The 202,998-nt window shown below is 32.4% G+C and overlaps 13 protein-coding genes, 3 long non-coding RNA genes and 1 pseudogene across 35 annotated transcripts; 6 read left to right on the top strand and 11 right to left on the bottom strand.

Moving 5' to 3' along the window:
* Positions 1-4,272: 4,272 nt before the first annotated feature.
* Positions 4,273-7,282, bottom strand: Bx42 (Puff-specific protein Bx42). Its single transcript, XM_083102974.1, has 8 exons — positions 7,125-7,282; positions 6,758-6,911; positions 6,422-6,589; positions 6,023-6,330; positions 5,732-5,867; positions 5,355-5,613; positions 4,874-5,255; positions 4,273-4,690 (listed from the first exon to the last, which is right to left on the bottom strand). Exons 1-8 carry the CDS (start codon positions 7,136-7,138, stop codon positions 4,489-4,491), a joined length of 1,623 nt encoding a protein of 540 aa, XP_082959100.1. The 5' UTR covers positions 7,139-7,282; the 3' UTR covers positions 4,273-4,488.
* Positions 7,283-7,531: 249 nt separating this feature from the next.
* Positions 7,532-9,808, top strand: LOC145973511 (spermatogenesis-defective protein 39 homolog). The gene is made up of 9 exons (XM_083102975.1): positions 7,532-7,730; positions 7,789-7,945; positions 8,033-8,214; positions 8,329-8,465; positions 8,535-8,562; positions 8,634-8,778; positions 8,859-9,103; positions 9,181-9,357; positions 9,445-9,808. The coding sequence occupies exons 1-9, from the start codon at positions 7,656-7,658 to the stop codon at positions 9,568-9,570; spliced, it is 1,272 nt and encodes a 423-aa protein (XP_082959101.1). The 5' UTR covers positions 7,532-7,655; the 3' UTR covers positions 9,571-9,808.
* Positions 9,809-10,736: 928 nt separating this feature from the next.
* Eb1 (microtubule-associated protein RP/EB family member 1) lies at positions 10,737-18,534 on the top strand. 7 transcript variants are annotated; one of them, XM_083101860.1, is made up of 8 exons: positions 10,992-11,150; positions 11,719-12,004; positions 13,639-13,876; positions 14,369-14,416; positions 15,193-15,287; positions 15,416-15,574; positions 16,026-16,119; positions 16,822-18,534. In XM_083101860.1, exons 2-7 carry the CDS (start codon positions 11,738-11,740, stop codon positions 16,071-16,073), a joined length of 855 nt encoding a protein of 284 aa, XP_082957986.1. In that variant the 5' UTR covers positions 10,992-11,150; positions 11,719-11,737; the 3' UTR covers positions 16,074-16,119; positions 16,822-18,534. The 7 variants fall into 7 exon arrangements, with proteins under 7 accessions (XP_082957982.1, XP_082957986.1, XP_082957981.1 ...); XM_083101856.1 differs by lacking the exons at positions 10,992-11,150; positions 16,026-16,119 and adding an exon at positions 10,737-10,964; XM_083101855.1 differs by lacking the exon at positions 16,026-16,119.
* A 771-nt stretch (positions 18,535-19,305) lies between these two features.
* LOC145973318 (uncharacterized) lies at positions 19,306-27,100 on the top strand. 3 transcript variants are annotated; one of them, XR_014439403.1, is made up of 11 exons: positions 19,306-19,529; positions 22,009-22,068; positions 22,151-22,328; positions 22,388-22,542; positions 22,736-22,810; positions 22,932-23,084; positions 23,421-23,597; positions 23,963-24,187; positions 24,770-24,932; positions 26,768-26,847; positions 26,956-27,100. XR_014439403.1 is itself a non-coding variant. In XM_083102594.1 (10 exons), the coding sequence occupies exons 2-10, from the start codon at positions 22,036-22,038 to the stop codon at positions 27,072-27,074; spliced, it is 1,278 nt and encodes a 425-aa protein (XP_082958720.1). In that variant the 5' UTR covers positions 19,307-19,529; positions 22,009-22,035; the 3' UTR covers positions 27,075-27,100. The 3 variants fall into 3 exon arrangements, 2 of the variants coding, with proteins under 2 accessions (XP_082958720.1, XP_082958721.1); XM_083102594.1 differs by lacking the exon at positions 26,768-26,847 and having other exon boundaries at positions 19,307-19,529; XM_083102595.1 differs by lacking the exons at positions 22,932-23,084; positions 26,768-26,847 and having other exon boundaries at positions 19,307-19,529.
* Positions 27,101-29,056: 1,956 nt separating this feature from the next.
* Positions 29,057-50,281, top strand: LOC145973321 (uncharacterized). Of its 2 annotated transcripts, none has more exons than XM_083102600.1 (4): positions 29,057-31,614; positions 44,433-44,539; positions 44,902-45,105; positions 47,190-50,281. In XM_083102600.1, the coding sequence occupies exons 1-4, from the start codon at positions 31,532-31,534 to the stop codon at positions 47,693-47,695; spliced, it is 900 nt and encodes a 299-aa protein (XP_082958726.1). In that variant the 5' UTR covers positions 29,057-31,531; the 3' UTR covers positions 47,696-50,281. The 2 variants fall into 2 exon arrangements, with proteins under 2 accessions (XP_082958726.1, XP_082958725.1); XM_083102599.1 differs by lacking the exon at positions 29,057-31,614 and adding an exon at positions 41,223-42,294.
* LOC145973323 (uncharacterized) lies at positions 43,188-90,791 on the bottom strand. Of its 2 annotated transcripts, none has more exons than XR_014439407.1 (3): positions 90,064-90,791; positions 43,648-43,824; positions 43,188-43,451 (listed from the first exon to the last, which is right to left on the bottom strand). It is a non-coding gene; the product is annotated as an uncharacterized LOC145973323 (long non-coding RNA). The 2 variants fall into 2 exon arrangements; XR_014439408.1 differs by lacking the exon at positions 90,064-90,791 and adding an exon at positions 45,564-45,684.
* On the top strand, positions 69,466-71,280 carry LOC145973453 (uncharacterized). Its single transcript, XR_014439478.1, has 3 exons — positions 69,466-69,623; positions 70,561-70,641; positions 70,760-71,280. It is a non-coding gene; the product is annotated as an uncharacterized LOC145973453 (long non-coding RNA).
* Mf (myofilin) lies at positions 73,661-96,210 on the top strand. Of its 4 annotated transcripts, none has more exons than XR_014439406.1 (8): positions 73,661-73,819; positions 81,272-81,408; positions 81,840-81,996; positions 82,509-82,597; positions 89,682-89,825; positions 91,795-92,049; positions 94,372-94,486; positions 95,949-96,210. XR_014439406.1 is itself a non-coding variant. In XM_083102601.1 (8 exons), exons 2-7 carry the CDS (start codon positions 81,309-81,311, stop codon positions 93,888-93,890), a joined length of 828 nt encoding a protein of 275 aa, XP_082958727.1. In that variant the 5' UTR covers positions 73,661-73,819; positions 81,272-81,308; the 3' UTR covers positions 93,891-93,899; positions 95,949-96,210. The 4 variants fall into 4 exon arrangements, 3 of the variants coding, with proteins under 3 accessions (XP_082958727.1, XP_082958729.1, XP_082958728.1); XM_083102601.1 differs by lacking the exon at positions 94,372-94,486 and adding an exon at positions 93,808-93,899; XM_083102602.1 differs by lacking the exons at positions 73,661-73,819; positions 94,372-94,486 and adding exons at positions 73,883-74,177; positions 93,808-93,899.
* A 440-nt stretch (positions 96,211-96,650) lies between these two features.
* LOC145973319 (serine/threonine-protein phosphatase PP1-beta catalytic subunit) lies at positions 96,651-106,360 on the bottom strand. 3 transcript variants are annotated; one of them, XR_014439404.1, is made up of 7 exons: positions 106,161-106,360; positions 105,213-105,284; positions 100,259-100,746; positions 100,044-100,142; positions 99,721-99,960; positions 99,458-99,629; positions 96,651-99,021 (listed from the first exon to the last, which is right to left on the bottom strand). XR_014439404.1 is itself a non-coding variant. In XM_083102596.1 (6 exons), exons 1-6 carry the CDS (start codon positions 106,210-106,212, stop codon positions 99,522-99,524), a joined length of 1,059 nt encoding a protein of 352 aa, XP_082958722.1. In that variant the 5' UTR covers positions 106,213-106,360; the 3' UTR covers positions 96,651-99,521. The 3 variants fall into 3 exon arrangements, 2 of the variants coding, with proteins under 2 accessions (XP_082958722.1, XP_082958723.1); XM_083102596.1 differs by having other exon boundaries at positions 96,651-99,629; XM_083102597.1 differs by lacking the exon at positions 105,213-105,284 and having other exon boundaries at positions 96,651-99,629; positions 106,161-106,359.
* A 1,227-nt stretch (positions 106,361-107,587) lies between these two features.
* Mrg15 (mortality factor 4-like) lies at positions 107,588-110,354 on the bottom strand. Its single transcript, XM_083102598.1, has 6 exons — positions 109,746-110,354; positions 109,456-109,573; positions 109,016-109,324; positions 108,727-108,939; positions 108,461-108,630; positions 107,588-108,381 (listed from the first exon to the last, which is right to left on the bottom strand). The coding sequence occupies exons 1-6, from the start codon at positions 109,771-109,773 to the stop codon at positions 108,209-108,211; spliced, it is 1,011 nt and encodes a 336-aa protein (XP_082958724.1). The 5' UTR covers positions 109,774-110,354; the 3' UTR covers positions 107,588-108,208.
* Positions 110,355-129,379: 19,025 nt separating this feature from the next.
* LOC145972928 (uncharacterized) lies at positions 129,380-130,289 on the bottom strand. The gene is made up of 3 exons (XR_014439318.1): positions 130,162-130,289; positions 129,757-129,828; positions 129,380-129,470 (listed from the first exon to the last, which is right to left on the bottom strand). It is a non-coding gene; the product is annotated as an uncharacterized LOC145972928 (long non-coding RNA).
* A 5,247-nt stretch (positions 130,290-135,536) lies between these two features.
* Positions 135,537-139,414, bottom strand: LOC145972890 (uncharacterized). Its single transcript, XM_083101922.1, is given in 8 exon segments — positions 135,537-135,698; positions 136,260-136,489; positions 136,679-136,903; positions 137,026-137,203; positions 137,714-138,189; positions 138,425-138,632; positions 139,038-139,157; positions 139,330-139,414. Coding segments are annotated over 8 exon segments (1,614 nt in total). The 5' UTR covers positions 139,345-139,414.
* A 3,183-nt stretch (positions 139,415-142,597) lies between these two features.
* LOC145973182 (uncharacterized) lies at positions 142,598-147,336 on the bottom strand (annotated as a pseudogene). Its single transcript, XR_014439384.1, has 8 exons — positions 147,316-147,336; positions 146,646-146,752; positions 145,506-145,722; positions 144,795-145,270; positions 143,957-144,162; positions 143,562-143,772; positions 143,140-143,369; positions 142,598-142,774 (listed from the first exon to the last, which is right to left on the bottom strand). The product of XR_014439384.1 is annotated as an uncharacterized LOC145973182 (transcript).
* Positions 147,337-149,593: 2,257 nt separating this feature from the next.
* Positions 149,594-150,261, bottom strand: LOC145972940 (uncharacterized). Its single transcript, XM_083101989.1, has 2 exons — positions 150,173-150,261; positions 149,594-149,755 (listed from the first exon to the last, which is right to left on the bottom strand). Exons 1-2 carry the CDS (start codon positions 150,221-150,223, stop codon positions 149,594-149,596), a joined length of 213 nt encoding a protein of 70 aa, XP_082958115.1. The 5' UTR covers positions 150,224-150,261.
* A 700-nt stretch (positions 150,262-150,961) lies between these two features.
* LOC145973183 (uncharacterized) lies at positions 150,962-151,957 on the bottom strand. The gene is made up of 3 exons (XM_083102420.1): positions 151,942-151,957; positions 151,484-151,714; positions 150,962-151,116 (listed from the first exon to the last, which is right to left on the bottom strand). Exons 1-3 carry the CDS (start codon positions 151,955-151,957, stop codon positions 150,962-150,964), a joined length of 402 nt encoding a protein of 133 aa, XP_082958546.1.
* A 21,003-nt stretch (positions 151,958-172,960) lies between these two features.
* Positions 172,961-174,843, bottom strand: LOC145972668 (uncharacterized). The gene has a single exon (XM_083101443.1). It carries the CDS (start codon positions 174,841-174,843, stop codon positions 174,289-174,291), a length of 555 nt encoding a protein of 184 aa, XP_082957569.1. The 3' UTR covers positions 172,961-174,288.
* LOC145972667 (TWiK family of potassium channels protein 18) lies at positions 174,840-199,764 on the bottom strand. Of its 4 annotated transcripts, none has more exons than XM_083101442.1 (6): positions 198,993-199,764; positions 178,871-179,307; positions 177,318-177,669; positions 176,783-177,177; positions 175,453-175,824; positions 174,840-175,019 (listed from the first exon to the last, which is right to left on the bottom strand). In XM_083101442.1, the coding sequence occupies exons 2-6, from the start codon at positions 179,129-179,131 to the stop codon at positions 174,840-174,842; spliced, it is 1,560 nt and encodes a 519-aa protein (XP_082957568.1). In that variant the 5' UTR covers positions 179,132-179,307; positions 198,993-199,764. The 4 variants fall into 4 exon arrangements, with proteins under 4 accessions (XP_082957568.1, XP_082957567.1, XP_082957565.1 ...); XM_083101441.1 differs by having other exon boundaries at positions 174,840-175,022; positions 198,993-199,763; XM_083101439.1 differs by having other exon boundaries at positions 174,884-175,022; positions 175,377-175,824; positions 198,993-199,763.
* Positions 199,765-202,998: the final 3,234 nt, after the last annotated feature.

The following is a 202,998-nucleotide window of genomic DNA, read 5'->3' on the forward strand; positions in this document are numbered from 1 at the left end:
CGGTAATTGGGTCGCGTCAAGTGCGAGTGGCGGCGAAAATCCCCTTTATCCGTCCTGAAAAATAGATGTCCCGCATCATTTTTTTTCGACAACGATCTCGGTCACCGACGATCCGTTCGACTGTCGTAACGCGCGGTTTTAATCCATGAAAACGAATAAACGACGGTCGCAAATATATAATTAGGAACATCCTCGACACGTTAAACTTAGAAACAATTCTAGATTAACCGGTTGGTATCTTAGTGTTTTACAAATTGGAATAGATATTAATCTTTATTTTATACACACAAAAGAGAGTGGAGGTCGTAAAACATGGACGCTTAAAAGTAAATTCGCTTAATATTCATGAAAGAGTAAGCTATTCTTATTAATATAAGGAGAATTTTAACTAAGGAAAATTTTAATTAAGAAAGAATTGAATGCATTTGTCGAGAAAATTTTTACATTTTGATTATATTTTTTATTGAAAATGTAACTCTTGAAATGAGATGAAAGTACCATGACTCGAATCAAGTTATCTAAACGCAAGTTTTGCAAATCTTTCTTTTACAGACATGAAAATTGGCACACAATTTTTGTAGAAATATTTTTCAATTCTTCGCAATATCGCACTTAATTTCGTTTATTTTACACACATTGATGTAATAAAAATGTAAAATAGCTTTTGTTTTAAAATCCCAATCTTTCCGCAAAATTGTCAAATTACAAAAGAATCAAGATCTTTCGCGTATATCGAGTTGTTCCTAAATTATTTTACCATCGTTCGCGTGCTTTCGAGAAGTGCATGAGAAAAATATATAAATGCGTATACAAATATTTGCAATATGAGAAAAATTTTTTAATGTGTAGTGCATTGAATGGCACTCTAGAGGATTCTTCAGACTACTTTCATTTGCATTTACGTAACGCAAAATAGGTCATGCGTGTTAGGATTAAAGCTCCGTTACTCAGTTTAATGTACGCGCTCTCGAATTGTATGTACTCGGAAAATTTTGAGTTGGCTTAATACCTTCGTGTATATCATGATGTACATTAGTCCGCGGAACATGAGCAACAATACATGAATGTGTATAAAATTTGCTCGGTAGTCATACTTGGATGCTATGGGACCGCAGAAAATTCAGCAGGTATCATTTGCCTCTCGAGAGCAAGCCGGAAATCGAACACGTTGAAGAATTTTTCGCGTCGCAAATTTTGCGCGAAATACAATCGCACGCTGTTCCGTATTTCACGATTCGCTAAGCCGATTTGCAATTTCCTGATTCTCGAAAGCTTTCTTCAGCTTATGTATGCATATGTGTACGGATTAAGCTACTTCTGTTGTGCGTAGATTACAATGCGCAGAGTAATTTAATCTGTGCGCGAAATGCCAGGTTTTTGTCGAGCACAAGCTCGTTTCACGTAGACGAGAGCAAAACTTGCCTATCTTTTTCCCCTCATGGATATTAAATAATGAAATCAGAAGGGTGAAGTATTTGAAGATAAAACTTATACAGACACTTTTTGGGGCGTGATACGGGGTTTTTCCACCGCCGGGTATATACACAAAATGATAGCTGTCGGAAACGCTAAAAATACCTGCAGGTTTACGCCATCGCGCCGGAAACTCATCGTTTTTTTTTTTATTTGTATTCAAGATCCGTCTTCGGCATGTTGGAATTTACCATAAAACTTCTGCAAAAGGAAAATAAACAAAAATAAATATAATATTCCGATTTTTTTCTTGTATAAAACATAATGTACAGTTTATACGCACAATAATTGCGATTAAAAAATTATTATTTTATTATTCATTAAAAATCGTTACTCATATTTTATATTTTACGCAAAAATAAAACATTTTTATAATTATCATACACACACACATACACATTATGTCTTTCCAAATATATAGCGATATAGAAAAGATATATATTATTGAAATCAATACCATTTCTAACTTTTTACTAAAAATCTAAAATGACAATTTATATTTATAAAATTTTACTAGATATTATTTCTTATAGATTTAATAGATCCTATTAAAGTTTTTATTTCACTATTTTTCTATTTGTTTAGTAAATTGAACTTTTTAATATTGAAATCTGACAAAATTATCTTTACTGACATATTTACTTGTAAGATATAAAAATATAATAAAATTAAGAAAGATAAGAACATTTAGAAACAGATTTAGAAATATATAAACATGTAAATAATCAAATTAGATATTCTTTTAATTTGAAAACTCCATTGTTTAGATTATATAATTTGCTAAAAATAATCACGAGGAAAAAACTTTTGAAAATTCTTAATAAAAAATATACTTAGCCAAATCTCTAATTATTAAAATATACTTAGTACACATACAGTATAATTACAGCCTTTTACGAATAATGTAATGAATATTTAATGAATAAATTAACAATACTAATAATAAGCGAACCAAGTTTCTATCTTTGGTAAAGCATAGCACTTAAGCTAAGAAATATGGATATATATATTGATTTAAAAAATGTATGTCAGTCTTAAAGTCTTCTTTTAATAATACTTAATTCAATATTTAATAGTTAATAAAAAGAAATGAAATAAACTAAATTTCGATTTCCATAAAAGTGTATCCTTTTGTCTTTTTGATCTGCTTTATTGAGCCGATTTGACGCCGACGATGCAGTAGAAAAAACTGATATGGGTCAGCCGCGTATCTCTCTTCAGCCTGACATGTCCATCTCTGATCAAACTGCGTTTCAAAGTGCCAGCACTTGAATGGTACAGTTAACAGCTCGAAACACCGTGCTTGTGCTACCGATTAGCGGTCGACCAAATCGGCGAACATCCAACAACTTCTGATCGACATTCCAAGATTGATGCCAATCTGTTTCTCGCTTTTATAGCCAAATGGCGAATTTTTGTAAAAAAGACTGTTCTCTGTTTTCACGATCAAAGGAAAAATATTAATTGATAATTAATGTGGAATGATATACCTTTGTTGTTATTACAGGAATATTTTATTAACACGATGACGTATATAACGTATAAAAACCGTGGCAATATAGCAATATTTCATTGTTTCGCATTTACTGTTCTATCAGGAATATCGGCAAAAATACAGAGACGATCTGAAAAAATTAAAATAAATAAATTAGCGTTTATATTTTTGTTTTTATATTTGTACAGCAACAATCACTTTTTGACATAATTAATTAATTAATTAATTAATACATATATTCTTAAATACTTTCTTAATTCGAAACAATTATAGATAAAAAATGCGATTTTTTAATAGTATAAGGATATTCTTTTGCCTGTTTTTTTTATTTATATGTATACTTTCGATTGTCTTTCATTTAATTTCGAAAGTGTGATAATTCGTGTCTACGTGAATAATCAATTTTGGTATAGCAGTTTGTATCGAGAATTTATCAGCTGTTCATTAATTGCTTGCTTATAAAATTGTTACAGAAGAATTTTGTATGATACAATGAATGAATTTATTAAAGTATACTTAGAAATCAGATTTGTATAATCTACAAGAGTTAAATGTTAAGTTTCAAAAAGAAGAAAAAGACATTAAAAAGATTCACTTTCGATAACAATTAATGATCAAAGTAAATTCTCCTATGTTCTATGTATTTAGTGATATTTATTATGCGAAATTTTTCCAAAAAATTAATATTATAATACAGCGAAAATAATTATTATTGATTAAGAAACGGACGTATTATATGCTACTTATTTCCGCAATGAAAGTAAAAATAAAAATGAAGAAAGTAATAAAACTCTTCATAAAACAGGCTGTAACATTCCTTGCGCAGCTCTGCTTTAAGTTCGTTCAGGCTTGCTTATTAAAATACCAAACATGTCTGCTTTTCTTTGAAGCAAATAACAAAAATAGAACGAATTAATAGAAGTTCAAATTCTCATATATACAACTATATTATCACATCACTCATAAAAATTTTACTTTATTACAAAGTAGTAGTATTGTATATAACAGCATTTATTTGTAATAGATATTCAGAAAAAGATATTTAGTAAATGTTTGAAATTTGATTTGCGCGCACGTTTTATAAAATATCTTTTTTACAAATTTGTAAGAATCTAAAATAATCTATGTCAAAGACACATTCAAAGATTCATATTTTTAATCAATATTGCTATTGTTTTCGCTTATAATACATATTTCAGAATAAAATTTTATTGCTACAATAATTGAAACAATCATATATAATTTTAAAAGTTCTATTATCACTTAATCGAATAAAAGAATATCGGCATTCCATTGTCACTAAATCAAATAAAATATTTTTTATTATTACAATGTTATTTATACACAACATTATTTATAATATTACAATATTATTACAATACTATTACATTATACTATTTTTTATTATTATCAAACATATCTTTTATTCCATTATAAAGTAGTAAAATCCGAAACAAAATTTCGGAATTTATCATTTCCATAGAATAAATAATATTCACTGGATGAATAAACAAATTGTTTTAATGCTTCCTTCGTTTATCACGATCGTCTTTACGTTGTTCGCGTTCATCTTTGCGTTTTGTTGTTGTTGAGCTGGCGCGCTTAGCCTGTTTCAAAAATTGATCCAAACCGAAAGGATCTTCTTCCTCCTTCTCAAATTGTACTGGTCCTGATCGCGTGGCCGATCTATCGGTTCCACTGAATTCTTTATCGGGAACGAATCTAAAATGAGAAATAAATTTGATAATTTTACATTTACAAATATATCAAAAAAATATACACACACATACATATATATATTACATATAAATATATAATTTATTGTCAAGTGAAATATAAAGTTTTTAGTTGCATAAACACTAGTATACTTGATATAAACATAAAAATATAAATATAAACTCTGACCTGTTCGTCTTAATCAATTTTTCTAGTTCGTCCCCATAAGTGTCTTTATCGATATTCTTGTTAGGACGATAAATATGAGAAGCAATTGAATTGCCATCTTTCCATGGTTTATCATACACATTATACTCGTCCTCGTGGCCATAACCACTATCTAATCCCTTACTGCTATTGAAGAGACGTTGATCGAATTGTGCTTCTCCCGTATTCGGAATGCTCTTTGCGGGCAAACCGAGCGCAATCTGTTCGCTAATATCGCGCTCGCGTTCACGTTGTAAACGAGAGCGTTTGTCGGGGGCGGCACGAGCTAAATTTCGTTCACGAGCGCGATTCTTGTGACGTTCCTGTCTGAGTTGGTCCCTTTCGCGTGATTCTTCAGCTTTATCTAAAAGTGTGTCAATACCCGTTATCTAAATTTTTATCGCAATCTCACAATAGATTTGCAGAATTTTCTTTATTTTTACACGATATCAGATGGCAATACCTAATGTCGCGCTAGATTTCAAACCGGCACGCTCCTCTCGGGCCTTTTGGGCAAGTTGTCTCAAATGATCCTCCTTCTTCTCCTTTTCCTTTTGAGCCAACTTTTTCTCCAATTGTGCGCGCATTTCAACGGCTTGCCGGGCTTTTCTATCAGCAATATAAAGAGCCTCAGCTAATTTTGCAAAATTTTCATTAATGTGTACTTGCTGCAAACCTCTACCATCTGCAGCAAGACGTTTATCCAAAGGAATTGTGTAACCCTAAAATCAAAAACAATTTTATATAATCACTGAAGAAATCAAGTATTTCTTATTACATGCCAGCATTATTTTTTTTATATGTATCAAAATATGTTGGACACAAAATATTTCTAAATACCTTTGCATTTTTCCAGTTACTAATGCAAGGTGGAATTTTCCACTCTTTTTGCTCTTTCACAGTTACTTTCCTTATTGGAGAATGCATTACAGGAGCTGGAGGTGATGGAGGCCCCCGTGGAATTTTTTTATTAATCCTGCAATTATACATCTTTTTATTAATGCATTAGGTTTTTATATATATCTGTTATAAATATCTGTTATAAATATCTTTATATATATCTGTTATATATATCTATTAAACTATAAACAATTTCTACAATTAAGTCATTTTTATTCTTTCTCTACATACTTGAACTTTGGTGGTTCCATTGGATCCACTTGGGCTTCTACCATACGTATAACCCTTTGTTTGGCCCCGGAATTAAATGATTGGCCTTGTTGTGAGGGTGTATATCGTATGTATTGCGCCGGAGCTTGTTTCTCCGCGCATCTCACTGGCATGGCAGCTGCGATTTTTGATCTTGTTATTTTTTCCAGTGCTTTTTTTGTTCTATCCGTGAGTTCATCAAGTTCGTCATCAGGTGGTCGTTGCAAGGTAGGATCTTCTTCATTTGTAATCTCAGATGGTAATAAATCGCTCAATTTGCTATACACAATCTATTAAGAAAAAATCAAATATTGAAATAGTAAATTTAACATAGAAAAAAGGAATATGTTTAAATATAATCACGGAAAGACTAAAGCTTACTTTGTCCTTACTGTGGCCTTGCCTTGCTATGAGATCATATTTTACTTTTCCCTGAGCATCAAGTTGTATTGCCAATGCATTACTTGTGATTTCCTTGCCTTTCATCCCCATTCCAAGTGGATATTGCGCAACATGAATCTCCGGGAATGCTCCGCCATCTCCAAAGTCCTATGCATAATGTATAATATATATGCATTATACTTTAGAATATTGAAAGTATCATTCATTATTATATCTTTGATTTAATCAAGTAGAAAAATACTATTTATATAAATTATATCGATAAAGAAAATGTTTCTTCCTAAAGTTTGTTGACAAATTGGAGTAAATACTCACTTCTGGATTGCGCGGTACCCATCCTCTCCGTTGCCCATAAGGTGGTGCTGTGACAACTGCTTTAACTAGTGCCGAGACAGGTCTTTGGCGTAACTTTTGCTCACGTGCTTCATCGTCTTTGTCCCATACCACTTGAGTGGGAGCAGGTAACAAACTATAATTGCAAAAAAAAAACTTATTACAAACAGAGGGGATAAATATCCTATACGTTTTCAGATTTATACGCTTAATTTAAGATTATTTCTTTTCTACGTCATTCATGCAAAAAAAGTGGAAAAATGAAAAATTTAATATTTAAAACTGCGCGAAAAGTCTGTCGATGAAATAATTGAGAAAAATAATATAAAAAGATAAAAGCGTTTCTTACTTTGTTAAAGACATTGTGATTGAAACAATTTCTTTTTTTGTCCTCTCTGGATTTCCAGGATATAGTATGGCGAATTCAACCAAGCGCCTCGATCGTCGACATGTTGTCGAAGATGGATGAAATGGAAAGTAGGAAATGGGGAGTCAAAAGACCATTCACATGTAAAAAAATCGTAAACGACGAATCGACCAATCACAATCAAATATTTTTATTACGTATCACAACTGAATCTATGAAAAGAAAAATAGGTAGAAAGGTAACTTAACAGATAAATTAGGAAAATCGCTTTGAATGATCAGATTGGTTGTCAGAATATTTAGTGGTAAAATTTCCTAGTGAAATCTACCAATCACAGATCACAGATCTAAATTGAAAGACGCCATATTGCATGTGGAAAGAGATTGGGTAGTTGATATCTTTTTAATATTTCATCGATGCTATATGAGAAATGTCAACTATTTTATTTTGTTTACTCATCTGTCATTTAAAATTTGGTAAGGTTATTGAAGCAGATTCGAGACATATTTTAAAATGAACATCGATAAAGACGATGATGAATTTTGGCTCAGCAGCGAAAAGCGATCATTCTGCTTCGAAAACAATGAGGTAAAAAATAATCAAAATGAATTGTGATAACGAATTCTTCATATGGATGAAATTGCAGGTGGATCAATTGTTTGGAGTATCGAAGAATGAAACTGAAAAATTGTGGGCTGGAATCTCAAATAGATCACTTTCCGAAAATAGTCTTAGATTTACCGATGATCTTCAAACGACAAAACCATTGTTCTCGATCATATCTGAAAAGACACTTTCATGCAGTACGTTGTCAAAGATACAAATGTTCATCTTGCAAAATCTCAATATTATATAACAAAAATACATTTATATAATGCAAAATCTTTCAGTTTTAGCTGCAGACAAGTTAGAGGATGTAAATACAGAATCAGCTATTGAGCAACCAGATATTACTTTAAGAAAGATATTGCTTGGTCGGCCATACTCATTAGAACAATACAAGTCTTTTGCTAGCAAAACTACTCTATTAGATGCTGCTATTTTAAGCGGAGATGGAAATGCTGTTTTAATAGTATATTTTATATATAACTAAAATAACAATTCTACAACACATAATATTTTAGCCATAAAGTTAACAAAATTTATGAGTATCATTTAATACCAATATTTGATTATAATATTGCAGATAATTTTATTTCTTACAAAGACTTTGAAACGATCACTTGTGCAAAGATTATTAATAGAGAGACCAGAAGCAGTTAATATATATATACATTATCTTTTTATAAGACTGCAAACAAATGAAATAACTGATATTTTGACGTAAGTAATTTCTTAGCATTCTATTAATTGAAAATTATCATTATTTTTTTTACATGTGATATTTTACAGAATGCTTGGTCATTCTTTGACTGCTGCTGTATGTATTACTACTATACTATATTTACTATATAAATTAAGTCACAATATTTATACTATGGTTTACTACAGATGAAGAATCTTCATATTATTATAAGAAACACAAGAGATCCAAACAGATTGCTGCAAAAACTTCAAAATTGCCAGAAAGCACATTTTGCCATGTTACCTGATTGTAAAGAAGCCACGTTTTTGGAATCTTATATTAAGTTGTTAGGTATGTTTACAATTTTCTTTTTTCCCTACAATATGACAAATTATTTTTATACTGATTTTTTATGCACTGTGAATTGTTAGAATGGCAAATGGCAATCAAACAGAAAACGGATAATGAAGAGCTCCCATTGAATTCTTCTATTCGAGAATCTCTGCATTATGCCTGCAAACATCATTACAATACACCAAATACATTTGTTGTGATATCACCTACAATGCTCTCTCAGAATCATGACATTTCTCCTAAATTATATCAAAAAGTCGCTTTACAAGTTAAAGCTGCCCATGGTGAATGGGACGACATTGATCGTTTACTTATAACAAAAGTAATATATTTTATATTTATTTACATATCTCATAATCTGCCTATTGAAGTCATATTTTATCGTTAATTATATTTTAGGGAATACTTGGTAATACAAAGCTACAAACACATTTGTACATAGAAGATATTTTAAAAGTACTGTACAAACACAATGCACCATGCGCCATTCTCGAAAAGTATTTGAAATTCGTCGACAATTTAGAGAAACGAATGGAGTTGGCAAAAAAGTTATCTTGCCATACAATAGTAATCGATGTATGTATATACTTTTATAAAAAAAGAAATTTATAGCTGAAGGATGCAATGACACACTTACTCTAAAGTTGTATGTTAATTTTATAGATATTTGTACAACAAGGGGACCGCATGATGCTGATGGATTACAAAGCAAAATTGCAACCTCAATCGGAAGAATATTTTTATGCCGAAAGTGCGTTGCGCTTACCACACGTCAAATGGAAGAGTTAGGTCTGTTGAACATGTGATTAATAAACATAACAAATAATATATATTTGAAAATTATATGTAATTAGTGTTTTCTCACGAAGATGGAAAATTATTTAATATATTTAAATATAAAAAAAATTTCACAGTTATAATTTTTTTTCTACGTTACATATCTTACAAGACATTTGTATTATCCTGTATTTGCTTGAAAATATTAGCAAAATACAAACAATCGTGCAAATTATAAATCTAAATAATTCCAGTTAATATTCATAATTTTAATTGATAGCTTATTCGAGTGAGAAAAGTAAAATAAGAAATAATTAAATAATATAATTGAATAATAATATTTTTAATATACATGAGTTTTTTCTTGCTATTTACAGATTTTTTTATTTTATTCTTTAAAATAACTACAAATTATCCAGACAAATATGCATTAGCTACACAAAATGGATGTAAATGAAATGGTTATAAATCTAATATAAATGATATTACATTCTTTATGTACAAATTAATTTTTCTGTACTCTTATACTATATGTAATTGTGCAAATTTATCTGGATAAATTTTTAGACAAAAAAGGTAAATAAAGAAATTAAAAAGATCAGATAACAAATTTGATTGGTAGCATCGTATTTGATATGATGATATTATCGAATCTTTATTAAGGTGTAGTATACTTAAAAAAAAAACACAGGTTGATAAAAACATAAAAAATTATTTAATATATTTTAGAATATAAACTACACATTACATAGATGCAAAACTCGCAAATTTATAATAATTTTCGATAATTTTTAGTGCCCTGTTGTATGTTTACGATAATAATATATTAAATTTCACTATATTTATATAATTTCGCGCGATTAATTTCTCTTATGGTTACGTTCCAAAACGTAAGTAACCGAGGGAAATTTTACTCGATGGCCGATTTGAACCAATCGGAAAGGCTTAAAAGAGTTTCGGAACGGCCATCGAGTAAAATTTTCCTCGGAGAGGACATTTTGGAACGTAACCTATATTTTTATTTATCTCTCTTTACATCTCGCGCTAATCGAACTAGTTATTTCCTTATTCGTGTGCAAAGAATTTGTTCTAGCTAGAATCCCCTAAAAAATTTCCTCCCATTGGATGCCGAATCTCATATGCAGTGTGATATCCGACGTAATCGGCACGCTGTGAACGAGCCTTTAACTTGATAATCGCAAATCGCACGCATCTACACACTATCTACATTGCGGCCGTATTCCTTTGTCGGATCAACGTCTCCACGTCGAGCGAATCTCCTCGTTCTCGTCTCCTGTCTCCACGTGGTGCGACAAGCCTCCGGATCTCACGTTCATCGTTATCGAGGCGTCGAATCTACACGTCGCGTGAACACCGAGAGCACCATCATCCGCACCATCTACTACGTACGTGAAGAGCCGCGCGCGCGCGTGCGTGGCCAATCACGCCGGCCAATCGCGCGCCGGGGAACCGTTAGAAGTTTCCGTTGTGTGCGCGTTTGAACGATCTAGTGCACATTTGTCACCCGCGAGGAACCACTCCCGATTCTCGCTGTTGTTATCCGCTGTTTCTTCTCCTTTCGCGATATCGCGGTGAGTCGTCGTTGCTTTTGACGTTTGACGCGCTCCGAACCGTCAGGGCTTCGGACGCGAACGAGTCTCCTTCTTCCCGCGAGGTACGACCTGAGCGAGACGAATACGGACGATCCGAAATCGCCGATAAGGAATGCCGAATATGTCGCGAGCGCGAGACAGTTTCGTAGGAAAAAAAGTCAATGGAATGTTGTCCCCCTCGAGATCCTCTCGAGCTCGATCGCTCAATTGATCTCGCCGGATCGCGCGTTCTTGCGTCTTATCACGCCGAATTCGACGTATATCGGAGTTTGTCGTGTCAAGGAGATCGCTGACTTTATTTATAACAGACACGCCGACTGCGTGAATCGCGATCGCGATTTTAATTGTAATTTTTTTCCGTCTCTAAGATAATGATGATATGATACTGTGATATTAAATTTAAGACTGACTGCAATATATATATATGTATATACATATGTATAATTATTGCGCCACAATCTTATTATTCCATTGATATTGCTAAATTATTTGTGTATATATATGTATATATAAATACATACGCAATGTATATATGTATTTTTTCTAGTTAGAGCAAACGAAACGACATGGCTGTTAACGTCTACGCCACAAATATGACATCTGACAACCTCAGTCGCCACGATATGCTGGCATGGGTAAACGACTGTCTGCAATCATCTTTCACCAAAATTGAAGAATTATGCACCGGAGCAGTTTACTGTCAATTCATGGACATGCTCTTTCCGGGCAGCGTACCCTTGAAAAGAGTCAAATTCAAGACTAATCTGGAGCACGAGTATATACAGAATTTCAAAATTCTTCAAGGTGGTTTCAAAAAGATGAATGTGGATAAGGTAAGTAAGCAGCTATCTTCTTTTATTCCTGCTATAAATTTTGATAAATACATCTTGAGAACAGCAAACACATGTGAAGAGGATATAGATGGTAATAATAAAAATTACATTTGGAAAAGATTATATTATAAAAGTAGTTTTTTAAAAATAATTACATTGAAGTATATAATATTACTATATATCTCTCTTATCTCCTTTCTGTTTACTAACAATGATTAGGGATTGTAAAAAAAACACAAAATAAATATTCAAGAACATATTAGATGAATACAAGAAATAATATATTAATATATAAATAGATAAAGTATTATTACACATATGAAAATTATAGTTTGAGATATAATATGCGTAAAATATAAATTATTATCAAGATCTAAGATTGCTTCGCGAATGCGATAATATTATGGGCAGAACAATCTATGTGAATGAAGGAAATCGTAATGATATGGCCATATGGGAATGGTTCAGGTAATACCGGTGGACAAGCTGATAAAAGGACGCTTTCAAGATAACTTTGAGTTTCTACAGTGGTTCAAAAAGTTTTTCGACGCGAATTACGACGGTCGTGAATACGACGCTTACGAGGCACGCGGCTGCATACCGTTAGGTTCCGGCGTGGACGGAACGCACAATTTGTCGAATCCCCAGTTGGTACCTTTGCCGCCGCAATTGAAGCAGCCGCAAATGCAACAAAAACACATACAGCAACGTAACAGCGTTGCACGACAGCAGGGTATATCGTTGCAATCTCGATTTTTTACGCGGCCGCTTCTTGCATGCCGTTTATAATATGTTTAAGTAATATTTCTGTATAAACAACAATGCCCATACACACCACTTGCATATACAAACACGCACATGTGTATTTTAAAAACGCATACGGCAACTTTTAATATACGATTATTTACAATAGTATAGTATATTGCAATTTAGTATCTATAATTTCGTATTATTTTAAATTAATATGCATTAAGTATTATAAGCTTTTTTTATAATATCACACAAAACATATGTATTTCACCTCACATATATGCACTCTTTAATTTTCCATATTAAGAACAATAAGAAAATCTAGCAAAAATCTCACAGAAATCTATCTAATCTGACAGTGTGTGATAAAAGATTTACAGGGAGATATGTGATATACTTTTATGTACATAAATTGTTAATACTTGCGTTTATATGAAATAATTTTTAATATTTAAGAATAAGATATTTTAAGTATATCTGTTTTGCATTTGTGCATTTTGACTTATTATAGAATAAAAGGAAGAATTCCAGAACAACTTATTTTTAATAGTAAATTTATATATGGAGCAAAGGATTATGTTAAGAAGGAAATAGAAGAAATTTATTATTTATTTGACTTTTACAACATATATTAATACAATGATATGTTACATTAATTATTGTAAAAGACAAAATCACACAATGTATTTCTGTGTTTAATGTTTATTATTTCATTCCTCATATTAGTATTATCGCCATAAAAACATAATGCTTTCTTGCAACATTATGTTAAAAACGGTTATTTTTATGTGTAAAGTCATATTTGCATCATCCATTTGGCATAATTTGTTCACATTTGTTACATTTTATTTTATGTTGCACATACACACACTCCTCATTTGCAGATTGTGCCAATTGATAGGCTGGTGAAAGGCAGATTCCAAGACAACTTTGAGTTTTTACAATGGTTCAAGAAGTTCTTTGATGCAAACTACTCGGGGGCAGATTATGATGCGCTTACTATGCGAGGCGGAGAGCCTATGGGTAGCGGCGGAAATAATGCACCTCGTGGTGGTTCTAATGCGAAACGTACTTCTCCACGTGAACCAGTAAATTCGACTAAGCCTGCTCCTCGTACTACTGGTACATCACTTAATGATCTCCCTCTCTGATATATATAAAGTTTGAATCTTAATTAGATTAAAGAGAATAAGATCCGATGAAACAAATAATCTTTTCTCAAGTACTTCAAACTTGTACATTAACACAGATTTCTACTAATCGATAATTATTGACTTGATTGCCTTTTGATGTGTCTATTTTGACTATCTGACTGATTTTACTACAGGCGAGTTATTAATATTACATAAATGAATACAGCAAGATTAAATTCTATTAAATTATTATTTTATTAGAAATTTCTGTGATATACAGTGTGTTCCATATAGGTAGAATACAAATCGATATTACTTCTTTGTGACAAGAAATATGATAATGATAGTCTATATCTTACCTATATGAAAAATTTTGTATAGGAATAGGAGTCATGATTTTCCCCATTATTTCAACAGAAGTTTTAATTATGAGTTATTACACAATATAACATCAATAATTTTAAATGGAATTTGCCTTTAGGTGAGGGACATCCATCTTCCGTGCGTCCAGATAGTACAAACGTTTTAGGTGAAATTCGATCTTTTTCCGTTTTTAATTGTAATTCTCGTTATTTACACGTTTTACTTAGTTTTGTATACGTTTTGATACTGGTATAAAGAGAAAAATATGGGGTAAAAAAGATGAAATTTTTAATATCTTCCTAGTCTATGTTCAGTGATTATGTCAGAGAATCGTGGTTCCATTAATACTGTGATATTATTGCAATATGTGAAAAAAATAAGTATTAAAACAAGGAACAAAATTTCGGTGAACATGTAATTGATCGAGAATAAGACTTGAAATATTTTACATGTAGTTAATATTGTCTCCTCACACACAAAGTGAACTCTGAAACAATTACTGTAGCCTTCCACTAGTCTATGATGATTACTTTTTTTAACACTAGTCTGTAGCTAGTATCACTATCAATACTTGTTAATGTGCTGTATTGTACAAGTTAAGGTCTAATAATGAAAATCATTTTCTATTTCTTTAAAAACATTTGTTTTGCAATTCTTTTAGATAATAGATTTTAATTTTTTTGTATATATTTCTCTTTTTTGTAAGATATATTATTACATTTATGTAACATATATGTACTATGCATGATTTTGAACACAGTACTGCATGCATTTTTTTGCTTTTCACAAACTTGCTTGTATATATCAGATCTATAATTTCGTTAATTTTTACATAAGTTCCAATTGTGATACAAATTGCTTCCATTCATATTAATAAAAATAATAATAATAACTTATATTTTAACATAGTATTTTAAAATAATATATATTTTAAATCTATAGTAAATAAAGTTACACCACCGTACCGTGCGCAACCTAAAACCACCGTAATCGGCAATCGTGGTGATAGTGGAAAAATTGAAGAACTTAATGCACAGGTATTGAAGAACGTAATGTACATAGTACATTATACACAATTATTTTATTTAATAAATATTTATAGAAAAATATATATCCTACATATCTTGTCGTTCTCTTTCTAATGAATATTTGTGAAATGTTTCAGTTGGTTGAGATGAAGATGTCGATCGAAGGCCTAGAAAAGGAGAGAGATTTCTATTTTGGAAAACTACGTGACATTGAAGTCATGTGTCAAGATTGCGACAATGGCGGCGATCCTCCACCTATTATACAGAAAATTTTAGAGGTCCTTTATGCAACAGAGGTAATTTATACTGTTCCTTTCAATTTACTTGATTATAATTTTTATTATAGTACAAATAATTTATGTATTTGTTTATTATAGTACAAATAATGTTGTACACTATATAATATGATATAAAACATTATTATTTAAAAAATAGTTTTATTATATTTTATATTATTAAATTTTAAATAAGTATAATCAATATCAAAATTATCCTATAAAAAATTATTACTTTTATTTTTATTATTATTAATAAAAATCTATTTTTATTAATAAACTTGGTGAATCTCGTATAAGACATGAGAGCTATAAAATTATTATTTATTGAAAAAATATTGACACATTTTAATTATTCATTATAATTAAATAAAGCACTAAATATCTATTTTTTTATATATGCAAAGATTGATAACTAAAAACAGAATTTTAATTAAGACTTATACAAGACTATGATGCTATAATATTATAGGATATCCAGAATTTAATAGAACGGAAGACGGATGCAATGAAACTATAAACGCCTTTTTTTATATGTTTGTAACAGGCGCGTTCTTTCTAATAAGGTAATGAGACCGTTTTATGTGCTTTAATTGTATTTCGTAATTAATATACAATGAAAAAGATTAAGAAAAATGTATGACACTGATTAATAAAAATATTTTACATCTAATTTTATATTTACATTTAATAATTTACAATTTAACTTGATTCTTTAAATGTGTCATAAAATTTTCAATTAATTGCACGATTGTATCTTGTGTATTATAAATATCAATACTTTTCACACACAGCCCTCATGTCTTTATATAATGTATGTCTTTGTATTTGAAATTTTAGAAATACTTACATTTTAGTAATTAGATTATGCATTACCATCTTTATTGTAATAACCACCATTTAATATTTGACAAATTCATTTTTTGTCTCTCCAAATTTAACTTAATGTTCTATTTTTTTGTATTTTTGTTCTTTTCTTAAATTAACTCTAGTAGAAGAATAATATGTTTAATGTGATTAAAATCATACAAATTTATCTTTAGATGTTTTATTTATTAGAAGTTTATTGATATTTTTGTATTTTATAATTATGTGCACAAGATTATTTAAGATTATTATATTGTATTATTATATTAATAAGATTATATTATTATATTACTTAAGATTATTATATTGCAGAATAATAAATTTACAATTATATAAGAAATATTTTCTCTCGGATACAATATACAAATACAATATACAACGTATTCATTATATCATTTCAGGATGGTTTCGCGCCACCCGAGGAATTGGAAGGGGATGGGCTTGCGCCCGATGATGAGGAGGAATATTAACCTTTTTTATTTACGGATGTAATCGAAATGAATAACAGCAAATTATCCAAGTGCGTTTCGGTTTACTATGCCTGCGAATCAATATCAGAATATCCCTTGCATAATTATTAAGCTACTTTATATCAACAAACTCAGCAGTTTTAATGGATTGTGTGTGTGCATTTGTTTCGTTAATAAATGAAATTCACCGAAATCATCAAGATTTGCACGACATTAGGATAGACAAAAGTCGAGTAGTGCACTTGAATAACTTGTTCTAATTGTTGAGAGGATAAGAGTAAGAGAAAGAGAAGAAGAAAATTAGAAAGAAAATCAATTAATAATCTTTCACAAGTTATTACATTTCCTTATAGCGTTACGATGTGGTAGAGTTTCTAAAATTAATGACAAATTCTTATAAATTTATGGGGATACCGATATCTATTAATGTTATCTGCATCCGCATTGTTATGTAGCGATTTACGTTAATTACACTTTTTTTTATGCGTGTTTTGTTTGTAACTGTATTAAGTTTGTATCGAGATAACGAGTCGCGCGAAGCTCTTTACCCATCCTCATAGTTTATCTTTGGAAATCTATTTGTAGTTATCTACACAATGTTAATCCTGTTGAGAGACTCAACCCAGAGCTATTCAATCTTCGTTCGACTTGTTTTCTTTGTGCGGTGTGCTCTCTAATGTGGCCGATGTATTCAGCGATTTTATGCTGAGCAATAAACTTTTATTCTGTCGGTAGAAATTACTCTTGTATAAAAATCATGTTAGTGATTAAAATTCAATTTCGCTTATCAACATTCTACTCTACGTCTGGTCAACACAGAAGCTCTTGTATAATTGGTAGAGATATAAGGATTATGTATTTTGATTTTTCAATAAATGAAACCGTATGCGCTTTGTGAAAGCTGGTTGCGAAATAAAATGGCACGCTTATGCGCTCAATATTACTGAATTGTAAAAATTTGAAAGACTAATTAAAGTTAAAACTTGTATTGAGAAAAATATTCGTCTATAAAACGTTTATTCCGTATATAAATCGACTAAAGAAGAAATGATCATGTATACATCTCCATGAATCTGTCGAGATGTGAAGAATGGCCTTAAAATGCGGTGAACTCTTGAGATTCCGAGAAAATATTCTGAATCGTACAAAGCATTTCAATAAATGTCGCCGGTTACGATGCAGCTGTATTCCATTTTCATAAGAAAAACAAAATCTGTAAAATTACACTATTCGAGAGCAGACGCGAGTGAGAGGGACAACGAGCGAAAGAAGTATGATATGTTTTGCGTGAATGCTTATGTGTTTTTAGCATGTGTGTGTGTGTGTGTGTGTGTGTGCGCGCGCGCGCGCGCGCGCTTTCGACATTATTGATTTCAATTGTCGAGATCGACATTGATCGCGTAAAAGTAAGATTAATTCAAATGAAAGGAGCGTCAGTCATATTGTGAATAATAATTGTCTGATTAGGATGTAATTCGCACTACATACTACTAAGTCTTGACTAAGTTTTAGCGAGGAGAAAGGATACAGTGTTTGGCTTGTGCTCTGTTCATCGCTCTGTATGTGCGCATATGTGCTTCGAAATTTAAAATTTGCCGATGTAATAAACGTTTAATAAAATCGATCCGAGACGGAGAAATAAAATGCGGATTGTTTTCGAATCCTTGAATCATATCAAGTTTTTTTTGCGCGATTAAAAATATCAAAATTTTTTTATAGTCTTAATTAAGATTTATCTCGCAGCAAAAAAAGGGATTGCAAACTTTTGAATTTTCATTACAATTAAATTTCAATTAATTACATTTAAATTTTAAATTACAATCATGAAATCTATCGCGCGAGTAGAATTAAGTAACATCTTTGTTACAAAAGACAGAGTTGTTGTCTATCGGAGATAAATTATCAATTATAAAAAATTAATCTCATAATAGGAACATGATGTAACAGCAAAGCTCTTTTACATATAATTGCAAAAAGTATAAAAGATTAATAAGATGACTATAAATATCTATGTCAAAAAAATACGCTTCGCGAATAATAGATATGAAGGGTAAAAAATAGAAATTGTAACAAAAGTTTATACACACACATACATATTTTAATTCTCAACTTATCGGGCGAGAAACTAATTGTAAAGTCGATAAATTTTAGTTTCCTTCGAATCTTATATTTTTTTAAATCAATGTTATTTTTCTCTGCTATTTTGCTAGCAATATTATTGTAATTTATTATCCTAGCAATATTATTGTAATTTATTATAAATTTGCACACAGAATCTACAGCATCGAAGAAAAAATGCATCGAGTAAACTTGATACACTTTTTGGGCCCCGAAAAGTCGACGACTTATTTAAACACTGGTTAAAATTGTTACGCCACTGTCCGATGAAGCTTGGAAACTTCTGATCTGCCGGTTCGCTCTGAGCATATCGCAGTCGTGAGAGTCTTGGCGTGTAATCGAGTACTCGTCAGAAGTACAGCTTCCACTACCACCGGTCTAGAACATTGAGTAGAATTACGTGGCCGCGTGGCAAAGATTATTGTTCGCAACAGCAATCGTTACCTTCATCCATTCTTTGCTTTTATAATATCCGTCATCCAATAATCCGAAGGAGAAAAAAGTTCTTCGCATTTAACAAGGTAATCAATTATATTGAGTTAAATTTGAAGACAGGTAAATAATAACACTTTCCGGATAGATGTTCGTTAAAATAATCGATGGAAAAGCTCTTTATATTATTGTTTTCTGTGCTTTGGAAGAAGAGTACGCGTACATGTAATACATTATTATGTGTGGTATATTATTATTATTATATCATATATTTTAATGGCAAGATTTTGTATATATATGAATTTTTAATCGAAGAAAGATTGAATTAAATCGTGATTTGTGCTATAAAGAATAACTAGCATTGAGATCACTCGACTGGAAATTTATATATTGACCAGTGTGATGCTATTTCGAAATCTGTCCTTTCTGACCTAAACATTAAATCGAGAATCGCGAGTTGAGTCATCGATACATAAAATACTAAGGAATAGTGATGCCGAATTAAATAATCGATTTATAAATAGAAAAGATGAGAATAGTTTATATTTATAATTAATAATTTATATTACTATTATTTAAATTTTAATAATTTCTATATTTATGGAAAAATGTTGCTACCGTTGTTAACAATTAAATAATATAATTATAAACAACAGGAATACACATATATTAGAAAACGATAATATATGATTTTGATAAGTGATTTGTGACAAACTATCTTGATCAAAAATATATATTTTACATATAAATATATAATTTTCTAAATGTATTTTCAAAAGTAAAGTAGAGCCGCGGTTATATATAATGTATAACAATTGGTGTTTTAACAAATTTCGATAAAATACTTTTTGCACTGCTCTGATTTAATTCTACAAACACATATATATCCAGAGATATTTTTATATTATACTGGTGGACACGTGAGATTTTTGACAATCAACAAAACCTGCCTACGAATCAAACGAAAACATAATAAAAGTTGAAAAAGCACAAACACTTAATTACTAAACACTTAATACTTAACTGTAACTACAATAAACAATGACCGAATGCAAAATAATGTAAGTGAATAAGACAATATTAGAATCCAATTGTGGAAGTTTTTGTGCTAGACACAATTCTTCACTTCACAGACACAATTCTTTATTATCGCTCGTATATGAGGCAAATCGATTCTAAAATTTGCTATTTGGATTCGCGAAATTTCGAAGAGAACAAATGTATTATATATATGTTATATTATTTGCATGTTTATTTTGCTCTCAGATCACACATATAACTTCAAAAATTTAAAATTAAAACAAAAAAACTTCGAGAAAATTCAATTGTTCAAAGTTCAATGTCACCAATCTGCTGATAGCTATCGATATTACATATAAATATTGACTACAATTAAAAAATCCAACTACTAATTAAATCCATTAATTTTACATAACAAATTTATCAGAATAAATAAAAATTGCGCAATTAAACATTTTAATATATAATTTATTTTAGTCTCTCTTTTTCTCTTTTATCGTACATATATTATTTCCTGGATGCTTTCAGCATCCATCATGACAAATTATTATGCTGTAATATTCCTGCCATTGAATTTGACCCAAGAAAAAGAAAAGTTATATTAAATTGTTTTTATCTGTTAAATTACATGTGAACTTTGTATACATGAAGAAAATGTTATTGATAAAGTAGAATCAAAAAAGCTGCTTGGTCAGTAAATTACTTTGCCTGCGCATTTATGTGTCATGCGCATGCAGAATGTAAGAATTTTTAAGATCACCAGTGATTTCACAATATTTGATATTACAAAAAATTGTTGTTGCAATCGCAAAAAGCACAATTAATCTTATTAAAAATTAATTGTATTAAAAAAATAGATTAAAATATGTTTGCAACCATTCCACAAAAATCACCATCCTTATTCTTTCTCTCTCCTCTAACTTAAAAGATATTTTACCTGTCTTTTTAAAAATTCATTTTGCCAGTGTGCATATGGTATTTTGCAATGAAAATATATCGTTATTGGGCTTTCTTTTGGTGTTTCGCCCTGATAAGGCGAGGTCGCGCCTTTTCGATAGCAATTTATCGCCGTTTTGTTTATTGTTCATTTTGTGTATGAGTATTGAGTCGAACTTAAAAGAGATGAGAGAGAGAGATTGTCATCGACGGTCATCGATGAATCCGTTCCCATATGTAAACATATTATTAGAACGATTCTTCTATCATTGAAAAAGAATATTAATTATAAGTAATTATATCAACGTACGTGATCAAAAACCTTTGCGTGTGAACAAATAGATTTATACAAGTTTTATGGAAGTAGAAAATTTATACTAGGGGAAAAAAGTGTATTTTTCGATAGATATTTTTTTCGATAGATTATTATTTTCTCTATTTCTTATTCTGTTTTTATTATACGTTCTAAGTGGTCATAATAGTTTAATAGTTTATATTTAATAGTTAGTATATTTTTTTCTTTTTAATTAATATAACGTAGTATTCAACGCATATAACGTTAAAATTAAATTTGTGAACAAGTTGTTTATATTCCTTTAATATTTTTTTCAGCACTGTGATTTATTTCTCGACATAAACATGGCCACGAAACACGAGAGTTCACCAAGCACAGTGAGTATTTCAAAATCACAAAAATATACACCGATGGACAGTCGATTAATCGAACAAATTATGTTGTTTACTCGTCTATTAGACAACGAAGGAGACTCCGAAAAACTGTTACGTCTACCCGGAATTGAAATTGCTGCAAGTGATCATGGTGCAAAGTTCATTGGGTCAGACAATACTGAAACTCATGAATAACTTTCTATGGATCGTGGAGAAGTGTGCGGAATGGAGCCTACCTGATCAGGAGATTGACCTCGCTGAAGGTACGATTCGTAAATATCGTGCGATCAATCGTAGATTTATGCTTCGAACTCGCTTTCAGACGAAAATAAGAAAACTTCGGAAAAATCGGGACTCGTGAGACCGTTGCCGTGGATTTTATTCTTGCCGAGCTTGATAATGTTACGTATAATTAGGAAGGTGGTGAACGCAGGCGCTTTGCTAATTGGTTACTCCCAAGTTACCCCGAGTGGATTGGTACGTCTCGCTTTTACATATAATTTAACGTTTTTTCGCATCGCTGAAAAAATAATAAAGCAAGCATTGGCTCTTCCATCACGAAATAAGTTTTGTAAAATTTACAAATATTATTTTACTACTTACAATTAGTTATTCAGATATTTCGACTCTATCATCCGTCTCGTTTTCATCTAAACGTTTCTCCCGACAGGTAAAATTTCTGCAGATAAGCCGCAAACGACTGAATGACGTAAAGAAAAGCGGGATGAAGGAGAAACAGGATAAGGTAAGAACATACGCGCTTCTTCCGATTGATAATGTATGAAGAACGCGAAGAAACGCATTTCGCTCTTCGAAGAGATAATGAGATTAATAGCACAGTAATAGTCTTGTGGTGGTGGGTATAGGATGAAAGATCGTCGATGAACGAAGCCAGAAAAGCCCTTATCAAATCCATTCGTCTGACCTTATCGAGCTTGTCTTGTCTGGATATGTCCAAACTCACCCCATCGCCACCACCTACTAAAATTCACGTTAATAGCGTTCTCGATCCCGATGCAGTAAGTAGAAAACATCCATCATTGATTCCATGCAAATGTAAACCACGATATTCGATTATATTAAGATGTGCATGAAAATTTTCTTTATATGTGTGTATTATCAGTTTCTAAAAATATTTCTTCTTTATCGAATAATTTAAATCGAATATTGATGTCCATCATCTTTGATTTTATATTCCTTGTTTGGTATTTTGCATATGTCTGAGATTTTATATTTCTAAACATTCATGGATGCGATGTCTTTTGCATGTGAGTGTTTACATGTATTATCAAAACTCTCTTGAGAAGATTATCGGAGATTATTATTCAATGAAACAACGAGACGTTTTTTTTAAGCCAACAACAACGTCGGAAGAAAAATCAGCGACGGAATCAACAAATGCGGAAAAACAAGGAAACTTGACAAGTTGCAGCGAATCGGAGGAGGACGAAGAGAATGAGGAGGAAGAGACTCTAAAAGAGAAGATCGATCGACTTGCCTTGGAAAGCAGCGATGAAGATGAAGATTTCGATGTGAGTAATCGTGATGCATTAATGAAACTTGTAGATAAATATGTAAACAAAATAGTAGAGAATTAGGCTCCCCTTTCATACAGTAAATGATTATTATTTTTAATAAAAAGTCACTTATCTTGCTTTACTTGTTGTGTGAAATAGACGTTTTTATCATCGAAGTCGCGTCAAAGTCGTCTCGAATTCATAATCATATTCAATTTACAAATTCGAAAGAAACTCGGTGACTTGACCTTTCTTCTTCGATAGCTCGCGACACGTCTTGGACTTTATATGCTGTTCGTTTCATTTATATTTTTAGTATACATGTTTTCGCGCGATATGGAAGATTTATCTGGCCACGTTTCAGCTATCATCTTTTCCAGCCGGCCGATTGCAGCAGTTCGAGCATCGACAAGAGCAACGAGGAGGATGATGACAATAACGTCAACGATGGTAACGTGTCGTTCAACGATGGTAACGTGTCGTTCACCGAGCTTCGCGATATCGTCAAAGACGGTAACGTGCTGCTTAACAAGACAACAGCAATGCAAAATGAAATCGAGAAGTTCCAGGCTAGCGAGCGGGCTGCCGCGCAAGCTTACGACCAGGTAATGATTCTTCGATCATTCCATATGTTGTATAAACAGTATAAACAGTAGAAAAAGTTGAAGCAGAAATAAGTCGATGCTGAGAAATCGACTTTTCGATGCTTCTCCATCTCTTGGTTGCTTCGCGTCATTCGAATTACAGGAGCAAGCACATAATACACGAGCGAAAAAGTGCACAAAGACACCATCACGTTTTCTTAAACAAATTTTGTTCTAATTTTCTATCCCTCAAAAGAGTGCGAAAAACTAACGACGTGTAAAGAAAAAATAAAATTTCTTTAAAAATTAAAAATTGATTTAAAAATTGATTTAAAAATTAATTTATATATTAAAATAAAATTTTATTTTAATATATAAATTTAATATATTAATTTAATTTATATATTAAAATAAAATTTCTTTAAAAATTAAAAATTGATTTAAAAATTGATTTAAAAATTAATTTATATATTTCCAAATAAATTTGTCTGTTTTACATCCCAATTTTCGTACGTGATGCAAATCGAATATCGAGAAGTATTTTTTACGGCTCTTTAAGATCAGGATGCGTAAATGTTCAACGTGTCTGTTCAACGAATTTAGAGATTGCCCGCCGAAGAGAGCCGTGATAAGGTAGAGGAGCACCTCTCGCAGCGTATCGACTCGCCCACGTGTTGTACATCCAGGTCCAGCCAGGAGGGCGATTCGATCTTCTACTCACCGATCAGCTCAGACAGTGACACGACGAAGGCGTCGATCGCCGAGAGTAAGTGATCCTGCATCTTATATGTGGCTGCTTCGCGTGGGATTTATTTTTTTTCGCTATTTTTTCGCCTTCTTTTCATTTTAACTTTTCTTACATGCTTCGCTTGTATATGCATTCGCTTTCCATGTCAGCAAAATTGTTGATTAAATCATAATTGTAGAGATCATTCAGTACCATTGCATATACATATAATGAGCATGCAAGTTTCGTCAATGGGTTGCTATCAATATTATTGAAGGTTAGCGTTATTAACGACTATACAAAATATCCTGATTGATAGGCAATCTGTAACAACTATAACGACTATACAAACGGCTATAACAAACAATTCATACAAACAACTATACAACTTATACAAACGTAGTTATAGACAACTAATTATAGACTAGTTATTATTGTTTGTATACTCGTTATAATTATTACAGATTACCTATCAGACTATTACAATTCTATAACAGAGCACAATCACTAAAATAGTAACGATTTTGTGTGAAAAAAAAAAAATAATAAGATAGGTAAATAATAAAGTAAAATTAAATAAAATGAAACGGAATAAATTTTTTTGAAATCTGAAAATTAATACTATACATTCATCATTTTTAGCTTGAAAGATCTATTTTTTCATACAAAATCATTGCCCTTTCGGGTGTATCATCAGTTGTATCATCAAATAGAATATTCTGAATATTAATGAAATATGGGAGACAAATTGTGATATTAATGAAACTATTTATTTCGTACATGATATTAAGTTTTGAGGGATTTCATTGAAAAATATTGACACAATTCTTTCTCTCACCATATTTTACATCTTAAATTACTTATTGTTAGAATATCTTATCAGTGATTCCGCTATACGTTCGAAATAATAAATAACAATAAATAGCACACTGAAATAATAAATAGCACAAATATAAGTCGCACAATTGAAAAGATAATTCGACTCTTCGTTTTTTTGAGAGAACATTTTGTTGAAAAAACTTAAATGTGAAAACCTCTCTTGGCGCCATGAAATGCTCACGTGAACAATATGAATCGGGTATATTTATTTGCTTCGTCGTTTGCTGTTTTGAGAAATTATTTAGTTGTAAGAGAACAAGAACAAGTATAACGGTACAAGTGTAACTCGTTTTTAACGGTACACTAGGGATATGCGGTACGAGTTGCTTTCGGGTTTTCTATGGCGATACGTTAATACGATGCGTTCTTTCCTTTTTTGTGATTGACGGTTTAAATTTTCCGTTATTGTACATATATTTGCTTCCGATTTTTTGACTTTTTTTGACTTTGCGTTGTTCCGAAACTTATTTACATTTCTCCTATGACTGTTAATTTTGCTTTTATCTTAATGTTTATTACTCACTTTGTTATTCGACATTGAAAAGGATCCGAATTGGATTGAAACGCGGCGTTTGTCTGTCATGTTCAAATTAAATAAACATTTTCATATGGTTATTGTATTGTAATAACCGTTTTATTTTTGCATATATTCCACCATTGCGTTGGTCCTTGTAGCCTTTTAACTAATTTTTTATTGATTTTATCTAAGGGACCTTTATTTCATTATAATAAGAACAAGTATACATATATATGCTCTGAATTTGATTAATTTAATTATATTAACGATATATAATTATATATGATTTTAAAACATTGAGAATTTTGTATAGAAAGTATAATATTAACGGAGCACTAATGGAAGTTATGGAATTACGTCTTTCAACGAAATGTTTTGACGACGATTTTTCGAAATGAAATTATGCATGTAAAAATGTATACTGTGCGTGCTTTTAAATAAATAAACTTAATTATATCCACGTGATTAATATGTCCAGAATGCGTTTGAGAGATTCCCTAAAGGCGAACAAGTTTGCCAATGGTGAAATACATTTCATCTCAACATCAATGATTTCAGGTACACAGTCAATTACGCACTTCGCATGAGCTGGCTTCGCTACGTCGCTAAGTCGTCTAATTTATTCAGATCGTCTTAAAAGATCTGATTTTTATTCTCTTTTGACAGAGACGTCGAAGACGTCCGGAGAGACCAACAATGGCGCGGTCGTCGGGAAACGCAGCACAAACGTGAATAAATATCACAAGGGTAAACGCACGAGTCATGGCAATCGCAGAAAAAAATAATCAACGAGAGGGAGAAAGAGAAAGAAGTCGAAAAAGAAAAAAACGAAAGCTTAAAGTTTCTCTTCGGAAAGAGTCAATTATTATCAATGATACAATATCATGCGCCATATCGAACGTCATCGATAGTTACGCAATTGTCGAGGATTAAGTATGATTTGGAATAAGAGATATCTCTGTTCGAGCGCTCGCAGTCGCCGAGATATAAAGATATCTCGAGCTATCGGTGTACATTCTTGTATAAAATTTTTATCATGAAATTGTCGAGTTATCTTAGTTACTCGGAAATTATTGTTCGTAGAAAAATAATTCGAAAAATCGAGATATTTCGTCCAATTTTTTGACATTTTTTGACGTTCTCTCTCTTTATTAGAATATTTCGTTCAAACTCAAACCAATCCAAAACTGTCATTATCGTGCTCTCTTGTACGCACAATTTCGCCTTCTCTCTTTCAAGAATGATTACAGTTCACACGCGAAATGACAGGAAAAAAAAACGATAAATGATCATGAGCAGTTTATGCATTTGAAATTCGTGTATTTGCTCGAGAATAACACCGTCGAGGTAATATTCAGATATGATGGAGAAATTAATTTAACGATTATCGATCACGGAGCGCGTTTCCGATTTGAAATTCTCGATTATTTTTACACGATTCAGCGATAAACTTCACTCCCGATTCTGATGGAAACTTTTTCTAGACAAGCGACAACGAATATGACTGCCTCTAAATTATGGCAGTGCGTTCAAAGTACGCATCAAACATTATCGTACTTAGACAAAACATCGTGTCTATCTCGGCGATTATGTAATTGCTGATGGTAAATTATGCATATTTTGTTTCTTCGATAATGCAAAAGGCAAAAGACATGTATGAAAATATGACTAAAGTCTACGCGTTATCTTTAAAACTGTTGCTTGAACTGGTTTCCTCGAATATACATTCGCTTATTTATAACAACATTCATGCACACAGAGAAATGATTATTACGTCTTACATTCCATCGCTAATAGATATAAAACAAATTCAATTTTAATCAATGATTATGTCTCGTACGATATGTCCAAACTTTCCATCTTTTCTTTATACGATAAAAAAAGACTACGAAGTAAATATACAAAATGATTTATATTCCTTCCTTCCATGTCACTTTTTATTTTAATTCATTTATTTTATTTCATTTTTCGTTATATAAAACAGAAGTTTGTAACATTCTACATTAGTTAAAGCATTATTACCTAACTTTTTCATTTAATTTTTTAAGCTATGATCATACGTGTATGTTTTTTTTGGCAATATAACGATATATGTCTATATTTCTTTTTAAACGATCGCATTTTTGAATATTGATGATGATAACAACGATGTGAAACTGTATGTCGAAACTATTCATTCTCTGTTGTCTCTATTCATTTCGATTATTTTGAGTTTGATCATGAAGACATAAGAAATGCGCGCGCTAAACCATCGAAAAAACGATATAATTTATAATTTTGTAATTTATAATCTTTTATTATAATTAATTATAGCTAATATTTTTCCCCTTTTTCGTCATGAATATTATAAATATTATAAATTATATATAAATTATAAAAATAATAATATAAATCATAAAATATTATAATATTATAAATATTATAATTATTACAATGCTAGAAATTATAATATATAATAATATTATATTAATATTAATATTATATTATAAATATTATAATTATAAATGTATAATTAATATAAATGTATAACTTTTACTGAGATTATTTTCTAATATATGTTAGAATACATGTATACTTCTTCTTACGATAATAAATTATTTGATCGTAATTACATATATCTAATAGTGCCTCAGATGAAACGATTATGTCGATACTATATTGCGTCTTTATATAAGGAACTTGACAATGTACACAATCGACAACAATCGGTGATAAAATAAATCAATATCGTAGGCAAAATAATTGATAGCTTCGGAACGAAGCTCTTATCTTAAGCGACACAAATTTTTGCGTCGTTCAAAATTATATTAAATTATTTTAAATTATATCAATCTTTTACTATATATATATGTATACGAATTACGATCACAAGGCCCGTGCAATTTCTTCGCGCCCCACCTTTTTATAAAATTATTAGAGATATCGAGCGTGTCAATTTTTTCTTTTGGCTTTTTTTGCGACGTGCAACAACTCGCTCTTATCACTTTAACCATGATAAGCGAAGATTAGACCCATATGTCATAGAGTGGACAGATAAACGGCGTTCTGGAAATTTAACGAAGAGGTTGCGCCAAGCGATGATGCGAGAGAGTACACCTCATATTTAAAATTACATCATTGTAATCATGTATTAAATCTCTCTCCCGCAAACAATACTCTCTCATTCACCATCAAGTATCATTATTTTTTCAAGGTAACACGATTTTTTTTCTCTTTTCCTCGCCGAATGACATTCTTCACAGCGATAATTGCATTGTGCAACAATTTGAATCTGTGTATATGTATGTATGTGTATATATGACTTGTTGCATAAATAAGTGAGAGGAAATACAGATAGTGAGAGGTAATATTGTTACTTTATCAAGTGCACTCGTAGCAAGCTTCGTTCGGTAGCACTTGTCGGTTAAGCCGCGGATACTTCACCTCGAGGGTCTCTTGTCATTAACAAATTGTGAGGTACAAACGATCGAGTAGCAACAACAATTGGCCGATTATCTCTCTACAATTGCTACTCTCATATCCAATTCAGTGCACGAATCGCGATATTATTTTCAAAAATTTTTTTATTTTTTATAGTTTTTTTTTTTCATATCAATGTTTTTACTCTCGACACGATAATTTATGTTAATTATCCGTACATCATAATTAATTAACGATTGAAATTGAAGTGCACAATAATCAAAAAAATATAATTACGAAATAATATCAATAACAATGATAACAAAAATATGTTTACGTATTTGTTGAAGTTATAGCTGTATCAGCTTAGTCTCTAGGCAGAAAATCCCAGCGTGGCAATTTATTATCTCTCGATCGTGATATCTTGAAATCATTTTGCACGTGATAGATATAGCAATTTACTATTTTCTTCTTTTTCCTCATATATAACTGTGCGCGACTAGCAAACGGCAGATAAAGGTTGTCCTCTTTCTAATAAAGTGTGACACGTGTATTATATAAACACGTAACACATTGGAAAATATATTTTACGTGTGTATATAATACATATAATCGCTGCCTTCATAATAAAAAATTTCTTAACTAATTTAGAAATGATATTTTAGTAAATTTTAATTTAAGACTTTGTAAAAGTTGCAATAAAAGATAACGTCTTTCGATTTTCTCAAAATCTGCTATTGAAAATGTAATCTGTCCTTAAAAGGTCATTTGATGGTTTTGAGACACTAAAATGTATATATTATAAAAACATATTTTTTTATTTTTTAATATTATATAGTTAAATATATGTTATTTTAAGAAGCAATTAGATTTTTCGATTTATGCCATAAGATTAAGACCGAATAAAACAAGTACCGATAAGAAACAAGTATTAATTTTTGCGAAACTTGTTTAAATATATAGACGTGTATGTAGAGAAATATACAGACGATTCAGATGCGTGTTCGTTTTTTAATAGATGAGAAGAACATCGAGAAGACTCGATGATATTTCATTTTATTCGACATTACCGATTTGCGGTAGTCAAACTAATCTATGTAGGGTGTTATCACGCAGATAACGTTGCCGAAGCTCCTATCAGGTAGCCATATTTTTGATACAATATATGTATAGCTGATCGATATATCGCCACATAGTTCTCAGTAAAGCGGCTATCATGAGTTGAACGAGAATAATCTGGCATAATTCTATCTTACCAATCATCATTATTAAATTCCATATTCGAGTGCCAAATGTATCGTTTTTTCAATATACATTCGTCAAATGAATATAACGAAGACATTAAGAAAAAAAAGTGAGCACTTTTGAACTTCACTATCGAGAATCACTTTCTACATCTTTCGCGGAAATTGCGTTATTGTTCGCTCGATTTTATCAAACGATGTTAATAAAATATTGCAAAATTGATTTTTCGAAAGAATTGCGACATGTGTGATTAATCACGTCGTGTTGCACACAAAACTTTCGCCTCTTCTTCTTTGCATTCTGCCTCATCGGAAGACAAAGTTTGCGTGAAGTCATTAGTCAAAGTGGATACGCGACGATGCTTCAGCACGAAATATACGTCGAATTTTCGAGGAATGAGAGAATGAAATCACGCTGGTCTCTTGAAAAAAAAGGTACGCACTGAGATAATTGAGAACGAAGAATTGTTCGGGCTGTCCTTTCTGACGTATCTGCCGACGGTACTTTTTTGATCTCCGCGGGATATTTCTTAACTTTTTCTACTGAGCACGTAACCGGCATATTCGGAGAGCAAGAAGAGAAGAAGAAGGTGAGAAAAATGGCAACCGGATACGACGATTGTTACGACGCTTCCTGGCATCTGATACCGCCGGATTACATCAGCAACGAGGAGGATTACAGGTAAAAAGTTCAATAAAAACGAAAAACTGTTTTGTAGCAAAAATCAAAATTATAGCTAAAGATTGGCTATCAATTATTTTCTTTCATCATCGAATAAAATTCAGAAATATAGATGGCGATTTTTAATGTTAAAAAAAGATACACTTCTATTACCTCGAAATCAATTAATCTTAAAATAATAGTATTCCAAATATTAAATATTTCTCTTCTTCAATAAAAAATATAATAAATAATCTTACGATGGTTAATTAAACAAATATTATCGATAAATAACCATACAAAGTAATATATAATTAATCGATTATTTAATTTATTTAATTTAATTGAAGAGTAGATAAGGTCATTTTATTATCTACTCCTTGACATTGATTTAATTCGTTTTTCGTAAGGAAAGCTATTATTAATCTTAAAAAGAATCATCTGATTTCTCGCGCATTCATGCGGACAATTAACATATCTGATTAAACGGATAGCACCGGAAACCGGAAGCGAACATTTAAGAGTAGTCACGCATATCGGTTAGGCGAATCCTTCGGCGTAGAGTGGTACGCCTTGTTACACGCCAGGACACACACGAGAGAAACAAAAGGGTGCCGCACGCGGTGCGCCGACACCTGTTGGTTTCCATCGTAAATTTTGGATTAATCGTATTCTACTACGATACGATTCTACCGTTTCCCCATTCATTGCACCTGCGAGATCGCAAGTCGTCGAATTGGACGATTCTTTAATTTAACACATATCGTCGCCTTAATTTTTCTTTCTACATGTATTTGCACATACTTTATATTTTGTTTTAATTATAATTATTATTCGTAAGAATCATGCAATATTAAGAAGATTTTTGTAATAATCTACTTTAATATATTTCCACTTTAGTAAACTCCTATTTATGACTTATTATTAGTCACAAAGATATATGGAAAGAGAGAGGAGCAGAAATTTTCCAAAGATAAATGGAAAGTTTCGATAAATGATGATCTGCTTCAATATTTTTGTTAAACAAATGCTTCGAAAAATTAATCAAACAAATCAGTTGAAAATAATCTTTAGAATCATTCTGAAATATTTTGTAAATAAAAAAAAGAAATTGAAGGCATTAATTTGTGCGGAGCATTTTTAAAAAAGTCCTAAATTTTGGAAGATATCAGCTTAAATATAAACTTTGCAATATTTAAATAACAAATAAATAATTTCCATATATCTCCTTTTCACATAATTTTCTTTGAATTTTTATCAAGATTTCTTTAGATAAGACATATCTATTACAACACACACACTTATTATTGGCTATAAGAATTGCTAAAAATTATGTAACTTTATAAAACTTTATTTAATAGCGTGTATCTTCGAAAATATCGCAAAGAACTCGGATAAAATTATTTTTAAAATTCTTTAATTGATGTGAACATATTTCAAAATTCATCTTCATATTCTTATCATAATCTTCTTACATTCTTATTATAATCTTAGGGGATTATTTTTAATCCTTCGAAAATCTGACTTTGTGATCGTTTTCACATGAAAAAATTTTGCTAATAAACAAGAAGGAATGTGAACTTGAAATTGTCCTGCTACTATGCTTGAAATAACATCTTAAACAGTTCTTAAACGACGTCGGTGGCTGATGGCCTCGAATAAGTCTAAATCACGTCTGACAAAATACCGCTCAAACGGTAGGAGGGAAGAAAGATGGAAAACGCGCTTTAGGGAATAAGGACCTCTTTTCGACAAGATCCTTGAATCAGGATGCTAAAAGATGTATCCCGGGGTAGCCCACCCGTTGTCGGGGCCCGATCCCTACTACGTTGTGTACTACGTTCATTCATGTTCCTATGAAGCCCGCTGCCTTTTTTCGTAGCAACTTATGAATGAACGTAAGGCTCGATTGTGTTCTCCACCGACATTCCGTCGACTTCTTTTCCAGATGTTTTCGATGAGAGAGTTATTTCGAACAATATCATCAAAGAGCACGACTTATTTATTGATTATATTAAATGTCAGTGTTAATAAATACATAATTTTTTAATATAATATGAAGATTGCTTTTTTCCGTGATTAATATTTCTAATCTATGTTTTTTTATCTACTCAAGATATATGTTTTGCAATAAAGAAAGAATTGTGTATAGTTTAATTAGTAAAAATTATTAATAATTAGATTAGAATATGTTTCACTTTATTGTTCGTTAGACAAAAAATAATAAGTTATTATGAGAAAAACTATTAAATATAAAATATAAGAAAACGCAAATAATGCGCGATATCATAATACATTTTTTATACGATTGCTACTTACTATGATCAATTTTTTGACATAATTGCCACAATTTTAAAAATTATTTGTGTTACTTTTTTAATTTCATGTACCGCCTCATTTTAAAGCTTTTTAAGATATTAATATTACGGTAGAAAAATATTATACAGGATTCGTATTCGAAAAGTTCGAGCAAAAATGAATGTCTTTTTGTCCATTGTCAACTATTTTAATGTTGAGTCATTGAGAATTTTTACAGTTTAACAACCACTCAAGAGCAGCATTCAAATGAGAAAAAGAAAAAGAAAAGGTGCGTTGTGATTATCTCTAACAATAAGATCTAATAGTGTACTCGAGAATTGATGTCAAACTTAATTTCAACTCTCATAAAAGATCCTTTACATTTTTGAATACGACGTCTTAAAAAAATTCACGGTTAAAGTTACGAGATAGCGGGGTGTCGAAAATTTTTTCGAAAAAGTCCCATCGGCACGTACTTTAGTAAATAAAGAGTCTCAGGTGTTTCTGAGCTTTCAGGTAGTAAAATTACGATAATAATGGTGAGATATGCCGTAAAAGATAGACGAGTGTCTATTCATCGCACCACGTTTTCCGTTTCCGGTCATTCAGAATTTCAAATGTATACAAAATTTCAAGTAGCCACTCTGCTGACTAAGTGTTTCCACGAAGAGAATTTGGTTCTATTGACCTTACCGACATTTTTTCTCTTCATTCTTAGCGGCTCGAGTTTCAAAGAAGCATCAAAAGAAATACTGAGTTGACTGTACCTTGTAAATTTTCATGTTTAAAACATTGTTTTTCATGTTTATTTTATATAACTATTATTAAATGTTGCCATTAAAATTACGAATATTTTTTGTATATTTAAATATGTAGACGTTGAATTAAATTATATAATTCAATTATACATAGATATAAATTATATATTAAATCTAGTAAATTATACTAAAATATTTTCTATAATTACAAACTTGATGGAGAATATACTATGGCTCATACTCTGAATCCTCTTTTATCGATAAAAGTATCTCTAAAAGTGGCTTAAGTCTTCTGATTGGCTACAAGTCATTTTTCAGAGGCATTTTTATCGACCATAATCTGACGTTTATTTATTCAATCACTCACATTCATTTTTCGAGCAAAGAGAGCTCGAGCTAGAAAATTTTTTTCTATAGCTATAGAGAATATATATATATATATATATATATACTATTATAGTACTATCTATATTATTTATATTATCTATATTAGCGAGTCCTATCACCTGCCAATGTGAGCATGTGATTTAAGAGCCAAGATGGATTTAAATTGTAAGTCCAGCTATCACATCATTAGCCACTGTTCATCAAATCGTTAACTTGAATACTGAATTTAAAGTATGGTCATTATGATGTTTAACATAAACGGCGAACGAATAACCGCAGAGTGACCACCAAGTTAATCCGCTATTTGAGGAGGGTATCCCGCCTTCTCTTCAAAGTCAAGTTAATCCGATCATTTTTCACTGACCACCCTGCCGGATTTGCTTTTCAATTTTCTGCTCGTTTCCGTCTTTGCGGCTTTTAAAATGAATGTAAGTCGGTCGAAGTGGCAGTTTTGTGTGTGTGTGTGTGTGTGTGTGTGTGTGGCTATATTTTGAATAAATAAGAGAAAAAGGGTAAGACGAGTAGAAGAAGAGGAGGACTTTTGCTTTGGCCACCTAGTCACCCGCAATTAAATGGCAGTGCAACTTTATATGGCAGCATTATACGGTCAATTATTAATGATATGATAGAAGCTGGTAGATCTAATATTATTTTACGATCTAATATGATTTTATTTTTTTGATAACACATTGATGATAAAAAACAAGGATATGTAAAAATGAAAAGTCGCATGAGAAGTGAAATTATTTGACTATAAAAGAAACATCACATCTTTATGTAACCGTTAGTATTATATAAACGTTATTTCGTTTTGTAACAAAAATGTCTCTATTTCAAGAAAATTTACGATATATTCCAGTTAGCGTTATAAATCGTTTGAATCGATAAATTAACCAAAGGAGCGAAAGTTTTATGGCTTTTCAATTCTAGTTAACCAATGACATCAATATTGTCTTTTTAAAAAAATTTTTATGAGCAGAAAGAATATTTTCATGAAAGTCTTGCGTATTATGGCTCCGTAATTGGCACATTTAATAGCTTTTTAGTCAATGAAAATTATTTGCTTTTACTTTCTTTCATTTGCTCAAGCTCTTCTTTTCTTCATGTGACACTTTTTGGAAGATAAATAGATCTGCTTTGTTACTAGAAAAAATTCAAAGGCTAAGAATTCTTTTGTTAATAACAACATTGCTGTTTTATTGTTGGTTATTTTGAAAAGACACAGGCATAGACACATAAATAATATACAGGGTGTCCCGAAACTAACGCTTGATATTTTAAAGGCAGATTTTCTGTCAATTTAAAAACGATTTTTCCTTAGCGAAAATATATAAAATATATAAAATAACATAAAAGTACATTATTTTTTCCTAAATCATTCCTTTCTTTTAACTTTAGAAACATGCTTGAATTTTGCTAGTCATCGAATGTTTCCCTATCGAGTCAAATTTCCTTTGTGATGCTCGCAACATATGCATACAGAAACGTTATTAAACTAGAAGGCTCAGGAAGATTCCCACTCGATCATTGGAGGATTGTAATAATTCGCGGCACGATCCCCTCGACCCCGGTTTTCACATGACGGCGACGGGAGCGGAGTGAGAGACTGCACCGCGGCGGCCGCGGGGGTAGTAAAACAATGAGACGCAGACAAATTGGGTTGCGTGCTCGAAACAAGTTGGCACAGCTATCGCCAAACAGTCGTGGGAGCTCGGCAAATGTTGCTCGATTGCCCGAAGAGCTCGAGACTCTTCCATTTTTTCCCGCCGACGCTCAGAACTCCCAGAACGAAGAACGGAAGGACATGAGAAAGAAAGAGAGAGAGAGAGAATTGGAATTGCGGAAAACCGACAAATGTCTCTCGGATCTCTTTCTCGTGTTGAACACGATTCTAACCGAGTTAGATGATGCGACCCGCGAAGAACTAAAATATGCCTTGTTCGAGCCTTAATCAAAGAAATGTAAGACGTAGGCGCAATGTGAGTGTCTTCACTGAAGGTCAGTGAAATACTCATTGATCTTGAATGAAAAATCTTATCGCTTTAGTATTTTTTCTTTAACTGATTCAGTTTAAGAGAGCACATGGCAATGATTTTGTAATATTATTCATACTTTTATAAATTTGTATCGATAATTATTTGACAATGTTATCGATCACATAATATTACAGTATAAATTATATAAAAATTAAGTAATACCAAGTAACACTCTATCACAATACATAATTGTTATATAATTATTCAATATAACAGTATATAAAAAAGTAATTATATAACTCTCATAATAATCATAATATACAATTTTCGAAAAATATAATATGTTGATCTTAATTAATTAAAAAAGATAGTATTAAAAAAGTTCCTTATTATTTCCTTATTATTTTTTTCTTCGATAAGCATTAAACGTCCCTATAATGTTCAATTATTAAATAAATTCTTAAAAAGATATATCTGTTACAAATTAATCATAATACTAGGTTTTTTCTATTTTAATTATTCATATAATAAGAATTTTATTTATGAAAAAAGTTTTTTGTACAGTGATCATTTTTCATTATCATTATCTTTACAAAAGTTCATATTTATAATCATCATCTCAGTGAAATTCTGGTATAAAAATATGACTGAATGTCTCTTGACTACTAAAGAATACAGGTGTCTTCGCGGTTTCCGATATCTGATAGCTTTTATTTCTAGAAATAAATCTGACGGTCAAGACGTGGCCATGAGAAAAAATCAAGAAAGTCGGGTCCACCCTCTTCCGCATTTTTCGACTTTCTGTGCGGCGAAGCCGCGCGATTGTACGAGGGCCGGTCTGAATAAACCGGAAACTCGCTTTATCGTCGCTCCTGCCTCTTACCTGTTCGTAGCTTCTGAATCGCGCTTTTCGAAACCCCATTTTCCACCGTGCTACTGTCGGTACGCGTGTGTATTTATTGTGAGTGGTTCGCATTCAGGTGCGCATCTCTCTTCGCGATTGGATACAACCTGCGACTCTCCATTCAACGACAAAATGAATCCGACGAATCATCAATTTCAGAGCGTCGACTCGATCGAGATAGAAAATGTGGTCTCTCGTTTAAAACGGAACACCCAAATATTATTTTTAAATTTAACGAAACGCAAGAATATTCAAGATGAATTAAGGGCTTCGAGAAAAAGCGAGAATTGTAAAAAAATTTGAACATCATGAACACTTTTATTCTCTTTATTAACTTTACGTATATCTTCTTCAATTTTATTATATTATAATATAATGTACATTTTCTTTGTAAAATGATCATTTTTCGAAAAATGATCCTCGTCTTCTTTTACCGAGGTTTTAATCATTTTGAGATATATTATATTGAAGAATTTCTAATGCTTTGTATTAAGAAGACACTTTGCAACATTTTAAATATTTTCAAAGATATATAAAAATTTATGTATTTATTTATTAAATATATTAATTTATTAAATGATAAGTAATAAAACATTTATCTTTATATAAAATCTTTGTAAAGAAACTGTATCAAAAAAATGCAAGTAAAATTTATTTGGATGATTTAAAGAGTTTTAAAAATTGCGAAAGCTAATAATTTTCACAAAAATGTATCTCACATACTTTCTGTGCATTTTACTAAATATTCCGCGTAATTCCTAACAATATATCTTGATATTCCCTACGTTCAGTAATCAATAATGGCATGCGATCTTAACATAAAATACGGCTTTGGCATATTATAACGATATAATATTTTATCTGCGATCGAAACATCGCGAAAGAAGGTCGCGAAACGAATTCAATTCGATTGAATCAGAGTCCACGGAATTATTATTTTTGCGCATAATTGCGACGGATAACGCGTGTTGCGCACCGAACGATAATCGCGCGAAACGACAGGGGCTTTTATCTATCGTTAACCCGATGTAATAAATGCGTGTCCGCGAATAATAAGTAGGTGGTATAAAAAAGAAATCAGGTCAGAGCCTTGTCGCCGATGACGTGTCTTTTTTTTTCACGCGCCAGCGTCGCGATTATCGGAGAAAAAAAAGAACCGATCGTCACGGAATGTGCATGTAATAAATGCCTCGCTATAAAATTAGCCGTCACATGATTTTCGTCTGAATTATGCCGACTGTATCCGGATTTATTTAAATAGAAATTTCATTTCTCGCTTTATTCGTTCGCGGGTTTTCTCGATTGCAACTATAGATTGACAATTTCAATTCGATTTCGCGTCTTCGAAATTTTGATTTGGAAACTTCTAAAACAATTTCTAAAAAAAGATCAAGTTAGACATATAGAAGAAATGATAATTTATTTATAAGACTTTTCTTTTAATAGAATGTGTTTTCTTTATAGTTACAATTATATATTTTAATATTTTATATAAACACAGTCGTTCATGAAATTAAAAATTAAATATATATTGAAAATATTTTTTAAAATTATGTAGAAAATCATATTATTTTACAAATTGTATTCTTTTATAAAATATATATGCTATAAAAATCTCTATTATTTTCTCTCCTTTCTTTGTCTCTTTCTTTTCCTTTCTCTCCATCTCTTTCTCTTTCTCTCTCTCTCTCTCTCTCTCTCTCTCTCTCTCTCTTCTTTTTCTTCTCTGTCTCATGATATCAAAAACTTTTATAAAGTTTCTAGAACATTTGATCAGTTTCGTGAGTACTACCTGTAACTTCTGGCGTTTGCCTGAGTAATCTATCTCTAAAAGAAGGTTCATGTGAAAGACTTCATTTAATATTATCACACTGTTAAATTAATAAATTAATGTTGCATACAATGCGAAGATATGAATTATAATTTACTTTGCTGGAATACTTCAATTTTTATAAAATTAAGCATATATGTCTCACTTCAATTAAACTTCATTTCGCACCCTTTGATTTTTTGATCGAACAAACAAGTTCCTAAAAGAGGACAGTTAAACTGATCGATCATACGTATCTCGTTTGCGTTTGTGTAACACTCGGTCGTAAGTCGCGACCACGCTTCTAACCCAGTTTTGCGTATCAATAGGCAACGATCTGAGTACCACAGGGGGAGAAAGAAAGAGAGGGAAAGAGAGAAAACAGGGCAATGGCAGGGGAAGAGGCTAGGGGCAGGTAAGGGAAACGAGTGAAAAATCGAAATGACACAGTAAAAGCACCACTAATGCTCTTTCACATTAACACTCGACGTAAAGTATGCTCTCGGTGTAAAAAGCCCCGTGATCGATGAAGCTCGCCGATTGGCTCGCTCGTCGGGGTGGATTGAAATCAACCCCCGGGCCGCTGGGCGACGGTTTCCCGACACGCGACCATCCCATTGGCTGGCTGATGGTACCACCCCTCGGTAACTTACCCCCGTAATATTACCAGAATCGCTCGGAGTGGCAAGAAATTTTATCGGATTTGATGCCACGAAGAAAAAGATGTGTTTTTACATATAATTCTTATTTTTATACACATACATGAAAACTCAATTAGACAAAGCGATTAATTAGATAGCTGTTAATAAAAATATAATCGTAAGTATTAATCAGTAAGAATTATTTGCTAAAATAATATCTTGAGTTATATTTTAATATTGAATCACTCTATCGTATTGTTTCCCCATTTTTAATTTATTTTAAAAATACGAATCGAAAATTACACTTTGTATTTTACCTTAATCATTAGTTTATAAAACAATTCATTTTCAATGATTATAAAAAAAATAAGAAATATATTGAATTTTTCTTAGAATAAGCTGACTCGATTGAGAGAAAGATATTTAATAGAATATAAAAATTCCTTATATATATTAAGAAGAATTCTAATTTAATTTAAATTGGTGTAGCCTTATGTAATTTTTTTTCTAAAAGAGAGAAGAAGAGAAAGAGAATGTTGACCTAAGAACTGTATTTTTTTAAGTACACTAATCCTGATAAAGTCATTTGTTTATTTTTAGCTGAAGAATAAAAATCAAAGCTAGTATTTTACTACGCAATCTTCTACGGAAAATAAGATGAATACTTTATAAATATTTTTTTATTATTTTGATTATATTATAAGTTAGATTATATTGTTGACAGTACGTGCATAAAAGAAAGACAACTCGTATCAGTGAAGTTATCAATTCAACTTAAATAAAATACTTGCAGTTCTAATAAGATAAAACCATTGAACCCTCATCAGAATATTACATTACAACACTGTATTTATTTTTTTAAACGAAGCTTTTGAAGAGATGATAAATTAAACGAGAAACGAAACAGACGTTCTTCTATCCTGAACTTCTCCCGCCGGAAACTTTCCGTAAGTTACCGCCGGGGAGCAGGGTGGGATAGAAAAGCTAGCAAACGGGAGGGGATGAACGTGAAATCCCGCCCCAATGTAGAATCCGCCCTACGCTTCGAGGGTGCTTGACGGGCGACCTACGAACGAACACTAGTCGTCAAGTGCTCGTCGAGGACACTTAAAAATTACAAGAAGTGTCCTTTAGTAGTTCCAAAAAGGAATTATGACCTGCTTTACGGGTTCTTCGGATGGAATCAGTAATGACTGACAGTTGCGAGTGCGATACAAAAATCAGTGAATGGACATTGGATTACTTGTTGGACTAGTTATTATGTTTGTGCTGGCATAAGGATTTTTGCCACGAAATCCGTGAACTCTTGTGAAAAATTATATTTGTTAATGCTAAAACGAAGAACTATGATAGTGTTATATAACAGAAAAAGAGTGACCATAAAATTGGAAAACGGAAGATATGGGCAGTTGCAATCACAAAAAGATCAAAGAAATAAAAAAAGTTGTTAAGAAAGTTGCTCCAATAAGATGTAAAAAAAAATAAGAAAACATATTACATAAATCAATTGTGAATCAATTTAATATATTAATAATTTTCCTCTAAAAGGAGAGTAAAAGCAAAAAAAATTTTATCTCTTTTCTAAGCAAAAGAGACAAAAATCTCACTAGCTTTCATATTGTGCAAAGTGAGTAAAAAAGAAAGAGATCTTTCAATGAATTTTAATTTGAAATATTATTGGGAAATCGAAGAAGAAAAAAAGAATAAGAATTACAAATAAAGATCGGATCGGCGATTCGAAGAGACTTTTAAATATATGGAGATGTGCCGTCGGTGAAAGATGTAACATGTACTGACGCTAATAACAACCATCTCGAAATCTTTTCAAAATGGTGGACAAGAATAAGATTTTACCCTGGCCGCTGCTACCGTATCCGGCTAGTCTTTTAAATCACGTTTGGTACAGCCAGCTTGCATTGAATACTAGGTAAATAATATTAATGTTCACGCTAATCAATAATCTTTACTTTGATTAATCGAGAATTTTTGATGATCATCGAATTCTTGCACATGTCTTTATTAAGATATATCATGTAATATTATATTGATATTATGATTCATTGGAACACTATTATTTATCAATGACACTTTATGCGACATCGAGAATTTTTTTTTCTTATTATTAATATTTACATACTCTTGGATAATAATTATTTACATAATTATTTAATATTATATAAATTGTGTTGTACATATATGTACTTAGATAGCATAAAAAAATTCAAAAGTATTGCTTCTTCTAAATATTTTTCATTTTAATAGAAATATTTTATAATTCTATTAATATGAATATTTTAAAATCCTTACTTTAGAATTTTTATATAAAATTTACATATTTTAGAAAATATATTATAGTATATTTTCTTAAATTATATGCACAATTAATTTTGACAACAATAAAGTGACGAAAGCGACGCTTATGCTATGTTTATAACAATTCTTTTACAATATGATAGTCATCCAATATTAAAATATATATCATAAATCATAATCAACATAATTTTAGCAAATAATTCGCGAATTAATACTGTGGATACTTGTCTATTTTTCTTACGTAATCAAGATGTAAAAAGCATCGTAATTACAAGAGGTTGAAATCGCGGGCGATTTCAATGCTGGTACTTTCAAATAATTATCAGCTTCTCGCGAAGAAATGATTTTCCTCTAATATTTTAATCTGATTTTCATGACGAAGTCAAGATTACATGAATTCGATAAAATAAATAAATAAGTGAGATTTAATACGAGGAAAAGTCATTAATTAAATCACAAATGTGAGATAGCTGTAAATGGAATAAATTAATTTGTGATTGTGACAATGATTATTAAGACAATCTAATAATCAATAATCATTTGTGACATATTTAATGATTTTCTCTCGTACAGTTGTGTAAATATGTGTGTATACGTCTATCTGTGAATACGAAGGAGAACATATAATCATATATCTGCAAGATATAAAATTGTAATTACCCTGTTAATGATCAATGTTCGCCGAAACTTTTCCACTTTTTCTGTAACTAAAAACTGCCGTTTTATCTCGTCGCAAACTTCTCACACAAGTTTTCTCAAACGCACGGCAGCCTGTAAATAGTTAAAAAGAAAGCTTATTCAGAAACACCCGTGTTTCGTGTCGGGAATATTTAAGAAACGTAGCCGAACGTGCCGCGATAATGGCTCGCACAGCTTAGTGTGAACGGACCCAAAAATTTGTTTCTACACGCAGGTCCGTGGACAGGTTGCTTACAAATGAACGCGGGAATAGGCAGGTATTATATACCCTTGAAGACGTCTCTCTAATCCTGAAAGAGCCGATGGCTTCTTGACGGTTTCACGCGGCTTCCAGGGTCAGCAACGCCTCCTTCAAAATTGGATTTTACCGCCCAAAAACATCTTTGTGCCCGACTTTCCGACTCGCAAAATCCACCCGCGAATATAGTTATGTTTATCCAAGACCCTGAAACGAATTGCAACTGTGTACATATATACGTATGTTCGTTTTATTAGAACAAAAGTTATGCGCGATATCAATTAATCGCAAGTTTCTAATGCCGCAAGTGTATTGGCTGTTAGATAGGGATGTCAGATTCCAAGCCGATTTTCCAGAGAATTGAATTTTTTTAATCGATTCCATTCTATCATCTCTTTACTTATATATAGATTATTTATTTATTTATATAGATTATTTAGATACTATATATTTTAATATACATTTTTTATATTTTTTATATGATTATATATATGCATATACATATGTAGGTATGTATAATGTATAGTCCCATTCTAATAAATACATTATTTCGATAGAAAATTGATTCAACATTAACAAATAGCAAATTGATTGTTTCACTAATATGCATCAATGCAAATTAAAACCTAATATACTAAATAAATGATTTATCTTCATGCAGCATTAATTTCTTGTTTGGGCTTTAAATTTATCCCTTAAATGACATGTAATAAAGAATCTTCTATATATTTTATTATTATGTTATAATACTTTCTATTGGTATCATTTCTAGTATTTCTTTTTAAATTAAGATTATAAATCAAATTTTGTTGCAGACTGCTCGAAAGTATGAAAATGCCGGCTAGGACATCCGGTTTCGCTATTAGCGACATTTTAGAGTTAAACGATACCAAGCCGTCGCAAGAAGAAACAGATGCGCAAGGTACACAAAGTTATTGTATTAAGTAGTTACATTTTAACGTAATTAAGAAATACACATTTCGTATTTCGTTAATTGCATTATTAATTAGTAATTGAACAATTATTACAATTCGATAATCGAAATATCAAGTTTGAAGTAATAAGGATTTGTCTAAAAATCTATAATATAAATCTTAAAAGTTTGAGTTGATTCAATTTTAATCTTTCTGATTAATACATGTTTCAAAATTTAAAAGAAAGAAAGATAATATATATATATTAAAATTTAAAAAATCGGAGAAAATGTAAAGTTCTCATTTTCTTTGGCTATAAAGTTTTAGCTATTAAAAAAACTAATAAATTTTCTGGGGTTTTGTGTTCCAGGTGCCACAACCGTTCTGCCAATGGCCAACGACATGCCACTTGCTTATCAACAATTTCTGGAGCACACGACTGCCATGCTACAACCTATGCACCCTAATCTGAACAGGGGTACGTTGCCGCCACCCCCGCCCGGATTATTAGGTTGGCCAGCTGGACCAGCACTACCGACAACGTTATCTCAACCCTTGGTGGAAGAGGTGAATGGTGAGCGTGAACATGTTATCCCTTATTTAATTGTCCAGAGATCAGGGGCACGCGATGACAAAAAATGACGAAAAGCAGCATAATTTGACCGCAGTTACGTCATTATATATCGAGAAATAATTATTAATATTTTAAGAAAACGCGAGAAAATAAATTTTTTATTCGTCAAAAATACCACTTGTATTCTATAAAGGAAAGACCTTTGGCTCAATTCGCTGCACTTTCCATCGAGGTGCAAGATTTCTCGCCCCCTTTCTTCGCACTGGTAGAAAGGATGCACACATACACGTGCGCGCGCGCGCACGCTTTTGCGGGCGGAAGGGCGCGAGATGGAAACCCTTATTTATTTAACACCCTACAATTGGTCCGTGAGGGTTAAGCAGGATCTAATGGTCCTGTAAAAGGTTCTCGTGGGTACCGCACGGCGATTGGTCCGCGAATGAGGACAGATGTCATACCGGGGACAGATGCGCGAGCGGCGGGGGCCCCCCGGGCCCCGGTCCTTGTTAAATCAGAATCGTCACGCCCAAAAAATTCGTCGGCGACCTATCCCGCTCCTTTTTATCTTCCTCTCGCGCGGTCACGGTTCGCACGAGCGAAAAATCCGAGCGACGTGTCGAACCGACATGAGAAACGTCGCCTGCGAATAATCGCGGTCGTCCTGTAACAGATAAAGAGGGGGTACGTACGATTGAGTGGATCTCTTTTACATCAAACGTTTATATTGTTCACTGAATAGTGTATTATGTATATAATTCTCTCTGAAGCAGACTTTTTGAAAATTCTGGACAGATTTAAATATGATCTGTGGATGATTTTAGAAAATTATACAAGTGTAATATACTTGAGAAAATAAGAATAAAAATTACTAAATACATGATAAAACATCAAACAAGATATAAAGATTATTATCATAATGCCTCTTTTGATTTTATTTTATTAAGGAATAAATTTAAAAAAATTAAATTGCGCTTGATTTCTTTAAATAAACGAATTTAAATTAAAATAATAATAATAGTACATATGTATATTTTAGATTTATATGCGAAGTCTAGTTCAAGAAATGACTTGCAATTCATGTTGGAAGAACGCGAGATCCCAAAGCTATCGCATAGCTTCCTTCGGAGACATTAGTTAGCGGCGAGTGTCTAATTGAAATCACAGTGCGACTGCGAGTATAGCCTAATCTCCCATGAAAATGATATGGTTCATCCCATAGGGTCCGGAGCAGGGGTATCAAATAGGCTTTATATTGGTTCACACCCTCCTTGAACGGGTCCCCGGGGGTCGCTCACAAAAGCATATTGTACCACGGCGAAAGCCAGTATCGCGACGTCGTACATTAAATTAGCCGATATCCCGAGCCAGATCGCAACACTTTGCTACGGGACAAATCAAGTTATTGTTCGTAGCATAATTACCATGTCAGCAAAATTATATTTATTTTGTTATTGTTTCATTCTTGTCATTCTTTAAAAATCTCTAATTAAATATTCTGGTCAATTTACAAATTATAACAATGATATTCACGTTTGATCGTTTTCATCTCCATAATCGATTAAAAAGTTTCTCATAGATTAGTATTATAAAAAAAAAGAGATCTCTTAAAATATCGCGGGAGAGTTGGGAGTTTGTATGTATATTTATAGAAAGTGAAGTTTAATTAATCATATAGCATATCATGAGATTTAACGATATAATTCATCGGTACTGGTTAGAAGAACTATTAAAAAAATCAATGCAGGCGTGCATCTGCCGGTAATCAACGCTAAGAGCAATCGACGGCGCCGGCTGAATCGAAATGCAGCTGCAGTTGGTTATCATCAATCAAGTAATTGAGTCGATCATTTACTAAATACTATACTTCCATCACGTCATTTAACATACTTATCTTAACGATGGTCTATAGCTGCAGTAAAAACCTGAATCACACGCAATCGTGTATAACAAAAATTCAGATCGATATTTAACAAAATAATACGAACAACCTAGTCAATGCTTATGCTACGTCGGGATTTTTTTACAGAATGGCATTGCTCTTTCGAAATGAAAATTAATATCGCGATGATATTTCTTGTGTTCAGTTCTTCAACAACCAGACTCGACGAGTCCGGCGATCTCGGACATGTCATTCCCGTCGCAGCAGGAGAACAGTCACGAGTCATCTAAGGACGAGGAGTCGCAGGACTTCGAGGACGAGCAGCAGGCTGGCAACGAGACGGCGCAGCCCCACGAGACCGAGCACAAGAAGCGAAAGCGACGAGTCCTGTTCTCCAAGGCGCAGACTTACGAGCTGGAGCGACGTTTCCGTCAGCAGCGTTACCTGAGCGCACCCGAGCGTGAGCATCTGGCCTCCATCATTCGTCTCACGCCTACCCAGGTGAAGATCTGGTTCCAGAATCACAGGTATAAGACGAAGAGAGCAGCGAGCGAGCGCGTCGAGGCCGGCGGCAGCGGGTGCTCGCCCAGGAGGGTTGCTGTACCAGTGCTGGTGAGAGACGGTAAGCCCTGTCAAAAGCTGATGGAGCAGACGTATGCCGGAAGCAGTCAAGTTCCGATGTCGTTCGGCATACAAAAACTTTGGTGGTAGAAAAGATCGGGTTGGTTGAAGAAAAAAGAAAGGTTCGTGCAATGAATGATCATTACGCGAATCATCGGCGATAAAGACGCTGCTGTGATAAGATGTGAACATAAAGAACGGATGTAAGGAATTCGAGATGGAAAAATTCTAGCAATGTTGAGAGCGCGAAGAGTGCATGAAAATTCATTATGATACACGATAGTATGTACGATGATTATGTGTTAGTGATTATAAATTCACTATGGATATTGTCGAAAATTCATTTGGAAAGACCAACAAAGGAACATGAAGAGTTATAATGCGATTGAGATTAAACATCAATCAAGTGAAAAGAGGAAGATTGATAGAGAAATAATTTTGGTTCTTTCGATTCTATATGTTTTTCGACTTCTAGTGAATAATTGATGCATATCCACTCGAACTCTTCTGATGTAATTCAGATGTGCGACAAAATTAAAGAGACGCACAGCAATGATGAGATAAAAAACTAAGTCCACCTTCGAGTTATAAAAAGCGTGATCAGCTGACACACTGAATTTTAACTATCGCGTGTATTTTTCAAAACTATCAAGCTTCTAAAAGAACAGAATTACGAATGAAGTTTGGTAGTATTTCATAAGAGACACGTGTTCAAAGATACTGACTTGTTAGGAAACTGAAAAACGATCGATATCTTTCTAAAAGAAGGATTATTGTCGAAACTTAATACGGGAAATTGCTATTTTACGATAGCAATAAATACTCGTTTAAGTCGGCGTGCGATGAAAAATGTGCATGGAAAGTTTAGCAAATGGAATGAAAATTAAACATTCAAAGATATAGATGATAGAAAGAATGTATCCAGCTCATAAACGTAGCAAGAAGATGAATTTATTAATGATGTGGGATACATATTCTTAAGAAATGTCTCAATCGAATATTTCCTTAATATTTCAAAAGACAAGCAAATATCGCAACATATTACTTCATAAAATTACTTACGTAGAACACATTATTGCATATAAGCGAATATTTATCTAACTAAAAAAAAATAAAATGTCAATATTGACAATTTGAGGAATGATAAAACCTGAATGTTCAAAATACAAGTAAGTGTGGAAGATTAATAATAACGCAAAGTAGTTTAACGAAAACAGATAATTAAAAAACTGCGAGTCCTTCGCTCGGAATTTTTCAGTTTCTTAAAATAAACTGAAATCCAGTGTACTGCAATCAAAAGTTGTTGCGGCTAGTGTTGATATTCATTAAAAAATTGAAGACAGTGCGAATACCGTCGAAAACCAAAGATCGCTTTCGCGTACGAGCTAATTTCGTGTATGAACTAGAGCTTGACGTGAATAAATAATTTAATTATAGATAAAAAAAACCGTATAGAAAAGAGTTTCTCATTAAATGATATCGATGTTGCGTTCTTACGAGATAAGATATTTGTACAAACTTGTTACACAATATCCCGGTTACTTACGTAGAATTCGAATTTAGTCCTTAGAATGTGTGTCGTAGAAAAGAATATCGTAAATGCAAAGAATTTCGATTTAATCCTGAGGTGCACCATGTCGTCTATCACATAATTAAATTCACGCACATTTAACGTCTTTTTTCGAATTTTTCGATAATAGATTACACGAGAATAAATTACTGCCAATGAATTAAAGTCGAATTTAATTAAATTGTGTATGTATGTGTACGTGTGTATGTATAAAGTAGACATGCAGAGTTCTGAAGAGCCATAATCTTGAAAAATAGAACGATGTCCAAAAATACTAAATCTCGAAATTTAAAAATTAGTGCAAAAAGTTCTAAACTGATATAATTTCAAAATTCAAGACAAAGCAAGCAAAGTTCAGAAATACAATTTTTCTTAAAAATATAAAACAGACGAAACTACAATCTCGAAATCAGGTGAGTGAATCACTTCTCAATTAATTAATTCATAGCTAATCTATAATTCCGCACATATTTTTCTCATGTTCTTGAAAAATTCAGATTTGGCAGATATTTGATATATTTAATAGATTCTCAAAGAATTCTATACTCGCAAGATATATGTAGCTACGATTATGGTTCTATATTTCTTGATTGTCTGGTGCGACATTTTCGTTTCTCGCAATAGATTTGCGCGAAAGAGGAAATAAGTGGCCAGTTTGGAGGATACATTTAATAAGTACATATATGTCATCCTCATTAAATATTTTCTTTGGAATTAAATATGATTTTCTTAATGATTTTTTTATATGTACTTGAAGAAAATAAATTAGATGAGGAGAACTTGCTACGAATGATTTCAAACGGAATGATTCATTGATATTAACACAGGCTTTGTATCTTAAACTGACATTGTTATCTCTTAAACTTAAATTCTTTATCTTAAAATAGTACATTGATAATGCATGTACTATCCTGATAATGTTGCATAATTATTATGATGTTCGATGTCATAATAAATCGAAGAGTAGAAAGCGAGATCGATACTGTGAGCAATCGTAAGAATATATTGCAGTGTTTCGTCCTTAATTAATTACACAAAAACTGTATATATGTACATTGTGTATGATACGTATAGTAAACTAATATATCAGAAGTGTATTTAATAAATCTTGATCCTAAGAAAAGTAAATTTTTTTTTACTAATCTTGACCCAAACATCACTTCAAGTCTCTCTCTTTCTTTCTCATTTTTAATTAAAATTAAAAAACAAATCGGAAAAATTTAATATATGTGTGTATGTATATATGTTTTAATATATTGTATACAAATTAGTCCAACAAATCGAATCTCTATCTAGAAAAATCAAAAGCAAATTGTTCTTAATATATTTTTTGTATTAATATATTATCAACATTTTATAATAATTCGTTGCTGCAAAATCTTAAATAATGTATACATATATATATTGTAGTGTGTAATTTTGTTGTTTATTCTGTATATATTATTAATATAGAGTAAAAAAATAATGTAACAGAATATTTTTAAATGTTTCAGTAATATCGTAGCATTCTTCTCTTTCTCTCTTTTATATTTACAATAGGGAGTATAACAAAATAATACACTCAAGACTATCCACTCGCTTTCTCTGTCTCATTTATTCTTTTCTAGACTGTTTCCCTTTTTTCGGGACACGCCGGAAGCCAGCGCAGCTTGAGTGACAAGCTTCCGGTTTCCGTTTCCGAGCAGCCATCTTGTTACCGGTTTAGATTTCCTGAGGGCGCCCCATCGAGTCTCGATGGGGTTCGCATTTAACTTTTGCGACCCCCAGAGAAACTTTTCATTATTCGCGTTATGATTTACTCGCTCAACCAACAACAAGAAGCAGATTGTGAATTCAAATCGACGTTTCTTATCTCTTGCAATTTCCTCTCGCGATTAAGATAATCGAGCTACATAATCGCGTCATCTTATCAAGTCGCGTAATAAAACGTGATCGTATATCAATATTCTCTGTGGAACTTTATTATTCAATTAGATTCCGCGAAACGATAATGTGTGCAAAACAATGATGAATAATCGTATAAATTTAAGCGAAATTATCAGGCGATAACGGCTATCGCCAAAAGTTTCTATCTTTTGCAATTTTAATTACCGATATGATTATCCATTTTGTTTCAATTTTCTTATAATTCAGACCATAATGTTATAAATCTAAATTATGGGAAAACTAAAAATCGACTGTGATAAATTAACTTATTACGACATTCTTCATTTGTATCTTTTCTTAATTTTGATAGGATCTTTTATTAGTTTAAACTCGAGTTTTTTAGCAAAAAATATTAAATTTTGTTTAGCAAAAATATAAATATTACTATTTATCACAATTTGCAAACATATACAATATACATTTTTTGTATATAAATAATATATAATACGTAAAATCAATATTATATATATAATTATCAAATATAAATACAAATATAAATATAAATGTTATATATAATTCAATCAAAACTTCAAATATATATTAAAATATATAAGTCTCAAATTAAAATGTAGACCAGAATTTTCCTAAAATTAAATAAAAAATATGATGTTCTAATCTATTCATTAGATAGCGAGAAGACTTTTTTAGTCGCTTCTAACTTGAAAACTACTGGTGCCTCGACATTCTCGATAAGATAAGATAAGATCAATTCTAAATTCGTCAGAGAACCTGTCCTTAATATTAGGATCAGACATGTTGTAGGTCACCTACATATATACATATTACGTTGCAGTACCTCAACTGTACACGAAACATATAAATTAGGATGCGCTCTTAGGAATGATATCTGTCACTGCTCCACTTTTCCTATCGGAGCGGGATAATACAAAGGACGTTCCCTCGGACTCTCCCCCCCTATCCCCTTTCTCCTCGCAATCTCTCTTATCTTCTCGTCTCGCATCATCGGCGGATGACGTAGCGAGGTAAATGGAGTGGACAGCGGGCAGCATATGCTTCGTGGCGATCTTCTCTGGCTGTACAAAACGAAACTGTCCCCACACACATGGAATATTCCGGCGCGATGCGCCAACGCGAAATGTCGGCGGTGCGCCGAACCGGAAGCGGGAGATAACATTCAACCCGCGCGTTATACCGGGCCTATGATTTATATGACCAGCCGTAATCTATAGATTTGGACATAGTCCACCGACTTTTGCTCTACTACCTACCTACCTATCTAAACGCCGTCGGCGTTTTACCGCCTGCGACGCTGCAATCGTCTTTAAAACTCTCTGAAAAAATTCATAAATATTCCAATAAATAAAAAAAATTACATATTTAAGTATTTAATTTAATTACACATTAAACGTATAAAATTATTTTATTTTATGAATTTATATAGATCCCTGAACTAATAAATTTTAGATCTGTTTGTTCAAAAAAATTTTAAAGATATTTTTATTTTTTTTTATTGTGCGGTTTTTTTTTACGTTCAATGAAGATTATTTTTAAAATCATGTGACATATATATATATGCAATGAGTGTTACATATTTATATGATTGAATTTATATCAAATGGTCTAATTGAATCGTCCAAAGCAATGCGGCTCCTGTCGCGAAGTGTGAGCATCCAAAAGATGCATAGGAGATAAAAATCTCTCAGGAGTCAGCGTATCGCGCCGGGATACGCCAATCAATAGCCGAAAATAAATTGATAGTTTGTCGAGCGACGGGACGTCCCCTAATATTTCCGAATGTAATCGAAGGGGTGTGCGCGCTCTTAGAGAACCCAGAAAAAAAAGGAAAAATACAGAATAACGGAAAGGAAGGATGGTAGAGCGGGGGATGAACGTCGCCGAGGAGAGGAAAAAAAAACGAAAAAACTTCGACAATGCAGTTACAGGCAGGCGGGAGAAGAGAGAGGACGAGTGGACGACGTGTTCCGGGGGTGTTTTATTGGCTGGTTTCCGTGGGGTGGAAATTCCGTATAATGTACGAGATGTTTGCGTGGACTCTTTTAACTCTATCCCTCGCAACGGGGCTATCGCAGGCCTCTCTTATTGTTAGTAGATTTGTCGTATACATGAAACTAATCGAATCGGTGAATCGATGTACTTGATGAGAAAATCCTTGATATTTTTTTAATCCGAATTATATGGTATATTAGTATCCTTATTTTAGACTCAATAATATATCGCTGATTCTAATTTCTAGACACTTATCTTCTATTAAAATCTTATTTAATTTTTTGACATTTTTCGATAAAAATAATTACACATTTATTATCCTGTTTATTATGTTTTAAATTATATATTCAACAATATCCTGCTTTAATATCTACATCGTACCTGTTCTCACGCTTCATGAACATTGGCGATTGTTTCGATAGAGTCACAGCGAAAGGCTCCATAAGAACACTGATCTTCGATGACCCTTGAGATCAGAACGCCGGGATCGAGCGAACCGCCGTTGTTCCGATTGACGTCGGAACCGGAAGCGACGTTCCCTTTTTATCATTTTTTTAAAGGGCTAACGCACGTGACACGTGCCGACATTATGCCGGAGTGCTAAGTCGCGTGACCGGAAGGAGCGTCCTAATTGGTATCGATTCCGCGTCGACGCTGCTCTTTTCCACCCACGCCATTCGGCGGTCTTCGTTTGCATTATTGCATTTCACCTCAATCTTAGTAACCTTTCTCAAAAATAATTGTAGAATACATATCGATAAAATATTATGATAGATTTATTTTTTTAGATTTTTAATATTTTATATAAACTAATCACATATCTTAAACTCGATATATAATTGTGCAATAATTAAATAAAATAATTAATAACACTTTCTAAAGTATATCGACTATTAATATTAAAGTGTATTTTTTTATTGTATATCGCGTCTGTCTTCTAGTTATATCATACTTTTTACAAACTTGAGAAAGACATAGTGTAAAATATTTTAAAATATTGCAGAGAATAAGTCATCGACGTTAATCGATTATTTCGACGTGTTTTTGTTCGAGCACGAACAAAAAGGCGCGTTTAGTACTTATTCGATCGGTATTCTCTCGGTACGTCCGACGGAAATCTGAATGTCCGTCCGCGTCGAGGGGCGGCAGAAGTTTGCCCGAAACTTTTTCAATCCCAAAAACTTTCCGCCGCGGGCAGTTTATTGTGCTGTTAGGAGTTTCAAAGGAGTTGGACGGATGTCGAACGGTCGAATTGTCAGCGTTACTCGAGAGAGCGTTGTCGTTCAAACATTATCGAACATACTGAAGAGACGCATCTCGATGTCATGGCTGAAATTGTGCGTAAATTCCTTGAGATTGCAAGACGCAGACAAGAAAAATACGCTCGCTTCATAACAGCTGCTAGTTTGGACAATGATTTACAATGAACCGATGTGAAATATAATGTTGTTGCTCTCTCTTAAATAAAATTAACGTATCATTATTGATAAGCAGTGATTTCAGTTATAAATAACGCTGAAATTTCTGATCTTTAATGAAAGTTTGTCACTATTTAATCAGAGACTTATTTGCTGATGCAAGATTAGTTTGAGAGGGAGTGAAAAATAATATATATGGTTCAAAACAATCTGATTAATTCGATAAGATATTTGAAACAAGAAATTTTGGGAAAATTTTTGATATATTTATTCGCATTAAAAAAGATATGGTAAAGTATGTTGAAAAAAAAGATTTCGCAAAAATACTGTTTCCATTTCTGATATCCACATTTTATCTCTCCTGAAAAGCTGACAATACAGAACTACTTGGTTTTTATAGCGATATCTTCGATTTAAACATCTTTATTCTTGAAGACTTTCCAGAAAAACATATTCATCGCAACATGTTTGGCTACTTCGCGGAGGACAAACAATAAATAGCTTTCTTCGAGCTTTATTTTGTTGCAATTCAACGAAACTCGATGCTTTCCGACGCTCGTATACCGCAATAACAATGGTCCTCGCGAGTTTCTTGTCGCGTTTCTGGCAACGTTCGGGATTCATAAGGACACATCGATTTTTCCCAGCAGCATCTCGCGCGATATCTCGAGACCGCGGCAGCCTGAGAGTGCAGAGTGTGCTCTGGAAACTTGCCAGAGAGAGCGTGCATCGTCGGCCGAGATGATAAGTCTCTCTCTCTCGCGGATGGAAAAAAGTCGGAGTAGATTAATCAAAGCAGAAATTCGGAGCGACGAGAGCGACCGCCGCCGACAAAGCATATTCCCCGCTAAGAATGGATCGTTTCCGGTTCCGCTCTCTTTATGGTACATTGCGGCCCAGCGATGTATTAAGATTACTTAATCAATAAAGCCCCGTACGCATAAAACTAATTCGTTTTTCAGTTCCCTGGGCGAATCCTCCTCGCGCCATCTCTCTTGTTTTCGATTTTGATTAAAATGTCAATCGATATATTTTATATGTCCCGTCACCCTTCTTCATCCGCAGAATTCTGGATAAATAAATCGGGATCAATTTTTTTTGTCTAAAAAAAGGTTAGGCTTTACAAGATCTTTTTTAATGGTTTTTAATGGTTTTTTAACACACACTATTTCCTGCTTTATCTTTATTTTTAATTCTCAAACTAAAACTTTCTTAAAATTCACTCAATTTATTTTCTTTATCTATAACGGAAAATAATAAAAATTTATAACAGAAATTTCACAACGTTTTACATCGCATTTTCGAATACAAATTTCATAGAACGTACTATTTGCGTCCACAGCAAATTCTGTTCTTTGCACATCCTTTGGGAATGAAAAGTTGAGTCGCTTGTTTGAACGAGACGCGTGCACGAAATGGTTGAACGTGGATTGAACAAACAGAACCATGGTTAAACGACAGTTAGCGGGCCGTTAGTCACGGTTAAGTAACCAAACATTGACACTTGATATGCATTGTGGCTCCTCGATTGATATCAACTGAAGAAGAGGTCATATGCAATTATAGTTTCGTCAGAAAGAAAACACATCACAGAGAATCGATTAATTACTATCACTCTTTTACAAATCATATAATTATTATTTAAATTTTAGAAAATACTGTTTTAAATGTATTGATTTATCATACACAATATTTCTTCATTACAAAAATTATTTTTCTTTAATAATAATACAAATGAAAAACATAATTCTGATTATTAAAACTAACAATTAAAGTTTCAAAACGATTAAAAATTATTATTATATAATATATATATTAATCTATTTTATCTTTATTATTAAAATGACTTTAAATAATAAAAATATTAAAATTGATTAATCAATTTTCTCAAATAAAATAAAATAATAATTTAGCTCTTTTTCTCTCTCTCTCTCTCTTTTTTCTTTCTTTTTTTCGTATAACTATATGGCAAAACTTGAAAGAAGCTATCACACACACATGATTCGCAGCAGCGATCGATGAGGATCACGCGAAGAACATATAATGCATCATAGAAAAATATATCGATTCTCTCGTTGAAGGCTATTTCGAGCTACAACACATTGTACAATAGGTCCCTTTGCTTGTGGGATCGAGAGGAAAAATTGGAGCCGTGCCGAGGAGGACGGGAGTTTTTTCTGGCCCTTTTAATCCTGACTACTTTGCGCCAGCTTCCTTACGAAGCCCTTTGCCCTCTTAAACGTTTCCCGGTTTCGCGGCTAAATCTGCTTAAACGAGCTGCCCGTCTCAGAATGGAACAACTTTTTCCTCCACTTTTATCCGCGGTGACAGTCGTGATTTACTCGGTGTTGTGTCTGTCGCCTGAGGTGTTCCCTCCGCGTGACTTTAAAACATAAAAATTAAACGTGAAATATTGTAAACCGTGTACATGCAAATATATATATATGCACAAGCTATATTTTTAAAATATATTAAGTTTCAAGAGTGTTATATTTTTACAAGTATAAAATATCATTTAAAAATTCGATTATCAAATATAAATATTTTTATTGGTACAACAATCTAATAATAATAATATTTAACTAGTTTTAACCATTATAATCTATTCAAACGACGTATTATGTGTCAAAGTCTGCACCAAATCTTTCTTGTCAAAATTTGCGAAAATTAAAAAAGTCCTTAAAGAATAACAGAAGTAAGAATGATCAAGGATCCGCGACGAGCAATATATACTCAATCCAAGGACCCTAATTCCGCGAGGACGTGTCGAGCAACGAGAACGTGTCCTCCCACGCCCCATCGGGGGTTATTTCGCCCCCGTGACAATGGGGCGCACACGCGCTTAAACCATTAACCGATGGTTACGCCGATATATGTTCGAAATCGTTTGGGAATCACCGACGATGTGACTGCAGTGACACGTTGTCACTATATTTCCCGCGATCCTATCGTCTCTTCCCGCGCCCTAACATATCCCGAAATGCGCGAAAGAGCACTCGAGATTATAATGAAACGCGTGTCTTGTAAATACATATATAAGCAATGCATAATATAATATATATACAATACATAATAAAATATATATAATATAATATCTATACAATACACATAATAAAATTAAAAAATTTAAGTATCCACGTATAAATCAAATTTCTTATTATCTATTATATAGAATATATATATTTCTATACAATAAAGAAATAAAAAATAAATTTGCGTGATCTCACTAAACAGCCTGCGTGTCAAACATCACATAATTAATTTTTATGCGGTCGCTATCAATAAGTTTTGTGTCACTACGAGAGATTTTCGCAAGATTTCTTCAATAAAAAAAATAAATAAATATCGAAATAGTTTCTCCTATCAAATCATAACAATCGCTTAAATGCCAGCTTTATCGCGCACAATAACGCGTTTAGCGAGCGAGATTCGAGTAACGATGCGTAGGAGACGCAAGTGAGATTATCCGGTAGGATTTTCGCCTGCTGAAAACTTCGTGAAAACACGACGCATTCACGATGGGCGTTAGCGCGTGCATTGATTTGCCGCTCAATTTCTCCCAGATATTTCTTCAGAGGGAATCCCGCAGCGCACCGGCCGCAGCAAACGGCTCTTCTCTCCCCCGTGGTAGTCGTAAGCCGGCATTTACCCGAATTGAGACATAATGCCACGTTTACCGTGCCATGGATAAGCCTGTTAAATGTGGACACCAGCGCATAAATGCCAGCATATTCGTGAAAATCAAAACTGCGACTTGAATCACGACAATAAATCTGAAATCCATTCAAACGCGCACCTAGCGACTTCAGTATAAATGAAAAACACTTCGTGGTCCCGTTTTATACATAAAATATTTGATTTAATATTTATTTTTATTAAAAATAGAAAAGATAGAAAGAAATAATGCTTTCTCTGCAACAATATTTATTTATTTATAAAATATATAAATTTTTAAATTTGAATATTGTGCACATATCTTAATAATTGCATGTAATTAAGATTTTCCATTAAAATAAAGATCACTTTAAAAGTAATTGTAGAACAAGACCTCCCTTACTTGCACTCCTGAAGTTTAATTCGTCAAAATCTCTTTTCTTTTAACAACTTGTAACTCTAAAACTCTAAATTTCGATCATTAAGAAAAAATTGTGTTCCATTTTTATCTGAATTCCTTTTTCGAACAAAAAACAAATTAAATTCATTTTTATAAATCCTATAAAAAATTCCTATTAAAAGATTTAAATTTTCTAAATAGTGAAGTAGCGGCAGAGCACATCGAAAGTTTTCCTTTATTTCTCTCGAGTTACATCGAAGTTAGTTACGATGTGCCAGAGAACGCACGTACATTTCACGTCCATGTGTGAGGGTACAACGTGTGCATGTCTACGCGGATATACGGAATATATACCAGCCTAGAGAGAGAAGTAGGGGTGGAAACAGCTCCCTGCATGCTCACCTGGGCAAAGGCGTGGCTTTCGCGACAGTGGTCGATAGCGTGGCTACTACCCCGGAAAACACACCCCTGTATTCAGGGGTGAAAAGAGGCGAAAAAGAGAGAGAAAAAATGAGAGAAGAGAGAGAGGGGAAAGAATGAAGGAGAAGCCGGAGGACTCTCAGTTATCGACACTCTCTGACGACAACATTATTGTCAGAGCAACGTATACCTCTCGCCTATTATATCAAGAATTATTTCCGCTGGCTTTTACGCAAAATGAGAATAAACGCTGGTGAAATTCGCAATATTACGGATTGAAAAAGAGAGAGAAAATTTATATAGATCACGGAATATTTTATCATTGATTATCGTTATTTATATAAAAATACCATACTCTACTATAAGATATGTTTAGAAAAAAAGGACAGCTACACACATGATCAGGTTTTATGGCTTCTACAATTTTTTCAATTTTTTTCATATATTTTTAAAGTATTTATTCTTAAAGTTCTTAATCTTTATTATAATTTTATATCAATTCTAGAGAAATATATAATAAATTTATATATATTTGTATTATTCTACGTTGTATTACTATCTGCATTAAATTCTATATTATAAATTATATTATAAATTATTACAATTATTATAATTATTATAATTATAATTATATTAAAGATTATATTAAAGATCCTATATTATAAATTGTTAATATACAAAAATTATGAATTAATTGAAAACTTTTGAGCTTTTGAAAAAAAGTTGATTTGAGAATAATGTAAGAAAAGACGTATGTGACAACGACGAAATTTCTGGCTTAACGCGTTCGAAATTATGACAGATGTTTGAAGATGCAATTCGCGTATTGGCAAGCGTAGTGACATGTTTATTGTCGGATTTTAAGATTATTTATTGTTCTGACGACAGAACAGATTTCATCAATTGGACGGATTTATATCTCAATCACATGATCCAATTTTCTCGATCTTTGACAGCTAACGAGATAACTTTTAGAAATTAAATCAACTTCAATAATATTCGGTTCTTGTTTATTATTTTACCATTACTTTCGCGTAACATTATGAATGCAAGCGAGATTTTCTAACGGCAGCTGAATGCACTGCTCTATTGCCGCTAATTAGATTTAAAGAGGCGCTTTCATCAAGAGTAAGAACCTGTTTAAGAACTCCTTCAACCGCGAATTAGGGAAACTTCCGATGAATGTGCAACAGCGTGTTGCCAGATTTTAAGTTGGCAATCGGTTGGCTGCGTAAATATAAAAAGTTGCTAATTTTATTCGAATTTAATAAAAATCTAAAAAATATATTTACTAATTAAATAAACACTGTGATAATAAAACTATATATTTACTTACAATATTATTATTATATAAATTGAGTTAAACTAATATCTCTCTCTTTTCCAACGAATAATCTTTGCGATATATTAAAATCATTTACACTTAATTGACTTTTACTCGTGGAGCAGTTTGCGATCATAATAGGTAACATATGATGGAATATTTCGTCGGGCAAAGAAATCGACTAACTGACACATTCGCTAGCGAATTGACGAAGATTGTAACAAATTGACTGGCGTGTCTAGATCCTGCGCTGGCTTATAAGGGAGCGGGTATAAGCCCCTTAATAGATCAAGATCCGATCTAAACACCACCGTGTCAGCGTTATGCCGGCAAAGTGCTGGTTTGTGTTACCGGAAGTAACATAATAGCCAATATGGAAGCTCATCATATATATCGGGCCATTGTCTCACGGGCCGCGTTTGCTCGCGCAAACGATCGCAGTCCTTTTTTCGCACGCATTCTAGTCGTTGAAAGACGGGGAAACCATTATAAACGCGAGAAAACTTGATGAAATGATGTAAGTGTAAAAACTCATTGTTAAATAACGCGATATATAGAAGTATTTAATATACTACACATTATTTTATATTATTGCGATTCTCTATATATTATATTTATATGTATCATGCATCTTCTCTTCTATAAAAGCTTCCCTTCAAAACGTTACTCATGTCGCAACAAAAGCTTCAAACATCAGCGACAAGAAAATTATGCGAATACTTTAATCAAATTAAAGTATTTTATAATTATATATTTTATAAAATGAATGACAGCTTCAATCTCGAGTGCAAATTTCCTTACGATATATGGTATCAACGAAACTTTGAGCTCACGTCAAAATCTTTCTGGAGAGACGGATATGTATAGTCACTCGCTTCTTTCACTTTCTCTGGAATTCTCTCAATAATACGGAAACACATGAACGGACGTTTCTCAATTGGTGCTTCTCTCATCGTTCTGACTTTTTCGTGATAGCCAGGTAAAATTCAACATCCCTCGACGAAGGGAGAAAGAGCGGGTATGGCAGTAGCGCGTTTCATGCTCAAATGGGGGGCTAACATGACCACAATTACACGCCATGGTCCACAGTTAGTAGGCGCGACAATTGGCCGGATGTTTCCATTGTTATGGTCGGTGTGACCCGCGGTATTGTTCAGCAGTTTAGGGATGACTGAAAAGCGTCGATTCCGAAGGAAATGGCCTTTAAACGCAGAGAATTCCATTGATGCGCGTTCAATGACACAGTTATCGATGGGCAGGGTACATAATCGTCATTATCTTCATCTTTCGCAAAGTAGCCGTTGAAATGTAATATATATAAGAGAGAGAGAGGGAGAGATAGAGAGCGAGAGAATTTGCGATTATTATAAATTGAAAATGCAAAATGCATTTGTAATTGTAGCACATGTCTTTTATTATATTGAATTTTTCTAGTTTGTTAAATCATTCTATTAAATCACCATTTTAATTTGTCGAGAAAACGCATCAAACAAGTGTAATAAATAAATGTAATAAATAAGTGTAATAAATAAATAAGAAAGGAGAAGAATATAAGATATTTGAAAAATATCGGTTATATATATCCACACAATTTAACTTGTGTGTGCTTTAATGCCATTAGATTTTCCAAATATTGGCGACAGAAGGGTGCTTCAACTCCGACAACCCCTTCCTATCATCGCTCGATTTTAAAGACATTTAAAATAGAGTTCACTCGTGGCGCGCCGCGACTTTTGTATACGATGCGACTTTAATTTTTCCGAGACGCAAGCTCTACAATATCGAATCACTCGCTCGATCGAGTGGCAAATCAGCAGCGAACGGTTTTACGTTTTCATTTGTAAGAGTGCACTCGTATCGGCCGAATCCCGGTCTTCTCCCTTCGGTCCAGTGTTTCCGGTCGTATCGGCCCTTATTGGTATCAGCTTCTCCCTCATCCCCGATGTGTTCTCCGATATTTTTTTCCGGGATAACCAGCGCGGCGGATGCACATAAAATTAAATTCACAAAGCGCCGCGAATTTCCGTGTCCTTATGACCGTAAGGGTCGACGTACCGTGGACTGTCCGAGGGTCGCTTATGTCTCCCTCGAATTTTATTTTGTGAAAACATGATTGGGAAAAATAACTGCGAGAAAGAAAAGTTATAATAATAATGGAATAAGAGAATTTATTTTCTAACGTTTTGTTTTAATTAAAAAAATTTAAATTAAAAGAAAATAAAAATTATTAAAGTTCTCCTCAATAATCTTCTCTTTCTAAAAACATAATTTACTTAATACAAAATATAAATAATTTAAAAAACAAACTATTTAAATTAAACACTTTAACTAAAAAAATAAACCTCGATTCTTTGACATATTTATTAATCTCTCATTTTCGCCAAATACGGCACTAAAAATTATTAATATTAGCAATCAAAAATATGTATCTTATAATTCAAAATTTTACTTCTACCTCAAAGTAATTTCAACCCTGGAGGGCTTGGAATTAACGCCGGTCGATGTCGGTTTTCACTATAATTTCCCAAAGATCGATCGCGAGTTGACTACACTCGTCGCCGCATTTTTCTTTTCAAAGCAACAGACTCACGAAACGGGGCGGATCGATTACGAGTGCATTCTCGACTGAAGCAGAGGTGTGTACTTAGGACTGACTCCTCGGCGCGATTCTTGCTCTCGCGTGTCTCGGACGAGAGTCACGGCAATGATAAATCAAAATTTTCGGCCAGCTGGTGCGCATTGCCCGAGTTCGGTTGCGTGTTGCCAGCATTGTCGGCGAGGCGGTCGTTTAAATCCATTTAACGACGATGCACGGGAGAATGGACGGGAGCAGGAGAGGAGAGACATCATCGGGAGGGATGGTCCTTGGGGGGGACCCCGCGTTTTTGGGCCCCGCGAAAGAAAGAGGCGACCCTTGTTCCGACAAGGCGTGTCCCGTGTTTCCGTCGCTTCTCCTGATCTCGTTTCGTTTCTCCTTCCAGTTCCCCTTTTTTACTTTTCTAAGGAGAGATCGATGGCCGTCGCCCATTCAGGAAATTTGTCTCTCGGTGGTGTAATAGACACAATGTGCCGAAGGGACGACCGATGTGTGTCGATCGTTGAACGACCCGATCTAAACCGGGGAATCCTACTAAATGTTTTCTGCTACAGAGCGACGGAAATGCTTCAATTCTTGCGTTGAAATCAAGGTATCGGTAAACGTGATTAATTAATGGCGGTGGCAGTTTAATCGTCATAAATCATAGTCTCATAATAGATAACAAAAAAATAAAATAAAATAGATTACGAGAGTTTAATTTAGATATCACAGGAAAATCGTCATGAAATTAACACCCGAAGAGATTATTTATAGAAAAAAAATATAGATTTGAAATACAATCAACATGCGTATCTCTTGTTTTCTTACATGCGTTCTAAAGTTAACTTTTGTTAACGAATCAACCGAGAGAAATCGGTGGTGCGCTCACAAATTTCCACCTCTGATAATGGGAAAGCGGGTATACCCCAGGGGTGTGTTCGACGAAGAGCACCCTCTTCGCCATCACCCTTTTAGCGTCTGCCTCACGAGCGAGCACACCCCCGAAACGTCAGAGGCTAATTGATATAAACGCACGAACGTAATATACTTGTCATATAGGCGAAACCCGAGCTACACCATCATCCGAGTGAACGAGAGCGAACCTTAGAGGAAAAGAGAAAGAAAAAGAGCGAGAGAGAGAGAGAGAAAAGAGCTTTATATATACATATATGTACACGGGGGTTTGTAAGCCTTAAGCCTGGATTACGTTAGTCGATATTAAATTCGGCGGTCTGATGTCTGACGATCGTCATTAACATATGAAAGGCTGATGGCCGGCCAACGGGTCGCCAGAGAAAGTAAACGTGCTTAGAACACAAGGATTGATTTCTCATTGGGTACCGTGGAGGTGGTTTATTGCGTGAAGTTTGGTCGATGATACACGCACCAAGTGCGTGCAACGAACGATCATACTGCAGGTGAAGAAGATATTAGTTTGTTTAATGATTCTTGAGAAAGTTTCATCGTCTAAAGTTTTATTATTAACAGCAGTACTTGAAAAATTTCGGAATAAATTAAGAGAGTATTGCAAAAGACGATTCATCAACATTTATCTCCATCCTTCTTCAATATAATTTTATTTTAAAGCCTTAACTAAAAATATAAATCCTTTACATCGATTCATTTTTAAACAATTTTCCAATATATCCAATATTCATATATCTTTCTCTCTCTTTCTCACTTTTAGTTTTGTTAAAGAAAAATGTCATATATTGATTTTTAAATTGTACCTATAAAGGATTATCACTGTATGAAAAGATCCAATATATATACATGTGAATAAATTTTGTTCAAGTCAATATCACTATTTTTATTTATATTAATAACCTTTACTGTGAGAAGAAGCATTTTCCTCGCGTCATTTTAGAGATTCCATAGATACATCGTTTTATGTATTTTTTTTTTTATTAAACGACCATGTACAGGATCGTTTAAGATAATGTGAATACATGACGAAACGGAACGTGGCGAAAGGTCATAGAGATGGAAGATAGGAAGGGGGCATGCCGGCATTAAACCAGATATATCGCCAACACTTAGACTCTATTTACAAGAACATTCAATAAAGTAGGATAAGACGTAACACGGCGATGCGAAGGATCATTACAGTGTGTTGCTATAACGAGGATCTTTATATGACTGTTTTACGCGCGTTGGTTTCGTCGTAAAGCTCATTATAAGCAATACGATTTTTCGATATATGAAACATCCATTAGTGAGCTACACAAAATTATCACAGCGATTTAATTATTATTATCCGATCAATATAATTATCCGACATTTCCAAATATTTATGAGACAGTAATACAGAGAAAAATTGATAAAAAATTTTCTTTTAAACGTTCTCACAGTTTTGAAAGATAAAAAAGATATTTTAATTAACATTCATAAATACTTGATTTTCATACATTTAACAGCTATAAGAGAGTACAAGATTCTTGTTGTAATAACATCAGATCTCTATTATGTTGCTTCAATAATCTTAAATTTTCTATCAACGCGGCACACGTTCCCTCGATATTAAAATGTAAATAGGATCGAGTCAACGCGGTTCAAGTCAGCCGTCAATTACACCGCGGCAAACCGAGTAATGTAGTCGTCAAATAATTGTGGACGGCGACAGTCGACAGGATAATCCTCGGGAGACATGTACACTGTAGCGAGCGCGGGATAAAGGCGGATATTGTCTTAGCGAGAAAGAGAGCTTTCGAACGCGGACGGTTTACCCTCCGTCACCATAAACGTATTCATGGCACCCCCCAACGGAGTTTTCCACGGGGGTCCCGGTTAACGTCATCGTGAAATCACCGCTGTCGATATGAAGCCTCGTCGTCTAATAAAGATTGATGAGATTTAATCAAGCGCATGATAAAAACGGCGATGTGCCTGCCGTTTAAGGATACGAGGATGGCCTCCAACGACAAGGAGAGGTTTAAAATTGACCGCTGTCATCGCGCACAGGTCTCTATTTTCTATTTCGACATATTCTTGTAATTTTATTCACATCTATAAGATATTAATTTCTTATATTCTTAATTATATTTTTCTCTTACTATAATATTTATTTTTTTCTAAAAACATAGAAAATTAAATAACTAGAACAAGTTAAAAAATAATAAAATGTTAAAGCTTACTTTGAATGATCAATATAATTCATAACAGAGAGAATTCTATATTTATAACAAAACTACCTAGTAAAATGGATATTATTAAATATAATTTAGTAAATAATTTATTAAATTTTATTTATCATTTATTTATTATTAATAATTATTTATTTTTTATATATTTATTTTTTAAAATATTTTTTATATATTATTTATTAATAATTAATAAATTTATTAAATATGATTTAAATCTTTAAAATATAATTGTCAAATATAAAAACGTTAAATTAGATAATAACTTTGCTAAAAACAAAACTTTAAAGCTTTGACAAAGAATAATAAATAGTCAACGTATTTTTAAATATTTAAATATTTTAGAAGGCACTTTCGTTCGTATCAAGAGCAATCTAGAATATATACTATGTGAAAAAATGCGAGTGTGATTCGCGCCCTTTTGTTACGCGGCATCTGCCCATTGACAATGGTAATGGGCGTGAAATTTCAAAAATCTCTGTCACTTCCGAAGTCAGGATGCACTCCGTAGAAAGCAATAATGATAGGGAGCTGCTGACAAATTCTGTTTTATGGGACCCGAGACCGCACCAGGTGGCTCGAAAATCGCAGGAAGTAATAGATAGTTTATGAGATAAACTCGGTAAGCGGTTCGTGGTTAGTGAGCGTTTGCCTCGCGAAAGATTAAGTTGCACAACAGAATTCTTAAAAAAAATATAGAGAAAAAATGAAAATGCAAAGGGTATTTAAAAAGAATAATTTAAAGGAATAATTTTAGAGAATTTTAGAGATTTGAATCTAAAATATCTAAGAATGTATAAAGAATATTTTATATATAAATATGTTATAGAGGAAGAGAGATCCTAAAGAATTTTCAATTTTCTTTTTCGCTTGATAAATATAATATAGACATTTCATACTTTCAAGTTAGAAATATAGCGTAATCGAAGATATAAATAAAGGAATTTCTCACATCTCTCTCTCACACGAATGAGTCTCGTAATTCTACGATAATATCGTATGATCCGTAAGAAAAACGACGAGTTCAAAGATACATGATTTCTCAGCTGTCGTTTACATGTATTCAAGAAGAGGACGATGACTGCGAGAGGATCCTTTGCGCCTCTCGCCTGTCGGGTGGCAACGCAAAGGGAGGCGTTGCCGCGTGAAATCGCGTCTGTCCAAAATATTTGTATTTTCTGTGCATTGTGTCGACCCCGCGCGGTATTGTTGTTGGCCCATGTGGTCATGGGATATAGTCGGCGATGTCACAGAATGGCCTGTGGCCACGGAATTCTCATGAATGAATTTGATGGCTCAACGGTAGCCCACCCAAATCGCTTAAATATCTTTCAATGGGCGATACGATAGATATGCTGGCGAATTTCATGCTGAGATGTATCAACAAAGCTTGAAACGACAATTAATTGCTCGATTGTGCGTGATATAAATAATTTGCGATCACTCAAATCACACATTATATTAATTGTCGTTTTGAAAAGTCAAAGAAACATTACTTAAATCCCATTAAAAAAGTTAAATTGCTCTTCATTATATATTTAAAAAGATATTTCTAATCAAGTGAACATTTTTATAAATTCTATGGATTCATAAATACAGAATATTTCGTAATTGATGATACACAATAAGAAAAGGTAATAATTCTATACGAAAAAATAAATCAAAAATACATAGAATAAAATTTTTTCATATAAGATTTCATTTTCAAGGAAATTAAATTTGAAATGTAGAAAATTATTAATATATTTAATATGTTTTTATAAATAATTTAAATAATTTATTTTTTACGCTTTCTTAAGTAATCTCTAATTATCTTGCATCACATATTCTTAATTCTTGCTAGCGTATTATTCAAGTTTTTGATAGATATTATTAATATATAAATATAATAATCCAAACAATGTAAAATAATATAAATTATACTAAAAAAGTTACATATAAAAGTTATATATAAAATTATATATAAATAAAATGTATCTAAAAAAATTTTATTTTTTCATTAGAAAGAAATATACATATATATATTCTTTATATATCTTTTTATATATAGTTTAATAGACATTATCACAAAATAAATTTAACAATATACAACACATTAGATTGTTAAGTCATTTAAGCTTAAAAATTGTAATATGTTATCTATTTTTTAATATTTAAAGTGTCAATTTTTTCGAAAACAAAGCTCGTAATATAAAAACAATTTTAGTCTACATGTTTGATTTACTTTTTGCCTTGGCTGTATCAGCTTTGCATATCGATTAGTATAATAAACTTTCCAGTGGCTATCTTTCACTAATAATAAGCTTCATATTGGTGTCACAGCGAGGATAAGAGCGAATCACGCCGAAAGGACAGGGCGTTTCATTCTTGAAGCAGGACACGGGGACGCAGGACGAAAGGTAGGTAGGTTACTGCGCAAGAGAGGAATTCAGGACCGGTGAGCGCATGATCCTCGTGAGCTTCGTAAGGTGAGGAGAGCAGCTAATAAGGCGTATCAGTTACCAAGGAGACGAGGTCTCCTTAAAGGCGAAGAAGAATGGCGGACGCGCGAGCATAAGAAGAGGCACCCTGAGAGAGGGTGCCCTCCCGTCGGACTGGAAAACTCATAAGTTTCAATTTAGCCCGGGATCAGCGTCCGTCCTCCGACTTGCGCGCCTTATATTGATTTTCGTGCATTTCAACATCCAACGTATCCGACGAGACCAAAAAACAAACACCAGGAAATCCCTCTCTACTCGTTTACAAATACTTTTCATTCTTTTTGTCCTCCTTTTGACGAAAGTGCGACGACATTGCATGCATTAAGATTCTATTTATCACGCGTCAAAATTTCGCGAGTCTTTGTACAAATACATAAGGAAATATCCATCTCGTTTTCGTATAATTTATTCTTGAGATCGTAATATAATCAGCGCATGGATACGCAGAAAGTTCGCGAGTATCTTCGATATAGTAGTACGGAATTAAATTTAGAAACCGACGATCACTGTATTACGCACGTACGATGTTTGTTTCATTATTGCAAGAGAAATTCCGCGATTCTACGAGGGTGTAGTTATTCGTCATGGTGATAATTTTAACTATCCGTCTCATTCACTACAAACGTGCTGCTTTTGCCCAGATTGGGAAATCTCCAATATTCTGTAATCTCTTTCATATCTCTTCTCAAAATAGGAAAAGAAAAAGAGAGTTATATTTATTAATAATTTATATATATATATATTATTATTATTATTATTATTATTATTAATAAATATAATATTCTCTTTTTCTTTTTATATTAATTTTATATATATATATATATATATATATATATATATATATATATATATATAATTTTCAATATATATTCCAAAATTTCAGAACAGTTTTAATATAAAGTTACGATCATCGTAATGATTTTTGGAATTCAAATCTTTAATATTAATAATGACACTTCTAAGATAACGTAATTTTTCTACATCAATAATTAATCAAGAATATATTTTATTCTAGATCATCTCGTATACATAATAGAACATCCTATAATGAGGCGAAATGTGGGTGCTGCGAAACATAGGTATCTAAATTTGAAGCGAGACTGAAATGAATAGCTGGGAATTAGGTCAAGCGTTGGGATCGTAAGTTGTAACCTTAATATGTGTGTCAGCCATTATTTACACGTGAAAGAGGCCGAGGAGTTAAAAGGGGATGTTAAACACGGGTTAAATAACGTTAAATCTTTACATTACAGATAAGAAAAAAAAATATATATATATATGAAAGTGTCTATTAATTAATTATGTCAATCATCATAATTGCATTGCATTTTTATCAGAACGGGTAAAAATAATGTATGTTTAATTATGTTTTAATGAAGCAATTGAAATATATTCTGTAATATTAAATTTATTCTTTCTGTGATATATGCATGATATATAAATTGTTATATTAATATTATTTAAAATAGTATAATATAATAATTAAATAGTTAAACAAATTTAGAATCCTGGAAGAATAAATAGCTTCTGCATATTTTGAATTTTCTTCCATGTTTTCCGAGATTAAAAAAGCTTTGCTTTAAAATTATCGCACATCTGATTTTAACATCTCTCTTTTCAACTCGCTGCTTCGACAAGATTTCCGGTAGTCACGCGACGGAGATAAAATCTATCATGAAAAAAGTCAAGTAAACGGCCTCTCATCCAAATTTTACACACCTATAATAATTGCTTCGAGTACAACAAAACCAGATGTTGCACATTTTAGAGTACATTCCTGCGCACAATATGCTCGAGAAATGCTTGCATCAAATCGTCGTCGTCGAATCGCAAGGAAAATAAATGCAAGTGAAATTCTAAATTTAGCTTTTGACAAGGCGAGCTTTACGGAACTATTACACACATTGCAATTGAGCTTTCAGTATAATAATATTTTCCAAACGTGATAATTGCCTGATCGAGAAGATACGCGCAAAACACAGTCGCTTATTTTGTCTTCATATTATCAAATGCGTATTACATAATATTACATATTAATTAAATGTAATTATTTATATTTTGTACATTTCTATTTAAGGCGAAATAAAATCATCGTAGCTTTAATATGAGAAGAGGAAATATCGAAACATCCATTTTAAATTCACCGCAGAATCTGTCTGTAAGTATCATTCGATAGATTTGAAACGTCTTGTATAATCAAGATAATAGAGTCGTACACGACATTCAAAAGTGAAAGAGGAAAGTAATTAATTAAATGTCTCATCAAACGCTCAAAGATTAGAAGCGTCTAGTCAGGACTTCTCTGAGATAACCACCTGCGTGCATCAATCGAACGGGTCTTAACCTCTGGGTGCATTCAAGCGGCTCCGAGACGCATAGCCGGCACATGTGTCACCGTGAAATCGCATCCTGGGTGCCGGCATCGCACATCGCTCTGGCCGTGGCCGAATTGAAAATAAATACGGTCCTCCTCCTCGTCCGTCGGTGCCTGCGTATCGCCGGGCTGACATGAACGCGGCAACGAAAATAGCGCTGCATTTAGCGCACCCGGTACATGTGTGCTAGGAGGCCACGCGCGAATGACCGACGAGGTGCCAAAAACGTAAAGATCACCTTTCTTCCGTCCTTGTTAGTACATTCGCGTCGAGCAAATTCCCTTAAACCTTTTGCACATCAAGAAAATGCGCTTCACCTTCTGGAATGTCATGGTTGATAATTGAAGTTGCATTAAGAATAATATATATAAATACAATAAGCACGAATTTTCTTTGATGTTTTTAGCATAATACTGCATTAGAATAAGTATGTCTTCCTGTAATAAGTTTTAATTGAGATATATATATATATATCTTTATTTTATATTATATATATTTTTACTGTGAAGATAATATATATGTTCTTATTTTAATTTCTATATCAGTACCTGCTTTAATCCTTTGGAGAAAAATTCTATATCAATTTTTAAAAAATACCAACATAATATATCTTGTTTTTATTTCGGTTTTAGGGTTTGTAAGCGACATAATAAATAATTTTATAATAAATATTAATAATAAAAAAATATTAAAAACTTAATATTTTTTTAATATTGTCTGTGAATTTTTGCACACGCTCGATAGAGGCTTCTTTGAATGACGTAGGTTTAAAAGATCAATTGACGTCACTGCCTTCGTTGTAAACAGAGATATTTACGCGGAGTCAAGTGGGAATCAATTATTCACTTTCTCAGCTTGAAGGCCCGATAAATCCTCAAAGATCGACAAACACAATTAATTTTGTTTCACATGTATCTCATATGTCATTAATTTTTATTTGTCGTGTAATTTTCTAATATTTTATAAAATAAAATATAATCAAATTAAATTTTAAACATTTCCATAAATAAATCTATTTTGTGCAAAAATTGCTTTTAATATATCTTTGCGAAAGAATAAGATTTCTCAAATTCATAGTAATAAAGGTTAAAATATATGCGTATATTATCATTTTATACAATATTTCTTTTATCGAAATATATACATTTATTTTTTTTAAGTTACTTTTCTAAAAAAATTCGGTAAATTTCAAGATAAAGTTCATGATTATAATAAATATTATATATTAAGTTTTGCAATATATTATGCCTGACAAGAAAAACCTTCACTCAAAGATCTACACGTCAAATATTGCCAATGTCAATTTAGTCTAACATTGTCTTTCGTCACCTGTCAAATAGCGCATGATGTTTAGTGCTTACGTCACTTGTCCGCAAATCACGATTATTACATGATATTAACGTCCCCTGTCAAAAGTTAAAACTTATTTTTAATAATATCTATAGTATAATTCTCGAATCTATAGTATTACTCTCTTCCTTTCTCCCTTTTTGCTTCTCTCTCTTGCAGTCTTCAAGGTTCAAGGAGAGCAAAAATATATCAAGGGCGCTCATTGACAAGGAAACGTAAACGTTCTACGTCGCGAAACCGAGATTGAGTAAGCCAACACCTTTTTTAGAATCGTATCCACGCGCGCATCTCGCGTTGAATCACGCGTATATATTTAATTTAAAAAAAAACCAGAAAAGACTATACATATAATATGACCGTGTATATATAGAATTAACGTGAATTGCGGGCAATTCGCGGTGCAGTACGTGATTCACTTTCGTAAATCGGTAGCACTGACTTTCACGACTCTGGCAACGTGCGAGTATCGACAGCTCGTTATTTCGCGGAAAAATGTAAATCGCTAATTTAAAGTGCATTAAGGGTTGATTTACGGTCGCCGCACCACTACGGAAATTAAGAAGCGACGTTCTGCTCTTTTGTGTATCTCACGTAATACATAAATAGAGCACGTACACAGTAACGACGCATTTGCATTACGGTGATGCTGTTCTCGCATTATAGACTGAGTCATTGCTTAGCGGAACAGAAATAAGCATCATCGATTTATATCATGAATAAAATACAGATGGAGTATCTTAGCTAATGGAACAAATTGGTTCGAATGAACAATAAAAAGGAAAAGAGAGAAATTCTAATGTCGATCAATATCTGTTATATCACAAATAAAAATTATGCATTCGATTTTTAAGATACGTACACTATTAGAGATTATTAGAAATAAATAATAATAAAATATTATTATTATTATTTATTTCTAATAATATATTATAAATAAAATATAATAATATATTATAAATAAAATATTATAAAATAATTGTCCCATATTATTAATATATATTAACAGGAAGCAAGGCTTCTATTTTATTCTAATTTTGTGGAGACCACGTCGATATTCTTTTAGATGAGAGTAAAAGCATACCACGCGCGTAATAGTTCAAAAATATAATTCTCATAAATCTATACGAGGGGCCATTCTCTCTCTCAAGTGTTCGCATTAAGAAAATGCGCGATTTACATTAACGCGCGAGTTACATAACGCCTATGTTTCTACGCACCGCGCTCGGAAATTTCTGCATGCGTTCTCGATTTTCAAATATCGAGGAATACGACGCCATCGGATGTTACTATAGTGCCCGTATTACCGTCGTAAATTCCGCATGGCGAGTGCGCAGTCACGAGTGCAATTGAGCTCCAGCGAAGGTGGAAGCTGCGGCGCGCAACATTCCGCTCTCTTCCCTCGTCTTCCTTCTTACGATGGAACTTGGTTTGACCAATCGCATTTCGTTGGCGGGGGTTGTACCATAAATGTCGCGTGGCTTATCGTTGGGACCCGTCGCCAGATCGGCGCCACCGTGTATAGCACCAGCGGTATACTAGTTCACACTTTTGGCGGCAGCCGTCCAGTCTAAGGTCCAATCCCCGAACCGAACGGTCGCCCGAAATACTTAGGTAAAGGCCTGCATCTCTCTTTTTCTTTTTCTCTCCCTCTCTCTTTCTCTCTGATCGAAACTACCGGTCGGAAATCGCAGGATCTCTTTCTTTTTTTCCTCGAGAGAGAGAGAGAGAAAAAAAAAAAAGAACCGCGGGGAGAAGTTTTAGCTGCAAACGTAGGGGATGAAAAGGGCGACGTGAGCGCCATCGCGAGTGCACCGAAGGGAGAATCGAGGGGATCTCCGGGGATCGCGAGAAAATCGGCGCGATTTTCCGACGTGTCTTAAAACGAGCGCGTCCTCGATCTACTGTGTGGCAGTGAAGAAAGAAACGCCTTATCGAACGTGGTCCTCCTCTACTGCGACGCATTCATTTAGTAGGAACTTGCTCTTCCACTAACCATCCACGCGAGAACGCGTGTTAACCACACGTTAACCAACAACTTAATACACTTTGTCTTTTATTTCATTCTTTTGTGTGCGCGTGTATGTGTGTGCAAAACGAATGTGTGCGATTAATGATGTCACTAACATATAATTTGTGGATTGATGAAGATTATTCGATAATCTTAATTGGTATTCCTAGTGTAATAATTAAATTATATCGATACACGATAAACAATATATGTAAACAAAAAATTTGTGGAGTATTAATTCTATAATTATATCAGATCTCTCCCTGTCACAGTTTATTGCGATAGATAATAACAATAAATTGTACATTGACAGTAGCAATTAAAAATTTCAGTCTTATTTCATCGATCAATAATTGTTTAACGCTATTTTATTAGAGTAATCGCGACCTCTTTATGTCTAACACGGTATCTTTGCTTTGCGTGACTGAATTGTTATTTTCGTTGTCATTTAAAACAATGATGTTTCTTTCTGACAGCTGTATGTTCGAAATCAAGTATAGTTGCATATATGTATAAAAATATGCAGGTGCCTTTCAGCAATATGAGAAAATAACATAAATTTGCGTAATAATGTATGTGCCATTTTAATATGCGCTTTGCTGATTTTTTGTAACTTTTTTACATTCTAAATAAAGTTATTTATTATAAGGAAAATATTCAATTACTTAATAGATTATTCCTCTCTGCAAAGGAAAAATTTAATTTTAATTTAATTTAATTTAAATTTTATTTTAATATTATCTCCTGTTTTTTATATTTTTTCATTTTTTTAAATATATATTGTTTAAATTTTTTTAGAACTGATATTTTTTTAAAGGCTTTATATAAACAATTAAAATCCTCTAACGCATGTTTAACGATATATTGATTTAATAATTATTTTTCTTTAGGATCTTTGGGGGTCTTAATTAAAATTTTAAAAGGACGACAAATCTTTATTGATAACTATAAAAAATATCTAGTATCGCTAATACGCGTGATAATCGTCGAAATGTATCAATTACAAGCAATAAATATAGACGATTTTTCGGAGTAAATATTCAAAGAAAAGAGCAAAGATATGTACAAGGATTTATAAAAATCACTCTAATAAATAATGTGATATGCTGCAAAATTACTTGAAGCTCTCTTAAAGAATTGAGATCCGCACGCGACGAATACAATGGCTGTAAAGCGATTCTTGTTAACGTCGGAAATTTATCGATCCCGCTCTTTCTATCGTCGTAATCTCGCCTCCGGTGCATTCTAATTTCGTGGAAGCGACTTGGCAATGGCCGGCGCGCATTCGTCTCGGTTTCCTTTATATTGCAATACCAATTTGAGGCTCGCGCGGCATCTGAGCGCACTGTACTTGACGATCGTCGAGCTTATGGCAATCGTTCACAGAATGGCGAATTGTTTATAATAATTGGCAGAGATTTGTTTAAAGCTTACGTAAGGCGCACGCGCGCGCGATCGCGTATTTATACCATCGACCGAGAATAGCCGGATCTGCGCGATCCGCCAAGAGCGATGTGTCTGTTATAGCCGTTCTCTTTCTACTGGTTTATATATATGTTGCATATTTTTTTATATATGTGTATATTTTGTATATTATATATATATATATATATATATATATATATATATATATAATATCAAATAATTAGTCTATTAATCAAAAAGAATTGTCGCAATTTGAATTTTACGTTTTTGTCACATTTTTTTATGTCGCTAGAAAAATTTAAGCAATCTTAATTATTTTTAGCGATGAACAAATTTTATTGAAACAAACTCGTTTACAGTTGCATACATTTCAATTTTTGTAAAATAAATTTTATATCTATCAAATAGTAAGTATTCTTATAATTATCAAAATAAAATATTAAGTACTCTTATGAACGGTAAAAAAAATTTATTGAATAAATAATTAATTTAATATTTAATATATTCGCAGAAAAAAAAATAATTTCTAGTTTATTATTAGTTCAATATTATTTGTATATTGTTATCCGCGTGTGCTCACTCTTTCCTGATTGAAAAATCTAAAATAAGGATTTCACGAAATCTAGTATTCTCATAACTAAATACGTTTCAGATTGATGGACTTGCTAATATTATATAGTACGTCATCGCAAGTGCTAGCTAATACCTCGTGACGTTAAATGACAGTCTGACTAAATTAGGGCACTACTACTTTTTGTCCGTCTCGAAATTAACTTTAACGTTATTGTAAACAATCATAACCGATTCTAAATCTAAGCTTGTCACAAAAAATGAGACTAATGGTCTCTAAATTTATTTAAATATCCTGAAAACCACGATTTTAATCATTTTTGCTTAAAATAAGCTTTCTGCTACAATAAAATAATTTCAATTCTGTAAATTATTGTAATATTTCTATTATAATTCATTTTTTAAAAAGTATTTTTAGTAGTTTATTTTTGCTTGTGAAATTTATTCTTACTTCTAAAAGCATATTTAAAAAGTGAACGTATGAAAAAATCTATTCTCTCTTCCTTTCTTTTATCAAATTAAAAATTAAAATAAGAGATGTAATCAGAGATTCTCTTTGAAAATCTTTCTATTATAATTCTAATGTACGTGATATAATAAGAATTGCAAACAATATTTATTAATTCTGATACTGTATAAAATTACGTGATAAAAGGACCAGCCACAAATCATCTCACATATGTAACTCATGATTGTTATTCCTGAAAGAGACGAGCATGAGACCAAGGTCAAAGTAATGAAACGTGCGCGTGTGATAATCGCAATCCACGATGTCGCCGCGTGTCCCTATTTTAAACGGCGCCGTCTGACGCGAACGGACGCTTACTACTTTCGCGCTCGCTTCTCGCGTTTCATCGTCGTAACGTGCCGGGTCTCCTCGGTGTCGATCAAGTTTTTCGACATTAATATCACGAAAGTTTTTTCCTTCGCGCGATTCCACGCGAATCGCGCGCGGACTTTTGGCGAACGTGCCACGCGATGCCCGGAATCTAAAGAAGCGTATACTTTAACAAACTTCGACCGCTCCCTCTTGGCAAATCTTCAACGTCCCTTTCTAACACTGTCAGTCGCACTATCAATGTACACAAGCATACGTTTTCATTTCGAAAAATAATCCTAATAATCATGAATCTGCCATTCGCTTCAAAGCGTTTGTAATCGGATCGAAATGTGTGAAAACATTTTAAAAATATTCTAAAAAAAATTTTATAACAATAGTTTCTAAATTATCAATGATCAATTCGCTTTATAGTCTTGTTCTTGAATCAAAGAGGATTTTAACAATGGATATATAATATATTGTTATTTAATTCCGCCATATTACGTCAAGCTTGGCTGTCTTACGAGGTCGCGTGGCGCGGGTGCTACGCGATTTTCAGCCAAGAATGCTAGAACGACAGGTGGAAGTGCCATAGCAGTCGTAAACCGTAATGCCATTGCAACGCACATTGGGAGGAACATTAAAGCTCCGCACGTGTTAGCGGGAGAGTGCCAAATTTCCAGATTATTTAATTCCTCGCGTCACACGTCTTTCATGGCGCGTGTAATGCAATGACGTATCTGCAAACCATTCGCTCGCGCGAATTTCCGTTTTACGTACAAGAAATCACACAAAACGCGATAATAAAAGAAATATAATCTAAACTTTATTTTTATATAATAACATTTATAATATTTTAATATTTCTAATTTTAAATTTAATTTCTTTTTTTTTCGAATGAAAACTTCGTGTGCCTCAATATCAGTTATTAGAGTTAAAATTGATGATATAATATTCTATTTTAAAATGAATGTATATATATATTTATGTAATTAAAAATTGATTTCTTTTCATTCATAAAAAGCAACTGGCTTCAATTAAGATACTTTAACGATGATTAATCCAACTTTTGAATCATCGCGAAGCGATCGGCTATACAGGCGGCGAAACGTATTACAATTTTTGGACCCACATCCCAGATGATTTGCTTGACCGTGCCATGTATATTTTTAGAAGCCATCTAGATTACCACGCACGTCCGGATGGGGATATAATCCATCCCTTCTACCGCGCGCGCCCACATCCTTTCCCTTCACTTCCGGTGCTCCTTCATCATCCGCACAATCTGTATTACGCACGTAACAAAAATGCGATTCTTTGCTCCAATCCTCTCCATCAATCGCAATTTTTTCACTCGCTTTATATTTGATTTACTTATTAAAACATTTTATTTTCTATAGAGATGTTCGATAAATCTTTCTTAATGTATTGTAAATGTCTCAATGTGATATCCTATAAAAATCCGTATAAATTAGCGTGTCAAGATATATTTGCGACTCAACCTACTTCCACGTGGATACATTTTTAAAATCAAGATATTCTCGGACGTACATATTTGCAAAATTATGATGCGATCTAATGGAAATAGTTCCGGCGAATCAAGATTCCAAACACGCGCGGTTCAGTTAATCTTATATATATATATAGTTAATCAATATATTTTATCAATATATCTCACAAGATTTCAAATCGATGGAATATTATTAAGTCAAAGTGTGAAGAGAACTTTTAAAGAGAATAGTTGCAGAAACCTTTTCTTTTTTATATTTAAATTATTTATAGAAAGAAAGAGAGAGAGAGAGAATTATATATAATTTAAAATATAAAAGAAATTACTTTCTAAATATATGTAACACGCTATATTTAGGATATACACAATTCTCTTAATCCACAAAACGTGAAATCATAAAAGCGTATATATCGGCCAAGATTCGGCGATAGAATTGCCATGGTACAGGGTTTAGAAGGTCATTATCGTTGAGAATACCATGAACCTTCAATGGGGGTTCACGAAAATCGGTCAAAGTCACACACGGAGATACATCGGCTCTGCTATCTCTGAGCACGGGGTATCTCTCAGCGATGCTTCCACCTGTTACTAACTAAAAACGGACCGGGGCCCGGGCAGTCTAAATATAACGACCGCGAATCCGGGACTCTTGCGTCACGTCGCGTCGTGACGCCTCCCTTTTCGTTCAAGAATTGCGCGCAGACTGGAGAACAAATCACACAAAACTTTAGGATACGCGGCTATTTTTTCCCTCGCGATTTATAAATGTTCGAAGATCGAATCAGAATTTACTTCCTAACACAATTTCGAACTTCTTTTTTTTCTAAAGAATTTGAACAAATTAATTTATTAATAAATTAATTAATCTAATTTTTGTGACTTTAAGAAATTTGTGTTTTTGGAAAAATTATTCTACTTTGATTATTGTTACTTTAAAAAGCTCTCAATCTGAAATTAAATTGCTTTTTGTTTGCATTAAATTTTAAAAATAACGGTGTCAAAAATATAAAATATAATTTTATAATTTTAATATTATTTTGTAATAATGCATTTCGAAAAAAATCAATGCAAATTTAAGATATTTGTGTCAAATACAATATGTTAATACTATATCGTATATACATTTAATATTTATATATATAATATTTATATATAGATTTAATATAGAAATAAATATATATTTTTTAAATGGGACCAACGCGAAGCAATCTTATTTTCATTTCATTTTCACGACCTTCAGTCTTCTCGCCGAGAATGAAACAGGAATATCTACGAAAACGCTCAGGCGATCCAGGGCGACTATGAAGTATGCGTGACGCTAAAATTAGCGGCATCCGTTGCGTCAACAAAAAGAAAAACGTCGCTCCCATTTTGTGTTACAGACTACGATTGGCCGATGCAAGGGACGTTACGAACCAATTTTGCTTTTGCACGCGATTGAAAATGGAATTCTATTATGTGACAATATTATCGAATTATAATAAATTCGACTTTAATACCGTTAATCCGATTTGAAAAAAATATTAGAGCATTATCATAATTTAAAAGAAAATGTTAAAATATTTCACGTTATATAAAAAAGGAAATATTTAGATCTAAGATATTTAGATCTAAATTTTTACAAAATTTCTTTTAATACAATTTAATATCATTAAACTATTTTAATGATTACATATAATACTCTATATAACATGCTCATTTTATTTTTAATATTTATCAAATCATTTGTAACATAAGAAATACTAAGAAATTAGATTTTTCTGAAATCGGCAAATTATTAAATTATATCTACAAATTCATTCGTTCAGATTGGCTTATATCATAAATAAAGAGAATGACTGTCTCATGATAATGGATTGCGGAAATGGCGCACAATTTAGTAGCAAGGTTAAAAAAGCACAGCCACGCCTACGGTAAATCGTTAAATTTAAGATAGCTTATGCAATTGCATCAAACTATTGGAACTTTATGACGCCTATTACAGAATTTTCTCGTAAAAGTTTTATTTTCAGTATTTTCAGCATTTGAAAATAAAAATTGAAGTCTATAGATTGATTCATTTCAATCTTATTCGAAGAAATGAAAGAATCAAAATGCTTTTAACATAGAGCTTTCTTTTGCATGGTTTTCCTCATTTTTAAATATTTTTCTATAGCTAATTATATTTTCTATTTTATTAACTTATAAATTACTAATTAAAACTGCCGTATACATATATAAGAGATTGTAGAAAATTTGAATGTTATAAAATGTTGAACAAAAAATATATATTTACATATTTTATATCGCATTTATCTTGAAAATTTTTTATGCTTATATATTTTCAAAACGAAAATTTAATTAAACACTATTTTCAATATTATCCCAATAAAATAAGATACTTAAATTAAAATAAAAGTATTTAAATAATGTGAAAATAAACATTTTAAACATTTTATTAATAAATAGATTAATATCCAAACTATTAAAAGAATCTAAAATATAAAGAAACGTGATAATTCTAACAATAAGATACATTATATGTTTTCTAACTTTATCTTCTGGCAATCTTCTCCCACGTATACGGCAATCATTCATACGAGGAAGAGCAGTTTTTACAAAACATCAAACGATTAGAAACTCGATAAATTTATTGTTGTTACATTCTCGCGATTTATGAATTCAGCGAGCGGAGAAAAAAGATAGCATACATTATTTGACTCTGTTTATTTCTTTTTTTCTTTCTTACAGCGAACGAGTGTGGTTAGCAGTTCAGTAGAGTGGCAAAATGGACGCGCGATTCAAAAGCAATCTGGATATGATCGGGCGTAATGAGCCCATCACAAGGAAGGCGAAATTTTGGCAGAGTTACGTACGGGCCCTGAAAGGTGAGACATACATTGTCTGCGTAATATTTGAATTTCCAACACTTATATGTTCCGCATTTATGTTAAATAGAAATGATCCGCATAAATCGAGTTGTTTAAATATTTCTGCATTGATGAGCTAATACTTTTTAAGTATATCTTTTCCTAGAAAATTATATATATTTATAAATATTTTTTCACGAATAATTTTAAAAAGATTCTTTTTTAATAAAAAGCTTGAAAAGAATATAAGAATACATTTTTTATTTTTCTCGAACAATTTTAAAATGCATATGTACTTTTTAGCATCTTGTTAAATTTTTTCAAATATTTTATTATATTATGAAACTCTTTGTATACTTTGTTCAATTTATAAATAACGTTAGAAAGAGAGAAAGAGAGAGAGACAGTCTTGGTATTTTTTTAATGAAACGGAATGAAAAAAAAAACAGGCACTGACGACATCAGAGCTCCCGAGCACACTCACAGGCCCCGCAGCATTTTCCGCTCGGATTTTCCTGAGCTGCAATCCTCCTCGTGGCCGTTTGGAAAATCAATCTTCGAAAACCCGATTCACGCAGCCGACCGTATTAATGTTCCCGGATACAGGTGTGTACATTGCTTTTTCCTTTTTTTGTTCATTGTTATTAGATCATTGTAGTCGTAGCGTATAAAATAAGATGGTCCACGATTTAAAAAATATATATCCAAATATAAAAAGTAGAGCAGAATCATAAAATATCGGAAAGAGGACCCCATACAGTCACATTTTTTAAATAATCCGTGTAAATAATCCTCTCGTGTTGTATAAATGTATTCTTGACATATCTCTGATATATCGGTTCTCTTGGCAGCGACTCAAAATACGAAGATCTAAATATAAATTTACGCCAGCTTACTTAATAAAATTTCACTCTTATTTTTTAGCTATAGTATTCATTATATCGCAGCAAAATACTTAATCTTTACACATAATTTCTAATATTTTATTTAAATAAAAAATATTAAAAAAAATACTTATTAAATATTAAAAATTGTAAATTAAACATTCATGATACATGTTTAGTCGCTATTTTGAAATATAATATTAACGCATTTACGTTTCCTCCTCTCTTTTTCAGGTATCTACCCGTGCACCGTGAGATCTACGGATATTCGCCGAGGCAGCTGTATCCCCATCAGTACAAACCCGTAGAGCGCTTCACCCCCGGTACGTACTAAAGAACTGTGAGCGAAAGAAAAGAAAGTAAACGGCGTCTTAGATAAAGAAATCGAAAGCCCGAAACGAAACGAAAACTTATAATACCTCGATATCGAACGAGAGAGCGAGAGAGGGAGTGTGATAGAGTGCGAGAGGAAGCGAGATAAAATGGAAAAGGAGTACGCGACCAAAAAAACAATAGAGAGTGAGCGAAATAGACGGGAGTAGAATCGGGTGACGGGAACCAGAAAAAAAGTATGAACGCGCAGAATGGATCACAGAAATCATCAAACCGTATCGTACCGTATCATACCGAAATATGTTAACAGATAACTACACTTGTTCTCATGGACCTTCCTAGATTAAGTTCTCGATGTATAACAATCCGGTGCTTTTGGCTTCTGGCCGGCGTACTTAAAGGAAAGAAACACACAAACGAACGGTCATCGTTCCTGAGAGAAAGACATTGTCGCATCTTACGCATGCACGCACGCGACCCTCCGGGCCTTTCTCAGAAGCCAGAAACGCCTTTCCGGAGAGGTACCGTACACCACATGTTTGCCCTTCACCTTGCCTGCACACTTAACCGAAGAGACAACCGTAAAAAAAAAGGACTTGTTACCCCCATCCCCCACCTCCACCCATCTCGTCCGCGGCCCCGATTTTACGCTAAGTGCCGCTCTCCTGACGTGTAAAATGCGTATACACTTCTTGAACGTACGTGTCAATCGGTTCGTTTGTTTAGTTTCATTGTAAATCACAATAATAATAATCAAAATAAGCATGTCTATATATACCTTCATACGTCACATACCATGTGTAATACTAATTATTTTACGTATCTCTTTGTATCAATAAGTTATTAGACTTATATACATACTATATCATTATATATATATATGAGAGCATACATGCATATCTATACGTACGTATAAATATATGTACAATATGTTTCAATATCTCTCAAGACTTTTCTGTCTCGCGATGTTCCACTTATCGTTAGAGTCATATATCCCTGTTTTTTAGATCCTAATTGATTATTGATCGAGACTGGACTCAAGATCGACGTTGACATGACATTTATATATTTATGATAGAATATAATCCGTTGTCTTATACAATTAAGACAGTCTAGAGCGGATTGTAACAACTTTAACGAGATACCTAATTGGATATTTTTCCTTTTTACATCAAAATTATATAACGATTTCGATATATAACAATAATTATAACCAAGATTACAAAACCGTCTCAAGTTCGCCTACTGAATTAATATTGTTTTTCATTAACTTTAATATCCTAATTCTTAATAACTAATTTTAATATCCTAATAACTAACTTTAATATTCTAATAAATTATAAATCACATCTCATAAATATGTAATCTATCTTCACATTAAAAATAAAAAACATTATAATAATTAGCTTTGAGATTCTAGAGAATTTCCATTATTTAGATTATGAAAAATAACCTTAAAATGTATATTATAATATATAGAGTTTTTTCATATTCACTTTGCATACTTCTAATGATCTGATTAACCATCTAATCTCAATAAGTGATTCGATCATTCGATATCATCTCTATCGTTAAATCGAGGGGTCATGGATCATCGCTCATCGTCGTTCCGTCGTTCATGGATCACACGTGGATCATACGTGTCGTGCCCGAAGTGTCGTCCTGTGATTTCGTCTCTAGAAAAAAAGCACTTCCTAGCTCGCCGTATACGTCCAGTAACGATTCAAAGTCATCGAAATGGGATATCACTGTCGATTCGTTCAACTATACGCGGTTTCGCATGCCGCTGAGGTTTTTGATTTCTGATTTTCAGGCTCTAGACCCAACAAGTGGCTCGTACTGAATCGCATCATCGATTTGAGCGACCTTAGACGCCAACAGATCTCCCGAAAATGGGAGATCAAAGAGCGAATCGTGCTCACATCCCGAGCGCGACGTCATTGCTTACGAAAAACGATAGACTAATATCATGCACAATCCTCTCCCTAATATAATCTCGCTTTTAAAATATCCCTATACTTTTTATTACACATTATACTATACATACATATAGGTGCTTCTTTAGTCGTAGATATAGCAAGCGAATAATCGCTTAGTTTTTTAATTCGCCTGACGGATCGTTCCGTATATTTTTACAATCGCTATAATGCTTCTTTTAAAAATGATGCCATGATTTTTCGACAATTTTTTATATAATTTATATAATTTTTATATAAAATTTTATATAATTTTATTAATTATAATTAGACGCGAATTATCGAACAGATTAATATAATTATTGTAAAATCTAGAGAAAGAAATTGAAGCGAAATTATAACGAGAATTTTTGAACTATATCTTCTCATTACTATTATCGTATTTTGCATTTTTTCATTGATCATATTTTATTTTTTTCCATTGATCATATTTTATTTGTATGATATTTGGATATGATTTATTTATACAATATTTGGATATTAGGAGTTTAATATTTAAGTTAAATATTATAATATATTAACATTAAATATTAATAAATATTGAATCACATATTTAAAAAAACATGTAGTTAAAATAACACAACTTTGTATAGAGGATCTTGTGCACACCAATAAAGTTACATACACACATCAATTTACACTTATACAACACATCGTAATTTATTACTAATGTTTTATCCCCTTATTAATATATACATTTATAAATACGATTCATCTCACAATCCTAAATAAAACCAATAATCCTTCCTTTTTTTTATTAATATTAAGACGATGATCAAGAAAATCCCGCGAATTGCCGTGAAAAGAAAAATTTTTGAAGACCATTTTTTAACACCAGCCAATGCGATCGAGAGAACCGAAATAAAAAATTCGATTTATGACAGCACGACAAGGAAAGCTACTAGCTTTTATATTAAAAAATTTATAAAAACAAAATCTAATGAGATACATCAAAAATTAATTTTTTATTAAACATTTTTTGACTATAATTATATTTCATATTTTATATACTCTTCGTCTTTTCCAGCCTGATAAAATGTATAAAATAATATAATAAATTAAAAAAAAAAACAAATTTATATATTGTCTTGAATATATTTAATTATTATTAATGAGATTACTGTAATTAAAATGACTTACTGTAAACTGACTTAAATAATATTAAATAATATAAATAATTATTAACCAATTAATATAAATAATTAATGACCAATATCAAAAAAATATATCTAATTCTTATATAAAAGCAATTTATTTTAAGTATAATAAAATACACATGTATTATATGTCTTTTCTTTTTTTTTATAAAGACAATAATTGTGAAAAACACTTGCAGAAATTATATAAATATGTATATAACAATTTTTTTTAAATGTTTTGCGTTCTATTTTTTGATTATTGACACGAGATAAATACAAGGATGGAATACGGGCACGTAATATTCAGAAATCCTTAACTCTTACAGCTGAGGTGGAGGTCACAGCTTGAGAAAAATCAATGAGCCGAAAGGGAGATATAAAAAAAGCAACTCGAAAGTGGGATAAAACATTGGGAAGACTGGTTTTTTCGATCGTCATAGGCGCTATTTTAGGCAATGATTATACACGCAAGCATATAAGAAATTAGTAAATAATTATGGAGACAAAAAAGGGATCTGCATGTATTGGCGTAGAATGTGTGATGTGACCGTATGATAGCTTCACTGAAAGGGAATAAGAAATGTATCATGTGTATGTGAAGAAAGCTGGCGAAAAAGAATCGTGCGGAAGAAAAATTCTCCTTTTCGAAGATCTTAAAAGAGAAATAATAAATTGAGATAGAACATGGCCGCCAAAACTTGAAAAAGCTGGAAATTTTCTCTCGACGCTTGCGCGCGTTCTAATTCGTGCTTCCGATTTTTCAGACACTGCAATGCCGCCTGTCTCCTTATACAATTTTTTTTTGTTAATACAAATATATATTTAAGACATACATATATATCGTACAAGTGGAGTAAATAATATATAATACAAATATATACACACAAAAATACGTTTACAATTGTTATGCAATTTACAAACACAAAAAACTCTTTATAAATATATATATATATATATATTTTTCTTGTTTATAATTTATTATAGACATCATATATATATGATGTCTATAATAAATTATAGTATAGTATCATATATATATGATGTCTATACTCGATTATAAATAATAAATTCTTTCACGATCTAACGTGAAGTGAGAAATACGGGAGATTTAAGGCGCGATGTCGAGAAAAATCGAAAGTGCTCTTTAATATACGCTCTAATCGACAATAATACATGCACGCGTATTTACTAACAATGGACAGATTAACGTGCAATTAATTACAACCAGATCCAGAAATTTCTATCTTTTTCAGGATATGGCATGTGTACTTTTTTGTTAATTTGGATCCTCCCCTTTCCAGAAACCCATTTCTAGCTTTTAAGCGATTCGCCTTTAAATAATTTTGTCGACTACTGTAATTCCTTCGACTGAAACTGCATAATAATTAACGATTGCTAATTTATGATGATTACACGGACGTACACGGGTCGCCGCAACATACATACAGGATTGCCGCAATTACTGTACATAGTTCACATCAGATTACGCACTGGATTTTAGTAGGTACCGATTTTCAATGAAAGATTTTACGTAGCTTAAGATGCTTAAACGGTGTGATAAATTAACCACGCGACTTCTGATAAAAAAGTAGAAGGTTAGTAACTAATATCAAACGCTGATTACGGAACTTGAGAAATTTATCGTAGCTGAAATAGCCACAAATCTTGAAATAAAAAATTTCAATAGATCAAATACAGTTATCATTTTAGCAAGAAAGATTAAATACAAATATTAAATACGACAAATGTTTAATTTAAATTAGATATTGAATAACGCATATGCAACATTTAAAGCAACATTTTAAAATTAATATGTAGTGATAGCGTACGATATAAGCCATACGGTGAAATCGGTTTAGCTAAAAATATATTTTAAAAATTGATAATTTATAATGCTAGTGCCGAGCTTTCACTAGTTTCAAGGATAGCGCTGAGCAATTAATAGAATTAGTAAAACAATTAATAGAAAGATAATTTGGCTATAATCTAAGCAATCATCTATAATCCGATATGAGTCGCACTTTAGTAGTACAAATCACTATCTCTTTAATTTTTTTCGTTACAAATTTTGATAACCGAGCCATTTTTTGACGACACGAATCGCCGCAGCTTTTTTCGTCACCGATTTTTTGAAGCAACTTTTTTCCACCAGGTTAGTATGCTTTTTTTTACTTTACGTAACGTCATGTTATTTTTTTGTGACAGTTCTGATTTTTCTTTCATTTTTTATACACATGCTCGTGTGTGGCGGCAATTGATGCCAGCTTTCGTCTAGAAATTTGTTTTGATATAAAAAAAATATTTGATATTTAGTGAACGCGCACGGCTTACAAAAACATGAACATAGGGACAGACCCCTAATATTTTTTTAACTTCCTGTACTTGCCATGAACAAATCGAGTTGTAACTTTAAGCGAGAGTTTGAAATAGCTCATCTAGTTGATATACTGCAACTCAAAGTTTCGAACTGCAACAAGTTCACGAACCTCTCTAATTATATTTTAAGGAGCCATCATTCGCTAATTAAATGCGGAAATAACAAAAATCGCGTGATCGTATAATATAACTTGCATAATTTTTATGCTAAATTCTCATAAATTCAATAATATATTTGTAATATTTATAAGTACAATATATTTGTAGCTTAAAATAGTTCCCCAATTTATTTAATAAAATGTACTAATAATGCATGCTATGTACGTTTCATGCATGATCTATTCGTGTATGTATATTTATGCTTAGTACAAAGCGATTATTATTAAGCCAATACTGAGAAAGTGAACAAAAATGCTTGTGCGCTAAAATACTAAAAGAAGGAGAAAATGGAGCACAAAGCAAAGATTAATTCGGCAAATTTTGGGCCATATAAAACAAATTCAATCAATCCGATATATTATTAGCAACTGATGTGTAAAAGTTACTCATCCATCAGAAAAATCGATTGCAAATTAGTAATTGAATAATTATATGAGATTATATTATAAATTTTTTGATTGTAAGTATTGAAAAATACAAAAATTATTAGTCCTCTTTTTAATTTAAAAAGAGAGAATATATATTTTTAAATTAAAGATTCTTCTAATTAAATTATCCGTATTTTTTTTATTCTTAATAAATTTTGTTGAGTGCAAAAAAGAAGATACATAGAATAAAAAATATTTCATGGATATACATTACATTATATAAATATAATAATCAATAAATATAATAATTGGACAAAATTTAATATAATATTAAAATTAAAATATAAAATTTCTAGATATTTCTAGATGTTTCTAGATAAGCAATTATATATATTCACTCAATTCGATTGGATTTGATCTATTTTAATAAGTTTATAAGATTAATTTAAGCATTGTCTTCTTATTTATCTAAGATAAACGTAACGACGAGAAATCCAAAATATATTTTTTGCTATGTCCACTCAGAATCAATGTATCAATACATCAAATTTAATACGTGCATTCTAAAAGTCAATATCACAATCATTTCGCGGATTCTCGACGTTATAAATATACGTATATAAATCGATCAATTATATTTCTTATTCTAGACGAAAACGTAGCGAATACAATTTAATTAGAAATTAAGAGCAATTTAGAAATAAATAAACAAAGAGAAACTAAATTTGATTTTTTTCATATATAGCAATTTGACAATACAATTATTTAAATAGTTATACATATAACTAAAGTCATTCAAAGTTATTTTATGTTTCCATATATATAATATTATTTATAAATAAAGTAAATTATTTAAATTAATTTGAAGTAAATTATTTAAATTATTTAATTTATTAAAAAATTATTTAAAACGTAGATTACTTAAAAAGAGTATTTAAAAATATTTAAACTGCAAAAAGTGTTCGCAACGCGTTCGTCAAAAGAAATAGGCAAAGTTGTAAATCAACGAATTTCTGCTTTCATTTCATAAACGACATTGAAAATTACATGATACAGCGAAACCATTCGACGCTGAGAAAGCTTGGACCGATCATTTGAACCGATTGGCGGACATCGACAAGCTCTATCCGAGCAAATCGCCGCTTTTGGCTCGTCATTTAAGCCCACCATTCTCTACGAAACGATTGTTCGACATTCACGGTGAGTAAAAAAGCACAAATGTACGATATTCATTGCCCCCGATGCCAACACATAATTTTATCCGCTTATTCATGCACAATAAGTTACACATCTTCATTTAATAATTTTATACTCTTGTTAAGGTATTGCATATGCAAGGTATATTTACCCTCAGAAATATTTCATATTTCAGATAATATAAACGATTAATTTTGTGCACAAATAAAATATAAATAATTAATAATAATAAATTACTCACGAGCCCTGTCGCTCGACGTCTTTCTAACCTCCTCTTCCCCTCTTCCTCTCTCTCTCTCTCTGTCACTCCTTTATTCCTGCACTTTTCCGCGATGACAACGTTAGTTACGATCATTGCAATTCAACGGACGCATTAATCATTGAAATACGACGATTACCCGACATTCTTTATCGCACTTTCGATTTAAAATTGCGCGACGCGTACTTTATTACACTGTGACGAGAAAATAACGCGAAGGAAGTATAATCGAACGAAACTTTGATCCTCTCGATACTCACGACGTTTCGCGTTCAGTGCAATGGATGACGGGAAGACTGAGAATTCAAAAATTTGCGCACCGCGTCGATGCTACACTTGTCACTTCTCGTGCTGCACCTTCGTACATTTTTCGCATTTTAAATAATAAATAATATGCGTTTCAAGATAATTGTTTTTCTAATTGCAACGTCAGTGAATTAAATACAAAGTATAACATAAATCAAGATTAAAAATAAATATCCGCGATATCGCCGAAAATATATAAATGACGTTTTATCGACTGTTCGCGAGCGATTTCGAATAAATCACGTGGGATATGTATTTTAAAATTTTAATTGATGTGCAAATGCCGAATTTACGATTGATGATAAATATTAAAATACATAATATATCAAAACGTGAAAATGCTACTTATTAAAGCAGACACAATATTTATAAATATAATACAATATTTATAATTAATAATATGTAATGAGTTTTACTGGTCTTTAATAAAAAGACATTTTGCTTTGTTTTATGTAATAATGTTTCATTAAAAAATAAATAATAATTATTATATATATTTGCAAGTTATAGCTTTTAGAGCTTTTTTATTTATTTTGAATTGTTTTTTTATGAAAAGTTACACATATCTGGAATACACATATAAATAATCTTCACAAATTCAGAATTATATAAATATTATATACCTTCTTATTCTTAAAATGTGAAATTTATAAAAGAAAGAAATAAGACTCTTAGTCTAACTCAGATATTTTTTAATAAAATACGTTGCTAAATCCATTTCTATATACAATATAATAAAACGTATTTTAAAATATTATTAATTGAAACAACTATCATTGTGATTCCTTTAATGAGATTTCATTAATTTGCAGTTATTCAGACTGTGATTATTTACTGCTTTTCAGTAATAATATACTAATTTCATTTAAGAGTTCAATATTCCAGTAACGATTAAAAAATTCGAAAATGATATTAACAATTTTATTTTCATATTCCGCGATATATACGATTAAGAAAAATGTTAATAAATAATTGAGATGGATCATCGAAAATGTTAATAAATAATTGAGATGGATCATCGAAATATATTCTACTATAACAATAAATTGCTCTATATAGACTTTTTTTTAATTTTCACCATAGCATTATCACAGCTTATCGCATATATAACACGTTTAAATATCACCCTTTAGAACAAATCTTACATATGAAGAAATTACCTCATTCTAGCAGCTTCAGCATCTCGTAAAGATAGCATTTGCTAAACAATCGCTGCTAATAATATTTCGCTCTAGATCACACAAGAGAGGTCTCAAGGCCAATTTACAGCAGCCTGTGTAAACGGCTTTATATAACATAGTATATATTTATAAACAATATACCCCTACCTTCACCTCTCGGTAGCTCTCGACGACTATCCGCGAACCAGTTCTCGATTGATCCGAATTAAAATCGTCTCGCGCGCAGGTAATCTTGTGGACGACGACTACTTTCTGCCGCGTCCGTCTATCCTGCTGCGTAAGAAGCCGTTCTTCGATCTCCTGGAACCGTCACCGATGGCGCCCATCAGTGCGTTCACCCGGGACCCATGGTGGTACCCAAGTTACGCGCCCTATATTCCGAGCTACGCTCAGTATCGCACACCGTTTTATCTGAGGGACAGCTACCTTAGTCCAATTAAACGTAGCTATTTGTGGAGCCGACATCCCATCAGGCCCTTCGGTATGTGCATGCACCATGGCCTTCCGGCCATTCTTCTTTTCCACGGCGAGCAGAGGTCGATGCCAACGCACAATTTTCTTGAAATTGCTGGACAAATAATAGATTGATAATAATTTAGTTGACAAATTCAATGATGACAATTTCATCTCAAACGTGAAATTTTATACGTTCTCACACCAAGTGATTATGAAAATTTATGTGACATTCGGTGGCATTGATCGCTGACAAAGACTGACTATGGAAAAATTAAGAAATATTGACATATTAGAAAACTTTTTTATATCAGAATTAACATATTGCGTGTTGTGAATCTTGCAACTTCAAATTGGATATTAAGATCTTGGATAATATCTTGAAATACATATAAGTAAAATATGTTTGTAATAAAAAAATCTCTTAATGGAATCTACAGTCAGTAATTATAATATATTTGCGATTATTATTGTTTTTTTTTTATTAGACATTCGTAATCGCAAATTTAAGTCCAGACTATTATTTAAAGAATCACTGCAGAAATCTTTTTGCACATATAAATATTGTGCAAAAAGAGCGAATTATGACTATTATTTTAAATAATTCGTGCTACAAATGAGAGTCATTTCTATAATTTTATAGTTCTTTGACAATTACAAAATTTTCTCCTTTTCAGAGATTTTAGTATTTTACTATAAGGAATACACAAAAAAAGATTATGAGATAGTAGTCTAGAACAAAATACATTTTTTTTATAAAACGCACCTAATATACACTATTTAAATACAGGTTGAACCTTACGAAAAATGAGATATTTTTCGCATGAGAAGTATTTTTTGTTTTCTTTCATTTTCGAAACATGTGAGCTTTTGAAAGTCATACAGCCGTCTACCTTTTTACAAATAGAATAGTCTCAGTTTCGATACGGATTTTGGTAATTTTTCATCCTTATCAACGTTCATGAAATATTCAGGAATATGTCTCTACTGGCAAAAACTGTTTACTTGATTAAATTAAAAGAATGGATCACAAATTTCTTTCAAAAATTGAAATATCATGTATGGAATAACATGAAAGATTTATGAAAAAATTTAAAAGAGATACTCGACAATTGCATCGCATATTTAAACATTTTTTTTATTGAAAATTTGGTTGTGGTTGATTCGAATGCTAATTAAGAGACAAGCATCATTGCCAGTCGCGACGTCAGAAAACAGATCGGAATATCCTTTTCGCTTGTCACCTCGATCGAAAATATAAATCGTCGCAACCGTACAGAGATATTTGGCACCTTGGCATAGTTGTTACTAATTTTGACACAGGCACAACATCATGCCTCAGTTTCGCTGAGCTGCGAAATTGAGATAACACCTGGTGCCAAGCTGGCGAAATCGACATTTTGGGTCAGCTTAACTTTTTGAGCACGTTCCACGTTTTTTAACAGATTACGAAAATTCTATTCGTGTTGCTGTCTCAATCGGCAAATTGTTGTTTTTTGAATTACACTGAAAATACATATACATAAGCATTACACAATTTTCTTACAGACTGAATCAAACACACTTACAAAAAAGACATCTAAAAGGTATATTAACGTTGCAAATTTTTCAGATATCTCTTAGGCGCCTTTTCGATTTCTGTAATCATGTATTTAATATTTCATCAAAGACAAGTGATGTCAATTTACAGACACGATTCTATCGACTTGAAATTGAAAGTGCTCGATGCAGATTTAATATAATGAGACCGATGCTACAGCAAACAAATGTCTATCATATTTTTCAGGAGAGTTATACTACTATTATTCGCAGCCAGTTCCACGATTTCACTTTACCAGCCCGTGGTATAATAAACGTACCACGCATTAAACGAAAAAAGTGAGCGATAAGAGATTAAAGTGGCCGAAGTGTTCAGTCCCTCGCATTTACTCGTCCCCATTTACTCGTTTAATAAGTCAAACCGATCAGTAATCACATAAACAATCGGCAAGGATAGCCGTGGCGGCGCATTTATTTCGAGAAAAGAAAACTGATCCTTCGTTTGCGCCATATTAAAGCCATATTATACTCGCCATATTAACATGCAAGTAGTATTATAACAGATGAGTGATCATACAACGTGTATATATACATCGTAATCGATTTACGTCTACGACGGCTGTTTGAATGAGAGAGACTCTGGATCTCTTAACCCTTGGGCTACCACGTGTTCCCTCGATGTTTCAAAAGTAATTTATAGTATCGATACTTTCTTATATCGAAAGATCCGTCTCTCTTCCTCCATGTATCCCGATCATACATATTCGTGTATTAACTCGATTATTTTGTTTTCTTTAAATGTTTTTCCCAGACTGCGTTATCGCTACAAGAATGTTCCTTAATTCTCTCGGTAATTATTAATTACCGCGCCGTTACTCTCCGTTCTCCACCGAGAAGCCGCTGACACAATCTCTCTTGAACACGCGGTATGTGCCCGAAAATATTTGTCTGTTCCAGTCGTGGAATAATTGTTTGCAACAGTGATTAAAAACTCCATTTCGCAAACTATTGCGGAAATGCTGCTTGATACACACTCGCCACTTTACTGGTTAACACTAGAAGGATCAGAAGTTTATTAATTGAGGAGATGATTAATTGAGATACATTGCAAGTTTTTTAAATAGCTGGAAGTCTTATTTTTTCTTGTAAAATTTAAATTCCATCTGTTATCAATAAAAATGGAACGATATGAGGATATTTTGCATATTTATTATCTATATTTTATTAATATATAAAATGCAATTATCTTAAGATCATATAAAATAAAAATATATAAATCTTTCGTACCTTCTAGCGTTAACGTCAGCACGTCGCGATTATTAGAAAGCCTCATAGTATATTCATTGCTTATGAGATCGATGTTTAGCATAAAGACACGTGCGTTTTCAAAGGCTGTCCTCGAAGACAGAAGTGACAGTCCAGCCAGAAGCGTCGTAGCCAAAGGGTTTTCTTAACGAAACATCATCCTATAATTTCCCACGTAATTGTCATCTCTCACGACGACCTATACATGATTTGCGAATCTGTATATTTTACAAATACATCTTTTTACTTGTTCCTTCTTCATTTCTCCATCAATTAATACGTATATATTCAACATTATAGTTTAGATTCTCCTAGTGAGAGATATTTGTGTATTGAATCATGTCACGAATACCCCCAGATGTCCTGAGGGAAACCTCGTTCACGGTGTAATATTTCTATTTACTTGTGATAATTACGCTATGCTCAGCTAATAGCAATATATTTATAGTTGCATAGAGAGTAGTTTACATCTTATAGTTTGCTAGCTGTAGCTTGCTGTGCTAAATCTAAATTCGTATCTAACGAGATTGATATTAATGCCCTATATAACATATCATATTTATATTCGTTATCGCTATCTTGTCAAAATATAAATGATTAACCGTTATTGTTATAGTTGAAACATTACACCGTATACAACGAGGATGCGTGAAAACCTATGAGTTTTCTAATATTTAACTGTATATTTTACTGTAGTATGATAGTTCCCGTTCTCTGTTGAATTTTGTGGAGATTCCTATAGGAGGAAGTAAGTTCCACGACTGTGAAAAATATTAGACTAGTTATAAGCGTGAAAAATGCCATAAGAAATTTTTCATTTCTAAAAATATCGCACGATTGCGATTTTACGTTTATAATACTTCCTCCGGCAGAAATCTCGAAATTATGGACTCTTATGGAAAGATAATCAATCAAGATTTTTTTTTATCTCGACGTCGCATTGATAAGCACGATTAATCGCCGTCTTTCGAGTTTTTATCATTTCTAAAATATATTTTATCTCTCTCTCATTTTAAATATTTTTCCATAAGAGCGTGAAAGATTGTCATTTCGCATTTAATCAACACATCTCTCTTTTTGCAGCTCACGTCTACTGATGACTATCTGGCATACAAAGAAAGCGTGAAACAAAAAAAGACGAAAAAAAAATAATACTCGAAAAAAGTCAACCTAAAAAAAGGAAGAGAACTTGCATCACATCCCGAAAGAATTTTGGCATCTCTATATCACAGTGCACATACTGTTTCCACGGAATTTTATTTATTAACAATTACCACCATATGACTTATTGTACTGTTCATCCATGATCTGTTTACGAAATAAAATAAACACTGCCAAAATTTTACTACACAGCATCAATTCATTTAGTTTCTTTTCATTCCCAGGCATAATTTTAATTACAACATCCTTACGATTTTAATTCTGACGAACTTTACACGTTACATAACTTCATCATTTTGAACAAACTTCTCAATTTTGATAAGATAAAATAACGTAATCAAAATAAATGATTTCATATAAATCACTGATAAATATTATCTTATGTAATTATTTTCAAGTTAATAACATAAAACACACCTAAACACCTGCGAAAGAATTTATGGAGTTTTTTTTTCTCAAGTTTTAACTTTGATATTAATATTCTTTTAAAAGTTAAAAAGAAAAATATTGTACACTCTCGGCATGATTAAACATCTTGTTATGCGCGATAGATTCGTACATTACTCATGTGTACCTTGTTTTCGGAGAGTCGGGAGAGAATTGCAGAATAAACTGGAAGAAAGGTTTGTACAACAATATGCATGTTTATTATCTGAAAGTTTTATATCTCTAGGATGCCATTGCATGGCGCATTCCGTCGTCAGCAATTCGAACGATGTAACAATCCTCGTGATAATCGCAAACTCCTCTCACGAGAGAGTGCGGCTCTCTCTCTCTCTCTCTCTTTCTCTCTCTTCCTCTCCTTTTTATTTATTGAATTTAAAGCATCGTCGAATCACGCAATCGGCCAACTCTTTACAAATATAATATCTGTATATAATATATGAATCTCGGACAAAACGCATATCGAGAGGGATCACAACCGCTCCTTTGACAATAATTAATCTCCCTTTCTATTTGTTTTATGAGGAGGAATGCAGGAGGAAAGAGGTGGCAAGGACATGATCGTTTCGTCGTCAGCGCGTTCCAGAACATAACAAATTTGTATCACGTCTCTTTCTCTTTCTCTCTCGTATGTTGAACAATAAACTATTATCTTTGTCTCGATCGCTATCAATATATCCGATAACGTTAAATAACAATCAAATAATGAGTAACGATATGAGTGCCAATCGTAGTCAACGGAAAGGCTCATTACGTTTGATTGATTTTTTTAAATCGGGGTAAGCTCTCGGTTTTGATCTTTTCGTGTTTCCAAAACAGTGTTGATCGTAACAATTCGCATGATTTCTCGTCAGTCTCTATTTAGATTGTCGACAAACATCTTATCGGTGCTTTGTCGTTAATTTTGACAGTAAATTCATCATTTGTATTCATGAATATTTTTTTTGATGTGCTCTGATATAACAAATATTAAATATTAAATCTCTAGAAGACACAATTGCGCACATTATTACGAAAGATATCCCCGATATGGATACAACCTCGCATGTCTACTACTATTTGATCGATCGCTGCTTCCATAGAGTATTATAAATTTCTTTTCTCGAAAAATGTGGCGTGCACACACAATTTATAATATTTCTCTGTACATATTGCGATATAATTTGTCGTAATATTCGGCGATCCTTATCAACACACACACGTTTTTCCAGATGTGACTTTGCCGCGCAAACAATTGCAAGCGATAATACAATACCGACTATAGAATGAGAATATATCGAAGAATTAAACATGCTAATGCTCATTATTAACAATTTGTGAAACAATACCTTGCAACAATCTCTGTAACGACGTGAATCCGGAGTTATGTAATAAACACGTGAATGATCGAAAAACGTGAGAACAACGAAAAAGAACAATACGCCATACACAAATATATATATTATAAATGTTTAAATAAATGCACTAAATCGCTTAAATGCGGATTGCCATTACACGTCTCTCTGTTCAAAGAATAAATGAGCTTTAACCTAATACATGAATATGCTACGTCTAGATAACTATAAACACATAGACATATCTTTTGTCAAACAGAAAATTTCAACTCGAAATAAAAAGTAATGATAATTGAAACACCACCACTGAAACTGTTTGCGCGATCCAAAGCAATCATTTTAATGATATGCGACGAATCTTCCATGAATCAGATAACAAATATACATTCGTTTTCTTCACAAGCATGAGAAGCTCGCAACTGTGAGATTCTGTCACTAAATGTTTTTTTTTTTCTATGACGCGTCACGTTCTTGTTTCTCTTTTATTCGCAATCCCCCTTCTATCTCTCGAATAAAGGTATAATCGTCAGAGAGAGCGTAGAGAAGCGTTGTTTTAAAAATATTGGTTCTCTGTGTGTAAGTTGTTTAAACAATCTGATTCGTCTACGACATATCTCTGGAACGTGCAGTCATTACCACGCTTGGAATACTGCACATGATGACGATATAATTAAATTTATGGTAATGGGTAATGTGTATATAGTTTAAAAGAGAAAGGATAAATGGTCAAAAAAATATATATATATGTATATGTATATATATCTATCTATATACACGCGCGCAGCATCTCTTATGAAAGGATGACATTTAAATATTGACTGCATTAAGCAGCAGTGATAAAAATAATATTAAAAAAAATAAAAATAATATTAATATTAATAATAATATAATATAATAATAACAGCGAGTCTCATAATTACACTCAACATCAACAGTGGAAGCAATAAATACAAATGAGAATGATGAAATGCTTTTTAAAGAGCGCTATCCTTACAAAGAATCACTCCGTTTATGGAAGATATCACCGAATAATGTAATCGCCGCGAAAATTTGAGAACGACCCTTCGTCAAATACGATGTTAATCAAAACTCGTTTTTCCTGTGATATACAATTTATAATTCTTATTTTATTTTAATTAAAGAAGAGGTAAATTTTACACACTTTTACGTTATGTTTTTCAAATTAGGTTAGTTCTGAAGATCTCAACGTCTTCACACTGAAACACATGAAAATCAAAGATGAGATCAGATCTAATGTTATCTGAAGCTCAGTATCTTAACAAGCTTAAAGCTAATAATTTTCGTAATTCATGTGTCGATATGTGACGTGTGTAAAATAATCAATGTATCTTTGCCCCATAAATCATCGCATTTAAATCGTATTCGCCTCGGGGTGCGTCATACATGTATACATGTTGGTAGTGTCGCGTGCTAAATATAACATCTAAATCATCGGCGAATTATTGCGCGAACTTAAATACATCGAATAACGTCCTATATTTCACTTCCTTCCGCTCTCTCTCTCTTTTTTTCTATCTTTTTTCTCTTTTTCTTTTTTAACCCGATAATCGTGGGAAATAGATTCATACTAATGCACATAAGTGGTCGGCTAGAGTGATTAAGTAAGCTTTGACAAGCATAAAGCAGATTTACCTAGCATGATAGCCTCCATTAAGGATAATCGCGTTTGTTGCTGTGCAGAATCAGTAGAAGGCTGTCATTTCTTTTTCGCTGGATTCCTTTGTGGTGTAGATGGTCTACCTGTTTGACCTGTGTTCATTCCTCCATATTGGTATTTTGCTTTCTTTTCCGACGGTTTCAAAATCTGTTAAACAATGAGAGATAATACGATACGATGAATTTAATGTTACATTAACGACGGAAAAACTGACGAAGGATATATATGTATAGATTACCTGAAAACTGCACATCAAGGTTTCATCGACGCTCATCATCCCGCCGGCATTATCGAATTCGCCACAATAATTCGGTGCGGAGAATAACGTGACGAGTTGTCGCTTGGCGAAGAATTCGTAACCGTCTTCGACCACCTGATGCGCTCTGCATATGAGATCCATGTCGTGACGATTCAGGAACTTTGATACGACATCTGGACCGAATGTGAACGAGACACCTCTATCATTTTCACCCCAACCCTAAAACAACAAGCCATTATATAATAATCGTTTCAAAATTAATTTAATAATCTCTTCCATAATGTTTCTCCGTTGTATTTCACCTGAACATCTTTATCGGGATCGGACCACAAGAGATCACAGAGGAGACCGGTATCAGGTACATCAGTCGGACGCATAATTCTTCTGATTTGCTCCATTCCCTGAAACGCAACAAAAAAATATTATTACACACATATATACATTGCGCGTATATATCAAATTATACTCTTCGTTTACAAATCGATGGACTTAAATTGCCTATTGACTTATTAATCACCTGTAGATCAGGACTGAGCCCGCCATGGCAGCAGAAAATTTTCTCGTCGATGATCGCAGCGATCGGCAAGCAATTGAAGCAATCCGTGAAGGTCTTCCAGAGCTTGATGTTATATCGCCGCTTGCATTCGTCGTAAAAGCCGTATATCCTGTTTATGCTCGCGCACTCGTGATTGCCGCGCAGCAGGAAGAAGTTTTCCGGGTACTTGATCTTGTACGCCAGCAGCAGACATATCGTCTCCAGGGACTGCTTCCCCCGGTCAACGTAGTCGCCCAGAAACAAGTAGTTGGCCTCGGGCGGAAATCCGCCGTACTCGAACAGCCGCAAAAGATCGGTGTACTGGCCGTGTATGTCGCCGCAGATCTTAAGCGGTGCCTCCAGCTCCAGCAGGATCGGCTGCTGCAGGAAAATCTCCCGGGACTTGAGACAGAGGCCGCGCACCTCGGCCTCCGTCATGATGACCGTCTTGCCTGGTCGACATCCTCTGACTGTGTGTTCAAAATGCCAAATGTTTGATTAGTTAATCGCGTCAAGTTTTTATACGAGATACCGAGACGATCGCTCTTCGTTAGTGCGGTGTATCTTGAAAGATATATGCATGTACTTGATATTAAAAAAAAAAAAGATAAAATAAAGTAAATAAAAACATAAATATATACGTCAAATTTATCGCTGTGATACGAGTAATTTACAGCTAATTTCAATCTTCTCTTAAACGCCTTTATGTCAAGATAGAAGTCTATCTTTACCATGTAAGAACAGGCGGTCTATCCCCGGAAAAAAATCGATAATGCCATTGTTACACGTATAATTAGTGTCGCTACTTAAATCGCATTACTTATACCGTTACGCGCGTATTACTCCTTCTGGAATTACTCGAGCGTAATACGCTAATAATATTATCTCCCGTCAATTTCCTTCATACGTCTATTGAGTTATGCACCTCTCCTAATTGTCGCGCGCTTATGCAATTCCCTTGTATACAGTAGACAAAAAAGAAAAAAAATAAAGAGGAAAAAAAATACTGAAATACTATATTGACGTGTCATTCTTGTCGAGTCACTTGCACAGGCTTGCAAGTGTCGTAAAATCGATAATGACGCCTAATGACGCGTTCTATCTTTCTGTCCACCGCACTAATGAGAGAGAGAGAACCGTCTCGAAGGTACTCTATTTTTTTTTCACAGATACACCGAGCATAACTCTACTTTGGGGCGTGGAAGATGAATCAAGTTCTGTCGGTATCGACCGTCTCAATAAACAGGGGTGAGAGATACACGATTACGGTATTACAAGATTACGGTGAGATGCCAGATCATCTTTGTCTATTCTCGAGCACTTTGCACATGGGTCCACGCGGTACTTCCGTGATCTACGGTGATATCGGCATCGGCTATAAGCGAAGGTTCAAAGGTGTGAAAATTACTGATAAACTCGTTATATAGGCAACGAGGAAAATGTCTCGGGAAAGAGAATCTCTGACGGGTAGTACACGAGTATAGCGGGAACCTAAAATATTACTCGGCTATAAATTCTGAATAATGGTGCAACACTAGATGATTCAAGCTTTCCGAGTTTTCTAATCTCTACATCATGTTTCGCATAATTGTCACGTTCATGATAAATGCATCAGCGAACAAATCTGTGCATAATACTCTCTACAATCATAAAATAACATAATTACCTGTTTACAAAATTACTTGTCAGATAATTATAAATTGAAGCAATAATTAAATTTATCGTTGAAATTAGAATAAAAAAGGATATTCTTAATAATACTTAACTTACATAATTTTTTCATCATAAACTTGAATAATTATTTTGAATAATTATCTTAGGTAATTATCCTATGAAATAATTATCTTAAATAATTATTTTTACATTTTAAGTAAAGTTTTACATTTAAAATTTGAATGTATTTTCGTTTAATGGAAAAAGGTGAGTTATATATAGAACATGTTTTCGCAGAGTGAAAATTCACTAGTGCATTTAATCCCGATTCTTCATAAACGTGTCGAATATCTATGAACGACGTCGCTCGACATCCCTAAAGCGTTAATAAGCGGTGCTCAAAGGCACAGAGGTGATTTAACCGACATCCAGTGGAGATCATCCTTCTTTATAAAGCTATGGATATGTCGTCGGACTGTTTATTTATAGGCATAAAGGAGAATTCACGGTGCTGCTGCTGAACTGGACCGATACTGGTTATTGGAAAACTGCATATTAGCAAGGTCACGGCGACCATAGAGTAGAGATGCAGAGATTCCGCGGGAGGGAGGGAGTAGCTATTGTCAGACTTTGCTGCAATACGCACAGACGTACATATACTATACGGATATATTCCAGACGAAATGCTGGAAATGTCACTGTGCGGAGTCATCATCAAGTGCTTAAAATAAACGCACCGAAATAAAAACAAATATCTTCAGAAATCTGAAACCGCTCGATAGCGATGCAAAGATGTACATGAGAATTTTCATCGCGTACATTAAAATTCTAATATATGAAAAAATTCGATCGTGTAAATTATATTACGTTAGTTAATTATAAGCAGGGAATTATAGACAATTGCTTTTTTCGAGTGGATTAATGAAACTCGATAAAAAGATTCTTTCATAGCGATAGTGCTTCCCTTAACGTAATATTTCGCATATATTCACATAAATGTAATTTAATTAAAAATTTCAAGACCATATATATTGATTCGATTATTCGATACATGCTCGATGTCCGATAGTTAAATCCGGCCTATCGTATAAATTGCCTCGCTCTTGCAAAGTGATGGAAAGAAAATGATAAATTAGAAATAACCTGTCCCTGAAGAGGTTAAAAATAATTGTAAGGTCTCGTTAGCGGATAACTCTGGAGTGCGAACTTCGTATCGCTTCAGGGACACGCGACGAACGTGGTTATTAGCGCAATTTTCAGCATCAAACGTATCATCGCCATTATATTTCGATGTGGGACGATATTTCAGAAACCTAATATTATAGTGAAAGTCAGGAAACTCGTTGACAAATTATCCCGTTATCAGTATCACTTTTATGTATCATATGTCACTCTTATAAACTCTTATATATCGCGTATGCGTCAAAGATAAACATTTTTGTGTGGATAGAAGAGACTAAGAATTTAAAACAATTCTTTCTTGATGTAGATAACTCCTTCCTGAAGTTGATAAAAGTAATTCGTTATTATCGCTGCGTGGATATTTAATTTTTAATTAGTAGGATTAATAAAAGAGCGTATTCTTTAAACACTGTCATGTAAATTAATAATTGTTTTTTCGCAAAATAAATTTGTATCACATATTACATATTGCCTTTTTTTATTATATTATATGTCAGATAATTTCACAAGTATATAATATATATTCAATAAATTTTTACTTTCTTAATATATTATTTGAAATACACTTTTTAATACACTATTATTTAAAATACAATATATATTATATCTCTTATATCTTTTTAATCACAAATGCATTAATTCAATATTCAAACATTAAAACTACTTTATATAATTTAATTTGATAATAAGCATCATAAATGCTTTGCATTTTAATCTAATGATATAATTGCATTATATCGTAAAGCAATTTTTAAATGTGCATTTTATAGATGATGATAAATTGTACTGATATATAAGAGAGACATCATTTTCAATTAAAGATACTTAACGAACGAATTAAATCCCCCCATCCATGTACGATGATAGTTTGATTTAGTATAAAATTTCTTACTTCGAAAAAAATCACGATTATCTTCACGGGATAGAAGCGAGAGAAAATTTTCTACTTGAACAACAGCGTAGAAGGAAGGAGGAAGTATAGTAATCAAAGCGTATATGTGTACGAATTTCGCTGCGTCGTATAAATACACATCTATTAGACTAAAACGTGCTCTAAACTAACATTTAAGCTAACATTTCCGAATTTTAGGTGACCAAGGTCCGATTGCACCAATGTTACTTTGGTCTTAAGCGAGACTTAAATATATGTCTATCTTTATTTATTTAGAAAGAGAGACAAAGATAGACACATATTTAAATCACACCTAATTCAAAATAATATTGCAGCTTGAAAAATAATGGTGCAACCTGACCTAAAGCATCTCAATCGAGAGGATTACGTGCATGAGAAAAAAAAGGGTGAGGAAAGGAAAATGATAAATCCTAAAAACGCGACGCAAGGTGCATCGACACAAATTCAGAAATAATTTAAAAAGAAATCTGACGATGCTCTTATTCCGAATAATGGATAAAACAAGAGATAAATGTTGGGTAATTATCGTATTTCTAAATTTAAGACAAGTTTAACAGAATCGACGACCAAGAACAAATGCAACGAGGAGTAACATCGTAAAAAAAAAAACTGACAAATAAACACGCGACGATAATGATGGCTCATAACATCATAAGACGCATTTAGCGCTAAACGTGATTATCAGGCCGTGCCATTCTCACATCATCGGGAGATTTCGATCTTTCGATTAACAACTCTTGAAACGTGACACGCGCCGCATTTAGCTCTATTTCCTTTAAAAGTGACGTCTTAAACAGAAACGTAAATATAGAGCGAGAGAGAGAGGGCAAATCGATAAAACGCGGTTTAGCGCCGAATGCGACTGTCACATGATGGACGAGAGATGTCAACCTTTATAGAGATGTTGCACCATTTAAGCCGCGTTCGTCTCGACGCTCGAGCTACGACCATACGTCAAGACGAACACGGCCGTCACGGGACGATGGTAACGGAATATTATACCAAAGAGCTCGGCTAAGCAAAACTAAACAAACGTCAGGATATATAACACTACGTGGGGGAGACAGGTGGGGGCGGGGGGGGGGGGGGTCGAGGGGGGAAGTTTTGCCGTTTCCTGCTGTTGTTTTGCTGTGACGGTGGTGGTGACGGTGATGACGGTTATTGGTATTGTTGGTAGTAGTTGCGTACCGACGAAGTCCGACGAGAAAATATCTTTTAGCTTGGCTTTCTTCTGAACCTGGTCTTTCTGCGTGTGGTATACTTTACCGCACAAGGGGGTTCCGCATTCGCGTAGCATGAGAGAGAGAACAAACAAAGAGAGAGATTGTTTTTTTTTTCTTCTCAGAGCCTAAAGAGAACGGGGATATATAAAAGATCGTGATCGCGATCGGTGATCGGTTGGCGTAAAAGCGAGGGTGATGCGGTTGTCACGGGGGGGGGGAACGAGGGAGGGGGGAGGGGAGAGGACAATCTCTTTAAATAGCGAGAGAGACGGAGATGTACTGACAGGTATAATGATATAGGTGAGCGAACGAATGCGAGCGAGACAGCGAATTAGAAAGATGGAGAATGAAAAGGATAGAGATAGAGAAAGAGAGAGAGAGAGATGAAAAGAGATAGAAAAATAAACGTAGTGGAGCTCGGAACGAAAGAGAGAGACACGATGAACGGTCCCTTGAACTTTTCGCGTATCGCGGCGGCGATGACCGCGAGACGAGAGGCACGAGACGGGGCGAGCGGGTCCGAGATCGATATTTCACCTGCTTTCGTTCTCTTAATCCGATCGACCGAGGGGAAGTCGCGCAGCGACGCAGTCGAGACGCTCGCGCTCTCGCGGAGAGGTTCCGGATCGGACGAAGCGAAGGCCGAGTCGCGGGATGGTCCGCGACGAGACCGTGTGCGTGTGTACTTGACACATGACACACGCGCGCGCGCGCGCAGCGAGGCGCGAGCGCGTCGCGTTCGAGGAAAAGCTGCGTGTCCCGCGAGCCGCGACTCCGAGTCCGGCGCGGACCTCCTCGTCGCCTCGCGCGAGGCGCGAGGCGCGTTACGCGCGGCCGCGGGTGTCGCGGCGGGAGAGCAGCCGCGGGAACGACCGCGTTTCTCGCACCGGCCGCCCCGTCGCAAATCACGTACCTTCCAATAATCTCTGTATCAAGTTGTCGATATTCAAGTCGACATCCGCCATTTTTTCCTGCCACTGACTGACTGGCCCGATGTTCGCGGACTGGCTCGTACTGCGCCTAGCGCGCGCATTTGCTTCGCAACATCGCGAACGTCAGACACAACATCGACGCGTCCAGGTGTACGTACTGTTATCGACTGCCGGTTTGACGAGGTTGCACGATTGGGAGTGGTGGGAGACGCGGTCCCCGACGTGGGGAGATCTGTGTATGCGCAGAGGTTGCGAAGGTCGGAGCGCGCGATCGACCAATCGGAGCAAAGAGACCTTTCGTCCTGATTGGACAAGCGGTTCGATACTTTAGTACCATCAAATAGAATCCACTTGTAAATAAACATTCAATATCCAAGTTTTCTAGGAACAGAAACATCGATAATCATGTTCCTAGACGAAAATTGGCTATCCAGTGGAAGACTTTCGAAAGTCCATGTTTATATTTTTATCTTTATATTTAGCTAGCAATAAAATTATTATTGATTAAAACATAGAACGTATTATATGCCACTAATTTTCGCGATGAAAGCAATAAAACTCTTTAATCATAAAACAGACTGTAATATACCTGGTGTAATTTTGTTTTAAATTCATTAAATTCGTTGCTTATTAAAAACAGTTTACTTTTCTTTGAAGCAAGTAACGAAAATAGAACGAATTGCGGTTCAAATTTTCATTTTCAATTGCACAAATATATTATCATATCTTTCATCAAAATTATATATAATATTTTTAATCAAAAATATATTATTCTATTTGATTTAGCAATAATACCGATGAAATACCGGAAATTTACTTTCTTCGTTTGTCAAGATCATCTTTATGTTCGCGTTTATCTTTGCGTTTTGTTGTTGTTGAACTGGCACGTTTATGCCTGTTTCTACCAACGTCGTTTAACTTTAATCTTAGCTTAACTCACTCTTTGTCTCCTTCTAACTGTTCTTTTCTAGAAAGAGACAAAGAATGAGTTAAGCTAAGATTAAAGTTAAACGACGTTGGTAGAAACAGGCATTAGCCTGTTTCAAAAATTGATCCAAAGCAAATAAAGAATCTTCTTCCTCCTTTTCAAATTGTACCGGTCCTGATCGCGTTATCGACTTGTCGGTTCCACTGAATTCTTTATCGGGAACGAATCTAAAATGAGAAATAATTTGATAATTTTACATCTATAAATACATCAAAAAAATATACACATACATACATATATATATTACATATAAATATATTAGTTATTATCATGTAAAATATAAAGTATTTAATTGTGCACTTGATATAAACAAAAATATAAATATAAACTCTACCTGTTCGTCTTAATTTTTCCAGCTCGTCCCCATAAGTGTCTTTATCGATATTCTTGTTAGGACAATAAATATGAGAAGCAATCGAATTGTAATATTTCCATGGTTTATCATATACATTATACTCGTCCTCGTGGTCAAAAATAAATTAATTGGGCAATTTGATCTTTTTAATAATTCATTGACCGCATTCAGCGGACTCAACTGCTAAGTAGTAATCGAACACGATTGGTTTCTTCTTTCAGATCCGACCAATCAGCGTCGAATTACATTGGAAAATCTAGTAATGCTACCCAACTGTTGAGTCCGCTGAATGCGGCCATTGATACCATTGACATCTATAACATTTCTCATAGAAGAAATGCACTATCGCATGATTTTATGAATAATCAACTTATGTTTCATTAGATTACTAGATATATTTGGTTTGATAAAATGACTTAATATATCTATATGTTTCATTTATTGCATATATGTCACTTTTCTCATAAACATTTAATTATCAAAATTTCTATTTTGCATATATATTTTTGCTATTATAGGTAAAATCATGCCACTTAAAATGACAAAGTTTTACATGATTACATAATAAATAAATTCAATTAATATTATATATATGTGATTCCTATATAAAATATTCTACATAAGATTAATACATTTGCCCATAAGTATAAATGAATTTGAAAAATAACTTTACGCATTTTAGCGATTTAACCATACTTTCGATGATAATCTGGCGGTGGATCTGTGTAATCTTGTTGAAGATTGAAAAGTTCGGCATTATTCTTTTGCAAATATTGCAAGAAGTCATGAAAATGTGACAGTAACAACTGTATACTCCTTTCATCTAAAGGTGTATATGACAGCATACCACCAAGTCTTACTGTAAATGAAAACTTAAATTTATCATCTACAATAATTAGCAAAAAAATGATAAATATTTTATCAAAATCAGATTTTACCAAATAGTCTAAGTAAATGAAACGCTCCATATAATTGACTTGGCAAGGTATCCGGATTGTCATTTGTTATCTGTATAAATTGCGGGCGTTCCCATTTATATAGCAATTGAAGCCCTAATGTGATATTAAAATATTCACGAATACCTTTTGTTATTTCCAATGTACTTTCTCTAAAACAAAAAATATTAAGTTAATCATGTATTTATACATATATAATGTTAATGATAACAGCAAGGATATTATTTAAACTCTTAGTTACATCATACCTAATATCGTTTGTTTTTCCCGATGATTTCATTTCTACATAATCGTCTAAAATTTTGTCAACTGTATTTTGTACAGGTAACGCGGGTAATTTATGGTGTTTCAATATTACTTCAGATTCATCTATTAGCACAAACTTCAATTCTTCGGGTAATTTTATCTTAACTTCCACTTTAGTGAGATACTCTTCAGTTTCGCTAGATGGTTCTAATCGACTGAAAAAAAATCAGTGTCTTACAATCAACCATAATATAAAATCATATAAACGCAAAAACGCTAGATAGATTATACCTTCGTTTTTTACGAGTAGGTTCTGATGTAGATTCGTGAGAGGATGAAGCTGTTACTGCGCTATTAGTACTCTTGTTAAAACGACTTATACTTTTGTCAGCTGTTGAAACAGGAGTGCTTGCTCTACTGTCGGTATCTTTCTCTCTACCTCCTTCGCTTCTTCTGCCTTGTGCTTTCGTTGTTGTATTTCCCTTTTTGTTCTTTTGTGCAGATTGTTGAGTTGAATGTGCTCTTTGAACTTCTCTTTGTCTTTGTACATTTGCTTCATTGTATTTGAGTACTCTGCTCTCCGGAACCCATTCGTCCCAGCTATTTTTACAAAAACATACAGATTTGTGATGGTCGTTAATAATAATAGAAGTACATATTTTTTATCTATTACAATATACACATGATTTGTATGTATCAGCAAATAATTCACTTGCAAAAAGCTTTCTTACTTTTTATTCCAGCCTGCATAATGAATGAAATATTTAATTTGTTTCTCCTTAGTAATGGAGGACTTCAAGCATTTTGCTTCATAGATCAATGGCCCATGAAAGCACAGAACTTTTTCTCCTAAGGACGTATAAATCATATAAAATTAATGGAAATAAAAAAATTTAATCAAAGGAAATAAAAAAAATTTAATTGATTTTCCCATTTCTTTAAATCAATTTACACTACAAGAGATTAAAACACACAACGAACACTACAAGAGATTTAATGTAAAAATGATGATGAGATTTACCTTCTTGAAATTTACATTTCGGTGGCATTTTTGTATCTCGAGCCGCACTTATTTTTATTATTCTATCCTGTTTTCTTGACAATTATATAATGAATCAGACAACAAGAGAGTTAACAACGATAGAAAATTAATTTCTTTCACAACTTTCAAAGCTACATTCACTTTCGAGGTTTACTTTGACGGTTATGTCAGGTTAGGTCAACAATCTTAATTACATTCATAAAATTAACACATATCTTCAAAGGGCAATTTAATCAGTATTATCGAAAAATATATTTGGCTACATAGTTCTCTCCTCTAATGGATATAGACGGCAATATTATGTAAAGATTGATAAGTATACGAAAAACTTTAATATAATATTAGAGAGAGAGAGAGAGAGAAAAAGGGAGAGAGAGACAAAGTGAAAACTAGAGCACATGCAAATACAAATATGTGCAAGCAAGAGTCTATCGAAATTCTAAAAATTTTCTATTTAATAGCTAAATCAACATTCGATAAAGCATCTCGTACAATAAATAAAATGTCATTCTTATTTAATTTTGTTATAGCCAGAGGATGCTTAAGGCATAAGCAGAGAGAAGACTGAGAGATGTTAAGGTGCCTTTACATGGGAGCGTCTGAGCGTCGAGCGTCTGCGCAGAAAACCATTACCAGACCAGAGAGAAGACTGAGAGATGTCATGGCCTGCTTTTAGGTGATCCCTGAAAGCGATACTCCCTCTATGGACATTGAAAACGTGGACATGAACTACAAAGCCAATGTCCATGAATGTTCTCGGAGGGTAATATATAATGTGCACAATTTCTGGTTTTGTTCCGTGCTATGTGCACGAAATGCCGGTAGCACCAGTGCTTTATAACAAGATACTTATGTATGTAAATTGATAGTAAATAAATTATTAAATCGCGAAAGATACTGTAATATTCAAAGATGAAATAAATATTTTTCTATAATTATTGTCATATTTATATCTTTTTATTTACAAAACACAAAATGCCTGCTGTGGGATAAAAACATTTTTAACCATATTTCTATAAATCTTCTTAATTAGCAGTAAACTGATCTTTGATATTTATCAATCATTTTTTTCATTATTTAAAAATTTAATTATTAATACATGTATAGAATTTGTCAAATTAATCACTGATTCTTCTGAAATTTTTATAATTAAGACTCGAAAAATATAGATGTTGCAAAATATTTTAAGTCTCTTCCTTTATATAAAATATAAAGAATTCATATGTTCCATTTTAATATAGCTAACATTATTTTTATATATTTTTATTATAATTTTCATATCAACATAATATTTTTATGCTTAATATAATATTTTTATTCATAATATTTTTATGCTAAATACATATTACAAAATATATGACAAAATATAATACAAATTTAATATAAAATATAATTCGAAATTTAATACAAAATAATTTATTACATGGAATAATTTATTACACGAAAATGTCCAAAATATACGTATAATATAAAATTTACTAAAAATTTTTCATAGTCCAGACGAGACTGATCAGCGAAGATTAATTACGTGACATTTATTATTAATAATAGATATGTAATAATAGAATTTAATAAGTTTTATATCACGTAAATAATCGTGATTAAAAGAGTCATTAATAAAATCATTGATCGTTTCTCCGACTGTAAAAGAAAGTATTTGCATTACTGGCGCATTTTGTATAGATTATCAAAGGAAATATTCAAAATGAAAAGATAGAACAAACTTCGAAATCAACAATTAAATTACTAAATAAATCGCGATTTAAAATTCGCGAGAAAACGCGATGAGTAAATAAATCGACAATAATCGGAATATTCGCGATTGCGAGATACGCATAATTTTTATAATATGATAATCGGAACTATCAATAGACACGCGTGCGATATAATTATTATCACACAAATGATGACAGACGAAGATATTTTGGCAAACATTTGTGATCCGTATTGTTTATGAACATAAAATTCACTGTCCGATTTATTTGCGATTAATATGCGACTTTATACGAATTTCATTGATTGAGAATAAAATACATATCCTATTTTGCGCATGATTAACTGAATAAGATGAAATGAGCTCTATAAACTTTAAAATATAATTAAAAATCGCGTTGTGGCCACATTTAATAGAAAATAACGGAACGAATGATTTTCAAAGTCCCTCTAATAATCGATGTAATTGTAGAGTTTAATAAAATTTAAATAATGTAAAGAATCACGTTTAAAACAGTCATTAATAAAGTTATCGATCGTCTTTTAAATTATAGAAGAAAATATTTGCACTACCAGCATTTTGCACGAACTATTAAAAACAATATTCAAAGACGTGGAAAGATAAACAAAGCTTCAATGTATAAGTCAACGATTAAATTATAAGATAAATCGCGATTTAAAATTCCCGAGAATACTCGACAAATAAATAAATCGATAATATACGGAATATCCGATTGTGATATGTATACTTTTTATAATATAATAATCGAAGCGCCTCAATAGACATTGTAATCGCGCGCGATATAATTATCACACAAATGCGAAGATATTTTGACAGACAATTCGATGACTGTAATATTTACGAATACAGTACTCACTGTCCGAGTCAATTGTGAATCTTTATAAGATAAATCGCGACTCGAATTCACGAGAAACCGCGACGAATAAATAAGTCGATAATATGCGGAATATTTGATCGCGATACGTATAATTTTTATAATATAATAATCGAAGCTCTCAATAGACACGTGCGCGATATAATTATTATCACGTAAATATAGAAAATCGAAAATGTTTCGACAAACATTTGAGGTCTGTAATGTTTGTGAATATGTAATTCACCGACCGATTTACTTGCGAATTTTTATAAGATAAATCGCGATTTAAAATTCGCGATAAAACGCGACGAATAAATAAATCGATAATATTCAGAATATTCAATTGCAGATACGCGAGTGACATACCGGTAATCCGATAAAAAGAGGAGCGATCTTAAAAATGGAGAACGATTAACATCTTGTTTCTACATCAGATTTCGCAAGATCAATCTGCGAAGAAAAGTTAAGTGATCCATTGAACATCGGGAACTTCACTGTAGGAGGGAACGAATCCTGGATCTTCCGGACTATTCCCGATAGCAATGACTTCAGTAATAAATCAACGACAATTATCCCTCGTCATTATCTTTAATTCACGAAATTGATATGCATATCAGAAAACATGTTCTTCCATTATTAAGAAATATATTTCTTTATTGAAAATTAAATGGATATAACGACCTTTTATTGAAATGTGATTACAAACGATTATATTTATAAATAATGAAATACATGCATTATTGGAGTTTGTGTTAAATGTGCGAACACATATAATTTGGAGTACCGTTCGCGCGCGCGAGACGAATCGAACCCGATATCAGCAAGATTTAAAAAATTTCAATTCGAACAGTGTGCAAAATAAAATAAATCAAATAATTTTAAACAATTAATTCTGGATTAATTCTCTAGATTCTTATTCTTATAACGTTTAAATTAATAATTTCTTTTCTTTTAATCAATATCTTACTGATATAGGGGTACCCATTCGATTTGTCTCGAAATTTTTAAGTATTCGCACATTTTACGTAACATTCATATAATTTCGCTTATATATAATATATAACATTATTAAAAATTATAAAAATATTTTGGATACGTGAATTTGTGCATGTATTTTATTATATATATATATATATATATATATATATATATATATATATAAAATGGTATATACCTAAAAACTAATATTTCAAAATGGCGATGGATGTCCAATATCTGCAAATAGTTTCTTAAAAGAAACTAAATATTAATGTTAATATCCCCAGCACCTAGAAATAATTTTTCAAAAGAGACAAATTATATTAATTAAAAATATATTCGTTCGTAATCATTTTTATCAAAAAATTTATACAAATTAATTACAATATGAAATTACTTGAAAAACTAAAATTGATACACAACGCTATATCCATATTTAATCTACTATTAAATCTTTCTAGCATTATATATATAGACAATAATAATATCAATCCATATTTAATCTACTATTAAATCTTTCTAGCATTATATATATAGACAATAATAATATCAATCCTAATAATGATAGAACATTTTTCACGAAGAAAAGAAAAGATACATTTTTCTCATCTAAATATATATTATTTAAATTAATTCGACATTAAAGAAGCGTATCGTCGTTGAATTACTACCGAAATCATTGCTTTCGGAAATTGCCAGGAAAACCTGGGATTAGTTCCTTCAATCTTACAATAAAAATTCCCAATTTTCAACAGGGCACCGAACTAGACGTCGCGAATGGATCTCACAAGAACCGGTGAGAAATAATTCTCCATGATGAAAATCGTTTCGACTCCTCGGCGGTACGAGCCACGCAACTTTCATTAACGTTTATTTAATGGAAGAAACAATGATAACTCTTTTATTAAAACGACAATCTCGTCTAAGAACGCGAAAAGAACGTGGGAAAAACACGGTGATTTCGCAACCATAATTTATTAATTTATGTATAAATATTTTCCGATACAAAATTCGTAAATACAAATATAACTGAAAAAACAAATTATTAAATTCATAATAATTAACTCGCGATTCTATAATATCGAAGGTAATCGTTAAATTTTGTAAAGTTAATATTTAATCGTTGACTTATCACATCGAATCTTAACTCTCTTATTCGACATTTCTTTATATTTAATTAGCAATATTTAGGAATATTATCTGACGAGAGGGACAGCGATAAAATTCTTTTAAAATGATAATCTTGTATAAGGACGCGAAGAGAACGCGGAAAGAACACGGTATTTTCGTAATCATAATTTAATAATTTATTTTAAGAATATTCAGTTCCGCGCGATATGAATTCATAAATAAATAAAGCTAACAGAAAACATATCATTAAATTTATAATAATTGACTCGCTATTCTGTAACGAAGGCGTCCGTCAAATTTTATAATGCTTATATTTAATCATTAATTTAGCATCGAATTTTTACATTTTATATAAAAATTTTCCGAATTTATTAATGACTCTTTGACATGAAAATACAAACAGTTACTCTTTTATGAATATTCCAAAAATATATACTTCAGAAACAAATACTTTAATTTAATGAATTACTATTATGTTAATTACTATTATGTAATTATTATACGTATACTTTCGATAATTTTTCGTAATTTACATAAGAATTTACAATCGTAAATACAATTTCATATAATATAATTATAGTCATAATTGTATTGTATTTTACAATTAAAATATCAATGTTAGATTATAATTAAAATACAATTATAACTATTTATAATTTACAATTTACAATTTACAAATTTATGATGCTATCAATATCAAATAATAATATTCGATTTATTCAAATATTTAATAACATCGATATAATAATTTGATATTGATAGCATTAATATTTGGATTTAATATTATATTTGATTTAATACACATATATTTTGAAGTTTTAAAATAAAATATAACATGTTAAGATTTCTTAAACGTTAATAATTATACAATTTCTTTAATATTTCTGAAGATAATTTTGATAATTTAAATTTCACTTTTAAAACATTTTTATTTTTAAAACATGTTATATTTATTTTTACAACGTTTTTAAAAATAAATTCAACTTCATAAAAATAATTTTAATTTATCCGTAGGATTATTGGAATATTAAAAGAAAGAATGAATCTTACTTAATAGCCCTAACAACCCTATTATTAAAGGATTCTAATAATTTTAATAGCTCTAACAATCCTACTATTACAGAATTCTAATGATCTTAAGAGCCCTAACAACCCTAATATTAATAGAAGAATTTTAATGATTTTACTTAATAGCCTTAACAACCCTACTTCCTGATTAACTAAAATTATTCGAGATTTGAGGAACCTATCTCTAATCATCACTTCACCTAATCATGTATATATTTTAGTCACGTGCCCTAACCGCGTGCCCTAACCGCGTGCCCTAACCGCGTGCCCTAACCGCACTCTTCAGGCCAGTTGAACCTACCTTTCGTTGATCCTGGCCACTTTCTTTCTCGATCTCTAATCAGAGATCGAAGAACGAGATAATTACTCCTTCTTTTGCCGGATAAAGGGCAAAAGAGCGTGAAATATTTACGCTCATTTAGTAACGATCGTTCGATTTCACGATCGTTCGTTAAATGTTGAATATAACTTTATTTTAACTGAAATAAAGCCAAATTACTACAAATTTCTATAAATTATATTTTATAATAAAATATAAAATTAATGTGTGTATTTATCATATTATAAATTAATTAATTAATTAATCATTTGGCTTTATATTAAGTTAAAGTAAAGTTTAAAAACAATATCTATAAACAAATTCTACGATGGATGAGCTATGAGCAATTAGAAAATAAGTGCGTATTATAAGAATAAATTAACATCAAAAATTGATAAAATTGATAATTGTTAATGGGTGTCCTTTAATGGGTATCTCTTCTTTTTTTAATTAATATTTCAATATATTTTCGCAATAGATGTAAAACATAAGTTCGAAAGAACTTATTAAAATTATTTAATTTAATTAATTTGTAATAAATTTAATTATTTTATTTAATTTATTTAATTTATTCCATCCTAGCTCATCCATTTTAAGGCAACGGATTTATCTACAATCTACAATCTACATCTACATCTGCAATTTCTACGAATCCGTTACCTTAAAGTTAAATAAAAGTTTTTTTCACTCACCGGCACTGATGCGCAACAGCGGAGTTGTTGTTATCGAAGCTAGTTGTCTGTAACATACAAATATAAAATTCATTTATAATAATGCTCACAAAATGCAATTAATATTTTAAAAAATTTTTATCGCGCGAAATTTCGTATCCGAAATTTTATATCCGATGTGTAAAATAATAAGCAGATAAACACGCATGGAAAAATTTTATAAATTTTTGAAACTGTCTTTTAAATAGAAAATTTTATATGACCTATAAAAATCTTTCTTTTCAATTCATTTAAATAATAAGATCGAATTATTGTTCGTTTATAACAAGTTAACGATTTATAACAATTAATATATAAATAATAATATTCACCATCAGGTTGTTCCGCCGGTGCAGGATGCCTCTCCTAGGCCTGCTCCTCCTCTCAGATCATCAAAACTGTTGCATCAATCTATAACATACAAAAGATTCCAATGTAGCAGCGTTCAAAATAATTAATATTTCAAAAATTATTGTATACATTGAATTTTATATTCGATGCATATAATAATAGTAGATTAATAAAATAATTCTATAAATTTTAAAAAACATTACTAATAATTCTCGTATAACTTTATAAAAGCTTACACCTTTACAAGATTATAACTTTAATTTAAAAATCTTTTTCTTTAATTCTCTCTTATTTAAATATAAATAAAAAAATATAAATAAAAACATCAAATTAATTGTTGCGATTAATTGTTTAATTTAAATTATAATAAATATATTTAATATTTAATATATAATTACAAATAAATAAATTGCTTACCAGAAGGTTGCTCTGCCAGAGCCTGATGCCTCTCCTAGGCCTCCCCCTCCTCTCAGTCTTAAGCGCGCGATACTTAACGGCACTCCCGCACTCACGAGCGATATTTTTATATCGCTATTTTCGCTTTTTTACGAGCGATACTAAACGGTTCCCGCACTATTTCGGTACGATAAAAAATTTTCTATTTGATCGTGCGATGTATATACTTAATATGTATATACTATGAACGGCACTCCCGGTTTCGGTACGAGCGAAAATCCCATTTCACTTACGAAAATCAATTTGGAGCCAACCGGTCGGGATTGCAACGATACAACGAGCAAGGACTAAGCCCAAACCGGAAAGAAGACGAAACGATTGACGGAAATAGAGGAAAATGAAGTTCGCCAACTCTTTTTCGCGCATAATTATCCTATCTCGTATCGAACCTGGACCCGCTAAGCACGATTTCAGGTGCTCCGCCCGGACATATTATGCCTCTCGCGGTTGCTATATGCTACACCAGGCTAGTAGACGGCAAAAGAAGAGGATACCCACATTTTTTAAATGCTTACATTCAGCAATTTAGAAAATAGGGAGGCAACCCCTTTTACTGAGCGAAAATCGTGCCTAGAGGAATCCACTCGACTCCTCGACAGGGTTAACACACGCAGTGCGTGTGGCTGTAGACGAGCAAAGAGAAGGGACCCATTGACGACCATTCCGAACAATCGATCGAGTTCTAACTAATTCGGGCCGAATCACTTGACGAAGCACGAAGCAAGAGTGTACGTTGCATAGCAACGTGTGCAAACTCGAAACATCCCAGTTAGTTGGCATCGGAAGTAGAGACTCGTGACAATAAATGAAATTGGGATTTTATATGAAAAGTCCAAAAGTTCCGCGAAAACGCGACGACGCGAGAATACTACAACGCGAAAACGCGGTAACGAAGCGCTTGCCGTCCGCGGCACGTTGACGGCACCGACGACGCGAAAGGGTACTTAGCTTCCCATTCAGGCACCTTAAGATTGATCATAAATAGAAAAATTTAAGATAAACCTCAAGGCACCATCCAAGTACTAAGCCCTCCCACCGCGACAAGGTGTACCCCATGGGAGGGTTATATTATATATAATTTTATATATAATATAATACATAAAATTTCAAATTTATTTTGTAATGTAGTACATAAATTTAAATTCGCAAATATAAAAAACGATAAATAAAAATATAAAGGATAAGAGAACATCTATTATACAAAGCAATGTTCAAAATAATTGATTTTAAATTTAATTATTACGCGCAATTAATTTTTACATTTTTACTTTTAAATAGATATATTTTAATATTATAAACTACGTAATTACAAAATAATTTATATTTCTTATAGATATAAACTTTTAAAAATATGATAAATAAAAAAATTTCTATATTTATATGAAATATTTAAATAAATATATTAATATAAAATGTTTTATAAAATATAAGAAGTATCTGAAAATATTAATTAATAAAAAATTTTATAAATGTTTTAATTATTTTAAAATAAAATGGAATATTTTTTATAAGTATATGTATTACATATGTTACAATTTAAAATCACTATTAAATCACAATCAAAAAAATAAAACGAAACGAGAAATATGTATATTTTGAATATATATATTATTGATAAATAATTTATATATTGTCGCGTCCGCGGAACGCGGTATATATCGAACGCGATATATATCGAACGCGCGTGACACAATCGGCATATGCTGACGCTCGTGCACTCGTAAATAATAACGCGATTTAAGGTGCACAAGAATTTTAATAAATCGCGAGTAACATACAAGAATTCAGAATAATCGTAAAACGGATCACAAATAGACGCGCGTCCGCACAACTTGACAGCTGGGCTTAGACTCTCTGACAGTCGTTGTTTATAACAATATCTTGACAACGCGCGCGAAAACGATCTTCTTCGAAAGAATTCAACGGGTGACGAATACATTCAGCGGGACGGGACGCGGGGACGCAATAATATAATAAATAATGAATGTGATAATTAATTTATATTAATTACATCATATCTTATTGATCCATCCACTTCCAAAACCTCCTTTTTTCTTTTGCTTCCTTCGCTCTTTTCTCGTGGCACTTTAATCCTCGTTGCACTTACACTTATTCACGAAAAGTTCCTCGTTGCACTTGCAATTGTGTTTAGAGAAAGAATTTAATATATGGAACGTCTCACATCACTACTTCACTGCTCAAGAGCCACTGAGCGAATGATCGTAAGTCAGAAACATTACCGCGGTACTGTTTATATCGCCAAGGTTGACTATGTAAAGGAAGAATTTGATAATATATGGAACGTCTCACATCACTACTTCACTGCTCAAGAGCCACTGAGCGAATGATCGTAAGTCAAGAACATTACCGCGGTACTGTTTATATCGCCAGGGTCGACTATGTAAAGAAAGAATTTGATAATATATGAAACGTCACTACTTTATTGCTCAAGATTACTGTGCGAATGATAATAAAGCCGTGTAACGTATTAACAATAGCGCGATACTGTTTATCAAGGTCGAACACGGTGTTATTGATAATTCTATTGATTCTCTCGTTGCCGAAATATTTTCTGTAATATAAAATATTCGCGCGCGGAATATTAAATTATAGAAGTATTTTAATTTATTGATTTAAATTGATTATTTTTTAACAATTTATCACGGAGCCTTTCGTTATGCTATTTATTTGCATCTATAATTCGATTGTTTTACTTTGTATTCTCTCATAATCCAAATTATTTTTAGATTTTCAAGTAGAACGATAAAGTAACACGGATGAAATATATTTGTGACTCTAGGTATTGAAATAATAATTATTTTGTCCGTAAAGATCGCAACGATCGAAGCAATTATTTAACATTTTGGATTCCTATCATTTAATCGATTCTCGATTAAATTGTATATTGTTTAATTAACAAGGATTGTTAAAATTTAAGGTATTGGTCGAAATATAATTAATTCTAATGTTGTTAAAGAAATATTATAATAAGCATCGATGATCAAAAGATCATAATATATTTCAAATCAAAAGTAAAGGCCACAGAACCAGAAACGCTGAACGTATTGCGTAGAAAAAAATTTTTCTTAAAATATATTACATAATTATTGGAGCATATTGCTCATACAAAATAAAGATCGCAAAGAATATGAAAGAAATTCTGTCGACAGACGTTTCGACCTTACTCCAGGTCCTTTTCAATGTCAAAACTATACATATATATGACTGATTTATATTAAAAAATAATATGAATTGAAAAAAACCCAATCTGTAGTAACGCATATTATGTCGGCGTAAAAATTAACAAAATAATAGATTAGTATCAAGAGGTTCTTATGATAAAAATCGCAAATTAAAAGTAAAGGCAACAGAACCAGAAACGCTGAACATATTGCGTAGAAAAAAATTTTTCTTAAAATATATTACATAATTATTGGAGCATATTGCTCATACAAAATAAAGATCGCAAAGAATATGAAAGAAATTCTGTCGACAGACGTTTCGACCTTACTCCAGGTCCTTTTCAATGTCAAAACTATACATACATATGACTGATTTATATTAAGAAATAATATATTATTTTTTAATAATATATTATTAATAAATAAGACCTTGGACATTGAAAACGTGGACATGAACTACAAAGCCAATGTCCATGAATGTTCTCAGAGGGTAATATATAATGTGCACAATTTCTGGTTTTGTTCCGTGCTATGTGCACGAAATGCCGGTAGCACCAGAGTATAACAATCATTATTTTGAAAATAATATATAAATATGATAAATAATAATTTTTATAAAAATAATTTTTATAAATTACTTACCTATATGTGTATGTATGTGTACCCATACGTTGTCCAAATGATTTTAAATATAAGAATAGATTATATGAATATCGGCGTATATTACCGCCGGCATAGCTCTCAGGTTCATGAGAGTACTGAAACCTCCTCACCTGGCAAATGCCTTCGTTAAGGCGGAGATACAGGAGAGAAAAAATTGAGGAGGAACAATTCTTTTATTCATTTATATTTTTTTTAATAGAGTTTTTAAACACAGAATATAATACATATAAAAGATATATATTACATAATTATAATATATACAACGTAAATTATAATTAATTTGCAATTACATAAAAAACACATTACAAAATATTAAATTATGTAATATAAAAATAATTACATTACAAATATATATATTACAAAATTTAATGCAGAATATATAAAATACAATGCATTAGAAATATGTATTACAAAATATAATACAAATTTAATATAAACTATAATTTTAAACTTAATACAAAATAAAATTTATTACACGAAAGTGTCCAAAGTATACGTATAATATAAAATTTACTAAAAATGTTTACATAGACCAGACAAGACTGATTAGTGATGATTAATTACGCGATATTTATTATTAATAATCGACATAGAATAATAGAATTTAATTAGTTTGATATAAATAACGTATAAACGTAAATAATCATGATCAAAAGAATCATTAATAAAATTATTGATCATTTCTTCGATTGTAAAACAAAGTATTTGCATTATTGACGCATTTCGTGCAGACCATGAAAAGAAATATTTAAAACGTGTAAAGATAGAACAGGCTTTGATGTAAATCAACGATTAAATTACAAAAGAAATTGCGATTTAAAATTCGCGAGAAAACGCGACGAATAAATAAATCGACAATAATCGAATATTCACACACACACAATTGCGAGATACGCATAATTTTTATAATATAATAATCGAATCAATAGACACGCGTGCGATATAATTATTATCACACAAATGTTGACAGACGAAGATATTTTAACAAACATTTGTGATCCGTATTGTTTATGAACATAAAATTCACTGTCCGATTTATTTGCGATCAATATATACGCGACTTTATACGAATTTCACGATTGAGAATAAAATACATATCCTATTTCTCGCATGATTAGCTGAATAAGAAGAAATGAGCTCTATAAGTTTTAAAATATAATTAAAAATCGCGTTGTGGCCACGTTTAATAGAAAATAACGGAACGAATGATTTTCATTAATATAGTTATCGATCGTCTTTTAAATTATAGAAGAAAATATTTACACTACCAGCATTTTGCACGAACTATTAAAAACAATATTCAAAGACGTGGAAAGATAAACAAAGCTTCAATGTATAAGTCAACGATTAAATTATAAGATAAATCGCGATTTAAAATTCACGAGAAAACGCGACGAATAAATAAGTCGATAATAAGCGGAATATTTGATCGCGATACGTATAATTTTTATAATATAATAATCGAAGCTCTCAATAGACACGTGCGCGATATAATTATTATCACGTAAATATAGAAAATCGAAAATATTTCAACAATCATTTGAAGTCTGTAATGTTTGTGAATATGCAATTCAGCGACCGAATTACTGCGAAAATTTATAAGATATATCGCGATTTAAAATTCGCGATAAAACGCGGCGATAAATAAATCGATAATATTCAAAATATTCAATTGCAGATACGCGAGTGACATACCGGTAATCCGATAAAAAGAGGAGCAACCTTAAAAATGGAGAACGATTAACATCTTGTTTCTACATCAGATTTCGCAAGATCAATCTGCGAAGAAAAGTTAAGTGATCCATTGAACGTCGGGAATTCCACTGTAGGAGGGAACGAATCCTGGATCTTCCGGACTATTCCCGATAGCAATGATTTCAGTATTAAATCAAAGACAATTATCCCTCGTCATTATTTTCAATTCAAATTGATATTCACGTCAGAAAACATGTTCTTCCATTACTAAGAAATATATTTCTTTATTGAAAATTAAATGGATATAATCTTTGTTATTGAAATGTGATTACGAACGATTATATTTATAAATAATAAAATACATGCATCATTGGAGTTTGTGTTAAATGTGCGAACACATAATTTGGGGTACCGTTTGCGCGCGCGAGACGAATCGAACCCGATAACAGCAAGATTTAAAAAATTCATTCCGAATAGTGTGCAAAATAAAATAAATGAAATAGTTTTAAATATATAATTAATTCTAGATTAATTCTCTAGATTCTTATTCTTATAACATTTAAATTAATAATTTTTTTTCTTTTAATCAATATCTTACTGATATAGGGGTACCCATTCGATTCGTCTCTAAATTTTTAAGTATTCGCACATTTTATGTAACATTCATGTATAATTTCGCGTATATATAATATATCATATTAATAAAAATTATAAAAATATTTTGGATACGTTAATTTGTGCATGTATTTTATTATACATATATATAAAATAGTATATATCTAAAAACTAATATTCTAAAATGGCGATGGATGTCCAATACCTGCAAATAGTTTCTTAAAAGAAACTAAAAACTAATATTAATATCCCCAGTACCTAGAAATAATTTTTCAAATGAGATAATTAATTAATAATTAATAAAATATATTCGTTCGTAATCATTTTTATCCAAAAAGTTAATAACAACTAATTATAATATGAAATTACTTGAAAAATAGAAATTTATACACAACGCTATATTCATATTTAATCTACTATTAAATATTTCTGGCATTAGGCAATAATAATACCAATCCTAATAATGACAGAACATTTTTAACGAAGAAAAGAATAGATGCATTTCTCTCACATCTATATATATATATATATATATATATATATATATATATATATATATTATTTAAATTAATTCGACTTTAAAGAAGGGTATGGCGTTCGTCGTTGAATGACTACCGAAATCATTGCTGTCGGAAATTGCCAGGAAAACCTGGGATTAGTTCCATTCCTACAATAAAAATCCTCAATTTTCAACAGGGCACCGAACTAGACGTCGCGAATGGATCTTACAAGAACCGATGAGAAATAATTCTCCATAATGAAAATCGTTTCGACTCCTCGGCGGTACGAGTCACGCAACTTTCATTAACGTTTATCTAACGAAAGGAACAACGATAACTCTTTCATTAATCTCGTATAAGAACATGAAAAGAACGCGGGAGAAACACGGTGTTTTCGCAACCGTAATTTATTAATTTATTTATGAATATTTTCCGATACGAAATTCGTAAATACACAAATATAACCGAAAAAACAAATGATTAAATTCATAATAATTAATTCGTGATTCTATAATATCGAATTTGATCGTTAAATTTTGTGAAGCTAATATTTCGTAATAATCATTGACTTATCACATCGAATCTTCACATTCTTATTCCATATTTCTTTATATTTAATTAACAATATTTAGCAATATTGTTTGACAAGAGAGACAGCGATAAGATTCTTTATTAATTCAATCTCGTTTAAAAACGCAAAAAGAACGTGAAAAGAGCACGGTATTTTCATAATCATAATTTATTAATTTATTTTACGATTATTTAATTACGCGCGATATGGAATTCATAAATAGACAAATCTAACGGAAAGCATATCATTAAATTTATAATAATTTGACTCGCGATTCTATAACGAAGGCGTTCGTCAAATTTTGTAAAGCTTATATTTGATCATTCATTTAGCACCAAATTTTTACATTTTATATAAAAATTTTCCGAATTTATTAGTGACTCTTTGATATAAAAATATAAACAGTTACTCTTTTATGAATATTTCAAAAATATATACTATAGAATCAAATATGTTAATTTAATGAAATTACTATTATATCATCATTATACTTATACTTTCGATAATTTTCGTGTAATTTACATAAGAATGTATTTACGTAATTTACAATCGTAAATACAATTTCATATAATATAATTATAGTTATAATTGTATTTTATACACATTTATGTTAATAATTAAAAATATCAATATTAGGTTATAATTAATATACAATTATAACTATTTACAATTTACAAAACACAATTTACTAATTACAAATTACAATTTACAAAATACAATTTATGTTATCAATATCAAATAAATGTACTTGATTTATTCAAATGTTTAATAACATAAATAATTTGATATTGACAGCATTAACATTTGGACTTAATATTATAGCTATATATTAATTTACACATATATATGATATATTTTTAATTTTTAAAATAAAATATAACATGTTAAAATATATCTTGAACATTTATAATTATGCAATTTGTTTAATATTGTTGAAAATAATTTTGATAATTTAAATTTCATTTTTAAAACATTTTTAAAAGTAAATTCAATTCGCGCATAATTAGTTAAATGAAATAAAATGAATCTTAAGACTTTACAATTTTAAATATAATTAAAAAATCACGTTGTCCGCCATTTAATAGAGAATAACGGAACGAATGATTTTACCAAAGTTCCTCTCTAATAATTTAACTATCTAACTATATCTCTAACTATCGATGTATTAGTAGAGTTTAATAAGATTTATATAATGATTTAAACAATCGCGATTAATTATTAATAAAATTATCCATCATCTTTTTAAATAGTAAAAAAATATTTGCACTACTAGCGCAGACTATAAAAGATAATATTCAAAGACGTGGAAAGACAGACAAAGTTTCGACGTATAAGTCAACGATTAAATTATAAGATAATATTAAGATAAATCGCGATTTAAAATTCCCGAGAAAACACGACGACTAAATAAATCGATAATATTCGGAATATCTGATTCCGATACGTATAATTTTTATAATATAGTGTAAGAGTGTTAGATTTAGATCGCGGTTTTCGGCGCGATCACGTGATCAGGAGATGAACGAGCTTCTAATTTTTTGACAAGAACACTATGAGGAATTCTTGATCTAAAACGGCTAGTAATCGATTCTTTGAAAGTTGACCAAGATCTAGTGGACTCACCAGAACCCAAGTCGAACCAACGACGGGCATTACCAACCGGCGCCGAACAGAGTAACAGCTTTTGTGCGGTGAGACCGTTTTCAGTATCGGCGCGTTTCGTTAACGCCTTTTCGTCGTGATCGTTTCCCTCGGGCAGTGATTAATCCGCTGCGCGTTTCAACGTTATCTTCGGGCGTTCGTGCTTAATATTAACGGCCTCGGTTCCGCGGCATTTGTGTTCGCTCTCTGTATATTCGTTACAAGAATATATTCCTATTTGCCCTTGCAACTCCTAGTCTTTCCTCATTCCGCTTCCGCGAGTCAAACCAAAAACCCTCTCCGGCTCGTTCATCTCCTGATCACGTGATCGCGTCGAAAACCGCGATCTAAATCTAACACTCTTACAATAGTAATCGAAGCTCTCAACAGACACGAGCGCGGTATAATTATTATCACGTAAATATAGAAAATCGAAAATATTTTAACAATCATTTGAGGTCTGTAATGTTTGCGAATATACAATTCACCGACCGAATTACATCCGAATTTTTATAAGATCGCGCTTTTGAATTCGTGATAAAACGCGATGAATAAATAAATCGATAATATTCAAAATACTCAATTGCAGAGGGACAGCGATAAAATTCTTTTGTTAAAATGGTAATCTTGTATAAGAACGATTAAAAATTTTATATTTGATCACGCGATGTGTATATACTTAATATGTATATACTTTAGACGATCCCGGTTTCGGTACGAGCAATAATCCGGTCCCGGTTTTGGTACGAGCAAAAATCCTATTTCACTTACGACAATCAGCTTCGAGCCAATAGGTCGGGAACGCAACGATACAACGAGCAAGGATTAAGTCCAAACCGGAAAGAAGACGAAACAATTGACGGAAATAGAGGAAAATGAAATTCACCAGCTCTTTTTCGCGCATAATTATCCTATCTCGTATCGAACCTGGACCCGCTAAGCACGATTTCAGGTGCTCCGCCCGGACATATTATGCCTCTCGCGGTTGCTATATGCTACACCAGGCTAGTAGACGGCAAAAGAAGAGGATACTCACATTTTTTAAATGCTAACATTTAGCAATTTAGAAAATGGGGAGGCAACTCCTTTTACCGAGCGAAAATCGTGCCTAGGGGAATCCACTCGACTCCTCGACAGGGTTAACACACGCAGTGCGTGTGGCTGTAGACGAGCAAAGAGAAGGGACCCATTGACGACCATTCCGAGCAATCGATCGAGTTCTAACTAATTCGGGCCGAATCACTTGACGAAGCACGAAGCGCGAGTATACGTTGCATAGCAACGTGTGCAAACTCGAACATCCTAGTTAATTGGCATCGGAAGTAGAGACTCGTGACAATAAATGAAATTTGGGATTTTTATACAAAAAGTCCAACGCGGAAGCGCGAAAACGCGACGACGCGAGAATACTACAACGCGGAAACACGGTAACGAAATGCCGCCGTCCGCGACACGTTGACAGCACCGACGATGGAAAGTCGACGACGCAATGTGCGTTAACGCATTAAATGCGCGTGCCACATAAGAACCATTGTGAGATCTTACAATAAAAATCCCCAATTTTTAACAGGGCACCGAATTAGACGTCGCGAATGGATCTTACAAGAACCGATGAGAAATAATTCTCCATAATGAAAATCGTTTCGACTCCTCGGCGGTACGAGTCACGCAACTTTCATTAACGTTTATCTAACGAAAGGAACAACGATAACTCTTTCATTAATCTCGTATAAGAACACGAAAAGAACGCGGGAAAAACACGGTGTTTTCGCAACCGTAATTTATTAATTTATTTATGAATATTTTCCGATACGAAATTCATAAATACACAAATGTAACCGAAGAAACAAATTATTAAATTCATAATAATTAACTCGCGATTCTATAATATCGAAGGTGATCGTTTAATTTTATAAAGCTAATATTTAATCGTTGACTTAACACATCGAATCTTCACACTCTTATTCCATATTTCTTTAAATTTAATTAGCGCAATATTCAGGAATATTATTTCACGAGAGGGACAGCGGTAAGATCCTTTATTACAATGGCAATTTCGTCTAAGAATAGAGAAAGAATGCGGAAATAAATATGATATGTTTCCGTAATTTATTAATTTTACGAATATTTATTTCGGCTACGAAATTCGTAAATACATAAATCGAATTGAAAGTATTACTAAATCCGTATAATAATTGACTCGCAACTTCATAACATCGAAGGCGATCGTTAAATTTTGTGAAGCTAATACTTAATCGCTAACTTAACATCGACTCTTTATACTCTTATTTGATATTTTTTTACTTTTAATTAGCAATATTTAAGAATATTATTTGAGAGGGACGGCAATAAGATCCTTTATTAAAACGGCAATCTCATCTAAGAACGCGAAAAAAACGCGGAAAGAGCACGGTATTTTCGCAATCATAATTTATTTCATGAATATTCAGTTCCGCGCGATATGGAATTCATAAATAGATTCCGAATTTATTTTTTATTAATGACTCTTTAGTATGAAAATACAAACAATTATTCTTTTATGAATATTTCAAAAATATATACTATAGAATTAAATATGTTAATTTAATGAATTACTATTATGTAATTATTATACGTATACTTCGGATAATTTTTCGTGTAATTTACATAAGAATGTATTCATGTAATTTACAATCGTAAAATACAATTTCATGTAATATAATTATAGTTAAATTAATTATAATTTATAATTATATTGTATTTTACAATTATAATATCAATATTATAATTAAAATATAATTATAAATATTTACAATGTAAATATGTTAAGATATTTCTTAAACATTAATAATTATGTACAATTTTCTTAATATTCCTGAAAAAATAATAAATAAACATAATTTTAATAATTTAGAATTTATTTTTAATGTTCTTTTCAATAAATTAGGTAAACTTTATACAAAAATAATTTTTTCTCGATGTTCTTTCTTTATAATTAAAATACTGCAATATATTTTCGCGATAGATGCAATACATTTCGAACGAGAGAATTTATTAAAAGTTATTTAATTTAATCTATCCTAGCTCATCCATTTTAAGTTAACAGATTTATCTACAATCTCTACAGTTACCTTAAAATTAAATAAAAGTTTTTGGTCACTCACCGAGACATTGATGTGCAGCAGCAGAGTTGTCGTTATCGAAACTACGGAATTGTTGTTATCGAAACTACGTTGTCGTTATTAAAACTACGTCTGTAACATACAAATATAAAATTTATATATAACAAAGCTCAAAATACATTCAATATTTCAAAAAATTATTATTGTGCGGCATTTCATATCCAGTGTGCAAAAGTAATAAGCAGATATAAACATGTATGGGAAGATTTTATGAATTTTGAAATTATTTTTTAAATAGAAATTTTTATATTTATAAAAATCTTTCTCTCTAATTTTCTCTTTAATTCCTTTAAATTATAAGAACGAATTATTATGCGTACGATTTATAATAATTGATATATAAATAATAAATATTCACCATCAGGTTGCTTCGCCGATGCAAAATGCCTCTCCCAGGCCTCCTCCTCCTCTCACAATAGTTTTTGTTGGTCTGTAACATACAAAGAAGATTCAAATTGTAGTCACGGTCAAAAAATTATTATTATATGCATTTAATTTTATATCCGACGCACATAAATAATAAGCAGATAAACAATTTTATAAATTTTGAAAAAAATTCTACTAATAAGTAATAATTTAATAATTCTATCAAAAGCTATTCGAACGTAGAAACTTTTAAATTACAGTTTTTATTTAAAAATTTCTCTCTTTTTCTCTTGTTTAAGTCATGTAAATAAAAAATCAAATTACGCGATTAATTACTTAATTTAAATCGCGCGTACGCAATTAATAAATAATTATATATAAGCGATAATTTATTTACCATAGAGTTGCTTCACAGGTGCCTGATGCCTCTCCCAGGCCTCCTTCTCCTCTCATGTTGTTGACGCGCGATACTTTCAACGGCACTCCCGCATTCACGAGCGATATTTTTATATCGCTATTTTCGCTATTTTACGCGCGAATACTTAACGATTTTCGCACTATTTCGATGCGATTAAAAATTTTATATTTGATTGCGCGATGTATATACTTAATATGTATATACTTTCAACGGCACTCCCGGTTTCGGTACGAGCGAAAATCCCATTTCACTTAGGAGAATCAGCTTCGAGTCAACAGGTCGGGAATGCAACGATACAACGAGCAAAGATTAAGCCCAAACCGGAAAGAAGACGAAACGATTGACGGAAATAGAGGAAAATGAAATTCACCAGCTCTTTTTCGCGCATAATTATCCTATCTCGTATCGAACCTGGACCCGCTAAGCACGATTTCAGGTGCTCCGCCCGGACATATTATGCCTCTCGCGGTTGCTATATGCTACACCAGGCTAGTAGACGGCAAAAGAAGAGGATACCCACATTTTTTAAATGCTAACATTCAGCAATTTAGAAAATGGGGAGGCAACCCCTTTTACCGAGCGAAAATCGTGCCTAGAGGAATCCACTCGACTCCTCGACAGGGTTAACACACGCAGTGCGTGTGGCTGTAGACGAGCAAAGAGAAGGGACCCATTGACGACCATTCCGAGCAATCGATCGAGTTCTAACTAATTCGGGCCGAATCACTTGACGAAGCACGAAGCAAGAGTGTACGTTGCATAGCAACGTGTGCAAACTCGAAACATCCCAGTTAGTTGGCATCGGAAGTAGAGACTCGTGACAATAAATGAAATTGGGATTTTATATGAAAAGTCCAAAAGTTCCGCGAAAACGCGACGACGCGAGAATATTACAACGCGAAAACGCGGTAACGAAGCGCTTGCCGTCCGCGGCACGTTGACGGCACCGACGACGCGAAAGGGTACTTAGCTTCCCATTCAGGCACCTTAAGATTTATCATAAATAGAAAAATTTAAGATAAACCTCAAGGCACCATCCAAGTACTAAGCCCTCCCACCGCGACAAGGTGTACCCCATGGGAGGGTTATATTATATATAATTTTATATACAATACATAATTTGAAATTTATTTTGTAATATAGTACATAAATTTAAATTCGCAAATATAAATAAATATACGATAAATAAAAATATAAAGGATAAGAGAACATCTATTATACAAAGCAATGTTCAAAATAATTGATTTTAAACCTAATTATTGCGCGCAATTAATTTTTACATTTTTACTTTTAAATAGATATATTTTAATATTATAAACTGCGTAATTACAAAATAATTTATATTTCTTAGATATAAACTTTTAAAAATATGATAAATAAAAAAATTTCTATTTTTTTATATATGAAATATTTAAATAAATATATTAATTTGAAATGTTTTATAAAACATAAAAGTATCTGAAAATATTAATTAATAAAAAATTTTATAGATGTTTTAATTATTTTAAAATAAAATGGAATATTTTTTATAAGTATATGTATTATATATGTTACAATTTAAAATCACTATTAAATCACAATCAAAGAAATAAAACGAAACGAGAAATATGTATATTTTGAATATATATATTATTGATAAATAATTTATATATTGTTGCGTCCGCGGAACGCGGTATATATCGAACGCGATATATATCGAACGCGCGCGACACAATCGGCAAAATACATAGCATACGCCGACGCTCGTGCACTCGTAAATAATAACGCGATTTAAGGTGCACAAGAATTTTAATAAATCGCGAGTAACATACAAGAATTCAGAATAATCGTAAAACGGATCACAAATAGACGTGCGTCCGCACAACTTGACAGCTGGGCTTAGACTCTCTGACAGTCGTTGTTTATAACAATATTTTGACAACGCGCGCGAAAACGATCTTCTTCGAAAGAATTCAACGGGTGACGAATACATTCAGCGGGACGGGACGCGGGGACGCAACAATATAATAAATAATGAATGTGATAATTAATTTATATTAATGACTTACATCATATCTTATTGATCCATCCACTTCCAAAACCTCCTTTTTTCTTTTGCTTCCTTCGCTCTTTTCTCGTGGCACTTTAATCCTCGTTGCACTTACACTTATTCACGAAAAGTTCCTCGTTGCACTTGCAATTGTGTTTAGAGAAAGAATTTGATAATATATGAATCGTCTCACATCACTACTTCACTGTTCAAGAGCCACTGAGCGAATGATCGTAAGTCAAGAACATTACCGCGGTACTGTTTATATCGTCAGAGTCGACTATGTATAGAAAGAATTTGATAATATATGAAACGTCACTACTTTATTGCTCAAGAGCCACTGAGCGAATGATCGTAAATCAAAACCTTTACCGCGATACTGTTTATATCGCCAGGGTCGACTATGGAAAGAAAGAATTTGATAATATATGAAACGTCACTACTTTATTGCTCAAGGTACTGTGCGAATGATAATAAAGCCGTGTAACGTATTAACAATAGCGCGATACTGTTTATCAAGGTCGAACACGGTGTTATTGATAATTCTCTCGTTGCTGAAATATTTTCTGTAATATAAAATATTCGCGCGCGGAATATTAAATTATAGAAGTATTTTAATTTATTGATTTAAATTGATTATTTTTTAACAATTTATCACGGAGCCTTTCGTTATGCTATTTATTTGCATCTATAATTCGATTGTTTTACTTTGTATTCTCTCATAATCCAAATTATTTTTAGATTTTCAAGTAGAACGATAAAGTAACACGGATGAAATATATTTGTGACTCTAGGTATTGAAATAATAATTATTGTCCGTAAAAATCGCAACGATCGAAGCAATTATTTAACATTTAGGATTCCTATCATTTAATCGATTCTCGATTAAATTGTACATTGTTTAATTAACAAGGATTGTTAAAATTTAAGGTATTGGTCGAAATATAATTAATTCTAATATTGTTAATAAAATATAATAAGCATCAATGATCGAAAGTTCATAACATAATTAAGTCTCTTATCCCCTTTTATGTATATTTTGTTTCAATTTTTAATCACGGTAATGAATGATTGCGCGATTCGATAAAGATTTATAGTTGCGATACAGTTTCATGTCGTGAATTCATTTTTAATTAATTAATTTATATTAATATTTAAAGCAAATTATGTTTCGATACTAATCGTAATCGTGTTTAGTAAAAAAATTACAATACAATACGAAACGTTTCTCACCACTACCTTATTACTCGAGACAAAGCCAAAACATAGCGCGCTACTGTTTATATTTTATATTGCCAAAGTCGAACACCGTGTTATCAATAATTCGTTGCCAAAATATTTTATATATTATAAAATGTACATTAACGCGGAATATATTAAATTAATGAAGTATTTTAATTTATTGATTAAAATTGATTATTTATTAAACAATTTATCCTTTCATTATGCTAATTATTTGCATCTATAATTCGATTGATTTACTTCGTGTTCTCTCACAATCCAAATTACATTTAGATTGTCAAGTAGAACGATAAAGTAACACGGATAAAATATATTTGTGACTCTAAATATTATAATAATAATTATTGTCCGTAAAAATCGCAACAATCGAAGTAATTATTTAATATTTTGGATTTCTATCATTTAATCGATTTTCGATTAAATTGTATATTGTTTAATAACAAGGATTGAGAAAATTAAAACATTGGTCGAAATATAGTTAATTCTAATATTAAAGCTTTAACATAGCGCGCTACTGTTTATTTTTTGTATTGCCAAAGTCGAACACCGTGTTATCGATAATTCGTTGCCGAAATATTTTATATATTATAAAATACGCTAACGCGGAATATTAAATTATAGAAGTATTTTCATTAATTAATTAAAATTAATTATTTATTAAATAACTTATCACGGAACCTTTCGTTATGCTAATTATTTGAATTTATTCGATTATTTTATTTTCAAAGTCAAATTCTATAATATTTAGTTTTGCATTTTAGAAGACTGACTTAGAGCGAGCTAAATAAATAAATAAATAAATAAATAAATAAATAATAAATAAATGATGTTGAGAAGAAAAAGAACACACATAAGTAAATAAATAAATAATAGCGTGGAAAGAGAGAACATACTATTTTTATATAATAAATTATTATTAATTAAATTATTTATATTTTTATTTATATTATTTATATTATCAGAGAGACATATATGTTACCCTCTGAGAACATTCGTGGACATTGGCTTTGTAGTTCATGTTCACGTTTTTAATGTCCACAGAGGGAGTATCGCTTCCAGGGATCACCTAAAAGCGGGCCATGACATCTCTCAGTCTTCTCTCTGGCATAAGACTTAAAAAATTGACCAATCACAGTTAAGTATTAAGAGAATACTCGGCTGTGATTGGTCAATTTCTTAAGTCTTTAGTCGGGTCTACATTGGTCGTATCGTAAGGTTGTAAGGCCGTAGTCGTAAGAAATTGACCAATCACAGTTGATTATTCTCCTGAACTTCAACTGGGATTGGTCTTACGATACGACCAATGTAGACCCGGCTTTACGCCTTAAGTCTCCTTAAAATCTCATTGTAGACGCCGCATTAAAGCGTCGTCTACAATGGGAGTAATATCAGTGGAGTAAGGCGTAAGATTAGGAGTAAGCGAATGGTTTTTTTTCCATTTCTCCTTACTACACCGATAAAACTGTCTTACTTCCTACGAAATGTATATAATAAGATGTCATAGTAGGAAGTAAGACAGTTTTATCAGTGTAGTAAGGCGAAATGGAAAAAACCATTCGCTTACTCCTAATCTTACGCCTTACTCCACCGATATTACTCCCATTAGTAGACGACGCTTAAGGGTCGTCTACAATGGCCGTAGCATAAGGTTGTAAGGCCGTAGTCATAAGAAATTGACCAATCCCAGTTGAAGTTCAGAAGAATAATCAACTAATAGAAAAAGAGACGACAAAATATCGTTAATATCGTATTCATATCGTTGAAATTAAAAATATTTCATACAATAGTCTCTTAAACCGAATTATTATTTTATATTTTTCTCAGATGTTTATTTCTGCTTAAATATTTGTAATTTTTTTAATATAAAAATTTTTAAATACTTGTAAATTCTGCACTCCTTTGGCGAAAAAAAAGATAAAACTTTATAATTATTATAATTATATAATTGAAATAAAAATTAATATCTTATAATTACTAATACAAATTAGTAATTTAATGTAATACTTATATTAATGAATATAACAATTTTTAATTAAAAATATAATAATAGTTAAATAATTAAATATAAATATAATTCATTATTTTATTCAAATGCTAGCTTTTTTGCCATTGCTTTCAATTCTTTTTTGGCGATTTTTCCGGAACCTGTATATGGAAAAGTATCCAAAAATATCACTCCGGCACGAAGTTTATATTGATCCGTCATGTTATTTGCTACTAGGTCTATCAATTCTTGCTCCGTCACCTACGCATATAATAAAAATTTTATATTCTACTCAACGTACACATATATAAAAAATCAAACAAGAAAAATGGAAGTGAATCCATATGCAATTGTAAGTCGATTTTCGTTGTTAATTAAATAGGTACACATAAAAATCAAGTGCGCGCAAAAAATCTTTAAAATTGATTTTATCGAACATGAATAATGCCTTGTAAAAAGTGTTATATTTCCAATTTTAATTTACGTAATGATCATCTCCATTTTACTTATACCACGATTTTTAATAAATCTTGTACATATATAATATTTAAATTAAATACATATTAAATATCTGTTAATCTGAGACATATTTATTATTTTGAAAAAAAATATTTACATACATGTCTATTTCTAAAATATTTGAAGAATCAAAAGAATCAAAAATAAAAATCTTGGAAATAAGTTTATTAAAAATTATATATATGTGTGCGTAAATTTTTAAAAAATTATTTGAATTTCAAAATTATTCAACTTGCGATTATTAAATTATTATTTCATATAATTTTGTTCTGTGATTTTATTATAATTGCAATATGATTGTACCTTGGCTCCGGGCAATTTAGTGACATAAGCAATAGGGTGTTCATCATCCATTGCATGAGGTACCCCGATTACTGCAGCTTCTAGCACTGCTGGATGTGACATTAAAACAGCTGCAATTTCTCCAGGTGAGATTTGATATCCCCTATATTTTATGAGGTCTTTTATCCTATCGATAATAAAGAGTTCTCCATCGTCGTCGAAGTAACCGATGTCACCCGAATGCAACCATCCTAAAAAAATTCAAACTTACTTTTATATATATATCATATTTAATAAAATTGAAACGTTGCTTAATTTATTGACGTAAATAAAAATATGTTTGTACATAAATAATATTAGTTTAATTCAATTTAATTACATATTATATATATTATTAACATTATCAACATGCGTGCGCATAAGAGGAAAAGTTTTTTTACCTTCTTCATCAATGGTGCTTTTTGTCGCATTAGGATTCTTGTAGTAACCATTCATTAAAGTCTCCGTTTTTATCCACAATTCTCCTGAATTATTCGGGCCAAGGATTTTTCCGTTTTCTGAATCTACGACCTTTATTTGCACATTTTCGGTTACTGTTCCGCAAGACCCGTTCTTATGATTATGCGGAAGTTGCAGTGTCGCGATTCTACCGAACTCCGTCATTCCTATATAGAAATACAAAATAAATAATCAAATTTACACGATAAATCTTATTTATTCTATATTGTCTTATTTCTTATATATTGATATTGTATTTAATATTTTATTACATTAAGATGATACTTACCGTAACCTTGTAATATTTGAACATGCGGTAAAATACATTTTATTTCTTCCTGTGTTTTTGACTTCAATATTGCACCACCACAGATTATAAATTTTAAAGATGATAAGGAATATTTTTTTATGTAATCCGCTTTAAGAAACCGAGTAACCATACTCGTGCTTAAGAGAATCAATGTTACCTGAATAGCAAAATAAAAAAAAATTATATTTGTATTGCAATATGCTGATCACGTGAAAATGTAAAAACATGTTACATAATTTATCGAAATATATAAATACGTAAAAAACGATGATATTTCCAATGTTTTAAAAACTCTTGTATGTAACTTAAATTGTGAAATATTAACACACATACGTGATTTATTGTGGAAATAGACATTTCATATACTAACACAAATCTCCAGATGATAAATAAGTTTGAACAACAATTAAAAACTTCTTTTAATAAGTTTATGTAATATTAACATTAAAAAGTATAACATTCTAATTCTGATATGTCTCATTTATTGTTCACTTATATATTTTTAAATCATAAAAAGACAGAGATTAAAATATATTCATTTTTAAGATTTCAGAGAAAAAAAGAATCTTCTAAATGAAATAAATCTTGCCACATAAGGAATTATTATCAATTTAATATTATCATTTACAAGAAATTTCCACTAACTTATCTTATGCTTAACTTTTACCTTATATTTCTCGATCAGTCGACATGTCATTTCTTCATCGAATTCCGGATATAGAATAACTTTGGCACCCTGCTCGATCGCTTTTAGATTCATTAATATTCCGCTTGATCAATAAAGCGATGAGAACCAAAATGACACCGCATTAGTCATATAAATATTTTTATCCTCACTGATGCGTAATAGAGAGTAATTGGATATTTCGACTCCCTTCGGCATCCCCGTGGTGCCTGACGAGTGCATGATACATGCCGTTTGCTTGATGTCATCGGGCTCGATATATCGAAAATTCGCCACATCTGTATCCATATACATATTCAAAATATCAGAAAATGAGATTGCGTCGGGATGATGGCCGAAAATCACAACAGTGGGGTTGTAGTTGCTTTCTTTTGTCGCATTTAAGATAACATTTACGGATTTCTCGTTGCAGAATATTACTTTCGGAGTAGTTAGGCGCATGACATGCAGTGAGGTTTCTAATAATAAATAGCACATAGTTAATAAAGACTTTCTAAAATAAAGAATACCAAAACACATAAATAATACATAAATATTATTATACAATTAAATAAATGAGATCAGATTTAATTAATTCAAGATAAATAAAATTAATAATTTGCTTTCATAGAAATTATATACTCTTTGCTTATTAATCGAATATAATGTAATAATTTTTAAAAAATTTTATAAACTCATCGTTAGAAAACTCACTCAAATTCATATTTTCATCCCATGGATTAAAGATCGCATTAACATAAACTGCCGCCAAGCAAGGCACGATAGAATTCAGATGATTATTTGTGCACACGCTAACAACATCGCCGGATTTGATTCCTTGATTCTGAAGCCACAATGTGCATCTCACGACTTTGTCTTGTAGCTCTGCATACGTAACTACTTTTTCAGTACATGCATCCAACTATGATATTATTGTTATTATAAGAATTGTCTTAAAATCACCAAATGCGTGTTTCATTATATATTATTTAGTCATAATTAAAATGGCATTGAATACGTCTGGAATATCTTGTATAGTTTCTCGAAAATATTTAGTTGAAGTACAAAATTAACATACAATTATATTCAATATATATTCAATAATATTAATATATTAATATATATTCAATAATATTAAAAATAAATTTTAGGCTAATATTATTTAATTGTTTATAATTTGTATTATATAATACAGTACATTCTTGAGAAATATTTTTTATTTTAAGATTGTGTTCCTAAGTTTCTTAAATAGAATATTCTTAAAAAGAATTCTTTTTAATTACTTATTCTATATTTACGTCATGTGTTACGTCAAAGCTTAACTTACGTGTGCAATTTTATCTGCATTTTTCTTAATTTTAGACCATATTATTTCTCCAAGGTTCTTATAGTTAGGAGTATAAGACGATATTCTGCCTTTATAAACATTATTTTCCACAGTAAAATTCTAAAAATAATAGATGTCTATTTTTTTAATTAATTACAAAATTTTTACAAACCTAGTAAATTTGCATTTCATATCTTTAATGCTCTGTGCATATCTCACTTCATATTGACAGTAGTTTGTTATTTAAATATTATATAAGATTATATAAGATTATATTTGTTTTTGCATTTACCTTTGAATCATCCATTTCGCCGGAAATATTTGAATTTTAGATCTTAGGTATGAAACATTGAATTCAATTAAAAATCGATTTAGCGATTAATTAATAGCACTGCACCCTAAATAATTGCACTAAATAAATTTTATTTTGGTCGTCTCAATTAATTAAACGAAAATTAAATTAGTGAAGTGGATATAATATACATTTTCATTAAAATAAAAAGAATCTTCTTTTAAATGAGTATTGCATAGCTTAAAGTTAAATCAAGAGTGATTGGGATATAATTGGTAAAAAGCATAATTTGAAGTATTTTTACGATTTTAAAATTAGTCCATAGAAAGTATAGTGTTGAGACACTGTCGCATATTTTATATTATGATAATAATTTTTTTAATAAAATTATAAAACTAACGAATTAAAATTCATAATTTTTAGAATAGTTGTACATAATCATACAAATTAAAAAAATGCATATTTTATTGTTAAGATATTAAATATACAATGTAAGTTTACGATCTTTAATAACATTCAAAAATATATTATATTTAAATTGCATAGGTACTAAATCGAAGCGTGCGTCTAAATTAAAATTAAAAAAACCGTTTATCAAGTCTGAGCTGTATATTTCAGTCCATTCTTAACACGATTCCTTATTTCATTCCTTATTTCAGTTTCTCCAAAACAAAGAGTTTTGAACAATTCCTTAGTAATCGAGGCATCTTGAGAAAACCAAATATCACTCGTTCTTATTTACACGTCGACAACAATGCTGACTTGTTTTTCTTTTTTTTTTTTTAATTAGTTGTATACTGCTTGCAGAACGTTTTTGTAACGAATGAATACATTTAATATGCTAAAAATTATACTCACTGGTACAATATTATGTAATGATCACTATAGTGAATACTAACGATGTCCTATTATCAACGTACTGGAGGATATTATTCCATAAAGTTACTATATCATGCAGTAGAAATATATCACCCCTACTTTTATTGTATGCTTTTATTGTAAGAGAGAAAATATGATTGTATTGTATTATTAAGAAGATAAGAAGATAAGAAGATAAGATTTGAATAAACATCAAACAAGAATAAACTCAAACAGGAGAGAAGAAATTGAAGTAATATAAATGTACATATGTAAGATATTTTTTTTGTAAAACGCAAGAAGTTAAAAACTAATTAGAAAGAAATTGCTGCTCATTCTAACATTCTATTCTGTCAAACAATAAACGTATTTGCCTAAACTACATATTTCACATAACGATTCGGATAGCGTAATAATTTTTCCAGCATTTTATGATTTTAATTAAATTTCATTGCCCATAAATTATTTTTAATAAAAGATTTATTACATATTATTTTATTATTCATTATTATTTATTTGTTATAATTATGTAATTTTTTGAATATGATATTAACATATACTTCAATATGACATATTCAATAATTGCTTGATTATATTTCATTAATTTTTTGTGATTTCCTTAACCCATTCAGACCCTATGTACATAATTATGCACAAAAACTTTAAAATCATGTGAAATAGTTATTTTTTAGAATTAGTTTTCCTGCGATCTCTCGGTGGACTAAATAATAATAAAAATAATAATAATAAAAAAAAATAATAAATAATAATAAAATAATAATAATAATAATAATAATATATAATTTTTTACATTACCAGAAAAATATTCATATTCTCATCATATTCTCTTTTTTGCTTATAAAACTTATGGTTAATGCCCATCATATGATAAAGCAGAACGTATAAAAAAAATGGAAACTAATTTTTCAACGAAATCGAAATGCAAATCGATCGAATGCTATCAATTTTTTATTTAATACACTGTGCTTAAATGCAGTGTAAAAGAATACACATTTAGTTATTAAAAATTATTAATAGGTCCGCAGAATTCCTTTCTTAATTTTTTGCCTTTCTACTATATCTCTACTCCTTCTTTTCATTTTTGCTATCTTATCTTATTTTTTTATTATTTATTTATGCAATATTACAAAAGAATTAATAAAGATTCGCAAAATATATGAGGAATTATCAAAACAGATAAATAAAATTTCTAACTCGAGTTTATATATAACGGATTCATTTTATTTAATTTCAAACGCCCCGGCAATGAAGTCTACACAATTCAAATTTTAATTTTAATTTAACACATATGCGAGCAGTAAATTTTACATTTCTGGTCGTTCTTATAATATATACATATATTTTTATCTACTTATATGTTTTAATTTTATGTTACTCATTTTACTTTCACTTTCGCCTAATATGCATTTATTTTTGATCAAATATGAATTTAAGATATACTAATTGTAGATACAGAGAGAATTTCAATTTAATGAAACAAAGATTCATACATATTCAACAAATATATTTCAACAAAATTTATTATAGTTAAATTAGGATTTTTATATAGTTTTTGAACATATATAGATTAATTAACTAATTATTTTTCCCAATACATAAATGATTTTTAATTTTATAGTTTAATTTAAGTAACAAATATTTCTGCAAACAGAAATTTATTTGTTTTGAAATATACAAATAATATTTATAATTCGAAAACAGCAACTATTATTTACTAGGAATTTTTGCATTGTGTTTTTGTTACAAAGAGAAATGGCTAGAAATATGTTAAATTATGTATATCGCCAAAATTATCTCAGGTATCCCAGTATAACTTACAGAAGCATAGTAATTAATTGAAAGAATCGGTAGTATGCATGGTACAGTTACGGATATAAGCTGCTAACATCGCGATGCAACATATATTAAGTCTTTCTGTAAAAATACTTCTTATACCATAACGATTCGTATGAAACATGATCAACATTATTACTCTGAAATATTAAAATAAAGTTACATTTGAATTATAAGAACGCTTTTATTTTAAATTTGAATGAAAATAAGAATCAATGGCATAACATATATATATATATATTTCTCTATAATAAAACTGATCATTATAATTATCATTTCATATAGAAGAGATATACATTTATATTATAAAAAAGATACATAAAGGAAAGAGATTTGAAAATAGACGTGCATATGTAGATTTTATTAATTTTATTTATGTGTATATATTTATATATACATATATACATTCCATTTTCCATTGTCTTTAAATGTGTATGATTTATTAATAACTTGAAAGAAATTTCTAACAATATATGTTTAAGTTTTATATATGCCCACAGTTATATGGAAAAAATTAAATTATAATTCAATATTATAATAATTATAAAAAATATAATTATAATTTATCCTTTTGCTCTGGAATTAATTTCTTAGCCATAACTTTTAATTCTTTCCTCGCAATTTTTCCTGAATTTGTACGTGGAAAAGCATTCAGAAATATCACTCCAGCACGAAGTTTGTATTGATCCATCATGTTATTTGCCACTAAGTCTATTAATTCTTATTCTGTCACCTACACATACACAATTTGATCATTGTAGTATATTTGATAAAACATTTTATACTTTGCATTAGAAAATAATCTGAACGTAATTATCATAGCACATGTATGCAATTAATGTTTAAATTATAATCTGCAATTTATTATTAAAAAAAGGAAATAGAAATTTACAAGTTCAATAACGGTTCAAAGAACCGAATAATCTTGATAGGAATATTTAAAAAATTTTGTCATAAAAATTTTTAGTTTCACGCAACATTCTTAAAATTTCGATACAATTGATAAATAATGAATTAAAAAATTTATATTTTATAAATATAAATATAAATATAAATATCGCGCTTTGTATCCTTATCATGTCTGTAATAAGATTTTACCTCGGCTCCCAATATCTTAGTGACGAAAGTAATAGGATGTTCATCGTTTGTTGCATGAGGCACCCCTATTACTGCAACTTCCAGTACTGCTGGATGTGACATTAAAAGACTCTCGATTTCTCCAAGTGAAATTTGATATCCTCTGTATTTTATAAGATCCTTTATTCTGTCTATAATAAAAAGTTCTCTATCTTCATCGAAATAACCAATGTCACCCGAATGCAGCCATCCTGAAAAAAATATGAACTTATTTTTATGATATATTACATTATTATTACATTATATTATTATTAGATATTTTATTAGATTACTTTTTGTTTGAAATTACTCAGAATCATAACTTTGATAATATATGTGAAAATCAAAGTCACTTAGGAAGAAGAGAAAGTACACTAATATAAGAATTTAATATAATTTTTTACCTTCCTTATCCTTAATGGTACTTTTTGTATCTTCCGGATTTTTGTAATAACCATTCATTAAAGTCGGCGTTTTTATCCACAATTCTCCCAAGTTATTTGGAAAGAGCTTTTCCGTTTTCTACATCCACGATTTTTAATTGTACATTTTGGACTACTGTTCCACAAGAACCATTCTTATGATTCGAATCTTGCACTGTGCAGAATCCGCATTCTGTCATTCTTAGGAATGAGAGATGGATAATTTTCACTACATATTCTGTTGTTAGATATTTTGTCTTATTTTTGCTATGTGTGTGTGTTTTATTATATATACATATATTATTATATAATATCATATATATATTATTATGTATATATTGTTTTATATTTATAATAGCTTGTTATATTAGAATAACTATATTTTTTACCAAAAGCTTGTAATATTTGGACATGTGGTAAAATACATCTTATCTCTTCATACACTTTCGATTTAATTACAGCACTACCGAAGAGTATGACTTTTAAGATTGATAATTGAAATGATTGATAATGAAAATTTTTTTATATGACCCAGTCTGAGAAATTGGCTGATTATATTCGTATTTAGAAAAGCCATAGTTATCTAAAACAAGGAAAAGAAGATTTATGTTTTGCATAATATTATTATCATATATGCAAAAATATAAAATGCATATATTCATTAAATCATTTAATAAGCAATATTAACAATGGTCACATAAAAAATGATATGATATTTTTCTGATATTGTAACTTGAGTTTATTTAAATTATTATAATGTAATATTTTAGTAATAATTAATCATTATAATAAATATTTTCCATGAATGTAAGTTTTCAGATGATGTAAAGTTTTAACAGGAAATATGATAATATAGCAAATATTTTCCTAGGAGAGATAAATAAATTTAAATAAATTTATACAATATTGAAAACATTAAATTTTTTGCTTAAATAAAAAATACATTATTTTATTAAGAAGTTCTCTCTAATAAGAATAATATCATTATTATTATTTAGAAAACATTCTTTAACAAAACCTCTAGTCATGCTGATATATCTCAATTATCATTTTTTTTTGTTTTACAGGGAAACAAATTTAAAATTATTCGCGCGTATTTATGCATAAAAAAAGTTTTTTATCCTTTATATAAAGAATTGTTCATCTTTTACATTAAATGAAAATTCAATCTTATTGTAAACAGCGTTAATGTAATCTCATCTTCACGACTTTTACCTTATATTTTTCGATTAATGGGCATATCGCTTCTTCGTCGAATTTCGGATAAAGGATTATTTTGGCACCTTGCGCAATCGCCATCAAATTCATCATTACCCTGGTTATCCAATATAGTGATGAAAACCAAATCGCTACTGCATCGATCAAATATATATTTTTATCCTCGCTGATACGCAACAAACAGTAATTGGATAATTCAATGCCCTTCGGCATCCCCGTAGTGCCTGACGAATGCATGATACACATTGTCTTTCTCATGTCGTTGCACTCGACATATTGAAAAATCGCCACTTTATCATCACTGTACATGCTCAAAATATCAGAAAACGAAATTGCATTGAAATGGTCGCCGAAAATTACAGTAGTAGGATTGCAATTGCTCTCTTTTATCGCGCTCAAGATAACGTTTATGGATTTCTCGCTGCAGAATATTACTTTCGGAGTAGTAAGCTGCATGACATGCAATGTGTTTCCTAATATAACAAAAAAAAATGCACAATTAAGGAAAGTTACATAAAATAAAAAAACATTGAGTAAAATAAATAATACATATAACATAGATATTATTATACAACTGAATGATAAATAAGATCAAATCTAATTAATTCAAGATAGACACTTATATTCGCTGCCATTGGAATTCTCTGATTATTAATCGAATATAATGTAACAACGTTTATTTTTAATTTTTATCGCAGCAGAACTCACGTAAGTCCATGTTTTCGTTCCACGGATTAAAGATTGCGTTGACATAAATTGCTGCCAAGCAGGGCACGAAGGTATTAAAATGATTACTTGTGCATACAGTGACAACATCCTTAGATTCGATTCCTTGTTCTTGTAGCCACAACGCACATCTTATGACTTTGTCTTGTAATTCCGCATATGTAACTACTTGTTCAGTGCATCCAACTATGACAGTATTGTTTTTGTACAAAGTGTCTTTAAATCACCAAATGTGCATTTTATATTAAATTATTTAATCATTTAATTAAAATGACATTAAACGTATTTCAATTTCTCAAAAATGTTTACTTGTTATAAAATTGATATGTAAATTATATAACTATAATATTCAATAATATTAAAAAAATAAACTAATATTTATTATTAACTATTTTGATACTTGTGAGTTTATATGTTCTGTAAACATATTACAGAATCTCAAACATAGATACACATATGTATAATGTTTTATCGATAATAGTAAAGTTAAATAAAAAATGTAAAAATCCTATAAAACCAAAGTTACAATTATACTAACAAGTTTAAAACTAACAAATTTAATCAAATTTAATAATACAAATAATGGTGCGTAAAATGATAAATAATACAATATAAATTAAATACAAGTATCAAATTAAAAAATAAAAGCTAAGTGCAAAAACAACAAAACATAAGTATTATTTTCAAAAAAGTTTGATTATATATAAATATATATATAAATAAAATTTTTAAATCTCTATTGAATCTTTTGTGTGGCGTAATTTTCTGTAATGATCAAAATTAACAAAATAATATATGTCAAAGTAAAAATTAATTGTTTAGGAGAGCATACTTTAGAGTAAGATACACAATATATACTATTACACAATATAAATCTATGGTAATAATATCTATAAACATTGAATTATTGATAAAAAATTGATATAGTAGATCTCACTATTATCATAATTATTTATATCTACCAAGTGTATTATACTATAACACAATTTTTAAAAACATTTTGTCTGTTTTACTTTATATTTTTGCTGGATTATTTTTTTATTTAGCCACTTAACTATAAAAATTGATTTTTCCTGAAACATTCGATATTGACAACATATATGATTGTCTTACGTGTACGATTTTATCTTCATGACTTTTAATTTTATTCCACATCATTTCTCCAATACTCTTGCAGTTATATGGCATTATTTCTCCCTTTTGTAAACGTTATTTTCTACAGTAAAAGTCTAAAAATAATAGATAAAGCTGATATTAAAAAAAAAACAGTATAAATCTTTACATGTCTTTATAGCAAAGAGCCCCGCACATTTTATATGAAAAAAGTGTTTTCGGTCGAATTAACTGAAATTTAAATAAAAATATTGTAGTTTAGGTGATGCTGATCAAAAATTTCCTCGGGCAAAAAGTCCAAAAATCAAAAGTATGAAACATAATTTGAAGTAGATGGTATTGAAGTTTAAAAACGTCTGTTTTTAAATACATAGATTAAATTAATATATAAATGTTTGAAAAAAAATATTTATATATAATGTGTTCCACTTCTACAATATGTAATGATTCCAAATCCTTTCTATTATATATATGTGCATGCGTGCCTATGTGTGTGCGTGCACGCTCTGCGCCTGATGTCTGCGTCACAACAGACACGTATGACAAAAAGAGTTTGTAAAAATATTAATCATAATATATGCATAATCATATAAATATGTATCATAATTATGCAAAAATATTAATCATAATAAATGCATGATTGTTTTTGTATTCTTACCCTTAAGTCGTCCCTACTTACCCTTGAATCATTCGTAATCATTTCACTGGAGATATTGGAGTTTTAAATTTTAAATATAAAATATTAAATACAATTAAACGGCGATGTAACAGCTCCTTTTTTATATACTAAAATATTTAATAAAATATAAATACATATATTTTTTTTAAATATAAAGGATTAAGCTTCATTAGTTTTTATTTACACAATAGAATATCAATTTGTTTCTTTAATTAGTCGTATATTGATGAAATAGTCGTGAAAAGTTCTCCGTTATGCTGTGATGCTAACATTAAAAAGGTTTTGCATCAATATATTGTGACTGCGTGTATTCTCAATGTTCTCCACGGCTTTATTTGAAATGTCATATCTCATGACATATGTACCATCTCAAGCAAGCAATAAAAGACTTTATCTTCATATGCAAAGAGATAAGATTATTAAAAAAATATACATATTGAGCAAAAATAATAGACGTAACCATGACAAGTAGAGGAACAATTTTTTATTACCTGCTTACTTGAGATAGTACATCGTATGTCATGAGATATGACATTTTGAATAAAGTCGTGGATGATAGAACATTGAAAATACGCGCAATCATGATATATCGAGGCCATTTTAATGTGCTTACATTACTAATAACACAGAGGTTTTCACGTACAACTAATTAGTCTTCAGTATACGACTAATTAAAGAAATAAATTGATATTGAATTGTGTAAATAAAAACTAGTGAAGCTTAATCCTTTACACTTCAAATATATATATATATATATATATATATATATATATATATATATATATAATATTTTTTTTAATAATTATTTTTAATTACTTTTTTTAATTACTGTGTGTTATTTTTTTTTACGCGAAACCTGCAATATTTTTTTAAAATGAAGTAAATTTAATAAATAATTTTATTTTTTTGTTTTTATTTTCCATTACGAAAGGCAATTTAATTTATTTACGATATGTCGTTAATTTATATTCAATTTCATAAAACCTTACAATTCTATATATTCTACTCGATATTAACCAAAAAAATATATTAAATAATTACGCCACTTATTAATTAATTATAATTTAATACGAAAAATATTCGGTACATAATTTTTAAACTCATTGTCAACTTCGCTACTGCTCCAACCGTAACTTGTATAGGTACCTGTTTTCATCAGGTAACGGTTTTTAGTCCCTTCCTGCCTTTTCTATTGTGTTATGTGTACAGGGTGATTCTGAACAAACGTTTGTCTTTAAAATATCAAATTCTTAAATGAATTCTAAGACGATTTTTCCTCTTGCAAAATTTTGCCCGGAGCTTAGTTTTTAAACTATAAAGGAAAATAGTTAACTACTTACGGAACGAATACAAGAGGTAGGCAGGGATGGCGCGATATAGGCGATTACGTGTGGCGCTCGCCGCGATCAGCTGATTGCTATACGCGATGACTGTAACAATCAGTGTGTGTGTGTGTGTGTGTGTGCGTACACATTCTCAAAAATTTTAAATATGCGTGTGTTGGAAAAAGAATATTGATCTACATTTACGAAATTTATTGCTAACTTATATTGATGCTCATCACAGCTAAAGCAGAATTTATCAGAAGAAACGCAAGCTGACTTCTCGCGGGACTTGTAAATCAATTGAATACCAAATTTTTTTTTTTCGAATCTCAATAATCAAGATTATTAGTTGAGAATATGCTTTATAAATGTAAAGTGAAAATTATTGTATATGTAATGAGAAAACTATTTATTTCAGATGACGCAGTACTTATTCTTGATTGCCATTTCTCTGTTTCCTTTTTTAATAATTGTTCTCCAATACGACATGTTATTACTATTACTAAACATGTTTTGTTAACTCTAATCGACTTAATGCAATAATTAATTTTACATTAATAAAAAAAGATGCGATAAAATATTGTTACGTGGAATTAAAAACATTTCCCATAACAGTCCTAAATCATTTTTTTATGAGCCGTAATTTCTTATTACATTCATATCGCGTGTTTGAATTATTATTTTATATTTTTCTCACAAATATTTTTTCTCTTCTTAAATATTTATGATTATTTTTTAATATAAAAATTTTGAAATACATTTATAAATTCTGTATTTCTCCTTTGCAAAGAAAACAAAACATTGTAATTATATAATTGAAATAATAACTAATGTCTTATAATTACTAATACAAATTAGTAATTTAATGTAATAATTATATTAATGAATATAACAATTTTTAATTAAAAATATAATAATGGTTAAATAATTAAATATAAATGTAATTCATTATTTTATTCAAATGCTAGTTTTTTTGCCATTGCTCTCAATTCTTTTCTGGCGATTTTTCCGGAACCTGTATAGGGAAAAGTATTCAAAAATATCACTCCAGCACGAAGCTTATACTGATCCATCATATTATTCGCCACTAAATCTATCAATTCTTGCTCCGTCACCTACGAATATAATAAAAATTGTATATTCTACTCAACATATATTAAAAAAATCGTCAAACATCAAAGATGGAATCTGTATATGCAAATGCAAGTCGAGATGAATCGATTCTCGTTGTTAATTAAGTACGCATAAAAATCAAGTGCGCGCAAAAAATCTTTAAAATTGACTTTTTTCAAACACATGATGCTTTGTAAGCAAATTTACACACATGTTTATTTCTAAAATATTTGAAGAATCAAAAGAATCAAAAATAAAAATCTTGGAAATAAGTTAAAGTTTTTTAAAAATTATATATATGTGTGCGTAAATTTTTAAAAATTATTCGAATTTCCAAAATTATTCAACTTGCAATTATTAAATTACTATTTCATATAATTATGTTCTGCAATTTTATTATAATTGCAATAAGATTATACCTCGGTTCCGGGCAATTTAGTGACATAAGCAATAGGGTGTTCATCATCCATTGCATAATGAGCGTAAAGACACGTCCGACCTCCTCCCACATACATCCCTATCTTTCTCTGGAGGCCTGCCCCGGCCCTATCTTAGGGTCCATCCGCCACTGCTATTTGGTACAGTGGGGATTTTAGTATATACTAGAGGGATCTTGGGGGATGTGGTCACTCTACGGCGTTGTGCTCGTCGGTGCCGTTTCATACGGGAGGCCAGTCGGAAGCCAGCATGCACGCGAATACCTCCACCGGCACTTATTTGGTCAGCGAGCGACCTTTCAGGGATCCTCCGTAGCAATCGGCATTGCATCCATCGAGTGAGTACCAACATCGCTCTGGAGTCGCATATCACTGTGTTAAAAAGCAGCATTAAGTGTGAGGTCTGGATAGCTCAGTGGTCTAGAGCAGTTGCGCGGAAAGCGAAAGACTCGGGTTCGATCCCGATCCAGCCACTTGCGCCTCACATATTTTTCTAGTCTGCGAATATTGTTTTCTAGCAATTATTCGTTAGGCTGAAAAATGTGTGAATGCTCTCTCCACAGAATATGCGTCAATGCCGTTGCCACGGACGGATTCTGTCGCTCGTTGATCAAATGGGCATAAAGACACGTCCGACCTCCTCCCACATACATCCCTATCTTTTTCTGGTTTATCTGGTTTATCTGGACCTCCGATACTGAGAATCCTAGGTCTCCCCGTTTTGGAAGATGCTCTCCTATTCGCGAACGAATGTAATAAAATTCTGATTTGTTACATTTGTTCTAAACGCTCATAAGAGGGGGCAGGGAAGAGACGAATTGGTAAAATATATTTGTCTTTGTATATCATAAGATTTCTATGACGCTCAGGAATGTAGATATAGCCGTTTTCATCATAGCAGGCCATATCATTAGTACAGAACCATCCTGAGAAATACATAATATTTTATTAAAAGCGTAATTTAAATATGCATAAAAGTTTTAACATATTACACAAACATCTTCATATGTGTTGAAACCAGGAACAAAACATTAAATTTTTTGTTTTTATTTTACTTATAATTTTATTGATGATAAAAAATTACATAAGAATATATGTAATCTACAAGAAAAAAAATAACCCGATGATTTGAATACTCTTTATAATGATTAACGTAAATAATTAATGTAGGCTATTTTCTATATGTTCATATGTATATGACGATGGTTTTTTTATTAGTTATTTGTATTATTTTACTACCTCAACTGCCTCATATATTTTAGTATTAAAATCAATTAAATAAAGATAACTAACCTTTATCATTAGTTACAATCATTAATTCTCCGTCAGGTTTCAAGTAGCCGTTTGTTAAAGACGGAGATTTGCACCAGATAATACCTTTCTTACATGCTTCCAATAGAGATCCAGTAAGAGGATTAGCAATCAACAAAGAGACATTTTTACTAACATAATTGTTATATAGAATTTTTCCACTTAAGTCTTTAATTATGTGTCGATAAGCGATCACACCTATTTCAGGCAAACCTTAAACAAGAGCAATACATTAATTAATATTAAGAGCGTTCTTCATTATTGTTGATCGTTAATTACATTTTTATGAATATACATACAGTATACGTCACTAAAATTAATGTCTTTTAATACTTTAAAAACAGCTTGATTGTAATCTTCATTATAAAGTTGTCTACCACCAATTATTATATGTTTTAAGAAAAGAATTTTATATTCATTAAAAATTTTAAAATGCTTACTGAACTCGTAACTCATAAAGTTTTTTAAAAATATCCAGTTAACCTGAAAAATAAGAGCGAAAATAACAATTTTTTATAATTCATACATTTTCAACAAAAGATTAAAACTATTTCTTACGTTACCTCATAATTTTGTACAGCATTCCAAAAGTATCTAATCTCTGACTCTATCGATATATTGCAAGATTTTAAATTTATACTTATTTTGACCGCTTTCATAAAATCTTTTCAATGTGGATAAAAATAAGCTCTAATTTTTTTAAATTCTTTTATCATTGTTAACCCGTGCCGACAAGCCATTGATGTTTTTAGAATAGACTGTTTAAGTAAAGATGTTCTTATTAAATGTATTCTTATAATTTAATATTATATTCTTATAATTTCTTATAATTATGACATCAATTAAATGTAAAAATAAAAAATATTAATTAAAGTTATTTGTAAAAACTTAAATTTTTTTTAAGTATCCAAATAGACCGATGTACATAAACTTTATAGGTACGTAAACATTATTAATTCACGAAGTTTATCAACGTTGAATTTCTAATGACTGATCAGACTTAATTTATATTTCTCATATTTAGAATGACAAAAAATGTGAAAAAAAATAATCACAATTTACGCCAAACAATATGTCAAATGGCACGTATAATATGAAAATGGAAATGTAACTTTTAGTGAATTTGTTGCTGCATCAATACAACAACATTAGTGTATGACGTTCTATATTGTTGTATGATGTAAATTTAATAATTAATTCAATACATAAACACATCACATTAGTGTATTTACTTCATAAATGTAACAAAAAGAATTGTAAAGTTTTCATGATTAATTTGTCTCTGACGTCGTGATAGTTATGAAAATTTATTTGGATGAAGGCACTGTTTCGCAAGTTTTTTGTTTTTGATGTGTTTTTGTTGATCGTGCGCTGACATGTTGAAACTTGTGTTAAATCAGTCAAGCACAAGTTTAGCTCCTTGACGGATGTTGTACATATAAACGAAGTTAAACTTTTTACTAAATTTATTAATATGGCTGTAGTACTTCGACGTGATACTAACATATTTTTAGTTGGTAGTATAAATACTCAAATTCTTGGTTCAAAACTACCATCAAATAGACAAGTGCTTTCAGTATTATTTTATAATATAAGATGCGTAAAATTAAATGTACGTGAAAGTGCAAACTTAGCTGTTCGTGAATGTGTCATTTTTTGGGAAAAAGCAAGAATTCCTATCAGGGCTCTTCAACACTGCGTGTCTAAATTAATAAACTTGTATGAAAAATGGCGTTCTTTACAAAAAAATTCAAAAAAAAATGGAGAAATTTATAGGCAAAAGGAAATAGAATTTACGGAAAATTTGGATAATTTATTTGACATTGCACATTTAGATGCTTTAAATATTATTAAAATTGAAGAAGATAAACAATTTTTAATAAATCAAAGACAGCGAGAAAGGATAGGCTGTCTTGGATCGATTGATAAAAAAGTAACAATGATAGAAGAAAAATCACAAGAACGTAAGAACAAGGAAATAGAAAGAAAAATTCAGTATGAAAAACAGAGAGAGATAGCACTTCAGTCAACAACAGCGTCAATGTCATTATCTGATAAGTTTGATACAGAATCAAATATTTCCGAACAAGATTCGAACAATGCAGAGCAGTCAGAATCAAATGTTTCCGAACAAGATTTGAACAATGCAGAACAGTCAGAATCTTTATCACCACCTGCAGTTAAAAAAAGGAGAGGTCGCATCAATTTTATTACGCCTAAGCTCGTTGGAAGTTTAGACAGATGTCGATTAAGTGTGAGAGATTCAGTGCAGGCTTTAGGGCATAATTCAGATGATTTAATAATAAATCGATCTTCAATCCATCGATATCGACAGATTTTAAGAGCTGAGCGTGCTGAAATCATTAAATCTAGATTTCAAGAAATATCACCTAATTATGTTGTTGCTCATTGGGATGGAAAGCTTTTATCATCATTAAATGTTAGAGACTCGCCTGTTGAACGTTTGCCAATAGTTGTAAGTAGTCAAAACATGGAACAACTCTTTGGTGTACCAAAATTAGAAAGATCCACAGGTGAAGAAATAGCGACGGCCGTGTGTAATGTTTTGGAAATTTGGGCCTTTTCAGACATTCTCGAAGCTTTATGTTGTGACACTACAGCTTCTAACACAGGACGATTAAATGGAGCAATGATTTTGATAGAACAGAAATTTAAGAAAGATCTACTTTATCTACCTTGTCGACATCATATTTATGAACTTATTCTCCGAAGTGTTTTCGAATGTAAACTTCCACAGGTAACATCAAGCCCTGATATTCCACTGTTCAAGAAATTTCAGAAAAACTGGAATAAGATTAATAAGACTAACTATGTGTCAGGCATAGAAGACAGTGAGTGTTATACTGCTTTGAAAGATGTAAAAGAAGAAATTCTCAATTTTATTCAGTGCAAGTTGCAAAATAAACATTTTAGACATGATTATAATGAATTACTTGAATTGGTAATTATATTTCTTAATGGCAATTCAGAAAGCAATTTAAAAATTCATCCTCCTGGTGCAATGCATCAAGCTCGATGGATGAGTCGAGCAATTTATTGTTTAAAAATTTATTTATTTCGTAAAGAGTATACGATTTCTTCTGCCGAAAGAAATTCGCTGCGTGATATTTGTATTTTCATCATCCGATTTTATGTGCAAGCATGGTTTCATTGCCCATTACCACACAAAGCTCCATGTCAAGATTTAAATTTTATAAAAAACTTAAAATTCTATGAAAAAATCGACCCAGACACTTCAAAGGCAGCAATAAAAAAATTATGCGGTCACCTTTGGTACTTATCCGAAGAAACAGCAGCTTTAGCGTTTTTTGATGTTACTATATCAATTGAAACCAAAAAACTTATGATAAAATCGCTTCAAAATGAAGGCACTATTAATCCTACAAAGCGTTTCATAATCCTGCCAAAAGATATTGACCATAATTTTACAGGTATGTTTCAGTTTCTCGGTTTTGAATTTATTGTCACATTGAATTCTCACCAATAACTAACTAATCTAACTATTTAAAATATAATTTATGTTTAGCTAATAATTTTATTTTATCTTTTAGAAAAAACTATAGATGTGTTCATTTCATATAATAGTTTAAAATTGTTTTCACGATTCAGAATCAATACAGATTTTTTGAATCAAGATCCAATTACATGGAACACAAATGTTAGTTATCTAAATGGAAAAGAAGTTATAAAATCCTTAAAAGTAATAAATGATATCGCTGAAAGGGCAGTGAAGTTAATTCAAGATTATAATGGACGTGTTGTAAGAAATGCAGAGCAACAGGAATTTCTTCTGCGTTGTGTACAAGAACACAGACGTTTATATCCAAATTGTAACAAGGATACTTTAAAAGAACCTTACTAATTTTAAAAGTTATATTTATGTTTCTGGTTTATTAAAAAATATTTTTTGCTATTTAGATAATTATTTATCATTAATTTATAACCCTACTACCTGTTATATAAATTTATTAGCTATTTTGGCATTTTTGTTTTTTAAAACATAGAGCTCAAATTCTTTTGCCTTATTATTCTATTAAATATCTATTCTATATATTATAAATATATATATTATATATTATATATTATATAATAATTATTTGGGGTTGTAAAACATTATTTGCCTACAGAAATTAAAAAATTCAATTTTGATGTTTTTTTTAATTACGTTCTTTTTTATCAGACTTAAAGCCTTTGTCGGCACGGGAAGTAATTAATCTAGAAGGCTGAAATTTTTTGTGTGTGATTCTTATACCAATTGTAAACTTTTTAGAGGGTGAGACCGAAAAAAATCAATTTTTTTTTTATCATGTAGAAATAAGGGACACCCTAATACATATGCATCATAAAAATAAATAAAAAAATAGAAATTTTGAAAAAAATTAACTTACTCGGCTCATTTATATTCCATACCTGTAAAACAGCGCCGACATATAGAGTCACCAAATATGGTATATAAGCATCCAAATGATTAGAAGCATACACTACTATACCGTCATTGCGTTGAATACTTATTTTCTTCAGCCATAATGCACATTTTACGCTCCGCTCTCTCATTTGCTGGAATGTATTTTCTTCTCCCGTCATTGCGTCCACCTATCACATATCAATCAAAATGAAATAATATAATCCATTATATTAAATAGAATCATGTGATTTTACATTGATAACTAATAAATCTTTTTTCTTCATATGTTACGTCTAGGCCCGAGAAAAAATGGGCCGAAAGAAGGACGTGACACTTGTATCCCGAGAACAGGTGCCTTAAGGGCAGATGTCTCGGGTCGAGCGAGCCTGCGGGAGAGCCAAAGATAGCTCAACGACCGTAAGGGTCGATCTTACGCTATTTCTGGTCCAAATGACCGCTCGACGGTCCCCTTTTTGGTAAAGGAATTTAATCCTTTTTACCCGGGACGGGACCAAGTGCGATTCAGGAGCGTGGGAGAGATGAGGGGTCGATTAAGTTGAACGCGGAAGAATAAATTTAAATGAATTTATTATACATTATAAAGAAAGGTTATATAAAAATTTTAATCATAAATCGATACGGTCTAGTACATGATTCTGTAACAATATTAAGTGAGTATGTGTATGTGCGTGAGTGTGTGTGTGTATGCGAGGCGAAGAGGATCTAATCAAAATCAGGAGGATACCTTTCCCGGAAGTATTCTATGGGATAGGCTATGGGCTTATCGGTAAAGGGGGTGAAACAGGGGATGGAAATATCGGGAGGAGCGGTGCGGAGAAAAGCCTTAAGGCTAGGAATGTGTATGGGGCCAGGTCCCAAGATGAAATAATCTGGAGGAATGGGATCTGTGTATTCAGGGTAGATTAAGGAGAAAATTGTTGCGACAGTTCGATCGCTAAGATCGATGCAGGAGAAAATAGGGGGAGGAAGAGCGGGAGGAGAGAAGAGATGAGAATCGAGAGCTGCTTCGTGGGGTGGAGACGGAAAGGACGACAATGGCGGAAATTCGGGCGGATGGTCGAGTTCCGTGTCGTACACGGGAGAGTAACTAGGAGCAAGGGTTCCAGGGGACAGATACGGGGAGTAACTGGGAGGAGAGGTTTGAGGGGACAGATATAAGGAATCTCGCGTATCTTCTTGGATGTTACTCAAGAAGATTCGGGTGATAGGAAGATTCGTATTTATTTCGTTTAAATCTAATGTAAAAGAAGGGTCAGCCACAGCCCGAGCCAGTAGTCTGCGGGATTCGGCGATTCCGACGGTATCGGAGTCGCTTTGCTTTGGCTCTAGCGGATTTCCTCAAAGCGGGTTCCACTAGGGAAGCGATTATAATAAGTAAAGAGAAGAAAACGGAGGGAGTGCGTAAAAGAAAAGACTCTTTGTTTCAGAGAAACAAACACCACCGCGATTGCGGTTAGCGCTAGCTAGTTGCTGAGCCTCTTGGCGTCGAGAATGACAGGATACTTGTGACAGGACACTGTTATTTAGTTGCAAACACGCACAGACTCGATAGGGTTACTGACTGTTTTGTTAATACTATTAATCCCGAGATTTTCGGGAATAGAGATTTTCGGTGACTTAGTAATGCAAAGAATGCTGAGATACTGAATGAATAGCCGATTAACTGAATAACGGATTAATGAAGACTTAAGAATGAAAAATACTTAATAGTGCTGATTTGTTCGAAGTTATATATCGTTTTTGGATTACCCTCTCCTAGAGTGAGGAAAGTTAGGGAAGTTAACGAATAGAAACTCTCATTAGATTTTCATCGTCTCTTCCCTGCCCCCTCTTATGAGCGTTTAGAACAAATGTAACAAATCAGAATTTTATTACATTCGTTCGCGAATAGGAGAGCATTTTCCAAAACGGGGAGACCTAGGATTCTCAGTATCGGAGGTAGTAGTAATTTATGTCTTGCAGGATGCGTCTGCTAAAGACAAGAGATGACTTTTACTACCCCCTTGAAATTAAGATGGGTACGCGTGTCGCGTCGCGACATCTGGTCACTCGCGTTTTCATGAATAATTTCTTTTATTTTCTATAGCTTCTTTAGATTTTATGAGTTTTCAAGTGATCGGAAAATATCAAATTCGGCTGATTGGCTAGCGCCTTGACTGTGACCGGATGCTACTCTTTATGATTTTATAGCCTGTTAATATCTGGTTGTCGTTTTTGGAGCACTTACTGAGAATCCTATTCTAATTTAACTGACATTAACGATTTTTTGGAAGTCATGCACGTGTGCGCCAGTTATGGGAAAGAAAAGAATCGTGAAGTCCCTTGGACGTATATATATATATATATATATATATATATATATATATATATATATATATATAACAACAGAAATCTAAAATAATAAATTATTATTTCGATATGAAATCGATTTTTACGAGCAGAAATTATTTCTTTAATTTTTGTAGATATTTATAGAGTCGAATATAATATGTCTGCGACGTTTTATCGTTCTATTTTTCAATCATTGAAATATAATTCGAATTATGAGGACGCGTAGTTAAATAATTGAATCGTGGATCTAAACAAAATTAACATAATGTAAGGCTCCATGATACATCATACAATCTTTTAATAAATAATCGTATAATTAAAAAATCTATATAATCTAAAGTACTTCTATATACTTTAATATATTCCATGTATATATATATATATATAAATATATATATATATATATATATATATATATATATATATATATATATATATGTTAAAGTACGTAAAATATTTCGATGACGAACAGACAATAACACCGACCTTGGCGGCGTAAACAATAGCGCGCTAAATTTATATGCCATAGTCTTGAAAAATGTTTTGATAAAAAAATAATAATAACACGGTCTTTCGGACTAATTTTCTCGGCTCTATTATTATTTGCGCGACGTCACTCAAAGAGTAAAGTAGTCGTACAAGACGCTCCGTTAAATCTTTTTCTAGACACGATCACGATCAACATCGAAAAATTATTTGCTGTATTAAAATACGTAAAATATAATACAATATAATATAATATAATATAATATAAATATGTATTGTTTACGCCAAGGTCGATATTATTGTCTGTTCGTCATCGAAATATTTTACGTACTTTAACATATTTATATTATATTATATTATAATATAAAATATAATATAATATAATATATTATATTATAATATGAAATAGAATATAATATAATACAATATATTTCGATATGACGAACGGATAACACGGTGTTCGGCCTTGACGATGTAAACAATAGCGCGCTAGTCATACGGTCTTGGTATCACTCACACGGCAACACTCGAGCAATAAAGATCGTAGTGCGAAATACGTCGTATATTCTTAAATTAATTATTAATTAAACAATTATTGTATCATGACTTTCAATTTTATTAAACTTTCGATCCTATAATTCGTATTAATATACATGTACTGCATATATATATCAATAATGAAAACAACATTTGTAATGAATTAGTATTTAATTTGATCTCATAAAAACGTCGAGCGAATCGTACTTTTCTATCCCTTATACGATATATTAAAGTGCGTCTCTCGTAATTATTTCGTGATCGGGAGTGCCGTGCAAAGTGTCTCGCAATCGTTTCTACATATGACTAAATATAATTAATTGTTTGTTCGCGAGTGAACATAAGTGCTGTGAAGGTGCAAACAAAGGATGAAGAAAGGAGAAGGATATCTGGAAAAGTATCGGACAGCCAGAGAACAGTGAGAGAGCCTGAAGCAGCCAGAGAGATATGCGGTGAGTAATTTATAAAAATTATTTATTATTTATATTGTTGCGTCCCCGCGTCTCGTTCCTGCGGATGTATACGCCATCCGTTATTCTGTCGGGAAGTACGTCGATGGAAGATCGTCTTCGCGCACGTTGTTAAAAGGTTGTTTAACATCAACGACGGTCAGCTGAGTCTGAGCCCAGCTGTCAAGCTGAGCGGTCGCGCATTAAAATCTGTGTTTCGTTTTATGAATTATCTGAGTTTTTGTATGTTTCTCGTGGTTCTATGTTTCGTGGTTCTTCAGTTTCAAAGAACCGTATTATTATTTTCGAGTGCGCGAGTGCGAGCGTGTGCCGATCAGTTGTGTCGCGCGCGTTCGATACATATCGTCCCGCGGACGCAACAATATATATTAATTTGAAAATAGACATATTGCTTATTATTTTTTCATTTTCTCAATAATATATATAATTCGTTCTAAAAGTCACATAATATAATGCATGTATAAAATATTCCAAGTTTTATTTTAACACATTTAAAGTATCTATAATAAAGTATCTATAATATTTTTGTTATTAATTAATACTTTTATATAGAAATATTTTAATATCTTAGAAAATATTTTTAAAATAATATAATTATTTAAATATTTCATATATAAAAATTAACATACTCTCTTCATTTTAATTATATTTTTCAAAAATTTATAATAAAAGAAAACATTTTTTCGCTAGTTTTACATTTAAAGTATTAATATCAGAAATAAATCTTTCTTAAAAGATAAAAACATTGATTGCGCGTAATAATTAGTTTTATAAAATGAGTTATTTTGAGTTTTATAAAGAATAGATCTATATAAAAGTATTAATTGATTATATTTGTATTTAATTTTTGATGTATTGATTTATAAAAATAGAAGTGTGTGACAAAAATTAAAATTATAAATTATTATTTTATTGTGACCTTTATAAGAATAATTATTTCCTTAATAATACTTAATGATTAAGTGTATTTTATTCGATGTTTTATCATTCAACTTTTTAACAATCTAAATACAATTTATATTATATAATAATTATAACAAATCGATTAGTATATATTCTTGATAAACAAATTTCTTTGATTATGCTGATCGAGATGCTCTGTGTGATGTTCCTTGTAGTCTTATTCACAGACAATTAGCGGTAGCAAACAGTTCGAATAATTAATTAACTTCACAGTTAAAGATTTATAAATGTGTCAGTTATTTATTGAACTAAATATTTCGTACAATTTATTTATTATCAAAGTAGAAATCAAAGCGACGAAAATAGATAATTATTAAGTAATATCTCATTGTAATACATTTATAAGTCATAATTATTTTTATTATGATTTTCACGTACATTTCTTATATTCAAATATAATCTCGCATCACGAATAATAATAGATCAAATGACTAATAATTAATTTCTGATACAATATTTTAAATGAATTTGAATTGTGATATGTATATCATATATAATTTTATAATATATTTTATAATTTATTTTTTAATTAAAAGGCGAATTAATCGGCACTTGAAGCTTGATTTTTAAAAACATCTTCCTCTTTTTAATCGAGAAAAAAGAGAGACGCTATAGACAATTTTTCAATTATAAAATAAATTTTGCACAAATTATACATTATATTATAAATGTATATAATCCACCCCTCTATGGGTACACCTTGACGCGGTGGGGTGGCTCAGTACTTGGATGGTGCCTTGAGGTTTATTTTAAATTTTTTTTATTTAGGATAAACCTCAAGGAGCCTGAAGGGGAAGCTAAGTACCCAGCACAGCATTGCCACGAGTCGCACAATGGCTTATATGTGGCACGCGCGTTTAATGCGTTGGACGCTTATTGCGTCGTCGACTTTCCGTCGTCGGTGCCGTCAACGTGTCGCGGACGGCGGCGTTTCGTTACCGCGTTTTCGCGTTTTCGCGCTTCCGCGTTGGACTTTTCGTATAAAAATCCCAATTTCATTATTGTCACGAGTCTCTAATTCCGATGCCAACTAACTGGGATGTTTCGAGTTTGCACACGTTGCTATGCAACGTACACTCTTGCTTCGTGCTTCGTCAAGTGATTCGGCCCGAATTAGTTAGAACTCGATCGATTGCTCGGAATGGTCGTCAATGGGTCCCTTCTCTTTGCTCGTCTACAGCCACACGCACTGCGTGTGTTAACCCTGTCGAGGAGTCGAGTGGATTCCCCTAGGCACGATTTTCGCTCGGTAAAAGGGATTGCCTCCCCATTTTCTAAATTGCTGAATGTTAGCATTTAAAAAATGTGGGTATCCTCTTCTTTTGCCGTCTACCAGCCTGGTGTAGCCATATCCTGCATTGCGGGAAACTTCGTGTTCCGGGCGAAGCACCTGAAATCGTGCTTAGCGGGTCCAGGTTCGGTACGAGATAGGATAATTATGCGCGAAAAAGAGTTCGTGAACTTCATTTTCCTCTATTTCCGTCAATCGTTTCGTTTTCTTTCCGGTTTGGGCTTAGTCCTTGCTCGTTGTATCGTTGCATTCCTGACCTGTTGGCTCGAAGCTGATTCTCATAAGTGAAATGGGATTTTCGCTCGTACCGAAACCGGGAGTGCCGTTGAAAGTATATACATATTAAGTATATACATCGCGCGACCAAATAGAAAATTTTTTATCGTATCGAAATAGTGCGGAAACCGTTTAGTATCGCGCGTAAAAGTGCGAAAATAGCGATATAAAAATATCGCTCGTGAGTGCGGGAGTGCCGTTAAGTATCGCGCGTCTAACTGAGAGGAGGAGGAGGCCTAGGAGAGGCATCAGGCTCCGACAGAGCAACCTTCTGGTAAGCAATTTATTTATTTGTAATTATATATTAAATAGTAAATATATGTATTATAATTTCAATTAAACAATTAATCGCGTAATTTGATTTTTTATTTATATGATTTAAATAAGAGAGAATTGAAGAAAAGATTTTTAAATAAAAGCTTTAATCTTGTAAAGCTATAAGCTTTTATAAAATTAAAGAATTATTAATAATGTGATCTTTTTCTAAAATTTATATAATTATTTTATTAATCTGCTTATTATTATATGGATCGAATATAAAATTCAATATATACAAATAATAATTTTTTGAAATATTAATTTTTTGGATGTTATTATAATTTGGATTTTCTATTTGAATGTTATAGATGCAACAACCCAGATGATCTGAGAGGAGGAGCAGGCCTAGGAAAGGCATCCTGCACCAGCGGAACAACCTGATGGTGAGTATTATTATTTATATTAATTTTATATAAATAAATAAATTTTGATATATATGAATGATTTAAACATGAAAAAATTGGGAAAATTTTTATAATAATTTTTTCTCTATAAAAGTTTCTACTTAAAAAAAGTAGTTACTTATAAAATTATTTTATATTTATATATCTATTTATAATTGTGTGCATCCGATATAAAATTTAATGAGTCTAATAATAATTTCTTAAAATATTAATTATTTTAAACATTGATATAATTTGGATTTTATATTTGTATGTTACAGACATCGTAGCTTCAATATCAACTCCGCTGTTGCGCATCAGTGCCGGTGAGTGACAACCTTTTATTTTGAAGCAAAGGATTTGTAAATGCATGAAAAAATCCATTGCTTCTAACTCTCGGTTGGCGGGACAATATGCGTGTAAAAATTAAAGTAAAAGGAAAAATATTTTTCAAATAAAGATAGATGATATTTTTATTGCAATTTTATGATAGATATACATGAAATATTTACTTCCATTATATATATCGGCCTTTATAAACCAATTTTAAAAATATAGATTTTTTATCTGTAAATATTTAATCTATAAGATGAAGATATTTATAAGTAACCCGCCGACTGAGAGTTAATGCATGCTAATTATATTTTATATATGCATGATAATTTATATTTTGCGATTTTTGACGACTGAATGACGTGCGTTAAAATACGATCGTAATATCGCACGATCGTAGACAAATTATTAGTCGTCAGAATAAAATGGCCAGAAATAGAGATAACTGGCTTGAAAAATACATGGTCAGTACTGGCCAAAAGATATGTTGCGCGGCTAAGGCTTCCTAAATACTATCGCGAATTTCCGGTTAGGGCTCCTTAAATTCCTCATTATCGCGGATTCCTAATTAGGGAATTAATTAGGGAATTTCCCCAAATTTCACCTTATTGCGAATTTCTGCTGGTGTAAGCCAGCAAGTAGGGCGGCTAGGTCTGTTAGGGCGGCTAAGGTCTGTTAGGGCGGCTAGGTCTGTTAGGTCTGTTAGGTCTGTTAGGGCTGTTAGAGCTATTAGGGCACATGAAAATTAAATTTATTTTCAGGAAAAAAACAAAAATGTGCTATTTTTAGGGGTATTTTCATAAAATTTATTTTGTGCAAAATTAAATAAATTAAATAAATTATATATAAAGAATTGAAATTGATTATAAAAAAATTATAAATAAAAATAAAAAATTAATGTATGGAAAATGTAAAAAATGTAACTTAAATACATAATATACATTTAAGTTGCATTTTATTATACGTATAACATGTATTAAATTTAATATTTTATTTTTTATAAATTGTATTAATATTTTATTTTATCAATTGAAAATTGTATTTTCTTAAAAATTATACAATTTTAAATTCAAATGTGAATGTTATTAGTATCTAATCTATGGTAATATTGATTTGATAAAATATTGAGAATAAAAAGTAATTCAAACTAAATAATTCTTTTTCTAATTTATTTGAATCTATATACATTGATTATCATTGATTAATCATTTCAAATAATAAAAATTTGGCAATTTCCTTATGTTGAGAATATTGATACTAATAGCATTAATTATTAAATTGTATCTATTATAATTATATCTATAAATTGTATTATTTTTTATTTTTTATAATTTTCTGCGCAATTGTATATAAATTGTAATCTAATTGTAATAATGTAAAAGAAATCTATTGTACATTACACGAAATTAGAAGAATACGTACAATAACAAAATTTGTTGAATTAACACATTTAATATATATTTTATTATAATATATATTTTAATATATATTTTATTTGAAATTTTTTATTGTAAAATTATCAAAGTATTTGAATAACTTACTTTTTATACTAAAAGATTATTAATAAATTCGAGAAACTTTCTTAATCGCGCAAATACCGTAGAAAAAATTCTTTTACATAATAAAGATTATTAAATAAAAGTGTCAAGAGAGACACGATGTTAATCCAACAATTAGATATTAGCTTTTTACTCGTAAAATTTGTCGCGCTTTTAATATTACAGAAACACAAGTATATTCGAAAATAAAATATGCGAAAGATTAAACATTATCGATCACGCGGAAATTAAAATCTGTAAAACAAAATAATTTTTTTTGATTATCGTTTTAAATTAAATGTATTTCGAGGATGTATTTCGTATCGCGTTAAATATTTATTGATTTTATAATAAATTATATTGCAAATAATTGCATTCTTTTCGCGTTTTTGGATGTGATCGCTGTCTCGGCGAAGAAGCCTTATCGCTGTCCCTCATGTCAGGTGGACGCTAGCAAATGCGCGGTTTGTACTGGTGGAGAGTCGAAACGATCTTCATTGCGGAGAGTTATTTTTCGTCGGTTTTTGTGGGATCTATCCGCAATGCTTAGTTCGGTGCCTCACTGAAAATTGGAAGTTTCCGTTACAGAGTAGGAATTAAACCCAGGTTTTCTTGGCGGTTCCTGGAAACAATGTTTTTGGCAGTGATTTAACGACAATCACCGTACATTGTTTGAAATCGAATCACAAAATTTATTAAATATACTTTGAGAGAAGATATATTTTCTCTTTTTGTTAAAAATGTTCTTCCATTAATACCCTTCTATTAATATCAATATTATTTTAATAATGAAAATATTTAATAATAATTAAAAAAATGGATATAATAGATAAAATTCACTTTTTCAAATATAAATTTAATTTAATAAGTTTTTGCGCAAACTTTTTGTGCAAAATTTTTATTATTTGAAAAATTATGGTTACAAACAAGTATATTTTATTAATTAATTTTGAATTAATTTTATTTTTGGTTTCTTTTAAGAAACCACTTGCAGGCACTGGATGTTCCACTATCTCAGTATATTACGTTTATTTTAGATAAGACGAATGTATATGTATATATAATAAAATACATGTGCGCAAATTGTGATATATTTGCAAAAACCCTTTTTTTGTATTATTCTTAATAATATATTAGGATGATGCATGATATAATATAAAATGTGTGAATAATGAAAAGATTCGAGACAAATCGAATGGGTACTCTGATATCAGTAAGATGTCTGCAAATTATTGTTACGTGCTAACAATAAGTGTTAACTATTAAATGCAACAGAAAAATTAATTCCTTCAAAATCTTTCATTTGATGTTGCTAAATATTCAAATTGAATTTTTTTTTAATCTCGCTGTTATCAGATTTGATTTGTCTCGAACACATTTGGTACCCTAAAATTATTATTATTCACACATTTAACCAAGCAACGATAAAAGCGCATGTATTTCATTTTTCCTAAATATACTCGATTGTAACATGTATATAAAAATCATTATATCCAGTCATTTTTTAGTAAAAAAAAAGATATTTCTTAAAATGGAAGAACATGTTTTTTTCACGCGAATTTTAATATCATATATTGAAAATGATAATAAGAGTAACAGTCGTTAATCTACTGCCGAAATCACTGTTATCGGGAGCAATTAGGAAGATCGGGGATTCGTTCCTTCCTGTAGCGGGACTTCTGACGTTCAATGAATCACTTAACTTTTCTTTGTGGATCGATTCCGCGGAATCCGAAATAGAAGAAATAAGACAAGTTGAGGTCGCTTTTCACTTTTAAGATCGTTCTTCTCTCTGTTAGATATTAACCAGCGTATCACTCGGCAGAGGGATTTTGATCTGGTCTAATCGTTGGGCCAGTTATCCTTCATTGAACGTGGCGATAACGCGATTATTTTAAGGAACATTAAAGTTTAGCTTGTTTGCAATTGTCCGCGGAACAAGATATATATTTTACTTTTGATCGAGAAATTTACATGAAATTGTACTTCCCTCTTCATCATTCGATACGACGCGATTTCAATGGTCTCCTGTGCCATTTCGATGAGATCCATCCAAGAATTATAGATAGTCTCGTGTCGCGCGGTATTATTATCGTAATTCATGCCTATAGGTATAGATTCTACCAAAAATATACTGCAATGATCCATGCACGTAGATTCTGAATCCAATTAGCGGTAGCATTTAGCGCATACTTGTCCGCCGCGTGGTCCAACAATGGCGAAAGTACGACCAGAACAATCAAAGTTAATATGATCGTTATTGGTATGCAACTAGGTCTGCACCAACTCTGTGCGCCCCATCTAGCAAGAATTCACCATGTGCGATTATTGCGATAATATTTTTTATGCAAGCTAAGGTTTTATATATTTCAAATAAATATGCACTAGTTTTTGATATTTATTTTTTTTAATTTATAAAAAACAATTATATACAAAAGCAATGAAAACAACAAATTATGCGCTTGGAATATAATGATTTATTTATAATATCAACGTCATTTCCGGTGAGGCTCTACACGTATGTTTTGCCCTGTTCTAACGAATTTTTTTCTGCCGTCATTTACTCCTTACGGGGCACTTTTTCTTGCAGATTTTGGCCTAGTTATACGTTGGTCTTATCCTCAATAGAAAGGGACCACTTTATTACTCACTATCTACAATTCACAGACCCGTTTCCGCATAACCTATAAAGAGACATTATCGTAATCGGCTGACACCACAGACTTCTATATATAGACTGCTAGCTCCCGCATTTTTAACTAGATAAAAAGTAACGAATAAAGTACAAAGTACAAAGTACAAAGTAATCTCCCTAAAACTTATATTTCGTTGTTACTTATCTGTTGTGCCTGTTTAGTAATACACTATACAAAAATGGAATCTGATTATTAACAATATTTTAATAAGTATTAAAAAAGAATAAAATATTCTGAAATGATTTATATCCCGATTAAAAAGCTATTATAATATCTTGTACAAGACATTGATCAGATAATTATTAATAATTACTAATAAAATAAATAATATTGTGTAATTAAATAATTAAGACATGTGCGTATTTTTAATCCCCATGCATAATATTACATCCACAGTCTTTATATTAATATACACTGAGTATTGTTACAACAAAAAGTGATACATTATTTTAATTTTTATTAAAATCCGTACAGAGTACTGAATGACATCTCAATGTCGAGGCAACTGACCTTGACTAACAATTACCGCTTGAAGATTAGATTAGACTAAAATTATAATACATAATTGTATTCATAACAGTATTCAACGATGTCAGCTATTGTTAATGTTAATAGCCGATGATAAATATAAAGAACGATAATTGCTCTAATAATGTAGTTTATATCAATAATTATTCGTATTTTAAAATGCTAGAAATTTCTTAAGTAGTATTATTTCTTTGTTATGTACATTATTTAATAAAACTACACAATACATAAAGGAAAAAAGAAAGAAAAAGAAATACAAGATATATACAAGAAAGTTTTGTGATTTAATAAGAGACTTTTGTACAGATCATTTCCCTGGTACAGTCTTAAATAATACAACACCGGCAACAAAAGTTAACAAGGAATATTGCTGAAAAACTTATGATTTAATTAATAAAATTTGAGATTTTCAATATTACAGTCAAATTTCGCTATACAGAAAAAAAGAAATAAAACCGAAAAAGACAAATCAATAAATGGATAATGGATTGTCTTTATTTTAAATATTTCAATATTCAGTAATCATATAATAATCTTTTGTCATGTAATAAAGTATTAATAAAGCGCTTGTTTAATTAAATGAAAAGAGAATATCAAACTGCGAGTGATATCAAACGACTTTATTAGAAAATTATTAACAAAAAAAATGTCAATATCATGATAACCGGCGATCTATGGTCCTATAGTCTATGGAATTTATTTGAAACAAAAAAAATGTAGATATGAATTCGATATAAAACTTATACTAAGGTAAATGGCTATAACTTCGTCAGCGGATATAATTTCGTCAAGCTTTCTTAAAATTAAATAAATTAAGCAATCTCGCGATTTATTTAATTTTAAAAAGGCCTGACGAAATTATATCCGCTGACGAAGTTATAGCTATTTAGCTTATTTATTCTTAAAACAAAAAATTCTATTGAATTACATATTATAACATATATACGCGAAATATTAAATTAGTCTAGAGAAATAATTAAGAGAATTTAATTAATTTTTAATTATGAATAATTATAGCAAATTATGTTTCGATACTAATCGTAATCATGTTTAGTAAAAAAATTACAATATACGAAGCGTTTCGCAGCACTACTTCATTGCTCGAGTGTCACCGTGCGAATGATACGAAACCGTAACATATAAACAATAGCGCGATACTGTTTATACTACCAATTTCGAACACCGTATTATCGATAATTCGTTACCGAAATATTTCATATATTATAAAATATACACTAACGCGGGATATTAAATTATAGAAGTATTTTAATTTATTGATTAAAATTGATTATTTATTAAATTAATTTATCACGGAATCTTTCAATATGCTAATTATATGGATCTATAATTCGATTTACTTCGTGTTCTCTCATAATCCAAATTATATTTAGATTAACATGTAGAACGATAAAGTAACATGTATAAAATATATTTATGACTCTAAATATTAAAATAATAATTATAGTTTGTAAAGATCATAACAATCGAAGTGATTATTTAATATTTTGGATTCCTATCATTTACTCGATTCTCGATTAAATTGTATTGTTGGAAATATTTTACGTACTACATATACACGCGGAATTTTAAATTATAGAAGTATATTTTATTTTATAAATTAATTATTAATAAACGGTTAATTATTAAATTAATTATTAAATTTTTAAACAATTAATTATTAAATTAATTATTTAATAAACGATTTTATTTTATAATTATTTATTAATAAACGATTTTATTTTATAATTAATTATTAATAAACGATTATTAATTAAACAATTGATGTATCGCGGAACCTTTCGTTATGCTAATTAATTTGAATTTATTCGATTGTTTTATCGCGTTTTTCCGAAGTCAAATTCTATACATGGACATGAACTACGAGCCAGTGTCTACGAATATTCTTAGAGGGTAACATAATAATAACATATAATGTACACAATTTCTGGTTTTGTTCCGTGCTACGTGCACGAAATGCCACAGTGCTGTATAGCACAAGACGCTTATGTATATAAATATCAATAAATTTTTAATTTTAATTATTTAAATAAGTTTTGTGATCTTCTCTCTCGCTCGCTCTCTCTCTCTCTCTCTATATATATACACACACACACACACATATTTTGACTATTGGTAAAATACTAATCGTTTTTTGATGCAAATCTGTACTAAAATCGATTCAAAAATCAGAAATACCGACACTACCGACAAAATGGCCAATCATGGGTAAATTTTATGATCAAATGGCTGATTCTCTATGGATCCAGAGATAAGGGTTGAGTGTGTGTATTTAACTATAATAATATATTAACTATAATAGTCTATATCTATGTGTAAACAATATAAATGCACGTTTAACATGTCATCTATCTAAATGTATTTAATATGTTATAATAATGAATAATTTATAAAATATTAAAACATTATAAATCTTCGTCAACGTATAACAAAAAGTTAATTATAAACAAATTTATTTAATTTTTTTACTATTATTGAAGTGTTTGTTTTTTCCAATTTTTTCGCTGTTTAAGAGATTGTGTGATTTTAATAAATTAAACATGTGTAATTTTAAATCAAGAAAATAAAAATAAATTATTGCAAACGTAATGGTTTATTTCTTTCTGATTTATATCGTTATTTTTGTAATATAATTGTATTATAATTATACAATTTTGAATATTCTTGAATAAACATTTGGAAAGAATAAAATAACTTTCATTTTTCTAATAAAATTCAGGTGTAAATTTTATTTTTAAAACATTTTAATTTATAACATAAAAAATTTTACAAATTTAAAAATCTTACAAGTAACTAATTAATTATTTAATTATTCATTAAAAATATATAAACATAATAGTTATAAAATTGTTTATTAGTAATTAACTGTAAATTATTTATTAACAAATAGCGTTATAATTAAAGTAATTAGTTATCAATTGCTGTAATAAAACTAACATAATATTATATATAAATTAATAATAAAGAAGAAATCGTAACTTAAAAGCAATTGTGTTTTCATTTGGGTACTGAGATTTACGTTTTAGTCGGAGGTATTTATTCAATATAGTTTACGAAATATTTATCTAAATATTAAAAACGCAATAGATGAGAGATTCCATATTGCAATTTTCCATAAGAAGCGAGATCTACGTCCATATTATTTAGCGTTTTTAAAAAAATACAAAGCGAAATATAATTTTACGATTTCACATAGGCTTGTAACTTTTTATACAAGATAAGATTCATCTTCCACTATCGCTCGGTGTGTTCGATACGAAACGATAATAGCAAGATTTGGCTTCGTAGAAAGTTGCAAACTAGTATATGTGGGACTACACAATTATAGACTTCATTTCGTATCAAAAGCATCGAGCGATGTGAAATGGACTTCGCATCTCGTGGAAAGTTACAAACTCATGTGGAACTATACTATTATAGATCTCGTTTCGAGAGCACCGGTAGGTATGGAATAAACTTCGCTTCGTATGGAAAGTTACAAATCCCTGTAGAATCGCATAATTATAGATTCGTTTCACTAAAAGCTCCAAGTGATGCGGGGTGAATCTCATTTTGCGTAGAAAGCTGCAAATCCATGTAAAGCTTCTCTCTCGTACACATATTTTTAATAACCGTTTATATAAATATCTCAAAAATTATATTATACGGGTCCGTCGATTGACATAAACATATATATTAATCATTATTAAAGAAAAAATTAATATAATAACATTTTAATTTAATATTATTCCGCATCTTTACGATAGATGTCAAAGTCAGGATCATCAGAGAAGTGTGTTTGTTAATAATTAATACATATACTTACAAGTATTTTCAAAATTCCAAACACTCTTTTCATATATTCTGCTGTAAAATAAAACTGTAAATTTTAATTCCTTACCTCTTACTTTTGTTCTTCTTCGCCTTTCTTGCAACTTATACGTGTTAAATATCATGAAAGAAGAGACATTATAAAATATATGGCAAAACTACTTGTTTTTACATTCCTTTTTCTCCATATTCGGTTTATATATTCAAGTAATTTTTTATTATCTTTTCCATATATTTGGCTTTATTTCGATTGACGCTTTGGCTAATTGTAAGTAAATTCATTCGATAAATTTTCACTATAATTTGAGTAAAGTTAATTTTTTTAACAACTTTGATTATTTGTAACTTTTAATAAAATCATAATTTTTTAAAAGAAACGATTGAATCATAACTTACTTATTTCTGAATAGAATAAAAAAATAATTGGATCAATGATTTTTGAGAAAAAGTGCATAAAATATAAAAAATATATGATTTTGTAGAATAACGTTTTAAAAATTGTATAAAATAAATTAACATTTAAAAAAATTGTATAAAATATTGTTACAAATTTAAAAAGTTAATTATTAAAAAAAATACTTTAAAATGTTGAGGAAATTATTTATTTTTATCCTTATATAAAATAATTTTGATATTTTCATTTTAAAGCGTATTCTTCTTCTTAAGCATATACTCATTTTTGCTTCAGCTTTTTCATTTTTTCATCTTTCAAATTTTTATGTGTTGTTCTTAAGTTGTTTTATATTGTTATTTTCTTATTATACTTTTAGATTGAGCATTATACCAGTATATTAGTCTTGTATTCCCATCTTTTGTTGTTAGTGTTACTATCATCAAATTCTATCTGTATATTTATTTTACATACTAAAGACTATTATTTTCTTAAAAAATAATTAATACTTGATTGTTGGGTAAAAATTCATTTAATCTTTGTTACTAAATAGAATAACGCGATATAAAACTGAATAGTTTGAATGTTCTAAAATTAAATTACGATATAGCAAGTCATCTCAAATATGTATATAATATATATATATATATAACTTTGTTTATTTATTTGATATATAATATGATAGTCGTATAAGTTAAAATGTTCAATATATACTTTTTGAATATATATACAAACTATTTAAATAACATTCGGAATACACAGTCGGACTTATCGGACATAAAATTCGGATACTCGACAGATATCTCCTACGCTGTGCGCAAATGGTATAATAACGATAATTACAGCTTAATCGTGATAATAAGAAATATACAGTCGACATTCGGTCGGGAAGGGAGGTGGAAGGAGCTTTCGCTAACGCAGAAAATTCTTTAGTGTCGATTGCATAAAGTTCTTATTTTTTTCACCTGTCTTTCTTTTTTTTAGCGTTTACATTTTCAGCTTTTGACATTTGCCTCCTATTTGTCGTTTTTATGCAATTCCTGTGCATCGAGAATGACAATAGGAAACTTTTAATGGAGATTATGTCGCGCTTCGTAAAACACCCGTTAGACGTAAAAATAATTCCAAGACAACGCAAGTGCTTCATAGATAAAAAAAAGTCTAAAAAATATTCAAAGAATATCTTTGAGGGATTAGAAGATTTCTTTTAGACGCCTTTTTCAGACAGTTTGCGCTGTCTAGGATGTCATTGTCATTTAGGCACTATTTTCCAGTGATAAAAAAAAAAAAAGATTTTTAGTATCGAAAAATTTTCGCATCTAAAATGACTGCTTCGGAAATTTTGTTTGTCCATAAAATATTTTCCGATTATTGCATTCTGTTCGGAATTTGCTTTGCAAACAGCCTCTACATACACACACACTTTGCCATTTTTTATTTCAAATATTCCTACGTTAGTTTCCATACATATTATACAGAAATGCAGTTCTCGCAAAAGTTATCGATGTTTTTCCCCTATATTCCGTTTTAATTAAAACTCCCGTAAGCAATTTCTTTTCTGTTTGGTGCTTATTCTTTAAGTAGCCCGACACAATTCGATTGCGTCGATCCGCGATATAATCGGATAGTATTGTGTTTTCAGTTTCTTGATGTCAACTGATCTATTTTTTTATCGTGCGTTTGGAGAATATCTGTATTCCAAAAACCGAAGAACATCTTGATTATCTCCTGAATAATAAGAGCTCTAACAACATCTTCGATTCCCAATCCCATGTTTAATTGTCTCTTAAAAAAAAATCACACTTTCGAATCGCAACTCTTAGATTCCTCTCCCGATAACTGGCGATGTCAATTGACATGTCTACGATCACCGACGCCGCGAACCTTTCAGATCTGAGGCGCGAAATTTCGAGGCAAGACTATCGCGTTCAGCAGCAACCGCTTTATCATCCGTGCGAGCCGCGGCACACGTCACATGAAAACGTTATCCAAGGCGGGCAAGTTCTTCCGGGTGGGCGTCGAGGTAACGCCGAGCCCCTCGTCCTCGAACGTGACCATTTTTTCGCGGCTTCTCGTGGCGGTGTTGCAGCTGCCGCCGCTGCTGCCGTCCAGCAACCGAGTCTGGCTGGTAGCGACGACGGTCATTCCAGCAGCGACCGGCGGCGTCATCGCCGAGGAGGGCCTGAGCACTGACGCGGGTGGCGGAGGCGGCACCGCCATGTCCGTCACGGCAGCCGCGAGATTGAACTCGCTGACGCTACGCGGCACAAAGTACTCGAAATGCAACGAGCTCTCCTGCTGGCAATGTTGTTGGTGATGGTGCGGCGGTTGCTGATGTTGCTGCTGTTGATGATGATGCTGCGTCGGCGACAAGCAACTTCTTCTTAACGGCTGGCCCCGTTGGAACTGCTGTTGCTGAGCGTTGGCGCCCGAACACGAGACGTTGCTCGTCGTCGTCCTGCTCGCGACGTCCAGCGGCAACGTCTTCTTCCGCGGCAGCGTGTGATGGCCGGGCGACAACTTCATGGCAGTGTTAGACGGATGGACCAGGAGCTTGCCGTCGCCGGGGCTCCTGGCCTGATGCTGTCAGGAGGCAGCCGGCACCATCGACATGGCGATCGCCTCCTCCTCTTGCTCGGACAGTCGCGAGTCGCTGGTGCCGCCTCCGTCGTCGAGATCGGCCTTGAGACCGGAAGCGGGGCCTGCTGCAAAAAAGGAAAGAGACCGTGATGCGTGTCTCACGATGGTCAATCGCCTCGGTTATTTAATTCTTTTCCGATCGTGCTTTCTTGCGGAAATTCTCTCGTTTCTTCGATCGCGTGGATTGACGACGGTAATTACGGTACGTTCAAAATTGTTACGCATCACGCTAATAGTCATGCCCGACCGTGATATGTACATCGAATTAATTAATTGTTACAGGACAAGTTTTTCTTTTCGGATTTAACCGACGCGCGACAACCGACAAAAAGGATGAGCGATTTCTCACGATGCTCTCTTTCTTTTTTGCGGGACATTCACGCTACGGATTCCCCACCGAATGCCTTCATCAGGGATACCTGTACCACCGATAGGTCCGACCATCACGCCCGACGACATGCCGCAGGTTCTACCGAAGACCCTGACCACGCGTACCACCTCCTCCTGGACGAGGTTGAAGCACATGGCGATCAGGCCCATCCCGGCGAGGATGTAGAGCGAGCAGGCGCACAGACTGAGCTCCTCCAGGGTGGCCGAGGCGGCGTTGCGTCCCACCGGCATCAGGTCGCCGAAGCCGATCGTGCCGAGGCTGGTGAAGCAGAAGTAGCCGCCTTCCAGCAGACTCCAACCCTCCAGACGGTTGAACATGACCGCGCCGCCGCATATGTACACCAGCATTATCGCCAGACACAGGCTGATTGGTATCCTGACCGGATTCGTCTCCAGCACGTACGCCGGCGACGAGGTCGACGATAAAGACAACGAGCACGGATGAAAGTGCCGTTTTCCGTTGCCCGTTGTAATATCCTGAAAACGATTTAATACAATAGATATTTAATAATTATAATAAAATTAATATAACAGGCAAAATCAATCCGTTGAAGAGAACGAGATTTATATAATAAAGAATTATGATATATATAATATGAAAAGAGAAAGAGAGAGAGAGAGAGAGTCTTTTTTGGAAATTTTAGACAAAATTTCTCTTGAGAAAGATATCAAATCCTACGTTTCATTAGAGATTGATGTAAACTTTTAGTTCGCTTAGTTAGTTTACTCATTAAAAGCTTATAGTTTGCCTTCGTTGTTCATTTATATGCTAAATCGGCCTATCGAGTTCTTGAAGTTTAAAAGTTTTTGTCGTTTTTTTCGTGGCTTTCTTTTTAGTGAATTACAATTTAGTGAATTTAAATAGCAGTGAGTCTCTTTTTTCAGAATGTTACATTATCTACATGCTTCTGCAAGTTTGCAAATGTTTCATTTCCATGTTTTTATTATTTCTCTCATTTCGCAATTAAGAAGATTAAAATAAATCAATTAAGAAGATTAAAGCAAATCAACGAATCTCATACAATCTATTCCATTTTGAGTGCTAATGTTTTAGGAATATGAATAAATGTATCGCATAGAAAATCTTAAAAAATATATTTTATATAAATGTATATATTGTGTTTTAACATATATTCTGTTTTAAGTTGAATTGTATGATTAAATCAGCCTAGCAAAAATGTGGAAAAAAATACCGTAATAAATTATTATATTATTATGAATTTTTATTGAATTTAAAAAATGGTAAAATATAAAATATATAATTCATATTTTATATTTTACCATTTTTTAAATTCAATAAAAATTCATAATAATATAATAATTTATTACGGTATTTTTTTCCACATTTTTGCTAGGCTGATTTAATCATACAATTCAACTTAAAAAACCTCTCTCTCTTTTTTTTCTCCTGATTTACGATGATTATCCACATTACTTGAAGCGCGGCCGTCGAGCTGGTAGTGGCGTGCAAGAGACCCTCGCTGCCACAATCGAGCAGAATCGCGCTGCCGGCGCCGCGGATACCCAGATCGTCGCAGGAGCTCTCCCTGCTCGCCGAGTAGTAGTTGCCGCCCTTGGTCTCCACGTGATTGTCGTAGCGATACGCCTTGGCCATTATGCCGCCGACCGGCGGCGGCGGCGGGGGTGGCTGTCGCTTCCTGGTGCAGTTGCGCGGCCGCCGACACATGCGTCCGTAAAGACGGCGGAAGCTACGGGCGAGCACGTCGCCCACCGTGCTGAGGTAGACCAGCATCAGCGGGATCCCCGCCAGGGCGTAGACTATGGTGATCAGCCGGCCCCAGACTGTGCGCGGCGCAACGTTACCGTATCCTGAAAATATTTGATCAGAGTTTAACTAGAGATTTACATCTAATACAAATATAAGCGAATTTGTGTGACAAGTCGAGATAATTTTTTTTCTTTGTTCGATTTCCGTAAAAAATAAAGAAATGGTTTAAATTTGGACAAACCTATGGTCGTGATCAGCGTCAGGGAGTACAGCAAGCTACTGCTAAAGGTCCATCGTCGACCATGCAGGCGTCTGTCCGCGTGATGTTCCCGTGATCGCGGTGACAGCGGTGGCACCTGCTCGTACGAGGTATGTCTTAGTCCGCGGGCCAGGTTTTCCTGAAACTCGAGGACCTCTCGGGCTGCTAGGCGGGTCCAGTTCTCCTTGTAAAGAACGTTGAGATCCTCGGTGATGCTCCAGAGCTTCTCGACCGTACGCGCCCTCAATTCCATGGCGGCGGAATCGTTTTCCAGATTCGGCAATACGTAGGAACCACCGTCGGGTTTCGAGGACGCGATCTCGGTGGGTGAATCCTGTGTGTAAAAGCGACATGGAACTGATTATATAATTCAATAACATAATTTTTTGTCTCGAATCTTGAGAAGAGAATGAATATCTTAGCCTTTTTTACTAAATACAATTTTTGCTAAATACAATTCTAATCTCCATAATGTGATATTGAAAAATTTTAAACAAAACAAAGTATGAAGAAAAGGAATTAGCTTAATGTAATTAATCATGCTATAGCAGATGATGGATTGAGAAAAAATTATTTTATCGAATTAAGGATATTGTCAGAAAATTCAGTTGTCTTAAAAATAATTTGCTCTAACAATTAATAAGATTTACGCGATTAAATATCGCCATCTTTTGCAAAAAATTGTAAATTAAACCGAATAATATTTATGTAACCTTATGCCTTATAACATTACATTATATATATTATAACATTTTACAATTGTTTCTTTAAATTTAATGTTTTTTTTAGTTCAACTTTTTCAACATAAATCTGATGACAAACATAAATTGATGAAATATAATCAAATGTAAAAATTGAATGCAAAAATTTACATGTAGAGTTTTTAAAGTTATAAATTGAATATAAATTCGCTATTAAAATTAATGAATACAATGGTGACCATTTAGTATAAGCTCCATGTAAATAAATAATCTCTTTAAGCTTCTTGCGATATAATAAATTTAACATTTTGGATACGAGAATCATTTATTAACTTTAATCTTCACAACGAATCTCTGAAAATTAAAATTAAAATTGAAAATTAAATATTTATTATCAAAAAATAATTATCTCTTTTTTGAATTTTTTTGTATCTTTATTATTCGCAATTCGCGTGATTAACGAATCGAAATACTTGAGAAATGATTGTATCAATTATCTGTTTCAATTCCGGTTAATCAAATTTTTCTTTAAATGACATTAAGCGTTTCGATATCGATTAGCGCTCGTTAAACATGAAAATTTTGCATTTCCGCGTATATAATTATCCTCAATTAATAATTAAACTCTTTTTTTATCTTCTTCAATTGTGTTATAAAATAACCATGTTCTAAAATTTCGCGATTGAATCTATCGAGCAGACAAATTCCGACGGTCGAGATCGATGAATCGCGATCGCGTCTCGATTAAAATCCCGCGGCTCGCGTAAATCATGTCATCCGTATCTTCGGCAATTAGAATCACACCGAGCGATTTAATCAACGGTTGTCGCTCACCGATTTGAAGCCTCCCTCGAGGGCCATGAAGGCAAACGCGCCGAGCAGGGTGTAGCCGAGAACGAGCACGCACACGCCGAGGCTCGCCAACAACCCCGGGGTCTTCGTGGAGGTGGCGGTGCTGCAACTGCAGCAGCAGCAGAGCAGCTCCGCGCCGCGCACCGAGCTGCCGGCGTTATTGTTGTTATTATTATTGCTGCTGCTTCTGCCAGGACAGCATCTCGGCGCCCGCTGATAATAACTGTCGCCGGCGTTCTGCATCGCTGATTAAGATCGCGATTCCCCGTCGCCGTCGTCGCCGTCGCCGTCGCTGCCGCTGCCGCCGCAGCTGCAGATGCAGCGACCGATGACGCCGCCGCAGCTGCAGCCGCAAGCGGTAACGTTCTAACGTCGTCCTACCGTCGTCGCGCCATCCATCCGCTGCGGGGTTGCCCGATCTGCGATTACAACGCATGTTTTTAAATGCATTTATATGTACATCACAATTATGATGGATTATAATTAGATTTAGATCAGATTCGGAGCAGCTACGCTGGCTAATCAATAGCTTCGCTCTGCAAATAATCACCGAGTGTTGTACAGAGTACTTTGGTAGAGATGGGCAATCTCTCGTGGATATGTAGAGCAGGTAAAAATAATCCCGTAAGTTACTATAAATTTTTTCAATCAAATGTGTTCTCAAAAATAGTTATTCTTGACAAAATGAAATAAGAGTACCTTTATTTTAGAAAAAGGTGTGGAGGAAAAAATCTAAAAATATATTTAAAAGTATATCAAACTTACTGTCTTTAAAGTTTTGTAAGTTGGAAGACTTATGAGTGTCAAGCGCTTGATGTGGCATCAAGAAATCTGTCACTTCAAAGACACTTTTATTTAACGGAAAAATAATTATTAAAATCTACAAAATAATAAAAGTTATTTTTAAAAAATACTTGTCAAATTTTAACTTTAAAGAGAAATATTTCGGTTGAAATGCATTGTAAAAAAAGATTTTATAGGAAATGGAGTTATTTTTATCTGTCCACGAGAGATTGTCTACAATGTTCCTGAAACATCTTGTATATTAATATTTCTCACACTTTCGAATAAAGCTATTTTCGTCAGGAGAAAAGAAAGAGGGAGAGAAATAAATTTTAGTTTAATATAAAAATGAAATTACTAAGATACACAATGATATTATTGTTATGTCATCTCCGGATCTCATTTTCGGGATGGGATTCTCGACCTCTATATGATACGGTTGTAATCGAGATAAGGATGCGATTAGATGCATCGGCGATACAATTAGACATACAGAGACAAATAGCTCCTTCCGAGTAATTGGCTCGTTACTCGAAGGGTTAATGGCCTTCCACGAGGGGGAAGCGCTTTTCACGCTCGAGATTTGCGTAATTCTACGCACAATCAACACTCTCGGCTGGCTACACCATCGTCATATAAACATTCATACGGCAGCGGATTTGTTATTTCTAATGCGTCCGTAAACATCGCGGACACTGTTTGTGACGTAAACACGCACATGTATAGGACATTGTATCGTACATAGAATACCTCGGGGAAGTAAATTCTTTTGATTTTAAATATTCTTCCCCGGAAAAGAAGAGAGATGAGCGCCATCTTTTTCCCTCGCAATTCTTCTTAATCTTCGGTACCTCTGTAACTTTAAGTTTGGAGATAAAACTCAACGGAAATTCTACTCATTGTCGACGAAAGTTTGCCCGAGATTAATTAAAGAATATGGTTTCGTCGTCTCTTCATCGGTAGCTCATCGTTCACAAAACGCCGGCTTTTATTCCGTCGATGTGGAAGCCGATGGCGCGCCACCCCGTTCCGTCAGTCAGCCCCCGTTACGTCTGATAAAGCAATCGTCAACGCGACGAGTCGGAGAAGCAGAAATAGCCGATCGACCCTCGACATACTACGTTCCGTTTATGCGCTCGCTCGTTGCTCAGAGAAACGCGTACATCAGATGCACGGTGCATAATAGGCGCATTCTCGCGCGACACAAGTAGAAGAAGACGGAGACGGAGGCATGGGATTCAGTATCCTGGGCCACGATAGGGAGAGAAAGGAGAGGAGAGGGAATAAAGGTCAAGAGAGACGAAGAGAATGCGTACGTAGATTGACGCGAAGAGCTTTCGAGTACGTGTTAGATCTTAGTAAAATCGCATGGAAAGAGGAATTCTCCCTCGAGAGGGAGGAAGAGCCGTTTGCTTTGTCTGAAGAGCGTCTCGTCTTCGCAGTATGAAATCAAGGCGCGAGGGGTGAATTATCTCATACATATATATATATATATATATATATATATATATATATATTAAGAAGCGAAATAAGATATAATTGAATAATTGAAATTTAGCTCGACAAACACCAATTTCTTAAAATCAATATAAAAAGAAGGATACAAAAAGTTGCACCTTGAATTAATCTCTTATTTTATTGCGGGTGTAAAACTAAAAATTATCACATCGCATCTATTTTCAATGCGCGAAAAGAAAGAGAGAGGAAAAGAGAAGACAGGCAATTACAAGAGCGAGATAGAACAAGAGATCTTCTGTCTGAGGGAGAACAGTAGTAGACGCGTCGTACACGTGTATAAATAGAACGTGCGAGGTAAAGAGCGAAGTGTATGGTGTGCGTATGACACCGTTAACAGTGCACATATGTATGTATATACATATGTGTGTGTGTGTGTGGGTGCGTATGCGATGGTTCCACGAGCGAGAAAGAGATCCGCGACCGCCCCAGTTGAGGCATTGTACCGTCGGTTACCGGAGATAAGGCATGAAATTAAATTCGACGGAATGTGGGTCGTCGCGCCACATAGTGTAGTCGGCTCCTTTCGCCATCTCCTCTCCCCCTCTTTCATCCCCCGCACGTACACATGCAAGTCACGTCCTGCCTGAACAACAACGTCGGAGAGAGATACGTCGGTATCCGCCCACGCGGCGGGTACATTAGGTATCGTAAATGCCTTAACAATCGCTAAACACGGGTACTTCTCGTAGCTGCTTGACGTACAAAATGTCTCGGAGACATTTGACGAAGAGTGTCATCGGGTAGATTCCTCGACGGACTTGGAATCCGCTCCATTTTCAAAGTAAACGTGAAACTATTCACGAAAAGAATGACGGATACTAATGATCAATTGATGATTAACATTCGTTCGGATCAAAGGTATAACTGAGGCTCGTCTGAGAGATACGACAAATCGGATAATACTAATGATCGTTAATATATTGTTATTTTAATCGAACAGTCACGGATGATGGATTCTTCTCGAGGATGCCTCCGGCAAATGTCACCCGCGCAACATCTGTTTCCCTCGTCGCTGGCGAGACGGTCCCGTGATTTAGTGAGGTCGTCGAATCGGAAACGCGGCGAATTGTGACACGATGTCGCCTTATTGCGCCAAACGAGGAAGGGATTTCCCTCCCAGAGAGGATTTTTGCCATTTATTATCTTTTTCTCGCGAGTGTACCTGAGAGAATTGTTGCGTTCGGGCTTTTAACATTTTCAGTTCGGAAACATCGCTTAACGCGACGTACGCGAGTGTTCGTGATTGCTGCGAAAACGCCGGAAGCGTGTTAAAAAAAAAAATTCATAGGAACACGTTGTTGCAGATAACTGGATGCTGTATGATGTACATACGCTGTCGGGCCGAAAGCGAATAGCGCTCTCGCACGCAAAATACACGTGTATTCCATACTATGGATGGAATTTAAAATAGATTCCCCCTGTTGATAAAAGCCAGTAGTTTTTCAATTTCCAACGGATAACGAAATCTCATTCTTCGCTAGATCATCAAGTAAATTTTATTTTCCAACAAAATTTTCAGTATCGAGTATACGATAAATTACAGATCGTTGATTAAAATCAAAATGAAATAGCGGATCAGTCACGAATGGAAACATCGCATCCAGGTTAAAACCTTATCGATAATACGCGCAACGGAACGTTTCGACCTTATTTCAGATCATTTTGTAGTATTTTTACATCAAAAGAAACGATGATATTTTTTAAACAACGCCAAGTGACCCGAATATGAAAAATACGCTACAATTGTAGCATCGGGAATCAAGAATACGTTCTCGTATCTTCGAGAGAAAATTTTCTATCGATCGGTGAATCCGAAGATAGAAGAAAGCACGAGGTGATTAGAATTAAGGTCAGGGATTTTGAGATATCCAACCTCGAGATCGCGCCTTTCACGCATATCGTATCGCTCGTTACATCGGGTATCGTCTATTGGGTCTTATTAGCCGATAGGCTTGATAGGTCGTTCGTTTAATTGAAATTCACGGATGAACGGATATCGCATAATCGGGCATGCGTCGCGATCGACCGAGCGTGAAAATGGAGATGCGAGTTTTTTTTTTCGCCCGCGATTCTGCGTGGGATTAACTCGTGCATTAATTAAGGGATTAATTCGGGTTCGTGATCGAGCTACTCTCCCCCGATGGAGCGAACGCTATCCAAAAATGTTCCTTTAATACAGGGAGCGAAATAACACCGGAGAAAATACGGTCGTGTGGACCGGGAGGCTGCCCAATTTCTCTACGAATTAAACCACACAGGGGCGCGTGATCTAATTATCCAAGTGTAAAAATAAAATACTATTCTGGTCCCATTTTTAATTTAATGAAGGAGCTGAGGGAAATCGTCGGCTCAAATTCGCCGCTTAATATTTCCGGCACGCGCTCTTGTTCAAAGTACAAATTACCATTCTTCTCTCCATTTTTATCACATACGAGCTCTAAAGATACAATTGTTAAATCGGGTGAACTTTTATTTTTAATTGGCACGCGCCGTTCGTATCTCTAAATTTAAATGAGATACATGCGCGCGCATGCATCATTTGTGGATCTCGCAAGCTTGAAAATGTAATCGTTCGAATAAAAGCAATTTTTAATATTTCAAATTTGCATGTCAAAATATGAATAGAAGAGAACTGCCTATATATATATTGATTATATATTACGCATAAAGCCTCGGTGACGTTGACGTATAGCGATAAGTCAGCCTCGGACGAGATGAATTAAGGCTGGGATTCAAAGGGTCTGTCAAAAGTCGAGCGTGCCCATGGAATAGATGGAGTAAATAATTTTTCAATATCGATATGTGAGGGGCTTCTCATGTCTTTATTTCCGCTCGACGTCTGCGAGGAGGATGTCGGCCATCGAATTTTTATTCCCTGATCTTTAGAACTGCGATTATTTCACATGATTTGCGAAATAATTATTATTAAAAAATAGAATTAAATAAATAGGTCATTGATGTCACAATTATAAATAGCACTGCAAATTACAATGAAATTTCATTGAAATCAGTTGGCGATAGTGGTTGTTTCAATCAGTATTTCACATAATTAGATATTTTAAAATATATTTTATAATGTTAATATAAGAAAAATATTTAAATATTTATATAAAAAAATATTTATATAAAATGTTTATATAAATATTAAATATTATATGTTATATATATTATAAAAAAATATTATAAATATTATAAATATTATATATTAAATATTTATATAAAAAAATTATTACACCCCATTTAGAAAAATATTTGACATTTTCAGTTTAAGAAAATATGAAAAACATTATCATATTATTGATATTATATTGATTCTGATTCTATCGCGATCAATTCTTTCTAGGAAATTCCATTTTTTTTTAATTTTTATTATTACCAAATGTCTCTCATGTTTGAATTTTATACCGTAAAGATTTAATAATTTTTGTAGTTTTATTTTATATATTTTTAAAGAGATAATATATTTTATATCTCTTGTATCTCTCGCATCTTTTTTAGAAGAATTCGAATCAAGAGCGAGCGTCTTCAGAAGTTTACTTTGATCGCTATAATCTATTCTTTTTACCTTCTCATATATTATTTTACATTTTCTTCCGAGCTTATATGCAATCACAAAGATTTATCTCTCTTGCAAGATTATTTGAATTTCTACGCGTCACGATTCTGCGAGAAGACACGAGCTATTCACTCACGAGAGTCATCGCTTCACGAGAGCTCACAGAGATCTCGGAGATCACCGTCAGATATGAGATACTTGTGATGACAGCTCCCGAAGGAGAGGTATACGTAGTACTACGTATCATACAATTCCGCAGTTACATTGTCGTAGTAATCGATTGGCATGCGAAAGGAATTCCAGGCATTTAATTGGAATTTGTGTGCGGAGAGCTTATAGCATGCGATATATAATCGTTCGCTATAACCGTAGTTAGGGGAACGATAGCGTATCGTGTAATCACGCGGCTTGCTTGTGAGCGTCGTTCGCTAGAGACTCTAGTACCCGATCTGAAGCTCGATTAACCAATCGCTGTGGTTAGCGTAACTGCTATACTACTACTACTACGATAGATGCGGTTATGATCGCGATGAAAAATAATATTAAGTCGCACGCGCTAATGGATTGCAACGGAATTTGCAAGGTAATAAAATTATACAACGCGCCCTCCCCCTCTACTCCTCCTCATATTATTGTATTTTTCAAGCAGCTGCGACGGTACTTCGATAAAATCGGATTCGACATTTTTTTCCAACAAAAATACGATAGAATTTCATTATTTCGCACACATACATGCATATGGCTCCATTAATCTCGCCATCTCTTTTTTACTCCATTTTAAGCTCTAAATTAAAATAAAAATTTATATGAAAAATTTATACGAAATGAGTATATAAAAGAGTTCTATTAAAACTAATTTGAGTTTGTATTCAATTAAAGTCTCGAGGATTAGCCGCAGCATCACGTGCCAGGGACATTTACATGTCGCTATATTATAAAGTTCTATTGTTGAAATTGTGTGTGATGTGCGTGTGAAAATAAAGATAAATTAATACTCGAATAAAAAAGGAAAAAATAAGAAAAATACGCAGTGCAATCTTTTCGAATTCGATATTATTAATTATGAGTTCTTTTCGAAATTCCGCTTCCCCAACATTTTCCACTTCGCGAGTTCGTGATATCGGTGACCCATTAGAAATGGAAGGAGTGCGTTTTGAAAGCACCATTGACAAAACAGTTTCCGAGGGGAGATCCGGCGAGGATCGAGCATCGAGCGGATATCCATCGACGTGACGACTAGGAAGGAATTCCACCTCGTCGTTGGCGGACCACGCTTAATTGGAATTTATGCGCGTAGTGGTACATAAGCCACCCTATAGACAGGCGCGTTGTATACAGGCATGCTAGTTGGTAGGAAACGCGGTAGCACCGCGTAACGAGTTAGCGCAAGCAAGCAAGAGATAGAGATAGAGGGAGAGAGAGAAAGAGAAAGAGAGAGAGAGAGAGAGAAATGCCGGGAGGAGAGGGTGCCTCCTCATGGTTCTCCCTCCTGGTGGTTCGCAATCGATAGTCGAGCAGCAGCCGGAGGCGTCGAGGTCGGTGCGGGGTTCGGTGAACGAGGAGAGAGAGAAAGAGAGGAAGAGAGATGCTGGACTGAACTTCTCTTCAGTAGCCTCCACAGGGACTATCCAGTAGATAGTTGTAGCGAGGAGGATGTGTGAGACTCATTCGGGCTGGTCAGGCTTAACCGCGACTTTTTCACATCTGTCAATTAACCCTCAAATGAAAGGATCCTCCTTTTTATTTCTCTCTCTTTTCGATAAGTATCGATCGTGAAATGTAGATATTTTGTATATAATTGAATTTTCAGCAAAAACATTAACACACATATATACGCGTCAATTATAAGTGAATCGCCCTTTAATATAGATGAAAAACGAATAATTAAAGGTGTCGATAGAAGCGTTAATTGACATTGAACAAAACATACAAGGGACTAATTTTTCCCCATTCAATCGTCAGGCTAGAGACGATCCAACTGAAACGATCGATTGGGAAACGGTAGCCGTTGCATCAAGTGAAGCGGTTAATGATGTAATTAGGGCGAATCGTTATGGCAGAATTGATGGAGAAGGACGACGGATGCGAGTGCCTAATTAGGTGTATATCGATCAGTGTTCTATCAGAATTATTTCGATATCGCGGGGAATTTTTATTACGATTTTACATGATTTTACATGTTCGAATTCGGAATCAATTTTACCGGAATTTAAAATAAAAGAGATAAAATAAAAATATTTCAATATAAATGTACGAAATAAAAATATATACTAGGTATCTCGAAATTTTCGAAACCTAATTCTCGTGATAGATCCTCCGTCAAAATAAATTTAAATTCCCTTTGCTAGGGAAGGGAAAAATTGTTTTTGAGAGAAACTATAATATTATATTACGATTTATTAAAGAATGGGAGACAGGACGATAAATAAGTTTCTGTAAAATGGAACGAAACCCGCGTTTAATCCCCTCATTCATCGGAGTAGGACAGTTAATGTCATAATCTCGTTGATTCCCGCCTCTTCTGAGATTTTTCTTGTCATCGAGATTCTGATTTATCTTGCTGACCCAGCGCCGATTCGCGGTGAATAATAGAGAGCATCGAGCGAGAAATACGCGTGAAGGGGAAAAACGACGATATCAACTCAAATTTTTCCCATCATCTCCCTTTCGGACAGGATTATAGATGAACGCAGATAATTTAAATAAAAAAAGACGAGGTAAACGAAAAAAAGGATTGTGCAAAAATATACCAGAAATGTATCATAATATCGGAAAAAGTAATAAATAACAATAACAGCTTCATAGTGAGTTTAAATATTAATAAACACGTGATGTATATACCTGATGAATTATTATATGGTAATTTGTCATCACGATGTTCTCTAAATTGAGAAGATGGATGTCAGTTCTCTTTTTCCCTTAGAGATGCGAACGGAGGAAGAGGAGAAAGGAAAATGTCAACTAAAATTTCCCTCAAAGTCCCCTTTTCGGACAGGATTAAACGTAAATTTCGTTACGTTGTCCGACTCTCGCGCCAGTTTCGCTTCATCTTTCAGTCGTTATTTCGATCTCTCTCTAATGTGATGCGGTAAGATTCTAACTACGTTTGCGGCCTCTGAGTGCCCGGGCGAATTCGTTTTCCTTTTCCTAACAGGAAGAATTTTCTCTCCCTGTCTGGACAAGGGAGTGACTTGTGCGCGATTTCTTGCTTGTCCGCTACGTCTAACCGCGTATTTTTCCTGATCCTTTAGAAATAGAAAATTCTCGCCGTTATTCTGTCTCACGCAACAATGTCGGACAGTCGTTGGATGATGTAGCGTCAGCAAAATGAGAATAGCGAAGTAATATAATAAGATAATATAATTAAAAAAGAATATTAAAGTATAGCGAGAATTTTTTCCAATTGTACGAATTTTTCCTGAAAACTTGACTTTTTTCTCTCCTGCAGGTCCTTTTTAAATAATCTGCCATACACTGAGAAAAAAATTTTGTAAAAACATTGAAAATTTTGTTGAATTAACTAAATCCGGTGGTCACGGGCTGCCAACAGCATATACAGGCCGAATAATAAGATTACATAATTGTTTAAAATAATGAAAAGTAGTTAATTGAACTAAATATTATTTTAGATCAACTGAAATAGATATAGTGAGAACTAGAAATCTGTTTGGGCGAAGTAAATGAGTTGTTCTTCTGTGTATATGTTTCAATGTTTTGAGCGAATATATAGTCCTTATGAATATATCCATTAAAAACAGAATAATTTTTCGTCAAGTTAGCTAACTACTAAATTTTTATTTTAATGTCATTTCTCAAAAACTTGATCGATTTAATGTTCTCTGTATATAGATACATATATAATGGAATTAAAAAAAAATTAACCGTTTGCTTAATTACATGGAGCTCTGGAGCTCCTTGCAAAAGCTATAGGAGATACGGCTATAATATCGCTCTTTAATCGATAAGCCGTGATTCGTGGGACCTGTGTCGCGGCCTTATATTACTGTCTTAGATGAATGTCACTTTCGGGTTAGGCGTTTTCCTTTTCGCCATCTAGAGGCGAGGCGTGAAGCTCGTGGAAGTATATGAATATTATCGTATTTAATTCAACTAATTTTGGTCTTGAAATGATACAACAATGTCGAGAAAATTCAATACAATAATTGATTCAATTAACTAAATGTATAAATTGTATTTAATTGTTTTGTGATTTCTCTCAAATCATTATTTCGTTACATCAAGTTCAGACTATTAGTTGTAATATATCTTGTATCTAACTGAAGATTTAGTTCATCGTAACATGCGAACAAGATTAATAAAATGGAATATTTGATTGTTTCAAACCATCAAAATTGTTTTTCCAAATTTTTTAGTTTAACAATATGTGCAGTTACTCAGATTTTGATTCAGTTCATTCAACATATCTTTTTAGTTCCAGTAACACATAATGGTGTTCATGCAACTATACCCATTCAACTAATTGATTCAAGTGTCTCAATCACTTATTTTGTTAATTAAAACACATTTTTTGTTATTTAGACAATTTTAGCATTGAATTAACAAAATAGAAGTCAACTAAAGTTATTTATTTAATTCAACAATTCCTTTTTCTCAGTGTATTTGAAAAGTAGAAAGGACAATTAATGAACTACCCCATGATAGTACGTGTGCATTTATTAATTACATTATAACATTAAACTAATTATAATATTATACTAAAGACACATTTCAGACATTTCAAATCCCAGATTTGAGATTTTTTTCTTAGAGAAAAAGCGCAATATAAATTAAAAATCTTGAAAAATTAAATGATATAATTAAATTTAAATTTTGATATTAATAATTAATAAATGCACACGCATTTTCAACTACAGTAGATCGTTAATATAAATTAATTAAGCTTGTATAAAAAATTATTTTAATTTCATACTGCCATATTCATCAAGAATTAAAAGTGTCAACTAATGTACAGCTGATCCTCAGGAAATGACACTCATTGAAAGCGCAGAAGAATAATATCTTCCGAGAGAAGATTGTTAAAACGAAAAGTTACTCATTCGTCGGTGGTTGTATAGAAAAATACGTACCGGGATTCGCGTTCGCTTCTATTAGAGCATCGATGGTTATTTTGGCCGAACAGACACGGCCGCGATACGGAAAAGCTCGGAGCAATCCAAGAGATTGCCAAGATTGAGAAGCGTCGTACCGGGGTTCGCGCTCGCGAGAGCGTAACAGATCTATTATTCGTTCGCGTGCACAAAGGGCGGAGATACTCGAGAGATTCCGCGAGGCCGCACAGTCGCGCCGCGTACTAATTAAGTTTCTATTCTAATTCGCGCACGAAGCGAAAGAGAGAGAGACACCGAAATAGCAGGCAGCGACGACGACGGTGCGATAATAGCAGCGCGTTTGCAACGCGCGTTCCTCACCTTCCTCTATTCGCGCGTCGTGCCCGATATATCCGTGGATGAGTTTCTTTCTCCCCTGAGGTTCCCGTCGTCGAGCGGCGACAAAACACGTCGTCGAAACGTGAGAGCGACGGAAAAATCGCACGGGTCGCGCGACCCGCCCTTGTTTTTGCAATTAATCTGTGCGGGGCCGTGGATTTCAATCGAAAAGTTTACTTAACCGACTCGGCTTGTGCGCAGAATTAATGGGATCATCGCTCGTGACGTTCACTAGAGAGAGAGAGAGAGAGAGAAGGAGAGGGAGAAGGAGAGAAGAGGAAAGAGAGAGAGAGAGGGGGCATTTCACACGTTTGATGAAGTTAATTAAAACGCGTATATATCGACCCTACGCGATGCATCATATTCCGTCGAACAAGGCCGTTGTTTGTACCCTCGACAGCCCCGTAACTAACGGGGTACCGATCGCGTACGGCAGGGGAGAGGATAGGGAGAGAGAGAGAATAAAATTTACGCAGTGCGTGGGCGCGCGATCGAACGAACGCGGTCCAGGATCGATTTATTTTCGCGCTCCCTCGAACACGACTTTTGCTTCTCCACGGAACCCCCATGATCCAGACCGGCTTTATCTCAAGTTGATCGCTTCACGTGCGCTTTGACAATATTACGCGCGTGCGAGAAGAATGAAAGAAAAGAATGCGGATTAGAGTGATTGCGAGCGCTCTTTCGAGATACGAGAATTTTTTGGCATTGCCTTTCCCATATCATAAATATCCGAAACTCATCAATTTATTTTCGAGATTAAATTATACGTCTCTGTTTCAGTTAACGACATATAATCCTCGATCATCGGATTTCCCGTAAATAAAATCTTTTGCTCGTCTTTGTTATTTTGTTTTCGTTTATAAAAACGAAAGAAAATCTTCGTCGAATTTTCAAAATAGGATTTATTTGGATCGTAATTTCCCTCTTGGAAAAAATATTTTTTGCGAGGTGCTGACTAATTTACGTGCGTAAGTGGAGTTTCGATGTTTGTAGCATCTCATTACTGCCTGTGAGCTTCCGTCGTTTGAAGTTTCCGTACCGCGTAAGAATCGAGAGGGCACATTCAATTAGAGCTTATCGGTCGTCGAGTGGAATTTTTATCGCCTTTGATCGCCCCTTTATTCGCCCGTCGAGTTCTGCCCTCCGGCTCTTTCGCCCTTATCTTACCTCTCGTGCCTCATTTGCGAACGGAAGTAGGGTGGCCTCGGAGGGCGCACCCCCGGAGGATAGAAAGGGTACTCTTGACTGCTCCTTGGATCTTTCATCTTTCCCTTTTAAACCTCTCCCGTTTTCAGTTGCCTTGACCTTATACAGGGTGTCCTAGACCACCCGTACACCCCTTTTCTTTCAAAAACTAAGCATTTTAGAGAAAAACGTTTTCGACAAAAATTGTATGGTTTTGAGGGGAACATAAGATGGTGTCATTGGTTTGACCTTGGATGGCATCGTTAAGGTGAGGTCAAGGACACCTTTAATTTCTTAAATGGAACCTATTTTTTTATTGCATATTCTTATAGCTTATGTCGAGAACTTTCCAAAACACTATAATAAAGTATTTTTTCATCAAGTACTTTTCAAGTTATAAGGCTTGAAATAATTTCTTAATTTTACATAAACCATAAAATATCTACAAGTAAAATATCTACAGTACAATATTCATTTTTCGATTATCTTACCTTAATACTTTTATGTACAAAATAATGAGAGGAGTCGATTGGTGTAAAGAAACGTATATACGGGTGGTCTAGGACACCCTGTATATACGACCAAAAAAAAGCACAAGTTTACAAAAATAGCTCGTATTTTGTCAAGTAGATTTCGAGCATTTTTCTTAAATAAAGAAGGAATTATGCAAAGTGTTTCTTAATAAGTGCGAAAAATTTTAGGAGATGATTCTTTGTCGAAAATTAAGGGGGGTTTTTCATATAAACATTAAAAAGTTTTAATAAAAAATTGAATAGGGGTTGCTAGTTTCATCCCCTTATAACAATACGGGAGGCTGAAAAAAAAATTAATAAATAACCTTTTTACTAGTAGAAAATATCCACCTAATTTCATTTCTTTAACTTGTTCCAAATTTGAGAAAAAAATAAAAACCTAATTTTTACCCCCATTTTTGGAGGAGTGTAACTCCACAGGGAGGGATGTAGGAGTATATGTTTATATGAAAACCCCCTTAATTTTCGACAAAGAATCATCTAAAATTTTTCGCACTTATTAAGAAACACCCTGTACATCTCGTATACATAAATGGTCTTCAATTTGCCCGCTATCCAGCACTGATTCTTTACACTGTATTTTTATTTTATTTATTTGTTCATTCGTGTGGCAATCAATTTTCTAAGAGGCACATAAGATAGAGATTTGATTTTGAGACTCGCAAACAAGGAAAGTTGGCTCTTACATAAAGTCATGCATCACTCTATTATGTAATTATCATTCTATTGGTGTCGAGAATGTATTTTATCTTTATCTTATTTATTTTTGTCAATCGTTGTTCGCTAATAATAACGAAATATTTGTCGAAATATTTCGAAAGATTTCTCCCCTTTGTTTCGCAAAGTTTCGCACAAGTTTCTCATCCTCGAGCGATATAATTCATAAGACTTGCTCGTGTATTTGATTAGTTTAAGATTCCTTATTCTATAAATTCGTAATTATTATTACGTTTATATTGGATAACAAAATAAGTACATGTATATTATATATATCTCTCTCTTTCTCTCTCTTGTTCTCGCAAGCCGAGCTTGCGTAATCCTTTTTTTCACAAATTCTCGTAATATGCAGTCTGGGTGCAGCGAGTGAATGAGAGGATTAGCGGATTGTAATTTTCCCTGCGCTCGCTCGCGAGATAATATCACATTCTATTCACGTGGAATATTAAAATCTCAATTATTCAAAGTAATATAGGGCCCATTTAGATAGGTAATCAATACCACATTCGTTATGCGGACGAATAAGCAACGAAATACGTACTCTCTCGATGGATAAATGCGTTCAAGCATCTCCGAGGTGCTGCACATTGTGCTATTTGAAGTTACTTTTCCCGGCTTCGCTTGCTTTATCGGCTTATCCGGCAGCTCTTTCCGGTCGAACGCGTTTCATGTGAGAAACGGCATCGCGCCCGAGTGTGGTCGGGACGTTAAAGAAAAGTGAAAAGCGTTCAAGTATTGTAGGGTAGCATAAATTTTTAGAAGCCTTCCCCTCTTTTTATCCGCTTATACTTCATTATTCGCGATCGTTAATTGACGATATAATAATTATTATTATTCCCTTTCACCTTGATTGTGAAAAGAGCACGAAACATTACACCAAGATCATAAATTAGGGGCGAGACACGAGGAACGTCGCTAATAACGATCTCATAGAGAAGAAGCGGAAAGGGCTACGCGTGTAAGTTATCCCCTAATCCTGCTCCTCCTTCCGGATGGACGAGGAATAAAGGAACCATGAGAGGATGGGGCCAGTCATCTCGTCTACACGAAGGGAAGATCTCCTTCGGAATTAGGGGCTCTCCTCCAAAAGATATCGACTCTTCCCCAGCGGAGAGACGCCATTCCTAAACCTTCCAAGAAAAAAATCCTCGCCTCGCGCACATATCCTGTGTGGAAAATTAAAACTGTCCCCGTTACGGAAATACGGGGTGATGATATCGCGTTACGGTCGAGGAACGGTAATTCGTTTTTATTCTCCCGCAATTTTCCGGATCCGCTCGGCAGGAAGTATCGTTGTATCTGGGACCGGAAGAGCGCTCGAGAGAGACTCGCGGAAAATTAAAGGGCGCCCACGCCGTCAAACTTGGAAGAGAGAACTCGTAGAAAATAGAAAATGGAGAGGATAGAAAATACCGTTATACCGCACGGTATTCTTTTTCTCCATTACTAGTAAAATTCAATACATTTCGATACATTTCCGAGCAATTTTCTCCATAATATTTTTCCCATCGAAGATAATATCTGATTAAAAAAATAATTGATCCTTTCGTATTGGTTTTTTTTTCATTAGAAAAAATAATATAACATAATAAGCTCTTCTATATTTTTTATTTTCCATGAAAAACTAAAAAAAACACCTGAAAATTTTCTATTGCGCGAATGGAACCAATCGCGTTAAAAGACTTCTTATGTGGTTTCTCGGTATAAAGTCCGCTCAAGAAGAAAACGAGGCAGGTAAGAACAAAGGAGGGAAGTAACCAAGAGGCAGGGTATAAAAAGTAGGGTTTTGCAAGGGAATACCCGTAGGATATTCTGTACAGCAAAGTGACAACTATACGCGCTTCAACATTATGAATTATCCAGCCGGCAGCAACGCCTACGCTTTTACCTCGGATTTCATGGGCGCGAGTCGATAAGCGCGTTACATTACTGCGCGATGCAAACGTTTCCTCTAAACTATATTTTCGAAGCACATTATTCAAGCAAGAGAAAAAATATACACATATAAAAAGTTATTATATATTTTCTAAAAAAGCATATTAATGTTTTAAAATCGTTTTAGTATTTTAAATTAAAATCGTTTTAATATTTAATTAAATAAATTAAATAAAAAGTGAATAGTATTTTAAAATTAAAAAATTTAAATTTTAATAATATCCTAATATGAAATAATATTTAAAATTATTATATTTAATCGCATATTTGTAATTTAATAATATTGCAAAAAAATTCTAATTTAAGAATTGTATTCATTTTTACATGTAAAAATATGAAGAAGAGAGAGATGGAAATGTAAACGAGGGTATTAGAAGAGATAGAGTTAAAATGGAAAATTTATGTATATGTAATGAGAGCAAGAGAATCGTGCGAAAGGGTCAAATTTACTTCCGACTTTTAAAGAGGGAGACATTCGTGAAAAGTCGTTCGAAAGGAGAAAACACGCTGATTTATTCACTCATCGATCGACGAGGGTATAATTCACCGGGCGTTTAAAAGCGAAACCTATTTGGGAAAACAGACAGAAACAAATTCGCGCTTTAAAACGACGAGCGGAGATTGCTCGCGTTGAAATTCGAAACACTTTTTGCGAAACGCGATTTTTCTCACCCCGTTCACGTTCTCTACATTTGATAAATGTATCCATCGTTTGCCTTTTCGATGAAACGTTAAAAATTTAATGATCTTCTTCGTAAAACTCTTCCGTCGCAATCCCCGAGATGAACGTTGAATGTTGCAATGAAAAAGAGTTTCTCGGACGTCTCTCGCCTTCTCGAGACCGGTAAGACAAACGCCTCAAATTCGATCTTGCTCGTAATTGAATCGCGACTTTACTTTCGAGGAACGCGATATTTCTGGCGCGAGGGAGAAGGACGAGGAAACATAAACGGATGCAAATTTCGTCGAGATCAACCGGCGCGCGCGACTTTTCTCGACGCGAGGTAAGTATAATCCGCGAGCAGATAATCAGATCATTTTTCTAATCCGCGGAAGCGCCGCATATCGCGCGTTCATTATCGGCGATGCTTCTATTCGGAGAGCGAGGATTAATCTCGCTTCCCTCGTATTGGAACGAGATAATCTCGTGCGAGAATCTTTAATCATAGCGGATATGTTATACTATTGGAATTGTCTATTATTAACGAACGCATAAACGCACAATATTTTACGCGGAGATTTACTGCGAAAAATTGTCGGGGACGCTATCTCCATATAAATTGGAAAAAATATTTGGTAACGATTACCAACGTTAAATTATTGATTTCAAATTGAATATTTGATAACTATTGCCATATTTGATAATGGTTAGATTAAATATTAAATTGATTATATTCGATAAATAAATTTTGTCTATAATTGAGTCAACTAAATAGAGACAATTATTAAATATTTAATAGCCTTCTTCAAATATTTGATGACTCTAATCAAATATTTGATAAGTATTACTGAATCATTCAATTCAGCTTTATCAGATATTAGATAATTATAAATTTATAAATTAGTTTAATTCAACCAAAGAAATATATATTATCATCGAATTTTTTCTCAATAAAGTAATTTAATTCAGTTTTATATAAATCTGAGAAAAATTAATATCCAAATATGATATAAATATAAGAATTAATATTTCATAAATAATTAAAAAGAAAATATTACTCAAATCCAGAATTAATTGTTTTAAAAAACATGATTTGATAAATAATTACTAAAAATATCTGATAATACTTATTAAATATCTCATTCTTTGCTATCAAAATTTAATAACATATTTCTGTTTTTAACATTTATAAAACAGAAATAACTAGTTTAATGAAAAGTCAAACATAGTAATAAAAGAACGCGAGCAATATTATAAATAATTTAATATATTTCTATAAATGTTTCGATCAATTTTTCGATCATTATTTTATTTTTAAACACATTATGCTAAAGAATTAGTCAAAAAATTGATCAAAGCATCCATGAAAATACATTGAAGGAAATTATTTATAATATTGATCGCGCCCTTATTACTGCACCTGGGTCTTATTATATGACCTAGTTATTTCTTTTGTATTTCATATAATTATATTAGAGCTTTATCGTTTCATTATTGTGTTTTAAAATTTAATTGTATTAATAAATACCATAAATCTGTGGTTAAATCAATTTTTATTTATTTTATTTTTATTTAAATATTAGTAACTATTATCGAATCCTTTTTTTTCCTTTCAGGATTGATCGGTTGTATAAATTATATAAATTTGGTTTCATTTCCATGAAATTCTTCAAATTTTAAGAATGTTACATTCGTCAGTGAGTCTTCCTGACAAACTTTTGATTTAATGACAGCGAGAATATGTTGCTTTTAAGCTGGAAGCTTGTAAAAGGAAAAAAAAATTTCGCTCGACACGTTTCTTGCACTGTTTTCTCGCGTTCTAATATCCGTCACACTTGTTCTTTATGTCAGCGTCACGTTTTTCCTTTTCTTTTCCCACATGTGTAAATTATTAACACGATTATTAGCTAGTCTATGACTCTACAAGAATGAAAGATTAGAACGAAAGCACTGTCGAGTCCGATACTAATTGCAGCGCTAAATATCTTTCTCAAGAAAAAAAATTTTTTAGCCATTCGTCGATTATTATGCAGAAATCTTGATATATACGATTTTTCACTAAAATTTCTTTAAAGCTTAAATTTTTTAAATTTCAATTTTAAAATCACTTAAATTTCTTTAAGGATCTATATTTGAATGCGAGCTACTGTTACTTTTATTACATCTCTTAAACTTGATTTTTCAGAGTCTTAAATCTTTAATCGCGCGTCAGTAGTGCAAAAGCGCGATTTGAGGCGGGATTATTGTAAAAAAAAAGAATCGGGATACGCGCCGCGCTTACGACGATCTCTTTTCCCGAGCAAATCCGATGATATCGTAAACCGCTTGGAACGAAACAACGGAATATGCTTTGAGGGGCTGCGAGCGACAGAGGTAGACGAGGCGAGGGGGGCGATAAAAATACAAGTCGGATAGCGGAGTTCGATTCGCATGTGCTGATCGAAAAACTTGGCCGTCAATCCGCAACTTACCACTCACCTCGTCCCCCTCCTTCGTCACTTTTCTCGTGTTTTACCTCTCGCTTCCGACAGTCCTCAAGTTCCCATGGTCGTTTCGCGGGACGTATCCCGCCGTCGAAGATGAGAGAAACTGTTGTTCCGCAGCTCCAAAAAATCGAACTATTCGCATTCGAATCCGTTGGAAAATTATTTAGAAATTTTAAAGAGAAATGTTTTAGACAAAAGTCACAGAACATGATGTGCTTTATTTTGTGTTCGCTTTTGATCACTTGGTGAAAATCATCTTAAATATTTTGAATAGGAACCTCCATTTTTTATCGCAGATTTTTGTAGCTGATATGGAGACTTCAAAATGATATAATTGAACCTTTTTTTATCGGAACTTTCCGAATCATCGAATATAATACTGTTATAGTGCTAGAATTTTTACAAAATTCAATTTTCGAAATGTATTAAAACATTCCAATTTTTTCCCCATCCTACATTATATTGTGCATGCGAGGCAGAAAGAGATCGGCATCGGATATTATGTATGGGCTCTTCGATTTCCTCTCGATCTCGCCTGAGTCTACATAATCGGATGATATCGCTTATCATTACTAATAACGTCTTGTTACGCAGTCGAAACGTACCATCACACTTCCGATAGTGTTTCGGATCGCTCGTAATTGTCCAACTATGTCGATCGACTCGTATCACTTACGGATCCGTCTGACCGTACAATCAACTCGCATCACTTATCTCGATCCGCGATCAGGGTAAAGGGTGGACTTGCAGGATCGATCGCGACTTAAGATAGAGCACGCTTCGCGGAGGAGGATAGGTCGTGAATCCGCTCGGTTCTTCTTTTATTATTTATCCGTCCTCCATCAGTCTCGAGGAGTGCGGAAAATTACCGTCGCGGCCCCGTCGATTTATTTAATGGCCCGCATCCGTTTCGCCGCATAAGCGGATCGTCAGACCCGGGGAGATCCCCGAAGCGTGCCGAATCATTTCCGTTCTCTGTCCTTGAGAGGCTGTCCGTTATGAAAAATGAACGCTCGATCGGCGAATACAAGGCGGGGAAAGGACGATTAATTTGAAGCAGACGGGAATTGAATGAACCGTGCGAATGATTCGAATCGCGTACATGATTTTTCGATTACGAGACCCTCTGCGCGTTTATGACGAGGGGGAAAGACGGAAGCTCGGAGAAACATCGCTCGAAAATCATCGCGATCATTCGACGGACTCTGATATCCTCTCTTGCGCAAATCTACGATTGACCTGTCAAAGATTTCGCCAATTAATCGCATCGCATTACTCACTCTTTTCCAAGCCAATGTCCATCTTGTCCCGTCCCTCGGGAATCGCCAGCAACATTTATCTCGGATGTATAGGGGAGGTTCACGCTGGAGTAATCTTAAGTCGTTATCAAATTGTCGCGATAAATTCGCCAGGCGACGGCTCTGGGAAGCGTAAGCGCGACACGCCGCAAGTCCTTCATCGTGTCCTCGATCCGAGGGAATCTCCGTTGATCGCTACACCAAATCAGATCGTTCCAGACGTCGTTCGCCGGGGGGAGGCGGGAGGGGGGCTCTATCGAACTGCAACTCTATGGACGACGAGCGTCCTCGTCGCTCGCGAATCCTTCCTCCAGTCCGGAATTCACCGTTAGCGGCAGCCAAAGTCCAGCGAACATTTCGCGAAATTGTTGACCCCAGTCACGTTCGAAACAACCTCGTGTTGGCACTCGAGACGGACTCCAACTCCGATAGCTGGCGCGAATATCGAGCTGACGGTGGAGCTGATAGAGACGCTCGATTCGCTCGGCAATGACGGAAAACGTCGACGAGATCCTCCTCTCCTGGAGGAGAGATCGCGGTCGGAGAAAGAGAGAGAGAGAGACGGTCGGAGCGGGAACGCGGAGCAACGGCAGCGGGTTCGCGAGAAATGCACCTCGCCGGCTTATACGTACGGACGCACCCCCGTGGTCGGCGACAGGGCGCAGGATCGTGCCGGGGGTGACTGCGACGCCTGCGCAGTCGAGGAACCGCATGCGGGAATGCGTACCCGACCTGGTCTTTCCCTTCTCCTCTCGTCCCTCTCTCTCCCCCTCTCCCCCTCTTTCTCTTCTTGCTCTCCTATAAATGTTTTTTTCGCTTTTATTACGCGCGCACGGATGCACTTTTTATTCCCGTTCGATTACATTAATGACGACGAGAATTCGCATTGGCTCCGAGGAAGCTCGGATTCGCGGTTGCGGTTTTTCCCAGGTCGCCGATAAATGTCTTCCTTTCTCTCGGTGCGCTCTCCTTAACTTTATCTCTCATTTTCCGTCTTTCGTTCGCGTATCTTACTCTCCTCGCGAATCTCCTCTCGTCGCGTGACTCGAGGTGACGACGCTTTAAGTACGCTCGTCAAACGTAAGAACAGAGTGAGTGGGCTGGTGTCATTACGCAAGACTTATCCGGTTTTCGGAGAACCGTATTAACATCTTGTTCGTCCTCTTTCTTTTGCATAATTCAAAGATAAAATGAAGGCAAAAAATTCCATCTTTAGATCTCCTAAACAGGACATATTCTCTATTTTTCTCTAATTAAATGCTGCAATTTAACAGGGTCGATGTAAATTCGATCCGCGTTTAATCAATGTAGTGGTCGGGAGTCCATAATTTATCCGCATTGTCGCTCGTTTGTATGCTAAATCGGTTTGCATCGCGAATCCTTAAAGTTCGAAAATTTTTCTCCTTATGTGACTTTCTTTGACGAACGATATAACGATAAATGTGGAATTTTTTCCAATAATATTATTTTGTACAATTTTATACTTTATCTTTTTTACTATGATTTTTATCATAGTTTAGTTTTGAATTCACACGTGAATTCATTCTTTTCACACATGCTTTCATTGAATGCAACAATTTTTGACAATGTGTCCTCAAATCTTCAGTTACACTTTTACTTTTAAAATACCATTTGTTAAAAACAATTTGAAAGGAAAAATATACATATATATTTTTTTCTTTTCAAATTTTTTATATTTAAATTTTTATATTATTATTTATTTTTATACCTTTTTAAAATATATTAAAGAAATTATGATACAAAGCGATAAACAGCATGATGCTTGTGGATATATATTTTAATTTTGAACTTTTAGCTAAAGCTTAAAAATGGAATGATATATGTAAGGTATCTTTTCTCCTGGGTTCATATTTTATTTCAATTTAAAACTGCAATTGACTAGCAGTCATTAATATTATTTTATATTCTACGTTATCATCTCGTCATTTAAAGTTTTCACGCGAATCGCGAACTGGAACGGGCGCAGAAAAATCGATGCTAGCTAAACGACCGGCTTTTTAATATACATCCAGATCCGTTTATACATATATCTGATGCGTCGTATCATACTTAACATTCGGTGATGTGTCGGAATATTTTCGACGTCCTCTCGCTGTCGACGAGGGACGTCGAGTGGACGAAATCGGGACGGGAACGTCTGAAATATCGATGGCACTCTATGTCATCGATAGGCGGTGTATACTTGAGATTTTTTTTTATTCATAATCGCGCGCACACACGAGTGCCAGGCACTTTTGCGCGAACGCTTTCAGTCGTCTCTGCAAATAATTTGAGATGTCGCGGATATAAACAGGGTGTTTTAAATTATCATGACAGGTTGATAAATAACTACTAGTTTATAAATGAAAAAAATTGAATATTCTTGTGAAAGCAATTAATTTAATTAATTTTTAAATTCATTTTAATATTTAATTTTTTAACGACGCGTTTATTGAGAATCTTTTTTGTTTTCCCTCCCGATATATTCCTTTCGACTTTGTGATATTCGATCATTCCCGATTCGTGCAATCCTTCTTCCTCCGCGTTTTGCGCCTTTCGCTTTATTTAACTTTCACACTTTCTTAGCCGCATTTCCGGCTTGCGTCTCCTTGAATCCCTTTCTTTTCACGTAATTTGACGCGAAAGCGACACTTCCGATATTGTCTGTCATGCATGTATCCCAATATATCTCGCGCACGCGTCTGATATCCATTCTCCCCCGAAAAATGATCCGATAAACGGACGAGAAAGAAATGTCTGATGTGCAAAACTCTTGGGAACCGATAAAATTCTTGGCGATGATAAAAGTCTAGTCGCGCTCGCTTCGATTTGTTCCGAAGGTCGTTGAAATATCATCGAAATTGACATTTGACATTTCTAAATACAGTCTGCTATAATAGCGCGGATTATATTTTAAAAAGTAACTTTATTAGTAAAACGATAAAGAGATTGAAAAAAAAGTAAAAGTGATTTTTATTTATTTCGCACAAAATTTTTTTTCTTCTGTCTCTCTTTCGAAAAAGAGAACACAGGTGCAATGCTTGTATTCCCCTCGCGACGCCGAATGGCCGTAGATGTAAAATTTATCGTTTACGACCTTTATGTCACTGTTGTGCAGTAGTATAGCACTTGCACTCGATCGTTTGATCGTACTTGTTTCTCGTTTATTCCACGGCTCTTGGTATCGCGTGGGATTTCAAGGAGAGGACTAGGAATATCAAAGATATATTTACACACACATATACATATACACACACACACAGGGAATATTAAAACTACACTTACGTGCATAGCACAAGCGATTGCACTTTTGCTCGCATGGATTACGCCTCTGGCGCAAAAGTAGCCGTTCTCGCGAGAGATAAACGCGATTTTTAACGATATCGTCTCGCGTTCTTTTCTCGTGTCATTAGTTCAGTCTCCGGAAGACGTTTCGTTCCACTTTCCGCTGCTTACCGCGATCGATGCATTGCAAATACGCAGATAGAGCATTAATTACAAAGAGCAATCCCTTTCTCTATCTCTCCGATTTCATTTAAAAATTTTTTTGCCGTTACAATCATGTCTCAGTTTATTTCAAACGTATCGTTTAATCCGTTTTTTCACAAGCATTTGACAGAAAATTAATTTCATACGAGATAAACGGAGCAAAATTTTTTTCATATAAGTACGAGATTTAACGAATATAATTACTTTTCTTCTTTTACTTTCTCGTTATACATAAATTGATTGTAAAATTTTTCATTCTAGCATAAATTTAGTTAATATTGTAAAATTATTTGATATAATTAATATTATAATGAAAATTATAATAATATTGTATTATTGTAATTTCATGATATTTAAAAATATTATAATAAAATGCTTTTAATTTTGTAATATAATACTTGTTATTATTATAATACTTTTAATTTTATAATATAATATTTGTTATTATTGTTTCATGGAAATAATATATTTACGTATCAATGTCTATTTTAAATGCAAA

The sequence above is a fragment of the Camponotus vicinus genome, unplaced genomic scaffold (genome assembly GCF_025532165.1).
Source record: "Camponotus vicinus isolate PSW18456_S1 unplaced genomic scaffold, iyCamVici1.0 SCAF_6, whole genome shotgun sequence".
In the NCBI taxonomy this organism is placed as follows: Eukaryota; Metazoa; Arthropoda; class Insecta; order Hymenoptera; family Formicidae; genus Camponotus; species Camponotus vicinus.

Excerpts from the sequence above, each read along its gene's own strand:
- LOC145973319 (XM_083102596.1), bottom strand. The coding sequence starts at position 106,212 with ATGGCGGATGTCGACTTGAATATCGACAACTTGATACAGAGATTATTG. Across the intron at positions 105,285-106,160 it reads GATACAGAGATTATTGGAAG|TATACCACACGCAGAAAGAC; the intron begins GTACGTGATTTG and ends TGTGCGGTAAAG. Across the intron at positions 100,747-105,212 it reads TTTCTCGTCGGACTTCGTCG|TCAGAGGATGTCGACCAGGC; the intron begins GTACGCAACTAC and ends TTGAACACACAG.
- LOC145972940 (XM_083101989.1), bottom strand. The coding sequence starts at position 150,223 with ATGGATGATGAACACCCTATTGCTTATGTCACTAAATTGCCCGGAACC. Across the intron at positions 149,756-150,172 it reads CTAAATTGCCCGGAACCGAG|GTGACGGAGCAAGAATTGAT; the intron begins GTATAATCTTAT and ends TTATATTCGTAG.
- LOC145972668 (XM_083101443.1), bottom strand. The coding sequence starts at position 174,843 with ATGAAGTTGTCGCCCGGCCATCACACGCTGCCGCGGAAGAAGACGTTG.
- LOC145972667 (XM_083101439.1), bottom strand. The coding sequence starts at position 179,131 with ATGCAGAACGCCGGCGACAGTTATTATCAGCGGGCGCCGAGATGCTGT. Across the intron at positions 177,670-178,870 it reads TCGAGGGAGGCTTCAAATCG|GATTCACCCACCGAGATCGC; the intron begins GTGAGCGACAAC and ends TTTTACACACAG. Across the intron at positions 177,178-177,317 it reads GACGCTGATCACGACCATAG|GATACGGTAACGTTGCGCCG; the intron begins GTTTGTCCAAAT and ends AAATATTTTCAG.
- Bx42 (XM_083102974.1), bottom strand. Across the intron at positions 5,868-6,022 it reads ATGGAACCACCAAAGTTCAA|GATTAATAAAAAAATTCCAC; the intron begins GTATGTAGAGAA and ends GTATAATTGCAG. Across the intron at positions 4,691-4,873 it reads AAATTGATTAAGACGAACAG|ATTCGTTCCCGATAAAGAAT; the intron begins GTCAGAGTTTAT and ends TTCTCATTTTAG.
- LOC145973321 (XM_083102599.1), top strand. The coding sequence starts at position 42,197 with ATGGTGGACAAGAATAAGATTTTACCCTGGCCGCTGCTACCGTATCCG. Across the intron at positions 42,295-44,432 it reads CAGCTTGCATTGAATACTAG|ACTGCTCGAAAGTATGAAAA; the intron begins GTAAATAATATT and ends ATTTTGTTGCAG. Across the intron at positions 44,540-44,901 it reads AGAAGAAACAGATGCGCAAG|GTGCCACAACCGTTCTGCCA; the intron begins GTACACAAAGTT and ends TTTGTGTTCCAG.
- LOC145973318 (XM_083102594.1), top strand. The coding sequence starts at position 22,036 with ATGGCCACGAAACACGAGAGTTCACCAAGCACA. Across the intron at positions 22,069-22,150 it reads ACGAGAGTTCACCAAGCACA|ACAACGAAGGAGACTCCGAA; the intron begins GTGAGTATTTCA and ends CTCGTCTATTAG. Across the intron at positions 22,543-22,735 it reads AAGTTACCCCGAGTGGATTG|GTAAAATTTCTGCAGATAAG; the intron begins GTACGTCTCGCT and ends TTCTCCCGACAG.
- Eb1 (XM_083101856.1), top strand. The coding sequence starts at position 11,738 with ATGGCTGTTAACGTCTACGCCACAAATATGACATCTGACAACCTCAGT. Across the intron at positions 13,877-14,368 it reads GCCTGCTCCTCGTACTACTG|GTGAGGGACATCCATCTTCC; the intron begins GTACATCACTTA and ends ATTTGCCTTTAG. Across the intron at positions 15,575-16,821 it reads AGGTCCTTTATGCAACAGAG|GATGGTTTCGCGCCACCCGA; the intron begins GTAATTTATACT and ends ATATCATTTCAG.
- Mf (XM_083102601.1), top strand. The coding sequence starts at position 81,309 with ATGGACGCGCGATTCAAAAGCAATCTGGATATGATCGGGCGTAATGAG. Across the intron at positions 81,997-82,508 it reads ATTAATGTTCCCGGATACAG|GTATCTACCCGTGCACCGTG; the intron begins GTGTGTACATTG and ends TCTCTTTTTCAG. Across the intron at positions 82,598-89,681 it reads CGTAGAGCGCTTCACCCCCG|CGAAACCATTCGACGCTGAG; the intron begins GTACGTACTAAA and ends TACATGATACAG.
- Mrg15 (XM_083102598.1), bottom strand. The coding sequence starts at position 109,773 with ATGCCACCGAAATGTAAATTTCAAGAAG. Across the intron at positions 108,940-109,015 it reads CCTACTCGTAAAAAACGAAG|TCGATTAGAACCATCTAGCG; the intron begins GTATAATCTATC and ends ATTTTTTTTCAG. Across the intron at positions 108,382-108,460 it reads TCATTTACTTAGACTATTTG|TAAGACTTGGTGGTATGCTG; the intron begins GTAAAATCTGAT and ends TTTCATTTACAG.
- LOC145973511 (XM_083102975.1), top strand. The coding sequence starts at position 7,656 with ATGAACATCGATAAAGACGATGATGAATTTTGGCTCAGCAGCGAAAAG. Across the intron at positions 8,215-8,328 it reads ATGGAAATGCTGTTTTAATA|ATAATTTTATTTCTTACAAA; the intron begins GTATATTTTATA and ends ATAATATTGCAG. Across the intron at positions 8,563-8,633 it reads GTCATTCTTTGACTGCTGCT|ATGAAGAATCTTCATATTAT; the intron begins GTATGTATTACT and ends GGTTTACTACAG.
- LOC145973183 (XM_083102420.1), bottom strand. Across the intron at positions 151,117-151,483 it reads GATTGTAACTAATGATAAAG|GATGGTTCTGTACTAATGAT; the intron begins GTTAGTTATCTT and ends TGTATTTCTCAG.